At 44.8% G+C, this 288358-nt stretch overlaps 5 protein-coding genes and 1 non-coding gene across 15 annotated transcripts in view; 4 read left to right on the top strand and 2 right to left on the bottom strand.

Annotated features, from left to right (window-relative positions):
* PPARG (peroxisome proliferator activated receptor gamma) overlaps nt 1-101218 on the top strand; it is a 128146-nt gene extending 26928 nt beyond the window's left edge. For 2 of the 3 annotated variants that reach the window (XM_059076110.2, XM_067043409.1), the window contains exons 3-8: nt 52204-52431; nt 53806-53975; nt 67977-68115; nt 74323-74522; nt 84100-84550; nt 100766-101218. In XM_059076110.2, coding sequence (XP_058932093.1) covers nt 52212-52431; nt 53806-53975; nt 67977-68115; nt 74323-74522; nt 84100-84550; nt 100766-101013 — 1428 coding nt within the window. In that variant the 5' untranslated portion in view covers nt 52204-52211 and the 3' untranslated portion in view covers nt 101014-101218. Of the gene's footprint in view, nt 1-32265; nt 32392-52203; nt 52432-53805; nt 53976-67976; nt 68116-74322; nt 74523-84099; nt 84551-100765 lie in introns of those variants that run through there. The other variant, XM_059076111.2, reaches the window with a different exon arrangement.
* A 41013-nt stretch (nt 101219-142231) lies between these two features.
* Nucleotides 142232-193861, top strand: TSEN2 (tRNA splicing endonuclease subunit 2). Of its 5 annotated transcripts, XR_010842462.1 has the most exons (14): nt 142243-142333; nt 148645-148859; nt 150783-150864; nt 156103-156139; nt 162595-163120; nt 164299-164376; nt 170591-170641; nt 172968-173106; nt 179181-179217; nt 180358-180469; nt 181511-181600; nt 182457-182591; nt 187990-188031; nt 191948-193861. XR_010842462.1 is itself a non-coding variant. In XM_067043410.1 (12 exons), the coding sequence occupies exons 2-12, from the start codon at nt 148671-148673 to the stop codon at nt 182514-182516; spliced, it is 1368 nt and encodes a 455-aa protein (XP_066899511.1). In that variant the 5' UTR covers nt 142232-142333; nt 148645-148670; the 3' UTR covers nt 182517-183242. The 5 variants fall into 5 exon arrangements, 3 of the variants coding, with proteins under 3 accessions (XP_066899511.1, XP_058932096.1, XP_066899512.1); XM_067043410.1 differs by lacking the exons at nt 187990-188031; nt 191948-193861 and having other exon boundaries at nt 142232-142333; nt 162595-163087; nt 182457-183242; XM_059076113.2 differs by lacking the exons at nt 187990-188031; nt 191948-193861 and having other exon boundaries at nt 182457-183242.
* Nucleotides 185719-185791, top strand: TRNAA-UGC (transfer RNA alanine (anticodon UGC)). The gene has a single exon. It is a non-coding gene; the product is annotated as a tRNA-Ala (tRNA).
* Nucleotides 191004-196844, bottom strand: MKRN2OS (MKRN2 opposite strand). The gene is made up of 4 exons (XM_059076137.2): nt 196567-196844; nt 193214-193263; nt 192049-192211; nt 191004-191244 (listed from the first exon to the last, which is right to left on the bottom strand). The coding sequence occupies exons 1-4, from the start codon at nt 196782-196784 to the stop codon at nt 191004-191006; spliced, it is 672 nt and encodes a 223-aa protein (XP_058932120.1). The 5' UTR covers nt 196785-196844.
* MKRN2 (makorin ring finger protein 2) lies at nt 195131-236300 on the top strand. 3 transcript variants are annotated; one of them, XM_067043413.1, is made up of 10 exons: nt 195131-195381; nt 197733-197885; nt 204458-204737; nt 220719-220847; nt 221792-221973; nt 223354-223658; nt 224560-224774; nt 226437-226547; nt 234653-234797; nt 234977-236300. In XM_067043413.1, exons 4-10 carry the CDS (start codon nt 220726-220728, stop codon nt 235112-235114), a joined length of 1218 nt encoding a protein of 405 aa, XP_066899514.1. In that variant the 5' UTR covers nt 195131-195381; nt 197733-197885; nt 204458-204737; nt 220719-220725; the 3' UTR covers nt 235115-236300. The 3 variants fall into 3 exon arrangements, with proteins under 3 accessions (XP_066899514.1, XP_066899513.1, XP_066899515.1); XM_067043412.1 differs by lacking the exons at nt 195131-195381; nt 197733-197885; nt 204458-204737 and adding an exon at nt 204891-205651; XM_067043414.1 differs by lacking the exons at nt 195131-195381; nt 197733-197885; nt 204458-204737; nt 221792-221973 and adding an exon at nt 205495-205651.
* RAF1 (Raf-1 proto-oncogene, serine/threonine kinase) lies at nt 236199-287724 on the bottom strand. Of its 2 annotated transcripts, XM_059076101.2 has the most exons (18): nt 287314-287724; nt 265906-266138; nt 258289-258401; nt 255440-255542; nt 254772-254929; nt 253287-253385; nt 251691-251844; nt 251031-251090; nt 248535-248562; nt 248300-248427; nt 247836-247953; nt 241917-242001; nt 240950-241126; nt 239517-239563; nt 238223-238341; nt 237722-237853; nt 237452-237586; nt 236199-237224 (listed from the first exon to the last, which is right to left on the bottom strand). In XM_059076101.2, exons 2-18 carry the CDS (start codon nt 266110-266112, stop codon nt 237081-237083), a joined length of 2007 nt encoding a protein of 668 aa, XP_058932084.1. In that variant the 5' UTR covers nt 266113-266138; nt 287314-287724; the 3' UTR covers nt 236199-237080. The 2 variants fall into 2 exon arrangements, with proteins under 2 accessions (XP_058932084.1, XP_058932085.1); XM_059076102.2 differs by lacking the exon at nt 251031-251090.
* Between the last annotated feature and the right edge of the window lie 634 nt (nt 287725-288358).

Genomic DNA, 288358 nt, shown 5'->3' with positions numbered 1-288358 from the left:
TCTTTCACTGTTAGATTACATGTCTTTCTTCCTTTTTACTTGGCTTTCAGATGTAATAATGGCAACGACACAGTAGTCCATATTAGTGATACCACAGAATTTACTAAGCCAGTTTCCAGGTGGCTTCTAATTTTTTATTATTATACAATTTCTGTTTATTCTTACACAGTTACATATAGTGAATATCTTCATGCACGTACTTCACTTTTTAAAAAATCATTTTCTTCGGATAAATTGCTTTAAGAGGAGTTTCTATGTTAAAGGGTTTGAGCAACTATATTACTCCTGCATTATTCGTTTTTATGACATTTCACATGGCTTTGAGGATATATTAGTAGCAAAATGAACAAAAACATATTTCCAACGCATATGTTTAAATGATTTCTGTTCATTTAAATCTGTTATCATTTAGCTCTGGCTCTGTGTGTTTGACAGCAGAAGGAGGGTGGAGAGTGAGGAGTTTTCACCAGTTGTTTAGATATTAGCATAGTATGGGGTTTGGGGTAGTTTTTGGTTTTTTGGATGGTGATGGGGGTGTTGTTTATGTTTTGGGTTAGGAAAAAACCAACTTGGTTGCAATGAAACTGCAGATTATTTCTTGAGGTTATACCAAATTTAAATCAAATTTAATACCTGTGCTGCAGGTCCCCATGACCTTCAGTCTGCATGTTGCTAGTTGTTATAAAGGAATGATTGCTTGCAAAAATGAAGGTTTAACAAAGTAGCACATCCAGAGAGAAGGATACAAATCAATTTTGTTAAAGGATTTATTTCACTCAAATATTTTTAATCCGTGGTTTAAATATTTGAGGTGAATAGTAATATTAGAATAAAGATACAATGATAAGAGAAAATTTTAAAATGCAAAATCATATGGTTAAAATGTACAATGAATAGAAGAAAGATGATGGGTGTTTGTTTTTCCTTTTTATTCTGAACTTTCATTTGGGGGTTAAGTGTTACAGTTAATGACATGAAATAGAGATTACGGCTTTTAACTACAATGCAGTATATTGTATTTTTTAATATCAAATAAGCAATGTAATAACAACAATAAAGAACCTTTTTAAAAAATTATCTATAATCTTAACATCCTTATTGAAACTATTTTAATTTCTACAAGTTGCCTTCCAGTTCTTAGTATATATACATGGATTTTTAAATATGTGTATGTGGTATTTGAGAAAGTAAATACACTGCTATCCCTGACCCTCACTGTCTATAAAACTAAGGGATTGTGATAAATGATTTCTAAATTATCTTTTCATTCAAAAACAATATTTTAAAACCTAGCTGTGTCTAAACTGCATAATAAATATCTTCTGGAAAAACATGTAAGTTGATCACAGTGAGTACTATCTTTACTAGAAAACATGAGTCACTGTTATCAAATGTAGACGGTTAATTCCTAAAAATTAAGCTTAAAAGAACTTCTGTGACATTAAAAGTTGGTTAAACTGAAGAATGCATGGTGGGGGAGGGGTTTGATTATTTGAGACTCTTGAGTAATAATTTCAATAAAGCAGTGTTTGTTCTCAAGTAGTAATTTTAATAAAACCTACTGTACAAATGTCTGATGGAAGAGGATACAAAAAATTACTTTTGGCGATTACTTGATTTTCATTTATAACCACACTTTCATTCTCATAAGAGAAAAAAATTGAATCTTTTTGTAATTTCTTAATTTTAATGTTTTCATGAACTAACAGTGTGTAAAATTATTTATTTTGGCAGGAAAAATGTACATCTTCCTAATCTCTCCTTCGATGATTTTGTTTACCTTTTTAAAAAAAATTGCCAATGATGAGCTCTGCAGTCCTAGCTGTAGTATGCTTGATTCTTTGGATACTCCCAGTAACTCATATGTTGCCAATAATGTGCTAAAATTCTGCCACAGTATCATATAGTAAGAGCTCAAACATTGGAGGCCACTGTTATTCCATGGACCATAATGTGAAGCAACTGTGATCTCTGTGTTATTCTAGTTGTTGTTTTGATTTTTTTTTTCTTCACACTTATGAACTCCTTGTCCTTCAGTCCAGATCCTGTGATCTGAAATCATTTAAATTATTAAAAACTTGATATTTTTAACCTTTTATACTCCCAGTAGACAGGACATAGGAAATTTAGTGACGTAAACATCTTTAATAATCTTTAAAAGTCATAAGACTTCGTAGCTGGGACAAACAATTAGGTATAAATTTCAGGGAAATACCATAATGGCATGACTTGTTTTCTTTTGTTAGCAAGCCACTGGCTTTCCTCTCAAACCCAAGGAATAAGTCGTGTGGCCCCCTTTTATGATTTCAGTTTCATCTGCATCACAGAAATATATGTTTCCCTAAGTTTACTCACTATAATTTGTGATTGCTATTTTTCTTATCTGCGAAGGAAGTACAACAGTTCCCACTGGGGAAATACCATGTTAAGTTGATCCTAAAATAAGAAATCTAAGGGAAAGGTCACATCCTAATAACTTGTGCAAATCTAAATTCCCATGGAGCCTTAAAATTATTTTGTAGCAGTAGAGTATTAACAATGTGTTGTTGAACTTCTTCCAGATAGCGTCATAAAATTGAGAGCACTTTTGTGTACAGAAATAACCACTGAAAAATAAGTACAATTGACAAGGCCTAATTTTTTTAGTAATCCATTTTGAATATCCAGAGAAATCTAGCATGAATAAGAAACCACAAAATGCTTTTTGTTACTTTCACTGAAAGTATAAGGAGTATTATTTAGGAAGTATTATAATAATTATATACAAACGGAGAAAGTGATTTTACCAGCCCTGACCTCCTGTTATACTTTGGAAGAACCCTAAGTATGTAATTCTAGAGAGAGTTGCTGCTTCCAGGACACCTGAAAGTTGACACCTGAACATCAGGACACTTGGGTTGTAGTCTGTCCTTTTCTGTTAATCGACAGTCGCTTAAATATTCTGGACCTCTATTTCCCTACCTGTTAAGATATTGATTGTGAGGATCAAGTAAGATTAAATATATGCAGTGCTTAGAAAATTTTTACAGCACTATATATCTTTAAGATATTACTATAGGGCTTCCCTGGTGGCGCAGTGGTTGAGAATCCGCCTGCCGATGCAGGGGACGCGGGTTCGTGCCCCGGTCCGGGAGGATCCCACGTGCCGCGGAGTGGCTGGGCCCGTGAGCCGTGGCCGCTGTGCCTGCGCGTCCGGAGCCTGTGCCCTGCCACGGCAGAGGCCCGCGTAGCACACACACACACACACACAAAAGATATTACTATAATCATTGCCTTCAGTTTTCATCTTTTCCAAATGAGGAAATAAAATGCTTATCTGTGCGATATGGCATATGTTCAAAGAATCTCTGCAGCTATTCAATATCTCTGTAATATCTTTGTTCAGGAAAGGCATTAAGCTCTTTCATTGTGCTAATTCATTTTTAAAATTTTATTTTATGCACCTACATGAAAAGGGTGAAATGTAACAGATCTGTACCCTATCCCACATTCACCAGAAAAAGTGCTTATTGGAAGCAGTCCCACAAAGTAGACTAACTTCCTTTAAGTTCCCATCCTTTTAAGAACTGGGATGAGTGGTGGCTGGAACGTGATGAGGTGACTTGACTTTCATCCTAAGTCATGAGTGAAAGTTAACCATGTTGCCAACTTGTGTTCTCAGTATGTGGAGTAACTATTCTCATCCTTTCATCCATCAGTCTTTGGAATAATAGTAATAGCAACAGCAAGTAAGAGTCTAAGGAGAATAAATTCTTTGAACACTTCTGCTCCCTGCTGTAGTGGGGAAAAAAAATCTTTATCTGTGAACCTACTGATGGCTGCTATTGTAAATTGGTTTTTCCAACTTTTTAATTTCCATCGATGTTGTCTTAGTTCAGATTTTCCTTATTCCTCACCTGAGTGATTGCAGATTGTCTCTCGGACTCAATGCACCATTTCCATTTCATCCTCCAAGGAAATAGAGTTCTTTCTCAAACACAGTGCTTGCATCTCACCCCCCTTCCTGGGAGCATTACAGGCTGCGTGGTCTACCTCAGCCTACCCCCTCGGCCTCATTGCCTCCGTTTGCATCATGGATATTAGGGCGCAGCCACTCCCGAGGGCTCATCAGTGTTCCCCTCACAGCACTGGGGTCATGCCTGGAATGTACCAGTTATCGTATCGGATTATTGTTGGTTTTGTACTTAGTTTTATGGAGTGAGCTTCTTTTTTATTTTTTTAATCTTTCTCTTAGTTTAGTCTTATTTTGTTTTTTTATATAAATTTATTTATTTTATTTATTTCTTTTTGGCTGTGTTGGGTCTTCGTTGCTGCGTGCGGCATTTCTCTAGTTGCGGCGAGCAGGGCCTACTCTTTGTGGTGCCTGGGCTTCTCATTGCCGTGGTTTCTCTTGTTGCAGAGCACAGGCTCTAGGCAAACGGGCTCGGTAGTTGTGGCACGTGGGCTCAGTAGTTGTGGCTCGCGGGCTCTAGAGCGCAGGCTCAGTAGTTGTGGCGCACAGGCTTAGTTGCTCCGCGGCGTGTGGGATCTTCCCGGACCAGGGCTCGAACCCGTGTCCCCTGCATTGGCAGGTGGATTCCTAACCACTGCACCACCAGGGAAGTCCCTGGAGTGAGCTTCTTGAAGACAGAGTCTATCTTCTGGGTGTCCCTAGCACTTCAAAACAGTTCCTAGCAAGGGTTATGCAAGTGTTACTATTAACTGATTCAGATATCCTTTTATGTCTGCTAATTAAGCATAATGCTATTAACATTCTTGCCTAAATGTTATTTTTAAATTTACTTCTTCTCCTCTCCGTCTTCCCCCTTCTCTTCCTCCTCCTCCTCCTCCTCCTTCAACTCCTCCTCCGCCTTTCATTTTTTAATTTTTTTGCAGATGTTGAAAATGTGTGCATAAAAGCACATAGATACCTTATCAGCTACTTTTTGCGTATATAATTCAGGGATGAGGAATATTCAGCTCTCAGACTTGTTACGGCCTTTCAATCTTCTATAGCATTTGAAGCAGGGCTGCTAAGTCAGATAAAGGGCTACAACAGTTATTCGTATGGAGGTTTTATTGTTGTTGCTGTTCCTATTTGTATATGTTGTTTATTAAACAATTATTTCCAAGCTACTTTTCTATATCCAGCCCTGTTCTAGACAAAGTGGAATTAGGCCATTCCTCCCTCACAGTCTCATTTCAAGGGCAATACAAACACAGACCACATGAAAAAATTAAATCACAGAGCTGGGTGATGTGTGTTTGAGGGAAAACATATAGGGCAAGTTCATAGAAGAAAACACATCTGCAGAGCTGGAATAGTCAGTGGTTGTTTCACGAAGTGCTTGCACCTGAGCTGAACCCCGAAAGTGTGGATGCGGAAACATGAGAAGGAAGAGCTGGAAATTTTAATCGTGAGGAGCATCACGGGGCAGGAATCTCAGGATGTCGGGGCCACACTGTACTCTAGAATCAGTGGGAGGTTCACGTAAGAGGGGAAACGGGCTGAGCTTGGCAGGATACAAAAGCTAGAGTGAGGAACTTGGACTTCGTCTAGGAGGCATTGGGGAACTTGAAGATTTGGGGAGAGGGAAGTGGTGTGACAGAAGCTCCGTTTGGACGGGACAAGTGAAAGAGATATTTTGATAATGTAAGATTTGGTGAGTGAATAAAAAATAAAGAAGATGAAAGAAAAAGAAGAGTCAAAAATGAACTCTGGGCTGATGTATAAAGAGGTGGAAGAAATATGGGAGAGGGACTCTGTTTGGGGAAAGAAAGATGAGGTTGATTTCAGACTTGCTGAATTTGAAGTGGAGGTGGAGTATCTCAGTAAGCCCTAGAGAGAGGTGAAGATTCGGGACTGAACCTCGTTTCGGAGGCCAGAGCGAGACACGTTGTTTTGGGTGTCATGAGCGTAGAGTGAAGAGTGCTCCTCGAGAAGCAGCACACAGGTCAAGTTTAAAAGGGGAACATGAGAGAGTGGCAAGCGTAGATAAGGCCATCACTGCCAAATAAGGAGAGCTTGAATAGGAGGAAAAGAACACAACGCTTAGTGCCTCCTATGGACTTCAGGTATATAATCTCATTTCATCCTCAGAGCAACCCTGTCACATAGGAATTATGATTACCCCATTTTATAGATGAATCAAGTGAAGTTTAGCAGGTGAAATAACGTGTCTAAGGGCATATACTGCCAGTGCCAGGAGGAATATAACTTAAACTGAGATCCTTCCAACTCCCAAGCTCACATACTTTTTTTTTACTGAAATATTGTAAAATGACAGTGAACTGTCAAGAAGAATGAAAAAAGGAGCAATGCCATTAACAGCTGCAAGGAGGAGATCATTGTTTAAGATTATAGCTTAAGTACAGTGGGAGGAATGGGTATTTGGGGGAGGTTAGAAGGTAATAGGTGGTATATGAATGGAGGGAGTGATTTTAGGCCCCTGAGGACTGGGGCAGCCAAGAGCACAGCTCTCCTAGAAAAGCTGAATCGAGGAAGGGAGGGAAGAGTGCAAATCAGTGGAGAAGGAGGAGGTAGTACAGGGCTGAGGCCTCAGAAAAGACATTAAGAAGAGGCAGACCCTGTGAGAAGAGACTGCTTCCACCAGGTTTGGAGGTTAGTGTCACAGTGGAGACCAGAGGGAGGGTAAAGGAAAAAGGTGTCAGATAAAGATTTTTTTTTTCTATTTATTTATTTAATTTTTTGGCCGTGCCACACGGCATGTGGGATCTTAGTTCTCCCATCAGGGATCAGGGATCGAACCCAGGCCCCCTGTATTGGGAGTGCAGAATCTTAACCACTGGACCACCAGGGAAGTTGCCTATTTAGTTATTTATTTATTAAAGAATATTTTTAAAAATTAATGTATTTTATTTATTTATTTTTGGCTGCGTTGGGTCTTCCTTGCTGCGTGCGGGCTTCTCATTGCGGTGGCTTCTCTTATTGCGGAGCACGGGCTCTAAGCGCGTGGGCTTCAGTAGTTGTGGCATGCAGGCTCAGTAGCTGTGGCTCGCAGGCTCTAGAGCACAGGCTCGGTAGTTGTGGTGCACGGGCTTAGTTGCTCTGTGGCATGTGGGATCTTCCCGGACCAGGGCTCGAACCTGTGTCCCCTGCATTGGCAGGCGGATTCTGAACTACTTCGCCACCAGGGAAGCCCAGTTATTTATTTTTAATAGAAGTGTAGTTGATTTACAATGTTGTTTTGGTTTCAGGTGTACAGCAAAGTGATTCAGTTATACATGTATATATTCCTTTCCAGATTCTTTTCCCTTATAGGTTATTACAAAATACTGAGTATAGTTCCCTGTGCTATACAGTGGGTCCTTGTTGGTTATCTATTTTGTATATGGTAGTGTGTATATATTAATCCCAAACTCCTAATTTATCCCTCCCCACCACCGCCTTTCCCTTTTGGTAACCATAAGTTTGTTTTCCAAAACACAGATTTTTTTAAAAGCACTAGTTGTAATGATACCTCCAAAGTTATAACTTACTTGGAAAAAAGCACATGAAAATAGACATGGTGGATACATGACCTTAATCAATCACTTCCCGTCTTCTGGCCTCAGTTTTCCCATAATGTTGACAGATTAGGATAGAGAAGACAAATGGGTCTCTGAGGACCCTTCCAATACTTAATTTTCTAAGCATTGTGGAATGTGACAGCCTTGATCTGTTCACAGAGAGGGCAATCATATAGCTTTATATATCAAAGGAACTTGTAGGAGTAACTAAAATTAGAGATACAACGGAAATGTTTAGAATTTTAAGTCCTCAATTCAAAATTTCTGGCTGTATCCCTTTTCCCCCTTATTAAAAGTTATTAGAATGTCAGTGTGTTACTAACTGTAAACTCTCGAAGGCAAGGACCTCTATCCTATTCTCTCATATGTCCTCAGCATCGAGCATAATGCTTGATACATAATAACAACTCAATAAATACATATTAAATGAATGAAAGTTGAATTACAAAATAAAGGGTTGCCACTAAATCGGCTTCCCGTGCTTTTTCACCCCTTTGGTCTCCCTTCTCCTCCATGACAATTCAGGGGTGTGTTAATTATGTCAAGATAGTCACTTTTCAATGTATCTGTACCATTTTAATTATTTTTTTCATTTGGTTACTATGTTGGTTTTTTGTAGAAAGGGAACTATACTTGGTGAATTGACTGACAGTTAATGGAAGTCTTAGCGTTTTTCAAAGTTATCTTTTGTAGAAACTTACAGATTAATTAGTAATCTAGTTTCCCATCTTTTGTCAGTTTAAATTTTACCAAGAATATTGCCTTTATTAAAATGAATCGTGTTTTATATTACGGAGGGAAAATGATTTAAAGAAAAACAGAAATCTATTCCTGAACGAATTTAGTGATGCTGGTGTAAGAAGAAAAAAAAGCCACAAGAAATCATCCCAAATTAGTAATGCTTCCCATCTTAAACACATGATTTCAGTTGTCCCTCGCTAGCTAAAGGTTACAAAATGTCACCATAATACCCTTTACTTCCTTATGAGTTCTTGCTCCCCCCCCCACTCCCAAATATGGTAGATGGAGTTGTAAAAACCCTGAAGTATGACAATATAGTTTATTACACTTTTAGCTAGAAGTATTCTGCCAAAATGAGCTAAGAAATAGAAGAAATGGATTTAAATTTACAGCAGTCCAGTGAGACAGAATATACTTTTTCCAGACCACTCAACCAGCAAGCCAGTTTGTAACTTTAATGCTTCGTACATTGGAAAAGTTGCAGCTGTAACAAAATCAACAGAAATATCTCTGGCTAACGTATTTCAATGTGAAGATTGACTGCAGGAATATTTTTCCAAATGCATACTTTTATAGACTTTATACTACTTTCCAGAATATTATCAGTTTTACTTAGTACTACTTTGGGAATTACTGATTCTTATCTCTCTGGTAGGAATTAAAACCAGAGCTGACATTTCACTTTTAGCAGACTCTGTCTTCAGAGATCCGGTGGCCTGAAGACATCTGACTCTCTTTCATTACCAAGCTTCAAGTCTGCAGATTGTCGTTGGTCTTCCCTTTCCCTGAGATAGAGATTAAGACTATTTGTTTACATGGGATGCATGAAAATGCTGACTTTAATAAATGGCCGTTTGATTCTTGGATAGATACTGAAATATTGGACAAGATAACCAAGTATCCAAAAATTGAATGATCGGTGGACGCTTTACAGTTACCTTGGGTTTTGAGTCAAGATAGTAAGTAGCCTAGCTTACAGAATCAGCCATCCTATGACAACATGAACGTGAAGGAAGATTGATTGTTATTTCTCCTTCGAAGTTTGTTCAGTTTTAAGTATTTGCTTATCGTTTTCAAAATAGGCACTCTCACCATATTATTTTGAGCGGCCAGTTCACTGTGGTATATGAACAGGTTGTGTTGAAAGAGGTTATCTTGTAATTTGAAATATGAGAGGGAGGGCAAAAGGCATCAAGTGGTAAAAGAGAAGGAAAGTGGATGCTTTAACCCAATTTGCTTCTTGCTCTTTGGACTCTGCTGTTGATTCTATTTTAGCCGTTCTGTTTGCCTGAACATAGGCAGTCACCGCTCCTGCTACAATCTTCTGGACTTAAAGGGTTAGAACCACCTATAAATCAGTAGACTGAGTGCAATCTTGGCAGATGAGGTCTCCATCAGGAAACGAGCACTTTGTTTATATTTAGGCAATTCAAGAACCTGGGCTCTGGGCATTCAGTAAGAAGTCAGGGAAGGGAAGCCACGAAGAACAGAATATTTATTATGAGTGGGTGTCACCTTTCTGCACTCAGGGGTTCAATTCCAAACAGCCTGAGAAAAACTAAAGATACTTCTCTTTCTACTTACTTGGCAAGTGTTTTTAACAGAGCGAGGAGCCCAAATCAAGAGAGAAGGAGGACCACAGCAGAGCACGTAAGATGGCAGCTGGCGTGCATGCTTTTCTGGCTCTGTTGAGAACGGTCTCAGACCCAAAGTCTGAAGAGGTAGCAAGAGGTCACTGTTCACAGTACAGTTGAGTTACATTTGGGAAAGTCCTTTGAAACGTATATTCATGTCATAAAAGAGGTGTTAAAATCCCAGGATCTCTCAGCCAAGAATGGCACTTGCTTCCATCAGAATCACTCATCAAGTTAAAAAACAAAGCAAACAAACTGAACAAATAAAAATAATCCTTAAGCATCTAAATAGCACTGGCAAAGCTCTGTTGTTTCTTGCAAAACACTGTAACGTAAAAATAGGAATAAATAGTATTATTCTCTGCTCTTAGAACCTACAGGGGAGAACAATCGTGCTCTAACCTTTCTCTCCTGGATTCTGATAGCCACTTAATCATTTATTATCACCTCTGCTAGTAGGGGATAAAAAGGGTAATAGGAAATCAGAATATTTAGATTTATCGTTCAACTTTTTTCAGTTATCCTTGAAGCCTTTAACATTCATCGCTAAGGATGATTAATAATTAACTTGAGCCATAGAATTAAAGTTTGTACTACTTGATAGGTATAAACCAGTTACGGAGACCTCCATAATTCCAAAAGAAGCAGGTAGAATAGGGGCTTAATCATACGCTTCTTACTGAGAGTTAGTTCTTGAGGTCCTTGACTGTAGAACAAGTTTTCCTATTAAAACAATATGCTGTATGTTTCATATCTCTATTAGATCATTAACAGTTTAGCAATTTAGATGTCCACTCAGTAAATGACAAGCTGCCAATCTTCTTTCACTTTTTATTTATCATGGTAAACATCTATATAACAAAATTTTGACATTTTAACCAATTTTAAGTATACAATTCAGCGACATTAATTACATTCACAGTGTTGTGCAACCAACAGCCCTATCTATATCCAAAACTTTTTCATCACCTCAAACAGAAACTCTTTGCCCATTAAACAATTAACACCTCATCACCCGTCCCTCAGCCCATGGTTCTCTATTCTACTTTCTGTCCCTATGGATTTGCGTATTCCAGTTATGTGGGATCATACAATATTTGTCCTTTGCCATATGGCTTTTTTCACTTAGCACAGTATTTTCAAAGTTCATCCATGTTAGAGCATATACCAAGAACTCCGTTTTTATGGCTGAATAATACTCCATTGCATGTATATAACACATTTTGTTTATTCATTAATCTGTTAATGGGCACTTGGGTTGTTTCCACCTTTTGGCTATTGTGAATAATGCTGCAGTGCCCATTCAAGTATTCAAGTATCTTTTTGAATCTCTGTTTTCAATTATTTGGGGTATATATACCTAGGTGTAGAATTGCTGGCATATATGGTAATTTTGTATTTAACCTTTTGAGGAACTGCCATACTGTTTCCACAGCTACTGTACTTTTTTACATTCTTACCAGCAATGTACAAGGGTCCCAGTTTCCACATCCTCCCTAACTTGTTACATTCCATATATTTTTTTATTATAGCCATCCTAGTAGGTGTGAAGTGCTATCTCGTTATGGTTTTGATTTGCATTTCCCTGATGGCTGATGATGTTTAGCATCTTTTCATGTGCTTATTGGACATTAGCATGTCCTTGGAGAAAGGTCAGTTCAAGTCCTTTGCCCATTTTTTAGTTGAGCTGTTAGCTTTTTGCCTTTTTTTCTTTCTTTTTTTTTTTTTTGCGGTACGCGGGCCTCTCACTGTTGTGGCCTCTCGCGTTGCGGAGCACAGACTCCGGACGTGCAGGCTTCAGCGGCCACGGCTCCCGGGCCCAGCCGCTCCGCGGCACGTGGGATCCTCCCAGACCGGGGCACAAACCCACATCCCCTGCATCGGCAGGCGGACTCGCAACCACTGCGCCACCAGGGAAGCCCTAGCTTTTTGCCCTTTTATTGTTCTTCTCTCACTTTTTATTTTCTTACTTCTTCATATAATCAAAAAGATCATTTCATTTGAGTTCAGAGAAATGCTTTATATCTGCCTTTCATTGCCACATATGTGGAATTAAGGTTGAGTGCTTCTCATCCTGCTGCCAAAATTAGTACCTGAGAATCTGTCTCTCTTAAAATGAAAGAATTTTTATGCATGATTTGATGCTATGGAATTCCTTGTATTCTCTCCCAAATCGCAGTTTAATGAGCCCACGTGGAGGGAATGATTCACTAAGAAGTACTCAGGAAAATAAACATCTACTTTCCTAGAATGATTTAATTTTAGACCTGGAAGAGATCATCTCTTTCTCAAACTGGGATCCACAGATTTTGGGGGATCAACAAATATATTCTTGGGCTTAGAGAATTTCAGAATTTAAAAATATTGCATTGGGCTTCCCTGGTGGCGCAGTGGTTGAGAATCCGCCTGCCGATGCAGGAGACACGGGTTCGTGCCCTGGTCCGGGAAGATCCCACATGCCGCGGAGCAACTAGGCCCGTGAGCCATGGCCGCTGAGCCTGTGCGTCCGGAGCCTGTGCTCCGCAACGGGAGGGGCCACAACAGTGAGAGGCCCGCATACCGCAAAAAAAAAAAAAAAAAAAAAATATTGCATTGGGGGCTTGCCTGGTGGCGCAGTGGTTAAGAATCCACATGCCAATGCAGGGGACATGGGTTCGAGCCCTGGTCCGGGAATATCCCACATGCCACGGAGCAACTAAGCCCGTGTGCCATAACTACTGAGCCTGCACTCTAGAGCCCACGAGCCACAACTTCTGAGCCCATGTGCCGCAACTACTGAAGCTCGCGCATCTAGAGCCCATGCTCCGCAGCAAGAGAAGCCTCTGCAATGAGAAGCCCGTGCATTGCAACGAAGAGTAATCCACACTCGCTGCAGCTAGAGAAAGCCTGCGCACAGCTACGAAGACCCAACACGGCCAAAAATAAATAAATAAATAAATTTATTAAACACACGCACACACAAAGCATCCCATTGCTTTAAAAAAAACGAGTAAAAAAATATATTGCATTTTTATATCAACAGTAATCTAGAAAGTCTTTATAAAGCCCAGATTCCTCAATTCAAGGACATTTTCCTGGTTTCTTACGTTAGTTTTCTCAACTTGGGGAGAGAGGACCTCTGGGGAGTCTGAGGACACAACCTTGGCACGTCTGTAAAATTTTTTTCTGCTTTTAAAATGGACCCACACATTAGTGACGCTTAAGAAACTCTGATCAAATTCGACTCCTCTCCTCTTACAACGGAGGCCTAGAGGAGTTAACTGACTTCCCAGAATAACACAGCAAGTTAATAAGACCAACCAATACCAAAACTCGAGTCTTTAGTCCGGTTCGTTGGGCTCATATGGGGATGCTGCAGGGATCATGTCTTCGTTGGGTTTATAATGTAGGGGGAAGGTAGACAATGAGCAAGTCATAACTAAAACGATGAGTGCTACGAGGGAGGAAAAGGGTAATGAGTTGTTTGGAATGATTCCAGGGTGATTTCACCTGATCTTAGGGTTTGGGGAAATGATTTTTCTCCTCATAATCGAAGAGAGAATAGGAGCCAGCTTAAGAAAGGGGTCAGCTGAGAGACAAAAACGATGTTACAGAGGAAATTATGTGTGAAGGCTCTGAGTGGAGAAAAGCATAGTTTAACTGGAGAAAAGGACTGGGAAGAGGCTTCAAAGCTAAACAGGGATTATTCAAAGCAGCTTGGATTTCAGACAATCCGGAGTCAATATCGATTTTAAACAGCCGAGTGACATAATCTCATTTGAACTTCAAGAGGTCACTCTGGCTAAAGTTGCAGAACTGATTGGAGAGGAGATAAGAGCCGATTTAGGGAGACCAGGTGGGAAGGGATGTGTGAAAGAGGTGAGAGTACTTTGGCCTGGGATTGATAGCAGAGAGGGCTGAGAGAAGTGGCTGAATGTACTTACCAGGTAGACTCAGAAGGACCTGGTGACCGACCGGACGTGGGTGTGAGAACAGTCCGTCGTGAGTCTCTCTCGTGACTTGGCGTGATCAGCTGGGAGACTGGAGGCCATTTACAAAGGTAAGGCTCACTGAAGAAAACCAGCTCTGGGAATAGGTGATAGATGCAGTCTTGGACCTGTTGAGTTTGAGTTGCCTATGACATATTTCAATGGACATATCAAATAGATATCTTGTACATAGGCCTGAGGCACACAAGAGGCCACAAGGACAGAGATAGAGATTTGGTCTCAGTATATCCTTGATCTTTGAAGGCTTCTGTAATGGGATTGCTGAGGGGAGAGCATAGAGAATTGGAAGAATGAAGAGCCTTAAGGGAGAACCAGTTTTCTTGGTAGGACCATTGGAATCTCAGGAGCCAAAAAGAAGAGAAACAGTGGAAGAAGGGCCAGGACCCAGGGGTTCTGCTCTCTGATGGAAAAGTCAAATGATCAGTTCCACAAAATATCTACTTACCTTACATGCCGAGATAGTTTTATGCTACTCATTGTCAAGTGAAACATTTTTCCAATTCTTTTTCCAGAAGGTAGGCATGTGAAATGTTGATGCACTGGGATGTACATTGTTCTCAGTAAATTGAGTTTCTGGTCAACTCAGTCAACCAGAAAGCCCTTTTCATTTCTGGTTATGTAAAATCCTTCATAAACACAGTAAGCCATTTTTCTGTCTTGGTAATTATTGTGGGATGAAATAGAATTTAGGTAACTCTGAATTGATGATTCAGGAACTCTTAATGTTTTAGTTTCATTTTGAATAGCAAATAACATTTTACTGATGATATAGAAAATATTGAAGATTATCTCCAGAAATGCTCTGGAAGCTGCTTTTAAAAACAAATCCCTGGGCTTCCCTGGTGGCGCAGTGGTTGAGAGTCCGCTTGCCGATGCAGGGGACACAGATTCGTGCCCCGGTCCAGGAGGATCTCACATGCCGCGGAGCGGCTGGGCCCGTGAGCCACAACTGCTGAGCCTGCGCGTCCGGAACCTGCGCTCCGCAACGGGAGAGGCCACAGCAGTGAGAGGCCCGCGTACCGCAAAAAAAAAAAAAAAAGAATCACTTTTTAACTGCCTTTTTTTCTTAGCATTTGTCCAGTTTTTCTAAAGGTATAGGAACAACTTTCAGTACATCAAGAGCTTTTGATAGTTGATGAAAATTATATTGCATTTATTTTTATGTGGATGTTTATATAGTCCTGACCAGTAGAACCAGGTATATCAGTACATTGCTCAGCGATGTTAATTTCATCAGCGTGTGTACTCTTTGATCACTGGCCCCATATGTAATGCAGCTACTTCAGAGTCATTCTGCTGACCTTACAGATATGCATATGCGGGCAGTAAAGAGCAATGTGAAAAGTTACATCTATATCAGGTTTGCGTAAACTAAGTCACGAGGCAGCTGCCCAGGGGATCTTTCCAATGGTAATAATACCAAAGTGAATCTTTTAATAAAGTAAAATACCCTTTAAAATGTGGTCTGGGGAGAAGGAAACTAATATCTGTGGTTACGCAGTGCCAAGCAGTTCTAAGTGCTTTGCATACATTATTTCTTTCAATCCTCACGACAATTCCGCTTTACAGATGAGGCCACTGAGACTTAAAGAAGTTAAGTACTTTGCCCATTGTTACACCCCGGTACGTGGTGATACTGGGATTCTAATTGAAGTTTATCTCATTTTAAAGCGAGGATTCTTTCCCTTTAAACCTCTACTCCTCCCTGGAAGTCGGGAGACCTATATTCTAGCTCTTGCCACATCCTCTAACTATGTAACCTTGGATAAGCCACTTACTAGACTTCTGTACAGCACGATAATGTTTGCACTCACTCTCTCCCAGACAGACTTTTGCTCTTTCCCCTTGTCTAGATGCTCCTCACGTCCTGTCCAGGTGTTCATTCATGCATCATTGATGCATTCATCAGTGGGTCAGACAAAAATAGTCTTTATCCATACAATAATTGAGGTTCTTTTACATAGCTATGAATAGATATATCCATAGCTTGTAGGCTATAGATACATGGTCGCTGTTTTTCAGGAGACGTGCTCTCATCTTATCTACATCTTGCTCATGTATAAGCCATAGCTGAAATCCCATTTCTTCCATAAACCATCCCATCTTGATACTCTCTTCTGAGTCCCTGTGAAATTGAGTCATTTTTCCATGTATTTGGCAAATAACCAGGTACTACCTTGTGACACCTCCTCTATCATTGGCTGGAATTCTTATTCACATCATGAATCATTACTTAACTTTTCACCTGTTTGCAGCTTGTTTCTCCAACAAGATATGAATTCCTTAAGGGCAGGCTGAGACTTCTCTGTATTTCCCACAGTGTCTTGTAAATAGCAAAGTTTTTGACTGGGTTCATTCAACACATGTTTGTTGATTTGGATTAAATTTTTTAAGTTCAGATTTTACTTCCTGATCAACTGATCTTGGCCAAGTCACGTAGCTTCCTTGAGCCTCAGTTTTCAATAAAATGGAAATAATTCCTACCTCTCAAGATTAAATTAATAATATATGGAAAAATGCTTTGGGCACTTTAAAATACTATACAAGCCTTATATATTTATTATACTTTGTGGTGAAAAATCGCCCTATCCTGAATTCCTCCAATAGGTCCTTCATGTCCCAACGTTTACTTTAACTGTTCACTTGATCTACTTTTATTTCCCTTGTCCTACCATTATTGCTCTTTACAGTTTAACATCTTTATTTGCTCTAAGCGTAGTTCTAAACTTTTTCCCCTTTATTTTGGGTATTCCCAAATCTTAGTCTTATTTTTGACTGTGGCTGTAAATGAACTGTCCTCACACTACCTTAACTGATGGGTCACAAGGTCCGTCAGATTAACAGGCCCTCACACTGAAAAACTGGGAGCAATAGAAATTACTGTTAATATTCTTTGAAGGTAGCTTGATCCATTCACTTGCAGTTTCAGATTGATATAAAGGATTTGTTGTTAGGAACTTGATACTGAGATTTTTTTTAAACTGTATTAGAACTTTGTATATTCTCCAAAGTATATGTTAGGACTGGTACCATCCAAGCCTGTGTTGCCTTAGGTCATGTTTATGGAACCTTGGCAAACTTAGTAAGAACCCCCCAATACAGTAATTCCAAGGGCTAAATCTTGTGATTAAGATTTCCCAAGTGTTGAGAATTTACTGAATTGAGTTATTCTGGTCTTTGCTGCTTTTGGTGCTTTGGTTAATTGTAGCCATCAAACCAAACTTTATTTTACTATCTTCATTGAAGTAAGCTTTTCTGAGCATTTAAACATTATTTTTAATAGGATCATTGTTTCCTCTAGCTTTTCTAGAGTGTAGTTCCTACGTGGGTAATATCTGTCCATCTCCTGGAAACCTTGAAATAAATATTTTGACTACTGTTATTGTTATTTATGTTGAAAGATATTAAAATGAGATTTGTAATCCAAATGGGCATTACTTACTTCACATCTGGTTCCTTGAAAAGTGGCCAGATGCAACAATTCTTAATGCAAGACAGCCTGGGGCAAAACCTTTGCAATTCCCACCCTCCTTTGTAAAATAACTGCCCTGTGTGAACCTTTAACCTGAAAGAAGAAGAAGAAAAAAGCAACAAAGAAAATTTACTTCCCATTTAATTATAAATTTCCAATAAAAGTGTGAATTTCATTCCTACATTTAAGAGCTAGCATCCATTGGAAGTGGAAGACAATGTGAAAAAAACTACGGCAACCTTGACCTAGTTTTTAGCTGTCAGGACCAAAGACATCATGAAACCTCTCTCCTCTCTTTAAATCTCCTCACTTTGCTTAATTTTAAAGTGATCATATGTCGTAGTGGCATAGTGACGGTGTCATAGTGACAGTCTCAGTTGATGCCTTTTGCCCTGTTTCACTCTTCAGAGTGCTCCAGTTTGGGCAATGAAATATGTGGTCATTTTACTGACTCCCTGAGACACTAATCAGGAGGGCTAAGGAGTGGGAATGAGGAGAACAAGGGAAAGGGACAATGATCTTCAGGCTGAGGCAGTGCTGAGAGCAGAAGGCTGCTGATCAGCGTTCTCAGTGAAGAAGGTGAAAGCTGAGCTAGAAGTTGATTTGTGACCATATTGTGAACATCACAAGATCCACCAGATTAATGCTGCTCGCTCTTAGGGAGCATGGAAGGGCGGAGGACAAGAACCAGGTCAGGAGCCTGTGGTATCTTTTATGCAATACCAGCGTTAGACTTCCTGTCTGAGGTTTTCCAAGTCGAGTCTCTCATCTCTTGACATTCTTTGAGGAGTAGTGATGCTGGTAGCTAGTAGAAAGACTTCAAAGAAAAAAATAGATGGAAGATAATAGTTCTTGAGAAAAAGAGAAACACATTATTCTCGATAACGTTCATCTTCTTTGAAAAGCTTAGCTAAACATTTCTGCCATTTACCTTAATAATCTCCTTAGAAATTTAATTGTATCAACCATAAAAGGCTTGCTTTTGATATTCTCTTTTAGAGTCCTCAGGATTTGACATCTCTTTTTTTTAATACTCAATTGTTGCACAGTGTCATTATTTGACTTAAAATAACTTTTTAAATTCTAAGAGTGATAGCTACTATTGAAAAAGATGCAGAAAAATATAAAGCAAAAAATAAGGACTCATAATCCTGTCACCCTGAAGTAACTAATGTTAACACTATAGCATAATTCCTTTCAACTTTCTTACACATATATATTTTTTAATGTTTATTCAATGAAGGTCTTAAATTACAACGTTACAGAAAATGCTTTTAGTATTCTGGTAACAATAGGAAAATAATATCTTACATGTACATGGAGCTTTAAAACGTGTGGAGTTCTTTTATATAGTAACATATTTAATCCTAATAATATCCCTGTAAGGCAAGGCAGTATTACTTCCTCTTTTACATATGGGGAAATTGAAGCTCAGAAGTGCTCAGTGATTTGCCCAAAGACATTGGTAAGTAGCAGAGCCTTGATGAGAACCCCGGGCTCCTTCATAATCCAAGACTCTTTCTATGTACAACTTGAGAAATTAATTATACTAGAACTTTTCAGTCCTCCAAAACAGAATCAGGTCTAAAGAACTAATTATGAGAAACTGATTCTTCAGCTGGGAAAAGAAAGTAAGGAAGAGGAGTGTTGTGTTTGAAGCATGGTCTTTAGGTTTGTAGAGGGGCAGTCTTCAAAGAATGATAAACATCTTTCTTAGAACCTCTTGTGAAAGTAAAACAAGGGGGCTGAGCTTCTCGGGGACATATGAGTTTGGGGTAGGGAACTTTCCTGAAGGCCTTTGAAAAGACAGTGTACTATCTGTTTGGCATTAACAGTCAGTCAAGTCTTCAACCTCTAATGCTATATTAAGAACAATAAATGAAATAAAAGGCATACCCTCTTATGTTTTCAAAGGACTTAACAGTATACCTGGAGGAATAAAGCAAACATGTGAAACAACTCAGCTGTAAATTCTGTGGTCTTGACTCTGTGTATAATGAGTAATTAGGGGTAAGAACTAATGAATTGGCATTCAAACAGCATTTACTTTGCGCCTATCAAGAAAAACTTATCATTAAGTGTTGTATCGTACATAAGATCAGGAAGCCAGAAACAAGTCCTGGTGGATGCCAGAAAATAGGAATAAACACATTCATTCACACGTTAATAAAGCCTCTCAACATTTATTGAGCACCTGCTGTATACCACAGGTACATAGAAGTGAGTAGATACATCCTTTTGAATAGAACTTAAGATATGTGTTAGGAAATAGTGAACAATAAGGTGAGTGAGTGCGTGGGTGTATGGGCAGATGGTAGCAATAATACCATTAACCTGTTAATAATCGGTTAGGCATGATTCTGATTAGGGACAAGACTTTACAATAGATGAGCTCTTAACCCTTAAAATACATTGAATGGAAGAGTTAAAATAAAATGTTAGAAGTCATCTAATCTACTCTCCTTTCCTTGTCTCAACTTTATAAATGAGGAATTAAGACCAGAGCCATTGTGACTTGTGTAAGTTCATAAATGGAGTTAGTGGCAGAACTGAAGGTTGAACCCTGGTCTTCTGTTTTTAATCCACTTACACTATCCTGCCTCTTTTTTTTTTTTTTTTTTTTTTTTTTTTTTTTTTTTTTTTTTTTGCGGTACGCGGGCCTCCCACTGTTGTGGCCTCTCCCGTTGCGGAGCATAGGCTCCGGACGCACAGCCTCAGTGGCCGTGGCTCACAGGCCCAGCCGCTCCGTGGCATGTGGGATCTTCCCGGACCGGGGCACGAACCCGCGTCCCCTGCATCGGCAGGGGGACTCTCAACCACTGCGCCACCAGGGAAGCCCCGTAGATGTCTTATTTATAAAATGACTAAAGGCTCAATGAGATTAACAATATACAAACTGTAATAAATGTTTTGTAGCTATGGCAGTGAAAAGCCTATATTTTAGACCCATCACAAACTAGCTATATCATTTTGCGTAAGTCCTGTCACCTCTTTTTTCTTTATTTATAAAATGAGAGGCTTAGAAACTCTTTAAAGTTTGGTTCAGTTATTTTATATAGCTGTATCTTATTACTGCTTGAGTAAAGCACAGACTTCTCTTAAGGAAAAAAATTTCTTATGATTCTCAGTGTTCACATAATTTTTATTATAATGTAACTAAAATTTGCTCAAAACTAATTATAAATTGTTTATGCCTATAGCTCTTATATGCAACCAAAACAAATTAAATCAAATGTTTAAAAACCCTTAACATTCAAATTAACAGTCCAAAATAGAAATGACTGCTATAACACATGCTTTTGGGGGTTCTACACCCTGTTCTTCTCAATGCCGTGTATATGATTAAGTTCTCCCTCTACTTTTCTCTTGTTGAACTCTTCTGTGAAACAGTCCTTCCTACAGTATTAATAGGTCTCATTTGGCCTTCACTTAACTCCAGTGAATCACTTACATATTAAAAGTCTACCTTTGTCCTTCTATCCTTAATCCTGGACAACTAAAGTAGTAGTACTGGGAACCAATGAAATCGTAAATACAAACTGTGGCACTGAACTGATAGTAAGTATTCAGTTAAAAAAAAAATCATCCAGATAATCTAAAATATAAATTTTTACAAATTGTCTGTCATTAAAATGAAAGAAAAATTGAAAATGTATGATTAAAAACTTTTAATCAAAAAATTGAGGGCTTCCCTGGTGGCGCAGTGGCTGAGAGTCCGCCTGCCCATGCAGGGGTCACGGATTCGTGCCCCGGTCCGGGAGGATCCCACATGCCACGGAGCAGCTGGGCCCGTGAGCCGTGGCTGCTGAGCCTGCGCGTCAGGAGCCTGTGCTCCGCAACGGGAGGGGCCACAATAGTGAGAGGCCTGCGTACCGCAAAAAAAAAAAAAAAATTGAAACAATTTAAATGTCCATTAACTGAATGGATAGACAAAATATGGTATACTCATACACAGCCTGGCCTCGATTATTCAGCAATAAGAAGGAACTTACTAGAGATACATGCTACAAATGGATCAAAAACGTTATGCTAAGTGAAAAATCCAGACAGAAGAGACCATGTATTGTACGATTCCATTTATACAAAATACCCAATAAAAGCAAATCTGTAAAGGTAGAAGGTAGATTAGTGGCTGCCTGGGGGAGGTGGGAACTGGAATTGATTGTAAATCAGCATGAGAGATCTTATTAGGTGTTGAAAATGTTCTAAAACTGATTTATGGTGATTGTTGCAAAACTCAGTAAATTTACTAAAACTTATTGAATTGTACACTTGAAATGAACTTGATGATGTATAAGATATACCTCAATAAAGTTGTTTTTTAAAAGCTTTTATAAAGCTTTTCTTCTAGGACTTCTTAAGACTATACATCTATGGATATCCCTCCCCAGAGTAAGGAGACCAGTTGAAAATATATTGGTTTAGTGGAATTAGAGAGAGGGTTTAGTAATTGAGATATCAGGGATTGTAGCTTTGACTTTGTCACTAACTCTACGTTATCTTGGGCAAGGCCTTGGGCAAGTCACTTAACCTGTCTGTACCTTGGTTTCTCCAACCATAAATGAAAAAGGTTTAGGTTAAATGTTCTTTAAGACTTCCTACAGAAATGACAATCTCATGTTCACATTTCTGTTATCTATGAATACCATACCCTTTCTCAATCCCCTATTTATCCCCCCTTCCAAGTGATCTTTTCAAATCTCCTTTAATCGGCTTGGCATATTGCTTGTCTCATTAATTCTTGGTCACTAAAACTTCCTGACCTCAATGCATACATAGGTCTTTCGGGTGCACAATTCCCAAAATGTTTATCTGAAAGCTCTGTAGGAGACTGAATGTGGTTATCATTCATTCATCTCCCAGGGGCTATGTTCTCATCCTCTGTAATAACTCTCTTATGGAAGCTCTCCCATAGATAGCAGTACACATCCCCTTCAGGCAGTACATGAAAGAAACAATGGAGTCATCCTATTAAATTACAGAGAATGAGAATCTGGCCCATTGTTTTCTTCTGCTGCCTAAGGAAGAAGTTGTCCTCCTTGGATCCCCGTAAAGATTTTGGCTTGCCCACTTCCTTGGATTCCCAAGTAACAATTAAGCAATCTGGCCTTCTTCCCACTTCTCATTTCAGTGTGTAAGATATTTGTCAACTTGCCCAGAAGGAGTTAGGCATTTTGTGCTCTTCGTCTGAGTGTGTGCAATAGATAAATAAACACATAATTAGAAGGAAGACGGAGTTAAGACTCAATTTTATTTTTATTGGGGGAGGGCATACTTATTTTAGAATTGAAAACGTTGTTTCCTGTCTGTCTTCATATTTTAGTCTTTCTCTCCTTCCCTTTGTGTTCAATAAGATGTTTCTGAATGTTTAAAATTGAAAAGTTTATTAAAATGGAGCTCATGTTTGTAAATATAAAAACGTAGCATCTTACTTCCTAGAGCTTAGTGTATCTGAAGAAAACCACCCTTGGAGTGCAGAGAACAAACTAGGTGGTTGGAATGTGGTTTAATTAGTCCACAAACCTGTCAGGAATCTTAGACTCCCTTCCTAAAGCTATGCTGACACACAACATAACTATGGAGGAACCAGTTAAGTTTGTATTCTACTTATTCCCTATACACTGGGAATAACCACTTGCTAAAAACTGAACATCACTATTAATGGAAATTGTTAGGTGAAACTGAAGCCTTAGTTATATTATTAGGGGTTGATAAGTGGTTTTGTATATGAAATAAAAAGAAAAAGGATTAGAGGTCTGAAGAACCAGGGGATGGATGTCTTGGTTGTAACTGTCATAGGACCAAAGATAACAGAGAAAAGTGTAGCTAAAGTAAAATTCTCTAAAAATAATTTAAGAAAAGAAACTTAGATATGTCCGTATTTTATGATATTAGCGTCTAGTGAACAGAAGAAACAGGTATGCCTAACCAAGAAATTTTGGTATTGAAGGTATCTACTTTTTTAGTAACAGAGAACAAATTAAATATTTATTCTTCCTTTGCAGTAGGAACTATATTTCAGGGTATCCACATTGCTTTTGTTCTCAATGAAAAGCTCTACCTCATAGAAAAGTGCCAGCTAATAAATGTAGGAGGAGTGATAGAATTAGAAAAAATTCATTTCATAAACTCAAAGCATTGATTCAGGCAAAGATTATTAAGTGTGTTATAACCTTTAGGTTAATGATTGGTGAAACTGAATATTCTTATAATTACATAGTAACAGCACACAGCTTACTTTCTAGGTGCAAGAAGAAAAAAGTAACCCTACAATATTATCATCATTCTAAATTAATAATTGATCTCAGCATCACTAACAGTCAATCATATACCATGTCTCTGATGGGATGGAATAGGAAGCATAGAACCCCACCTATGTTACATTAAAATAGAAAATGTTTCACCTGAATCTACATACCGTTAGATATAACATCCAGCTTGAGGGAAACATGGGGATAGAGAAGCAAGCTAAATGATCCCACAAGAAAACAGTCAGACAAATCCAGAGGGTGAGACATTCTACGTGATAAACTGGTCTGATCTTTTCAGTTAGTGGCCTTAAAATTAAGGCAACCAGGGGTCGGGGAGGATGGCTATACCAGATTTTAAAACACTTAAGGGACATACAACCAAATGGATATCAACATCTTGGGTGAGATTCAGGTTTGGAGCAAACCAGTCATAAGGAACATTCGGGGTCAACTGGGGAAATTTAAATATGGACTGGGTATTGTTTGAAATGAAACTTTCCTAAAACGGAAAGATGGAGGTTACAGACTTTAAAAAGCAGGTTACCACCAGTAAGTACCATATCTCATTTTTACTAAAAAGCACAAATACTATGTGTATAGGTACATATGTGTACACATATATTTACTTATGATCATACATAAGCCCAGAAAAAGATCCAGTTAGATGAACCCTAAGAGTTCAACAGTGATAATCTCTGAGTAGTAGAAATACAATGATTTTATTTTTACCAGTCTGTATTTTTAAATTTTCAACAATGAACGTGGATTGGTTCTGTAAAAATAAAATATACTTTAAAAAAAAAAAGCTTTCATATAGAAAAGCAACAGTGTTTTCTGTCCTTTAAGGAAAATTAAAATAAAATGTTTCCATTGAGGAAGAAAGGTGAAAAGACTAGAAAACAATTTAGTATCTTTCAAAAACGTGACAGTGGGTTTTGTCTGTAAGGTTTTGTCTATTTGTCTTTAGTCAACATGGTATAACGAGTCAAACAGAGCGTTTGAATTCAAACTCTGTCACTTTACAAGCGTTTTTGCTTTGGGCATGTCACTTTATCTCTCCAAGTCTCTGTTTTCTCATCTAAAAGAGTGGTTGTGAGAATTAAAGATGATTTAAATAAATCAGTGCCTGGAGCAGAGTGGGCTTTCAAAATTATAATATTATGAATTCTTATCATCAAAAGTTTAAATCTTACACATGACAACTTGTTTAACAAAATAATAACGGTCATCAGCTGACACCCCTGTTGCTCTTAAATTTGTTTTACGAGCATAAGTATGTTTCACAAAGAAACGGTATGTAAGTAGAGTATGGCATCTTCAAAAACAAGTAGGAATTTTTAAAGTTCACTTAGCAATAATAGAACCATTTTATTTATGATAGCCGTTAGAGAATTGATAGAAAAAGAAAGACTAACTCTATAGCCAAAAGCCATTACCAGGTTCCACATCCTCTATTCAAGAGCTGCTGTTATTTTCTTGTTTTGCTTTAAAGGACCTTCCAGCATCATTGCGAATTTCAAAATAGATGAAAACACAGTACAGCTTTAAGGTACTTTTTAAAAATTATAGTATGAATACCTCACAGTAGAAATTTTCACACAGTAATTTTATTATTTTCTTAGAGGAACTATGTCAATAGAAAGCACAACTATATGTACCAGAAGAACCCCAGCCTGCTAGGATGACTCATGAAGGCTAAGTAAGCATGAGGCAAAAGGACATTTGTCAGCAGAATGGATTCCTGAATTGAATGATCAGATATCACCAATTTTTAATGACCAAATTGTTACTGAGCACTTCCTTTGTAAAAAGCACCGTCTCTAAACTCTGTGATCAACTATGACATTCCCAGGGGTGAAGCCTCCAAATTAAGTGATTCACATAGTACAAATGCTTTCATGCTGATAGACTTCTAACATGATTGTTGGCATTAAGGAAAATGGATTAGAACAATTGACTTGAATGTTTTCTTGCATCATTTTAATGAGATAGAGCACAGTTTGGAGCTTTGGACTGGGAATGAAGAAACCTGATTTCTAGCTCAAAGTCTGCTACTAATTATCTGAGTAATTCCTTGGAGAAATCATTTGATTTCTCTGGAACCCATTTTCCTTGTGAAAAATTAAGAGTTTAAATATATTAATCTCCCTGGTATTAAGTTATATGAGTCTGTGATCTCAAAAGTCCTTGTATTTCCTTTAGGACAGTCACAAAACTGGTAAATTGCTTATTCTACATAAACTAAACTTGCCTATAGCTCTGTGGCTCTAAGCTTGCTTCAGGATTGTGGAGTTTTAGTGTGGTTCACCCATGATGGGATATCTTACCTAGGGAATCGCCATATAACTGATCTTGAAAAATTAATCGATAAACTCTGAACAATATACATGTTATAGAAGTTTGGGATTTCCCACAACTTAAATATGGGTCATTTGATAATATCACCCATGGTATTTTATTATGCTTAGAAACCAAATTGCTGGAGAATTTCAAATATTACATTGCAAACACAGGTTTACATAGTTTAGGTGGTATGTCTTTGGTTCAAATGTATAATGACTTGAAAAGTGTCTAGTTGGTCCCTAGAAAGTGGTTAGACAGGTTAGGGTTGTTTTTTTTTGTTTTTTTTTTCAGGTATTATACAAGCAAGTTAACTTTTGAAGGGGGGGGGAGGAAGTTTCCAGATAAAAGTGCCTTTCATGTTGTACCTAATTAGCCACCGGGTATGAAAAGGAAGAAGTAACTCGGGATTAGAACATGGATAAGAATACAGTATACAGGATTTCCATTACACTGTAAATAAATGAATTACAGGCATACTGGTAAGTATTTCCACATTAGAACCCAAAGGACTTAAAGGATTATTCAGTTTTGCAGAAAGACTTTCTCATTCTAGAGATGAGAAATGTGAACCCAGAGTTGACACAAGTCTGAACCCATATAAGAACCTAAAACCTAGGTTTTCTGGCTCCAGTTTCAGTGTGTTTTTCCATAGATTACATTGCTTCAGGGTGAAGAAGACCTTTTAAAATACCAAATACACATCTGCTGGAGTTATTGGCTACAAGCTAACATCATTTCAAGTTAATTTTCTTTCAATCAAAATGGTATATTAGCTTAAAATATTAATCCTGTAGAGAAAATGTTACTTTTTGCAATTCTGAACCAAATTACAGTTTTTGATTAAAGAAGAATGGATCGTACCTTCAAAAAAAAAATGACCCAGGTTTGGTCAATGGCGGCCTTCCTTTGTCTGTTTCCGTGGGAATCCTGGGCTTGCTGGGATGGCTGTGGTAGGATTTACATGTCAGGATACAGGATTGTTTGTTCCTCTAAAAGGCATGTGTCCCGCCGGAACATCATTTCTCCCACGTTGTGTTCCCTGTGACTGTGGAGAGACCCTGAATTTACGCACACACACCCCCCACTAGAAGGTGGGGTTCTGAGCCAACTTTAGTTGCACCAGGAAAAGGCAGTAGTCCTGGGCAGGGGAAAGTGAGCTTTTCAGCGGTCATTCTGGCTGTTGGCAGTTATGTGGCTCTCTTTGAAGGACCATCGGGAAATGTCAGTCTTGTCAGAACAAGAAGAGAATTGAAGGTGTTTTCAGTTCCTGAGGTGTCTGAACTCCTTGAATGATCCGTGTGAGACAGATGTGTCAGGCAGCTGTCTTCTCGTCGTCCTCATCAGCAACAAAAGCAATAAACCGCGCTTTATGCCAACTAGGGACCCTGTGCAAGGCCTGAGGGATGCTCACAGGTACTAGGGAGGGACCTCCTGACCTTTTAGGACCTCAGGTGAGTGGTCATAGCGCTTGTAGTATGAAATGAAGCAAGTTTTTAAACGGGGCTATAGCAAAAGAAAAGAATACTATATGTACCATTCTAACTTGTAGTAACATAGCTTGTTTTACAGAAAAGGAAAAGAAAGCAATTAAAGCAGTTTTTAAAATTCAAATTCAATCTAGAGAATGAAATCTAAATTTAACCTATAGCCCCCCAAAACAAGGTTTTACATAGATTCAGAGAACAGATTGGTGGTTACCAGAGGGAAAGGGAGGTTGAGGGGAGGGCAAAATGGGTAAACGGGATCAATTGTATGGTGACAGATAGAAAACTAGACTTTTGGCGGTGAGCATGCTGTAGTGTATACAGAAGTGGAAACATAGTGTTGTACACGTGAAACTTAGATAATGTTATCAACTAATGTTACCTCGATAAAAAAAAGAGCAAGGTTTTAATTAGTTTTCGAGAGTAATGTGACAGGAAAAATATTCTATTTTATGGGGATATTTGATGTAAATCATTCTAAACACTGAATAATACTTTTTATAAAACTTCATATAGATATAATACCATGATTTTGTTAATTATACGTTTTTAGACGTTCTCTTTTTGTCATGGAATCATTTATAGCTGTTATTACTCTAGTTGCCTTCTCTAAATGTACTAAAATTGGGGCAGTATTTTGGCTGAGTAAAATTCAGCTTCTTTTGGTCAAAGACAGTTTCATAAGTAATATTGAAGACCAAATACTGAAGAGTAGCCTTCTCGAGCACCAAGCTGTCCATTTTTTTTAATGTCATAAACTAGGGTAGCATTAAGCTTGTCATCCTCCTGTTATATCATCACTCCGGAGTGTCCCCATTCTTCCTCCTGCTGATGGTGTGTACTGTACCCACAATCACATCCATACCGCTATGTCATCAGAGTCCAAGGGGAGACGATCTTCTTCTCACCTCTACATGGCACAAAACCCAACATTCCTCAATAGAGGAAGCCGGGTTAGCTTTTGTGCAACTGCATAAGGAAGGTGGCCTTCTCCCACTCCTCCTGACACTGGAAAACTACCAAGGACTAGCCTTCAAAGGAGGCTCGCCACAGGATGGAAGGCAGTAGACTTCTATATAGAGGTGCGCTTCAGTGCCTCTAGAGGTGTTGATGCAAAGTGCTCATAACCAGTTGGTGTACCAAACACCGAGACATGATCTAAAGCTCCAAGATCTTACATAACAGTCCCATTCACCAGCATGCTCTTTTATGCATCTTATTACAATATCCTCCACATTTTGATATTATAAAGGATAAGATACTGGGGAATCTTAAGACCTTGAAGGTAAAGACATTCACATGCATGTCGAGACTCTCATAGATTTTCTGGTGATCACATACTGTGTTGTCTGATGGTAACGGTAAGTAAATATATTATTTCTGATATCAGCACATGCTAAGTGACCTTCAAAGTTAAGTAAGCTAGACTATCACTCTTTTAGGTATATTTGGATAATTTTGATAAATATAGTTAAATGTGAACTCACTGAGGATAGGGACCTTGGCTTATGAATGTATTATCTCCTATGCCTAGAATAATACCTGGCACTTAGTAGGTATTTCATGAACATCTGAGGGATGCATGAGTGGATAGCTGTAAAATAAAATGTAATGCCTTTTCAATATCTAAGGACAAAACAGCTGTGTAATTAGATACAAATGAGATTGGCTCAGTTTATTTTTGTCCATTTTCATTTGTGAGCAAGTTGTTTCTCAAGTGACCCAGTGCTACAGTATGATAGGACAGAACATTATCACTAACATAACAAATATGATTAAACAATCTATATTATATAAGTATTTTGTTAGTAACTTGTGATACTTTCTGTATTGCTTGATATGTTGTCAAGAGTTTAAGCAACACTTACTGTGCCTGCTATGTGCCAGGCTCTATTAAAACTGTAATTTTTGCCTACTGACTTTTTAAACTCCACCACATAAGAACACATCCATCTTGTTCATGAAGCCAGCACCTACCTCCATGCCTGCCAATATAGTGTGATATATTGCCAATGAATATTTGTAGAATAAATAAATGAATGAAAAACAGTGAATAGGTCCGGTTTTTGCTTTCAAGTAACATCGTCTAGGGGAGAAGGGTTGACAGACTGCGGTGCTGTAAGAGTCGGCAGTATTAGATTCAGGTGCTACGGAATAATTAGCTGTTAAAAATAATTTTATGTGTGAATAGCTGAAGCACACCGTCAGAACTATTAGAGGCTTACAAGTTATAGTGACACAGGAGATAGGCCAAGCTGAATGGTGTCTGAGAAGGAAAAAAAAGAGAATAGAAGTAACAGTAGGTGAAGAATCCAGAAATTAGTCCCGTTGTTGATCGTTGGAAAGAATGAATACTACAGAACTCGAGAACTAGGTGATACTGTCAGCCTCAGAAACAAAACTAAGACGATCCTCAGGTAGAATTATGTGGCATGAATGAGCTACATGGTCATTGAGGAAATGTGGGAATGAGAGGAAGAAGGGCATTGAGAAACTCCCCACACCCCCTCCATATCCATAGATCCTGAAAAGTGAATAACACAGTTACTCATTGATGTTCCTTGAAAGAGTTAATATATCTTCCCCTGAAGTCACCCTATACTCTATCCCTGTCGCACCTGATTTATTAAAAGAGGTGATTTAGACACTTCTAAGAGTGGGAGTTGGTGAAGGCCAATAGTAAACTGGCCTGAGAGTTAGATTCAAGTTCCGGCTCCGCCCCTCCCTAGCTGTTCAACCTGGAGAATTTACTTGTCATTTGGGGGCCGCATTTTCTCATCGTCTTAATAGAGCCTTAGACCACAAAGGGCTTCTCTCACTCAAAAATGGCTGTCATTCTGCAAACTTTATCATTCTTATAATCCATCATAATCTTAAGAACATTTTAATAAACTTGCTCTTTTTTTTTTTTTAAATTAGGGAGACTTTGGAATCGGAAGGCAAGAATGAGGTGATGATAGGGAATTGGGTGAGATACTGCCACTTAAGAGGAATAAAGCTGAAATTTGCCTTTCAGACTCAGACACATCTTGGGACATTAAGTAGGAGTCTCTGTAGGCAGAGTGGGCCTTAAATTTTTGTTCTGTTTTATTAACAAGAAGGAAAGTGTTCTTGACTTTAATAATTTATTTTTATCTATCATAAATTCAGCCAAGAATCTTGGATTAACACACCTTTAAATATGTCATTGTGTGAAATTTCCCCTTGAGAGGAAAAGAGAAACTCCTTTACTGAGAATTCAAAGTGAATATAGAAAAAACTAGTTCTACTCAACTATAATTCCCTCAGTTATTTGGACTGTCAAGAAACTTCCTTTACTAGTGGGAAGTAGCCGCGTGGCACAGGGAGATCAGCTCGGTGCTTTGCTACCGCCTAGAGGGGTGGGATAGGGAGGGTGGGAGGGAGACGCAAGAGGGAGGGGATATGGGGATATACGTATACGTATAACTGATTCACTTTGTTACACAGCAGCAACTAACACAGCAACGTAAAGCAATTATACTCCAATAAAGATGTTTTTTTTTAAAAAAAAAAGAACCTTGCTTTAACTTGAATTACCTTAATAAAGGTTTTTTGGTTTTTAAAGGTTTACACGCTGTGTAATTGCCCATCTCTACACTTCATTCTGCGCTGTGGAGATCCAGTTAAGTGATCTTCCCCCTGAGCTGTTGCCCCATGACTGACAAGGAAGTCCCTTTGCAGGATGACTAGTTACTCAGCATAGATGAATCAGATATGTATTTCTTCCACTTGGGGAATATTGGGATCAGTGTGTTCAGAGATTTGTTGCCATCTGATATACTGCCCTATGTGGGGCATCTGTTTAAATCCATAAGTCACTGCAGTTCTATGAGGCCACTTATGTGACAGGAGGAGGCCTGCTCCCACATTGAGGTTTGGCACAGCTAGTGTTTCTCTTTGCCAAAAAGGGCAAAGGCCTTGAGCAAGAAGCCAGCTTTTTCCTGATTACAAAACTGACCACAATTCCTCGCCAACCTATCAGTGTAAGTCCGGTTTTTGTATTTTTTTTTCTTTTCTGGTAATGCATTATTTCTCTCAGGGAGAACTCCACTTTTTTCATTATGGTACAGAATTTATTGTTTCAACATTAAGCGATGCTCAGACGTCAGCTGATGTATTTGCTATTGATGGATAAACTTAATAATTAAGTTTTTAAAAAACAGACCCTGATATATAAAATCTAAGCCATAGCTGGACCTGCCTCCAGTCTCTTAACTCTTCAACTTTATGGAATTTGGATAGCTTTCAGCATCATTTTTTACATACTTTACAAAATAGTAGAATAAATACCTTAGAACATTTTAGTAGCTGATAGCAAATTTTAAAATAGGAACACATACTTGAATTCAGATGTTTTCTTCAGATATCAGATGCGATTAGAGATTCAACCAGGGATTGGCAGACAGAAAAGAGCTTTGTCCAAGTAAGTTTATTTCATAACCCAGAGATGTAAAGCTTTCCATTTAAGAAGCAATTGAATATTGAAAAATCTCTTCGCTCCAAGAGTTCTAAATACTGTACTGCTCGCTCGCGCCCCTCACAAGACACGGAACGTGAGGGTCACTGGCGAGACGGTGTGGCAATGTTTTCCTTGTAATGTACCAAGTCTTGCCAAAGCAGTGAACAAGATTATGACACAGCATCTGTCACAGCTGGTCTCCAGCAGGAGGGTGCCAGCCAATTCAGGCCTGGTCCTTTGTGAGTTTATTCCCACCTCCCCCAAATATTTGGAAACTGATGTCTTGACTCATTGGTGCGTTCACAAGTTCTACTACCACAAATCTTTTTCTTTTAACGGATTGGACTTTTGCAAGCAATAGACAAGTATCAGTGTGAATCACAGCAAACTCCTATTCCATGCTGTGATGGGTGAAACTCTGGGAGATTCTCTCATTGACCCAGAGAGTGATTCCTTCGCTGACACACTGTCTGCAAGCACTTCACAAGGTAAAGTGAATTCCACATACGGCTGTTGGGATACTTTGGGCCTCATGGAAGGGTGAAATTGTTCTTGTAGTTTGTTTTCCAAGCTATGTTTGTGCTAATACAATGATGTGTATAGTTCAGTATTTTGATGCTTCGTTTGCTACTACTGTGTTCACTTATAAGCATATTTAGAACTTCTTAGAAAACCTAAATTAATCCTTATTTTATCTCTGGGCATGACTCCTAGGTCCTGAATTTTAAGCATTAAAGGTACATTTATATTTTTTAAAATCCTATTCATTTTTTTAAATTGGGGTAGAGTTGTTTTACAATGTTGTGTTAGTTTCTGCTGTACAGTGAAGTGAACCAGCTATATGTATACATATATCCCTTCTTTTTTAGATTTCCTTCCCATTTAGGTCGCCACAGAGCACTGAGCAGAGTTCCCTGTGCTCTACAGCAGGTTCTCATTAGCTACCTGTTTTATACGTATTAGTGTATATATGTCAATCCCAATCTCCCAATTCATCCCACCCTCCCCTTTCCCACCTTGGTGTCCATACGTTTGTTCTCTGTGTCTGTGTCTCTGTTTCTGCCCTGCAAACAGGTTCATCTGTACGATTTTTCTAGATTCCACATATATGCGTTGATATGCGATATTTGTTTTTCTCTTTCTGACTTACTTCACTCTGTATGACAGTCTCTAGGTCCATCCACCTGTTTATTTTTGTTTCCTGGGTTTATATATGTTTCCCCCAAATACCTGAGGTCTTTTTAGAATACCTGAAGAGTCACTTTCCTGCTTTTAGCCTTCTGTGTTGCCTGTCTCTCATAGCAGTGTTTATCCCTCTCACAGCATTTATTCATCTTAAAGTACTCTTTGCACATCTTTGCTCTACTTTGAAATCTAGATCCTTGCATGTACATTTTTTCTCCCCCAAAGAATTGTAAGGTTCCTGAGTGTGGGACCACGTTGTATGCTTCTTTATATTTCTTAGGGTGCGAAGCATAGTGCCTGAGGCTTTGTAGAATGGCGTGGGGACCTCGGAGAAGGTCTAAGTGTCGCGTTTTACACAAAAAGAAAATGAGGCCCCCGATGCCTATCGTATGCGGAGTAAATGATTATTACTTTTGTTCGGATATGAAAGATTCCGATACTTCATTTTCAGCATTTCTTTCTTGGCCATTGCAAAATGTAAGTTCTTATTTCTGTAGCTCCTTCTACTGGAGCGTATTAGCACAGCTGATTCTGTTTTGTACTGTTGTGTATTTATTTCCATATTTCTGGGCATTTTCTTCTCACAGATGCCACATAAAAATAGGTTGTATTAACTAGTCTGATTCACGCTTTACAATACAAGTGCTGAAGCATTCACATTAAATTGCTTAATTGTTGAAGTGGATGGCTTTACATTTTGATTTTCAGTTCTTCTGGAAGCCTGAAGTTTGAATATATTGATCACAAATTTTTACAACATAAGCTTTTTAAAAATTGAGAGAAAATATTTCATGCAATACCATTTCATTTTATTATGATGACTGGACTCAATGTATGTTTCTATCATCTGAGTCTCTTAAATAGGAGTTTAGTTTCATTATATTATATAAAAGTCTGTTACTCTGTTTTTCCATAAGCCATAAGAAGTATTGCTATCTTTCTCCGGTTTTTCATTTATGCTGCATCAGGGCAGAATGCCCTAGCTATACTGTAAAATATTCTTGAGTCAAAATTTGATAGTTTTGTCTGTTTGAAAAGAATATGTCCAGAATGCAGTACAACAAATGTTTTAGGTTAACTGGGGCAAGTACCGTTTATGGTAAGGCATAGTTATGGGTTTCAAGTTAGTTTTCATCCTGTGCTAATCTCTCTTTTTTTTTTTTTTTTTTTTTTTTTTTTCCTGCGGTACGCGGGCCTCTCACTGCTGTGGCCTCTCCCGTTGCGGAGCGCAGGCCCAGCGGCCATGGCTCACGGGCCCAGCCGCTCTGCGGCATGTGGGATCTTCCCGGACCAGGGCACAAACCCGTGTCCCCCGCATTGGCAGGCGGACTCTCAACCACTGCGCCACCAGGGAAGCCCCATACTAATCTCTTTATTTTTATGCGTTGAATTTTCCCTGGGTTTAATTTGTTTGACTCTCACATCCCCTTCAAAAGAATAACCCAGTACTTTTCTTCTTAATTAACGTGGTACAGAATAGAATTATTAGCAGTTAGGAAATTATATATTGTGCCAATCATTTAACTATTGTGTTATATGGTCTCTGATTACTCCTTATTCGTAAATGTTTTTCTGTGAAAAATATGAGTTCCTTAAGGCCAAAGACCTGTGATTGTAAACTTCTAGCATATTTTGTAGGTCACCACTAAATTCTCCACCGTTGCCAAAACAAACAGACAAATAAACTTGAAAACAAATTGGGAATGTGGTCATCGTTAGCTAATTGAAGCCAGCAGAGGTGAAACACTGCAGAGATTAGGTACTTGGCCTCAATACAGGAATTCATCTGTATCACAGGCAAAGGGGAATAGGCATGTTGCAAGGACCTGAGCGCTGCTACTGAATCCAGAGGGGCTCGTTGAGCGTGAATGATCCAGATGTCCAGCAATATTGGTCCCATTCATGAAACTAAAAACTCCACTGTGTGTAGCCCCTGTGCCCAAAGGGGACTTCTATACATTTTCCGGGGCTTCATTTATCACTGTGACTATCTTATTTCCCTTTCTGTTTTCATCATGGGCTTTTCAAGGAACCCCAAGTAACCCCATGCTGGCTCAGAAACCATTTCCACTAGAGAAATTGGCAAGATTGAAGGGAAGCTCCATAAACTTAAGCTGAATATGCCTCCCACTTTTAGTGCCAGACTTAGTCCTGTGTGAATTCTCTAATTTTAAATTGTTGCACCAGAGCATTGAAAGATGATGACACGCTTGTCCTTTGGAGCTGATTGAGCAATGGAAGTGTGCCTTAGAGACATGACAAATGCTGCAATAGATGATTCTTTGAAATGAGAGTCTCTCCGGAGAGAGGAGTGAGTGATTGATTGGCCACCATTTCTATTGAGGGAGACTTAAACTGTGGCTTTGTGACTCCAGGCAGCTGTGTACTTGGAAGCGTTTAGATAATTGACCCAAGTCTTTACCTTTCCAGAAGTTTGAGGGGACCCGTGTAGTATCAGGGCATGTCACTCCTGAACTTGTCTTGGCCACATACTTTCTGTGTGAATTTAAGCAAGTCACTTATCCTCTCCGCCCTCCGTTTGCACATATATTCACAGAAAACACAGGCCTATTGTGAAGCTTAAAGTGACACAGTAGTTGCGAAAGCACAGCGGACAGCCTGTATAGAGTTTATTGGCCTGGGCTTGTAGCATTAATCACTTGTGGATAGAATGGAAGACATATAATATCCTAAACGTGAAGCATTTTAAGGAGCATGGTGGGGAAATCAGCAGGATTCCTTAGGAATCAAAGCAAGTGGCAGTTTTGAGTGAGACGCGGCCTGTGCGTGAGCTCCCGTGAATGTTTGGATAAGGAAATGATCAGACTTAGAGAAAGCATCACGTCTGATGTTTTTAAATGGGGGAATTACCTCCCACTTTTATTAACATTTGTCTGTGAAAAGATTGAATATCCAAAAGTTAAGTCATTCTTTGTGCCTAAATGAGAGCGACGATTATGTTTTCTTCTGAGACAACGAAAATTGCCTTAGATGGTCATGTTCTTTGTAGGATGAATTGCTACCCGACAGCAATTATCCATATAAACTTAATTGCAGTGTAAAACATGGGTCGTTAAGTGAAGAACAATTTTTATACCTCTGATAGAGGTTGTCGTAGATTATTTCCTTTGTCAGCATTCTCACTTATACCTTGAATAAGATGAGCTGGAGGAAATTCTGAAATCATCATAGCTCTTAGTAAGGTATGTATTCTTTGTGTCAGAGGAAATCTGACCAAAGTAGATTTCTTAGTTATAGTCAATCAACAGAACAGACACGAAGTGTCTGTTATTTTAGCTTCCTTTGGATACCCTTAATTAGGCATTAGAAAGTTGTCCAGAAAATGCCTTGTGTCCACCTACTACTGTTGAGTATTTGTGAAAATATGTGGTAGAAAATGAATCAGACTTGTCTGAGTGGGAGTTAGTTTCTGTAAACCTCTACGAGATTAACGTTTTTGGTAGACAGTTTTGCACCTGTAACTAATTTAGAGACACAGACATTGCACATGTATTTGATAGCAACTGCTATTCAACTTTTATAACCTGGGAATTAAGATCACGTGGCTGCTTGAGAACACAGTTTTTTAGGCCCACGTAATTTTTTTTTTGAGTAAGGGATTGCCAACACAAGATTGAGGTTCCCACAAGTGGTGAATGGTTTGCATTAGGAAGATTTAAAACAGCCAACTGTCAGTTACCTACATTTAAATTATCCCTCATTACCTCATGCCAGGATTTCTGTATGGCCTTCTAGCTGAGCTAAATGAGAAACTCTCAGCCAGCCAATCCAATCTGCCAGATAAGTGGTCCTAAAAGCCTGTCTTTATTACCCATTTTCTAATACGTGTTGAGCACCTGCAATATATATAAGGCACCAGTGTGAACACTGGCATTCGGAGCTCTTTGTATTCTGGTTCCACGTCATGTACCTTATTTCCCTCCACACCGCAGAGACTGGCCTGCCTTGCTCTTATTAGACTCACATCATTGTCCCAAGAACAAGCCACACTCACTCTTGCCTCCGAAACTGACATGTACTGGAACGCCTCTCCTAATCCTTCCTCCTGTTTCAATTCTCTCTGTCCTTCAAGGTCAGGTTCAAGTAATGTCTGCTCTCTGAATACGTTACCGTTAATCGCTCTCCGTCTCCCCTGCAGGAATATGTGTCTTCTCCCCACCCCACTGCCAGCATCTGGTACAAGCTACCCACTGTCTCTTGGCTGGAGGGCTCTGCCAGTCTCTTGACAGGTTTTCCTGCCTCTGCCCCCCGCAGCCTAGTCTCAACGCAGCGTCCAGAGGGGTCACGTTAAAATGGAAGTCAGGTCTGTCCCTCGGCTCACAACACTGCAGTGACTCCCCTTCTCCTGACACTTAAGCCCTGCATCCCACGCCATCGGCGTCCCCCCCCTCCCCTCTCTCCAGACACCCTTGCCTTTCCTCCCATGTTTCACACTTGCTCCTGCCTCAGTGCTTTCACTCGAGTTCTTGCATCTTCTGGGAACCCTCTTCCTCTGACATCTTGGCTGACTCTCAGATCCTTCTAATCACTGCTCAGCTCTCACTTTCGAGTGAGAACCGCCTTGACCCCCTATTGAACTATCTGTCCCCCCCACTGCCCTTCCCCTCCCCCCTGCTCTACATTTGCTTATTTCTAAGCAGTCTTCAACTTCTAGCCTACCATATGATTTATTTGTGCATCGTTTTTATTGTTTATTTTGAATTTATTTACTTATTTATTTTTGGCTGCATTGGGTCTTTGTTGCTGCGCGTGGGCTTTCTCTAGTTGCGGCGAGTGGGGGCTACTCTTTCGTTGCGGTGCGCAGACTTAACTGCGGTGGCTTCTCTTGTTGCGGAGCACGGGGCTGTAGGCGCGCGGGCTTCAGTAGTTGTGGCACGTGGGCTCAGTAGTTGTGGTGCACGGGCTTAGTTGCTCCGCGGCACATGGAATCCTCCCGGACCAGGGCTCGAACCTGTGTCCCCTGCATTGGCATGCGGATTCTTCACCTCTGCACCACCAGGGAAGCCCGTATTTATGGTTTATTGTCCGTTTCATCTCACTAGCACAGTAACGCCATGAGGACAGAGATCTTTGTCTAGTTTGCTCACCCACTGCTACATCCCAACTGCCTAGAACTTGCTCGGGGCATAGAGGGGCTCAACAGTACTTGTTAAATGAAAGGATAAACTCCTCTAGCATTTTTGGTGTGTATCACAGTATTTAGACCTTAATTGGAGACTGCCTGATATTGTTTTCTGTTTTATTTATTACCTAAGCCAAATTATATAGTCACGGAGGATAAGATCCACGTTTTATTCTCTGCTATATTCCACCAGTATCTAACACATAATAGGTAACTAATAAGTTCTTGCTGACTTATTAAAACCATGCCGATCCGTGGCTGGACTTCTCCTGAGTTCAGGCACTGGAATCTGTTTCGTGTATAAAAACAAAAGTTTAGTGTACACTGAATAATATTCTAAAACTGATGTTAATATAAGCAACAATATTATAGTATATGCTGAAAAACAGGTACAGATATATTTTGAATTACCTGTTATTTAGAGTTATTTGCACCATGGCCTTCCATGGTTTGAATATCATTAGTTGAATATTAATTTGAATGTTATAAGTTTGTGAATTATCCAAATGCCTGGCTTCTTTTGCAAGTCTGCCTACCTTTTGATACTTCAGTATTCATTTGAACTTCAAGAGGCTTTTTTGCTAGCAGAAAAGCACCTTACTTGGTTAAGTAACTAATATCCAATATATAAAGCACTTAGAGCAGTGTCTGGTATGTAATCAGTGTCCAACAAATGTTAGTTTTGTCTTCTCACCCCTAAAACGGGAAGTTACACTTTGGGATAACACAGATTTTCATTATTCATACTGTCAAAAGTTTTCTATTTCCATAGTTAATTAGGTCAGAGTTACTTATTACTCTCTTCCAATCTTTTCCTTAGAATTTTTTTCAGAATATTTAGATATTATCCGAAAGATACTTACTATTAATCATAGTTCTAGAAGAAAGAAACCAAGGTTCAATTTCTTGTTTTGGCAAAGAGCCAGTGACAAAACTTAGTAACAGAACAGAAGTTCTGATATCCTTCACATGTTCCAGACATGTGAACACGATGGCTCCCCTTACTTCTTTTGGAGAAAGTAAAATATTCATTATTCTTATTTTTTTGCTTTGCGTTAACAATTAAATATTTTTAATGTAAGATAATTGGGTATTATTTTACTATTGTCTTACACTTTACCTAAAACCCTGCCTTTAGTTTAGTTTTAAAAATTTAAGACCTATTGGGAATTGCCTGGCGTCCCAGTGGTTAGGATTCTGCGTTCTCACTGCTGAGGGCCCAGGTTCAGTCCCTGATTGGGGAACTGAGATCCCACGTGCTGCACTGCCAAAAAAAAAAAATTAAAAACCTATTATGTAGACTGGGCAAGATTGCTTAGTTGATTAAAGTATGATGCTTAAAAGATCCAAAGGTGTGAGTTTGGCCTAATTATGGCGAGGTTCACATAGTAATTTTTCCCATTTACGAAGAGATCTCTTTGCCATTGATACAGCACACCTCTAGCCAATTACAAGGTACAAACAACTGACCAGGAGAAACCAATCCAATTTGCAAGTGTCTGTCCTATCTGAAATCTAATCCTCTTTGGTGTTATATTCATTTTGTTATTATTGCTTAAATAAACTCAGGTCATAGAAGGGCCATGATGGATGATGGAGACAAGTATCTTTTCCTTGGAATATCTTTATCAGTAATAATCCAAATCCCAGTCACTCCACTGGGCCCTCATAATTCAAAACCAGTCTCTACCGAGGTGATATCCCCGATTTTTTCAGAATGTGTGAGTCTCTGTCTCCTCGATGTTTTTAGAGCACTTATTTTCTCTGTACTTTCTTCTGTTATCAAACATCTTTCATCTTGGTAACTTTTCGAGCTCAAAAACTACATTATAATGTATTTCTTGTGGGGCCTGAAAAATACCTTGCACATAGTTTTAGGTCATTGGTTATCTTGATTTGAGGTGGTTTTGGTTTTGTATTACTGACTGAGCATGTACTGAGATTAAGATATTGAGAAAGAAAAATGCCCAAGAAAAGTAAAACAAGGAAAAGTTTTGGGAAGAGAAACACCATAGTAAAATATAATGATGACTCTTGTAAGAAACAAGGTTTATAAAATAGATTGTTGATACAGAGAAGAGTTAAATAATTAGCATAGAATTGGTAGCTTGGATTTAACCTGTTGATTTATTTCACTTAAATGGAATGTCTCAAAAGACAGCTCAACTGTTCCAAGCACATTAACTTCCCAAACACGGGACTCCTGATGTAGGCATTAGTTTTTGGAAAAAGATTTCCTGCATTGTCTAAAAAAAAAAATAAGGGGTTCTTGTAAAACAGAATAGGCCAAACAAAGCTAAAGCAAAAACATAACTTCTAATACTCATTCCTTAGGATGAAGTGTGCACCCTGTGAATTTTTACCTGCCTTGTTTACAGCGATTCGAGAACCTTGGTTAAATATGTATCTAGCCTTTATTGTACAAGGAAGCCAGTTTAAAAAATAGGTAGTTTATTAAGACTCATTTCAATACTGTTTTATAACTTCTGACTAGGGAAATTGTCAAATGAGTGGCCTGGAAATTCAACACCAATCCTTTGTAATACAAATGGAAGAGTTTTTGCTCGCTATATGGTTGGTCTTAACATTTCCTTCTATCAACCCCGGCTCCCCGGACCCGTGTGAAACATCTCTCTTATTTAACCTTTTTATTAGAGAAAATGTGTAAATCATTTCACAAATGAACCTACTTGTGTAATTTGCACCCAGATAAAGAACAGGACAATACCAGCATTCCAGAAGCTCTCTGACTATTCTAATTTCTAACCCATAGATTAGTTTTGCCTGGTTTTGAATTTTATGTAAGTAGAATCATACATGGTTTACTCTTTTGTATCTGGATTCTTTTGCTCAGTACTTGTCTGTTAGATTAATCGCATTACTGAGTGTAATCGCCCTGCATTCTCATTACTATATGGTATTTTTCACTGTGCGAATATATCACAGTATATCTTCCTACCCTACTGATTTTGGGCATTTGGGTGGTTTTCAGTATTGCAGGCAGTACACCTGTGAGCACTCTCGTATTGGCCTTGCAGTGAACAAGTACACACATTTTGTTAGATATATATTTGGGCTGTAGGGCGTGTTCAGCCTTGAGTCACTACCAAATGGTTCTGAATGCGGCTGGACCAGTGTATACCTCCACCAGCAGTCTGAGTGTTTCATTCACTCCCCATCTTTCCTGGTTCTTGGCATTTTCTGTCTTTTTCATTTTATCACTCTGGTGGGTAAGTGGTGGTATCATCTTGTAACTTTTGTTTCTAATTTTTATTTCCCTTTCTCTGATGCCTGTAAAGTTAAGCACCTTTTAAAATATTTGTTGTCCATTTGGCTACCCTCTTTTGCAAAGTACCTGATCAAGTCTTTTGCCTATTTTTATACCAGGTACTTTAGGTATGAGTTTTAAAGCAAACTTCGTCAAATATGTGTATTGCAGATACCTTCTCCCACTCTGTTGCTTTTTTATTCGCTCAATGAACAGTTTTTAATCCTAATATAGTCCAGTGTATCACATTTTTCTCTCATGGTTAGTGCTTTTTATATCCTGTTGAATGAATCTTTGCCTACTCCAAGGTTGATAAGGCGTTGTCCTAGTTTTTATTTTTAACGCTCTTTTGTTTAATATTTCACACTGAGATCTGCAGTTCACATGAAATTGATTTTTGTGTATGGTATAAGGTGGGGGTTGAACCTTTTTTTCCTCTATATGGATATCCAGTTTACCTGCTCTGCTTATTGAAAATATTATCCTTGCCCTACTACAGTGACATTTTTTCATAAATTAGGTGACCTTTGACATGTGGCATTGATTCTGGGCTTGCATTGGTTGCATTGGTCTATGTTTCTATCTTTGCACCAACCAACATCTGGTCTTAATGACTGTAGCTTTATCATTGGTTCTGGTATCGGATAGTATAAGTCCTCCAGCATTCTTCTTCTCTTCAAGATCGCCTCGGCTAGTCTTGGCCCTTTAAATTTCCACATAAATTTTAGGCTCAGCATGTCAGTTTCTAGACAAAAAAGCTAAGATTTTGATTGGAATTGTTCTGAATCTATAGATAAATGTGGAGAATTGACAGCTTTATAATACTGAGCCTTCCAGTCCATGAGTATGATATATCCCTTCATTTATTTAGATTTTTTTTTTTTTTTTTTTTTTGTGCTACGCGGGCCTCTCACTGTTGTGGCCTCCCCCATTGCGGAGCACAGGCTCCGGACGCGCAGGCTCAGCGGCCATGGCTCACGGGCCCAGCCGCTCCGCGGCACGTGGGATCCTCCCGGACCGGGGCACGAACCCGTGCCCCCTGCACCGGCAGGCGGACTCCCAACCACTGCGCCACCAGGGAAGCCCTATTTAGATGTTTTTTCAATATACTTTTGAGTGTTCAGCATAGAGATTGTACTCATATTTTGCTAGATTTTTTCCCTAGGTATTTGATGGTTTTGATTCTACCATAAACATCATTTTAAAATGTCATTTTCTGTTTGTTGCTGCCTTATAGAAATATAGTTGATTTTTTTATATCAACCTTATATCCAGGAACTTTGCTAAATTCTCTTTTTAACTGTAACGTTTTTTTTTTTATATATATACAATCATGTCATCTGTGAGTAATGTTAGTTTTATGTCTACTTTTCTAATTCTGTGTCTTTTTGTCATTGTTGTTGTTGTTGGATTGGATAGGATCTCCAGTGTTGATGGTAACTAGTAGCCTTATCTCTTTCCTGATCCCAGAAGGAAAGCTTAGATATTTCACTGTCAAGTATGACGGCTACTTTAGGTTTTTCATCTTTTAAATAGCTGTTCTTTATCAGATTAATGAAGTTCCTCACCCTTCCTAGTGAAGAGGTTTTTTGAACTCATGGATGAGTGTTGTGTTGTATCAAATGTTTTCGTGTAGAATATTTTTGATAATGCTATAATGGCTCAGGAGGAGGACTTAGAATGGAAAATGCTGACTAAGAATATGTTAATATCACAGGGCGATATGTTTTAAGATAATATATAGTATAGCTAGGGAAAATCTGCACTTCATCCCATAACCACAAGAGATCTGGCTACATCTGTTTTGACACTTTTGTTCTCAGAGTTTGTATAGCTTAAGACCATTGTCTTCTCATTAAGAGTGCTTGGCACAGTAAATTGAAAACAAAAGAGTAAACAGAAGCATAGTGTATCACTCACTTTGCCAGACTAAACAACTCTGAGTAAGGCCAGCTTTCCCCTCTAGCATAATTTCAGGCTATTAGAGATGCTTCAGTAGTAAAGTTTTCTTTAAAAACACCTACCCACTCTATCTCTTCCTGGTTGCAGGAGGTCCCTTACAGTGGTTGACGGGTGGACAAAGCAAGGAGAAACAGTCCTTTGGCAGATCTTTGGTGGCTCCCTCCCTTCTAAGTAGCTACAAATTTGTGGAGCATTCCTTGCATTTTTTTCCTTTCCATTCGGTCTCCTCTCTCCCATTTTCCTTCCCCTGTCACTGCAAAACCAAAACCAAACTGCGCAGAAGGAGCTGGCCGGGGGGAGGGGGGGGAACTTTCCAGTTCCTTTTTTCTGACCTAGGTACCAGTCTTGGCTGGCTGCTGGTGTGTGCTAGGCAAAGCTAGAGTTTCAGCTAAACCAGAGTAACTAACTGTTCAACAGATTTAGCCTTAGTCCTGACTAGTTTTTAGTAAGTCTCCTTTTAGAAACATGTGGAGGTGGTTTTAGCAGAAGAACCAACCTTGAACTACTCTGACCATGATGCGAAAGAGGACTTGAATCTCCAGCTAAGGTAGCGGAAGAAACGATCATTCTTGATGAGGGCATGATCCTATCATCTTTCCTGTCCCCTGATACCTCAGGAGTGGATTAAGCAAGCTATCTAAACAACATGTGGCCCATGCAAGAGAAAATGAATTTTTAGAAAGCATAAACTAACATGGACTTCTCTAAAGCTGATCATATGCCCTTTGTTGGTCTGAATTTGGAAATTTGCTATGAGACCTTCTGGCTTTTTATAAAGAAATGTGCATATAAAGATACGTATTCAAATGCTTTCAACCTCTGCCAAGGCTATCGATGGGAGTATCACCAGGACAGCAGCACTGGATTTGGTTTGTAATATAGTCTAAGTAGACAACACAATGAAAACATATTTTCTTGTGTTAAAGAAACAAATGACCCACTAAGGAATCCACTAAAATTCCATGCTAAGGAATTTTAATCCTTTTCTTAATTCCTGGTATCCAAAATAAAAGGTTCTCTGTTCAGAGAAACCATAACAGAATTCAAACCCCAGTTCCAATACCTATTAGTTGTATTGGGCAAATCACTTACCTCTTTCTGTCTAATGTTTTCAGTCTATTGGGTACTAATTATAATTGTTTACAACCCATAGGACTATTTATATATGTAAGTTATATTACTATGTACATTTCTTAATTATACTTACATTAGCAAATTATAAATTACATATGTGATGGGTCTAAGTTACAGTGCCTGTCATACGATAAGTGCCTAAAAATAATTAGCTACTATTAAACTATACTTCTGCTAATGGGTCCAGAGTCTTTTTCTTCCTTTGCTAATTAAAACTCATGATACCAGTGAAGGAAAAGAAATGAATTGATAGTTTTTTGTTGTTTTTTTTTTTTTTTTTGCGGTACGTGGGCCTCTCACTGCTGTGGCCTCTCCCGCTGCGGGGCACAGGCTCCGGACGCGCAGGCCCAGTGGCCATGGCTCACGGGCCCAGCCGCTCCGCGGCACGTGGGATCTTCCCGGACCGGGGCACGAACCCGCGTCCCCTGCATCGGCAGGCGGACTCTCAAACACTGCGCCACCAGGGAAGCCCCTGGAATTTATTTTTTAAATGCTTGAGTCACAAGGACAGTCATCTGTTGGTCAAGTATCAAAAATATTTTCTGATACTCCTTTATTTTACTTGAAACTACATTAAAATTCTCTCTACTTTTCCAGGTTATTGCATGATAAGTCCTTTTAAGAGGACTGGGAAGCAGGCAAGGAATATATTTACTCCCTCTGTTAGGTGAAATCATGGGAAAATACTGCAGTTTAAAGATATTTAACTTACTTTTTACTTTTATCAAAGTAATACTTGTACACAGTTTTAGAAGGCAGATCGTAGTACAAAGCTTTTAATGAAGAACCACAGTCTGCAACCTACACCTAGTTCCCACTTCTCAGAGGCAATGATTTTTACCTTTTTAAAACATGTCTCCTGGTTTTTACTGCTGTATGTTTAACATGCTTAGACTGCTATTTTTTAACTTGTGTCATTACCCACTGACTAACTGCTGCAGAAGATAAGAATTTAGCCCTTAGCCATCACGCTCCCTTTCCCAAAATGTACACTTCTCTCCTGCAACCCACCCTTCACAGTGTGGTTATTCGTAATTTTAGGTGAAATTAGTTGTCTGTATTTACACCGCAGTAATTTTGGAAGTGCGCTTACAATTGAGCCAGTTCTACTGCAGTATCCTGCAGTTCTACTTTTTTTTTTGGCTGCATCAGGTCTTCATTGCAGCTCACAGGCTTCTCTCTAGTTGTGGCCCGTGGGCTCCGGGGTGTGTGGGCTCCGTAGCTTGTGGCTCACAGGCTCTCGTGTTGAGGCGCGGGCTTAGTTTGGGGGATCAAACTCGCGTCCCCTGCATTGGAAGGCAGATTCTTTACCACTGGACCAGCAGGGAAGGGCCTACAGTTTTACTTATGACCCTGACTAGCTGTTTGTTTTTCTGGAGTTAATCACTTTTTTTTTTTTTTTAATTAGCAATTACTCACTTCTGTTGTTGTTCCTTTTCTCCATACCTGTCACTAGTTCATTCTCAAACTCTCCCTCAAAGTGGGCATTTGCATGTCTCAGGCACTGCGGTTTCTCAGGGAATCTCATGAGGCCACCGCCATCCTCCGGTCCATTTTCTCAAGGAACAGGTTCTGCTCAGGCAGGATCTGTTGTCCTCGGTCTTCCTTCCACCTCTCTCCTGTGCCTCAATCCTTTGCTTCCTGGATCCCATGTTTCCTTTTTGTTCTGGTGTAGAACTCTGGGAAAAAACACATGCGAGGTGACTTTTTTTTTTGAGGTCTTACATTTCTGAAAATGTTTTTATTCTCCTCTTACACTTGAGTGATGGTTTGGCTCAATATAAAATTCTAAGTTGGAAATAATTTTTTTCTTTGAATTTTGAAAATACTGCTCTGTTGGTTTTCTAGCTTCCGGTGCTGCTCTTGAGCAGTTCAGTGTCCTTCTGATTCCTGACCTTTTATAGGGGACTTTTTTTTTTTTTTTTCTCCTGCCTGGAGGCTTTTAGGATAGTCTCTGTAAAAAGAGCATTAGTCTTTACAGTGATTCCTTTCTCTGTGGTTTAAGTTAGAAATCCTTTCTCTCGTTGTTTTAACCAACATAAATCCTTGCCCTTAGTTACTCTAAAGTTAAAGAAAACCTAAGGGATAACTTAATAAAACTTTTCAAGTACATGTGGTAAAGGTCAAATATGCAGAGGATGATAACTGTATGTTTCGAAAATGAAAGATAAATGTACAAACTCCAACAACATAGGTTAGACCATCATTTCACAACCTCTGTTCCATCAGATGGTAAACTCCTCAAACGTTGTATGCCGTAACCTCCCTGCTCTTTTGTATATTCTCATGGATTATTAGCATATAATGCTAAGAAGTTCTGTGATAGACCCATTTAAACTGGCTTCACCTAGCATTTCCTAAGTATATTTGCCCACCAGAATTTTTTTCTTTTTAATTATTTTGAAAGGAACATCATTAACATATGTATAACACAGTTGGGGAAATGCCAGATAAGACATAGACTTTCCTGGCTACAGAAGAGCAATTTAGCATTGGAATGAGTAACCCAGAGAGGCTGTGGTCTCTCCTCTTGCAGAGGCCTTTAAAACAGGACATCTGTTTTAGGCGTAATCCTGTTTGAACAATGGGACTTTGCTGCTGTTTCTTCCTTTTCCTGTCCCCTAGTGGTAGCGTTGGGGAGATTTTAGCCTACCTTTTACATGATTCTAGTACTCTGGTTACTCTGGTGACAAAAGTTACCACTACTACCAATAATTACATTTATGGAGAACTTACTGTCTGGCCCCATGCTGGATGTTTTACATGTATTATTTAACTGAATCTTCACAGCAACTCTGTGAGGTCAACAGTATGATTATTTACAGATGGGGATAATTAGGGATAAAGAGATCACAAAATTGACAAGAAAGAGGTCAGGATTCAAACCCAGGGCTTCTAACTCGCTACTAGCTCTCCATCTTCAGTTGTTAATGTTCAGAACAGCAACCTGCAATGAACAAACAAACAAATAAAATACATACGTCTGTATTTATTATGTAAAGACTTAGACAGATGTGATGCTCACTTTGTGAGACTGTTCCCTAAACCTTCTGATGAATTCGGAGTCTATTACTCTTGTTAGAAACAAATTCTACTACCAATTTCTTTATTCTAATTTGTCAACCAGTAAATGGCTCCTTGCATGAGACATTTTTCCTTCATAAATTTGATGTCATTCCTGTGTGTTAGTTAAGACCAAAAAGTCTGGATCTGTGAAAATTGGTATAGGTTTAAAAGTCCCCTTTTCAACGTATTTACACATGGTAACGGCTTCGTAATGCAGTGCGGAGGATGCTAGGGGTAGAAGGCAGAGAACCTGGACTCTCGTGGACTCGGCCTCTAGCCCTGAGCTCCTGAGCACATCGCTTTGCCTGGTTTTCTTCAACTGCCAGATGAGGAGCTTAGATTATCTCCAAAACGTCTTTTCTGCCCTGACATTTCAGAGTGATTTTTGTCTCTGGATATCGGCTCTTGTAATGGGAGAGGAATTCGAAAATTCACAGGTCAGTTTACGCTGCAAAGTGATTTGAACAGATCAATAAGGAGGGGCTGGATGAGTAATATTTATGAGTACCATGACCTTGAACTGAAACAAATGAGAAGAGATTGAAAAAAATCGGTGATTAAGTGTCTTTCTAAGGTCGCTTCCAACAAGGCTAGTAAGTTTTAGACATGTAGGAAAGGCTCTTTCCTGCACCCACTCTTGTTCAGCTGAACATGTTTCTCCAGTGAAGCTTCCATTTGAGAATCACTCACCCTTCACAGTGCATCCCCAGCCCCCTGTACCTGGCACATCATAGATGTTCAGCGAAGGTTCATCGAAATTCATTGTTTTTTAATGTAGAACTAGAAGATCAGGAAGAGATTTGTTTTTCTAATCAGTATTAAGTTTAGAAAGTCACGTGTGCGGGCTGTGGAGTTTTAGACCATCTGGGTTCATAACCCAGCTGTACTCCTTAGTAGCTGGGTGGTTTTAGACCAGCTATTTCCATAACTGTGCCTCAGTTTCCTCTTCTTTAAGGGGATTTATAAGTGTACCTACCTCACAGGGCCATCGTGAGCATTCAGTGAGACAGTCCAAGCATTGTATTTGGTATAATACTTAGCAGAGATTTAGGGGTCTATTAATATTAGCTAATGTCATTATTAAGGAGGTGCAGCATTTCCCCAGACTTTCTAGTAGAAGTTTTTCTTTTCTTTTCATAAGGGACAACGTAGGACCCCAAAGGTAAACTGTATAGTTCTAGTGCTTGATTTTTATCATTTAACATCTTTTCTGACCCACTTCCATACTCCCGAACAATGACGCCTCTCAGATGAGAGAAGTTGCTGTATTTTTGCATATGTCTTTTTGTTTGAACTACATTATACTTTGACGTGTTGTGAAGTCTGCTCATTGAGTATCGTAGAGTTTAAAGCCAAGGTGGGGCTTCCCTGGTGGCGCAGTGGTTGAGAATCCGCCTGCCGATGCAGGAGACACGGGTTCGTGCCCTGGTCCGGGAAGATCCCACATGCCGCGGAGCAACTAAGCCCGTGAGCCATGGCCGCTGAGCCTGTGCGTCCGGAGCCTGTGCTCTGCAACGGGAGAGGCCACAACAGTGAGAGGCCCGCATACCAGGAAAAAAAAAAAAAAAAAAAAAAGCCAAGGTGAAGGTCTGAGATAAATGGCACATGTCTAGTCCTTCCCCAGTGTCTGCCTCAAGACTCCTGCCTGCTTGAAACACACCAAAGGCTGTGAAATTAACGATGTGCCAGATGCCATGCACTCCTGTCGCCCAGCTGGAAAGTTATGACACTGTTACTTATCCCTGAGAAGGACTGTTGTCCATGCAAGCATTTTGTTCATTTGTTCTTTCATGAGTAATTGCATGGAGTAACGAAAAACACCTACTCAGCTTACAGCTTGGCAGAAACAGTAGCTTATGTTTTCTGGAGACAAAATTAGAAGCAGGCTCCCTGGACCCCATCTTTAAGTCAAAATAAAATGTCTAGGGAACCACTGTGCCTCCCAGTAACCATGGCCCCTGTGGAGTAACATTGTTTAGGTCAAGATGTCCCAGAGTAAGAGGACAGGGAGAAGGGAAAGAGGGGAAGGAAAAGTGTGTACTGGGATAATTTGTTTTCATAGAGATGAAGAGGCAAACTGTTTTTCTTTCTTACTGTGTCCTTTCTATGTAGAAAAAAAGTTTACAGTGCCCTAATCTTCCTCTTGCAATTCTCAGAAGAGAAAAACTGAGTATACGTTGTTGAGAGGAGGAGTTACAGCTTAAACTGTATTTTATTTATGATATTGAAGATTACATCTTTTCTGGGGAGCTTAAGTCTTAGCAAAACTAAACCACTGAGAAAGTATCTTTATTTTTTCCATTTTCACAGAAAAATGAATACTTGTTCTTTCCTTCCCTATAAAATATGATCATTCAGTTGGCAAGCATTTAGTAAACAACAACTATGCATAAGGTCTAAAAGGAAAACAGAATAATAAGATACTGTCCTTTGCTCCAGAACTGGAAATCTAACAGCGGAGATATTTATCCAAATAATTATACCAGAGTGAAAGAGAGGTGCTCAGCGCTGTGGGAACACGGAGAATGGAGAGTGTTTTTAAGTTGGAGAGTTCGTGGAAGGTTTCATGGAGAGAGTAGCATTTGGCCCAGCGTGGGATCCCCCACTACCGTGGGAAAGACAGACGGGAATTGTGCCGGGTGGTGATGAGGGACAGGAGGACACGGAGCAGCTTCAGGAAGCAGCGTGAGCAGAGCTGAGCGGCCTAGACAGTGCAGAGTGTCTGCCCTGCGCACACGCGCTGACGCGCCCAAGCACAGGACTGATGAGAATGGGGGTGAGGTCTGGGATCCCGAGTGGAAAATGACGCTGAAAAAGTAAGGCAGACTGTCAGGGAGGGCCTTGAATGCCACGCAGAGACTTCTTAATTCATGATGTAGGTCAGTGCTTCTCCTGCTTTTCCACCAAAAATTGCCCTTAGTAGAAGAGGACAACAAAGTCAGCGTTCTCGGGGGAGGAGGGGAGGGAAGGATAGGTGGAGCACGGCGGGTGTTTGGAGCCGTGAAACCATCCCGTGTGCTGCTGTGATGGTGGATACTTGACGTTATGCATTTGTCAAAACCATAGAATGAGCAACACAAAGAATGGATTCTACTGTAAACTGTGGGTTTTAGTTAATCATAACGTATCACTATTGGTTCATCAGTTTTGTCAACAAGCATACCACACTAATGCAAGTGTCAATAATAGGGCAAATGCACGTTAATAATACGGGAAACTGTGTTTCAGGGTTTGCGGGGGAGGGAGAAAGGGAAAAGGGTATATTCTTTTTTAAAAATAGAGTTCTTTTAGCCATGAAATGTACTACAAGTATAAAATGTTTTTAGGAGTTTCATAGTATATCTTTAAAATCACAGGAATTTTTTGCTCTGTTTATTACACATAACTATTTTATCATTAAAATTTTCCCTGAAACTTTTCAATAAAATAAATGACCCCTAGGGATATGATTCCCGTGTTGAGAAGCCTGACATTGGTTGGCAGGCAGTCACTGAAGTCTCATATGTTAAAAGTGAAACAAAAATAAACCAGTAAAATGGTGAGTAAACAATTTTTCTTACACCCCAGACGTTTTTTGCATCCTTATTTTCATTTCCCAGTATTCATACAGAAGCATATACACTAACTTTAACTCAGTCAACCTTTACTTTGTCTACAGAAGATCTTTGCAATAGGCGTGATGAGAAATAGTCGATGAACCCCCTTTTGTGGATATTGCAGGTGAGACAAGAGGGGGTACTTTGATAGGAAAGTAATATATACTCAGAAAAATGGCTAGTGAAATAGAAAATTAGCATGCTGAGGAGATGGGCAAAGTAAATGGAGTGACGTGGGTTAGGTAGGTTTAGATGAAATTTGGAACAAAAGATGCAGTTCAATGGCTGCCCCTGTCCTTAGGAGCACACACTTTCTTCTGGATGTCATTGAGACCCCGTATGACCTTTAAGCTATCACCAGTGTAGTGTTTGCACTGTAACGCAGATAACTTCGAGTTGTTTGGGTACTTAATCATGTAGATATTCAGACATGTGAACCCAAACCGTGCCTGATGCGTCCTCTTGGTACCACTGAAGCACATTCACAGCACTAGTCTCCTTATTTGTGTTTTCAAGGCACTTTGTTTTTCTTATGAAGACCACAGCTGGAATCTTTAACCTCTTACAAGAGTCAGCCTTTGAGAGCTACATCCTTTAGCTTTCTGCTTGCTGGGAAAAAGCAAGAGGCCCATTCCCAGATACCCTTAGGAAAGTCATCCTGCTCTGATGAGAGCAGGGCTGTTTGTAGGACATTGATATGGGTATGCCGTACACATGACACTGTTAGAGGGTCCTCAACCGTGACGTCCAGGTAAGGGCTGACTTCCCTCCATTAGTTCAACAGCCTGGACGGCACTAAGAAGGTGGCTATGTTCTCTTCTCTCCTCATGATCACCTAGGTGACATCCCTTGACCCAAGACTCTTTCTGTTCCCTTTCTGTGGATCTTTACAAGATGGCACTGTCCTCCAGCACTAAAGTCATAGCTATTCTTTTCTCCATTTCAGAAATTACCATGGTGGACACAGAGATGCCGTTTTGGCCCACCAACTTTGGGATCAGCTCCGTGGATCTTTCTGTGATGGACGACCACTCCCACTCCTTTGACATCAAGCCTTTCACCACCGTTGATTTCTCCAGCATTTCCGCTCCGCACTACGAAGACATTCCATTCCCAAGAGCTGACCCAATGGTTGCGGATTATAAGTATGACCTGAAACTCCAAGAGTACCAAAGTATGAGGTTTATTTCACTTTTCAGACTACTGAGACTAGAATTGGACTAATCTCTCATTCACACTGGGATAAATGCTCCAGAGACTAAAGCCTGTAGTGAAGCCGTTTACCATTCATTTATCCATGAAATAGTGGGCATTTATAATTGCCCAAAAAGGAAGGTAGTGTGTGAACACGCCAGATCATCTTTCTCCGCCCTGCCCCCACCTTTCTTCCTGCCTCCCTCCTTTCTTTCTTTTCTTCTTTCCTTCTCAGGGACATTTTCCAGCATGATTACCTTGCCAGGTGCATCTCAGGCTAAGAGTCCATCCCCCACCAAACTTTGAATTCTATTTTTCACTTGTAAGTAGATAAGGAACATTTTGTCACTTTTTCTAACTTATCTCTATATCACTATTGCATCTTTACTAATTCTGCAGTTTGAACAGCTTACAGTGAAACCTATTTTTCAGCACAAATTTAAATGTTGACATTGTAAGCTATTGATAAATCTCCATGCCATTAACGCAATTCACATCAATCCATCAGACTCAAGAAAAACTAAAACTGCACTTTTCAAGATTAAATTTCTATGATGCTCTTTCCTTGATTTTTATCTCTTTGCTGATATGCTGTTTTTCCAGAGCCACCACCATGTAACTGCAGCCATTACTTGACAATAAGTAAGAACTTCCTGTAGTTCTAGTTTTTTTTTTTTTTAAGATTAATGATATACTTGGTTATATTTATATGTGTGGCTTTCAGCTGGAGCCTAATATGAAAATTTAACAGACCTGATCCTGAGCAGTGGAAAGATAGTGCTTGCTTTCCATAGGGCCTCTCTCTATCAGAGATCATTTTACAAACCATCTTTTCTGACTCACCATTGATGGGAACTTGGTCTCTTATTTTTCATGTACCTTCAAGCTGGGCTTACCATTACCTTTTCATGGCAGTGTTCCTTCTGTTTCCTTTGCAAGAGTGGCTTTAAAACACTTCTAAAATGCAACATTTAAATTAAAATGTATAATTTAATATTGTCACGAATGCCAAATACAGCACATTATGTAGCAAAGTAACCTTAATGATCTCAAATACCATATGTTGCCTGTTAGAGCTTTAGTATTAGGAGGTATGGGAGGGTCACAGAACCACAAAGTTAAAAGTTAACCACAAAGGTAACCCCATTTTTTTTCACAGGTGGGGCTCAGGGGTGTTGCAACTTGCCTGTGATTACAAAGCCTACTTTTTCCTGTGTATTTTTCATGTTCCCTAGTGCATCTAACTTAAATAGTAAAATAATGGCAGTAAGGTGTACTATAGTGACTTGCTCTGTTGCTTGTCGAGCATTGTTTCTCATGTGATAATTACCTGCTCATGTATTTCTGTACACAGGTGCAATCAAAGTGGAGCCTGCATCCCCCCCTTACTATTCTGAAAAGACTCAGCTGTACAATAAGCCTCACGAAGAGCCTTCCAACTCCCTCATGGCAATTGAATGCCGTGTCTGTGGGGATAAAGCTTCAGGGTTCCACTATGGAGTTCATGCTTGTGAAGGATGCAAGGTAAAAAAAAAAAAAAAAATTTCTTTTTTGAAATAATTTGCTGAAAATGTACCTATTATTTCATTTCCTGTTGCAAAGAGATGGCAAAGAACAGAGATAACATTGTCAAGCTTTTAAATATTTTTGGTAAAACTCATTCTTCAAATGATATAATACTTGAAAACCTAAGAAAATAGTTAAAAGCAAGGCTACTTTGCCTCACTTCCCTTTTTCCAAATTGGTCCTATGCAGCACCATCTAATTTGAACCTTGCACTTTGCAGATTTAAAAAAAAAAAAAAAGTCACTTGTTCAAGGTATCATGGAAAGACAGTGATGAGCTGACCCAGACCGGTACCCGGATTTCCTGAATATTCTATTATTTTTTTTCACTCTACCATGGAATATTCTGTGTATGTAAGACCCGATAGATAGATAGATAGGTAGGTAGGTAGGTAAATAGATAGATAGATAGATAGAGAGAGAGATAATCTTCATTTGAGCCTTAGAACAGTCCTATAAAGTCAAGCTTCTTTATGGCTACTTGACAGGTGTAGAAATCATGAATCAGTGCGAGTTGCCCATGGTCACCCATCAGTAAGTGGCAGAGCCAGAACCAGAACATACATCTTATGACTCCTAAACCAATGCTCTGTGCTTTCTTTTTCCAGCATCAGTTTGAGCTACGTGTTATGAGCAGGCAAGGCGCTGTAACTGTTTTGGAAGGGAAGTACTCTCCCTCCTCACCTCTTTTCTTTGTGAAAAGTGGTATTTTGGAAAGTTCATTTAGTAATATTCTGCCCAATTATTAAGAAAATGTTAATCTACTCTTATTTTTATATTTTTAATTTATTTAATTAATTAATTTATTTATTTGGCTGCGTTGTGTCTTCGTTGCTGTGCACAGGCTTTCTTTAGCTGTGGTGGGTGGGGGCTGCTCTTCGTTGCATCGCGCGGACCGCTCACCGCGGTGGCTTCTCTTGTTGCGGAGCACAGGGCTCTAGGCAGCAGTTGTGGCACGCAGACTCAGTAATTGTGGCTCACAGGCTCTAGAGTGCAGGCTCTGTAGTTGTGGCGCACGGGCTTAGCTGCTCCGCGGCATGTGGGATCTTCCCGGACCAGGGCTCGAACCTGTGTCCTCTGCATTGGCAGGAGGATTCTTAACCACTGCGCCACCAGGGAAGTCCCTCTACTCATATTTTAAAATGTAGTTAGTCTTTTAAAAGAATTCATTCTAATAGGCTCAATGAATAAAATAGTCATTGAATAGTACTTATTATATACTCCAGGGCTCAGAATAAATTGTTCATAAATACTTACCTTATAAAATAATGCTGCTTATGAAAGGTAAGATCAGATTCAATCCTCAGTTGGGCTTTTTTTTTCAGAATAAAGATATATGACAGCAGTTAGGTAGGTGTGAGAATATCTGGGTTCCTAACTGGGCCATGGGCCAATAAAGGAAGTTAATATTTATTGAATTTCTGCTATGCGCCAGATATTGTGCAAGGTGCTTTTGCATTTTATCATTTTTAAACCATATTCTGCCTAAGTTTTCACATCTATAAAATGATGGTGTTGAATTAGATGATCTCTGAAACCTCTTCAGTCCAATAGTTTATTACTCCAAAGGCAACTTAATAAAATGAAAGAAACAAGCTAGTGGTCACCTGGCCACTTGCCCAAGGTCCCTAACCAATCGTATAAGCACTTCAGCCCTCAGACACCTCGTGTGTAAAGCAACTTGGTTAGATTGGCTCCCCAAGGGCTTCTTGCTCATCTCTAAGTCCTAAAATTGCAAAATGACTCCTTGAAATACTACCGGCAAGAGATGGCTTTCGCTTAAGACACAAAAACCCACTCATTCTGTGATTGAAACCAAACTAAAATATCTGTGATCTGATACGAAATCATTATGTTCCCAAGGAGTAGTAAGAACGTGTTATTTTATTGAGTTAGATTTACATAATTTTGAGTAAATTGTGGCTAAATTCTGAGAAATACCCAAAGAAATCATTCACTTTTGTTCATCTTGGTAATTTATGCTGATAAATAAATAGAAGTATGGTTGGTTAAGTTTCCACAATAAATTATTACTTTTATGGGCTGGTAAAACACTTAGAAAACTAGAAGGCTTAAGCAAATACTTTCACTGTGATTCTATTTATCAGATATTTGTAGAGAGGTTTTTTTTTCTGAAATTTTTTTTAATTTTTGAATTTTATTTTATTTTATTTTTTATACAGCAGGTTCTTATTAGTCATCAGTTTTATACACATCATGTATACATGTCAATCCCAATCGCCCAATTCATCACACCACCTCCACCACCACCCTGCGGCCTCCCACCTTGGTGTCCATACGTTTGTCCTCTACATCTGTGTCTCAACTTCTGCCCTGCAAACCAGTTCATCTGTACCGTTTTTCTAGGTTCCACCTACATGCGTTAATATATGATATTTGTTTTTCTCTTTCTGATTTAATTCACTCTGTATGACAGTCTCTAGATCCATCCACGTCTCAACACATGACCCAATTTCGTTCCTTTTATGGCTGAGTAATATTCCATTGTATGTACATACCACATCTTCTTTATCCATTCATCTGTCAATGGGCATTTAGGTTGCTTCCATGTCCTGGCTATTGTAAATAGTGCTGCAATGAACATTGGAGTGCATGTGTCTTTTTGAATGATGGTTTTCTCTGGGTATATGCCCAGTAGTGGGATTGCTGGGTCATATGGTAATTCTATTTTTAGTTTTTTAAGGAACCTCCATACTGTTCTCCATAGTGGTTGTATCAATTTACATTCCCACCAACAGTGCAAGAGGGTTCCCTTTTCTCCACACCCCCTCCAGCATTTGTTGTTTGTAGATTTTCTGATGATGCCCATTCTAACTGGTGTGAGGTGATACCTCATTGTAGTTTTGATTTGCATGTCTCTAATAATTAGTGATGTTGAGCAGCTTTTCATGTGCTTCTTGGCCATCTGTATGTCTTCTTTGGAGAAATGTCTTTTTAGGTCTTCTGCCCATTTTTAGATTGGGTTGTTTGTTTCTTTAATATTGAGCTGCATGAGCTGTTTATATATTTGGGAGATTAATCCTTTGTCCGTTGATTCATTTGCAAATATTTTCTCCCATTCTGAGGGTTGTCTTTTCGTCTTGTTTATGGTTTCCTTTGCTGTGCAAAAGCTTTGAAGTTTCATTAGGTCCCATTTGTTTATTTTTGGTTTTATTTCCATTACTCTAGAAGGTGGCTCAAAAAAGATCTTGCTGTGATTTATGTCAGAGTGTTCTTCCTATGTTTTCCTCTAAGAGTTTTATAGTGTCTGGTCTTACATTTAGGTCTCTAATCCATTTTGAGTTACTTTTTGTGTATGGTGTTAGGGAGTGTTCTAATTTCATTGTTTTACATGTAGCTGTCCAGTTTTCCCAGCACCACTTATTGAAGAGACTGTTGTTTCTCCATTGTATATCCGCCTCCTTTGTCATAGATTAGCTGACCATAGGTGCGTGGGTTTATCTCTGGGCTTTCTATCTTGTTCCATTGATCTCTGTTTCTGTTTTTGTGCCAGTACCGTATTGTCTTGATTACTGTAGCTTTGTAGTATAGTCTGAATCAGGAAGTCTGATTCCTCCACCTCCATTTTTTTTCCCCTCAAGACTGCTTTGGCTATTCGAGGTCTTTTGTGTCTCCACACAAATTTTAAGATTTTTTGTTCTAGTTCCGTAAAAAATGCCATTGGTGATTTGATAGGGATTGCATTGAATCTGTAGATTGCTTTGGGTAGTATAGTCATTTTCACAATATTGATCCTTCCAATCCAAGAAATGGTATATCTCTCCATCTGTTGGTATCATCTTTAATTTCTTTCATTAGTGTCTTACAGTTTTCTGCATACAGGTCTTTTGTCTCCCTAGGTAGGTTTATTCCTAGGTATTTTATTCTTTTTGTTGCGGTGGTATAAGGGAGTGTTTCCTTAATTTCTCTTTTAGATTTTTCATCGTTAATGTGTAGGAATGCAGGAGATTTCTGTGCATTAATTTTGTATCCTGCAACTTTATCAAATTCATTGATTAGCTCTAGTAGTTTTCTGGTGGCATCTTTAGGATTCTCTATGTGTAGTATCATGTCATCTGCAAACAGTGACAGTTTTACTTCTTCTTTTCCAATTTGTATTCCTTTTATTTCTTTTTCTTCTCTGATTGCCGTGGCTAGGACTTCCAAAACTGTGTTGAATAATAGTGGTGAGAATGGACATCCCTGTCTTGTTCCTAATCTTAGAGGAAATGATTTCAGTTTTTCACCACTGAGAATGATGTTTGCTGTGGGTTTGTCATATATGGCCTTTATTATGTTGAGGTAGGTTCCCTCTTTGCCCACTTTCTGGAGGGTTTTTATCATAAATCGGTGTTGAATTTTGTGAGAAGCTTTTTCTGCATCTATTGAGATGATCATGTGGTTTTTCTCCTTCAATGTTAATATGGTGTATCACATTGACTGATTTGCATATATTGAAGAATCCTTGCCTCCCTGGGATAAATCCCACTTGATCCTGGTGTATGATCCTTTTAATGTGTTGTTGGATTCTGTTTGCTAGTATTTTGTTGAGGATTTTGCATCTATATTCATCATTGATATTGGTCTGTAATTTTCTTTTTTTGTAGTATCTTTGTCTGATTTTGGTATCAGGGTGTTGATGGCCTCATAGAATGAGTTTGGGAGTGTTCCTTCCTCTGCAGTTTTTTGGAAGAGTTTGAGAAGGATGGGCGTTAGCTCTTCTCTAAATGTTTGGTAGAATTCACCTGTGAAGTTATGTGGTCCTGAACTTTTGTTTGTTGGAAGATTTTTTTTTTTTTTTTTTTTTTTTTTTTTTTTTTTTTGTGGTATGCGGGCCTCTCACTGTTGTGGCCTCTCCCGTTGTGGAGCACAGGCTCCGGACGCGCAGGCTCAGCGGCCATGGCTCACGGGCCCAGCCGCTCCGCGGCATGTGGGATCTTCCCGGACCGGGGCACGAACCCGTATCCCCTGCGTCAGCAGGCGGATTCTCAACCACTGCGCCACCAGGGAAGCCCTGGAAGATTTTTAATCACAGTTTCAATTTCATTACTTGTGATTTGTCTGTTCATATTTTCTATTTCTTCCTGGTTCAGTCTTGGAAGGTTATACCTTTCTAAGAATTTGTCCATTTCTTCCAGGTTGTCCATTTTATTGGCATAGAGTTGCTTGTAGAAGTCTCTTAGGATGCTTTGTATTTCTGTGGTGTCTGTTGTAACTTCTCCTTTTTCATTTCTAATTTTATTGATCTGAGTCCTCTCCCTCTTTTTCTTGATGAGTCTGGCTAATGGTTTAATCAATTTTGTTTATCTTCTCAAAGAACCACCTTTTAGTTTTACTGATCTTTGCTATTGTTTTCTTTGTTTCTATTTCATTTATTTCTGCTCTGATCTTTATGATTTCTTTCCTTCTGCTAACTTTGGGTTTTGTTTGTTCTTCTTTCTCTAGTTCCTTCAGGTGTAAGGTTAGATTGTTTATTTGAGATTTTTCTTGTTTCTTGAGGTAGGCTTGTATAGCTATAAACTTCCCTCTTAGAACTGCTTTTGATGCATCCCATAGGTTTTGGATTGTCGTGCTTTCATTGTCATTTGTCTCTAGGTATTTTTTTATTTCCTCTTTGATTTCTTCAGTGATCTCTTGGTTATTTAGTAACGTATTGTTTAGCCTCCATGTGTTTGTGTTTTTTTCCATGTAATTCATTTCTAATATCATAGCATTGTAGTCAGAAAAGATGCTTGGTATGATTTCAGTTTTCTTAAATTTACTGAGGCTTGATTTGTGACCCAAGATGTGATCTATCCTGGAGAATGTTCCATGCACACTTGAGATGTGTAATCTGCTGTTTTTGGATGGAATGTCCTATAAATATCAATTAAATCTATCTGGTCTATTGTGTCATTTAAAGCTTCTGTTTCCTTACTAATTTTCTGTTTGGATGATCTGTCCATTGGTGTAAGTGAGGTGTTAAAGTCCCCCCACTATTGTGTGTTCCTGTCGATTTCCTCTTTTATAGCTGGTAGCAGTTGCCTTATGTATGAGGTGCTCCTATGTTGGGTGCATATGTATTTATAATTGTTATATCTTCTTGGAATGATCCCTTGGTCATTATGTAGTGTCCTTCCTTGTCTGTTGTAACATTTTTTATTTTAAAGTCTATTTTATCTGATACGAGTATTGCTACTCCAGCTTTCTTTTGATTTCCATTTGCATGGAATACCTTTTTCCATCCCTTCACTTTCAGTCTGTATGTGTCCCTAGGTCTGAAGTGGGTCTCTTGTAGACAGCATATATACGGGCCTTGTTTTTGTATCCATTCAGCAAGCCTGTGTCTTTTGGTTGGAGCATTTAATCCATTCATGTTTAAGGTAGTTATTGATATGTATGTTCCTATGACCATTTTCTTAATTGTTTTGGGTTTGTTTTTGTACGTCCTTTTCTTCTCTTGTGTTTCCCACTTTGAGAAGTTCCTCTAGCATTTGTTGTAGAGCTGGTTTGGTGGTGCTGAATTCTCTTAGCTTTTGCTTGTCTGTAAAGCTTTTGATTTCTCCATCGAATCTGAATGAGATACTTGCCAGGTAGAGTAATCTTGTTTGTAGGTTCTTCCCTTTCATCACTTTAAGTATATCATGCCACTCCCTTCTGGCTTGTAGAGTTTCTGCTGAGAAATCAGCTGTTAAGCATACGGGAGGTCCCTTCTATTTATTTGTCATTTTTCCCTTATTGCTTTCAATAATTTTTCTTTGTCTTTAATTTTTGCCAATTTTATTACTATGTGTCTCGGCGTGTTTCTCCTTGGGTATATCCTGTATGGGAGTCTCTGCTCTTCTTGGACTTGGGTGGCTATTTCCTTTCCCATGTTAGGGAAGTTTTCAACTATAATCTCTTCAAATATTTTCTCTGGTCCTTTCTCTCTCTCTTCTCCTTCTGGGACCCCTATAATGCGAATGTTGTTGCGTTTAATGTTGTCCCAGAGGTCTCTTAGGCTATCTTCATTTCTTTTCATTCTTTTTTCTTTATTCTGTTCTGCAGCAGTGGATTCCACCATTCTGTCTTCCAGGTCCCTTATCCGTTCTTTTGCCTCTGTTATTCTGCTATTGATTCCTTCTAGTGTATTTTTCATTTCAGTTATTGTATTGTTCATCTCTGTTTGTCTTTAATTCTTGTAGGTCTTTGTTAAACATTTCTTGCATCTTCTCGATCTTTGCCTCCATTCTTTTTCCGAGGTCCTGGATCATCTTCACTATCATTATTCTGAATTCTTTTTCTGGAAGGTTGCCTATCTCCACTTCATTTAGTCGTTTTTCTGGGGTTTTATCTTGTTCCTTCATCTGGTACATAGCCCTCTGCCTTTTCATCTTGTCTGTCTTTCTGTGAATGTGGTTTTTGTTCCACAGGCTGCAGGATTGTAGTTCTTCTTGCTTCTGCCTGTAGAGTTTTAACATTTCTGAGAACAGCTAAAAACTGAAAGACAAATATTGTAAGTAGCTAAGTTCTGAGGGCATAAAAACTTAGAAGGTAAAAGAAAGCAAAGAAGAAAAGTCACAGAAAGAAAACAGGGAGGAGAAAACCGAAGTGCCCTCGAGTTACAAACAGAAGTGTTCTAAGGCAAAAATGGAGAATAAACACTTAAAACCTGACGAATCTAGGGGAGTCCTTCACCTACCAGAGATAAACAAATAAAGAAAAGCAGTAGAAAAAAATTAACAGTATTGTATAGTAACCTGCGGTAACTTGGAAACCATCCAAAATATGGATTACAGACTTCCTAGACTGAAATGCAAGGAAGGTTATGCTATCCTTGGAAGGGAAAATAGACATCTGGTCATTTTAAAGATAAGAACAAGAAAAATGTTAGAGGAATAATGTAATTTGGCTTCTCCAAGTATAAGTCATCAGTTCTCAAATTGTGGTCTGGGAATGGGGTCCCTAAGACCCTTTCAAGACACCCATGAGGTTGACACTATTTTCATAATAATAATAAGTTGTTATTTACCTTTTTCATTCTCATTCTCTCAGGAATGTAAGTGGAGTGTTCCAGAAACTACATGACATGGAATGTTAGCATAGTTCTGATGCCTGATGGAATGTGGCCTGTGTATTCTTGTACATAGTAATTTCTCAGGTTTTATTTCTAGTCTGATCAGTGCTAATAGGTATAGCCCACATAAACAAAAGCTCTTTGGAAACCTCAACAATTTGTACAAGAGTCAAAGGGTATGGAGACCAAAAAGTTTGAGAACCACTGTTACAGGGAATGAGGCTAAAGACATACTGACTCATTCTTTGCTACTATGGAATTAAACAAAATTGCTGTCACACTCTGAATGCAGCTAAATTAGACCAGTGGTTGTCATTAATCAAAGATATCACCTTAGCTCATCAACAATACTCAGTGAAAATGAAATTAACACATGTGTCAGACTCACCTGTATGTATTTTCTGAAAGGTACTTTGGCAATTTAACATTTATCATTTCAGTAAAATGTGGGATATACCCATAATTAAAATACAGTTGACCACAAACTTGCAACTAATTTATGGATTGCAAAAAATAGTTATAATCCTTAAGATAACTGTCAGTAGGTCTTCTTAAACAGCTTTATAATGCCAGTGGAACAGGTTTATGTTGGTGATCCTTGCCAAAATTCAGATAGGAATAAAAAGATTGGGTTTGGATTACAGGGAAACAGTGATGGAGTATTTGGTTATTAACATTACAGATTTAGGTAACGTATAACCTGTAGCTACTGAAAGACTAATAAACTCTACAGCTTGCAAAGCTGGCATTTCTTGCTTACAAATAGGACACTTATTTTTTTCTCTAGTAGGTTTTCATCCTATTTTTGTGTCTTTAGTGAAAAATCATTTTAGAACCATAGACTTAGCTAAAGGCATGAGGAAGCACAATCTACCATACAATACAGTGTAATATGTTTTTGTATTTCTATGTATTTTTGTATTCCTACCTCAGAAAGAGTTTTTAGTATATTCCTATGTGCCAATGGCAGCTCGTTGATTCAGCCTCTATGGGCCATACCATTTCATGATAAAGCTGAATGCAGGTCCAACACAGGGCATTTAATCTCATTGTAAACTTAACAATACCACTCTTAGGTCTCATTGTACCTGAAGTTTTGTTACTTGTAAAGCAATGAAGGAGAGGTTGGAGAAATTTTTTTTTTTTGAAGCAGAAAAACAAAAAACAATAAATGGGCATTACGTTCTCACAAGCAAATATGAAGACTTTTTAATGGATTATTTATTTATTTATTTATTTATTTGGCTGTGTTGGGTCTTCATTTCTGTGCAAGGGCTTTCTCTAGTTGCGGCGAGCAGGGGCCACTCTTCATCGCGGTGCGCGGGGCTCTCAGTGTTGCGGCCTCTCTTGTTGTGGAGCACAGGCTCCAGACACGCAGGCTCAGCAGCTGTGACTCACGGGCCCAGTTGCTCCGTGGCATGTGGGATCTTCCCAGACCAGGGCTTGAACCCATGTCCCCTGCATTGGCAGGCAGATTCTCAACCACTGCGCCACCGGGGAAGCCCCAGGTATGAAGACTTTATAGTAAAAATATACAGAAAACAATTTTCTGAAATGGTGACTGATGCATCTCCATCACACCAGTTCACAGACTTCATGATAATCAGAACTGTGAGCTGTTGAAATTGCACATCATTTTATGGATGCTGACACAATAAAAAGGAGTGTTGTTAGAGAGTGTTTCTTTATTGGCAATATGAAGAAACTTTTGAGAAGCCTGCTTCATTCTTCAAGTCAAGAAATAATTTTACAGAAGAAACACTGAGAGCCTTGTATCTTCCTCTCTAGATTTCTGGAAAGAGTCAAATTGCAAGAAAACTGTTGGTTATCATGAACTTATTCTTAAAAGAAAAGTAAAAGTAAGTTCCAAGCTTGTGCTGGAGTCTGTATATATTTAGTTCAAGATTTTAGGTGCATAGTCAGTACGTAAATGATATACAGAATGATTATCCTTCAACATTGGAATCATTACAAAAAGAATGTGATACACTTTGAAAGACATCATAGGAGTCAAAACAAAAAATTACATTATAAGGGTTAAGCTTAAAAAACATAATTCTCATACTAAAAAGGCTTCCTCTCCAACCATGGCAAATAAGTGAGTACTCTGGGACCTGTCAGCTAGCCAAGCAGCATTTTCAACCACTAATACCAGGTTTTAACAGTGAACATCAGAGAAGCAGTCAAGGGTAGCATAAAATATATTTGGTCACAATGGCAAAAATCAAAACAAAATTTCTCACCAATATTTATCAGTGACAACAGTTCTGTACTTTAGCCTTGTGTGAATCATTGGGGGGAAAATGGCTTTTAAATATTCAAAGCTTCTTATAACCCTTTGAGAATTAAAGAGGCTTAACATTCCAACATACCCTACACAGGACATACCATTTGAGATAGTAGTGATCTCACAAGAGGTGGGGAAAACTCTCCAAAACATTAATAGCAAAACAAACAAAGAAAAAAACCCAGGTCTTGAGATGTAGCTGCAGGCATACTTGGAGGGGCAGGGCAGAGTTTCCTCATGATAGATGCCCATAGGAATACTGAGGTGCAGCATTGCCCCACAGGTAGATGCCTATGTCAGTATTCTGAGCTGTCATTGAGGAGAAGCTGAGTCTGGGGCTTCTGAGTTGAGCCACAATTCTCAAGAGAGTCTGAAATAGTCCTAAGCCAGTGGCACTCCTGGCTTTCAACAGAAGGATCTTTAAACTCTCTTTGGAGGAAAGAATCCCCAATTTAGACCCTGTAGGATTCTCACAGTTTAAGGTCAAGAAATGAGTTCATAATAAAATGTCAGCAAGCACATAAGTAGGCAGCCAACTTGATGACATTCACCAGAAGTAAACAAATAAACAAATAAACAGACTTAGACCTCTCCACCCCTGCCCAGGGAAAGCAGATATTGGAATTGCCTGATACAGAATGTACAACAGCTGTGTATGAATTGTTCAAAGATAGAGGGCAGAATCATAGCAATGATTGAGCAATAATAGAGTACCTGACCAACAGCTTTGAAAACAGATGAAACTTCTAAAAGTGAAAAATATAATCATTGAAATAAAAATTCAATGCAAGGGTTAAATAGCATACTAGAAACAGGAGAAGGAAGGATTACTGAACTGAAAGGTATATGCAAAGAAATTACTAAGAATGAGACCAACAATGTCTTAAAGAATATGTCCTACCCAGAATCTGCTAGAATTTGAAGCCTCTTTTAGTTCTTTAAGTATTCATAGGATCTTTGAATATTAAAAATGTCTTCTTTAGTGATGGATAGTAATGTACAGAACTCTTCTTATTGATGAACTTTGGTGAGAAAAGTTTGCTTTTACTTACTTTTGCCATTGTAATTATATATTTTTTGTCATCTTATTTGGCTGTTCTGATGTTTACCTTCGTGATCAACATTAATGAGTAATTAATGGTAAGAAGATGAAAAATATAAAAGAGAAGTTGGGAAATATTGAAGGATTGAAAAGAAATTTTAGCACTTAACTAATTGGAGTACCAGAGCTGATGAACAAGAGAAACCATGATGCAGAAACCATGCGCAAGAAGATAAAGAAATCCATGGGTAGACACACTGCGGTAAAACTGCAGAATATGAAAAACAGAGAATAAATAAATGCAACCAAAGTCAATGGACAACAGACATCTCAACAGAAACAATGAAAGCACAGGGACAGTGGAATTCAGAGTGTTATGAGGAAAAACTGAGTACCCTGTGATCATTCAAGAATGAAAGCAAAATGAAAAGGTTTACAAGTTAAAAAAAACTGAAATAGGGCTTCCCTGGTGGCGCAGTGGTTGAGAATCCACCTGCCGATGCAGGGGACACGGGTTCGTGCCCCGGTCCGGGAAGATCCCACATGCCGCAGAGCGGCTGGGCCCGTGAGCCATGGCCGCTGAGCCTGCGCGTCCAGAGCCTGTGCTCCGCAACGGGAGAGGCCACAACAGTGAGAGGCCCACATACAAAAAAAAAAAAAAAAAACCTGAAATAGTAAACTTCAAGGATCGTAAGTCATAGAGAGGGAATATATTTGCAATACCTGTATATAGTATGACACTACTTAATAAAGACCCTAAACTAGCATACCTAAGCAATGTATTATTTAGTTTTATAGATTGTGTGATAAAAGTATATTTTCTTAAAGGTCAAGGAAATGATAAACTCAAAATTGGGGATAATGATTATATTGTCAAGAGGCCACAGAGGCAGGAGTTGGATAAGGGAAGAACTCATAAGTGCATGCAAGTGACTGGTTATGATTTTAAATCTTGGGTTGAACAATGGGCTCATGTGTGATAATTATCTTATTATGTTTTATAGTTACATGTATTTCCTACATGTTTGTAATTATTACCTTTAATAAGATAGCAACAAAAACTGAAAGGAAAAGAGTGTGCCAGTGGCCTTGTAATATCTCAGTCATAGTTTAGAATCACAAAATATCAGAGATGGCCTAGAAAGGAAGTTAAATGACACACATATTTACTCAACAGATTTTAATGTAGCACTGTTGTTGGAGTTTGGGTTACATCTAGGGGCATAAGAGACCATCCCTTCTCCCAGAGAGCTCACAATTTTAGTTGGACAGTAGGGGAGGAGCAGAAAATAAGCATAAATATAATAAGTAAATTATATGGTATGTTAGGAAGTCATAAAGGCTATTGGGAAAAAAGAAGAACAGAATAAAGGAGAACAAGAACTGCCAAGGAGGGGTGGGGACAGGGACAGGCCACAGTATGATATAAGGTGGATAAGCCTCACTGAGAAGTCGAGGTGTTAGCACAACCTTAAGGCAGTGAGGGAAACAGGCAACTGCGTATTTAGAGCAAGAGCTTTCCTCATGAGAGAAAGAAGTTGAGAGTGACTTCAAGGATGGGGTTGTATCAGCTGAGATGGAGAGAGCTGCAGTGAAATAAGCTTGCAGGGTATGATTAGGACTTCATAGTTGGACCTGCTTGGTTAGAGATGGTGTTAGATTTCCAAGTGAAGATGTCAAGTAAGCAGCTGAACATACTTGTCTAGAGTTCAAGGTAGAAATCTGGAGGAAGTCAAAATGCATGTCAGTGGTAGAGTCAGTCCTAATTCAGTGCTTTTTTGTATCAGACAGGGCCAGATAAATTTGAAAGAATTAAGAAGTGAGTTTCATGAAGATGAGCACAATAGAAATGAGTAGGAATATTCTGAACAACAAAAAAAAAACTAGAGTAAGAAAATGTTTCTCATTAGAATTTTTTTTCAGGTCTTTCAAAAATATGTAAATGTAACAGAATTCAATTAGCCTCAAATGGACATATTTGCTATTTTGAGATAGCTGTCAATTTTCTGAGGATTTATGTATTACTTCTCATGTTATTTTCGGTTATCTCTTCTTGTTTGTAGGCTACAACGATTACGGAGCGCTCTTTCAAATGCATAAATAAATGAAACCAATTCTGTAGGAAATTATGCAACATAGAGAATTCCAAAAAATTATCCACATGTGGATTTTTATTGGCCCTGCTCATGTTTTAGAATGAAATGACTATAACTTTGCCAAACTGCTTAGCACAATTATAAGGCTGGGGCATGCTGTTGGAATGATTTACAGAGAGACTGAACTGATTACATGGTGTTTTATTTGCATTACATTAAATCCAGAGCACTTCTTAGAGCTTGCTGAAATCCAGATGTAGAGCCAAGATGCATTCAATGACATCAGTGGGTTGTGGTCACTGTCTAAGAGCTAACAAAAAGGATACTGGAGATCCTCTGGTTCTTTATATTATAGCAGAGAAAACTGAGAGAGATTAAGTGATTTATCTAAAGAATGTGTCAAGAACCTACCTTAGCCTCTGTCACCCAGGCTAGTGTACCTTTAGCCATTGTCACAAACACTCAAAATTTGCTTCCTTTTTTTCCATGTGCCTTTGCAGGGTTTCTTCCGGAGGACAATCAGATTGAAGCTTATTTATGATAGGTGTGATCTTAACTGTCGGATCCACAAAAAAAGTAGAAATAAATGTCAGTACTGTCGGTTTCAGAAATGCCTTGCTGTGGGGATGTCTCATAATGGTAAGTGAACCCTTAGTGCCACATACTTTATTATTCTCACGATGGCTGCCAGATCAGTAGACATGAGGGCCGTTGCTGAAAACGTGTCCAGTTTTTCCACAGATTGCCAGATTTCAGAATACCGCATGCTGATAAAACGTTTCTCAGTTAGGTCAGAATTCTTCAGCTTTAAATGTGACTCCTTCTCTCTTATAGTTGAGCATCTGCCATGATGGGAGAAAAGACTGGAAAGTCTGGGAGGTAATGGAAATAACTGTAGTAATTCTGAAACAAATGTAACGATAGTTGTGGTTAATTTTTTGTGTTGCTTTAATAGTATTAAAAACATTATACTTTACTTATATATATCAGTAGTTTCTACTTTCTTTTTTAAAAAGTTTTGGGGGTATAGTTGATTTACAAATTCGTGTTAGTTTCAGGTAGACAGCAAAGTGAATCAGTTATACATGTACATATATCCACTCTTTTTTTTTTTTTGATTCTTTTCCCATATAGGCCATTACAGTGGATTGAGTAGAGTTCCCTGTGCTGTACAGCAGGTTCTTACTAGTTATCTATTTTATATACAGTACTTTCTACTTTTAATGTAAGAAAATTCTAATTTCTGGATATGGAACTTAAGTGCTATATCAGAATTTAGATATATGTCCTTTTTTCTCTTTACTGTGCAAAAATGAGTAGAACGCTATCCTTGACTTTATGCAGCATACAATTTGTGGATTAAGCAAATATTTTAAAGGTTCACAAAACTTCAGTATCCATAGTAACGTAAGAGAGTAAAACTTTCTACTTTTTGAACCTGTATCTAAAGTCAGGCTTGTGATTTGGAATGTCGACTTGAGGGAAGGACTGTAGAAGACCCACCTTTTCATGAACTGTAGCACTAACTCAGTAACATCATGGAAGACAGCCCTGTTTGAAGAAATAGTTCTTAATTTGGCTCTCATTGGTTGACTGGCTCACAAGAAATAATTTTTATGTAATTTGGTAGTATTATATTTGTCAAGAATTAGTCAGTTGTTTCCAAAATAATTATGGGTTCAAGAGATATAAAATGCCAAAGTAATCAAATTAAACCCAAAGTCTCATGTCATCTTATACCCTGTTTTTTTTTTCTTTTACCTTTTCCTCTCTCACAACTAGTCTGGTAAGAAGATATAATATTTGAAGTCACCTTCATCTATAAGGACTCCAAAGCATCTGTGAAAATTAAATTTTTGTTCCATCATGCAGATGTTTGGTTTTTAGAGCAGAAATCAAGATATTTGGGAATCAGTAATTGAACTGATCTTCTACCCTTTAAAAATAGTTTACATGGGGCTTCCCTGGTGGCGCAGTGGTTGAGAGTCCGCCTGCCGATGCAGGGGACGCGGGTTTGTGCCCCGGTCCGGGAGGATCTCACATGCCGCAGAGCGGCTGGGCCAGTGAGCCATGGCCGCTGAGCTGAGCCTGCGCGTCCGGAGCCTGTGCTCCGCAATGGGAGAGGCCACAACAGTGAGAGGCCCGCCTACCGCAAAAAAAATAAAATTAAAATAAAAAAAATAAAAACAGTTTACAAAATTATATTTGTATCATATTATGGGGTCATTTCCTCTAAAGGCAAGAATGCATTTTGAATAGATCCATCAGCTATACTAGACAGGATGGAAATTTGGTCCAGCTTTCCTCAACAGTTGATTACATCTGCTGTGTATACAACTGCAGTCATTAATTGCAAGATAATTTGCTGGTTTAATTCCATCAGTTTCCTTTTTATTTCAGACTTCATAAAACATAAGGGTACATTTTCAATTCAAGGGTTGTATTTTAGGTGATGCAATCAAGTTGCAATAAACTTTTTTTTTTTTTTGGCTCCATTGGGTCTTCGTTGCTGCACGCAGGCTTTCTCTAGTTGTGGTGAGCAGGGGCTACTCTTTGTTGTGGTGCACGGACTTCTTATTGCGGTGGCTTCTCCTGTTGCAGAGCATGGGCTCTAGGCACGTGGGTTTCAGTAGTTGTGGCACACGGGCTCAGTAGTTGTGGCTCGCAGCTCTGGAGCGCCGGCTCAGTAGTTGTGGCACACGGGCTTAGTTGCTCTGTGGCATGTAGGATCTTCCCAGTCCAGGACTCAAACCCATGTCCCCTGCATTGGCAGGCGGGTTCTTAACCACTGCACCACCAGGGAAGCCCCCAAGATCAGCTCCTTGCGATTCACAGTACACATGAGAAGAAATAAACATCCCCCAGAGTGAATTCTCTCCATTCCGTGTTACTTTTCCTTCTGCTCTTTGGTCTCTGTTCATTCCCTTCAGTGCATTTAGCTTCCCGGTTAGCCATCCGCTCCCACCTTTGAAGGAGATTTTGAAGTCACCTTCAAGGATCCCTAGGGACTCTGGGAACTATTGTTGGAAAATCACTAAAATCAATGATTGCGGGCTTCCCTGGTGGCACAATGGTTAAGAACCCTCCTGTCAATTATGCAGGGGACATGGGTTCGAGCCCTGGTCCGGGAAGATCCCATATACTGCAGATCAGCGAAGCCTGTGCGCCACAACTACTGAGCCTGCACTCTAGAGCCTACAGGCCACAACTACTGAGCCTGTGTGCCACAACTACTGAAGCCCGCGCAACTAGAGCCCTTGCTCCACAACAAGAGAAGCCACCACAATGAGAAGCCCACGCACTACAACGAAGAGTAGTCCCTGCTCATCACAACTAGAGAAAGCCCAGGCACAGCAGCAAAGACCCAGTGCAACCAAAAATTAAAAATAATTAACTAATTTTTAAAAAATCAGTGATTGCTAAGTCCTTTCAACTTTGAAAATTCTATGATTGTATGTAAATCAAACAACCTACCTCACTTTTCAACCAGCTAGTCCATGTCTTACAGACAGTGGCGCAGTCTTCCAAATATCTAGCTATGTCATTTGCCTGAATTTAAAAGTTTCCACCTATATGTTTTTCATATGCCTGAATCAGGTCTCCCTGATCAGTTCTGATCAATTCGTCAGCAATTTAAGTCAGTGTGTTTGATGATCGCATAACGATGTAACCCCAGAGTACAAATCCAGGGCAGTCTGGGGTAGGGAAAGTATAAATGGTATATTTGATTAATGGTTCATGGTATATGGTTCCATCTTCAGATGTAACTTTCATTTTGACTGACATGTAGTCTAAACATCATAGAAGGACATGATTTCAGAATTCTTCCATTTGGATACATAGTTGTTTCTCAAATATCCAGCATTAGGTAGAAGAAGCACCCAGGTGTTGGATTGACACGTTTTGGGAAGAAAGTTTTTGTTTTAATATGATGGTCAAGATAAACGAAGTTCCACTTATTTTGGTATTTAACAGTCCATCATTTCTAGACCATGGTTCAATCCTGCTGACAGCTCCGAAGTCTTCCTGAGGTGTCCAGAACACAGTCAGCTCAATGCCCCGTCTAGACACCACCTATAGAGGAAAGCTCTAAGCGAACGTAAAGCGGAAATAAAGAACCAAAATCCTGGGCTTCCCTGGTGGCGCAGTGGTTGAGAGTCCGCCTGCTGATACAGGGAGCACGGGTTCGTGCCCCGGTCCGCACAGCGGCTGGGCCCATGAGGCATGGCCACTGAGCCTGCGCATCCGGCCCGCAACGGGAGAGGCCACAACAGTGAGAGGCCTGAGTACCGCAAAAAGAAACAAATTCCTAAGTGATCGTTGTACCCGCTACTACTTGTTTTTACACTTTGAAATAGTGATGCTGGATCTTAATAAAAATACTCTTGTATATTAATGTTGCCTCTTCAGTCAAACGGATACTCATACACGTTTTTATAGTTTTTCAAAGTACAATTTCTGTTTTAAAGTCCTGCTGTCAAGATCCTTGACATTAATCATATTTTTAAAATGTGTCCTCTTTATTTTTAATAGGATAATTTAGTCATTAAGAATTTTGACCAGCGAATATTTAATATTCAAGAGCTGCTTTTCGTATGAACTAAATAATAAAATAATAAGTTTAGGCTGTGCATTTAAAAAAAAATCTGAAGTAAAGAAGAGTTGACTTATATTACTTACGAGTCATCCAGCTAGGTTTCCCCATACCATTCAGTTTGGACAGAAATAATAATTTTTATAAATATAAAAAGTTAGTGAAACCTTAGCTTTACTGATTAGGATATCCTCTTATATAAATGATGGATTCTTTTATTGAAAAAAAAAGCGACAACTTTCAAAATAATTTTTTAGCAGCTTCAGAAAATGCTAGAAAAATGGTTTCACAGATTTTTGTGGCATTCAGCATTTTTAAGGTAGTTCTCTCCTTCCTTGTAAACAGAAGCACTATGTATGTTGCAAAAAAAGAAAAGCCTGAATGGCAAATAAATTTAAACTGCAACGTGTTACTTTTTGTTTCTTTCATCTTCTTTGTGGTGTGAGGAAAACCCTGTGTGGTGCTGAAGGCCCAGTTCAAAAGCCTTCTTTTCCATCCGGCTTCTAATTCCCCACTCTTTCTCTTCTGTGTGTCTCTTACCTTTCCTGTAGCACCACATTCTTATAAATCGAGGGAGTCATCAGACCTGTATTACCAAAAACCAAACTACCGACAGCCAAAAAGGAGAAGTTAGAGAGGGAAAAATCGGGGAGATCCATCAGAAGACCAGTGCAATATTGTGATCTAAAACATTGGGAACAGTGAGAAGAAATGGCGTGGAGAGAAATATCTCAGCAGTGACCAATGAATACGAGTGTCCAAGGAGAGACGGGTTGTCAAAGATTATTTGAGGTGTCTAGTTTGGGTGATAGAGTGAAATAACCAAGAAGGGAACACAGTAAGAGGAGACAGTTTGGAGGGGAGAACGAAGTTTGATTTCATGTTGCATTTGAGGTATTTATGGCATATCCAGCATCCCTGTGCAGAGGAACACAGGAAGAAGCGAAAAATAAGGGTCCAAATCTCAGGGAAAGAGAGGGCAGGAGTCATCAGCAGGTTTTCTGAGTTAGAGAGCAGATCAAACTAGGAAGAGCAGAATGTAAGTGAAGGAAGAGGCACCGTCAAAGATGTCTCTGGAAAATCGCGGGCAGAAAGATAGCAGAGCCAGAAAAGCACGAACCAGTGCGAGGCAAGTTTGAAATAAGAGGGTGGAGAAGGTCAACAGTATTAACAGCTGGGAGGAAGCTGGGAAGCTCAAACAGAACGAGCACTCAGAATAGGCCCCCGGATCTGAGTGTGAGGAAAGCTTTGGATCCTTTTAAGAGCAAAGCTCTGGTGAATTTAAATGAGGAAAAACTAGATTGCAGTGGGTCGGGAAGTAAATAGTTAAGACAGAAAGGGAAGACGACTCTTTCAGCAAGTCCAGTGGGGGAGGAAAGAGCCTGAGGGGGGAGATCATGCCAGGGTCAGAAGCTTGAACTCAGCTTAGGTGGGAAGGAAGGAGCCCGTAAAGAGCGATACAGGAAAGAAGAAGAATACGTGTATGTTTCGGCCCTTTTATGTCTGGGATCTGCTAGATGCGTCCCTTTCATCCTTGTGTCTCCCAGTCCAGTCTGTCAAGCCAGTGTCTTCCATCAAACAGGTGTTCAGTGAATGAATTAAATGTTGTCAAGTAAGACTTCAGGGTCAGAAGATGAGGCTGTCGTGTGTTTGCTCATCTCGACCTTGGAAGGAAACCTAGGCAAATGTTTAAATATTCTTCACACATAGTTGGAAAAATGTTACCCCAACTTAAAAATTACTTAATAACGGTGATAAGGCTGCTCCTTGTTTTACTTTAAAGGAGCTGGAAAATAAAGTGATAGTTACTAGGTTGCCAAATCCTGCAAAACCTCTAAATGCGCACATTTTTTCTTCCTCAGAAAGAGAGGTGGAAAAACATAACTTATTGGCAACAGTCATATGAAAAGCAATAGTGTTATATAAGTGTCGTTTACAGGCTACAGCTGTTGCAAAATCAACTTGTTAAAAGTGGAAAACTGACCGTGAGACGAAGCCTTACTCATTGTCAAAAGCCTGATATGACTGCAAGTTCACCCCTGAGATGCTAAAGGCCAGAAACATTTTTAATAAGACTCAACTTAATTCATTCGCCCCCACCATGTTCATTACAGCATTATTTACAATAGCCAAGAAATGGAAACAACCTAAGTGTCCACTGATGAATGAAAGGATAAAAGAAGTTGTGATGTGTATATATATATATATACAATAATGCAGTCATTCATCCTGCCGTTTCTCTTCCTCTGTAGCCATCAGGTTTGGGCGGATGCCACAGGCCGAGAAGGAGAAGCTGTTGGCGGAGATCTCCAGTGATATCGACCAGCTGAACCCAGAGTCTGCTGATCTCCGGGCCCTGGCAAAACATTTGTACGACTCGTACATAAAGTCCTTCCCGCTGACCAAAGCAAAGGCGAGGGCGATCTTGACGGGAAAGACAACAGACAAATCAGTTAGTTCTCTTCTACTGTCTTCATTTGGGGTGGCTGGGTTTGTCGTTGTTGCTTTCCCTTTGAGTAAATGACTTACCATGTTACACGCAGACACACACACACGCGCGGAGTACCACTCAGCTGGCGGCTGGTACCTACCACAGGCTGAGTCTGAAAACAGAGGAGAGGAAGTGTTTTCAGATAGGGTAAGTAGACATTTTGAAAAGGGGAAAAACTCCTGCAAGCTCTCCTAATAAAATTTTTGAGAATAGTGTAACAAGGTACAGGTCATCTTAACTTGAGCAAATGGAGCTCTGACCTCCCTCACCCCACCATGCGCTTTCAGGGTCCATGTCTTTTTTTGGCATCAAAATAACTGGCCGCATCTGTATGCCTTCAAACAGCTCTGCTTTTCTCTGGGAAGGGCCTGACCTAGGTTTGGAAAAGGTAGTCCATCCCAATGTTGTATCATTCCGAACTACTCAGATTACCTCTGAGAAGTTACCCGTGGGGTATAAAACTACATTTCAGATATTACACCACTTTTCTTTCCTTGCAGCACTGTCTTGATTATTCCTGGGAACTGGAAGCTCTGTCCTTTTATTGTGTGTATGAATTTTCTCTTCTTGGAGGCTCTGAGGAGCCGGGGCTGTACCCCAGCGCATTCTCAAACATCTGCAGGCACCTTGATGACCACTGTTTAGGAAACCCAGAGTGGGTCATAATGGTGATTGAGTCAAATTTTCCAAGAGGCAAAATTCTTCCCTGATAGGAAACTGAGAAAGCAACTTGGAATTATATTAAAACAACATATAACTGTGCCTGAATTCTGGTCACAATTCTGCCATCAACTTGCACTGTGACCTGGGCCACATCTCTGTTCCGCAGTTTTCACAGGTAGGGTCTGACTCTGAGTATAATATCTGCAGCAGGTTCCTAGGGCAGTAAGAGCCACAGAACATTCAGAAGACACTGTCCCAGCCCTTGAAAGCCTTCTTATGCTGTCGTTTATTTTCAGACGAACCCCTGCAGGAAAGGTGTGCGATTACTGGACAGAAATGTGTAACTCTTTCCCCCACTCAGTTATGTTTTGGGAAAAGTTTTATCACCCGTTAATGTATTTTGATGACTATCTCAAGATGGGGTTTTTTTTTTTTTCCCCTTTTAGCAAACCGTAAGAGTGGAATCAGCTAATAGATAAAGAAAACTTCTGAGGGATATTGTTGCATAAAAAGCCACATATCAAGAAGGGCAGTAGGTTTTCTGACAGTGTTATACCTGTACCCAGTTGTTTATAATTTATTTTAATTCCTGCATATTTATTATGTTCAGGACCCATGACCACCTTACAGCTGCTATTATTATCCTCTTTTTAAAGATGAGGAAACTGAAGTCCAGAGAGGTTGAGCACTTTGCCCTGAGGTCGCAGAGTTAGCACGTGGCAGAAGCTACACCGGAAAGCAGGCCCTGTGCCTCCCCTACTTGAGTGCGTTCTCCTCCCTGAAGCCAGTCCTGCCCATCGGCCAGCAGTGGCCAGGTTGACATAGGCACTGTGGAAGTTTCACCTTGGGAAAGCGTTCTGAGTTATGGTTTATTTTTATGAATAGTGAGAATGGCAGGACTTTTCCACCTTGTTCTGCTGTCCCAGTACATTCACAGTCAGGCAAGTTTCCTTGTGCTGTTTCGTTCTTGAACTCTAGTGAGGAGGGCTGCTGTCTTCCATAGGGCAGGGCCATGGAGTATATAGGTCATAGTAAAGCTGAGTCTACGTATTCTTTCATTGAAAAAATCAGGGCACAGCAAAACAAAAGCAGATGACCTCTCCATAGTTTATTTGACTACGGAAAGTAAACTGTGTTCATTTAAAGGTAGAGAAACAAAAGGAAGATCAGGGCGACACAGCTAAACAGGGTTCACGATTGAAGGCAGCTTGCGACAGCTCGACAGCTCGCTGAGAGCCCATGTGGAACCGGGAACCTAACCGGAGACCCTGAGCTGGGAGAGCTTTGATGACAGGGGGACAGCCCAGAGCACAGTGTTTACTCCACAGTTTGCCTTGGGCCATTTAGTTTCCAGGGACTGCTTTCTCACCTTCTTTTAATCTCCCAATCCAGACCTGCAGTCCACACTGGAAATCCTATTAATTTAATAGTACCTGAAAGATAAGAGGGAAGCATGTAAAAAACAGATTTCCTCATTAGTCAAGATGTTAAATTTGCACTCCCAGGGGCCAGCGGACCGTTCTGACTGTTACTCAGGGTCCCACAGCCCGATCCACTGTAAATCACTTTAAAAGATCACGCCGGTTGACTCCTTGGCTCTAAATCTTTGAGTTGAAACTAAGGTAATTGTAGGCTTTTTATGGGGTAACTAGGTATTAAGCTGTTTTAAGGGAAAGGGCTGTAAAATGCTTGATGATAGCCTTCTCAAGTTTGTCCTTTTTCCCTCTGTAGTAACTAGGACTGTGCCTTGCCCTGTAATAGTTACTCAGAATGTATTTGCTTAATTGAATTTAAAGCTGCTGCCTATGCCCTTTGAAATTCTGGACTTTCATCAGAGGGCCTCTAACCCAAGATTTTTCTCACCAACCCGGGCACCGTTAAAGGTCTGGAGAGAGGCAAAATTGCCTCTTGTTAGGGTCTGGGAAAGAAAAAGAGACTGGGCCAAATTAGAATAGTCCATCCCCTGGTTACACAAAACCGCAATAGGGTTGTTTGGCTCTCTCTTTTCTCCTTATCTTGCAAAATCAAATTAAGCACTAGTGGAAAGAAATAGTTCAGAGAGGAATATGCGAAAGGGAAAAAAAAATAATCAAAATGTGACTTGCAGTGAGACTAGAGATTTGTTCTTTATCTTACGTGGTCATGTTATTCATTTGATAGCATCTATCTGGGGGCTGTTATGTTATCACTTGGCCAGGACTTTTGAAAGTTAAGATTTGCATTGATGGGAGAAGTTGTGCAGAAGTGTGGACTCGTGAGAAGGTGGGGGATGTGGAAGATGGCCGTGGCTGGTGCGATAGAGCAGTTTGCTTCTCACTGTGCACCCTGCTTGAACTGACGTCCTTAGGGTTGGTTCAGTCAAGCCTGGGGGAGGCTACTCAGCATAGTGGATGAATGACCAGTTACCCAGAACCTTTGGAAAAGGAAATGACTTTATGGAAGAGGCCATTCTTTAAATTTCTCTTCCTGCTCATTTTAACCATTGCCTAGGCCCAGCTCCAGCATTTGCCTCCAGGCCAACCAGGGCCTCTCCCTTCCCCGCCAAACTCTCTTCTATCTCTTATCCACCGGTGCCACCTTGCAGAACAGAACAGATAAAGAACAGATAAATTAAATGCCCCTTCTCCCCTCCTATCTTTTTAACTTAGGTATCATATCTTAGGGATATGATTGGCCCTACTTTCATTGTCTCGCCGCAAAGAATAACGCTTGGGAACCTTAGGCTTAGGGAAAGATGGGAAATGGTCTCACTGAAGAAATTTTAGGAGCAATAGGCCTTTCAGCCGCCCTCAGATAGGAATAGAACCGACTCTTCTCACAGTCTACTTCCCTTTCAATGGCTTGTTCCAGCCCAGCCCCTTCTTTGAGAGAACCTGCTGAACTCTAAAAACCATAGACATGCTAGAGCGAGGGTGCTTATCTCCTGAAGGCAACCTGAGAACTGAATGGACTTTGGAAGTTCGCAGTGTTTGACTGCTTCCCGCCCCCCCCATGCGGTGATCACACTGGGTGTGTCACTGTCACGTGACCCCGTGTTTGTTGATGAAAATAAACAGAGAGTGGTTTTCAAAAACCATCTTCAGTGCCATGGTTTGTCATAAAACAATAAATAGAAAAACCCTTGGTGTGTCTGCCAACTTTTCACTCCATATCTGAGACATGGTGAGGCCCTCCTGGCTGCACTCTTGTCTGCAAATAAGGAATAAAGCTTGTTATTTGTACTATATTGGACTTTGGGTCCCAAAGCATCCCATCGCTTATGATGGATCTATGTGGAGTCACTGTTTTTATAATTACAGGAGCAAACTGGTGCCATCATAAAAATGGTTCTTCTAAATAGTGTGTGGAATATGAACCTTTCAAATAGTAAAACCGGTATTGAAATGTAAACTTTTGCGAAAACAGTTCTGTACCCACGTAAATTTTCGCATCCCAAAATTTACAAGGGCCATCGAATCTGTAACTCAAACTGTTGGAAAGATATCTGTCCTTTTAAATGCTACACTTAACAACTAAACAAAGTGTGGTCTCTTTCCCTCTTTCACTGTGGAAAAGCCTCAGTGAGGTGGAATTTGCTCCCCTGGGAAGAAAGGTACCAAACAGACCCTCAGAGAAAAGAGCCTTAGGAACCACAGTATAAAGAGCAGGATGGGGGCTTCCCTGGTGGCGCAGTGGTTGAGAATCCGCCTGCCGATGCAGGGGACACAAAAAGAGCAGGATGGTAGTGCTGATTTGTTTCAATGGTGACTGAAGAAGTTGGGCTCCTGGAATCATTAATCCGTATGTTCATATTAAAAAAATAAATTTCTTTATTTCCAATACTGTCGGGAATATAACTAAAGATGTAACAGATCTGAACCAATGGTGTTCTTTCAGACCATAAATTAAAAAGATAATATTCTATATAGTTAAGAAGAAAAGCATTTTATTTTTTTTTTTCATTTTTTAATGATTAGACTCAGTTGGCCAGTACCCTTGTTTGCCAGCTCTGTAACATTTTGGCCAGCAATAGACTTTTCTTTAAGAGCTGTGCCTATGTGCTGGTTCATTAGAGTGTGAATAATTCTTCGTATTAAGTTTTTATTTGTCTTAAATCTCTAAACCATGTAAGAAAACAAGATTACAGTTTGAGAGACTTTCAAACTTAACTTCGATCACATACAGCACTTAATTGGCATCTCTAGGAAATAATAGTTCAAAGGACACTGCCTCCAAGATCCTGGCATATAAGAGTTTAAAGGCCCCATTTCCTCCCAGAATAGTCATTGTATTTAAAAAAGCAAAAGTGGGGAAGTCATGTAGAAAGCAACAGAAAGAGAAAAGAATTAGTCATGAGTGAGGAGATCTTGTTTAGGGTTTGCTATAAATAGCTGTTTGACTTTGGAAAGTCTTGAGTTCAGTTTATTCATACATAGTCAGAGAATGATGATGTAGGTTATTTCTGAAACGCTTTAGTTCTCTAAACGCCATGGTTCTCAACAAGAGGGAAATGGGAACGACAGGGGAGAAACCAGAAAGAAGTTGAGGAAACCCAACCAATGCATTTTGGATTAACATTCACCCATTGGAGCTAATCAAGGAGAACCATGTGTGTCTCAGAAGATGAAAAGTCAGTCAGACTTATAAAAAGAAAGAAGAAAAGAAGATGAAGAAGATAGGCCCTAAGAATTCAATTTTCTTCCTTGAGCCTTTGCTCTAATCTGTCAGGAAAACTAAGACTACCAGGAGAGCCCCATGGGATGGCGCACACCTCTTTCCAGGCCAGTTTTAACTCTGACGTGGTTACCAGGTGATTGAATCCTGCACTAATTTCAATCTCCCAAATTGGAGAAATCACCAGAATAATCTGTGCTTTCTTAGTTGATTTTCTCATTTATCTCCTCTAGCTTGCCATTTTATTGTTCAAAAGGAGCTGTAAACGTAGAGCGTTCATGTATAATCACTAAAACAACTTGTATATTAAAATGCTGATGTTGTTGGACTCCTAAGAAACAATATTGTTCTAAATGTCCATTCAGAACAGTAAAGTTTTATTACTCTACTTGGTTTTCATTAGTAAGCCAGCTTCCACCATGATCTTTGTGTTACACATAGCAGGTGTTGCTATAGATCTAGAACTAATTTCAGTTGTCTATAAAAACAGTATCCTTAATCCCATCCCGCTTTTGATATGTGGAGCCGTTTTTTGAAAATCAAAACATATCAAAATAAATTACACTTGATGTATCTCTCCAAAGAAAACTAACTTCCTCTTACAGAAACCGTTTTGTTTCCCTGGAGAAACATTGTGTTCAAGTGCAATTTTCTTCATTCCATTCTGACCTTGTTCTGGTGTGTCCAAAATAGGAGAAGTACAAGCACTTAAATCAGCCAAAGGCCAACTCACCATGAAGCTAATGAAGCTTCAGGGCCTCTCCCTTGTGCTGAGCCCCTTCCAAAGCTCGAGAAAGGGCCTGAGCTATTTATTCCTATAATTTGTATTACTGAACCCAACAGTTGTAAATGTCCTCAACAATCGTGTACATTTCAGGCCCCACAAAGGCTGGATCTATCCCTGATAACATCCTAGACATAATTAAGCATTCTTTCCTGTTAAGGAGAGATGCTTATCTAGCCATTTGATATAGTGTCTGAAGATAAATACATTGTTAGCCCCCAACTAAAAGTGTAAAATAATTAAGACCACATTTGAAGAGGATATGGTTCCTCTTAAAATGGCAGATCATCCAGTGATACGGTGCAAGCTAATAGAGAATGTAAGGCTTCCCTTTGCTTTGTAGAAAATACAGAAACATGGAAGTGAAGTACATTTTATGGGGAATATTTTACCAGAAGTGTAATGTTAAATTCATGATCCAAGATAAACTCCACTGGCTGAATTCCACCCATGGTCTTAAGAGGTCAGCCCTCTGCAAACCAGGTGGGCCACTATCTTTTCCGCTGTTTCAGGATAAGGAGGTCCCAGTGTGAAATGTGCAGGTGAACTGTTTGCAGTCTAAGAATTGGTGAACTGGTGGTGAAGAAAGGCAGATCTCTGTGCAGATCGTGTCCAATCACTCTTGCAGTTTGACAGATCCGCATGGGGGTTGAAAGACTATGCAGACTTCAGAAATGCAACGAAAACAGCACAATCAGCTATGATGAGGAAAAACAAAGAAATCCACCTGGGATTCATTTGCATGTCAATACCCATAATTCTCTGCCAGTTCACGTTTTGAAAACGCTGAAGGGATCTCTTTTTTTTTTTAAAGAAAAGACTGGAATGGTTTGGCATGATGGTGGGGGCTGCTGATTCATTTCTGTGTCCTTGAGTGTTTACTGCCAGGAAATCCTGACCAATGCCGATTGCCAAGGGGTTACCAAGTCACATTGTTGTTAAATTGAGAGAGAAAATTAGCAGGATTGTGCCCTATGTGCAACTCTTACAGAATTTCGAAAACAGGAACCCGGGGCTTTATATGAGGGGACAGGGGAAGTCAAGGGGAAGCGTCACAGGATGATTTATCAGGGCATAGTTCCAGATAAATTGCTTACATGGAGGTGGAAGAATTTGATGCATCCATTCTGTGCCAAGAAGCTGAGTGGTTGAGCTCATCCAAAAGTTGAGGTGGGCAGATGGAGGTACCGTCTTTTCACCTGTGAAGAGGGGACGACGTTATATCCGTTGTTATTGGTACTTGTACAGGTGCAGGGGGACTCTTCGGGTACCGTCAGATTCTCATGGCAGTAAAGAAAGCCAGGCTCTTGTTAACGTAAATTACAATACGCTACAAAACTCCTGGAGGACAGAAACGACCTCTCCCTAGGTGCTGTTAACGTTTTTCTCATGATTCGAATCTGGCGTTCTGGAGAACCGTAGCACGTGTTAACTGATGTGACTGCTTATCCACTCCGTCCTTGTTTTCCTCTCCCGTTAATAATATCAATCTGAAGTGGGAGAGGGGGGAGCGAAATTCCCCAAAACATAGTAAGCGCTCTTCACTCCTGGTTTCCTTGAAGACTTAGAGCCACCAGGCGAGCTTACTCTTGGGTTACTCACATCTGTCCTACTTTGTGGTTTTGTATTTGCTGAACAATACAATTGAAGTGAATTGGGGGGTTTAAAAAAGTAACAATCTCTGGAATAACTCCAGTGAATGGTGTAGAAATAATAGGCAAGTTTGGAAATCTACTCAACATTGAAAACCCCTTAGTATGACTGTTATTTCCTTCAGTGTGGAATAGACTTATTAGTTCGGTGAAGGGAATTCCCTGGCGGTCCAGTGGTCAGGACTCTACGCTTTCACTGCCAGGGCCCGGGTTCAGTCCCTGGTCAGGGAACTAAGATCCCGCAAGCCATGTGGTGCAGCCAAAAAAAAATGTTTGGTGACGATCATAGACTCCTATAGAGATTAATAGTCAGATTCTGTGCACCAGTGGGTCTGAAGCTGGCTGCTGCTGGCACTCGTTGCATCTGCTTCCTCTTGACAATGAGGAGAGAATTCTCAGCGTCTGTGCTCAAAAGAGATTTTATTTTTAGTACCTCAGACTTCATGTTCAGGGGCCATGTAGTATGTGTGCACACCCACACAGATACACACGTGCATACATCGCAGACACTACATGCGAGAAATGCAGCTAGCATATCCTCAAGAGAAGAGTTGGAAACTTCCAATGCAATCCACTCCCCTCAGTTGAGAAATTTGAGGCCTAGGAAAGATAAATGACTTTTCTAAAGTCACGTAGTTAACCGCAGAACCAAAGCTGGAACCCAGGTACCCTCAACTCTTATTAGGGGTATCTCCTTGTGGAGCTCAGTAGATCCACTATATATATAAAGTGTAGCCGCTTCTCATGCAGAGTAGCTTTGAGACAGACCACAAACCTTTGGTTAATTCTATACGAGGAAATGAAAGAGAAAGATCATCTATGACTAACACAAGTTGCTTTTGAAAGCAGCCCACTGCAAACCTGAGAAACTGATAAACGTGTTTTATTGATTCTTGACCCTTAAGGACACATGCTTTGAAAAGTAAGTTTTTTAATTTGACACTTTTGCAGCTTTTACCCACAGGCCTTACACAGCTGCTCTTTCTGAAACAGATTGCTTCCAGAGCATTAAAAAAAAATGAAACAGACATTTTCTTGGCTCAGTATTTTTAATCTGCTTTCAGACTGATTTTTTTTTATAGTTAAGTGTAGTTTACATGCACACTGTATTTCTTTCAAGATCTGAGTAGATTTAATCTATAATTGCAAGATTACTTTATGTCCAAGTGGGTCTGTTCAACACTGAGTTGCTGAAATAATTTTTCCATTGAGAGAAGTTTAAAAACATACACCCATTGAAAGCCAAAATAAACAGTAGATTTCGTATCATTTGAAAAATCAACAACCAAGACCCTCCAAACAACAGAAATTGGAGCTATTAGCCAGTCACAGGTAAGGTGTTGCCGTATAAGTGGAAGGAAAGGGAGGCCAATATTAGTAAAATACGTTTGGTCCCAGAAGACAATTTGGAGGGTTAATCAAGACATGAGTATTTTCTCATTATTAATTAAGTGTTTTAGACTTTAAAGATTTTAGTTAACAAAGCAAGTGTACATAAAGAACCTGGGGGGCTTCCCTGGTGGCGCAGTGGTTGAGAGTCCGCCTGCCGATGCAGGGGACGCGGGTTCGTGCCCCGGTCCGGGAAGATCCCACGTGCCGCGGGGCGGCTGGGCCCGTGAGCCGTGGCCGCTGAGCCTGCGCGTCCGGAACCTGTGCTCCGCAACGGGAGAGGCCACGACAGTGAGAGGCCCGCGTAACGCAAAAAAAAAAAAAAAAAGAACCTGGGGTGGTGGTGACTGAAATAGAAATCTCCAACTCGGCCATTTTCTCCCTTTTTTCTTTGCAGCCATTTGTTATCTATGACATGAATTCCTTAATGATGGGAGAAGATAAAATCAAGTTCAAGCACATCACCCCCCTGCAGGAGCCAAGCAAAGAAGTGGCCATCCGCATCTTTCAGGGGTGTCAGTTCCGTTCCGTGGAAGCTGTGCAGGAGATCACAGAGTATGCCAAGAGTATTCCTGGGTTTGTAAATCTTGACTTGAATGACCAAGTAACTCTCCTAAAATACGGCGTCCATGAGATCATTTACACGATGCTGGCCTCCTTGATGAATAAAGATGGGGTTCTCATATCCGAGGGCCAAGGATTCATGACGAGGGAGTTTTTAAAGAGCCTGCGAAAGCCCTTTGGTGACTTTATGGAGCCCAAGTTCGAGTTTGCTGTGAAGTTCAATGCACTGGAATTAGATGACAGCGACCTGGCAATATTTATAGCTGTCATTATTCTCAGTGGAGGTAAGCTGCTTCTCTGGATCTTCCGTGAAAGAGGGTGGCGTGGTGGTGGGATGGCTGAAAGAATTCGGACTTTCCTTAGTGTTAGGCTATGTGCCTCTTCTCTCTGCACTTACCACACTTTTCATATGGAAAATGCCAATGGTATAATGCCATGGGAGTTTAACTACCTATGTGACATACTGAGGAAGAGTATTGTTGACTTCCTGTTTGAAGGCTGTGGGTAACTCAGGTACTTTTCTTTTATTCTTCAAAATATTTTTTCTAGTCAAATCCAAACATGGAAGACAAATGCCTTTGTCTCCCTTTTTTCCTCTTTATTTTCTTTTTCCTTGTCTTTTTCCTTTCCTTTCCAGAAGGCCCATCTATCCTTCATTTAAGTAATGACATATATAACTTTGTAAGACAGTGCTCGCTTGGCATAGAGAAAGCACCACTGTGTGTGTGATCAAATTATGGTCTGGGCCCAGCATCCGTGAGGTGTTACTTTGAATTGCTTTCCCAGGATCAGGAATCAAGGAACACACATTTACGGAGCCCTGTCTCCTCTCCCGTGTAGAGTCCTCTGTTGGTTCCCCTTGAAGTACCTTTGTGAGGTGGTCGGCTGTGATTAAGAATGCAGTCTGAACCAAAGAACACCCAGCAGAGAAATAAACTGAGTTGTTTAGCCAGTCATTGTACTTTGGGCCTTGCAAGGACCTGATCTAACTAACCAACTCCGACAGCCAGGTTTTATACTAAATCCTACCTCCATTGGCCTTCCACGTTTACAACTTGAGTAGAAGAAAGTTTCAGTGTCATCTCTTTAATATAAAGATATTTTCAAGTGACCAGTTTTCATTACAGAAATGGACTTCAGGCGAGCTTTTTGTGTGTACTCTACAAAATATCCTCTGTGTGTGAAAACTGATGTGTAGGGGGCAGTGGTCCTATAGACGCGAGCTGTGTGTAACTAGACAGCATGTTACAAAGAGCGGTCCTTTGTTGCCCAATTACTGCAGCGCAGAATGCTTCTGAAATCAGGTGCATGGTGTATTAGTGGTGCTAATAGTAGCAAACACTTATTAAGTACTTACTGTGTGCAGGAAGTGTTCTAGCCACTTCACACACATTCATTTAATTCTCACAAGCCCGGTAAGGTAAGTGCCGTCTTGCAGACAAGGAAGCTAAAGCACTGAAAGGTTCAGTCACTTGCCCAGGATTAACCAGGCAGCGAAGATGGAGCCAGGATGATGAACTGGGGCGGTCTGGCTCCAGAGTCTCTACACTGATACTGCCCTTTACATGACTAGGGTGCATATAGGTAACAATACAGCGCAAGTTAACTCTGAAGCAGCACCCCTTTTTTGTGTTATGTTCAATGTAACAAAAATACACTCTCCAACATGTTTACATATCTTGACGGAATCTACTTCTGAAACAAATTGACCCTTGATCATGTGGGATCTGTGATTAATTCAGCAAAGAAGAATGAGATTCCAGTTTATGTGAGGTCCACTGGGAGAAAAAGATTCAATTTTGGAAAACCAGATTAGAAAACAAGTTGGTATTGTTTAACTAGCTAACATTTTAAGGCACATTTTATTTTTATTGAAAGTTGGAAATATGATTATTAACATGTGATGTATTTCTAAGATTTTTCCTAATCGTACTATACATACCGTGTTTATAGTCCTTTTTTCACTTAATCATTTTCTCATGCCACTAATGCTCTATTAATATTTTTATTAATTTTCAAAATAAAAGTAATACATGGTCATTTTATAATTCAGAGTACAGAAAGGTGTAAGTGAAAAGTAAAGCTCTCTATGCTCAGAATAAAATAGGATTAACAGAGTCCTATTTCCCCTTACCAAAAAGTTTCTATGTATGTGCTAGCATATATACTATATATATATATATATGCTCCCATTTAAAAAATTTTTGTAATGGAAGCATAGTTGATTTACAGTGTTGTGTTAACTTCTGCTGTCAAAGTGATCCAGTTATACAGATATACATTCCTTTTTCGTATTCTTTTCCATCATGGTTTAGCACAGGATATTGAACATGATTCCCCGTGCTCTACAGTAGGAACTTGTTGTTTATCCATTCTGTATATAATAGCTTACATCTGCTAATCCCAACCTCCCACTCCACCCCTCCCCCACCTCTGCTGCCTCTTGGCAACTGCAGGTCTGTTCTGTATGTCTGGGAGTCTGTTTCTCTTTCATAGATAGGTTCCTTTGTGTCATATTTTAGATTCCACATATAAGTGATAGTATATGGTATTTGTCTTTCCCTTTCTGACTTAGCTCACTTAGCTTGGTAATCTCTAGTTGGATCCATGTTGCTGCAAATGGCATTATTTCATTCTTTTTTATGGCTGAGTAGTATTCTGTTGCGTGTGTGTGCATGTGTGTGTGTATACACACGCGCACAGACACACACACACATACCTCATCTTCTTTATCCATTCATCTGTTGATGGACATTTAGATTGTTCCCGTGTCTTGGCTATTGTGAATAGTGCTGCTATGAACATAAGGGTACATGTACCTTTTTGAATTATAGTGTTGTCTGGATATACACCCAGTCGTGGGATCGCTGGATCATATGGCAACTCTATTTTTAATTTTTTGAGAAACCTCCATACTGTTCTCCATAGTGGCTGCACCAGTTTACATTCCCACCAACAGTGTAGGAGGGTTCCCTTTTCTCCACGCCCTCTCCAGCATTTGTTATGTGTAGACTTTTTAATGATGGCCATTCTGACTGGTGTGAGGTGACACCTCATTGTAGTTTTGATTGGCATTTCTCTAATATATGCTGCCATTTTTAATGACTATGACGTATTTCATTTTGTAAAAGACCATTACATACTAAGTTATCTTCCTGTTTATGTTTGGGCTGCTTATAATTTGTTACAAGAACCTATAGAGAAGAGTATAAAAAATTATGGAGAATGTGTTCTAAATTCCACTGGAGCGATTCTTCTTATGTGTAAATTTCTGTTAACATTTCAGATTATTTTCTCATTCTAAATTACCAGAAGTAGAATTGCTGGGTAGATGGCTATGAACAAATGTTCATGTTAAGTCTTTTGTTTCATTATTGCCAGATGGTTTGTCCATATAGTTTGTACCAGTTTCTATTCCTACCACAGATAGTAAGGGAGGCATTTGAAATAAGCCATTCAAAGATACTTAGTTTCTATCCAGGAAAGGTCTAGACAAGAAATAATCATGATAAATCAGGGCTTTTTGAACATGAGCAATGTTGTTTTATGGGCACATAAGACAACAGTATGATTTCATCTAGAAAAATGTCATATACTGCCCATAACACACAAGCTAGATTATCTGAAAGTCAGTGATTCAGTTAGGCCTTTAAAATTTTTCTAAATTGGTCAAAAATAGCTCTGAGAATAACTTATTCAATTTAATAGTTACTGCAGACTTTGGCTTTCAGTTATGAAAATTAAAAACGGTATCATTTAAATATCGATGCTGTATAAACAGGTTTCTTTTAGCGTTTCCCAGACTGTCTTCACAGTAGCCAATATCCAGATTTCATTAGATCCTCACAACAGTGAAAGAAATCTGAAGGTAGCTGCCATTCATACATTCTTAAAATCTTCTATCTGTGATTATAATGAGAAGAAAACCCTGTGAATTATTTGAGACTTCCCTTAAAAGAAAAAAGAAGGATTTACCGTTGACTAGTTCCCATATCACAAAAGGCACATCCTTCCCTGATCAAAGTTTGCTTTCGTAGATGAAGCCAACCTATGGGCACTAGATAAGAATGAATAAACTGGACCCCGTGTTTGTTCAACACCAAGGAATTTGATTCCCTTCTCTACCCAGAGAAGCTGGTTGGGTAGAGGCCAGAGAAAGAACTACTCCAGTCATTCCCAATCCAAAGACTGGGATCAGTGTCCCAGTCATCTATAGACTGTGAAACCAACATCCCAGATTGTGGTTTATTGGAGTACAACATATAACTTGTTGTACAACATGTAATTTCTCAATTCCCGTTCTGGGTTTTCCAGAAAGGGAAAACATTTGTGAAAGCAAGAAGGTTTGATCCCGTAAACAAATTTCTGATCCTGCTTATTCTTAACAAGAGAGATTATTTTCTACTCTGCAGTTTATTCTGAAGCCTACAGGTAGCTTTAGTGACTTGAGAGAGAAGCACTTTTGGGCAGGGATCCTGGTGACCTTCTTCTAAGCTGGCCTTAGAATCACAGAAGAGTTTCATTCTGGTCAAGGCTATGAACCTAGACTGAAGGGAAAATGGGGAGATGGGCATTATGTAAGAGTGGGGTGGTGAGGGATTGGGGAGATTAAGGACGGGGGATCCCCAGAGGACCCAAAGGGGATTTTTGGATGAAAGTACCTGATTTGACCCAACCAAGTATTTGCTGAGAACACTGGAGTTGCAGTAGTAAAGATCACTGTCACTCAGCTTCAGTCCTAGAAACTGCTGATGCTGTTAGATTTGGTCCTTAGATTGGCCTGGTGTTCAGCATTTCTACTGTTTATTCAGGTCACAAACCACTTGCTGAGGACGATGACCTAGTTCTTCTCAAGGTTTTCTCCTCTCTCCCTCTTCCTCCTCCGAGCTTCAGGCAAGAAGAATGAGACTAAAAGGAAGAACATTCCAGAACCAAAGGACAGCACTTTGTCCCTTTCGTTCTCTCATTAGATCCTGACAATTCTCCTGTATTTCCAGTCTTATTCCACAGAAAGAGAAGAGAGAGTCATAGACATAGGTGAGCTGACAGCTGGTGAGCAACAGTACTAGGAGGGAGACCCAGGTGTCCTCACTGTCGGCCCCCAGCGTCTCTTCTGCCTCCTGGCTGGCGGATGCGGTCAGTGCCCTCGTTGCGTCGGTGGCCCCGGCCTGCGGTGCCGTCACCGCTCTCCTGAAGGTCTGGGCCAGCGTGCGGAAGCACAGCTTCCCTGCGAGTGGTGATGAGGGAAGAACTCGCCTTGTCCCCTCTGGTCTCGCCGCCTGGATGGGGGTGTCACGAGTGATCACGCCGCCTCCCGCAAAGGGCACGCTTGCCGCTGGCCCCATGGCCTCACGCCAGCCACACCAGCAAACTCCCCAAACCCACCAGCAACCCAGGCCAGGGAGAAAGCTCAGTAAAGCTGACAAGCCCCAGGACACTCCACTGGACACTTTGCCCCCTTGGGCGTTGGCTGTTTGCTGGAGAAAAGCTTAGGAGGGTTCCAGCTGGAACTCGGCAACAGGAAAAACAGGAAAAAGCTCTTTCTGTTAATTCAAAACAGTTCGGAATCCATTACAGTTCTTCCCAAACTTCCAAGATATGGGGAGGAAATTCACTGGATTTTACAATTTATTTCTCGAGGCGGATTGTCATCGCCGTCCTAATGACAGAGAAGCTGTAAATATTGGTGCAGCAGTCACAGATGGCAAGTCACCCAGCCTCCTCATTTACCCTCTTGGGTCTGGCTGGGTAATACAAACCTACTATATAGCAGTTCCTCCCGTTCCCAGCCGTCCCAGCCGTGTTCCTTCTCTGTGGAGCGATTTTGGACAGCTGCTCTTGGAGCGATCCCGTGCGTTTGTGCTGTTGAGTGGGCAGGGAGCACAGGGTACAGGAAGCGGGGATTGTTCACAGATGTACCTCTACAGATCAAGGAAGAGTTGATACTCTGTGACAGTTGGAAAACTCCTAGAGCTCTCAGGTCAATACCGTGGAGCTCTGTTTCTTACCCTTGGTCCTGACTTATACGTGTATCAATATATACTTTTTAATTTGTTGGAATTAGAATAGAATCAAAGTACAGCACCTGGCCCAGAATAAGTACTAATACATTCTTGTTGAAAGAATGGTAATCAAATATTCATCATAATAATAGCTGCCATTTATTGAATACTTCATCGTGAACCAGAATAGATGCTAAGCGCTTTACCTGCATTCTGAATCTTTGTTCAATTTTTCCTGCAATTCTAGAAAGTCTCTCATTATCCCCATTTTATAGATGGAGAAAACAGCAGTTTAGAGAGATTAGGCAATTTTCCCAGGGTCACAGAGCTACTAATCGGGGAGGCCAAGGTCCGATCCAGTCTGACCTTCAAACGGATGCCCTTAACTGCCACTGCCCTTTGTGTATTGAGATGTGGACGCATCCCAGTTGCTTACCTTGGACTTGGGGTTCTTTGGCAGTTATCAAAAACTACCCATTTCCATGTTGCCTCCAAGTATTTTAATCAAGAACTTCCATTACAGTCCAGATATTAACTTCCTGCTACGCAAAGCCCTTCTCAAGACACCATTTGTACTCGACTGCCTAGCACAATCACAGCCCAGCTTTGAGAACGGTTCTGGGACGGACCAGAGCCCGGTGTTAATGGCGAGACTGGTGCTGGTTCTTCCCTTCGTTCCGGTAGCACAGCCCCCGTTCGCAGAGCTCCCTGCAGAAGCTGACCATAAGCTTTAAGTACCTAAGTAAATATGTCCGAGCTTAATCAGATACCGTCTTGTAGCCGGTTCCGATGGAGAGAAGTGGTTGCAGGGAAATGTGTGAGAGAAACTTAAAATTGTTACAATGCCTTCCAGCACCTTCATTTCTTCCTGCCCTTCGGAGACAATGCCAGTGTCACGCCTCCCGTTCGCGTACAGGGGACCCCTCTCCCTCCGGCTCAGAGAGCGCTAAGGATCCGCAGGACGGAGCGGGAGGGGTTCTGGGCTTGTGGGTGTCCGTCTCTCCTCCCCATCCCTAACTGCCCTCCAGAATCTTGAGGATAGTGACAGCTCGTGTGTAATCCTTCCATTTTACTGCAGAACTGTCTCTACCAGTTAGAATGGACAGCTGAGCTCTCCTCTGGAACAAAAGATAGAGGGCACGTACGTGCCCGAGTGGCCTGTGCTGTTCTTGAGGAAACTCCAGCTCAGGGGGCCTCTGACGGTCCACAGCCCGGCCGGCCCCCATGTCTTCTTTGTCTGTTGGCATCATCCTTACGAGTTAACCGGGGGGAGACAAAACCACAAATATTTGAAAACTGAGCTATTCCTAATACTGTGAAGAACAAGAGGCCAACTTTCTTCCATTCTCCTGTGGCAGTTAAATATTCAGCTACTTTATCCATACAGTGTTCCGGGGCAAGACTTAGGCTGGGGTCTGAGTGGTAAGAGTTGTTTTTCCGACTGTTCTCGTGATATCGAGAATAAACACCGACGTCTGATTTCTCGTGTGACTGAGCCCTGAGCAGGGCAGTTGAAGAGTGTTGATTGCATGGTCCATATCTCCCGCCTGGCCCATGACTGTGTCAGAGAGCACTTGCCTCCAGTTATTAATTGAACACTAGTGACTGGGCGGCACCTGCTCTGTGTGTGCGTGGTGTACGGCGCTGCTCTCCTCGCCTGCTGCTCCCGTCTCCTCACTGTGCTGCCGTGACCAGCGGGCAGATCGTGTCAGGTGGCCAGGATGGCTTCGAGTGATGACTCAGTGCGGCTTATCTAGAAATGTCCACTCATAACCTCACAGACTTGGTTTAGGCAGAGCGAGGTATATTTATAAGTTCTCAGCTGGCACCCAAATTCTCAAAACCAGAGAATTGGGGGTGGGGGTGGGTAGGGAGACGAGAAACACACTAGAATCATCTGAGAAACTCGAACTACACACACTCGCGTGCACGCGTGTGCACACACACGGCACACACACAGAGGCTTTTGTCATGTGTGCGGCATGGAAGCCTCCTTATCTGTGACTGCTTCAGAGATAAAAGCCCCTCCTCGCCCCAGGCCTGGTAGGCTGGGATCGTCGCTACACTTGACCTCAGAGACAGACACGGGCTCGGGAGCCAAGCTGCTGAGTCATTTCTGCCCCCACACCAGCCTCTTGGAAGAGGCTCAGCCAGCCAGTCAGTGGGCGGCTTGCACTTTATCATTTGGGGTTCTCACAATGTGTGTTTCAACTCTGGGTGACCCCGGGCAGACTTCCAGACTGGCACGGCACTCGAGACAGATCCTCCGCAAGTGAGGAAAAGTGAAACCGGCCCCGGTTCCCAGAGGCCGGCGCAGGTGGTGAGGAGCCCCTCGCTTCCGGGGAGAGCGCCTGCACCCCAGGGTCCCGCCTCGTCACCCATCGGTGGACCAGGAGAGGCTGGATGGGGCGGTGGGGGCCTGTGGGCTCCCCGAACCCCGCTCGGCTTGCCGCCACTTACTAGATGTGTGACTTCAGGCCCTTATTTACCTGCCTGCGCCTGAATTCCTTATCGGTCCCCTAAGTAAATAAACGAACACTGTGAAGCCGGGGGCACAATGCCTGGGACGCGGTAAGCACCCAGTAAAGGCTCATTTTCCCTCCTCCCTGCACTGTATAATTTGAAGTAGCTCCGCACTACGCTGCGCGTCAGATTGCTTGAAATTCCACCAGTAGCGTTCTTAAAATCCCTTAGTACCACATAAATACTCCTAAGGAGATCGCAGCTAATCCTTGTATCAGCTGTCACTCGAAGGGGATTAGCTGTGGCTTGAGAACAAAACCCCAAGGGACAGAGATGCTGGAGGGAGGGGAGGGGGGGAGAGCTCTGGGCCCTGCTGCCCCTGAAGGAGGTACCAACAAGCAGAAGTGTGGTGGTGAATTCTGTAAAGTGTGGGGGACATTGTGTGTTCAGAGGTCATATTTCGAGGTTGGAGATCATGCCTATGTTTTGAGATCACAGGTTCTTCTCCAAGATGGTGGTAAGGAAGACGTGCGGGGAGGGGAGAGGTGCAGAGAACAAATCTTTGGCCACTTTTCATTTTGTTGACTCCCTTTGGTTTGCCATTGGCATTTCTAGAGGTTGAGGAAGCAAGGGAGAGTCATTGGATTCGGAGCCTGCGTGTGTCTGGCTTGATGGGGAAGAAGAAATCACTCTCCATCTCTCCACTCGAGCCTGGTTCCTCTCCCTCCCAGTCTTGATCAGAGCTGGTGTGGGACATAGAAAGGGGCAGGCATTTATCTGCATCCCTCGGCTTGAGGGGAGCCCGCTGCTCCCCTGGTCCGGACACAGAGAAGGGGAGCAAACCATGGGGCTGAGGTTCGATACTTTTGTGTTCTGTGCTGTAGTTGGGGAAGTGGCTTTTGGAGGTGGTAGCTAGCTGAGCCTTTGAGGTGGGGGGACTTGGTGTGCAATTGCTACTTAATGGGCAGATAAAAGAAAATATGGCCTGGGCTTGGTTTCATTGTGGTGGTCACCCGCGCCCTCCATCCTAGCCAAATCGTACGTGTCATGGCTGTGTCATTTTGCGGTTGTCATTTGGACACAGACAGAGAAAGCATTTATTTAGCTGTTGTTTAACAGGGATATGTTAGAACAGGGACCACTTCCGAGGGAAGGACCCCACTAGCCACCCATGCATTCACAGCAGACATGCTTGTCACCGATGATCTTTATCTGTTCAGTACAAGATCTCTGTTCTGTGGTTCCCTGTCCCTGATAGCAGCCATCAACCACGTTTCTCCCCAGATCATCCATTGTTCACACTTCTGATTAATTTAGGCTGGCCTTGCTAGGATCCTACTACACACCACATCCCCGGCAAGGTGCAGTCCCAGGGGTGGAAAGGGAAAAGCATCTAGAAGGCAGGGTGGAGAAGAAGGCAGCAATTAAGGGCGAAAGAATAGGAAAGATACAGAGAAGGCCCAAGAGCATCGCAGAAATGAGAGGAGGAGAAAGGTAAGAAAGAAAAGAGGCACGTTGGATTGTACTATTACACTAGCGCGAATAGAAATAGCGTAACTTCCCACGTGTCAGACGCTGCTCTGAGCACCTACCATCTAGTAACTCATTTCATCCTCTCGACAACACTGCGAGCTAGACTACTGTCATGTCTCCATCTTTTAAATGAGGAAACCAAGGTACAGAGAGGTTAAGGAACTCGCCCGAGATTACCCAGCAAGTAAGCTTTCAGGTTGAGATTCCAGCTGCTTCTCACTGCACCAGTGGTGTTTGCTCTCAGCTTCCCATTAGAATCACCTGAAAGCTTTTAGGAACATCGGCGGTCATACCTCAGGCCAAGTCAATCGGAGTCTCTCAAGACGGGACCCAGGTATTAGTCTGCGTGTTTTTAATTTCCCCAGATGACTTCAGCGTGGAGGCAGAGTTGAGAATCAAGCCAGCACTCTGTCAAGCCCCGGTTCAAATTTAAATATGAAAAGAACATGTGAAACTTTCTTAGGTTATTTTCTCTTAGGGGTAGGATGGTGGGAGGGAATTGCTACAGGCCGGACCAGTTTACCAGAGACAAAGTTGGATGAATTCAGAGTTTTGCCTAATGCTCCCCCATGATCCTGACGGTTAGACCAGAAAAGGACCGCAGAATCCCTAACACCACCTCTAAGGAAGAAGTGAATTTAGACTCGGGGCTTCTCTGTTTCATTATTGTTCTCAGTCTTGCTTACATGTGTTCAACTACAAGAATGAGAACTTGCCCCAAACCCCAAACGTGTATCTGCATCAGGAATCATTTTCTCTTGCTCCTGAATTTATGCTCTACCAATAACAGCTCAGAAACCTCCCATTTCCCAGCTGCGTACATGCCACCCCACCCCTGTTTACGCTCCGGACCCCATTCCTGTGGAAGCTGCCTCTATCTGAACAAACACAGAGAACAGTAATATGTTACAAAGCTCCTTTACCTGACTCCTTCTAACCACGACCTTAGGAAGGAAACACCAGTGTTGCCTTGAAAATTCAGCCAAAACCCAGAAAGATAAGATGACTTGTCCAAAGTCACATGGAAGCTTAAGTGGAGGACAGATGAGATCACGTCTTCAGTTTCCAAATCCACTCCTCTTTTTAACACATCTGTGAACTTAGGAAGCAATGGAATACAGGAAATTGGGGAACAAGAGTAAAAGGAAGTAAAATGCAAAGTGTGAGCTCCCGAAGGAGCTCCACCTCCCTTCAGTTTCAGCCCACACCTGAGCTAAGTCCTTTCATTGCCTTGGGATCAATTTACAGCTGCCCGGCTATCAGACTTCTTTTTCCTAAGTGCCCTGGGTACAATCCTTTTCAGATTTGTCTCCATCAGAAAGAAGTCCAGTAGGAAAAGACTGGGGACAGCATGACAGCAGCAACTAGAAAAGAAACCAAACCATGCGCTTTGGTTTTTCTGCATCTCCTTCAGGAGATGCCGCTGTGGCCATCTGGTTCCCTAACTGAGACCCCTCCTGAGAAAATCTGGTCTAGGGAAATGCCTGGCCCAGGTGGGCAGACCCCAGGAGGGTCCAGAGAATTTGAATCTGCTTCAGATAAGCTCTTCACTTAACAGAACCAGATCTGGATAAGATGGAGCTTTGTAGATTTGCCCACAATCAACAGTGCTCTCTAATCAATTCCAGCGCAGCACGATGGGGACCGGAAAGGTTTCTTTCCCAATTCTTTGCAGCCTGGGGAGAAAGGATCCGGTAATTGACTCCAGCTTCCTCGAGCGCTGGGTCCTGGAGCGTGAGTCAGCACGCACTTTCCCAAAAGGGCTTTCTAGGCAACCTAAGGCCGATGAAGGGGGTCCCTTGGCCCCGATCCTATTCCAGACCCCAACTCTAACCCTCAGCAAGGTGTATGGAGAGGACGTCCGACCAGCCTTCTACGAACGATACCTTAGCAGGCCCTGGACCGATGGGAAGAAAGGGAGAGGGAAGAGAAGGGACCCAGGACGGCTGGGTCTTTAGACAGATTTCTATGGCACGTTTGTGGTGTCCGGCTTAGCTCAGTAAGTGTTCAAGTGTGAGCAGAAGGAACGTGGAAAGAGAAAGACAGGCAGGGGAAGCAGGGAAGGCCTTGGAGCTGACTGGAGGGTCAAGCGTGCGGACAGCCCTGGCAAATCTCTTTTGCCCTTGACCCTGGGGAGTGCTTAAGACCAAAGGAAGCTTTTTTGCTTTTTAAATAAGCCAAATGTTTTAAGTTTAATGTGTAAGCCTGTTGATGTACTTTTCTATTTAGATTTTGAGTTAATTTCCCCAGTTTAATTATGTGACTTTTGTAAAGGGAATTACGAATAAGAATAAAGCTTACAACTTTTGAACTAGGGTCTTAGAGGTCATCTCTCTAATCCGATGCTTTTCGTTTAACAGAGGAGAAAATTGAGGCGCAGTGAACTTGATCAGTTTGCCCAAGGTCACAGAGCTGGTTAGTGAGAGACCTCAAAGTAGAGCAACCACTTTCCCGCTCTCCTGCCCTCTATTCTTGCCTTGACTGAGGCTCCGTAAGGGCGACAGTGGGACCGATCTGCAAATGATCTAACTTGTCACCAGAGAAAATATAAATCAGTGGCCACAAAATTTCAGCCAAACTTCATCTGTCACATCATAAAAAATAACTTGCCAAAGAGAGGTTTGAAAATCCAAACCAGATCCTTCTCCACTCCTAGAGGGAACGGTTCCATTGCACTGCACCGCAGCCAAGTGTTTCCAGCAAGCCCGATCAGCTGCATTTGAGGGTTTGCTTGTTTGAACTGTCACGATAAATGAAACCTAGCAGATTAACATAATCTCTTCTGCAGAAGTTCGGACACCACGGACGCTGCTCTAGAGGAAGGAGGAAGGAGGAAAGGCTCTGAGAAACCAGGGCCTCGGTGAGCAGAGGGTCCGCACGAGGGTGTATACCGACGCCGCGACACAAAGTGCTGCCACTGCCAACGCACATGCGTTTGCTGTCCAGTCCAGGCCTTTGAAATCTGGCACGTCCGTTCAGGGGAGGATCGGCAACCATTAAACCCAAGGCACCGATCCAGGATCTGGTTTTCCTTGAAGTGTCAGGGGGTTTCATTATTGCATAGCAACTGTGAGAAAGGACAACTCCTCCGGGGGTGTGATTCTCTAGGCCAGGACTAAATCATCTGTTTCATTCTCAGAAGCTGAGATTCTTGCTAATGTTTCCAAAATTAAGTGCTGAAATTAAAAAAAAAAAAAAAAAAATTTACTCCAGTCAATGGGAGACGTTAGAGAAGTTGAGGGGAGAAAATCAAACTACAGGTAACTTTCTGTCTGTAATTTAAAAAAAGAAAAAAGAAAAAAAAAATTTAAGAGCATGTTTAGAGTTCCGAAAATCCCAACCTGAGATCATTCTCACCTTGCTCTCCTGTGTCTCACCTCAGCGGGTAACGGTTGCTCGAGTTTACTAAATACAGGAAAACGCTATTTCCGGAGACTTCTTCTTTGTGCCTTGATCCTGCCTTTAGGCTTGTTCACCAACCAGAAGAAATGTACTTTTCAATTCAGGACTCTTGGCTAGAACAGCCTTCTCACTCATAAACTCGGCCAACTGAGTGCTTTCTGTGTCTCCACTGGAGCCTCAGAGATGATCAACACGTAGTCTCTGCCCTCTGATCTCTCGTGGCCAAGTAGGGGAGATAAACAAGAACATCAGTACCTATAATACAAGGTAATACGAGTTAAGAGTACAGCATTCGGAATCAGATTCAAATTTCAGCAGTGCTGTTGACTCGCAAGTAGCAGATCTCGGGCAGGATCTAACTCCTTTCTCTAAATCTTCGTTTTCCCCTCCTTCAAGCACTGACCTCATGGAGTTATTGTGGAGATTAAATGATGTATTGTATATAAAGGCCTCAGTACAGTTTTTGGGAAATGATAACCACTCAATAATCTACTCGGATAGGATCAACTGAGGTGTTTGTAGAATGCTATGAGGACCAGAGAAAGGGGATTGGAAGAACAGGGGCAAGGAAAGGATGATCTCCAGGAAGGCTCCAGGACATAAGGCCACGGGCTAGATTTTGAAGAGTAGGTTGAAGTGAGTAGGATGGTTGGAGGGAAGGTGAGACTGCTCCCCGCAGGAGGAACAGAACGTACCTAAGCACCGTTATGACAGAATGTAGGATGTTTGAGGGACTTGGTGTGGAAAGGGCTTAAGCAAAGGCACAATGATAAATGGAGGCAAGACAATGAGGAACATTAAAAAGGGAAGGAAACACTTTTATACAGTGCTTTAGTTTACAGTGAAGGGGAGAAGAGTTAAAATGAGAAAAAGAGGGTGATTGGCCTTCAAGAGCTAAAAGTTGGCATCAGTACAAGGTATCAAGTGAGTGACCTGAATGTCATACATAATCTCTGCGCCCCTGTGCTGAGCCTTAATGGGAAAACCTTATAGTCTAACCAGAGTTAGAAATTAGAAAAAACAAAAACAAACACTCAGACTTTCCACTTGGAAATCTAAAAACATGTCTCTATATAACTCTTAGATTAAAAGTGAAATCAAAATAGTAAAACAGACTATTTAGAAAAGAACAGTGAGAGTATGATGTACCAAAGCCTATGGGGTGAAACAAAAGTGACACTCAGAGGAAATTTTAGAGCCTTAAACTCATCTATCAGAAAATAAGAAATACTGAAACTAAATGAATTAAGCACTCAACCCAAGAAATGAGAAAAAGAGGGGGAAAAAAACCCAAAGAAAGTTAAAAGAATGAATTAGCTAAATTGAAAACAAAAGGCAATTTTCAAAAACAGAGATGATCAGTAAAACCAGAAGTTGTGCTTTTTTAAAAAGCAAAAAATACATAAGCCTTTGGCAAGTCAAATTTTTAAGTGAGACAATATACAAATAAAAAGCATTCAGTTAAAGGAGGTATATATAAAAATAATAAAAGAGATTCAGATTCTAAGAATATTATGTACAACTTTATTCCAATATAAATTACTAAAATTTTCCTTTATAAGTAGTAGAAAACCTGAATAAATTAAAAGCTATAGGAGGAAAATTAAAGATAGTCAAAGATTTACCACCAGGCTCAGATGGTTCTGCAAATAAATTCCAAGAAACCATCAAGGAATAGGTCATCACTACATAGAAACAGAAGGAAAACTTCTCAACTCAGTCTATAACACTAGTTAACATTTATTACCAAAAGAGGCAAAAGGTAGCACATACACACAAAAAGACTCTGGACCAATCTCACAAATTTAAAAATGCTAAATAAAATATAAGCAAACAAATGCAAGAGTATAAGAAAATCTATTAATGTAATTCACTACACTAGATTAAGATAAAACCATATGGTCATCACTCTAGGTAGAAAAACTTTGAAACATTCGATGAAATGCAACAACATTCCTGACTAAAACAAATTAAACACTTTAAAACTATTGGAGAGCAAGGAGAAAAACCCATCCACCATAATCCAGTAAACATCATACTTGTGGTAAACCATTAGAAGCATTTCTTTCAAGGTTAGGAATAAAACAAAAATGCCTCCCAACACCACTATTATTTAATACCATACTAGAGACATTAGCCAATGCAGTATGGCAAGAAAAAGAAATGAGAACTATAAACACTGGAAAAGAAGAAATAAATAAAACTATGATTATTTGCAGATGCAATTGTCTGTCCAAAAAATTTTTTAAATCCGTGATAAAAACTGTTTGAATTGACAAGAGTGAAATTGGAATAGATTCAATATAACAAAGCCAATCATTTTTTTCTAAACATCAGCAGGGATACTTTAGAAAATGTAATGAAAAAGAAGTATAGAATACAAGAAAGTAAAGAAGTAAAAGTAAAGAAGAATACTAGAAAGTATTTAAGGTTGAATCTAAAAAGACCTACATGAAGCAAAAACATTAAAAACAAAAGTAATTTAAGCTTGCCATTTAAAAGTTCAAATAAGGAAAAGTATAAAGAAGAGGGTGAAAATTACCTGCAATCTCACTAATCAGAAGAAGCCTATGTTAAAATCTGGTCTATCCTCCCCAAGTGTAACAGTATTTGAAAACTATGTCTTGTCTCTTCGAAAATGCATGAGCTATCTTAAGCAAAAAGAAGACAAAGCCTGTGTTAAAATTGTGTTTAAAGTAGTGGTAAGAAAGGAAGTAGAGGTTATAAAACATAGATTCATCAGGAAGGAACAGAAGTTGAAAATGAGATTTCTGAGTGACTAGAATCATGCCAGCAGAAGAGTCCCCCGTCTGGTGAGACAATTGCCTTGCCACCCTCTTCTGTCAACTCGTCACACAGATTTAGTCTTGGCCAGGAAGACAACGGCCCTGGAAAGAGCTTTGATAGTCTTGGTTTTCATTCCATTCTCCTTGTATGCGGTTCTTGCCCACTATCTGCTTTCCCTCCCTCCAAACCCTATTTTAGAAGCAAAGCAAAACCAACAAAAAGTGAGTTGTTTGGCTGAATATGCCTCAGATGTGGAGCCAGAGAATTTTGTAACTGAACCTGCTGTTCTGTCTTCCATTTCTGCTCCCCCAGACCGCCCCGGTTTGCTGAATGTGAAGCCCATTGAGGACATACAAGACAACTTGCTGCAAGCCTTGGAGCTGCAGCTCAAGCTGAACCACCCCGAGTCCTCTCAGCTCTTTGCCAAGTTGCTCCAGAAAATGACAGACCTCAGACAGATTGTGACAGAACATGTGCAGCTGTTGCAAGTAATAAAGAAAACAGAGACGGACATGAGTCTTCACCCACTTCTACAGGAAATATACAAGGACTTGTATTAGCAGAGAAGTCCGAGTTCACTGACAACATTTTCCTTCTTCCAATTGCACTATTATTTTGAGGGAAAAATCTGACACCTAAAAAATTACTGTGAAAAAGCATTTGAAAAAGAAAAGGTTTTAGAATAATAGATCTATTTTATGCATATTGTTTATAAAGATACATTTACAATTTACTTTTAATATTAAAAATTATTACATGGTGAAATTGCTGTTGTATTTGAAGACTGAGTCTGCTGTGTCCCCCACTCCACCCTCCAGGCTTTTTTTCCTTTTATCTCCTCCCCCTTCCTTCCTTCCTTCCTTTTCTTTTTCCTTTCTTTCTTACACACGTGAAACACTATGAGTGCAATTGCTGATCAATTTTCATTCTCAGTCAAATAATGTTTTATACTCAATTTACAACTTTTCTGAACCTTCTATCTGCTTTAAAAATCACGACTAAGGGCTTCCCTGGTGGCGCAGTGGTTGAGAGTCCGCCTGCCGATGCAGGAGACGCGGGTTCGTGCCCGGGTTCGGGAGGATCCCACATGCCGCGGAGCGGCTGGGCCCGTGAGCCATGGCCACTGAGCCTGTGCTTCCGGAGCCTGTGCTCCGCAACGGGAGAGGCCACAACAGTGAGAGGCCCGCGTACCGCAAAAAAAAAAAAAAAAAAAAAAAAAAAAAAAAAAAAAAAAAAAATCACAACTAAGTGGAACTTCAGGACCAAAAACTGCTCAGAGCATGTATTTCTTAACCCAGAAGTACTCGTTTGGGGCGTATCCCTAGGCCTACCAAGAATTCCATCTTCTTCTCCAATCCCAACTAAGATTTTCACTCACCAACAGCAGCCCTCTAACAGGATACCAAGGCATGTGCAAATACCCAATGGCAGGTATTAACGGCTAGATGCTGTGGGTGGCACAGAAGTGTTATAAGATGTGGCACCTGCCAAAAAGAACTTACCGTTGAATTGAGGAGAAAAGATGAATCCTTCTTAAAAGCAGATTAAAATACACAGTACGACCACGTGCCAAATGAATGGTTCAGACTCCAAGTACTCTAAGAGTTCAAAGTAATGGAGATTGGAAAAGTCATGAGTGACTGTAAATTCATTCAGGTGGGCTTCAAAGGATGTGTTGGACTTGGGATAGGTAGAGAGTGGAAGAGAAGACATTCTAGGGAAGCAAAATCGCAGGAATAACAACAACAAAAGGAAACAAAACCAAAACAAAACACGAATGAGGGAGAAGGGCCGCATCCTGGTCCCGACATACACAGAGCAATTTTGCTACAGGTATTCCTGCTGGCCTCCTTGGGACCACCTTGCCCAGGGAGCTCTGACTTTTGTAACCTCAAAGGCTAATTATCTGTTTAGGTAACGCATGCCTCCCCGGCAAAATAGATGATATGTTCCCTAAAAGCAGGGACCTTCTTGACATCATGCACAGATTTGTTGATTGAGGCCACCAAGTTCATTAGCATTGCTTAGCCATGAACACATATGATGACTCTGCAGAACGCCTCTCAGCAAACTATGCCGAGGTCTCTCTTCTCTAGGATGATTGTTTCCACTGACCTAAATTGTCCCCCTGCCGCTTCTCCCTTAGTTTATCTTTCCTCGTGGTGTTGATACTGAGGAGGACATAACTTTCGAGGCTTTCAAGCCAAAATATCAGGAAAGACCTTTACATCCTTTACCCCAAAATAAACAGATCTCCAAAGAGTCAGGTTAGAGCAGTGAGTCCTGACCCCAGCCCTAAACATGCAAGATCCCTACCCCTTTAGAAGAGACAGCTCCTGAGCTCAGACCTTTAGAACCAAAGGACTGAGGTCGTTGTATAAGTGACATCAGAACGTTGGAAAGGAAAGTGACAAATTCAGTCCATCATGGGGCTGTTTTTTTGCTTTCCTAGATGCCAAGCGGCCAGCGGCTTCCCTGCTGGGCCTCCTGGAGAGTTATCACTGGGGGATCCTGAGAAAGAGAGAGGGTGCGGGCAGTAGACGAGGTGAGGATTCCACCTCAGAGGAGATCCCTTGTTTACGGGAGGGCTCGAACAAAGAGCCTTTCAGTGCAGCCACGGCCAGTCCAAAGCCTCTCCACGTTCTCGGGGCTGTCGTTGCCAACGCAGGGAAGAAGGGAGCCGCTCTCAGCTCTTTGGCACTGATGGTTAGCATTAAATAGCTTTTAAATCCTGGCAGCTTTCAAATTCCCATCTCTCTGACTTTTTCCCTGTGGTTTGGACGATCATTTGCTAAATATTTTACGACACATCCTATGCAGCCTCCAGAGCTCCTGCTCCACTCTCTGGACTCCCTTTCCCCCAGGATGATTCACCAGTTCATCAACAAATGTATCATCAGTTATTCACAGCACTTTCTCCGGACACAAACACACTTAGGGATTTGTGTTAACAAAAATAGGAAGAAAAGTAACCGTGGTCAAGAGCCAAAAAAAAAAAAAAAAGGAAGAAAGAAAGAAAAAGCGTTTCGAGGCTCCCACAAGGGCCCTTCCCCAGCACCCGCCTTGGATACGGCTTGGCTTCTCCCCCGTCTCCCCTCTGTCCATGGAACACTGGAGCGGCAGGGCACCCAGGGCAGAAACCGTATCTGCACACCCTGCTTCTCTAGACACGATCAGAAATGGGGGTGACCCAAGGGCTCTTTTTTAAACCGTAGGTGAGGAACAAGAGGGCTGGGGCTCTTCAGTAAGAACTTGAGCTGGGAAGCCAGGCTGGTGCCGCCCTGCAAATACTCCATCGTCAGCTCGGGGGCAGAAACCGGAGGGTTGGCTACATCTGAGGGCAGCGGGGGTGAGGGACCGGACCGCTGTGTAGGTTTACTTAGTTGCTCCTGGGTTCCAGTGCCTTTTTCTTGGCCCCTCGAGGCTACCAGGCGAATCCTTTTTGTGGGCAGGCCCTAACTTGCTTTGTATCTCCTGCCGTGTGGTGCTGGTAAAGCAGGGCAGGGCTGACAAGGGTGGATACCTATTCCCTTGGAGAGAGTCAGGGTACAGAAGTGAGTCCCTAAAAATGTAGGGTCCCTGAGCCTTTAGGAGAGACATCTTCTGAGCTCAAACCTCTAGAAGCACAGACATGATCACATCAACCGACCTGGGACCCGGGGTGGGGATGAGCCCTCCTCAAGAAAGCTAATTTCCGTTCTGAATCCTGAGAGAAGGAACCAGAGTTCGTCTCCAGGTGGACCGCGCTGTTGCATTCCCTTTCCTCCTCTCCTCCTACATACTTGCTGGAACGGTTTGGGGTTCCGAAACAAAGGGACCAAGACGCCTGTCTTCACTAAGTGCCCACCCCACTATTTTCCTCTTCCCTCACCCCAGCCCGGTCCTTGACCCCTGGCCCCTGGTTGCCTCCATTTACGTAATTATCACTGTTACCCGCTGTGTATCCCCAGCCTTCGCTCTGTGCCTGTGCATGGTGGGCCCTCCATTGAATGCTTATTGGAATGAAGGAAGATAGTGGCATCTTAGGAGTTTAGAAGATGGACAGGTGCCGTCTAATCTCACCTCATTCATCGAATGTATGTCACCGGGTGGAGTCTGCCACCATGTGAAGGGGGCTGTGTCGAGGCCCTGCCCTCGAGGGGGCCACATGATGCTGATGAGGTCAGATGTGCTAGGGATGAACTGTCTAGAGATGGGAAAATGGGTTCACGGGGGGTGTGGGGAGGCACAGGCGTGTGACAGTATGGAACAAGCCCAGAAAACAGCAAGAAGTTAGGGACGGCTGCCCTAGAGGACGGGGTGAGACTTGCGTGCGTGTGGCCAAGTCGGCGTCGGGTTGGGACAGCCTCACGCTCGTGCTGAGGAATCTCCTTGGACTGTATTTGTGGGCCGTAGTGATCCAGTGGGTGTTGTCAGGCAGAAGAGGGACGGGATCAAATTTGCATTTTGGAAAATCTCGCCTAAAAGTCAAATCCCCTCTACACGGCTTCCAATGGCCATCCGACTGCTGAACAGCTGCCTGAAGGCATGGGAAGCTCTCTCCATTCCAGACCCCTTGGTGACTTCCATCTCACAATCTTGTAGGCCCAGCTCTGCCCCTGGGGTCATGCATACCACACGCCTCTGACTCACCGCATTACCTGGGGTCAGGTTACAGCCTTTGGCTGAAGGACGCTGCCACCCTCCCTGTCACTGGTCCGTCCCAGGAGCCAGGGCCTCGCATTCCCCTCACCACAAAGCTCCCGCACCTCCATGGCAAGGTCGTTTCCCCCCCATGTGCTCATCCTACACCCATTTCCAGACAGGCTCTGCATTTGTCCTGGAATTCTAGAAAATTAGAGCTACAGGAAACGACCAACTCAAAGGACAGAGGAAACCCTGAGGGTCAAAGAAGTTAAGCAACATGCCCAAGGTCCTAGGAGTCTAGGATTAATTTGCTCAAAGGTGTTGAATTACACAGTTGAACAAGAGAAGCTCAAAGGGACAAACGTGAAGCTAGTATGAGTGTCTGCACTGGGCAGCAAAGGAAAAGGATGGAATCAGGTCCCGAGAGGGATTATTGTGACAGTCAAGTGATTATTGTATAAATATTGTATAACTATTGTACAAGTCACTTAGGACTGTGTCTGGCATATGGAAAACACAGCTCTTAGGGGAGACAGTATCCTCGTGTGTCTTATTTTTTTTTAATTTTCTTGTATTTTGGCCATGCCGCGCGGCACGCAGGATGGTTCCCCCACCAGGGATCGAACCCAGGCCTCTGTAGTGAAAGCGCTGAATCCTAACCACTAGGCCACCAGGGAACTCCCCCTCGTGTGGACTTTACTGTTAGGCTGATTTGGGTTAAAACTCTAACTCCACTGCTTACTGGCTCTATAACCACCTGGCTTTGGGCCAATCTCTTAACCTCTCTTTAGGTCTTAATTACCCGCATATGTAAAATGGGATCGTAATACCCATCTTATAGGGTTATCATGATGATTAAATGTAATAGTGGTTGTAAAACACTTCACGTAGTTTCTTGGCACATCTTAACCCGTGAATCTGTGTTGGCTACAGGCACCATTATTGCCCTTGTTATTAAAGTGCCCTTCATTTAAGAAGGCTTCCTGAGCCCACGTGACAGTCTCTTCCTGTTCAAGTATCTGGGCCTTTCCTGAATATCCTATAGATTCAAAGCCAGGTAAAGAGATTGGATTTCGACATTTGCAGTACGCTAAAAATACGTTCTCTCAAAAGCATTCTGCCCTCAATCCATAAGGACTAGAAGAAAATAATTATTGGAAACACAGCTGCTGTGTTCTGATTTAGAACAAATGCTGGGATGAGGCTAGGAAAACATTTTCTCCAAAAGTAGCGGGACTTTTCTCTTGTGACTTATGCTCCTAATTTTAGACTAATATTACATAGTTTGCATTTCCAGAGGGGTTATAAAGAATAAGAAAATTGCTAATTTGGGTCTGTAGGGAGTGGGCTGGGATATTTCCATCCCCTCCGGAGTTTTGTAAATATGTTCCAGGCCAAAAGTTCCCAGGAAAGGGTCACTCCTGGGATCTATTTTGTGCCACGGGCTGGGCTCAAGGAGGATCCAAGTGGCTTTCTGCTAGAGTCACAGAAAACGGTGATCCTCTGGCTACTTGTCCACAATCCTGGAGGCCAGGAAGTGTGTCTAGAGCATCCACTGTCAGTTTGAGGCTCAGCTCTGCCAGCTTCTAGGTGTGTAACCTCGGGCAAGTCACTTTCCTCCCTGGGGACATAGTACCTGGCCTACGGAAGCTCCTCAGCAAATTACATCTAATTCATTCATCATGAATAAAGGAACAGGTCTCAGTTGCCCCACCTGTAAAATGGGATAATAGTACCTAGGCTGCATGTCTTACAGAATATCACAGGAAGGAAGCCGGGCAGGCCTGATCACCATTATTCACAGATAAGAAAGTGAGACCCAGTGAGGTGAAGGAACTAAGCCCAAGGTTACAGAAAAGAAAGGGAGGGGCAGAGCTAGGCTAGCCCTCCAGCTTCCTGAGGCCCCCCACCCCCACCCCGTCTAGGCTTCTTTTATAGAACAGCCTGCCGTCTCTGCGAGAACCAAAGACAGTGCTGCCTGGGTGTCGGAGCCTAAGCCTACAGCATCAAAGACTCGAAGTCCGAGTGTCGGCCCTGCCATTGACTAGGTGTGCGATCTCAGGCAGGTTGCTTCCTGCCTCTGGACCTCAGCTTCAACATCTAACTTGTGAAGATCCCCGTTTCTATAGGTTTTTGTAAGGAATAGAGATCATGTATGGGGGGCACGCCTAGAGTTCCTAAGCAATGATTAGAATCTGCTAAATACAAGCACCTCCAACCTCACACAAGCTGGCTGGCCGCTGGTCCCCACCGGGGCACCCTGGTGGCCAGACGGTTTCTTCTCAGCCAGAGGAGAAATCCTGATTCCAGCCTATGAGGCATGTGCAGCGCTGGCCCGCGGTTCTGACAGCAGTTTGCCCAGGCCCTCGGGAAGGCACTTTCCCTGAGCCTCAGTTTCCTCTTCTACACAATCCGAGGCTCCAGGCTGTCCACTCTGGGCCTCTGCAGCCCCAGGACCTCGGGGTGGAAGGAGGGGAAGCTGGAGGGGAGGGGGCCTGGCTGACCCTCGGAGCCTGTCTGTGTTCCCTGCGGCCCGGGCGCGCTCTCCCCTCCGCGGCCCCCTGGACCGGTCGGCAGCCAGTGCTCCGCGGGGGCTGGGCTGCTCCAGCGGAGGGGGCGCCGGCGAGGGGCGAGGGCCGGGGGGCCGCGGAGGCGCCGGTTCCCACCCAGGGCTGAGGGGAGCGGGGCGTCGTGCTGAGTCAGCGGCTGGCCGCCCTGCGCTGGGGCTCCCTGGCCTCGGGGCCTGCCAGCTGAGCCCCGGCCAGGAGCCCCCGGGAGCCCCGCTGCGATCGATGACGCTGCCGCTGCTGCCACGGCAGCAGCAGCGGGAACCGGCCCCGAAAAAGCGTCTTCCCAGCCAGGCCTCCCAGGGCTCCGGGGGGACCAGCTGTCGGTGCAGGAGCGGCCTCCATCGGGCAGGATCCTGGCCAGCGCCACCTCTGCCCTCCCCGCCTCCCCGCTAGACCCCCTCATGATGGTCATTATTCCTCTCACCCATGCAAGCTTTACTTATAAACTGCTCTGCAGCCATTTAATCCTTCCAGAAACCCAGTGAGGTAGTTTATGAGTCAGGGCCGCACAGCAGATAAACAGCTCACTCAGAAGGGACCATTGGAGAGAGTTTAGTGCGGGACTATTTGCAAAGCTGGGGGGGCGGGTGGGTGGTGTTATGGGAAACCAGTAAAGCTGGTGAGACACCCCAAGGCTAGCCAGGGCGGAGGGGAAGGGGGAAGGTTGCTATACTAGAGCCCGAGCAATGCCGCTGTAAGAGAGGGTCCCTGCAGGAGCCTGGGCCCCGGGAACCGAGGGGCCCCATCACTGAGTCCCCCAGATGGCAGAGAGCAGCTGGGGGATGAGGACCCCGTCCGCTCTCTCCTCCTATCCTCCCATCTCAGTCTCCCTTGGGCCACCTCCTACCGGAAGCCGGAGAACAAAAGAGCCCGCAGATAGGACCCATGATCCCTATGACTCAGCCCCTGGGGCACAGGCAGGGTAGAGAAGGGGGTGGGTCGGGGGTGAACCTGCAGGGCAGGTAGAATCCAGCACAGGTGGGAGGTGTCATTAAGCCCATGATGCTTGAAAAGGAAGCAGAGACTCTTAAATCTGAGGTCACAGAACAGTAACTGCCCATCCTGGGATTCAGACTCTGGTGTGTCCAGCTCCAAAGCCCTAGTTCTTTCCACTGTGTTGGACCAGCTGTGGGAGCAGACAGAAGGGACCAGGGCAAGAAGACGGGAGGGTTGATTCGTTCAGCATCTCCTAGCCAGGGAGCCCTAGTATCCGGGAACCCCCCCCCATCTCACTGAGTGCTTCCTAACCCATTTCCACGATATTCCCTGGAGACCTGAGTGCAGCGTAAAGCAGCCCATGCGTGTTTTATCTCTAAAGTTAACGTAAACTTTACAGTTTACTCCACCAAATATATATATATATATATTTTTTATTTTAAATTGTTTGAAATAAAAGTAACTTAAAAGTTACTTTATTGCTACCTACCCCAAAAGTTCAAAGAGAAAGAGACCCTCCAGGGAGGGGTGCTACACTTTTTCTCTGGCTTCAGGTGCCCCTAAAAGAAGGCTGTGTACCCCACTGTGAGAAGCACAGAGAAGTCCTTTAGGGAAAGAAGTTCCTTACCTAATATCACACAGCTAATCATTCTTATTTGGAATCCCATAACCCTGCTCCCTGCATGGTTGAGAGAAAGGAAATCGGGCCAAATGGAGCCCAGGAGAGAGTCTCAAAAGGGGAGGTGGGGGGCTTCCCTGGTGGCGCAGTGGTTGCGAGTCCGCCTGCCGATGCGGGGGACACGGGTTCGTGCCCCGGTCCGGGAGGATCCCACGTGCCGCGGAGAGGCCGGGCCCGTGAGCCGTGGCCGCTGAGCCTGCGCGTCCGGAGCCTGTGCTCCGCAACGGGAGAGGCCACAACAGTGAGAGGCCCGCGTAGCGCAAAAAAAAAAAAAAAAAAAAAAAAAGGGGTGGGGGAGGTGGTTACCAGTGTTCGGCCGGAGAGGGTAGAGGGGGAAGAGATTTGAGCTCGGTGTCAGCGTGTGTCCACTGGGTTCTTTGTCCCCAGCTCTGGGGACATTCAGAGAAGCCTGGTGATGCTCGTGTCCTCAAGGAGCTCACACCCCAGGGAGACACGCATAGAAGCTGGCAGTGCCAGTCCTACCAGGCAGGTGGGAGAAAGTAGAAGGGCAGGGAGGCAGGCAGGTGGGTTCAGAGCCCCAGCCTTGCCCCTTCTTGGCGGTATGACCTTGGGCAAGTCGTATAGCCTTCCTCGGTTTCTAATTCCTCTTTTATAACTGGGCAAGCTCCTGCCTACCTCATAAAGCTAGTGGGAGGAAGCGTGCGGTGCCGCATGGCAGCACGTGCGCTGACAGCGCACACGAACGGGTTTTCGTCTCTTTCCGATAATAGACACTGGGCTGGAGGGCTGTGCGGCCACGGCTGGACGGGGCAGCCGTGCTCTCCCAACCCGAAGTTGCATGTTGGGGTCCAGCGTCAAAAGAGGTTCTCTCAAACCTCCTGGATGATCTGCGCTCTGTGGTCTCTGTTGCCGGGGAGCTGGGGGAGAGGTTTAACCCCGCCCAGGGTGGAGGTGGCTAGGGAGGGCTTCACGGAGGAGGTGCCCTTGGAGACGGACTGAGAGGATTTGTGAGGGTCGTCCAGGGAGACAGGGGAGGGTTGGCTAGGCAAAGGCCAGTGGCATGTTGGGAAGGGTGAGTGTTTTGGTGTAGGTGGAACAGAAGCGGGGAAGGAGAAATGGCTGGAATCCGATTAGGGCGGGGCCTCTCCCAACAGATGGAGGGGTTTGGACTTCATCCCCGGGGGAAGCGCAGAGCCATGGAGATTGTAAGCAGGGAGGTGGCAGTTGAGGTAGTCACTCTGGCGACCCCTCTGTCAGCAAGCGAGGAGATGGGACATGATGGGAAGGTGGGGAGACCTCTAGAGGCTCTGACAGTTATGAGACAAGAAGAGATGGTGGCCCAAGTGAGGGGGGCACATTAGCCGTGAGGACAGAAGGAGAGGAGAGATCTGGGAACCAGTCCAGGCTCGGCTTCATGTAGGGGTGACAGAGGGTGACTCTCGGGGCTTGACGTGGGTGACACGGAAAGACGTGCTTTTTATCGAGACGGGGGGCTTGTTTGCAGGAAGGAACACGGGCTCTGTTCTAGAAATACTGCGGTGGTGATGGGGGGGACTTGTTAGTCATCGGGGCGGGGAGGGCTCATTAGCTGTCAGAGAGATGGGTGTCTGCAGCTCAGCGGGGAGGAGGGCTTGGGGGTCCACGTGGGCGCAATGGAGGAGGCTGAGGACAGCCACAGGACAGCCACAGGGAAGGAGACCAACTAATATTCCACAAATCCATTTGACTCCCTAAGCCCTGTTTTCCCACCAAGGTCAGTAGGAGATTTGCCTTTCTCCATTTGACTTTTATCCATTGGCTCCATAATATTTATTGAGTGGCTTCTACATGCTGCGGGCAGTTGGAGAAATAGGATTCTATTCAACTGGCTAGTTCTTCAGAGCCTCCCGTGGGCAAAGTCACATGCCATCCCATTTCCCCTAAGAGTGACCATCCGGGATGAACAGTATTCTTTCCATTTCACTCTCACCTCCAGGAATGGGGTTAGAGGCTGCATGCATGGGTCCCTGTGGGCGTTCCATGGGGCCTCTGCACACAGAACTGCTACTTAATAGATGCTTTGCTCTGGCTCCTTTGTAGGGCTCAATACTCTCCCATAACTCAACAGAAACCTCCCCTGAGCTCCTAGCTCTCCTTTTAGAGAGAGTTTTATTATCAGGAAGCTGTGGCCCAGACAGATGGCGGGGGCCAGGGCCAGAGCCCTTTCACTCTTAGATTCCTCTTCCTCCAGTTCCCAGCCCGGGAGACCCCCCTCCAGTCCAGCCTCACCCCAGCCTGTGTCCCTGGACCTCAGCTGGAGCCCCAGACGAGACTTGCTGTGGTTGAAATTCAGCCCCTGATCGGATTCCCTGGCTATTCTTTCCACCCCATTTTTTCCAGGCCTGAAACCTTGGGGCCTCAGTTTTTTCATCAGTAAAATGGACATGATTGCCAGTTTCCAGATGGAACAAGGCTGTTCGGAGGATCACATGAGATACTGGGAGGAGAAAGTGCTTTGCAAACACTATGAACTAGAAATCATGGGGCCACTGAGCTGCTGTCACTCATTTTAGAGCCGTGTCCCCACCTGCCTCCCGGAGTCCGGCCCCAAGGCAGGAGCTCTCAAGACTCAAGCAAGAGGTCTGAGGTGAGGAAGATAAGCCCAGGGGCTAAGGTTCAACCCCAGGGAATCAGCTCTTGTCCCCTGGAGCTATGGGAGCCAAGCCTCTGCCCAGGTTTTATGAGCTCAGAGAGGGTTTACACTATGACTAATAGCCCATCTCGCTCCCTGGGTCTCCTCCTACCTGCTGGGCAGGAAGTCTGCGGGACTCAGCCCCCCTTAATCACCACCACCTCCCCGTGACCCGCCTCAATCACGTCTCTTTACAGTCGGGCAGAGCCCGCCGGGCCTCGTCAAACTTCCATATCTGCGCCGGGAGATCGCTGATACGGCCCATGGCGCTTGCTGGCTTCCACGCCCTGGGCCCGGCATTCGGGAGTCACGCAACCCCACAGGCCCGGGGCGGAAGCAGCGAGGCCAGGCTGGGCGCCTCCCCGCCCTGTAAGGTACAGGAAGCGAGCCTGTCTTCACGGCCACGTGGCCGGCCGGCCTCAAAGCCACGGGCAGTCTTCCCCCTTCCCACCAAGGATTGTCCCCCTCCACCCCTCCGCCCCCCCCCTCCACACACACACCCCTACGTTCTCCCCGGGCTCCAGGGACCTCCAGACGCCGCATTTCTCCCGCCAGGGAGGGAGAGAGCTGCTAACCTCGGCACCACGCCAGCCCATCCCTCATTCCCTCACCCACTCGGGTGTCCCTTCAGGGCCCACAGAGCGTCCTCTCGGAGCCTGGCCCTGTTGCTGCAGACAGACGTGAATGAGCCCCTCGCGGCGCTCAGCGAGCGCGTCCTCAGAACTGGAAGGGGCTGCGGAGGCCGTGTGGGGGGCGGCGTTGCAGGAGGCCCGCCTCACCCCTGCCCGCGCCTGGCCGCCGGCTCCGCCCCACGGGCTTCGCTGGGGCCCTTCCTGCCCCCGGGAGCAGCGAGTCGCGGGCAGACACCCAGCTCCCTCACCCCTCCGGTGCGGACTCCCAGGGGTCCCCAGTGGGATTGAGACGGCGTCGCCCGCCGTGGTAAACGGCTTGAAAGCACCGCTCTTGGGGGCCGACTTGTCTTCCCCCAGCTCCCCGCCTGTGGCGTTCGCCTCGCCTCCCAGTAACTGAGGTCCACGCAGAGCCCTGCTCAGGGTCTGCTTGTGGAGGGGCCCACACTGCGACACCCCGTTAACAGTACCGGCAGCCACAGTGAGCACGGTGCGTGGGGGCACCCTGGGCGCCTCCTGAATGCCAGACTCGGGGTGGGGGGACACGGGGGGACCCAGTCGTGGGCCCTGCCTTCAAGAAACGCCCTGTCTGGTGGGGGAGACAGACACGGAAACCGGTGGTTACCGGCCAGAGGGATGCGGGCAGTGACGGAATGTGGTCCAGGTTGCTGTGACAACGCAGAGGGGAGCCCCTGACTCAGCCTGGGGGTGGGAGAGGCATCCACTAAGCTGGGTCTTAAAAGTCCCGCCGGAGACAGTGTGCAAGGGTGTTCCAGGTCGGGAAAGGTGTGGCTGAAGGCAGAGTCGAGCACGGCCTGGCTCTGGAAACACTAAATAGTCCGCTGGGGTTGGGACGCAGCTCATAAGGAAGAGCACCGGGAAATGAAGCCGAATCCAGATCCTAAAAGGCCTCCTGTTTTTCCGTTTGCGTTTTTCAAAGAGAATCTGAAGAGGGCGATGGAGATGAAGCGGTAATGGGGGTGTATTTCAGGCACAAGAGGAGCCGCTGTGCAAAGCAAGGTCCTTCACTCCTTCTCGTCCTGCTTCACTGCTGGCCCAGGCCTGGCTGTGACCAGATGGCCGTTCGCAGAGGGACTCCAGGCTTTGGAGGACAGAGCAGGGCAGATGTACGCACGCAGGGAGGCGCCGGGCCCCCAGCGCAAGCTAGCCCTGAAAGCCCCTCCCTCTCAGGCCTGCCTCCCGCTCTTCCTCCGAGATCCCTGTCTACTGGAAATATGGGGAAATCAGATTCTGATGATAATTTATGTGGGTATAGGGGAGAGGTGATTCAGACATTCCTGGACCCGTCAGGTGAGCCGGTGGATTGGAGCCACAGAAAGCCAGTTCCGTGAGCAACAGAGAAGCCTGTAAATTGGGATCAGGAGGCTGACTGGGTAACAAGAGTGTTCAGTGGGGGAAGATGCATTTCTGAGCCCAGCAGGGGACGGTCACTGAAATCTCTCCCTGGCCCAGCTCCACTGACTTATATCTGGGTCCTAGGGAAGAAGAGACCTCTGCATTAAGCCTAAAAGGGCTTCTTTAATAAAGCTCTGTTCCCAGTTCTTTTCATGGGTTCTCTGGCTGAGTCTTACAAGAATCCAACGGGGCTCTTGTAAAATTCCTATGCCCCTTTCTAAGAAGAGGTAAGAGAAGCTCAGAATTGCTAAGTAATTTGCACGTTTTTAGGTTGACAGAGAAAGGGGTGAGCCAATTTCCCACACTGCACCTCAGCCCCAGATGAAGCTCTGACACTCCCAAGAAGTCCAGTGAAGTCAGGCAGCCCCCAGACCAGGAACAGCCAGTCTTTTCAGGTAGCACCTGCCAACCTCTAGAACCTCAACCTGATTGGTCCACCAAAGTCGCATGACAGACCACCTACCCAATCCCTGCATCCAGGAGGACGCAAAAAGCCAATGGGCTTATCCGTGTGTCTCGTGCCCAGCCCTGAAGCAGGGGATGGAGCACGCCCTCCAGCACTTTGGGAAGGTGAGGATATCTCTAAACAAAAACCAGGAGCTGTTGCTAAAGGAAAAGGAAGTGAATTCCCGAGGAGCAAATAGCTGGTGACGGCTTCAGCCGTGTGAGGGAAACGTGGTATATTCCGTCCACAGCAAGATGTGGAGCACATACAGAATTGTGTCAGGGTCCCGCCAGAAGACAGCAGGCACGCTCAGGCTGAGCAGTTTGAAGAGGGCTGAATAAAGGGGTCTGTTTCTAAAGGGGTGGGCAGAGTGTAGGGAGACCACAAGGGGCAGTGCAGACCCAGGGCAAGGCCTAGAGACAGAGGGACAACAGTCACCAGAACCTGGAGGGAGAGTAAGCCGTGGGGAGAAGACAGCCTGGCAAGAGAGTGACTTTAGTCCAGGGAGGCGGCCGGCTCATGGGGCCCGGACAGGGCAGGAACCAGGGGAGTAAGCCCCGATCCTGCTCTCTTGCTCCCTCTGTCTCATGCGTGCGTCCCGTTGACTACAGCTGGCCAGAAACCACAGGGCGAGGGTGTCTATTCTTGCAAACCGCGCAGGTCAGCCTCCAGCCTGGAGGAAGGTGGGATGTGGATCTAGGGAAGCAGATAGAAGGTGCCCGGCGCATTGATGGCTCAGCAACTCTTGAAAGCAGTGCCCTTGGCCCTCATGCTGGGGAACTCCACTGCAAGCAGCGTTCTCACTGTTAAGGGTGCTTGAAAACTACCCAGGGAACTTGCACAAGTGCCGTTTCCCGGGACGCGTCCAGGCTCCGATTCGGTATGTCTTAGAATGGGTTCACCTGGGCCTTGGGTGCAGGTGGTATCAGGGGAAGGTGATTACAGGAAGCAGCAGTGAGAGCGTGAGGAGAACCAGACAGGCGAAGGAGAAAAAGTCAGTGTGAGTGTGTGGTGGCTACGTTGCTAGCCTCTCAGCAGGTAAATACTCCCACGATTGTTCCCCGGAAGCGCAGTCCCCGTCCCCCACTGGTTGAGGATTGACCCTGGGGGTGGGTGTCCTGACCGTGTTTGCTTGTGGGTCTCAAAGGCTCCCACAACCTGGGAGAAAATCCCGGGGCAGGATATGGAAAGATGTGCTGCACGTGCCAGGCGTGGGACTCTGGCAGCTCAAGGTGAGTCTGAGGCTGCACGGAAGCATCCCCACAGCTGTGGCTGATTAGAAGTGGGCCTGGGATGTGACGTGGGCACCAGCTACATGTGCATCTGCCAACGGGGTCTCGTGTGCAGCCCCAAACCTGCACTGTCGGTGCACATCCCAGGTGCTCCTGAAAGAGACGGTCAGTAATCCACGCTTGGGCAAACTTCCAAGCAGGATAAAACACTATGTTTTAGGCACTGGGGGCTGTGAGTGAGTCAGAGTCCCTCAGAAGAGGGAATGAGTGGTTGATTGCGCTGATATGTCATCTTGTACCTCGAGTGTGTCAGTTATCTACTGCTGAATAACAAATGACCCCAAAATCTGGTCGCCTAAAACAACGATAATCATTTGTTGTCTCACACAGTATTTGTGGGTCAGATTTCGAGGCGGCTTAGCTGGGAGGTTTTGACTTGGATTGTCTCAAAGGTTGCATCCAGGTGTCAGCTGGGCTGCATCCTCGGAAGGCTTGGCTGTGGCTGTGGGATCTGTTTCCGAGACGGTGCAGTCACATGGCTATTGGCAGGAGGCCTCAGCTCCTCACCATGTAGACCTCCCTGCTTGAGTGTCCTCACAAAGTGGCAGCTGGCTTCCCCCAGGGTGAGGGATCCCAAAGAGCAAGGCAGAATCCACAATGCCTTTTATCACCCAGGCTTGGAAGTCACATTCTGTCATTTCCACAAGGTCCTATTGGTCAGACAGGCCAGCGCTATTCACCATGGGAGAGGACCACACGAGGCTTGAGTACCAGGAGGCTCGGATCACTGGGGGTCACCCTGGAGGCTGGCTACCACCCCAGGGTTTGCCCAGAGCCTGGCGTGTACAGTCACCCAATTAGCGTTTGGCGAGCGTTGACTCTGTCCCAGCATCGTGCAAAGCTTGACGCAGCCCCTACCCCCAAAGGGCTCGTATTATTCTTGGAAATTTAAGATAGAGATTTAATAAGGAGAGGCCAGTACAAGCTAGTTGTCAAGAGAACCATAAATGAATAGGCTCAAGGAGCTCAACATGGCCCAGGGGGTAGTCCAGACGCCTTGGTGGCAGGCGGAGAACCAGCTGAGCCCCCGTTCTGACCTCAAGGGGAAGTTCCTTACTGCCGGCGAGTTGGGCGCAGGAGGTCCTGGGCCTCTAACCGAGTGGCCGGGTGACATTGAGCTGATTCTGCCCTCTGTTTCCTTCCCCGGTGACTGATACCATCCAAGGTGGTTGCTCCAGTTTGGGAGAAGCCTGAAGGCTGAGAGCTGGACAGGCCCCGAAAGGCCGTCTAGTCTCACATCCGATGTGAAGAAAGTTGAGTCCAGAGAGAAAAGGGGGTTATCTAAGGTCCCTGGGAAACTGACACAAACTCGGCACCCGCTTTGAGCCAGGCCTCGACCTGGAACCTTCACCCCCATCGTGCTATTTAGTCTTGACAGCAACCCTGAGCCGTAGGAATGATAAACGCCGTTTTACAGAAGAGAACTGAGCCGTCCAGGGTCAGAACTAAGAAGTGGCGGGGCCTAGATTTGAACCCTGGTCTCTCTGACCCTGAAGGCCATGCAGGGTAGAAGGTGGACAAATGGAAGACGGTAGAGTCGAACGTCTGTGCCCCTACCAGCGGTGGGCTCTGGGGACCGTGTTTATCTCCAGCCCCCTCCAGCCCTGGCTGAGCTCCCTGGGTGGCGCCAGGGACACGGGGCGTGTTTGGCAATGCCCGGGTAGAGCCAGCCGCTCGGGGACGGAGCACGCGGTGGTGACACCGTGGAGCTCTTGGCTGTGGCCACCACCCCCGTTGCAAGAAGGGCGGCCGCCATGTGAGACAGTTATTGCCACACACGTGGGGCTCAGCATCTTAGGATAAGGCCACGGGAACTCAGGGGACCTGAGCTCTGGTGCAAAGGCTCATATGATCAGGAGCGACGTTGTGTAATGGTTTGGGTCAAGGGTTTGCTAGTCCGAGGCCCCGATAAACAGTGCTGGGCTCCTTAGATACAAGCACAACAGGCGTTTACTGGGTATCCGCCGAGTGGCAGCCACAGGCCAGGGCGCCGAATATATCTTATTTCATATTTTCACAGCATTCCTGGGATGGGGGCGGTATCGTCGTCTCTCTTGTAGGTGAGGAAACTGAGGCTGAGGGGGGCGATGACATCCAAAGTCACAGTCATTTAGGGCCTGAGTCAGCATTGGAACTCGGGGCTCCGGGACTCTCAGACCCCCTTCCCAGGCCGCGCCTCTGTTCTAAGCACGGGGATCTCTGCCCCAAGGGTGCGTGGTCAGAGGGGGAGGCCCTTTCTTTGCGTTGACAACAGGGTCCTTCATGCAGCACCCGTCCAGGTTTGCAGTTTCACCCAGGGGTTAAATATGGGGCATTAGGTGTCTGAGAGAGTGGCCTTCAAGCGCTGCCGCTTGCAAGCTTCGTGGCTTCGGGCAAAGCCTCTCAGCGTGTGTGAGTCTCAGTTTCCTCCCACCTAGAACAGCCTAAGAATCTGTGCCGCGGGCTGCCCTGCAAGGGGGATGTGGCTCAGGTACTCCGGAGCCGGGATCTTGACTTCCACGAGAGCCTGGGCACCGCTTAGCGGGACAGTCACCATCTTATCAACCTTCGCGTCTGCTGAACACGGAGCCCGGTGCACTCCAACCGACGGCTCAAGGCCCGGCGTAAATGTTATCACCTCTGAGAAGCCGCCCTTGATGCCGCCGGCCCCCTTCACCTGTTCTCAGTTCTGTGTTCCTTTAACGCCCTGGGGAGACCTCTGTGCTGGTATGGATCGGGTTGGAGAAGAAGACAGTTTCATGGCGAAGAGCAAGGCGGATCTGGAGTCCAGTCCACCCCTGCCTCTCTAGCGGCCCTGGACAGGTGACTCCACCCCTTTGATCGTCAGCATCATTTCCTGAAGACAGGAACGGTAACCCTGTCCTCTCAGGGTAATTACGAGAATGAAGTGCTGTTCATGCTCCTAGAACAGGAATTGACACAGACTGAATGGGTAATAAACGGTATCATCTGTTGTCATGGTTGCCGGCATTGTTACTGTTGTTATGCAAATATTCTTTTGTCTGTCCGGCTCTCCCCTCGGGCTCTGAAGTTGCAGGAAACCCAGGAGGACAGAGGAGCCTGACCTCTGCTGACCAGTGTGTTCCGTGCCAGTATCCACGCTGGGGGCTTCGCATATGCTGTGATCCCGTTTGACTCTGCTGGCCGGTGGCACTCTCCTCCTTCTTACAGAGAAAGGCCCTGAAGCCCAGAGAGGTGAAGAAACTCGTGGGAGGCTGCACACCGTGGAGAGGTGGAATGGGTCTTCGAAGCCCGGCTCCTTCCACCAAACCTACCTCGTTCATCTCTGCCTCCCAGGGCCCAGCGCGACAGGGACCCAAGAAACGCCTGTTGACGAATGATCAGCATCCCAGCTCAGGCCGCGACACATGACGTTTAGGAGGGGGTCTGTTTAGGCCTCGGGGTGTGTACTTTGCAGGGGCAGAGAAGGGCACTTTCTCCCAGGTCTGATGCAAACACTCATGCCGGGATGGATGAGCGTTGCTAGACACACAGCCGCTGGAATCCGGTCCCTCCCTGGCTGGCCCGACCTCGTTGCTCCACACAGGCTCCCGTGGGGACCGTCCACCTCAGCCCTGGCCGGGCTCCGCGTCACCTCTGGACCCGGACTTAGAGCATCCGCACCCCCATGTCCTTCTTCTGGGGCTGGAGGGAACAATCTTTCATTTATTTTTCTTTACTATGCAATTTATTTTATTTTAGAAAAAAATACATTGTTAATAGAAAATGAAATTCTCTATTTATTTCAAATATTCATTTCAAAACGAAAACTGAGAAGTTTAGAATTACCCACAACATGACACGGAGAGACAAGCGCCGTTCACATCTTCCAAACTCCCAGTCTAAGTGGACACATGCATACCTTTACTTAAATTTTTTTTTTTTTTTTTTTTTTTTTTTTTTTTACCAAAATGCTGTTTGGAAACCTGCTTCATCATCTAAAAAAATATTATGACAAAAATAATTCCTGTTCGTTGTAGACAAAGCGCAAACTGTGGATGACACAGGACAAAAGCAAACGTGGCCGCCACTGCCGACACTTGGTGGGGATTTCCTCTCCATTGACGCTGCTATGCTGTAGGTGATGCAGGCAAGGCTGTGCCACAGCGCTGGAGGATAAGCGGCGATGTTTTCTCTCTAAATCCGATGAGGATGTTTTCAGGGTGGGTGAACCTGGGAAGCTGAAGCAGGGCCTCTGGTCTTCACACTCCCATGGCCACGTGTGCAGGGCTCGCTGGTCTCTCAGAGGCGAGCGGCTCTGAACCCGCAGGCCCAGCCAGGGTGGAAGGGTTCCCTGACCCAGGTCCCCCCCCGCCCCCCGCCCCGGTCACAGTCACTGCTCCGGCATCCACCCCTCTTCCCCAGCCTCCGTGCCGTAGGCCCATCAGCAGCTCAGCCGCCTGCAGGCCACCTCCCAGGGTCCCCAGTCTCTGGGGGCACAGCCCCTTCCTCCCCACTTCTACCCCTTCTCTCCAGAGCCATCCAGCACCGTCACCTCTGGGAGCATAGGCTTTAGGGGAGAAAAGGCCAGTAAATTCTTCTCTGGGAGAAGCTGATGTGGAGGGGTGGAGATGCAACCTCTCTTTCCTCCTTGAGTCTCCTACAGGAGCAAGAACAAGTCAGGAGTTAATATGCCCACACGGTATCCCGCCCACAGCAAATACCCATACCAAACAAATACACAATGGCACTCTTTTGTAACCTCCTTCCATTTCCCTCTCTTCTTAATGTTTCCTCTCCTGTTCAAGCTCTTCTCCTTCTCCTCCACTTTCCTGCCCACTCCAGCCCTCGCTGGCCTTGCCCTTTTTTGAACTCATAAGGCTGAAGGATCCCAGACCGCAGGGCCTCCAGACTGGGTGACTCGGGTCACTGCTGTGTGCGCTGGGCTTGGCTGGTCTTCAAGCGCCGTGGGCTCAGGCTCTGCGTCTGCCCTTGGTGGATCCCGGGAGGAAGCGGCCAGAGACTTAGCAGGAGCCACTCTTGACAGAGAGGTAGGAAGTTAGATGGAAGACGTCTGTCCCCAAACCTCATCTCCATTGGTGCCACATAGAGGCTTCTTCTAGGGTGCGTCTGTGGGCCCAGAGCAGCAAGTGTCAGCCCGAGCTTAAGGGTAAACCTGGTGTCTGTGGCTGCCCTGGAGGAGTGGGGAAAACCCGGAGAAGCTTCAGCATCATCTGGGGTGTGGGCAAGCCCGAGGCCGGCAGCCGGAAGCCAGCATCCTGGTTAGTGGCAACACCACCTGTGCAAAGCGGCCCAAGACCAGGCGGTACAGATGTGGGAGGTCTTGGAGCGTCTGAAGGAAGTAAAGGTGGATGATGGGTGTCCGATGGCTAACCCAGTGACCCCAGTGGCAGAAGAGTGGCCTTCTCAGTGCCCCAGCCCCTCCTGTGGCTTCACCCGGTCGATCTGGTTTAGCTGGAGCCTTATTCAGGCCACAGCAGGTAGTCAAGAGGAAGGACCCAGAGGAAGGAACTGCTTCTATCACCTTTCTTTTCATGTGCTCTTTGCATCTAGATTCGTGGTAGCCGTAAAATGAACGATCCCTGCCTTGGCAAACATGGTGTCCAGACCATCGGTGACTTTTTCTCATTGCCGGTGTCATCGGGATGAACCCCAACAGAGCGGCTAGTGCAGGGCTGTCTGTCCCTAAACCAAGTGGCCCTGACAAGTGAACTTCTCCCTTCCCCGACTGGCCTGTGGTACTTCTGCTTCTGTCTTTGCCAGTGGCTGCACCTCTCACGAGTGTCGGGTTTCAGCAGTGCTTCCCCGCTCCCTGAATGATCACCTGCTCTCTGAAAACTGAGTCACCTTGTAAAAACTCTACGTGTATTTAAGTCATTTCTAAATCCAGCAGGTACCCAGCACGTCGCGGGTTCTCAATTGGCATTTGCGCTTTCGTTCGATCGGAGACCTCAGGGAGGGGGCCTAAAGGCAACCCATTTTCCCTGTCGGCTCCGGTGTAGCTGCCAGCAGATCAAGGCCTCTCTGGTCAGGTCACTCCCCTGCTCAGACACCTTCAATGGCTCCCTGTGACCTACAGGATAAGATTACAAATCTTAACCATCATTGAAGCCCCTCACAGTGTGACTTCAGCTGGCCTTTGCAGCCTCGCCTCCCAGTCTAGCCACACAGGGCCACGAAGCCTCCTCCAGCTGTCCCCGGTCCATTCGGCGTTCGACGCCCAAACCCTGCCTGGGTCCCTCCTTAGTTCTTCCATAGCATTTTATTCTAATCCTCATCAAAATGGAACTTAGATTCCCATAGGGTTTTGGCCGTCCGTCACAGAAACTGGAACTTCCTGGGTTGGAGGTGTTGTCTTAGCTGAGAATCCTCCATGCCCTGCGCTCAGAGGAGCTCAGTAAATGCCCAGTCACTGCGCCAGATGCTTTTTACAAACAGGAGCTCGTCACTGTGGCAACCTCGCAACCCGGGCAGCGCTTTCCCCAAAATGAAGTCTCAGGTTAAGCAACTCGCCCAAAAGTCACGTCCAGTTAGCTCCAAAGGCAGAACTCTTTCCAATGTGTCCAAAATACAAAAAAATAAACCACTCTGCTTCGCAGAAGCAGTGTTACCTGGACCTAATCCCACCTCTCATGGAAGCTCCCTACCTGGGCAAACACCCCCCTTCTCTGAACTTCAATTTCCTCAGCTGTTACGGGGCATGATATTAATAGCTTCCTTCTCGGGCCGACGGAGATAACGTGCACAAAGCGTGCGCCCTGGTGATAAGTCCTCTTCCTTCCTGGGTGCCCTGCCCCGTCTCCATACGGTGCAGAGGCCCCTGCGATGGCTGAGCAGGGCTGGCTGGGGCAGGGCAGGAGGCAGGGCCCGGTCCTTCCTGAGGTCCCCCAGAATCCCACCTCTGGCCCCTCCGGGCGGGGGGTGGGCGGGGAGCCAGGCTCCCTGGTCGCTGACGAAATGTGTCTGTTGTGTGCGTGTTGGGAAACGCTGAGAGTGGAGAGGAAGGCACAGCAGGCGTTGCATCTCCCTGCCGGGTCCAGGCTGCTTGAGCAACCCCTAACCCTGGCAGTTGCTCCATCTGCAAACAGGGCTACGATGCCCCAGGGCGGGTGTTGCACCACGTTCTTAGAAAGCTGCCTATGTACAGGCATTTCCATCTGGGGCCTGGTTTGTTTAGTCACTGTCTTTTTCCCTTCCAAATTTCTGAGGGCAAATTGGGAGACAGTGAGATGGTGAAACGGTCATCATCAGCCAACTCTCTCGGAGGGCTCACCCCGCGCCCTGCGCTGGGCCGAGGCCTTACACGCGAGATCTCGGGGAATCCACACCCCAACCCTCGCGCTAGGTACCATTCTTGCCCTCACTTGCCGAGGAAGACGCTGAGGTCGGAGGGTTAAGCGTCTTGCCACAGGGTCACAGGGCTTGTAAATGGTGGAGACAAGATGGGAGCTCAGCCTGCGGGCTTCCGGGACTCTTCCCCGCTGCTCCACGCTGCCCGAGGGCTGACAGCCCGGGCTTTGAGATCAGGTTGTTCTGGGGTTGCATCTCAGCAATGCTCCTGCCTCGCTCTGTGTCCTCGGTAGGCCCCGCCTCCTCTCTGGGCCTCCGTTTCCCCACCTGGAGAATCAGTGGCTTAGAACAGATCACTGGTTCTCAAATGCTCCTTTAGCTTTCTTTAAAAAAATAGAATGCTTCAAGCAGCTCTGGACTGCAAACAGGCAGGAGAGAACTTTGCAGGGTGAGGGAAACATTCTAAAAGTGGATTGTGGTGATGTCTTTTCTAAAAGGCCTTGAATTGTATACTTACAACGGGTGAATTTTGTAAAGAACTAGCATGTTTCATGAAACAGCGACATTCAACCCCCAGGACCCCACAGGATGGTTTGAAAGCCATCGGGCCGTGGGGACTCTGGATGGCCTTCAGACTCTGACCTTGTGGAATTCTGAGGTCACTTCAGTTCACTTTGCGCAGCCGGCTGTGGGTTCTGTGGGGACAGGGATGCCACCTTCTCTGCTGCCACCCCAGCCCAGCACGTGGCCCACAGCAGGTGCCCCTGGGAGTCGTGAGATGGGTTGGTGCGTGGCGGGAGGGTCGCCTTGTACATTCTCTCAGTGTTCACCCGACTTGGGGCTGCTTGGAGGAGGGCGTTATGTTTTCATTTCTTTCTTTCTTTCTTTCTTTTTTTTTTTACCATGCTGCATGGCTTGCTGGATCTTAGTTCCCCGACCATGGATGGAACCCGTGCCCCCTGTGCAGTGAAAGCACAGAGTCTTAACCACTGGACCACCAGGGAAGTCCCATGTTTTCATTTCTGAACCCTAACTCCCCGCACGGATGCACAGAGTAGGTACCTGGTGAGGGTTTGTTGAATTAATTTAAAAAGTGAATGAGGGCTTCCCTGGTGGCGCAGTGGTTGAGAATCCGCCTGCCGATGCAGGAGACACGGGTTCGTGCCCTGGTCCGGGAAGATCCCACATGCCGCGGAGCAACTAAGCCCGTGAGCCATGGCCGCTAGGCCTGCACGTCCGGAGCCTGTGCTCCGCAACGGGAGAGGCCACAACAGTGAGAGGCCCGCATACCGCCAAAAAAAAAAAAAAAAAAAGTGAATGAATAAATGGCTCAGTCCCTACTCAGGGGACAAGCTGACGAGGCAAGACATCAACTGGTTTTCAGACCTAACTGGCGTCGGACGCGCAGTGTATATGCACGCTGTGTATTACTTAGGGTGTAACTTTAGGGCAAACGAAATTTAGTGGGAAGGCGCGGTGGGGGGGGGGGGAACTCGCAGCTCCTGCCACGGGAAGGATGGGTCCTGAGTCTACGCAGCAGACCCAGCTCATCTCTTTAGGAAGCCTCTACGGGACAAGGCCGCTGTAACCATTTTCGTTCCTTGTGTTGCCCCCGGCTCCAGATGCAGACCCCAGGAGAAGGGCGTCTGATTGGCTTGGCTGGGGCACTTCCATTAACAGACTGCATTTAGTGAAGCAGGGAGGGGCTCAAAACCCAACTGGGTTCTGCTTCTAGAAGAAGGGGAGATACGTGCTGGGCAGATCAAAACAACCGAAATCCACTGGAAAATTTCCCTAATTGCAAAAGAAGGGAATGAGAGTTGGAAGAATTAACAGGGAGGCCACCAAGGCAAGGCAGGGAAGCTCAGCACCGTGAACGTGGGGCCGTCCCCGAGCGCCAGGTACGGGGCGGTGCGGAGAGAAGGAAGTAGGCGGTGGGTGGGCTAGGGAGTTCGGGAGAACCAGGGCAGCTTAGAGTTTCTTCTTCTTTAAAACTCTTGGCCAAGCTACTGCCTAACCCTGATAGCCGTCTCTCAGCACTCGGGCCATTTCCTCTCTGTTCTGGAAGCCTCAGGAGTCCACTGGCTTTGACGAAATGGTCCGAGGAGGACCGTTCTGGGCCAGGTGCACTGATGCCTCTGGGGTCCTCAGGCGCCCACCTGGGGCGTTTGCTGTGTAGCACTTGCTGCAGCTCCAACCCCAACTTATATTCCATAGAAAATGGGGGAAAGCAAGAATACTTTCCGGACTCCTCCTCCTGTGGCCCCTGCTGTGGACCTGTTTTCTGATTTAACGCTCACCGCTGGCCTGTGGGGCGAGTATTAACCCCATTTGCCAGTCTGAGCTGCTGAGAGTGACTTGCCCGGTGACAGTAGCAACGTCAGAATTTGAACCCAGGACCAGCGAGCTCCCTGTGCGACCTCCATGGGTTTCCCCACCTGCAGATCAAGGAGCTAAAAGCTGAAAGAGAGGGTCGTCTGCAGCCCTAGTGAGACTCTTCAGAAGCAACGCAGACGGCCCCAGAGGCGACGGGGACACCCCGCATCTGATCTCCCTGGGCCCCTACACCCCACCCCCAGAGGTGTCCCGCCGCCGGGGCACAGGAGCACAGCCTCTGTGGTGATGAGGCGTACGTGCTCAGACACACACACAGAGCTTGCAAACAATGCAGGGAAATCAAGTTCTCACAGGAAACATTATCATATTGACTCACGACAGACCCATCCATAAAACAAACTCCGGGTACCTGGGACCGGCTCACAGAGCGGCGGCCTGGGAGATAGCAGCCAGGCCGCGCTCTCCTAGGCCTGGGAGGAAGTGGGTGCCGCCAGGGGGAAGGGCAACTTCCCCTGGCTGCTCTGACGCTGGCCCGGGATCTGAGTTATTTGTCAAAAAGAGAAAAAAAATGATGATTTTTCAAAAGACGCACAAGTCCCAGAGCGTTATGGCCTCTTTGCCTTGTCACAAGAGCTCTGTTGCAAAAAGCCCACTCAATACCGTGGTATTTTGCAAGTGATCTGTCACGTCGATGCAGAAAATATGACCGTCTCCAGAGGCCTGTGTCTTCATCAGTCCTTGCTCAGCAAAGCAGCCTTGACCATTGCCAGTGCGGAAAGAAGTTTTGATCCAGCCTGTTTTCGGATGTGGAAAGGCAGCTTGGTGCTTGTGCGAGGCCTCAGGTGGACAGAGCTCTTGGTAACATGTAATCAAACTCCGTTGCCTCATCTGCAAAATGGGAGCGGTCTTGAGACTTCAAGTAAGAAAATGTAGGTTTAACAAACGGCCCAGCGATTGTTTCCCTGACCTTTGTGAGAAGCACCTTAGAAAAGCAACTCGGGAACCCGGAGACCTTCAACCGAGAGTCCTGACTCTAGCCCTTCTTAATCCTGCAAGCGTGGGCAAGCCCTGGGCCCTCTCTATATCTCGTTTTCCTCCTCTGGAAAAGCAAGGGTCTGACCAGCCCCGACCTGCCTGCCTCCCAGGGTGTGACATAGCTGTTAGGGGAGCTGGGTTGTCAACCAGGCTTAGGACACTGGGTCGTGAAAGGTTCGAGTACCAAGGAGGTGGTGGCTGGAGCGTGTGGGTGGTTGCAGTCTGGGCTGAGCCCTGGACGTGGTTTCACATCTTGGTGCCTTACGTATGCTCTCCTAACGGGTAGGTGGTTCCTTCTCTTATCTTCCAACAAACTTCCATTCATCTTTCAGAGCTCAACTTCAATATCCGCTGTTCTGTCTGGCAGCCCTAAACCTCCTCCAAACAGTTGCTTTCTCCCCTGTGCTTCCACAGTGCCCCGTCCTCTCTGTCATAACAGCTCCCGTGCTGTCTTATCGTTGACTTCTTTATAGATCTGTCTCCTGCCTGGGAACAGAAGCTTAGTCAGTTCGGAATTGATTTCTGAGTATTTTGCTCTAAACTCTTAGGATTTCCTCACCACTTTTAGGAAATTTCCTCCCCTACAGTGGTAACTGTGTGGATTGTTGCCGTTAAGGAATCTCCAAGGATGCCCAGGTTTCCAACAAAGTGTCCTTCAGGGAAGCCAACTTTGCCTTCAAGCTTTAGGAGCTTGTTTCTCTACCAAAAAGATGCCCAGCGAGTCTGCACTAAAGGCACCTGATGCGTGCCTGCATTTTTAAGAGGTTTTAATGCGTAACTGTTTAATTCTTCCCAGGAAGATATTTTCTAGGCTATAGAGATAGTTTGTAAACAATACGCTTCTTTTGTGTTGGAGGTAAAGTTTCGATGAAAAGTCAGAGCACCAAAGTACAACTGTTTTGCCAGCCGCTAAAGTCAGCTCTGAGGATGAGAGAGGATGCGTTTCAGCTCTAAGGAATGAACTCCTTGGGATGGATGTCTGTCAGGCAGAGTTGTCTAGAGCACTTCCTAGAAATCTTGACCCGTCGCTGTCAGTGGGGAAGGCTAATTAAAGGAAATAAAAGACTAGTAGCCAGGAGATTCCAATGTGCTGAAAAAACAAAGGCAGCCAACCTGGAAACTGAGAGTTGAGTCAGCTCTTCACTTCGTTCCGTCCGGCTCCCCCACCCACCCAGACACTCTTTTCTTTGCCTGATTTTTCCACCACCAACACCCACTCGCCTCTGTTTACCCCAAGGGATCAGTGGAGACAGGCTTTGAAGCTAAGGCTAATGCAGTCTCTCGGGCCCTGACACCAACGGTGGACCCCCTGGGGGCCGGCGCTGCCTCTTCCCCATCCCGTGTCCCACTCGGGGCAGCTGACCACGTGATTCAGAGTGAGAACGGGGAAATGCAAGGTAAAACTACAGCTGCCTCTCTTCCTCCATCACAATAACTAAAACTAAAAAGACTGACCGTAAGCAAGGGTCAGTGAGGATGTGGAGCAGCTAGATCGTTCGTATACTTCTGATGGGAATGCAGAACGGCACATGGGGAACCACGTTGGCAGTTTATCGTGAAGTTAAATATACACTTTACCATATGACCCAGCCGTCCACTCCTGGGTACTTTCAAAAGTGAAATGAAAACATATGTCTACACAAAGGCATGTATGTGAATGTTCAGAGTAGTATTATTCACAGTGGCCAAAAGGTGGAAACAACCAAAAGGTCCATCAGAAGATGAACAGGTCAATCAAATGTGGCCTGTCCATACAGTGGAATATTATTTGGCCATAAAAAATGAATGAAGTCCTAATAGATGTTCTGTTACATGGATGAACCCTGAAAACATTATGCCAGGTGAAAGAAGGGAGTGACAAAAGACCACGTGTTTTGTGGGATTCATGTTTATGAAATGTCCAGACTAGGCAAATCTGTAAAGACAGAAAGTAAATTAGTGGTTGCCAGGAGTGGGAGGGAGGAGAGAATGAAGAGTGATTTTACTACTGGGTAAGATGTTTCTTTGGAGGGTGTGCAAATGTTCTGCAGTTGATTGTGGGGATGGCTGCACCCCTCTGTGAATCTGTTTAAAAAACAACCATACGCTTGGAAAGGGTGAGTTGTGTGGTATGTGAGTTACACGGTGGCGAGGAGGACCACGTGACTCCAGCCCGACAGAAGCATGCACCCAGGGTAAGGAGCCCCGTAATTAGGTCTGCAGATCAGATCGGGCTGTGGAATCTTGTTCGGCTGGCAGCGTTTGAAAACCTTATTTGATCTCTTTGCCTGTAGGCCGGGCATGTGCTCTCCAGTCCCCTGTTAGGGCACTCAGGACTGACTTGTTTACTCAACCGGCTCGGCTTGATGTGTCCAGCCCTGCGCCAAGCCTGGGAGACCCCGGGCGCCAAGGGTTGTGGGGACATCACCCTGACCTGGACTGAGCGCCTCTGGAAGCCGCCGCACCTCATCCTTTCACGGGTGTCCGATCGTAAGATGCCCCAAGGCTGGCAGCTAGAGCTGCCGCATCGATGAATCGGCAGAGAGCAGACCCAGGGCTGGACCCCACCGTCAGTCAGACGGGTCTGGCGTGCCGGTGTGCCCTCTTTTGCGTGACAGAAATAGTACAGACCATTTACGGGGCGCTTATTGTGCCAGCGCCAGAATAAACCTTAGTCCGTAGCATCTCACTTCATCCCCACCGTGACCCCAAAGGGGACCCCCGGGTACCCACTGGTGGTTGTGTACTTTGCTCAAGGCCACCCCGCCATAAGTGTAGAGTAAGGAAGGGACCCCAGTTGGTTGGGCTCCAGACCCACAGGTGGCCTCGCCGGGGTCACAGTGGCAGAGCCCAAGGGCCGGCATGTCACCTGCTCATGTCGCACCTGTGCCAGGAGAAAGCAGAGGGCGGGGAGGACACAGGGCTTGCCCGAGGGCCGACAGCCAGAGCTGGGCTGGTCACCCCGTGACCCTCAGGCCAGTTATACTGGCTGCAGATCAGGAGCTCAGAGGAGCAGGGTTTTTACCCCGTGACAGGCAAGAAGAAGGGGACAGAAACACCATGGGCGTTTCTGACCTGAAGAGTTAGGTTTAGAAGATTACCAGGCAAAAAGTGACCACACTGAGAGAGAAGATGGGAGGGAGGGGAGGGGAGGGGAGGGGAGCATATGGCAGGGAAGGAAGGAAGAAAGTCTTCTCAGCTCAATGAATATTTGGTAGATGAGTGGTTTTATTTCTAGGTTTGTTGGTTGTTTCTGGAGACATCCATAATGGCCCAAGCAGAGGTTCAGTTCTGTTCGAAGTAGTTCCAGAACCTTCTCTTTTTTTTTTCTTTAAATATTTATTTATTTATTTGGCACTGGGTCTTAGCTGCGGCATGCGGGATCTAGTTACCTGACCAGGGATCGAACCCAGCCCCCTGCATCGGGAGCCCAGAGTTTTAGCCACTGGACCACCGGGGAAGTCCCCAGAACCTTCTTATTGAAGAAAACTCCAGAGGCACACAGGTGGGAGCCCAAGAATTCTCCACACTTTGAGAGTGGGTGCTTTTGCTTTTCATCTGTTTTGGCCTTTGCTGATGGAGGGCGGATAAGGCTTTCTACATTTGAGCCAGCTTTCTCTGCCCCACTCTTTAACAAGCATTCCAGGTAGACTTATCATCTTGTGGGTTGTGGGAAGTTCTCATTCACTGAATTTATATCACAGCCTAAAAACGAAAGAAACAGGAAACTGTATTCACTTTGAAAACCAATTCAAGTGTACCAATGAAAAGAAGTCTGTAGGGCTTCCCTGGTGGCGCGGTGGTTGAGAGTCCGCCTGCCGATGCAGGGGACGCGGGTTCGAGCCCCGGTCCGGGAAGATCCCACGTGCCGCGGAGCGGCTGGGCCCGTGAGCCATGGCCGCTGAGGCTGCGTGTCCGGAGCCTGTGCTCCGCAACGGGAGAGGCCACGATGGTGAGAGGCCTGCATACCACAAAAAAAAAAAAAATTAAAAAATAGAAGTCTGTAGAATTTTTGAAAATGCTTTTACAGATTCCTTTTTTCCTCTTTTCATTACTGCAAAGGACTTACTCTTTTCTGGTATCCGGACACGGACAGTCACCTCCCAGCTGCCGTCTCTGCCTCTCTGAAGAGACTGGAAGCTCTCTGGAGAGGCTGGAGGCTGAGTGCTGGGTCCAGTGGGCACAGAGAGGAGTGAGACCCAGGCCACCAGGTCTGCACAAGGCTAACGCATGCTCGCTCAACGGCAGCGCACGCCAGGCCTAGGCTGATGGGGCTGTGGGAGAAGCTTGGCTAAATGTCCTGAGAGTGTGCAGAAGGGAGAGGTTCTTCCGTCCAGGGGAATCGGGCAGGGCTGAAGGGTGGAGACCAACTGGCCGGGGAGACTCAGTGAGGAAGGCCCTCCCGGCCGGCTGCCCCACTGCTTCCGCACCGGCACCGCAGCCGCCCTGGGTTGTTTAACCCTCAGAGCGACCCACCCAGAGGCAGCCCTGCTCCCGCCCCCTCCTTTCAGGTGAGCAGACCGCTGGCTCCAGGAGGTTAAGCCCCTGCCCAAGGCCACAGGGGAGTTTGCAGAAGGAGGCTGTGCATCCCACTCTGTCTGAAGCCAGAGCCCTTGCTCTTAGGTCAATTTACCATTTCAAAGAACTTTCTAACGCGTTTATCCCGTTGATCTTCCTGTACCCGAGTTTCTCTATGTCTCACCAGCCTGTTGGCACAGATGAGTCACGCTACCGGCGACGGCATGAATCTTACCTGCTCGGCCCCTCCCCTCCCCTCCCCTGGCTCACCTTGGTCCCGGGGCCACATGCCAAGCCCCACCACCGCCGGCTTTCCCTCCACCCGCCCCGCATTAAAGTCCACTGCCCAGGCCGCCCCCCGCCAGCAAGCCGAGCGTCCAGCGCGTGGTCGGCTGCCCCACTATCGCCCTTCGGAAAAGCCTCATGCTCTCCTCTGGGGAGGAAGAGGGGTCAGTTCGCGTCCCCACAGGCTCCCTGGGCAGCAGCTAAATACGATGGTGAACCACGGAATTGAGAGAAACGTGTAAACCGGCCCCGGCCCCGGGAAGACACCCACGGGAACAAGTACACCCGACGCACCGCGTGCAGGGAGGGCAGCACCAGGGAATCCCAGTGCTGGGGGGAGGGCCGGTGGTGGCTGGGGAGAGGCCCACGTGGCCGCCGTCCGCAGAGGCCTCGCCTGCACCCGATCCCCGGCTCAGAGCTGCGCTGGCGTCCGCCCCGTCCATCCTCCCCCAGAGCCGGCCGGGGCAGCCACCAGTGTTACTCCCACGACAGAGGGGAGACGCTGGGACTCAGAGGGCTGAAGCCGCCCCCTGCCCGAGGTCACACGGCTAAGTGAGAGGTGGAACGGGCAGACTCGGGTCTGAGGGCCGGTGCTCTCTCGGTGGCCGTCCTCACAGAAGTGGGGACAGCAGATCTCGGCGCTGGAGAGCCAGGCCCGTCCCGGCTCCATCCCTTCCTGCCTCGGGCCTCTTGGGCTAGAATCATGTTGTGACTTCCCGAGCTGCACAGTCAGCTGGAACAAGAATTCCTGGAGCTCGGGTACAAACCACGGGGATCGTCTCCCCGTTCACAGAAAAAATATCAAGTGGTCGGTCAGAGCTGTTTGTGTCTCGGGTCTTTCTCCCGCGCAGTTTTCAGAGGCCTCGGGAGCCCTTGTCCCTCGTTCCCGCCAGATGGCGGCGTGCGTGCGACGGGATCTGGCCGATCAGGCGCCAGTGTCAGCGAATGTCACCCAGCCTGGCGAGCGCCCTACACGCAGTGCTTCGTCTAGTCCTCCCCACGAGGACACATTTGATCTCTGGCTGCCAGAGAAGAGAACCACGGCCCAAAGGGGGGCGCGTCCTGCCACAGGTGACCCAGGCGGTGCGCGGCCGGCCCTTGACCCGCGTCTGGGGGCCCTTGAGCCAGAGCTCTTAACCGCGACTTGTGTGCGTTTCTTATTCTCCACATTCTCGGTGGTTCTCAGCCCAGGCCGCACATCTGAAAGGCCTGGGATACCGCCTGGGCCCATCCCAGACCAGCTAAGTCAATCTTCAGGGCTGGGAGTGCTGGGAAATGCCCAGTGGTCCACCAAGCTGAGCTGGAGAGAGGAGAGAACTGAACTGTAGGTCTGAGGGCGGGGTCGGAGGGGGGAGCTGATTTCTCTCCCCCTCACCTTCCCTTCCATCTCCTCCTGCTCTGGCCCACCGGGAACTGGCCTCCAGCCTCCTTCCTGGTCCGGGACCGTTTGGCATTTGGGCTAAGATTTCCGTGTGGCCCCTCCTCAGCCTGGTGCATGATAGCTGCTCAGTAAACACTTGGAGAACAGATTCACGCAGAGCCCTCCGGCCACTCCTTCCACGACGGGCTCGCATGGGTGTCTGCTGCACGAGTCTAAAGAGGCCAGCAGGTAGCGTTAGGCTCCCGTCAGCAGCACAGGGGGGGTGCCTCTTGCATCACCCCTTTCCCAGCAACATGTATTCACTTAAAAAAAAGAAATCCTTTCTAATTTAGTAGGTAGAAAACAATCTCGGTTTTGGTTTGAATTTACATTTCTTTGAACACTGGTGAGGATGAACATTTTTTTCATGTGCTTCTTAGTCATTTGTATTGCTTGTTCTGTGAATTGTCTGTTCCCAATTTACTAATTTACAACAAGAAATATAACTGCCAAAGGGACCGGATACACGTGTCCTCCAGCCAACACCCGGCTCCCTGTAGGCACACTGCACGGGAGGCCAAATTCTAATCAGAACGATGCTTGGTGAGCACAGAACGAGAGAAGAGAGGGGCTGGTTCTGCGATTCCAGGGTTTCAGGGCATCAGAGCAAGCTAGACCTGCTGCCGGGGTCCACCGAATCCTTGGCCGGGATGGCGTCCTTCTTCCTCTGTCCTCCGCCTCCCCGGCTGCCTGGCCCTTCTTCAGATGGACACGTTCTCTCTTTAGCAACATTGACTACATTCATCTTGGGCTCCCTCTGGCCTGGGAGGCCTCCTGGGTCAATGCTTGAACTCTCAAGGCGGTCTTCCCTCCTAATTCCTTTGCCTCCTTGGACCGCCTCCGCATTCCCCGGGGATTTACAGAGTGTAGCTGGTAAACTTTAGGGTGTCTGCCTCTCTCGTTGTCTTGGAATTGCCCCTTCCCGTAAGCGAAAGCAGCTTCAGGGGGGTCTGTGAGACTCCACACACATTCCACGTTTGGAAAAGTTCTATCCTTGAGCAATTTTCCAAGCCTTTCCTTCGGCTCTCCTAGAGCTCTCTGACCGCCACAAGGTTAAGGCCCATGGCTGGAGAGGTCCATGGCTAGAGAGGACCCCGAGAGTGCAAAGCAGCTACCCAAAGAATAAGACCTCCAGAAACCAGTGAGAGGGGCTCCAGGCAAGCGTGTGGTCTGGGAGGGTGCCTAGAGCAGGGAGGACAGGAAGATTTCCTTCGAGGGTGAGAGGAGATGGAGGGTTTTAGGTGGGCAAGGCCTGGGGATCTCTGGCCTGGAATATGCAGCAGCCTCCTTCCAGGGGGCTCTCAGCCCTCTTGATCCTCCTCTACCCCCAGCCCTCAGAGTGACCGTACGAAACCAAATCTGACCAAGCCACTCCCCTCCTTCAACCCTTCCTGCGTCCGCATGGGTGGCAGTCAAGGCCTTTCACAGCCTGGCCTCCACTTTCCTTTCCAGGCCTGCTTCTCTTCCCCCTTAGACTGCTGGATGGTTCCTGAACATTCCGTGTGTGTTCACATCTCCAGGCCTTTGCTCAGGCAGGGCCTTCTGCCCGGGACGCCCTTCCTGACTTGGCCAGTTCAACCTCATTCTACAAGTCCCAGCTCAAACGTCCAGTCCTCCCTGAAGTCTTTCCTAAGGCCCCTCCCCTGCTTGAAACCCTTCGTTGTCATAGCATTTAGCACATTTACGAGAGTAGCTTTTCCAAGCATCCTCTCCTGCTGGACCCTGAGAACTCTGACATCAGATACCACATTTGGTTTATCTGAGGGTCCTAACCTCCAGCTCGGAGCCACTCGGAGCAGGGGCTGGATGAACAAGAAGACGGCTGCTTGCAGACGTGCTCATGGGGAGGCGCCAAGCCCAGAGAACAGGGAGCTCTGGACCTGGCTCTGGACCTCTGGGGCCTTGGGCAAATTCCTTCTTCTCTCGAGACCTCAGTCTGCTTCTCCGTAGAAGGAGAGCATGGGGAGCCAGCTACCTGCAGTGCCATCGATGAAGACTTACTCTGCATCGGGCACTATTCTAGAAATAAACATATTATAATAATTATATAATGTATGTAATAAAAATGTACATGAATATTTCTGGTAGAATGAAAATGCAGAAGCAAAGTCCTTGAAGTTACTTGCAGTCTAATTATAGAACCAAGGAAGGCAGGACCAAGACCTTTCAGGGGGAAAGAGTTTTAACTTTGGGGGAGCAATATATTTCATTACAAGAAAATTATGCTGCTCGTGGCCCCAAAGAGGAGGTGTAGAGAAGCAAAATAAACGTGGATGTGAGAGTCAGGCAGAGCACAGCTCAAATCCCAGCGCCACAACCCACCAGCTGTGTGACCTCAAGCCAGTCACTTTACCTCTCTGAGCCTTGAAGGGTGGAGATTGTCTAGTTATCTCAGAGGGCTGCTCAGTGAGGACTCAGTTGGATGTAGGACTCCGTGAATACTAGGACCCCTTTCCTTTTCATCCCAAGGAGTGTAAGCTACACGGAAAGGGAGCTTGGACCTGGGACTTATCCTTCTAAGCCTCCGTTTCCGCATCGGCCGAGTGAGGGCTGCCACAAGGGCTGACTTGAGGTGAACTGAGATTGTGGGTGCAGAGAACTGTGCTGAGATGTTGAAGGAACGTTAGCTTCCCTCCCAGCCTGGCAGGGGGGTATGAAGTCCAGCTCCATCTTCTTGGGCAGAAAGCTTAGAACAAGGGTTTCAGAGCCCTGGAGACAGCTGAGAAGGAAACACAGTCAAGAATAAGAGTCAGAGGCTCTGGAACACGTGATGATTTGCCTTCTCCCATCAGAAAATGCTCTTAAACAAACAGCAAGTTTCCTCCATTAATAAGGCCTGTGGAATGCAGATGAGATTTTTTTTCCTTCTCCTTTTTTTGCTGATTAAGTTCCCCCAAAAACCCCTTAAGAATTTTAATAAGAAATGCGAAAATCAACAAAAGTCCAGCAAACCCTTTCCTGTTATTAAATAAAGGGAAAGTAAATATTGCAAATTGGACATATTTCATAAGAGGATGTTTTGTTTGGGCGAAAAAAAAAATGAGAAAGAAAAGAAAAAGCTATTTGCTTTCTGGCAGCAAATACACGTCTTTGCTGAATTTTGGTTTCAAATTTGATGACTGGGGCATTATTCCTCGTTTGCCTGGAATTCAGGCCTTTTGACATCTGAGGCGGACATACCCAGGAGAGCAGGAAAGCCAGGTTTGGGCCACGTTGGGCCTCTTCTCCTGTCTCTCCTGTGAACAGACCAAAGAGTTCTTCAACCACCCAGGAAATTACAGTCCTGAGCTCAGATGGGGATGACCTGCAGGGGGTCACACACAAGACAAAAGCAACTTGGAACAAAGAAAATTTCCATGAGAAAGAGGAAAAACAGAACAAAACACAAAATGTTCTCTTTACCTCCTTTTTAGGATAAGATACGAGACCATCAGACTTACTGTATCAGTACAGCACGGCGGCCCTGCAGTCAGGTGGACCTGGGTTTAAATCCTACCTCCGCCACTTCTTTGCTGGGTTACCTTGGGTTAATTACATAACTTCTCTGACTCAATTTCCTCACCTTCAAAATGGGGAGTATAAAGGTATTCACTAATAGATCTGTAAGGAGGAATAAGTGAGTGGGAAAATGAGCCAATACAAGGGAAATTCTAGGCTCTACCTGTATGTCTTATTATTTTGTGTATTATGACAAATGTAAAGGACAAGGAAAAAGAGGAAAAGTGAGAAGACTTTATTACTCTGTAGTGATTGATAGCGCTCATGACCTCCCATGCTGGTCACTGCAGCCCCGGGAGGTGGACAGAGTGAGAACTGCCCTTAGTTTCTGGTTGCAGCACCTGCTTCTGGAAAGTGGGCGTGACCCCTCCAGGCCACACATTAAATGGTCCATGTCGCCATGAGTTCAGAGAAAATGACCAGAGGAAAGGGAGGGAGGGAGGGAAGCCAGAGGGTGTAACCGCTTCCAGCCACCTGTCTCGCACACAGGAGCCACATCTCCCTGGGACCCCTGCGCCCCGTCCTGGTCCTCTCTGGCCCCCTCACAGGGTTCCCCCGTGGCCTCACCTGCCGCCTGCTGCTCCCCGGCAGGCACGACAGTCACAGGGTGGTGGGACCACTTGTGTGATGCCAGGATGGGCTCTTCCTCTGGAAACGCTGGCGAACTGGACGCCACCAGCCACATTTCCGTAACAACAGAGCCAGGCCCGTGCATTTCCGGCCTACCCTGTGCGCCACTTCCTCTGATTACCTTCTCCCGGGTTCCTCTCCGACCCTCCCAGGGTACTGGCACCCGCCCCCCCACCCCCAATCTTCAAACCGTTCATCCTAAATAGGAAAATTATTTTGCTTTTGTAGTTTTCTATCTTTGGATTTATTGGTTTGACTGAAGCATCTTTTTGTGCAAACATTAAAATAGAGAAATGAATACAACAAATAATTTAACAGTCACCTATAGTCCCAACCATATATTTGCTTCTAGTTTTATTTTTTTTTTAAGAAATAAAATGTAAAGCTAAAACCCCTTATCTACTACCCGAGTCCCACAGATAACGAATGACTTTGCTGCATAATCTTCCTGTTATTTTAAAATAGTTTAGCCTACCTGTACATACACTCAGGACTTGATACTGTTTGGCGTGTGCTTTAATTTATACAAAAGGTATCATAGGATTCATATTGTTCTGCTTGTGGCCTTTATGAGCAAACATGTTTGTGAAATCTATCCATGTTGATAATCATAGAAGAGCTAGCTTTTCATTGCTGAATACTTTTCCACTTTATGAACACTTCATACCACATTTTATATGTCCATTCTTCTAGAGATGGACATTTATGTTGTTTCCCTTTTTTATTATAAACCGTCATGGTTCGATTTAAGAAAAAGAGGAAAATCTCTGTATGTGTCGCCCAGGGCATCTCTGCCCAAGTTTCTCTAGGAAATTTACCCAGAAGTCGAATGTGTTTGATTAATCACAGGGAGGAGTAGGCATGCCTGGACCCACTTCCCCCTCCAGTGCTTAACCCCAGTGTGTGACCTTGGGCAAGTCACGTCACCTCTCTGAATCGGTTTTCTTACCTGTAAAATGGGTGTGTGATAACCCCTAACTCACTGGGTGGTTGTCAGAGAATTAAGTGAGACTGTCTCTAAAAAGCAGTGGGAATTGAGCAAATGGTCGTGGTCCAGCGGCTCCCACCATCCACGCTATGGGTTTTTCTAGCAGCCAAAGTAGGATCTAAAGGCAGTGCCCCGCCCTTTGCACTAGGGACTCTGGGCCCAGCAAAGCACTGCCTTGGGGTCTTGCCCAGCCCACCCCTTACACCTGCTGCCAGCTCTATCTCCCTGCCCAGCCTGGTGTCACCTCCATAAATAATTGAGCAAACGTAACCTTCGGCGTCTCAGTTTCCTCGCCTGTAAAATGGGATCGATCATAACACCTGCTTTGAATGACTCTTGTGAGGCTTAAATGCTAGACAACGTCTGCAGGGCTGTTGTTAAAATGGAAATGCCCTTTCCTGCACACCCTGGACCCTTTCTCCTTCACAGCAGCTAAATTATCTGAGGTTTCGTCTCAACGGCAGGGAGACGCTGAACTGTGTCCCTCGTTTGATTTCCGTTTCCAGCCCTTGCGTTCTCCGTTGCGAGCCGCGGGCAAACGCGTGGAGCCTTTCGCTGGGTCCCTGTGTTTGTTTTCCTCGCTGGAAATTGGAGGCTGGGTGGTTTAAATTTGCTAAAATATCCCCATCTAGTGGGCTCGCTGAAATACTGCAGGGCTCATTCGGGCCCCCGTCTGGGAAAAACAATGAGGCGACAGCGGAGGCCGCCCTGCCCAGCCCAGAAACGCCAGTGGCTCCCCATCGTCTACGGGGTAAAGTCCAAATGCCAAGCCTGGAATTCAAGCGCCTGCAAGACCGGGCCGCGCCCTGCCTATCGGACCTTATCGGCGTCTTCGACCTCCTAACCCGCCAAGCCCGGCTCCTCCCTCTGCAGAACCTCCAGGCCCACACCTCCTGGCACGTGGGCCTGCCCTGTGACCCCCCCACCCCCCACCCCCGCCCCACTGCCGTCTCCCTCCTCCCCCACGCTCTCCTATCTCAGGCTCAGCGCAAAGGCCACCTCTTCCTGGAAGCCTCCCGGGTTCTTCAACCCATCTGGGTCTTCTTCCCTGACCTCCCACCAAAACTTGCCATGGGTTATTTTTGTATTTCCATATTTAAAGCTGTGCTTTGTCAATGCACTGGCCTCCCGTATCCAACGTGATGGATGAAAATGAATGCAAGCCCCTTGGCCCGGTGGATTTGGATCCTCACCTGGCCTCCACTACTTCCTAGCTCTGAGAACTTGGGCAGGGAGGGAACCTCAACTGTGAAATATGGTGAGAACACCTACCTCACAGGACTGTGGTGAGAGTCAAGACTGGATGCAAAGTGGCTGGCACATATGAAGGGCCAATAAATTGTTACGTGGTCACATAAAATACAGGATACCAAATGAATTTGAATTTCAGATAAACGATTTTTTTTTTTAGTATAAGTATATCCCAAATAGTACATGAAGGTTCTGTGTTACCCTTCACAGACACATGATGTTAAGGATTATTGTTCATTTTGTTAGATGTGCTGATGATATTGGGAATATACATATGCAGTCAGTCCTCATTATTGGCAGATTCCGCATTTGTAAATTCACCTCCTGGCTCAAATGTAATTGTAATGCCAAAGCCAATATTCACAGTACTGGATCACTTACAGACACGCACGTGCGTAGACAGGAGAAAAATGTGAGTCCCCCAATATGCATGTTCTCAGCTGAAGCCAACCGTGATACTCTGTCTCGTTTCAGCTCTCATGTCATAAACAAGCGTGCTTTTTGCCATCTCATTAGTGCCACGTTTTTCATGTTTTTGTGATTTGTGTTGGTAAGTGTAAAATGAACCCCACCTTCCCTGGTGGCGCAGCGGTTAAGAATCCACCTACCAACGCAGGGGACACGGGTTCGAGCCCTGGTCCCAGAAGATCCCACATGCCGCGGAGCAATTAAGCCCTTGCGCCACAACTACTGAGCCTGCGCTCTAGAACCCACGAGCCACAGCTGCTGAGCCCGCGAGCCACAAGTACTGAAGCCCGCGCACCTAGAGCCCGTGCTCCACAACCAGAGAAGCCACCGCAACGAGAAGCCAGCGCACCACAACGAAGAGTATCCCCCGCTCACCGCAACTAGAGAAAAGCCCACACGCAGCAACGAAGACCCAATGCAGCCAAAAGTAAAAAGTTAATAAAATAAAATAAATTTATAAAAAATTAAAAATAAATAAAATGAACCCCAAGCAGAGTGCTGAAGTGCTGTCTAGTGTCCCTAAGCCAAGAATGCCATGACATGCCTTACGGAGAAAATATACTCGTTAGATGAGATTTGTTCAGGCGTGAGTTATACTGATGTGGGCCATGAGTTCAATGTTCATGAATCTACAACAGACATTAAATAAAGTGTTTTTAAACGAAAGCACACATAAAACAAGGTTGTGTATCGATTGGCTGATGAAAATGTTGTGACCAGAGACTGCCAGGAACTGATCTGCATTCCCTTAGAAGCAGTGGTTCAGTGTTCACCAATTCAGTGTTCATAGTGACTCTATAGAACTTCTGTGAATAACAAGAATCAACTATATAGATATATATGTAATAAAATTTAAATTCTTACCTGTTAGAGTCACATACTTAAATATTATGAGTGAAATTATATGATGTCTGGAATTGCTTTAAAATACACCAGCAGTGGGGAAAAGGTGTATTTATGGAGAGTGTAAAGGAAACAAGATACCAAAGGTTGAAGATGCTGGAAGCGATCTACTTTTGTGTATGTTTGAAAAGGACCATAACAAAAGGTTTGAAATACACACTGTTGGGAGTTCCCTGGTGGCCTAGTGGTTAGGATTCCGCGCTGTCACTGCTGTGGCCTGAGTTCAATTCCTGGTCGAGGAACTGATTTCCCAAAAGCTGCATCACACAGCGGGGAGGGGGGGAACAGCAAGGAGTAAATCTTGGAGGAAGAATGTCTTGTTCATTAGCTTTCGCTCTGGACCCTCTGTGGGGACCGGGCTCCAGATGACGGCCCCTGAGATCCCATTATGGGCGCATCCCAAGCCGAGTGCCGAGCACCTGCTGAGGTTGCAGAGACGTGGCTCTAGTCTCAGCGTCACCTCAGACTTGCTCTGTTACCTCTGGCAACTCACGGTGCCCCTGAGCCTTTTTTTCTTATCAGATAAGTAAGGAAGTTGAACTGGACAACTTCGGAGTTCCCTTTCATTTTTAAAAGCCTCTCATTCTAAATCCAGTATTTCCTCCATTGGCATGTTCTGGTGCAATATTACAGCCTCCCTTCACCTCTCTCTTCCCAACCCAAACCATCCGGATACCACTATTCGGTGAATCTTGCTCAAGTTCTCCCTTTTTTGCAACGTTCTAAGCAGGAAGCTATTCGGCTTTTGATTTCTCTGAAAGCTGAAGTCCTGAGCTAAGCAGTTAAGGCCCCTGCAGGCAGACCACCCACTTAATGCCACGTCTTGAGCTCTTTCTACTAGGAGCTCACATTCCAGTTAAGGAGGACCAGGAATCGGGGACAGCATAGGGGCATCAGACTATTGTGGGAACACAGAGGCAAGGCACCCAAGCCAGCCTGGGAAAGCAAGAGGAAGTCTGAGGAAGAGATATCTGAGCTGAGGCCTAAAGGGTGACCAGGAATCACTGCTCCAGACAGGGGAGAAGGATGTTCCAGGTAGAGTCAACAGCGTGTGGGAAGGCCTGGAGACAAGAGAAAGTTGGGAAAGGTCCAGATTTCAAAGCCTGTCTCACCTAGCCCCATAAATGTCTCTGGCACAATTTGCCACCCTTCCCTGTCACCCACGTGCCCAGCATGTGTGGTATGTGTGCTGGGTACCCTGGGGTTCATATTTAGGAAGGTGTTTATTGGACTCCCTACCAGGCCTCCTTTAAAATAACCAGGTGGGAGAAACTTTTACAGTTCCCAGGGCACTTTTGTTTTGCTCCTCCCTCATAATCCTGAGGACCCATTTTTCCATAGAGGAAACTGTGGCTCAGAAAGGTTAAGTCACTCACTCAAGACCACACAGCCAGTGAGCGGGGAGGTGGGGATGCAAATGCAGGTCTGACTCCCTGGCCTGTTGTCCTTGACTTGTCCTTGACGCTGCACAGGGCGGCCAGTGCCCACAGTGGCTTTTGGTCAGTGCCCTGTGTGAGGGGGCACTTCTTACAGGTTCCCTGCATGCTGCACTTATACAAAAGCATTGAGAAAGCTGAGGTCTGCGGGCTGAGCTCAGCGGACCCGCTTCCTCAGGGCTGGGGTCATATCAAGCCCGGTCGCTTCAAGAGTCCCATCTCCCCAGGGGCGAGGACCCCAAGTCCTTAGACCTGAGGTCTGAGTCTAGTCCTATCACTCTAACTCCAGTACCTCCCAACTACGTGACATTGGATAAGTAACTTAGATCTCATCTGTAAAATGTATCTTGAGGGATTGTTGTGGGGACTGAACGAGAACAGCATCTGTGCAGGGGAGTAGCGCTACGATCGCAGGGAAGGTAGGAACCAGGACGCGCCGCCCCTGCCTTACACCTCGCGAGTAACGAGCAGCACCCACCGAAGACCCGCCTTAAGGCCCTGCGCAGGTGCGCTCCGCAAACACCCGGTGGGCCCGCCCCCGGACTCTGCGGCTGCGCAGTCGTCCGGCTTTGCGGCCGCACTGCTTGACGGCAGCGGTGTCCGCCCCCACCGGCCGGCGTTTCCGGGGTAACGGCGAGCGCGTAGGGCAGAGGAAGGTAAGGCTCCGGGGTCCGGGGGGCAGGTGGCGTCCCGGGGCGCTGAGCGCCGTGACGCAGCGCAAGGGGGTGCCCTCCGCCGCGGGAGGAAATATCACCTTTTTCGAAAGCCCTCCGGGACGAGAGCGGAAGCGGCCCACAAAACGTTCCTCGGGTCTCAGAGTCGCACCAGACTGGGCCGGGACGCGGGGCTTGGCTTCCTTGTTCCACTTTCCTGTTCTCCGTGTACCTGTAGCCCTCCTTTTTACGTTCTTTCTGGAAACATTGACGACACGTCCATTGCTGGGGGTAGAGCACGTCAAGGTGCACCTGACACCGGCTCTGCCCGAGTGGGGCTTTAGCCGCTAGTAGGGTTGCTGGGGGCGCCACTCTAGGGAACCAGCAAAGGGATGCGTAATGACAAGGAGTTGCGGGTTTGTTGGGTCCTTAACACTTCTTGATCATTAGTTGCAGCTAGAGCTTCTGTCGGGCTAGCACTTCGCATGGTAGGCCCAGTACCAGGCTCCTTCGCACAATTACCCATCTAATCCTCACAACAGCTTGCAAAGGTTTATCGTTTGTTTACATGTGTAGTCTCGGGTTCTAACCTGAAAGCGCCCCAGAGGCACGACTGTTTGCCTTCTCCCTTTAATCCTTGCCTCCCCTGGCCCAGGAGGTACGCATTTGGAGCTTCAACGGTTTTTTAATTGGGAGAATGTTAGTTTTGCTGAGTGGGAGGTTTTAACCAGGCTGCTTTGGCAAGGTGGGCCCACAGGGTTGGAAAGTTAAATGCAGCTACCTCCCCCCTTTTTTGTTTTACTTTGTTTTGTTTGGAATAAACATTTACTGAACACCTAAAAGGTGTTAGCTTATCCGCTCAAGGGAAGAATTAGGAACAAGTTCTGATTTTGATAGAAAAGTAAATGTACTTAACACTGTTGGTGCCTCGAGTTGGTATGCCCACGTTTAGAAAAGGAAAAGTAACAGCTCCTTCCTTACAAGTGCATAGCAGTCGACCCAAGTCCCTTTCCTCCTCTGTACAGTGGAGATGGCTGTTGGCATTGAGTTTGACTAGGCCACCCTATCACCAGTAGTTGACAACTTTGGCTACATATTGAAATCACCTGGGTCCCATCCCAGAATTTCTGATGTAATTGTAGGTAAGGCCTGGGCATTGGAAGTTTCAGAATTTCCCCAGGTGATTCTAAGGGCAGCCAAGCCTTGAGAGCCAACCGTTATATATGACCCCAGTTTAATTTTCTTAATCTTTTATTTTAAATTTTTTTTTTTTTTCCCTCTGCCCTGCCAAGTGGCTTGTGGGATCTTAGTTCCCCAACCAGGGATTGAACCCGGCCCCTCAGCAGTGAACGCATGGAGTCCTAACCACAGGACTGCCAGGGAATTCCTCCTTAAACTTTTCAGTTGTCATTCCCGGCTTGAGAAGCTGCACGGGCATCAAGCCTTCACATCCCAAACCCCCTGACCGATGACCCAGTCCTTCCTATACCTTTGTGTGTGCTTCAGACGGGGGTCCTCTTTGAAGCCAGTCTTCTCACCACGCCCTGTCTCCCTGCCTTACTGGCCTCTCATCTTCCCAGCTGTGGCACTGTGGCCAAGTGACCTGCCCCCTTGAAGCCTCCATTTACTTATCTGAAATGCGGGTAGTGGTACCCACGTGTGTAGCGTTGGCACAGTTAACGCCTGGCATGTTGTACCTCCCAGTGATGGTTAGCTGTTGTAATTGTACTCACATCCCACATCTCCCATCATGCTGGTCTCCTGTCTTGGCACTGAAGAAACATTTCTGAAATGCCTATTGCAGATACGGGGAATAAGAAACTCAATCCTTTCTCCCCTGCTTTGCCCTCCAAATTCCGCACAAGGCAACTCTTCTACGAAACTGTGACACAAGAGATTTTCTGGTTTGTCCTATTGAATTTTTTCAGCTTTATTGAGAGATGATTCATATACCATAAAATTCACCCTTGTGAAGTGTACAATTCAGTGATTTTAATATATTCAGAGTTATGCAGCCAACACCATCACTGCAATCTAACTGTAAAGCTTTTTCATTCCTCAGGGTAAACCCCATACCTATGGGCAGTCATTCCCCGTAGCTCCCTTCCCCCAGCACCTGGCAGTCACTAATCTACTCGGCGTTGCCCTTTGGATTTGCCTGTTCTGGACGTTTCACATTAATGGTCTTACACAATGTGTGGTCTTTTGTGACTCGCTTCTTTCACTGCACATAATGCTCTCAAGGTTCACGCACGTTATAGTCTGTATCAGTACTTCATTCCTCTGTTAATGGCTGAGAATATTCCAGTATATGGATATAACCCATTTTGTTGATCTATTCATCTGTTGATGGACATCTCGGTTGTTTCTACTTTTTGACTGTTATGAACAATACTGCTGTAAACATTCATGTACATATATATATATATATATATATATATATTCATTTATTTATTTATTTTTGGCTACGTTGGGTCTCCGTTGCTGCACGTGGGCTTTCTCTAGTTGTGTCGAGCAGCGGCTACTCTTCGTTGCGGTGCACAGGCTTCTCATTGCGGTGGCTTCTCTTGTTGCGGAGCACGGGCTCTAGGTTCACGGACTTCAGCCGTTGTGGCATGTGGGCTCAGTAGTTGTGGTTCCTGGGCTCTGGAGCACAGGCTCAGTAGTTGTGGCACACGGGCCTCGTTGCTCCACGGCATGTGAAATCCTTCTGGACCAGGGCTCAAACCCGTGTCCCCTGCCTTGGCAGGTAGATTCTTAACCACTGCACCACCAGGGAAGTCCTGTGTACAAATTTTTGTACGAACATGTTTTCAGTTTCCTTTTATCTACCCAGGAGTGGAATTGCTGGATCATATGATTACTTAGTGTTTAACATTTGAGTGGCTTCCAGATGTGTTTCTAGTTCTGTTCAGTTTGAAGATGAAGAAACTGTGTTCCGGGAGCTTTACATGGGGTGTTGAAAGTCACATGATTGTAATGGCAGCTTTGCATATACGGAAGGCCTACTAAGAGCCAAATTCTTGTGTGTGTGTGTGTGTGTGTGTGGCACGCGGTCCCCTCACTGTTGTGGCCTCTCCCGTTGCGGAGCACGCTCCGCGGCATGTGGGATCCTCCCGGACCGGGGCACGAACCCGTGTCCCCTGCATCGGCAGGCGGACTCTCAACCACTGCACCACCAGGCAAGCCCGATCCAAATTCTTGATGTGCTCGCTGTCACATGTCACATGTCACGTGCAGAGGTGGCGCTAAACCTGGGATTTTGAGGTTTTGTGAAAAACTGGGAATCTTTTGTGGCAGGAACCTTCTGTCATGCAAACTTGGGTTGGAGTACAGAGTTCTTGCCATCAAGTGTCATAGCTCATTTTTGCCTTTTTTTTTTTAGAGTGTAATAGCAATCTGAAAGGGAAAATCCTAAACAAACCAGGCAAATTGAAACAGAACTTTTTCACTTGTTTGAGAGAATTTAATTGGAAGTTGTTGAAGTTAGCCATTAAATTTTTCTCTTTCTGAAAAATCTCAAATGTAATATATACAAATCAAATACTAACCAGAGGTTAAGTTATAAAAGTGCGATGATCATAAATGTTCGAATTATTCCTGGAAATCCCTAGAAGGTGCCTCACTAGAGACCCACATCCTGCCTCAAAAAAAGCCAATACAACATCATTTTAATTTTTAGAACAAATTGCCGCTCTCTTCAATTGAATGCTAAGTGCAGTACAGTTGACCCTTGAACAACGCAGGGAGTCAGGGCTCTGACCTCTGCAGTCAAAAATCTGAGTGTAATTTATAGTCGGCCCTCTGTATCCCTGGTTCCTTTATATCCGAGGTTCTGCATCTGTGGATTCGACCAGCCGTGGATGGTGTAGTACTGTAATGTCTACTCTTGATAAAAATCTGGGTGTAAGTGTGCCCATGCAGTTAAATCCCACGTTGTTCAGGGGTCAACTGTAGTTGCTTGGGTTGAGTGATAAATTGGCAAGTGAAAATCTACTTAAAATGCCCTTGGGAGGAAATCTTAATTGTCCCTTAACGTATGGTGTATACAGTATTGTTATGAACGCTGTATAGCGATATGTGTGTGTGTGTGTATACATATATACACACACACATAGATGTATGTAAAATGCATACAGTGTGCTCATTATTTAATTCCATTGAAGGACTCTTATTTAGAAATTAAATTATTTCAGCATTTTGCTGCTTGGAGTACTTTGGCAATGCTACTATGACGGTTCCAACTTGCTGATTCTTACTTTTTATTGTTACTTTTGTAATTGATTTATCCATGTCTCTAACTTCCTTGGTCTTTGTTTTTCATTGTCCTCATTTAATTCCTCAGCATCTTTGGGAGGGTGGATAAAGGAATCATTACACATTGGACAAGGCTTTTGATTTCTTTTTAGTGGGCGTAAGCCTTTAAAGCCCCTCAGCTTCCTGCCTCAGCTTTGCCTCCTTCATTGCCTGTTTCAGGCTTGATTACCTCCTTTGCCCAACAGGATGCTGGTATTGAGTGCAGGAGGCACCTAAATAATCAGTCTTACTTGTTCCTCTGTGAGGGTTTGGAGACCTGGAGGCTGAACACGTGTGTGATACAGCTCCACTGTATCTTCAAGCACCAGATGTGCGGTCCGTGTTAAGTCGGGTCCAGAGCCGGGACTGAGGGCGCAGCAGATTCAGGTCCCCTGTCTCATTCCAGGGCACCTGCCCAATGAGTGGAGCACCTGACCCAGTCCCCTGCACTGTCTGTGTTTCCCCCTTGCATGTGGTTGAGTTTTCCTGAGTTAAATGCATCTGCTGTGTCTCTCTGTCTTTATCGTACAATGCACTCAGCTTGACTTCCTTCCCCCAGCCATTATTGAATTGCAGCCTGTGTGCGTTTTGTCCTTGTTTTGTCTGCTCGGGTTGAGGGTAAGGCCTGGAAGGGAGAGGTGCTGGCTTTGCCTTCTTTTCCTCCCTCAGAGGGCTGGGCGCGTGGTAATTCCATAATTCTCCATAATTCTCTGTAACCCTTCAGCCCCTAACCTGGGGAAACAGTGAGCCTTCAAACAAGGGAGGCAGCTGCTGCCTGCGGTCACAGCGGAGCCCAGAGGGAAGAGCGTGGCCTTCAGCGTTCAGCAGCCCCGGGGTCATTCAGGGCCACTACCCTCCAGGCCTCTGACAACATCTGCCTAACCTGGCTCTGTTTCCGCATCTCTCACACGGTGTTCTTAGTGCTAATAGTAATAGCGCCATAATAGTAATAGTAATCATGGTGAACGTGCAGAGCACTCAACGCTGCGTGCCAGGGCTGCTCTAAGCTCCTATGGGTGTAAACTATAAGATGGAGTCTGTATTTATCCTTATTTTGCAGATGGGGAAACCAAAGCACAGAGAGATCAAGTAACTTTTGCCTCACATTGAACAGCTGGGCAGTGGTGAAGCTGATTCCCATCCCTGCACTCTGGCTTGACACTTCCTGCTCTCAGCCACTCATGCTTGGTGCTGAGGAATAGACCCGTAAATGATGACTGCTGCTGCTGTTATTATTATCAGTTTACCTGAAAAACTGGGAGGTGATTGACCAAATGTTTGGAACGTATTTTAAGGTTGTTTTTTTGGAAAAGGAGGTGCTCACTAGACTTAACTTCTTTGAGGACACGGTCTTTTTGTGTGTGTGTGTGTGTGTGTGTGTGTGTGTGTTACGCGGTCCTCTCACTGTTGTGGCCTCTCCCGTTGCGGAGCACAGGCTCCGGACGCGCAGGCTCAGCGGCCACGGCTCGCGGGCCCAGCCGCTCCGCGGCACGTGGGATCCTCCCGGACCGGGGCACGAACCCGCGTCCCCTGCATCGGCAGGCGGACTCTCAACCACTGCGCCACCAGGGAAGCCGGAGGACAGGGTCCTTTTGGTTTTCTCTTTATATCCCTAGCACCTCTGATGATTGGGAGCCTCTGGTGGGTGCTCGGCACATGTCTGTCGGCCGCTTGAGAGGATGGGAGGAATCCTCCTGGGCAGAAATCCTCCTGGGCTCGCTGTCAGGAGACCTGCGAGTTGCATTGTGACCATGGACCTGTCACTAGGCCTCAGTCTCGTCAGCTGTAATGAGAAATGGTACCACGGCGTTGTTGTGGGAAGTAATCGAGATACCCTAGGTGGGTAGGGTTTGTGCTGCTGAAACAAAATCTTCTCGTTACTCTGCCTTTTTGTTCACTGCTTTATAAATATTTTCCCCACAGACCACAGGGTTTTCTGAGCCTGGATATAAATGTACTCACATGTTTGGTCAGTACAGTTATTGATTGACTTGTTTCTTTCTCCCTATTTATTACAGTCTTTAAAGAACAGTTACCTTGGAAAATGGCAGAGGCAGTTTTCCGTCCCCCAAAGAGGAAAAGAAGAGTGTACGAGAGCTATGAGTCTCCACTGCCGATCCCTTTCGGTCAGGACTGTGATCCTAAGAAGGACTTTAGAATATTCCGGGCCGAGATGATAAACAACAATGTGATTGTGAGGAACGCAGAAGATATGGAGCAGCTCTACGGGAAGGTATGTGCGGGCAGCCTCAGCTCTGCTGCTTCCTGACAGCCCAGAGCCAGCCGTTCTCTCCCCATCCACCCCCAGAAACAGACCACGAATGACGCATACGCTTTCCTTGCAGTTTAGTCCAATGTAGGAACAGAATCAGGTGCCCCGAAGCCATAAGCCCAGAGGACAACTCCCAGCCACAAACCCACATTTCGCCAGTGAAGCTGGGTCAGTGCATTGACCTTTCTTGTTTTTTGATTATAAAAGCAACACGTGTTCATTGTAAAAACAAAAAAAAAAAAATTCAAGCAATTTACAGAAATGTAATGGGTAAAAAGTAAAAATTTCCCTCTCATTGCCACTCCATCCCCAGAGGTAACCGTAGGGTGGCAGATAGTTCTGGCTCAGGCCAAACCAGATGGGGCTTCAGCATGTCCTTTGCTCGCTCTCCTGGTTGAGGACCTCTTCTTAAATGAGGGCGAGTTCCAGTTTTTGCTTTTTCCATCAGCAATAGGTTTGGGATGAGATTGGAAGCTTGCTTATTTTTTCCCCCGTAGCCAATTCAACACTGGAGACATTTTTAAAGCAGCTTTACTGAGGTATAATTTACAGCCATAAAAATCACTCATTGGGGCTTCCCTGGTGGCGCACTGGTTGAGAGCCCGCCTGCCGATGCAGGAGACGCGGGTTCGTGCCCCGGTCCGGGAGGATCCCACGTGCCGCGGAGCGGCTGGGCCCGTGAGCCGTGGCCGCTGAGCCTGCGCGTCCGGAGCCTGTGCTCCACAGCGGGAGAGGCCACAGCAGCGAGAGGCCTGCGTACCGAAAAAAAAAAAAAAAATCACCCATTGTAAGTGCCGGATGCAATGACTGTAATAAATTCATAGAGCTGTGCAGCCACCATCACAGTCCACTTGTAGCGCATTCCCCGTGGCCACAGAAGGTTCCCTGGTGCTCACTGTACTTCATCCCTGTCCCCACTCCCAGCCTAGGCACTCCTGATCCACCTCCTGTTCCTGTAATGTGCCCTCTCTAGACATTTTATATAAAATACATGTTGTAGGGGCTTCCCTGGTGGCGCAGTGGTTGGGAGTCCGCCTGCCGACGCAGGGGACGCGGGTTCGTGCCCCGGTCCGGGAGGATCCCACGTGCCGCGGAGCGGCTGGGCCCGTGAGCCGTGGCCGCTGAGCCTGCGCATCCGGGGCCTGTGCTCCGTGGCGGGAGAGGCCACAACAGTGACAGGCCCGTGTACCGCAAAAAAAAAAAATGTTGTTGTAGCCACCTTCCCAAAGTGGGATACAGTGGGTGGCACTGACCCAACTGAGACAGGGGTCTAGGCCAAGGACAGTCTCCTCCCTATTTGCAATATGTAACATTAGGCGGAGGCTTCGTGAAGTGCCCTACACGTGATTTATTCTGATTGTTCAATCTGGGTGGAGGGTGGCGGGTGTCCATTTTATTATTCTTTCAGTTTTCTCTGGGTTTAAATATTTTCTAATTTTAAGAAACGGGGGCTGGGCGATCGGTGTTGTTGGGGTCGCAGGAAGGAGAAGAGCAGAACTTCAGTTCTGCATGCAAGAGAAGCCGGGAAGCTTTCTGTCCCTGGCGGGCTCGTCTCCTGCTTCTCGGCCACTGCTCCTCATCCACGCGTGCGGAGGAAGTCCTGCCTGTGCCCGCCCTTCACCTTCAGCTCGCCTCACCTGGACTGAGGCCACTACTCACGAGACAGGCGAGGCGCCCCGGAAACGTCCGAGCTCCCTTCGGACGATGGGAGAGAGAAAACGCTAAGATGTTTACTAGTAAAATCGTGGATTATCTAGAACCAGAGGGAAGGTGTCAGGCTGTGAAAAATGCAGTGACTCTCTGGTTACCTCAAATAGTTACTCTCCCTCAGCTAAAAGCTGATAGCCGAACCTGCGCTCACGTCATTGTTTCTCTTCCCGGAAGGGTTACTTTGGAAAAGGTATCCTGTCCAGAAGCCGTCCAGACTTCACCATTTCAGATCCTAAGCTGGCTGCTAAATGGAAAGGTAAACTTGGGCAACATTCACTTCTTTTCGGCAAATTATCTTTTTCTTCATTTTTAGCTCTAAGACCAGATTATACAGTAAAGTTCTAGAGGAGAAGTAACATGCCACTGGCAGTTTTACTGGTAAAAATAGCAACTAGAATAATTCTGATCAAGGTGAAAGGGTTCTTATGATTGGTGGAAAAGTGTTTCGTCTAATTTCTGGAATTATCAGAAGTGTTATTGAGGCTCTTCTGTTGTTAAGCGCAGCTCAGCAGAGTCCTGTGCGTGTGGAAGGTACTAGTAATTAAGTGCCTCCTCACCGGTATGCAAGGTGGGTTTTATATTTTATTTCTAGAATTGGAGTTTACAACAATAACCATGACATTGATGTGTTTGTTAAAACATACTAATGTGTATGGTTTCCATCTGCTGTTCCTCTTTAATTTATAAATCTTTCATCTGGGTGTATTTTTCTAAGGGATTCTCATGGTAATTACATAACCAATACCAGCAGGTTAAAACAGAATTAGAAAGGATTTTTAAAAATATTTCACTGCAAGAAAAAATACAAATTAAAACTGCACTGAGATACCATTTCAGCAATCAGTGACAGAAATCAGAAAGTTTGACAACGTGCCCCATTGGCGAGCCCCTGAGAAACAGTGTCACACGTTGCTGGTGGGAGTGCAGGTGGTATGGCCGTTACGAAGGGGACTTGACTGTCTCGAAAAATCATATAGACATTTACTCCCCACCATCCTCCTCTCCCCCTAACCCCTGGTGACCTTTATATGCTTTCTGTGTCTTTGATTTTGCCCATTTTAAATATATCATGTAAGTGGAAATCTTTTGTGTCCTTCACCTAGGATAATTTTTTCAAGGTCTATCCATGCTGTAGCATTTATCAGAACTTTTTCCTGAATTACTATTCCATTGTGTGATGTATTTTGTTTTGTTTATCCATTTATCCAAAGATGGATATTTGGGTTGTTTCTACTTTCTGGCTGTTACGAGTAGTGCTGCTGTGAGCATTCACATACAGGTTTCCATGTGGACATATGTTTTATTTATTTATTTATTTATTTTATGGTACGCGGGCCTCTCGCTGTTGCGGCCCCTCCCGTTGCGGAGCACAGGCTCCGGACGCGCAGGCTCAGCGGCCACGGCTCACAGGCCCAGCCGCTCCGCGGCACGTGGGATCCTCCCGGACCGGGGCACGAACCCGTGTCCCCTGCGTCAGCAGGCAGACTCTCAATCACTGCGCCACCAGGGAAGCCCTGGACATATGTTTTTGTTTCTTTTCTGTGTATACCTAGGAGTAGACTTGACGGATCATATGATAATTCTATTTTAATTTTTTGAGGAACCACAAACTTTTCCATAACACCCGCATCATTTTACATTCCCACCAGCACTGCGTAAGGTTTTCCAATTTTTCCACATCCTCACCAACACTTGTTCTTTTCTGTTTTTGTTTTTGATGCCAGCCATTTTAATGGGTGTGAAGTGGTAAAAGTTTCTCATTTTAATGAAGTCTAATTTATCGTTTTAATTTTTTTTTTCTTTTCATGTGCTTTTGGTGTCATACTAGGGAACCATTACCAAATCCAAGCTTGTGTAGATTTTCCCTGTGTTTTCTTCTAAGAGGTTAATAGTTTCAGCTCTTAAGTTTAGATCTTTGATCTTTTTTTTTTTTTTTTGCAGTACGCGGGCCTCTCACCGCTGTGGCCTCTCCCGTTGCGGAGCGCAGGCTCCGGACGCGCAGGCTCAGCGGCCACGGCTCACGGGCCCAGCCGCTCCGCGGCACGTGGGATCTTCCCGGACCGGGGCACGAACTCGTGTCCCCTGCATCGGCAGGTGGGCTCTCAACCACTGCGCCACCAGGGAAGCCCCTTTGATCTATTTTGATTTAATTTTTCTATGATGTAAGGTATGGGTCCAGCTTCATTGTTTTGCCTGTGGATATCCAGTTGCCCAATATATGCATTTACTTTTAACCCAGCAATTCCACTTCTGGGAATTTATCTTAAAGATACACTGGCAAAAATATGAAAAGAAAGAGCCCAAGGCTATTCATTGCAACACTGTTTCTCATGTTAAAAGACTGGGAACAACCAAAATGTCCATGAGGGTGGGGATGGCAGCTGAATGAACTATGGGACGTTCACATAATGACCTGCTGTGGAGCTGAGGTAGGGATGGGACATCACTGGGGTATATTTCCAAGCAAAGAAAGCTACGTAAAGGAAAGTATGCTATGGCTTATCTAGGGGGAGGGGAATATAAATATATTTTTGAAATGTCAGGAAGGATAAATCATAGTTTTTTTTAATGCCTGTGGGCGAGGGATGGACCAGGATGGAGAGAGAGGTGAGACTATAGGTTTGACCTTGGAACCTTGTAAATGTATTACATGACAGCAAGGTGGTGTAGTCACAGGGGAAGCTTTTTTTTTTTTTTTTAACATCTTTATTTGGGTATAACTGTTTTACAATGGTGTGTTAGTTTCTCCTTTACAACAAAGTGAATCAGTTATACATATACACATGTTCCCATATCTCTTCCCTCTTGCGTCACCCTCCCTCCCTCCCTCCCTATCCCACCCCTCTAGGTGGTCACAAAGCACCGAGCTGATCTCCCTGTGCTATGCGGCAGCTTCCCACTAGCTATCTAATTTACATTTGGTAGTGTGTATATGTCCCTGCCACTCTCTCACATTGTCACAGAGGAAGCTATTTTGAGTGACTTTAAAACATGGTGGTTTGACTGTTCAGTCCTAATGGGATAGACTTTGTATCTCCTGCCACAGTGTTGTTTAAGAGACCACCCCAGGGCTTCCCTGGTGGCGCAGTGGTTGAGAATCCGCCTGCTGATGCAGGGGACACGGGTTCGTGCCCCGGTCCGGGAGGATCCCACATGCCGCGGAGCGGCTGGGCCCGTGAGCCATGGCTGCTGAGCCTGCGCGTCCGGAGCCTGTGCTCCGCAAAGGGAGAGACCACAACAGTGAGAGGCCCGCCTACCACAAAAAAAAAAAAAAAAAAAAAAAGAGACCACCCCAAAATTCAGTGGCTCTCAACAGCAACCAGATTGCTCATTTGAGTTTCCGGGTTTGCTGGGTAGGTCCACTGATCTTGGCTGGATGTGCTCACCCATCTGGTTAGTTATGGATCCACTGGCTGTGCTGTTAGAAGTCCAGTGGTGGATGTAGCTGGACTCACTGGTGTCTGGTTGTCTGTTGGATGGCTGTCAGCTGGTCGAGGATGGCCTCAAGTGGCATGAGGGGGGGGAGGGTACCGGGTATGTCGTCCTCCACAGGCCAGCCTGGGCATGTTCTCATGGTGACTGTGGATGTACTGAACCATTTAGAGATGAAGTGATATGAGGGACCTGTTTCAAAATAATCTGGGGGGGCTTCCCTGGTGGCGCAGTGGTTGAGAGTCCGCTTGCCGATGCAGGGGGCGTGGGTTCGTGCCCCGGTCCGGGGGAATCCCACGTATCACAGAGCAGCTGGGCCCGTGAGCCGTGGCCGCTGGGCCTGCACGTCCGGAGCCTGTGCTCTGCAACAGGAGAGGCCACAGCAGTGAGAGGCCCGCGTACCGCAAAAAATAATAATAATAATAATAATAATAATAATAATAATAATAATCTGGGGGCCAGGGGAGTGGGCAGAAGAACAGGTAAGAGCACCCCTGGCCATGAGTTAATTTAAAGCTGAGTGATGGGAACATGGGCATTTATTATACTGTTCTCTCTACTTTTGTATGTTTTCAGTTTTTTCATAGAGGTTTTAAAAGGGAGAAAAAAAGTAGAGCAAGTAGCGTAATGACCCTGCCTGTCCCCATCACCCAGCTTCAGCAGTTACTAATAGTTGGCCCCCCCAAAATAGAAAGTTTTCAAATAGTGTAATGGTCTTAACAGTTGGGAATCTTTTCCTGATTTATGTAGTAACTACGTTTTAAGTAGGGTAGAAATTTGAAGGAAATGAATTTAGGCCAAGGAAACAGAGATTAAGTTTGTGGGCTGCCCTCAGGAAGTAGATCTCAAATGTCCATTTCAACATTTTGGCTTCAACCTCATCTTCTACTCCCTCTCCACCCACCCTCTTCTACTCGTTGGTACCATGGCCACCTTGGGCTGCTGGCCGATGTGTGAAACTGCCGTGCGTTTGCCATCCCCAGCCTTTGTGCATGGTGTCCTCTGCCTTTTTCCCTTGGTCTGCCTGGCGAACTCTTACTCATTCTTCAGAGCCCCACTCAATTACTCCTTCTCCTTTGTGTTTTTTCCTAACCCTTCCAGGTAAAGTAAGCCAGTCCCTTTACAATACGTACTGTCCTTGCTCAAGAAGGGTTAGAATTAGCTTGAGTTAGAATCAGTCATGTCTGGTCTGTCTCCCCAGCTAGAGTGTGAGTATCTCAAGCAGAGGGGAGTTGCTTTATTACTTCCGTATATCTTGTGCTTGGCACGTGGAAGGCTGTCAGTAAAACGTGCTAAATTGTAGCTTGTTGTTAAATTACCAAAGGAGGGAGGTCTCCTTAGGTCCAATTACTAATGAGATAGGAGTCTGTGAACTCAACCTCCCTGGGATTTTAAGGCCAAACATCATCAATTCCAGGCCTTTAGAGCACCAGAGGGGAAGCGGAAAAGGAAAAGGAAAGATGAGCTGCCCAAAGGCAGTGTCAGGGAGGACCGGGACAAAAACCCACACTGTTAGTGACCTGGTCAACATTTTAAGCGGAAAGACTCTTCCAGCCAGATGCCCAGAGCTGGAACTAGAGCCTGGAACTCCCAAAGCCACATCCAGAGCTACCACCGCCATGAGATCTACTTCAGCATCCCTTTCCTTAGGCGCATGTGAGCAGCTGTCACAGAAGATGCTTGATGGAACACAGAGAACGGAGGTAAAGTGTGTAACTTTAGGGCTTCGGTACTCTCGCCTAGAAGTTGAGGGCCTGAGCATTCGGAGGTGGCAGAGTTTCCCCTTCCACGCTGTCGCTGCTTAGCTGGAGTGTTGAGAAGGATTCCGAGGTCACATCTGAGCCCAGCAAGAGCCCTGACGGGTCAGCAGCGCCTGCCCGGGCGTGGGTGCAGGGAGTGATGGTGTATAAAGCACCTGTTTGGCTGCTTGGACAGGATTCATTCAACCTTCTAGAAGTGAGATTTTGTGAATCTTGAAATTCTCTGTCTTTTTCTAGGTTGTCAGTGTTTTCCCCCTTAAGGAAAATTTGTCTAAACTAATAGCACTTATTTGTTGTTGCAGATATGAAGACAGACATGCCTGTAATCACGTCGAAAAAGTAAGTCTTGGTGGACTTTGACCTTGGGCAAAATTATGGTTTAAATCAGATCTGTTTTCAGGTAGCCTTTTCTGATGTCCACACCTTTTGTGTGTGTGTGTGTGTGTGTGGTAGTAGTAGTAGGTGTGTCCTTGAAAATTATGTCTGAATTTAATGTGGATCAAATCATATTTGAATTGTACTAAGTAAGTTTATTTTTAAAAACAATCCTAAGCCAAAACCTTTGCCAGTTAAATTCCTTCCAAAATATGAACACTAATCCTGTAGCATATATTGTCTGTAAGCCCTAAGGTACGTAGGTTTGGAGCTGGCCGCCTGCGCTGTGTGGGTGTCAAGAGCCCTGTCCTCCTTCATGGCTCCGCACTTGCCCAGAGGCTCTCACACAGACCACCCACACAGCCACCCTCCTTCCTTCCTCTGGGCTTTTGTTTATGCGGTTTGCGTTTCCAGAACACTCCTCCCTCAGCTACCAGGCACGCGAGCCGCTCGCTGTTCCCGCCCGTCCAGCCTACGTGCCAGTCTCCTGGAGCGGCTGCACGCAGCCCTTTCCTCCGCTGCCCCCGCGGAATCTGCCTTGGCGCCTGTCGCCGTGCTGTACGTCACACACTGGACTTAGACTGTCGGTTGTCAGAGGGCAGGGACCGTGCGCGGTTCCCCTCTGCAGCCCCACACCCAGTGCTCCCTTGGCAGGGTTTTGTTGAGTAAGTGTCCCTCATTCTAAACGCTCGTCACCCCTGTGGGGCGGCTCAAGTTGCAACTCCTCCGTGAAGCCTCTGAAACCTCTCAAGCCTACAGTGGTTCTTCGTCTTGCTTCTGGCACGTTCTGGCAGAATCTGACGGCTCCTTTTCATGCTCTGAAACCCCACGGCCGGGGAGTGCCCGAGAGGCGGTGGCACCTGGGAGATCTCAGGGGCTGCTCTGGCCATAGCCGCCGGCTGGGGGACAGCGAAGGGCCTGCGAGGACCTGCCCGAGCCCCCGTTCCACCGGGGGCTGCGGTGTAGACAGGCCGCTGCAGCCAACACCAGGATGCAGAAACAGCAGGAGCCCGTCCCTCAGAACCTCATCCCGATCGGGCTGGCACGACAGATGACACGGCAGCAAGCCCGTTTGAATATGTGAGATTCTGGGCCGGGGAAGGGGGGGACTGCCCCCCCCCCCGCGCCCCCGATCTGAAGGTTATCCCTCGGTAAGCTCTGTAGAATGTGCAACATTCCAGGAATTCTACTGACCCTTGCGTCACTTTCGTAACAAAGTACCACAGACTTGGCGATTTTTTGTTTTGTTTTGTTTTGTTTTTTTGGCTGCATCAGGTCTTAGTTGCGGCAGGCAGGATCTTTGGTTGCGGTGCGTGGGCTTCTCTCTGGTTGTGGCACGTGGGCTCCGGCGCGCGTGGGCTCTGTAGTTGCGGCACGTGGGCTCTGTAGTTGTGGCACTGGCTCAGTAGTTGCAGCGTGCAGTCTCAGTTGCCCCACAGTACGTGGGATCTTAGTTCCCCGACCAGGGATCGAGCAGGCATCCCCTGCATTGCCACATGGATTCTTAACCACTGGACCGCTAGGGAAGTCCCAAACTTGGCGTTTTAAGACAACAGAAATTTATTCTCATGGTTCTGGAGGCCAGAGGTCCCAAATCAAGGTGTCAGCGGGGCTGTGCTCCCTCAGGAGGCTCCAGGGGAGGGTCCTTCCTGCCTCGTCTTAGCCTCTCGTGGTGGCCAGCAGTCCTTGGCCCTCCTTGGCTTGTAGACACATCACTCCAGTCTTTTCCTACATCATCGCGTGGTGGTCCGCCTTGTGTGTCTCTATGTCTGTGTTCAAACGTCCCTTCTTTTGTAAGGACACCAGTTAGTTTGCCCTCATCTTAACTTCATTACATCTGAGAAGACCTGTTTCCAGATAAGGTCCCATTTGCAGGTGCCAAGAGGTAGGACTTCAGCACATCTGACAGTTCTGTCAGGAAGGTAGGCCCCCCCCAGCACCCCCCCATCGATACTTGTTTCATCATCAGTTCATAAAACTTGCAGTCACAACCTAAATTTTGTTAAATATTAGGAAAATGGACTCCTTTTCATACCTTGAGGTTGATTGTCCAACTTAAGTACTTGTGATCATTGTTTATTTCCCCAGAAATTTGGATCCCTCTTTCCAGTGGGTTCACTCTGACTGGCCTTTTTCCAACAGTAGTCGTCCTTGGGTGACGAGAACCCCCCGTGTGATCTTTTCTGGAGGTGAGCATCCGGGCCCTCCGGTGACGCGCGTGGGGGCTGAAGTTGGCAGGGTTGTGTCCTGGAAGGAGCAGCCCCGGGGATGGAGCTGGTCCCCCTCCGCACCTGTGCTCCCGCCAGCACTTACTGCGGGCGCCCCTGGGTCAGGCACTGGGTAGCTGCTGGCGATACAAGAGGAGGAAAGACCTCCGTCCTCTTCTCGGGGCTTTATAGTCTAGTGGGAGGGGAAGAGGAGTGGAGAGAGGAGCGCTTCTGTGATGAATGTGACGAAGAGGTATTGCCATCGGCAGCAGCGTCATTGTCCTAGCCAGTCGGTACTGATGCTCCAACAGGGCCGTTACCGGGCCACATGTTTTACCCGTGTGCTCTCAGCTCGTCTTCTGGAGAAACCTTTGAGGTAGGCGTGGTTGTTTCCATCACGTGCATAGGGAGCCCACAGAGAGCTGCCCAAGGGTTTGTGGGCTCGAACCAGGCAGCGTGACTCCGGAGCCCGGCCAGTAATCACATAGTTGCACGTGCCGGCGTTTCTGGGGTGTAAGTCCGTGTGATAGGCACTGTGTTCATAGCAGCTGTGCGGATTAGCTTTCCATGTCCTCACATCCCCCCAGGTGGTCAGTCCTGTGATCATCTGTCTTGGACAGGGGAGGAAAGAGCACCGGAGGAGGTTAGTTACCTTGCTCAAGGTCAGTACTTGGACCTAAGCAGACCCGCCTCAAAACCGTATTGCTATGAACTTCCAGTAATAAATAGGACTCGGTCAGTAAGAGGTGAAGCAGGATGTTTGCTGCAGATGGAAGAGGTGTGCTTGAGGGCAGAGGTACCTGAGAAGCTGAGCCGTATTCAGACGGCCCTGCTCGGTGCCCCTGGGGCCCCGGCGCAGGTCTGCGTCACCAGGCCCTTGGCTGCTTCTCATCGCACCTGCTGCCTCCTGCTGCTCTCGCCTCATGTTTTCCAGCTTTTCCTTTTCACTCTTCTCTTGCTGCTGCTTCTCCAGCAGTGTTCAGGGTTAATCACAGCAGGACTTTTTAAGGGCATTGCCTGCCAACGAGAGGGCACGTGCTCTGTGCCGCGTCGCCGTGTGTCGATCACAGGCTGAGTCAGAGGCTTTCTTCCACAGGCCTTAGCAGCCGCTGTTGCATTAAGCTTCCATAAACAAACATCTGAGGTCATCCGAGGCAGGAAAGTGGCGTGATCCCGGCATTCGGCAGAAGAGCAGAAGCTGTCAGGTGCTGAGCGGCTCAGCTCGGCGTCATGGAAGAGCCAGCTCCGGAGCCCAGCTCTGGTACAGTGCTCGGCCCACACGGCTGCCCCTGCTCCCTAAGAGTGATTCATTAAGGTGTACGTTTCCATCCATTAAAATGTCGTTTGTATTTTTTAATGTAATAGGTACTGAGTCAAAGTGACTTTATTTTTCAAGTCTTCCCGAAAAATCCCACAGTCGTAAAGTAACAAATATTTATTGAACACTTACTATGTTCCGAGCACTTCACATGTCTCATCTCCTTTCATCCTTGCACAGCCCCCTGAGGCAGGCCCAGTTATCCCCGAGCCTTGGAGGGGAGGGCACGTAGCTGGTACGAGAACCTCATGCTCACAGCGAGGGCTTGAACTCACATCTGCCTTGGCCACTCTGCTGCTGAGGGCGGAGCAGGGACCCGTGCGCACGCGCGCCTGCAGTCTCTGTCTCTCTCTCTCTCAGTTCCACATCTCCTGCTCAAAGTGCGAGCTGTTGAACCTTTAATGCTGTGCTTCTTTCACATATTTTAAATCAGGGAATTTGATGAAAGTTGTGAATCCCTTCCCCAGGAAAATACACATGACACGAAAATGTGTGTTCAGACACAGGAGATCCATAGAGCCATGAAGGCTTTAGCCAGTGTCACAGGTGACATGAAGAGCATAGATCCTTTTAGATCTCTCATATGAAAGTCCTTCTAACTGCACATGAGAGAGGCTGTACCTTTCATACAGGAGAGGAGACACCCTGCTGCTCTCTGGGCAGCTACGTTTTGTGCTGATTATAAAAAGGAACACATAACGTGATCCTTATGAGGTAATGGTACTCTTATCTCCATCGTAGGGGTGGGGAAATGGGCACAGAGCAGTTAATTCATTGGCTTTGTCACCCAGTTATGAGGGACAGAGTCAGGGCTGCACACAAAACATGCAGGACCAGAGTCCACGTGTGTAATCACTGCACCATCCTGCCTTGTAGGTGTAGAGCAGCCTTGCCAGGTCTTAATCTTTACATCTAAGATACAGTCCCCAGTATATAGGGCTGCATGTTTATCCCCATGTAGGATAAGCAGTGTGTGGACAGCTTGGAGATTGTTCTGATGAATCAGGGTTAATCAGCCACAGATCTCTTGTTTAAAAACAGCAGAATGGGACTTCCCTGGTGGCGCAGTGGTTAAGAATCCACCTGCCAGGGCTTCCCTGGTGGCCCAGTGGTTGAGAGTCCACCTGCCGATGCAGGGGACACGGGTTTGTGCCCTGGTCCGGGAGGATCCCACATGCCACGGAGCGGCTGGGCCCGTGAGCCATGGCCGCTGGGCCTGCACGTCCGGAGCCTGTGCTCCGCAACGGGAGAGGCCACAACAGTGAGAGGCCCGCATACTGCAAAAAAAAAGAATCCGCCTGCCAAGGCAGGAGACATGGGTTCAAACCCTGGTCCGGGAAGATCCCGCAGGCCGCAGAGCAACTAATAAGCCTGTGCGCCGCAACTACTGAGCCTGTGCTCTAGAGCCTGCGAGCCACAACTACTGAGCCTGTTCTCTATAGCCCACGAGCTACAACTACTGAAGCCCGCGCGCCTAGAGCCCATGCTTGGCAACAAGAGAGGCCACCACGATGAGAAGCCCACGCACTGCAATGAAGAGCAGCCCCCGCTCGCTGCAACCAGAGAAAGCCCACATGCGGCAGCGAAGATCCAACGTAGCCAAAAATAATTTAAAAAAAAAACAGAAGCCAGCTTCCTTGCTTCACTTTGTGTAATTATCAGTTTATAGACTATGATGTATCCCATCATCCTTATACAGGCAGGATACTCAAGGTGAAGAGAAAAGTGACATCTGTCTTCCCACAAGCCACATGTCTTCTTCGATGCTTTGCGGACTGATTGCTGTAGGTGGAGGCGAAAAGTGCTCGAGTTTTGCAAAGTCTTCCGCCTTTGCGGATCAGATTCCACACACGTGTGGCGTCTTATGTCACATGACGCATCCCAGCAGCCTTGTCAGGTGTTGACGCTGCTTCAGTAGGCAGAATCCTTTTGTCTTGCCTGTAACTTTTTGTAACTTGGAAAGTGTTCAGGGCTTGCCTTCAAGTTTAGGAAACTAAGCATGTATTTTCTCATTAAAATATATTTTGAAAATTATGGGAAAAAGGGCCATTTTTTATTAAGATGCTTGGGTGTATGTAACTGTGATCATTTCTTTCCATTCACAGTGGAGACATTAGTAAGTATTGTACTGTGAAAAATGTTTATTAAAATTCTCATTTTGTTTTCCAATACTAAACAAAGACTTTTTGCTATGACTGAGATACATATCTGAAAACATGATAACCAAACTTGAAAATAATGCAAAACAAACCCTGACAAAGGATGGCCATTTTCTCTTTAAATTTACCTAAATCATTTGGTCCACCAATTTTAAATTACATAAATTTTCACACTTTGTTAAACTGGGGTCATTTTTTTTCAAATTAAGCAAAATTAGGTGAAGCTGTGTAATAAAAACAAAAAGTAATAGGGCTTCCCTGGTGGTGCAGTGGTTAAGAATCCGCCTGCCAAGGCAGGGGAGCCCTGGTCCGGGAAGATCCCACATGCCACGGAGCAACTAAGTCCGTGCGCCTAGAGCCCGCGAGCCACAACTACTGAGCCCGCATGCCTAGAGCCTGTGCTCCGCAACAAGGGAAGCCACTGCAGTGAGAAGCCTGCACACCGCAATGAGCAGTAGCCCCCGCTCGCCACAACTAGAGAAAGCCCGTGTGCAGCAACAAAGACCCAACACAGCCAAAGATAAATAAATAAAATAAAATTTTTTTTAAAGGTAGTAGATAATTACTGCAGAGCAGTTAGAAAATGCAAAAAAGTATAAAAGAAAACCTATAGCCCATCATTGAGAAGAACCATAGACATTTTGACATACTGCCTTCCCATCTTTTTCACACATTCCGCTGTCTTTTAAATATTGAAATTTAAGTGTTGTTACTAACAGAATTTCTACTTTGCAGGTATCAGCGTAGCGTGGAATGGGCCACAAACCTCATGCAAAGACAAGGCCAGGATGAGAGCACAGTGCATAGACTCCTTGAGGATTACACAAAGCCCCTTGAGCATCTTTGTCTGCAAAGGAATGAAGAGATCCCGTTGTGTAATGAGCTGAACTCTGAAATGGTTACCGAAACGGAAGGCACAGCAGATAGAGAGAAACTTTCTGCCATGAATGGGGTTGCAGGAAAGTCGCGCGATCTGGAAGATCCCAGCAAGCGATCAGACCGCCTGCAGGAGGGCTCTGGGCCTGACCCGATACCTGCCCACGGCTCTGGTGAACACGCGGCGGAGGCCACCGCTCCCCTGCCCCATGTCGGCTGCGGCAAACAGGATGTTCTCCTCCCGCCCTCTGGCGCTCGGCCTGGGGACAGCAGCCAACGAGCGGGTCTGGTCCCGGCCAGAGAGAGAGGGCCTGGGCACCTCTACGTGCTGGTGGAGGAAGTCGTGTGTGCCGTGAGTGAGAGGGAAGACACCCCCGGTGGGGACGTAAGTAGAAGGAGCGAGATCGCCTCCTCCAGAGCCTTCTGTGTCTGGCCCAGAGGAGATGCTGGCCAACGGGGACGTCCCCTGCTCGGAGCCGGTAGCAGGCCCGTGTTCAGCACCCGGGATATGTGAGAGCTGGTGCAGGACACGCACTGCAGACCCTCCAAGGGCACCAGCCAGCCCTGGGTCCCCCTGAGGTCCCAGTAGTCGTGAGGGCTGTTTGAACTGAAACTTCGAAGTCTGTGAATAGGTTAACTTTAAAAAATATATATATATATATATATAATATTTAAATAACATACATCTGTAATGCGTAACATAACATATGAAGTAAAGCAGGTCCAGTAACATTCTCTCCCTTGCCAGGGAGAAGAAGAAAGGCAAGGGTAGTTCCCCGGTCCTGAGTGTCGCGGTGGGCCGGGGCTCAGGTGGGGCGGGCAGCCCTCACAGGAGGAGCCCGGGGCGCAGAACTAGATCCGCTTCATTAAGGGACCTACAAGATAGCTGCCCCAGCATCACCTGTAGCAGCTAAAAGTGAGAAACAGTCTAATAGTTAAATAGCATGAGAAACACCCGTTTGAAGAAGTATCTCGCCTTTAGAGAGGAGTTTATGAAGTCTTCGTTAGAATGTAGGCATGTGCTTGTGAAGTGCAGTTGGGTGAGAAAAAGCAGCACATAAAACTGACCGACAAAATGATCACAACTGCAGGAAAAGTTCATGGGCGATAAAAGAAAGGAACTAAGTCAGACTGTTAATAGAGTTGACGCTTGAACAACATGGCTTTGAATGTGGGTCCCCTGACGAAAGAGGATTTTTTTCAGTAGTTAATACCATACTGCCGCACGGCCTGCGGTTGGTTGAATCTGCAGATAGGAAAGAACGCAGACGTTGCGGGGCCGGGGCCGGCTGTGCGTTACATGCAGACCTTCCACCGCCCGGAGTCAGCACCCCAGCCCCCTTGTTGTTCAAGGGTCAGCTGTAGTAGAAAAACGAAAACTTATTTTTCTACATAAATAGTAAATTATTTTTCTACATAAATATATTCTTTTTTAACAGAATTAATCCAACAAATGTGAATCTGGGAAATTTAGAAGAAAACGTTCATTTTAAAATGCACCCTCCTCCAGGTAACACGTAGTGCTTTCATTTGTTGTTGTATGTATTTTATTTTTCTCTTCAGTTGTCGCCAAAAAAGAGACTGATATGCAGAAGAAACCCATTTAGGATCTTTGAGTACTTGCAGCTCAGCCTGGAAGAGGTATGTTCCCAGCATGTCGTCTCCTCAGCGGTCGGTCTCCGGGTCTGGGCGATGCCGCGTAGATGAGTCGACCTCAAAATGCAGTTCTGCGTGCAGTTGAGTACTGAGGTCGCCGCAGGCAGGGTCCACAGTGGGTCTGCCGGCATTTCACTCCTCGGCCTTCACTTCATCGATTCTAAGATGTCCGTTTGGGGCTGGCCTGCCCCCTATCATCCCACAGAGGTTTCAGAGGGGTTGTCTGAGCACTTCTTTTCACATCAAGGTTTCAGGTTGTCTAAATATTGTGTTACTAATTTTTAGCAGCTTCTAAAAAACATACAGGTTTATTGAGACACAGAGCACATACGATACCATACCATTCATCCATTTAAAGTGTGTAGTGGTTTTTAGCATATTCATGGAGTTTCACCAGCTTTTCACAGGCTTCGACGCATGCCCCGAGTCATGTAGTGACTGCTAATTACAGAAATGGATTCTAGGTATTTCCTTCTGCAGAATTACTAACACGTGTTCCCTTTACTGCATTCTCAAAAGTTGCTGCAAGTGGCTTTCTAAACCTGCCTCATATTTTCCGTTGGGGTTCCTCTGTCCTATGTTCATGCGGCCATCAGTCCCCCCTTTTTTGCTAATGTCTGTACTGCACCCGGATTTGACGACAGCGCCCCTTCCTCTGTCCCCTGTCCTTGGCTGTGCTCTTCTGCAGGGGTGCTCCTGCCTGTCTGGAGGCTCCTGCAGCATCTAGCTCAGTGCTTGGCGTATCTGTTGGTCTCAGGCAGTGCTTGTTGAAAGCATGCGCGCTGGTCGTTTCATAGATGTGCTCACGGAGAAGAGATTGTATCTCCGTATTCTCCTCACCTGCTAGTCTGTGCTTCCTTCCTTGCAGTGAGGCCAGCGGTACAACAACGGGCTCTCAGAGCAGGAAAGGATGTTGGGATTTATTTACTTCATCTTCTCAGTTTACAAATGAGACACCTTAGTCTACTGTTGAACACAGTAGCCACTAGCCACATGTGACTCTTTAAACTAATTAAAATTGTGCAAAATTAAGAATTCTTTTCTCGGTTGCGCCAGCCCCGGTTCAGGTGCTCAGCAGGGGCACGTGGCTGCTCTGTTGGCCAGCGCTGGGGACACCATCCTCTAGGTCCTTGACTTCTCTGAGCCTCACATTTCTGCTCTGTAAGATGAGGGTGATGTAACACCTTGTTCGTAACATGTTCTGGAATTAAATAGTGCACGTGATGGCTTCCGCACCGTGCCTGGTGTATCGTAGGTGCTCAGTAAGCATGGTGCCTGCTGTTTCTGTCATTACCGTCATTATTAAGTCACTTGTAAAAGCTATTCAGTGGCTGCTTGGAACTCCTTCTTTTGCAATCAGTGCTTAGCAAAAATGTTACCAGGGACTTCCTATGTGCCAGGCACCGGGCTGAGCACTAAAGTACAGAGATAAAGCAGAACGTGGCTCTGGCCCCAAGAGAGCCAAAAATTGCCATTCAGTGTGGCGGGCACCGTGTGGTGTGGGGGCTGTGCCAGTGCTGCACCTCTTGTACTCCATGTCTGACATCTGTGAGGCGCTCGATAATTATTTGTTAAATGGATGTGTACAAGGTGGGATGGCCACAGAAACTGGTGGGGTCCAAAGGGATGCAAGCCACCCGGAAAGACTTTACAGGGTTGGTGGTACCTGGAGGTGTTAGAGGGTAAATAGGGGATCGCCCCCTGGACACGGGACGCCAGGCCCTTGCAGGCAGCGTGGTCCCAGAAGCGGCCGCCCGGGAGGGGAGGTCACGCGGGGCGCGTCTACGAGTAGGGGTCTGACCTGGTCCTGGTGGCACCGGGGCACTGCAGGCGGCTGTGCAGGGGAGTGGCAGGGACCCGAGCTGGCATCCGGATGAGGGCAGGCTGGAGGGCTGAGCCGTCAGGAGGCAGCCAGCCTCTCAGCTGCAGGGGCAGCAGCGGGCGGAGGGAGAGGATTCGGTGTCAGAAGCTGGGGGCTGAGCCTCGCTGCTCCAGGCGGTGACCGGCTGATGCTTTTCACTGACCGTGTCGCTCCCTGTTCTCACGCAGCCGCTGAAGAAATGCCACAGCGATGGGAGACGGGACGGGAAATGCCACAGCGATGGGAGACAGGGGACGAGAAATGCCACAGTGATGGGAGACAGGGGACGAGAAATGCCACAGCGATGGGAGACAGGGGACGGGAAGTGCCACAGCGATGGGAGACAGGGGACGAGAAATGCCACAGTGATGGGAGACAGGGGACGGGAAATGCCACAGCGATGGGAGACAGGGGACGGGAAATGCCACAGCGATGGGAGACAGGGGACGGGAAATGCCACAGCGATGGGAGACGGGACGAGAAATGCCACAGCGATGGGAGACAGGGGACGAGAGATGCCACAGTGATGGGAGACAGGGGACGAGGGTGTTCTCGTTCTTGGAGGCCGCTCGGTTCCCGAGAACATTCCAGAGACATGGTGCAGAAGTTTCCAGGGGGTGTGCAGTTAAACCCGGCTCCGCTTCCCAGTTCTGTTTTGGCACGTTTCCTTGGATGAATCACCCGTGTTTGGTGGCACCACACGTACAGTGTAACATGTTTCCATAAATGTCCCTCAGGAACACGGGCGGCCCCGCTGTGGTGATTCAAAGCGCTTCTTAGGTTTTGAGAACGGTAACACCAAGCTGACTTAGAGATCCGTCTCTGAGAGCTGTTTTTCATTTTAACGCGTCAGGCCCTGACCAGATTTAGTGACGAGACATTAAAACCATCATTAAGCTCATCTGTCCATCTTATTAGTACCATCAGAGTAAAAACTTACTCATGAGATTTCGAGGGTCTAGTTTCCAGCCTCCCCAGACCTCCCCAGACCTCCCCGGTCTACTGATGACTTAATTCTAAAAAAAGCCAACTCCGTTGGATTAAGATCCTCCCCATCTGTAATAAGTGCCTAAGAGCAGCTTGCAGAGGTTCATAAAAGCTATTTCAGGCCAATTAAAAACGAGGCTTTGGTTTCATCAGTTCTTAGGGAAACGTGTGTTTGCTAATAATGGAAAGTTTCTGAAGAACTTAGACTCTGATGGATACCAGGAGGTCATCTCTTCCTAGGCAAGGACTGGATTGAACCTTTCCCGGCTACAGTGTCTTTTTAGAAAGGCAGGGAAACAAAGTGAATTGAGCACTTAGGTGCTTTGCATGCTTTGTGGGGGGCAGTGGCGGAGGGTGCTGTGCCTTGCGGTTTGTGGGCTCTTAGTTCCCTGACCAGGGATTGAACCTGGGCCACGGCAGTGAAAGCAACTCCTAACCACTGGACCACCAGGGAACTCCCAGCATGGTCTTTGTAAGTCTTCATGAACTCTAACCTCATTAAATCTTTAAGAAGGCTTGATCATCCCCATTTTCTAGATGAGGTGGGAGGGTTTAAGTGTTACTTCCAAGCTAATGAGATTGCAGCCTAGGTCTGCTTATCTCAGAGTATCTTCCTGTTCTACCACTGTGAACCCAGAAGGGAAAGTTGAGGGAAAACGAAAGGAAAAGAAGGACTTGGCTTTTTGAGGAACCACCTTTTCTTTTCTGTTGCACCTTTTGGCCACCACCTGTGTCCGTCTGAAAAAGCAGCGTTTTGTGTTAATAAGCAGCGGGCCACAGGAGAGCAAGGGGCAGACAGGCTGTCACCGGTAGCTAAAGGAGAAGCAGGACAGTGTCCACCCTGAGGAAACGGAGATGCGAGACCTGCCCTGGGCAGCCCTGCCACGTGCTCCAGACCGTGGCGGGGGGGTCCACACCTGCTTCTTTATGCTTTCAGCACACGCACTGAGCCCCTTCTAGGTCAAGGGCACTGCAGGCAGAGTTTCTGTCTCACAGAGTTTGCATTCTAGCTGGAGAGACACACTTAAGAAAGATACTTTCAGGCGAACATAAATGCTCTGAGGAAGTCGATCGATCGGGATGGGGTCACGCACACTGGGTGGTTGGGGCGGAGCTCTCTGAGGAGTGACCTTTGACTCCGGGTGTGGGAGCGGCAGTTACAAAGGCGAAGGCAGGAGTGAGCTCAGCGTGTCCGGGGACAGAAGTGAAGCAACCATGTAGGGAGAGTGCTGGGCGAGTGCCACGAGACGCCTGGGAGCCAGGGGCCTTCACATGCTGAGAAGGTAGCTCGGGCTGCCCTAGGGGACGGGCTGCGGGGCCGGAGCACAGAGGCCTTTGCCGAAGTCCAGGCGGGAGGAGGCGGCGGCCAGCATCAGGGCGCTGGACCCAGAGAGGTGGACCTGGCAGGTAATCACCTGCATCTTCAGAGAAGCTCTCGATTTGGATCTGGGTAGAACTAAAGTAGTTCTCAGGGACTTGGCTGTTGGCGCAGTGGTTAAGAATCCGCCTGCTAATGCCGGGGACACGGGTTCGAGCCCTGGTCCGGGAAGATCCCATATGCCGTGGAGCAACTAAACCCGCGCGCCAGAACTACTGAGCCTGCGCTCTAGAGCCCGTGAGCCACAACTACTGAAGCCCGTGAGCCACAACTGCTGAAGCCCACGTGCCCAGAGCCTGTGCTCCACAACAAGAGAAGCCACCGCAATGAGAAGCCCGTGCACCGCAACAAAAAGTAGCCGCCGCTAGCCGCAACTAGAGAAAAGCCCACGCGCAGCAACGAAGACACAACACAGCCAAAAATCAATCAATCAATAAAATTTTAATAAGTAAATAAAGTAGTCCTCAAACCACTGTACTCTTAAAAATTATTGAAGGACCCCAAGGAGCATTTTTACGTGGATTATATCTGTCAGTGTTTACCAAATTATAAATTAAAATGAAAACTTAAATATGTGTTTGTTAACTCATTTTAAAATAATGATAATAAACCCACTATACATTAACATAAATAATATTTTTCTTAAAAATAACTGTATTCTTTCCAAACAAAACAAATCCAGTGAAAAGAGTGGTGTTGTTTTTCATTTTTGCAAAGACTTTAAGGTGTGGCTTAAGAGAAGTCCCCTGGATTCTCACATCTGCTGCTGCGCTCGGTCTGTTGTGGTGTCGTGTGTCTTGGAGCCTCTGGGGAGAATGAGTATGAACCAGGCCAGTGATGCCTTTTGATCTCACAAAGTGGTTTTGACTTTGAGAGCTCCTGCAAGGGTCGTGGGGACCCGAGGATCCCCAGACTGACCACGCTTCAAGGACCACTGCCGTAAAGAGAAGCGTCATCCGATGGCCAGGAGAGGATGACGGTGGGTGGATTGGGGCAATTCCTGAGGGTGTCAGGAAGGTGTTTCCTTAGCAGGACCTTGTCTCTGCTTGAAAGCCCTGCGTCTTCACAGCCTGTGTTCTCTGGAGCCCTGAGCCCTGGGCGGGGAGGAAAACAGCCATCAGCACCACAGTGGTGGAACAGAAGCCTGCCACCTGCACCAGAGGGCCCCGTAGGATACCTGAAATCTCAGCTTCCATCCTCATGTTACAAAAGCAAGTAGCATCTAGAGCCACCGTTTCTCCATCACTGACCACTACAGACCAGTCTCACCTGAGCTGTCAGGCATGAGCGCAGATCCTAATCCCCTTCTGCAGGCAGAGCCAGCACCGGCGCCTCTTTGCTGCTGTCAGGGCTTGGCATCGTCTTGTTTTTGTCCGAAGGTTATTTTTATTCCCACGTCAGTGTGATTTTGCTCAGCCGGGCCCGACCTTGTCTGCCGTTCCTCTTGCCTCCCCACGTGAGTGAAACGTGGTGCCTTTTAATGAAGTTAATGGAACAATGGGCTTCACTCGATCAGAAATCACTTTACTGCAGGGGTGACCGAGAAACTCATTTGGTTTACACAGACCCAGTCTGCGTGGCCCACTTTGCACAATTTTCTGCTTATTTTTTTCTATAAATTCTTCTCTCACTTTAGTAAGGTTATTTGACGGAGGAAAATCCAGTGAGCAAAGGTTTCTCTTGTTGTTTTTGCTATTCATGTCATTTTTCAGTTTAGCCGTGTGGTTTTTATAAAGAAAAAAATACATGGAAAATTTCATAGAAATGTTTTATACTGATTCTAAACCATTTTATGACATTCATATTTTAATCCTTGAAATTTGAATGAATCATTTATGTTTAAAAATATGTGACCATTTGGATGGTGATAAGGACATTAATTTGTATTTAACGCAAAGAGAAATCAGTGTGTAAAATAATTTCTCAACGTGGAACAGTTTCTGATGAGCATCTTCTGCTTGCCCTGTTTTTAGGCCTTCTTCCTGGTCTATGCTCTGGGATGTCTAAGTGTTTACTACGAGAAGGTAAGATGTTTTATTCAGACACAGTCCACTTAAAATTTCCCTGATGTTAAAAGCAGGTTGTGTAGTAATTTCCATATTGCTTTAATACAAATGTGTCCACTTTCACTGGATAAAATTGGAATTGCATTTTTTCTCTAAGTTTAGGCTTTGGGTCCTGAATTGGAATTGTTCAGGCAAAAGCCAGCTTTGACCTTTTCAGACTGAATTTCATTCCCAGAGACTAGAAGGATAGCAGTATCTTCTATAATGATCAGGACGTGTGTCAGAGCGGTACCAAAAATTAACAGCAAAAATAGAAACTACCGGGCTTCCCTGGTGGCGCAGCGGTCGAGAGTCCGCCTGCCGATGCAGGGGACACGGGCTCGTGCCCCGGTCCGGGAAGATCCCACGTGCCGCGGAGCGGCTGGGCCCGTGAGCCGTGGCCGCTGGGCCTGCGCGTCCGGAGCCTGTGCCCCGCGACGGGAGAGGCCACAACAGTGAGAGGCCCGCGTAACGGGGAAAAAAAAAAAAAAGAAACTACCCATGTTTAGCACCTGCTTCAGTAAAGGCTGTGAGTTAGGAACTTTATACGCAGTACTTCTAGTCCTCACTTGGCGCCTGTAAAGTCTTTTATAGACGGGGTAACTGAGGCTGAGGAAACAAGTAACTCCCCCAGGGTCACACAGCCGCTCCGGTTCGTATTTGAACCTCTGTCAGGACACTGCAAAGCCCGTGATTTTGTGCTGTACCCCGCTGCCCTCAGCAGAACGTTAATCCCAATGCCTGCCTGCCTCCCGGCAGAGGAATTGGCTGGAAGGCGAGACTTCACCGTACACTTTTGTCCTTCTTGAATTTTGGTCCCCGTGAATACAATACCTAGTCAAAATAACTCACGTGAAATTAAAATTAAGATGAAAAAGGTAAGCAGCACATTAGAACAGAGAAGATACGTTTTGTTCTGTTGTTGGGGGGACGAACTCTGTCATATTCACCCGCTTCTCACTGTGCAAGTCCCCTTCAGGATTATTCCAGTGGTTTGGAAACGGGTGTCTGGCCGACGGGTGACCCATTGTCTGAGAGCGGGGCCTCCTTAGCCCACCGCACCTCCTCCCCTGGGCCTTCACTGACATTCGTCGGGGCGTTCCAGCTCCTCCGTACAGCCCTCAGCCTCTGAAACTGGGCGGGCTGTCCGAGCCGCAAGTTCAGCCTTGTCCGCAAGACTGTTGCTTGTTTTGGAGCGGGGGGTGCATTCCAAGACCACACACATACGGAGTTTCCACCTTAGGAACAACGTTATTTTTGTTTGTTTGTTTTTGTTTTTTTTAAAGGAGAAAAGAAAAAAAAAAAAAAAACCCAAGTCTATCTCATATTTATGGTGTGAAAATCTCAGGCTGAGACAAACAGCAAGTCTCATTGAGGGACCGATCTGGAAACCGACCGAAGGACTGGCCGTTTTACCCAGCGCTGAAATGAAGCGGAAAAGCTCCCAAACTTACCCGGCCTTTCCTGTTGTGTTTTTGGGTTGGCACGTCAGAATGTTCTCTGAACCGTTCTCAGTGTCGTCAAGTACGACCTTAGAAACAAAATTCCCTTTGCAGCAGTTGGATCACTAACTTGTGCCTTGCGATAAATTTTCTAGTTTCAAAGACACACCGGGACATCTTTTATAAGAACTTGTACAGAATTATTTTTGGCTTTTCTGAACGTGGCCTGACGTACCGCAGCTACCCGTTAGGGTCTGTGCATGCCGGAACGTGCACCCTCTGGCTTCGGTGGACACCCGGCCGCCCCCATTCCTCTGCCTGGCCTGTTCGCCCACCAGCAGCCCCTCCGCTGCCCTCCCCCGCTTCACGTGGCCGCTTCCAGCTGAAGGGTTGCCGTGCCAAGGGGGCCTCTCACAGGTCCTCTGGGGCACTGCTGTCCAGTAGAAATATGATGGGAGCCTCAGATGGGAGCCACATGCATAGTTTTAAATTTTCTGGTAGACACATTAAAAAGGATTTTTTTTTAAAGTCAGCTGAAATTGATTTACATTATTTACATAGTATATTTAACGTTACCACATGCTTAAAATTGCTGGGATAATTTATATTCTTTTTTTCATACTCAGTTTTGACATTCATTGTTTTTTTTACACTGGCAACACATCTAAGTTCATGGGAGTGGCTGGCTGCCGCCACGCTGGACATGGACAGCAGGGTCTGGATCTTGTGGTTAAACCCTTTGTCATGGGCACCGTGTTTGTTTATCTTCAGCTCACACTTAGTATAAATGTTGTGGACTCACCGGCTGGATAATGGGTGGATACATATGTCATAATGCTTTTGTTTTTCCCCAACAACCGCAGGAGCCTTTAACGATCGTGAAGCTCTGGAACGCCTTCCGTGTAGTTCAGCCCACGTTCCGGACTACGTACATGGCGTACCATCACTTCCGAAGCAAGGGCTGGGTGCCCAAAGCGGGACTTAAGTACGGAACAGATTTGCGTAAGTGGTTCTTGGCTTGGCAGGTGTGAGCGCCAGCGTTCACATGAGATCCTGGGGTGAAAATCGAATCGGTTATCTGTGCTCTTGCTGTTTTTTCCTGAGATGATGGATGTCCTCCTGCCTTAGATAATAATGTTTGGGTCGGGGTGGAGGGTATGTTTTCCTCTTTTCCGCTCTGAGATGTTAGAAGAGCGTCCACAGCCCCTACCCCTGCCTCTCATTAGTGTGTGATCGTGTGATGTAGGACGGTCCCTTATCTTCTGGGGTCGTCTCCTCTGACAGACTGTGTGCAGTACCATTAATAATCATTGTATAACTGTGGTGATCATCACAGCTGTCATTTTTTTGAGCCCTTATTGTGTGCCAAGCATTGTAGGAGACGTTGGGCGTGCATGACCTCGTTTAACTCGAATGGCAGTTCTACGAGATCGGCGCTCACGACCCTCATTTTTTTCTGATAGGGAGACTGAAGTTGTGATTGAAAGGGTCATTTGTCCCTCATCGTTTCCAGGGTCAGGAACTCAGAGTCCTGGGCTTTGAATGCTGGAGCCCAGGCTCTTGGAAACTTCTACACAGTACTGCCTCCCTCATCTTTATTTATAGGAGGGAGTCGGGACCCGGTGAGCACCTCACTCACCAGGTCACTGATCAGGGTCTTGTGTGAGCCAGATCTTCTTAGGTGCCAGGAACACAGAGGTGCACAAGACAGACAAAAACTGCCTGGATGGAGCTGCTCACGTGCTGGGGCGGGGCGGGGCGGGGAACAAACAAGCAAACACATAAATACGTACTGTAATTTCAGGGTACTAAGCAAAATAAAGGAGAGTGAAGGAACAGAGAGGAAAAAGGAGGTTAGGGTGGTTAGGAGAGGACTCTCTGAAAAGATGTGTCCCAAACAACAACAAGAGAAATGTGACTGCAGTGAGGGAACAGGTCACTGGACAGTCTGGGGGAGAATACGCGAGGCACAAAGGAGCAGCCCGTGCAAAGGCCCCAAGGCCGGACTCGGGAGCTGCACAAGGACGGTGCGTCTAGAACTGAGAGGTCCCAGGGGGAGAGTGGCGTGAGGTGATGTCTGGGAGTGAGGCTGCGCAGAGACTCGGGACGTTATTCTGGTCATTGGAAGTCTTGGGAGGTTTTGAGCAAAGGGGTGACTTACATTCAATAGCTTGATTTAGTGGGATCTTTGTGTGCTTTCTTCCTAATAGACGGCGGGGGGTGGGGGGGGGGGAGGAATGGAAGCAGAGAGAGTAGTTAGGGAAGCTGACCTGACCGGCCCTGCGGACAGAATGATCAGGATTGGCTCGAGATTACTTTGCCCGGTTTCCAGGTAACCGCGTGGCCCCCAGGTCACAGCGTTTCAGTAAGTGACATTAGCTGTTGCATTGCCGTCACTGGCTCCCCGCCCTGCTCTCCTTTTCCTGCCCCGTGAGAATAGCCGCTCCGTGTGAGCCCTCGGCAGGCCAGCGTGCTCACCGAATGGGCGAAACCTGAGCAGAACTTTCCAGTCGACCAGGCCACAGGTCGGGGTAACGGAAAGAGCTCTCCGGGCTCACCCCGGCTGCATGTCTTACTACCTGTGTGACCTCAGGGAGGTCGCTTCACCTCTCTGAGCTTCCGTTCACTCATCATGTAACGTGGATAATGTCTTTATAAGACAGCATCTTATTTATAAAAAATAAAAACGAAACGTTGCCGGGGGAAGGGACCTCTGTTGAGTGCCTTAGAAGCAGACCTTATCGCATGTGTTTTCAGTACTCAAGCCGTATTTGTGGTTGGTGAGTAGAGAAAACTTTCCTCATTTAAAAATAAACTGCCTTATAAGGCTGGATGAAAGGACAGACAGATGGACAGACGTTTAAAAAGGAAAGAAGTACATCAGCCGTTGTTTCCCCACCCCCCCAAGGGCTCTGCCCCGGGAGGGTGTATCGCTCGCTTGGAGCCGCCTGTGCGATTAGCGATTAGCGTGAGAGCAGGTTTCTGGCCCAGCAGTGCCGTGAAGGGTGTCTTCACGTTTCCCGCTTTAGGGAGGAGTCAGGAGCTGCGCTAGCCAGCCCGCGGTGAGAGGAGCAGCTTGCTAAACTTGACCTCTTCTCCAGCCACAGTATCATTTTAATTTTGAAGGCCAGTGACGGGATCACACATACCCTAGAACTGGGGACACAGGCTGCGTCCAGGACGAGCTCCCTTAACGATTGTTTCTGCTCTCAGAGGTAATGACTCATGACAAAGGGCCGTTTGGAAATTCACATCTTATCAGGGAAACTCTTCCCTTGACTAAGTCTTGTCAAGCAGATTTCATTCCAGAAGCAGCGCTTGGAACAGGTGATAAGATCTCAAATCAGGCACAGCTGCCGGGCCAGTTGACCTTGATTGCCCAGTGCCGAAAACCAGGCCAGAAATCACCTGAGAGCCTTTCCATAAGTCCCCCCCACCCGAGAAGCTCCTGTGGCTGCTGGCTCCCGTGGTGACCAGGTGCCGTGGTGCTTTTCTTCTCCCGTCTTATTTCATGTTCGTGTTCCGTGAGGCGTGTGGCGCTCACCTCCTTCGGTAGCTGAGGAAATTGAGGTTTCGAAGGGTCAGGGGAGTTGCTGAGGGTCCCACAGCTGCCAAGTACAGAGATGAGGGCCGTCTGGGTCCCAGCTCTGTGTACTTCCCACCACACCTGACGAACGTTGCCAGCCAGAAAGCCGAAAACCAACTCCAGGCTTCTGTTTTTGTCTTACGTACGCATGCAGTTACCGGTTGATTTAACTTGATTTAACCCGAAGTTCTAGTTACTCCTGAGCCTCCTTCCCACCCATTCCAATTTGGGTTCACATGGACTAAGTTTGATCATGTGATTCCCCAGCTCCCTGCAAATCAGAGGTTGCAAAACAGGTAGAAGGAGGGGAGCCGTTAGAAGCCAGCAGAGTTACAGGATGTCCAGAGAAGAAGAACCATCCCTGGTCGTGGCATCGGTCCAGAGCTGGTGGCTGGCTCTGCCCCGGGGAGAGGCACTGGGGCTCCTCACAGAGCAGGGAGGCGCACCTTCCTCCCATCCCCGTCTTCAGTTCTTTCCCAAGCCACCCTCTTGGCTTATTCTTCTAATGAGACTTTAAATGTTTTTGTTAGCATTTTCCACATTTGCACGCATAATCCATATTAAATCATAAGTGCTTTTGCATACACCTCCTGAGAATATTCTCCTCCATAATTATGGCATTATATAATACCTAAGAGAAATCAGGATTATTCTTTAATATTATTAATCAGAATAATGAACAATTCATTATTGATCATTCATTAATATTCATTAATTGATTATTCGGTAATATAATATCATCAAAAATATCCAGTCCGTATTTCAGTTTTCCCACTTGTCCCCACAATGTCTTTTGTGGCTGTTTTGGTTTTGATTTTTTTGACAGGCTCCACTCAACATTCATTTATCACATTGAGTGCATTTACCACTTTTAGTTTCCTAGGGAGGCCATGAGAAATGACCACAAACTGGGACATAAAGCAGCAGAAGGTCTAGAGGCCGCAAGTCTGAAACCGCGGCATTGGCGGGGCCGGGCGCCCTCCGTTCCTTCCCTCTGCCAGCGTCTGGTGGCGCCAGCTGTTCCTTGGCTGTGGCTGCGTGCCTCCAATCTCTGCAAAGATCCTTCTTCCAAATAAGGTCACATTCACAGGTCCCAGGAATTGGGACGTGGACGTATCTTTTGGGGGCCACCATTCAACCACGGCGGTCTCTGCAGTCTTTTTTAATCGAACAGAGTCCCTCCACCTGTTTGTTTTCCGTGACGTTGACTTGTTTTGAAGAGTCCTGTAGGGTGTCCCACAGTCTCGGTATGTCTGATCACTTCCTCGGGGTTAGATTCGGACTTGCCGTTCTTTTGCAAGCACGGGTGATGTGTGTCCTCACGGGGCCACGTCCAGGGGTGCCTGATGTCAGGTTGCCCTGCTGCTGGGGAAGCCGTTCGTTTGCTAGGGCAGCCATCGTCGGGTGTCTGCACTTTGCCTTTTGTAGTTCACAGGTGATTTGTAGGGTGACCCTGAATATCTGGTTCCCTAGTAGTTGCAGTGGTTGGCCAAAGTGATTATTGCACTGATCACTGTGTTCTGACTCTGTCATTCCTTCCACACGTCACGTCTGGTGTTAGTGTAAGAAAGCACGTTTCCTCTCTTCTCCCTCTTCGTTCAGGCTTTATTTTTAAATACCCACTATTTCTTAGACTTCTGAAGCTTTCATCTTTCTACTTGGGAGGCATTTTTGGAAAACGACTTCATTTTTCCCTCTGAATACGCTGTAATCGCTATTATCATGGGTGACTTTTCGGGCACCTCCACCTGCATCATTACCCCCATTTTCCATAAGGAGATTGAAACACGAGTGTCATCATGTGGTCTAGGCACTGGTGAGCCTTGAATTGGGGTCTCACTGATGCCATGTATATGCTTTTATCCCCTAAGCTGCACCTCCATCGTAGTCGGGCATCTGAATGGTCCGAGTTGGGGGTCAGAGCTGCTTTCAAGCTGTGTCACTTTCCGGATGCATCTTAGGTGAAGGATGTGTAACTGATCGTAGATAATAGCATAGGAGGGCTAGAGAAGGTTTTAATTTCCCCTCATGTCTTCATTTTATGATTTTGGAGACTGAGGCTCAGGGAAGTTAATCATGTGTTTAAAGCCACACAGTTGGGAATGGCAGAGATGAGGCCCAGACAGAACCCCGAATTCAGCCTCATCCCAGTGCAGGGTCTCCTTCCACTACACCACATCCCCAGAAATTGAGAAATGGGTGTTTAGATATTTACTTAAATGTGGACCCTTACACAGTGAATTTGAGCTGACTTGCCAAATACTTTAAATACAATTTAAATAGGAAGTATGTTCATAAGAGGGAAAGGTGACCGTGGAAAATATATGTGACGGGTTACTGTATCGTCCATTGGGTCCTAAGCTGGCTCTGACCTCGTGGTGCGTGAGCTAAAGGGAGACGTGATTAAATACCGGGTTTATGCCCAAAAGGAAAGGTTCTGCCACTTCCTCAAAGGAAACAAAGCTTTTCTGCTTTGGTTTTTGCACAAGCTCACGGATATAATTGTTTGTTAGTTAAGGTAGTTCCTGCAGCTGTCGTTACGTATAAACTCCAGATTTCATGGGCTTAATTAACTCTAGAAGTTAATTCTGTTCATGTGAAAAATCCAAAGCCAGTGTCTGAGTGGCGGGTGGACCAGCTCCCACAGGGAGTGCAGGGTCCCGGCTTCTCCCTGTGGTCCCACGAGCTTCACTCGGCCTCACAAAGGAACAAGCACAGGCTCGGTGCCCGGGAGGGTTTTCTGGGCCAATCTGGAAGTGCCCCGTGACACACAGCCACTCCTTGCCGCGTGGGAGGCTGATACGGGGTCTCTCACCTGCCTGGAGAGAGAGCACACAGATCTGGTGGGCAGATCTCCGCACCCTGCCACAGGCTGTGCGCCCCCGGGGGCTCGCCTGCACTTCCACGGTCCACGGCAGACCCCGGCCAGCCACTCTGGCTTCCGCAGGCTGAATGAGGTGGGCAGGCAGGTCTCCGAGTGGCGTGTGTGCTTATGTGACTTTTTCCCCGCTTGACTTTGAATTTCCTAAAAGTGGGCATGACTCTCATTCATCTTTAGCACCAGCACCTATCCGGTACCGGCCAGAGGAGCTCAGACCCTGAATAATGATTCAAAAGATTTGAAATGAGTAACTGAACGTTGGTCCGCATTATACCAACTTGACACGCTTGACGTGATTTCAGACTCTCTCTCTGGAGAGTGTAAGGCAAGAGACGGGACAAAAATTGCTTACACCTGGATTTGGAATTCATTTGTGGGGTGCGGGTGGGACGAGGGTATTAGGGTCTTGGCAACAGGTTTGCTTTGCTAATTTTTGTTCCAGGGGAAAAAACAGTTTGGGTTTTAAAAATAGACCACAGGGTGTATTGCAGGTTACCCACATACAGAGCACTGGGTGTTTTTGTGCCTTTGGAGAAGAGAATACTGTATAAGTATAAAATGAGACTTTGATTTCGAGTGGTTATACGTTTTCTTTCTTTTTCTTTGCAGTGTTGTATCGAAAAGGCCCTCCATTTTACCACGCAAGGTTTGGAGTGATTTTTTTTTTTTAATTGGAGTAGAGTTGATTTACAGTGTTGTGTTAGTTTCTGCTGTACAGCGAAGTGATTCAGTTACACGTACACATATATTCATTCTTTTTTAGTTTCTTTTCTCATTTTGGTTACCACAGACTATTGAGTAGAGTTCCCTGTGCTATACAGTGGGTCCTTGTTGGTTCTCTATCTTGTACATATTAGTAAGTGAGTGTGTGTTCATCCCAAGCTCATGATTTATTGGAGTGATTTGTAAATCAGTTAATGGCTTAAAGTGACAGGAGGAAATTTCTGAGCCCCAGTTTAATTTTCAGAGGCACACAAACACTTAGAGTCAAATTCCTCCTGGCTTAATCGGAATAGATACCATATGTCTGTCCCTTATAAGTTAAAGTTGTTACACTATCTATAAAATAATAAAAAGGTCAGGATAATTTATGTTTTAGCATTAAACATTGAGTTAATCTGTGTAGTTACTACTATATAGTAATTATTCATCTTCATATCAGTGAGTATTATTATCTAAACAGTCGAGTGAATTCACGGCTTTCATGTTGGGAGAAATATTTCTCTTCCTTTCCTGTAGGTGCTGAATCAGACTTATAGTTTGTAATGTGAAGTGTGAGTTTTTCATTAATACTTTTCCCAGTAGTAGTCTAGGGGAATTCAGGATCAGATGCTGTATGTTTTATTTTCTGTATTTTTGTTCTTGGTGGGACAAACAATGTTCTTTTTATTTTATTTTAATATTTATTTATTTATTTTACTTTTGGCTGCATCGAGTCTTAATTGCGGCACGCGGGATCCTCCGCTGCGATGCACGGGCTCCTCGTTGTGGGGCTCGGGCTTCTCTCTAGTTGTGGTGCTTGGGCTCCAGAGCACGTGGGCTCTGTAGTTGTGGCACACAGGCTCTCTAGTTGTGGCCTGCGTGCTCAGTAGTTGCGGCACGCGGGCTTATTTGTCCCACGGCATGTGGGATCTTAGTTCCCCGCCCAAGGATCGCACCCACGTCCCCTGCGTTGGAAGGTGGATTCTTAACCACTGGACCACCAGGGAAGTCCCAAGCAATGTTCTTTTTAAACGGGTTGACTTCATGTTTTTTATTTTTAAAACACCCTTGCCTTGTTTTCCAGTTACTCTGTCATCATCGAGCTGGTGGATGACCGTTTTGAGGGCTCTCCTCGCAGACCTCTCAGCTGGCGGTCCCTGGCTGCCTTGAGCAGAGTTTCAGTCAGTGTCTCCAAGGTAACACCGCATCAGCTTTGGGGGTTCACGTGTCATTTAAATGGTTGGATTTTTCGTCTTGATTGTGGTAGAAGCATAAAAGTCATGTGTAGGGACCGCAGAGCGTTTGTGTGAACGAAGCTCTGGAAGCTGGTCCTCCTCTCCGTTTTTCCCCCCACCAGCCGGTGCACAGCTCCAGGGCCGGAGCGCCGCGGTTTCCGATGGTGATGGGTGTCAGTGGGCGTTGCCTTCCTTCCCGGGGGCCCAACCAGCACGTGCTCAGCATCCGCTTCCACTCGTTCACAGACGACTCAAAAAACATCGACGTGTTTGTTCTCATAGGTAGCAGGTCTCGCAGAGAGAGTGAGGAAGGGAATTAATATGTATCGCTAAACACCTTATGTCTTTTCTCACTGCCCTGTTACTGTCCTCATCTGAAGGGTGAGGAATCAGAGCCAGAGATGTTGGGTGACCCACCCAAGAACACACAGCTCATGTGCAGAACTGGGATTCAAACCCAGAGCCACGTGACTGCCCCGCTCGTGTCCTCCTATATCCCACTGCCGTCAGGGTAGGAGGGACATTTCGTCTCATACCGGGACTACAAAGAATGAAAGTTTTGTGTGTTCTTTGTGACTCAGTAATTCTCTGAGTTCTCCTTCCCACAGCTGCTGGAGGCGTGCAGGGCGTTGAGGCCGGGAGGGCCAGCAGGGGCCAGATGGCAGCTGCCTGGGTGCAGGCTACGTTGCTTAGGCTTTATCCTGTGAAAGTAACTTTGTCCTAGAGAAATAGGGGTCTAAACTGTTTCCAGTATTGACTATTTTAAATGCTGTGTTTATCATCAGCACATGTGCTCTGTTTGCATTCTCCTGCCGTGTCAACGATGACTGAACGTCAGGCCTTTGGTCTAGAGTGGGGCCTGGTTACGTTCCCGGGAGGAAAGGGACATGCTTTGTGAGCTTCGAGTAGCACACACTGAGAGCGGGTGGAGACGGCCGCGTTTCCTGCCCAGATTTGTATTTGTTTTGTGGGGTACGGAGTGTGTTTTTCATGTCTCGATAGGAATTTATGCTGTGCTATTTGATTAAACCCTCCGCCATGACTGACAAGGAAATGGAGTCACCAGAATGTATGAAACAAATTAAAGTTCAGGTAGGTGAACTCGGAGACAAAGGCTCTGCCCAGCGCATTGCATCGCTTGGAACCTGTGGTCCCGAGACAGGACGGGACCAGCGTCTCGCCTCGGCGGCGAGAGCCCTCTCAGGTCCTTCCCCTCTGAAGCCAGCCTTGCTCCCCCTTGACCCTGTGGCCCCTTGGCCTGCGATGTCCTCTGGTTTCCGCCACTGGCCCTCAGCCGAGGCGGCCCTCACCGCCGGCCGGGAGCCGCCCAGACCTCTCCCGGGTCTCGGCCCCGGAAACGACAAGGGTCGCCGTTGGCTCGCCGCCTCCTTGGACATCTTGTCTGGCTGCGGGCGGCCTGTGTTGGGCTGAGGCTCCCGCATCCTCCTGGCGGGATTTTCTCTGCCGGCACTGCTGCCCCGCCATCCAGTTGCCCATCCCGCAGCTGCTGGTCCCCAGAGCCCAAGCGCCTCGCCCCCCAGTTCGTGCTGCTCACACCCACCGGCTTAGCCCTTCATAAAATGCCCGTCGAGGCCCACGTCTCCCTTCCCCGTGCCGACCCGGGCGCGCCGGCGCCGCCACGGACCTGGTTCCGTGTTGAGCACCGGGTTCGCACCGGCGCTCCTGCTCCTGAAATGTGCTGGTGGGAAACCACAGCAAGGGTAGCTCTTAAGATCTTGGGGTGGTTACTGTAGAAGCTGTAGATGTTTCCACGTAAGGTTTGCTACATTCACATTTCTCCAAATGTTTACTTACAAGGAATGGGGAGCGGGTATCATCCTTATACAGACAGCTCCCTACAGAACGTCTCTGCGACGCTGTATGCCTGGCGCGTTCGTTCATTTCTGTTTTTGAAATTCAGCCGCCTTTGTATTTTGATTGGTTACAGGAGGTGATTCTAAGCCGTTGGGTTTCTTCACGGGAGAGGAGCGATCAAGACGAACTTTAACAACTCAGCCTCAGGTTTCTGATTTCACCAGCAAAATATTACTGAGTCTCCTGTATAAGCCAAGTTCAGGGCGAGGTAAAGAGTCCTTTTATTGTAATGCCCATTAATGTAAAAGTTGTAAAGGGCGTGGCACTCCCAACACCAGAAAGTGTTAGTGTGTTAAAAGTTCAAATTACACAGGCGAGAAGAGCCCTGTGCGGGCTGCAGCTTCTGTCCTTGGATCGCTCACTCGCGGACCCCGGGCCGCTCGCCTCGGGGCCTCGTCCTTTCCGTGAGCGGGCGGGACTAGGCCAGCCCCAAGAGGACTCTCCGACCAACAGGCAACTTCCGTGACTCTCTGATTTGACCTGAGATGGTAGTTTCTCTCCAGGCGGCTCTGCAGTTTTCGGGGCACCACTGTGCCCCTGCCTCTCTCATTACCCGTGATGTCCAGTCTGTCCTGGAAGAGGGGCCTCTGTCCGCAGGTCTCCAGCTCTCCAGGAACGTCAGCCAATTTCGCAAACATGGGAAATTCCATTTACTGTCTACCAAGGATTTCTGTATCATAGGAAGCATTTTACAACAAGTTACCTCATTATTTAATTCTCAGTGAACCCATTGGAGGGCATGTTGTGTAGAGTACACCACAGTATTGCACAGGATGAGATAAGAGTTGTATCTTGCTTCACGGAGCTCGTTATAAAATAAAAGTATGTGGTGAAAAAATGAATGGAGATATACAGTGAATGCAATTAATATTTGGTAAAACACGGTAAACGAAGCCCTTTTTAAATGGTTTAGATGACAATGAAGAGTTGCCTGAGGGGCAGGGGGTGGGGGGGGGGGTGGGGGGGAGGGTGAACGGTGTCTGAGATCCACCCAGCGCCCAGATTCACGTCACCGGCGGGCAGCCTTCTCCTTGACACCGAGTACCCCAGAAGCGGACGGCTAGGAACCATCTTGGGAAGCTGTGAGATGAAAAAAGCAAAATGGGCCTCTGTTTGCATTCCCTCGAGCTCGGGCTTAGAGCTCCTGAGGACTGAAGATTCTGCTTGAGGTCGAGTGTTGAAGGCGTTGCTTCTCTTCTCCTCACGATCCTGCTCTGGCAGCCAGACCGTTACGTTGGCGTGATCTGCGTCTTAAAGATTTGGCATCCAGGTGACGGAGCTCCTCTTCCTTCCCTGTTTCAGACCAGTAAAGCCCATCAGTTTGAAAGAGCCTGTGGCTACCTTTTTGCTCTTCATCAGTGACGAGACTAGTTGGTCAGCATGTTTACCGTCCGCCTTGCTCACTCCGGGCTCCTTACACAGCAGAAGACTTGGCTTTGAATCATCACTTTATCAAAACCTTGAAAGTCAGCAAAAAATTTCAAGAGCCGTTTCTTTCCCATTTCATTCATCATTTGTGATGACACTCCTTTCCAAGCCTAATCAGTGCATCGAATGCCTTTATGGTAAAAACTCTGCCATGAATCCTTCACCAGAGTTCAGTCATCCTGTCAGCTCTCCACGTACTGTATCATCAGCTGATACGCTTTGAAGGTTGTGGTGACTCCTTGGAATAAAGGCTACATTAAAGGTGTGTGAAAGCGGAAAGAGCACAGCTTTTATCTGTAACTGAAAGCTCTAGAAGGAAGCCTAGAAGCATCATCTTCCGTCAAAGAAGCCTCGTGTGAAAGATTCTCCCGCGTCACGTGTGTGGTTTGAACACCGTGTAGCAGGCCATGCACTTTGTTTTCAAAAAAAAAAAAGCTCAGGTTCATTAAGATTGGAAATTTGCTCTGCAGTACAGCCACCTTTGGGAATTTCAGGGGTTCACTGGGGGAGCTGCTGCAGCCTTACATGGCAGCTGCAGTCAGGCTTACGTAAATCTCCCAGACCTTCCAGGCTTGCTTTAACGCCGAAGTCCGTCACCAAATCCTCGTTCCCCATCACTCTTCGCACTCTCCACCTGTACCAGCATGTGTCGGTGGCACCACGCTGGCTGGCCGTGCACCCTCCATGCACACCTCTCACTAGCTTGGTAAAAAGAGCTGCCACGCTCCCAAAGACTGCGAGACTCTGTGGAACCCACACGTTTCACAAGTTGTGCTTTGTCACCCACCCAGTGCAAAAACCATACACAGGAAAGGGACGCACGTACTTGGCCGAGGTTATATCTTTTACATGATCACCCTTCTCAAGATAGTGTCGCTCCAGCTTTCTTTCCTAACAGGGAATTTCCTCAGCCTCCGAAACTCACCTGCTTTCTTCACGGACTTCTCCGCTTCCAGAGGAGACAGTTTCACCTACTAAAGTGGGGGAAATGAGGGGATAACATGCTACACATCTAAACAGCATAAGCTCCTGGCGGTTGGCTAAGACAGTAGCATGAGCTGCATCCTCTGCTCGGTTCAGACTCTCAGAACTTGAGTGATTTTGCTGCAGGCTCTTACACAGTCACCGTTTTTCACTTGGATAGCGAGCATGGGCCAATGTTTTTTGCAAACCGTTACAGCCAATATTTGGATAGTGAGAGTTGAGATGGCGCAGATACCTCTGTGTTCTTGTGTATCCCGTAGCAGCCTCTGAGTTCGGGGGGTGGGACTCTCTACAGAAGGAATGGGGGGCTCAGAGGTGTGGTGCCGCGTGCCCCCGCCAGGATGTCCACTCGGGGGACTTGATGCAAGAGCCCTCGGTGCCTCTGTGAGATCACCACAGCTGAAGTGACACTGGCCTGGAAAAATCATGTGAAGTCAACAGAACAGCCCTGCTAGGGCTCATCCACTGGAGGTTAGCGGGGAAGGCCACCCACCACTCCAGGCAGGGCCTGGGGTGTGCTGGCCACTCTGGGCAGTGGTCCCCACCTCAAGGTTGGGGTACAGCCCGGGGCCCCAGTCACCAGGAAGGTGCTGGTCCATGTCGCTTGGCACACAGTGTCAGGGGTTCACAGATCGCATGAGGACCCTCTGTGGATCCAAGGTCAGGAACCTCGGTGCAGAGTGTGGTTCTCAGCTCGTAGTTTCCCCAGAGAGAATTTTATTGAAGTCAGTGTAGTGGAATGAGCCTTCTAGAAAGGAAACATTGAGATCTCAGCTCTGCCTCTCGTGGTTATGTGACCTTGGATGATTTACTTGCCCTTATGAGCGTTGATTTTCTTATCTCTAAAATGGGCCGATGATACTGTTTATGACTCTCACCTCAGTGAAAGAAAGTAAAAACCATAATATAATGTTAGTGGGAATTCCCTGGCGGTCCAGTGGTTAGGACTCGGCACTTGCACTGCCGTGGGCCTGGGTTCAACCCCTTGTCAGGGAACCAAGATCCTGCAAGCCATATGGCACCGCCCCCAAAATAATAGTGGTCCCCCAGCGGGTTGCTGGAGGACGCAGTGGGCTGGTCCTTACAAGGTGCTTTAAGCACAGAGGCTGGCCCGTAACACCCTTCAGCTCTGCAGCTGTGAGGGTTCCTCTGGGGGAAGGAGGAAGCGCCATGTCCTCACCGCCACAATGCACACTGCCTGTGACAGCTGCTGCTTACACGGGTGATTATCGTAGGTTGATTCTCCTGCCGTCAGTTGTAGAGGCTGGCCTTTTCTGACCTCAGCCCCAAACTTCAAGGGGACATGGTGATTATCTGTGTCTTCACTGTTCTAAAATTCCCTCATAAAGAGATTCAATTCTATAGAATAGTTAGTTTATACGTAACACTTGGCAGGGATTAAACCAACATGAATGGGACATAGTTTTTGGCAGGTTTACCAGGCTGGACCTGGTTAGGTTTCCCAGCGTTTTTGAGCATAGTATACAGATGTGACAGTTCATTGTTACTTATTGTTAAAGTGTTTATTTTGTCTTAATTATTTTACCTTTATTAAAGCATTTTCATTTTCTTTTTAAAAAGAAAAAAAAAAGTTGCTCTTTACTTGAATGTGGTTTGTAGTGTCCCCTGTGGGGAAAGTACTTATAGGCTAAAAAGAAATTAAATGTCCCTCCTCCCCGACACCCACCTCACGTTTATGATTTTTCCAACCGAATTGAATTTTTTAAAACCTGATTACAGGGACTTCCCTGGTGGCGCAGTGGTTAAGAATCCACCTGCCAATGCAGGGGACACGGGTTTGAGCCATGGACCGGGAAGATCCCACGTGCTGCGGAGCAGCTAAGTCCGTGAGCCACAACTACTGAGCCTGCGCTCTAGAGCCCGTGAGCCACAGCTACTGAGCCCGTGCGCCACAGTTACTGAAGCCCACGCGCCTAGAGCCCGTGCTCGCAACAAGAGAAGCCACCACAATGAAGAGTAGCCCTCGCTCGCCGCATCTAGAGAAAGCCCGTGTGCAGCAACGAAGACCCAATGCAGCCAAAAATAAATAAATAAAAGAAACAAATTTATTAATTTTTAAAAAAAATTTTGTGTGTGTGTGTGGTATGTGGGCCTCTCACTGTTGTGGCCTCTCCCATTGTGGAGCACAGGCTCAACGGCCATGGCTCACGGGCCCAGCTGCTCCACGCCATGTGGGATCTTCCCGGACCAGGGCACGAACCCATGTCCCCTGCATCGGCAGGTGGATTCTCAACCACTGCACCACCAGGGAAGCCCAACAAATTTATTTTTTAAAAAAAAAAACCTGATTACAGACTCAAATAATTATCCCATGAATGTTAACTTCCTTAAGACTGTAACTGAGGCCCATTTCTAAAATTGATTGAGAGATTTAAATCTATGAGTTTATCTTAAATCTTTGGTTTTTTATATATAAGCTGAAAATTTTTAGTCTTTTTACCATTTTGTGAAATATATGGATACCTCAGTTAAGAATACATAATATGGAGGGCTTCCCTGATGGCGCAGTGGTTGAGAGTCCGCCTGCCGATGCAGGGGACACGGGTTCGTGCCCCGGTCCGGGAAGATCCCACGTGCCGCGGAGCGGCTGGGCCCGTGAGCCATGGCCGCTGACCCTGCGCGTCCGAAGCCTGTGCTCCGCAAAGGGAGAGGCCACAACAGTGAGAGGCCCGCGTACCGCAAAAAAAAAAAGAATACATGATATGGAAAAGCAAATTTGTGAAGTTGTTAAACTAAGGCGGTACTTTTTATTTCAAAGTAATTCACTATCATTTCTTTTAAGTGAAAGTTTTTTAGCATTTAAAAATTTTTGGAATCTTTCCATTTTCAGAAGCAGTATTTCAAAGGTAGATATTCTTCTTCCTAATGTTTAGATGGCACATTATGATAGAGTAGAAAGGGTGGAATCAGAAAAACCTGGGTCCCGGAGTCCAGGTCTGCACTAGGAAAACCTCGGGGACATTGCTTAATCCCTCTGAACCTCAGTTTCCTCAGCTGTGAAGTGGGCATAATTACTAGCTCCTGAGTTTGTTTTGCAGAATAAATGAGATGGTATATGAAAGGATCTGGCGCATCATAGGTGTGCTTTTTTCCCTTTCAGATGAACCAAAAGTGTGAGCGTTGGCATAATTATTTCCTCTAGGAAGTAAAAAGCCTATTTTATGCCCTGGTAGGTAACACAGTGGAGGAGAAGGAGGTGACAGAAGAAGTTCAAGGTAAAGTAGTGAAGACAGCTCCGGGGATGGGGGAGGGGTACCGTGGTAAGCACTTCCTGCACGAAGGGAGCGAGGTGCGGCCATTGCGGGTGGCTTCTTGGTTTTTTAATATTGTTTATTGGGTTTTCCTGGTTATAAGAGTACTCCATGCACGCCTCGGAGGCTTTGGAAAAATGCCTTCGTGTGGGTTCGTCTTGCAAATCGGTGACTCCGAGGCAGTCTGTGGCCTTGCTGTGAAGGGGAGCCCAGCCGTCCATGATTCCAGGAGCGCCGACAGAGACACGTGTGTGCCCAGGGCTGCGCGCACCGCTGACGTGAAGCAGTGCACTTGGGCTGCCGGGTGGACCTCTGAGACTTCATCCGGGGTTGGAGTTGGTGTCAGAGCTGAGGATTCTCAGCTCACAGTTCTGCAGAGCTGAGCCACGTCGCCCAACTGTCTGTGGTATTCTGATGCCCCATTTCCTTTACTGGGATAAAACCTGTAGGCTGGTTTTGTGAGCAGGGCGTTTGTAGCCTGCTGAAGTGAAAGAAGAAATATGAGGCCGACCGCTACCAAAGGCACCCCCAGGGTGTAGAGCAGCCCCGAAAATAGGGAGTGGGGATCGTCAAAGCTTTGTTTGAAAATCAAGGTCAAGCAGCACTTAGAGAAAGTAGCATGAAATTAGTGTTTCTAATATTAACAATTCTTTTTTTTTTTTTTTTGACTGCCTTGTGTCTTCGTTGCCGCGCGGTCTTTCCCTAGTTGCGGCGAGCGGGGGCTACTCCTTGTGGTGCACGGGGCTTCTCATTGTGGTGGCTTCTCTTGTTGCGGAGCATGGGCTCTAGGTGCACAGGCTTCAGTAGTTGTGGCACGCAGGCTCAGTAGTTGTGGCTCGCAGGCTCTAGAGCGCAGGCTCAGTAGTTGTGGCGCACGGGCTTAGTTGCTCCATGGCATGTGGGATCTTCCCGAACCAGAGCTCGAACCCGTGTGCCCTGCATTGGCAGGCGGATTCTTAACCACTGTGTGACCAGGGAAGTCCCAACAATTCTTATTTTAATTGTTTTATGACACGTTTCTTATCTCCTGTTCATATTTGAATGCTGATGAGAGCAGAATGCTTATCTTCTCTAACGATGGCAAATTGCTGACCCAGTTGCCGTACACCCTGCGTGCCACTGGTCGCTTTCGGGTTGCTAGGTGCTGGAGGTAACTGCTCAGGCTTTGCAGTCAAACCCGGTCTGAACCCTGCTTTTGCCACTGGGTGCCTTTGGGCAAGTCCGTTTCCCTTGTCATCTGTAAAATGGGCATGATGTTAGTACCTACCTCACAGGATGGTCTTAGAGATTAAAAGGGAAGAGTAAGAAGTGTTTACTGTGTGTGGTGTCTTTTATGAATACACGTTAGTTGCAGCTGTTATGACTACTAATAATAGGGTAAAGAACCGGACCAGGGAAGCAGAGTCCTAAGACAGAGCGTAAAGAGAACGGGGCAAATCGGAATATCCCCCAAGCCCCACGCGCCTTTCATCTTTACCCACTGAGGTCTTTATGATTCCTTGAACAAACAGAGTAGCAGGCAGGTTGTTTAAGATGGTCTCATTTTCTAGGTAGGAAGTTTTGTATTTCTTAAAGAACAGTCCTAAAACGTAACAAATGCAAATGTTGAGCTGCCTGCATTTTTTCCCACTGAAGTCACTACTGTGGAACACTGGCCAGTGCCTCTTTGGAAACATGCTTGAAGGATCTGTAGCAAGTTTTCCGAATATCTTTATTACTAAGTAACTACTGCTACCTTGAAGATGGGTTTGGTTTTGGGAAATGAGACATCGTTCGGTGCCCACGCTGAGGAATAAGATTAGGTGGATAGTGTATCACATTTGGTCAAAAACAGAGAGTTCTCGGGGCTTCCCTGGTGGCGCAGCGGTTGAGAGTCCGCCTGCCGATGCAGGGGACGCGGGTTCGTGCCCCGGTCCGGGAGGATCCCACGTGCCGCGGAGCAGCTGGGCCCGTGAGCCATGGCCGCTGCGCCTGCGCGTCCGGAGCCTGTGCCCCGCAACGGGAGAGGCCGCAACAGTGAGAGGCCCGCGTACCACAAAAAAAACCAAAACAAAACAAAGAAAAACAAAGAGTTCTGGAAGCAAGTTTCCAAAGAGGAATCCTGAAATGTTTTGCTCACTGGCTATTTAAAGTCTGATTATTTGGGTGTAAAAATTCGAATGTGCTTGTTAACAATCCTTGTGGTTACTCATCTCAGTCGTCCCCTTCCTCCTCTGAAGGTATCAGGGAAAGAAGATGGACTTTCGTCGTGTCCTTTCTGAATTCTGCACCTAGAGTGGGCAGAGGAGGTGATTCACTGTGGTGACTCCAACACCCCAGCTCCCCACCTCAGGCCAGGGAAGCAGGTTGATTGAGGAATTGCCAATCCTCTTTGTTTGCAGAGCCACGGCAAGGCCGACTCAGGAGTGCATGGTTCCCGACTCAGATTCTGAGACCTTTTTTCTTTCTTCTTTTTCTTTTTTTTTTAACTCTTGTTGATTGTCAAAAGGTTACCATGTGCTTTTTATATAAAAACAATGAGGTGAAGGCTTTCATTACTTCATAAACTGTAAGGGTCTCTTCCTACAAATCCCCAATTTCTGGATTCACATTGAAAGGTGAATTTGTTCCCTAGTTAATTTATAGGAAGAGTTGTCATTGCTCTGTGAATAAAAGATGCTGTCACTTTACGCCGTAACATGGACCCCAAACTACTGTGAAAAGAATTTTATTTGTGGTGCCTACAATTTTGAAAACCCAGGGCAATTTTTATTAATTTTATTAATTTCGTAAATTCTTACACTGCAGTGAGCTGAAATACGCGCGAAGCCATAACTGGAAGCCATAACTCTTTTTTATTAACCACAGTTTAAGACATGTAGAGGCCCAGTAGCTGTTCCAGGCAGCAACCCCCAGACATCGCTTCCTGTCTGTCTGCTCTCAGGCGCGATGCGCGCTCAGCACGGGGCGCTTCCCGGACGTGGGCTTGTCTGGGGACCGGGGGGGTCGATGGCGTAGAAGCCGTGCTGTTCTATCATGCGGTAGAGCGTGATGTACTTGGAAGCCTTCCTCGTCCTCGGGATCACGAACTTCTCCGTGAACTCGTCCCGGTCCAGCCACCCCTCGCCCTCCGTGGCCAGGACGCAGTTAATGAACTTGAGGGCGTAGCTGTAGCAGTTGTGGCGGTCTTCTTCATACCTTACGGGGCAAAGGACATGGAGGAGACAAGGCTTAGCCCTGAGCCGCCCAAGGCCTTTCATCATTTTAATCTCGCTGCAAGCTGGGCCCCCAATGGGTGTGCTGGCCCCCTTGATGACAGAGTGTCCTGAGGTGCAGTTCTGAGGGACACTGGCATCTGGGGCTATTTCCGCCTGTAGCTTAAGTACAGATAGGCCTCACCGAGGTGTCCGGAGTGGTGACTCAAGTTGCATATAGGCCCCAATTTGAGGAACTTAATTTCACTGAAATTCTAGATTCTCGAAGTGGAATTCCATGTCTGAGTTTTATGATATCCTACAGTGTCTAAACTTATTTCAGGGGAAGCATCAGAGCAACTTAAGCCCACAAGTATGCTATATACCTTCTACAGTGATAAGGGGCCAAGGAATCGATAAATTAATTTCAGAATTGCTAAAACTTAAAAAGGGGGGAGCTTTCGATGGATTTACATTTTGAAGCTCATTGAAAATTGTTTTGTTTTAAGGGAATATAATGCTGTGGCTTTTGCTGTACATGTTATTAAATGTCGAGTGTGTAGAAGAGTCGAATAAGTAAACTAACTAGAGGCCTGAGTTCTGGTCCTTTCAGCTCTTAGAGTGCTGTCGTTCTATTGGGGAAATGGGTGCTAGCTCACCTCTGCAGAAACCCCCAGTAATGCAGCCCCTGCTTCGTTCTGTTACAGACGCTACTGTCTCAGTACAGGCTCAACATGAAAGTGAGCGCCGCGCGGCGCGCCCTGTGAGCCGTGACGGCGCCTGGTGGCGCGCGAGGGCCCCGTCCTACCTGTGCGGCAGCCAGGCCCCCGCGGCGGAGAAGTCTTCCAGGCACCTGTCCCACTGGTCCCTCATTCCGAGCATGCCGGGCCGCAGGAGCGGGAGGGTCACACTCTGCTCCCAGCCCGCTTTGTCTCGCTGGACGCCGTGCCCCGTGTAATTATACACGACTCCTGCCGCCAAAACCAAAATCACACGGCGGCGTCAGGGGAGGCGCACCCCGGTGGACCCGACAGCGGCCCCCTGGTAACTGCACACAGCAGGAGCCCAGACAGCACCTCCCGATTGCCGTCGGAGAGCCCTGGGGCCCCCTGCCCCAGGGAGCCTCTGCCTCCTTCCTCTCAGCACCCGAGCTCGTCCCAGAGGAACGAGACAGTAATAGGTGCCGGCGTGATCATCTCCAGATATTTTTGTTGAAGCTCTCTGTCTACAAAGGCGTCCGTCTCATCGCCTTCAACCAGCAGTACGTCTGTCCTGACGAAGACGGCTGCACGTTTGACTGCTCGTGACTGTCACCGAGTTCAAAACCCAGCCCTGGGTTTCCGTTCACAGTGTCGGTTCTCCTGCCTCAAGGGGGCAGCAAGGGCTGGAATCAGACTTCGCCTGTGGGGCCTGACGGCAGCCCCAAGTGGCCGGCCTCGCCCGCCATTCCCGGGCCTGCAGCCTCCTGCTGGCGGCACTCCCCAGGCCTCTTCCTGCAGACTGTGCCCTCCAAGCTAAATCTGGCCAGAGGAACCATGTTATTTAAACGTGCTGCTTTTCTGATTTTTTAAAAGCAGACTTTCGCAGGCCCCACCACACATTCAGGTGCTGTGTCCCCCCAGTCTATCCCTGGTGTTCCTGCCTGGCCCCTGGGGGCCCCGGAGTATGAGGACCCAGTGGCAGTGGGCTGAGTATAGCATTGGGAGCAGAGGGTCTGCTTCTAACACAAGATGAGGGCTTGGACCACTCAACCTCTCTGGACGTCTGTTTCTTCCTCTCTTAAGAACTAACAAAAAACATGCAAGTTTGCAATGTTTTCCACGTTTCCTCAGCTCTTGGCTGAGAAAACGTTAAAAGAGCTTTCAGATACTTAGTATTGTTAGTAATGTTGCCACAATACTTTTTCTCTAGAAATACCGCTCTCTTCTAACCAGGTACTGGGGGAACTCTTTAAGCTATGAAAGTGCGCTTACCGTTTGTGTTGGTGATCCCCACGTGAAGGTCAGATCTTCCGTCATACTCCCTAGAAGAAACAAGAGCGTTTTTTGTCCTCTCATTTGCACACAGTAGGCGTGTAGAATTGGTATTTAAAGTGGGAGGAGAACAGTGGGCCTCCCCTCTTGGCCTGGGTGCCAGAGGCCAGGTTCGTGGAAAGGCCAAGAGTGCATGTGAGGTAGAAAACAGTGCCCTGCACCCCCTCTGGATTTTCTTGGCCCCCGCAGCCCTCAAGGTGAGTGTGCTGGAAGGCCAGCCCTGCTGGAGCGTAACGTCAGCGTGACGCCTGCCTCTCCTGATTCTTTAAGTGCGAGAGGGCAGCCTGTTCCTCAGGCCAGCGTGGGTGAGAGGGTCCTGAAAGCACCTCAGTGGACTTCTACCTTTGAAACTAATATGGTCTTGAAGCCTGTGGCCGCACTCCCTTTTCCTGGACAGGCCTTCTTTCCTGAAATTACTCCTCCCCCGGGACTGTGCATTAGATGTATAACTCCACGTAATTTAACCTCTATGTGTGATCCCGGGCCATCACTTATTTGCCCCGAGACTTTCTCACCTGTAAGACGGAAATAGCATAAGCCTCCTAGCAAGCTGGTTGTAAGAATAAAATGCCTGTTGAGTGCTACCATGTACAGGTGTCAAATAAGTCAGGTGATTTTTAAATGCCGAAGCTCCTTTGTCAGACCACAGTGCTGAATGTTTGGCTCCTCCTTAAAGCGAGCAGGCCCGGGCTTTACAACGGCCAAGGACACAAATGGCTGCCCCATCTCTTCAGAGCAATCCCCCCAGGCCGTCTTGTTGCAGCCACTGTGAGTTTGCTGAGACCCCGTGGGTTCAGAGGTTGAGAACGAAGCTGGGAAAAACAGTAAGTCTTGGGTGGCCGATCACGGCGCTGGAGCTGGATGTGTGCCATCCCAAGATCACTCCCTGCAGGTACAGCCTCTCTGTTTCCTGCTAAATCCCAGGCGCTCCCTCTCACTCCTGCTCTCCTGCCTCTCCTTCAGTTATTTCTCATTCATGTACCATGTCAACTACGGGCCTGTCATTTGAAGTGAAGGGCTAGCGACACAACGGGAAAGGAGACCCCTGCCTCACAGGGTTTGCCTGCTTCCAGAGGAGACTTCTTTCGTTTTAGTTGAACAGGTTGTTAACAGATTGAGAAGTGTTACAGAAGCACGTGATGGGGCAGGGCCAGGGCCACCCCTATCCCATACGATAGTTCTGTACAGATGAAGAAAGGTGCCCCTTCTTCCTGCAGATGCAGCGCTGCCCAGGGTGAGTGGAATGCAGGCGGCATTTCAGTACCCGCCCCGGCCTTGGCCAGGTGCCTTTGTGCAGTCCACAAGCTGCACAACGCTCTGTGGCCGCCCTGACGGATCCTCATCTAGTTCCATCAGAGCCTCCGTGATTCCTCTGAGTCACCGCTGCTTCTCTTACGAAGTAGATGAAATTGTCTCAAGGTGAGTTGTGGGAGTTGGTGCTGAGGGTTTAGAAACAGCATGAGAGGGGAAAAAAAATAGTCTGGAACTTGGCCTTTGAGGGACTGGTGGGCAGGGGCCTCCCTGGGTTCTGCAGGTCCTGGCCTGAGTTCCTGGGGGGGGGACGGGAGGATGCCTAAAGCACACGATGTATTTCCACGCCACCCCCCCCCCCTTTCTGCTGCCGCCGAGGGAGGCCAGGCCTGTTGGCGTCACCACCGCATCGCGGAAGAGGTGAATGCTTTTCAGGGGCTATAGCCTGAAAGCCTATCGCGTGTTGTGTCATTTCTGGAGAGCAGGGCTGCAGCTTGTTCACTGTGACATCCCTAGCATTTCCCACACAGAGCTGCTCAGTGAGGACCTGTTGAATGAACCAGCGTTACAGGAAATGAATTCTGAATTTTAACCTCTGTTCAAAAGCTTTCGGAATCCAACCAGTTACCAGCTCCAAGTTAGCGTGAACGAGGGGCCTTATAAAACAGCTTGGGCTTCATGATTCTGGTTAAGGTGGAAATGAAGGTTCCGTCAGTCCCGTTCCGAGCTGAGTGTGAAGATGTTGGGACAGGAAGGAGCACGTTGGTTCAACGTCGTGCCTGGCACCCGGGCCAGCCTTACAGGCCTTTTCACCGAGCCTCACAGCTCTGCGAGGTCAGCGGGTCCTCATTTTACAGGTGAGGAACCAGACACTCGGAGAGGGTCCTGGAGCTGGTCTGAATCAGGGTAGGAATGGGGGGCTTCTTGGCGTACAAGCCTGCACGGTCCCCTCTGCAGCCTGCTGCCTCCCCGGGGAGGGTCAGAGTGCAGTCTCTTCTGCCCCTAGTGTTGGACCAATGCCTTGTACACACCTCGGTTCGTTTCCTCCCCGTAGGGAGTGGAAGGAAATTGATTAAGGAAGTGAGCGCGCAGGGACGTAATCACCTCCAATTTTCTTATCCCACACCAGCACTAGAGGGCATGAGGGACTCGGGAGGGTACGTTTCAAGGAGGCAGGAAGGTCTGGGCATCAGACCACAGTAGTGTGCACGACGCACTCCCCAAAGCTCGCCCCGTCACTCATCGCTGTTCGCTTGAAACCTGGCTTGTGCAGGGCCAGTTCCAGTTCCACCCGTAAACTCAGGACTCGGAGAAGGCACCATCCTTTCTTTTGATTTCTGAAATATTTCTTCAAGTCAGGTGACATCTACCATTGAAACAGACCAGCTCTAGTCTCAATCTCACGCGCCTCCATGCAAAACAGCCTGTATGTGGCCATTCTTCAGGCTCTGCGCACGGTACCTGCTTGTCACAAATGTTACAAACTAACTCCAAGTAAAGGTATTATTTTGATGAGATGAGCTGCTGGGTCATTTTCCCAGTTAGCCTCTTAGCACAAAATCTATGGGTTAAAAAAAAAAATCTCCAGGCTATCGATTCCTCTCTCTTAAAATTGTATAAGCAGATTTGACCTTCGTATACTCTTGCACTTACCATTCCAGGAAAGTATACACAGTTCTATTCTTACGAAACAAAAAGGCCTACGTTTTAGGATTTAACACCAGAACACTGAAAAGATTACCCACCAAAGCTCACACTATATATAGCACGTTAGAAAAGGAAAGTTTAGGGCTTCCCTGGTGGCGCAGTGGTCGAGAGTCCGCCTGCCGATGCAGGGGACACGGGTTCGTGCCCGGGTCCGGGAGGATCCCACAGGCCGCGGAGCCTGCGCATCCAGAGCCTGTGCTCCGCAACGGGAGAGGCCGCAACAGTGAGAGGCCCACATACCACAAAAAAAAAAAAAAGGAAAAGAAAAAGTTAAAGTGACTAAAACAGAGAAGGAAAGCTTTGCACAATCCAGTGCAACACATAAAACACTGTACCTAAGAAACGTCCCCTGAGTTGGTCTGAGGAGGAATGAACACTCTTCTTGATGCCCGTTGGTAAACGGGTTAGGGATGCTGACAGGTGCTTCCTCCAGCTTCCTGGAGCCCACGTCCTGCTGGCAGAGGGGGCAGCATGGCGGCACGCTGAAGCTGTAGATGTACTTCTGACAGTGGTTGAATTTGATGATAGGCTTCCCAGCCTCTGAGCGCTGCATGGCTTTCCCCTCCTGAGCAAGGAGGGGTACGTTCCCTGGGACTTCCTTTTCCTCATTACGTGGCCAGCAATTGCCCTCCGTCCGAGTAACCTGATAACAGTGATGTCATTCTGGCTGGCGGCTTCAGAAGCCAAAACATCTAGGGTTAACCTGTAACCAGGCCTCCCCATAAACAGGTGTCTTAAAGAGCCAGCGTCATTTGCGCTCAACAGCGTTGCTTTCTAGCCTTTGTACGTTTTGCAACAGTCGATAGCCAGCTCCTCCTCCTCCTCCAAAGCCCTACCTTTCTGTGAAACCTTCCTTGGCTTCCCCCAGCGTTCCCTTGCGCTGGCAGCACTGTATTTGTTTCCACCAGCGCTGTTATTTAATTTGTTTGTGAGCTTCTTGGAGTTAGTGACCCACATTTACTTTTGGTTTTCTAGAATAGGTTATATCGTTTGGGTTTGGGATAAATAAATGGAATTCTTACTTTGAGGTTATTTTTCTTGTGATATTTTATATTGTAGAAGGACTCTTGCTCATAAAAAATTAACAGCACAGGGATAGGGATAATGGTTACCCAAGGAGGTGGGTGCTGACTGGAAGAGGGCATGGGGGGGGGCCCGGGGTGTGGGGGTTGTGCTGATTCATTGTCTACGTGTTGATTATACGGGAACATTCAGTTTGTGAAAATACATCAAGCTGTACGTTTTACTATATGCACTTTATGATTCTTCAGTTTTAAAATAATTTTAAGCAGCTGCATTAGGATATGTGGAAAGAAAGGTAATGCCCCCCCATTTCTCATAGCATTTTTCCACCTACCATATTGTACTCCCGGGAGAAAACTGCACGGTAAGATAAGGGAGTATTTCCACATACTCTCTTCAAACCCCAATGTTGTTTTGCTGTATACTGTTTTGAAATTTGTGGTTCTCTCTCATCTTGGAAACTTTTTCACACTATCAGTGTTATAGGTCCAGCTCAAGCCTTTCAGATGCCTGCAGAGGAATCCAAAGTTTTGTGGCAACACACTTTACTTAGCCAATCTCCTCCTGCTGCCTGTGGTTGCAGAGAAAAGCGATCGTAGAGGGAAGACCCACCGAGAAGGTGTCATGGCAGGTAAAGGCGCTTCAGAAAAGTGTTTCCTAATGTGCATTTAAATAAGCTGCAGGAAGCTGAAGTGCAGAAAAGCACATGTTCAGTGTAATAATATGGAACGATGATCAGATTCACAGCAATAAAAACGACCTTAGAAATCATTTCAACCAACTTTCTCTCGTCACAGCGAAGACAGACAGGCGATAGCTAGACACGCAGCTCAAGTGACAAGGACCTGAGACTGTTCATTATTAATAAAACCACCTCTACTGTTCGATTGTTTGTGTGACCCAAATTACTTTCAACTGAGAATATATTCATCTTCATGACACCAATACCAAGACCTATTTTTAGTCCTATGAAAAGAAACAGAGGAACCATGCCTTAATAAACATTTTTTTTTTTTTTTTTTTTTTTTGCAGTACGCGGGCCTCTCACTGTCGTGGCCTCTCCCGTTGCGGAGCACAGGCTCCGGACGCGCAGGCCTAGCGGCCATGGCTCACGGGCTTAGTTGCTCCGCGGCATGTGGGATCTTCCCGGACCAGGGCACGAACCCGTGTCTCCTGCATCGGCAGGCGGATTCTCAACCACTGCGCCACCAGGGAAGCCCAATAAACATTTTTAATACACTAGCATTCTTTTTTTGAAATCGTTTCTTGATCTTTTCAGTGAACAGAGCAGGGTTAAAAAAGGTACACACACACATGCATACGTGCATACACATAAAGATTAAATGCTGTTTCCAATTCAAGTTCAGGACTAGTGTTTTTACTTAAGCTCTTCTATATTACATTTGTATCTCTTTTCCTCCACACTGAAAACCTTGGTCTCAAGGATACAGGGGATGCTTTATCCCACTTCACACAATCTCGGAGTAGCAATAGTAATACCACCACCTCTAATTACGATTAGAGGGTTGGTTTGGTTTTTTTTTTTTTTTTGCGGTACGTGGGCCTCTCACTGTTGTGGCCTCTCCTGTTGCGGAGCACAGGCTCCGGACGCACAGGCTCAGCGGCCATGGCTCACAGGCCTAGCCGCTCCGCAGCATGTGGGATCCTCCCGGACCGGGGCACGAACCCGCGTCCCCTGCATCGGGAGGCGGACTCTCAACCACTGCGCCACCAGGGAAGCCCTAGAGGGTTTTTTAAATTTTTGCACATACTCTCCCCATCTTCCTCTCATGTATTTAAATCGTTGTCCTATTTCTTCATTGTCAGAGCATCTGCCATTGTAAACAATAACCTCTCCCCTCTAGCCCTCTCTAAGGCTTAGTTTTACACACAAATATCTTTTCATGCTCACTATTAGTCCTTTCCTCACTCTCTAGTAATTATGAAGTTCATTCCTAGAAGATTCCTTTGGAAGGGCTCATAGGAAGACTAGTCTCTGAGTTCTTTTTTTTTTTTAATATATTTATTTATTTTTGGCTGTGTTGTGCCTTTGTTGCTGCACGTGGGTTTTCTCTAGCTGCAGCAAGTGGGGGCTACACTTCGTTGCCATGCGCGGGCTTCTCATTGCAGTGGCTTCTCTTGTTGCAGAGCACAGGCTCTAGGCGCCTGGGCTTCAGGCTTCAGTAGTTGTGGCTCACAGGCTCAGTTGTTCCGTGGCATGTGGTTTCTTCCTGGACCAGGGCTCGAACCCGTGTCCCCTACACTGACACGTGGATTCTTAACCACTGCACCATCAGGGAAGTCCCTCTCTTGAGTTCTTGTATGTCAATAATTTATCTCTGTTCTTTAGGTCGGTTTTGCTGGATATAAAATCCTTGGCTTGCGTTTTCTTTAATATGTTATTCCATTTTCTTCTGGTATAAAGCACTGCTGTCAAAAGTCTGATAACAAAACAATTTTCTTTCTCCTATAAGTCTTCTTCTTTTTTGCCAATATGCCCAAAGGATATTTCTTTTTTTAAAAAAAAATCAGTAATTTTATTATATGTCTTAATGTTGTTTTTTTTTTTTTTTTTTTTTTTTTTTTTTGCGGTATACGGGCCTCTCACTGTTGTGGCCTCTCCCGTTGCGGAGCACAGGCTCCGGACGCGCAGGCCCAGCGGCCATGGCTCACGGGCCTAGTTGCTCCGCGGCATGTGGGATCCTCCCGGGCCAGGGCACGAACCCGTGTCTCCTGCATCGGCAGGCGGATTCTCAACCACTGCGCCACCAGGGAAGCCCCTTGATGTTGTTTTTTTAGGTTGATTTATTCAGGCTTGTGGTGTGTTCTTTGTACTTTTTTAACTTACAAAACTTTATTTTTTTGAAGGTTATAGTCCATTTATAGTTATTATAAAATATTGGCTATATTCCCATGTTGTACGATATAGTCTTGTAGCTTATTTTATACCTAATAGTTTGTTCCTCTTAATCCCCTATCCCTATATTGCCCCTCCCCCCTTCCCTCTCCTCACTGGTAACCACTAGTTTGTTCTCTGTATCTGTGAGTCTGCTTCCTTTTTGTTATATTCTGTGGTGTGCTCTTTGAATATACAGTTTCGTATCTTTTTTATTTGAGAAAATTTTTCATAAATTATAATTTTGAGGATTTGTTCTGTTTCCTTTGTTTTGGTTTTCATTTTCTTTTTTTGGGGGGGGGGGAGTATAGTTGCTTTACAATGTTGTGTTAGTTTCTACTATACAGCAAAATGAAGTAGAGTTCCCTGTGCTATATAGCAGGTTCTCATTAGTTGTCTATTTTGTATATACTAGTGTATATCTGTCAATCCAATCTCCCAATTCTGTTTTGATTTTCTTCTTCATGAAATTCTATTCTCTGTATGTTGGATCCGTTTTTCTATCTACAATACGCCTTACTTTAAAAAAAACATTGAAATAAAATTTACATATAAAAATCACCCATTTAAAGTGTACAGTTCTGTAGTTTTTATCTCATCTAAGTTCAGAACATTTTTATCACCCAAAAAAGAAACCTTGTACCTGTTAGCAGTCACTGCCCATTCTTCCCTCCCACTAACCCCTGGTGACTACTCGTCTGCTTCCTGTCAATGGATTTGTCTATTCTGGACATTTCATATAAGTGGAATTATATGATATGTGGTCTTTTGTATCTGGCTTCTTTCACTTGGCGTAATGTTCTCAAAGTTCATCCATGTTGTAGCATGTATTGGTGGTTCATTCCTTTTTTATGGCTGAATAATATACCGTTGTACAGAGGTACCACTTCTTGTATATCCTTTCATCAGTTGATGGACATTTGGATTGTTTCCATTTTGGGGCTATTATGAATAACACTGGTATAAACAAGTTTCATATTACTGTACAAGATTTTGTGTGGACATATGTTATCAATTCTCTTGATTATATACCCAGGAGTGGAATTTCTGGGTCACATAGTAACTCCGTATTTAACATTTTGAGCAACTGGCAAACTTTTTTTCAAAGTGGCTGCATCATTTTCCATTCCCACCAGCAATTTAAGAGGGTTCCAATTTCTCCACATCACCAACACTTGTTATTGTCTGTATTCCTTGTTTTAACCATCCTAGTGGTTTCGAAGTAGTATCTCATTGTGGTTTTTTTTTTTTTTTTTTTTTTTTTTTTTTTTTTTTTTTTTTTTTTTTTTTTTTTTTGCGGTATGCGGGCCTCTCACTGTTGTGGCCTCTCCCGTTGCGGAGCACAGGCCCCGAATGCGCAGGCCCAGCGGCCATGGCTCACGGGCTTAGTTGCTCCGCGGCATGTGGGATCTTCCCGGACCAGGGCACGAACCCGTGTCTCCTGCATCAGCAGGCGGACTCTCAACCACTGCGCCACCAGGGAAGCCCTCATTGTGGTTTTGACTTGCATTTCCTTAATGACTAATGACGTTGAACATCTTGTCATGTGCCTGTTGGCCATTTGTATTTCTTCTTTGGAGAAATATCTGTTCAGATGCTTTGCCCATTTTTTTAATTGGGTTATTTGTGGTTTTTTTTTAATTGTTGAGTTTGTGTTCTTTATATATCTTTGTCTTTTCTTGTATTTTTTGTTTCTTTATATATTCTGGATATACTATATATATTCTAAATACTGTCTTTTCACTTTCTTTCTTTTCTTTTTTTTTTTTTTTTTTTTTTTTTTTGTCGTATGTGGCCTCTTACTGTTGTGACCTCTCCCGCTGCGGATGCGCAGGCTCCGCGGCATGTGGGATCTTCCCGGACCGGGGCACGAACCCACATCCCCTGCATCGGCAGGCGGATTTTCAACCACTGCGCCACCAGGGAAGCCCCTCTTTTCACTTTCTTGATGGTGTTATTTGAAGCACAAATTTTTAATAGTTTGATGAAGTCAAATGTATCCATTTTTTCTTTTGTTTCTTGTGCTTTTGGTGTCCTATTTAAGAATCCATTGCCTAATCCAATGTCTTGAAAATTTATGATTATGCTTTCTTCTAAGAGTTTTATACAGGATCATATCATTTGCAAGTAAAGATAGTTTTACTTTTTCTTTTCCAATCTGAATAAGTTTTATTTCTTTTTCTTGCCTAATTGCCCTGGCTAGAAATTCCAGTATAATGTTGAATAGAAGTGTTAAGAGTAAACATCCTTATCTTGTGCCTGATCTTAGAGGGAAAAGTTCCAGTCTTTCACCATTGAGTCTGATGTTTACTGTGAGGTTTTGGTAGATGATCTTATCAAGTTAAGGAAGGTCCTTTCTCTTCCTAGTTTTTTTGAGTGTTTTTGTTATGAAAGGGTGTTGGATTTTGTCAAATTTTTTTCCATTTCTATTGAAATGACCATATTTTTTTTCTATTTATATGGTGAGTTACATTGATTGATTTACATATGTTCAATGAACCTTGCACTCCTGGGATAAATCTCACATGGTCATGGTGTATAATCCTTTTTATATGCTGCTGCCTTCCATTGGCTAGTATTTTGTTGAGGGTTTTTATATTTATAAAGTATATTGGTCTATAGTTTTCTTGTGATGCATTTGTCTGGTTTTTTGTATCAAGGTGTAGTACTGGCCTCATAGAATGGGAAGTATTTCCTCTTCTGTTTTTTGTAAGAATCTGTAAAGGATTAGTGTTAATTCTTTGAATGTTTAATAGAATTCACCAGTGAAGCCATTGGTTTGGGAATTTTCTTTGTGGGTAGTTTTTTTTTGTGTGTGTGTGTGTGTGTGTGTGGTACGCGGGCCTCTCACTGCTGTGGCCTCTCCCACCACGGAGCATAGGCTCCGGACGCGCAGGCGCAGCGGCCATGGCTCACGGGCCCAGCCGCTCCGTGGCATGTGGGATCCTCCTGGACCGGGGCTCGAACCCGTGTCCCCTGCATCGGCAGGTGGACTCTCAACCACTGTACCATCAGGGAAGCCCGTGGGTAGTTTTTTGATTACTAATTCAGTCTCTTGTTAGAGGTCTATTCACATTTTCTACTTCTTGAGTCAGTTTCAGTAGTTTGTGTGTCTAATCCAAATATGACATGAAGAGAATGGCACTTTAGCTACAAGTTCATCCCCCACCCCCGAAACCCATAATCCCAGTCTGATCATGAGGAAAACATGAGATAAATCCAAGTTGAGGGATATTCTGCAAAATATCTCACCAGACCTTCTCAGAGCTGTCATGATCATCAAAAATTAGGAGACTCTCAGAAACTGCTGCCATCGCAAGAGAAGCCAAGGAGACATGATGACTAGATGCAATGTGGTGTCCTGGATGGGATCCCAGGACAGAAAAAGGTATAAACTAATGAAATCTGAATAAAGTATGGGCTTTGGTTTATAATAACGCATTAGTGTTTCAACATATATTGCCATATTGATATAAGATGTTAATAATAGGAGAGGGCTTCCCTGGTGGCGCAGTGGTTGAGGGTCCGCCTGCCAATGCAGGGGACATGGGTTCGTGCCCCGGTCCGAGAGGATCCCACATGCCGCAGAGCGGCTGGGCCCGTGAGCCGTGGCCGCTGGGCCTGTGCGTCCGGAGCCTGCGCTCCGCAACGGGTGAGGCCACAACAGTGAGAGGCCCGCATAATGCGAAAAACAAACAGACAAACAAAAACAGTATCAAAAAAACTCATCTAGGTACCTGGGAATAAATCTAATAAGTTGTTGAAGACTTGTACACTGAAAACTACAAGTTTTCCAATATTCTTCCTAAGTTTCTGAGAGAAATTTCAAAAGGTCTAAGTAATTGGAGGTATATACCATGCTCATTCATCAGAAGACAATATTTTTACAGCAAAGTAGAAACAACATACAGCTGTGTATAACAACATGGGTAGATCTCACGGAATGTTGGTGAAAAGAAGAAAGACAAGATAGTACATACTGAATTATTTCATTTATATGAAAGTCAAGAACAATTGAAACAATTGTTCAAACAATTGAACAATTGGGAGCTATTGACCGGGAGGTGGCATAAAGGAGCCCTCTGGCGTGTTGATAAAGTTCTTTATATTGATCTAGTTACTGGTTTCATGAGCGTATACATACGTAAAAATTCACATATGTATATTTGTATTTTATGCACTTCCCTGTAGTTTGCTATATCTCAAGTTTTTACCATTTAAAAAAGAAATTTTGAAAAAAGCAATGGGAAACTACTGAGAGGTTAATAGAGGTGAATGACATGATCCAATTTATGTTTTAAAAACAGGTTTTGGGGCCTCCCTGGTGGCGCAGTGGTAAAGAATCCACCTGCCAATGCAGGGGACACAGCTTTGAGCCCTGGTCCGGGAAGATCCCACATGCCGCGGAGCAGCGAAGCCCGTGCGCTACAACTACTGAGCCTGTGCTCTAGAGCCCATGCTCCGCAACGAGAGAAGCCACCACAATGAGAAGCCCACGCACTGCAACGAAGAGTAGCCCCCGCTCGCCACAACTAGAGAAAGCCCGCGCACGGCAACGAAGACCCAACGCAGCCAAAAAGAAATAAGGTAAAATTAATTAATTATTATTATTATTTTTAAATCAGGTTTTGTGTGACAGACTAGAAAAGGGCAGGAGCAGAAGCCAGAAGGCCAGTTAAGAGGCCAGTGCACGGGCCCAGGCAAGGAGTGCCACTTGCTTAGACAGGAGCCATGACGGTGGAAATGAGAGACGAGGGATGCTTTGGAGACGGGTGTGGAAGCAGGATCTGCAGGATGTAGGCAACCAGAGGAAAGTGTCACGAATGTCTTTTGGGGTTTCCACCAGAGGAAATGGAAGATGAACAGTTGAGGAATGCCAGGAAAGAAATTGAGGTCTAAAACTTGGGGTGGGAATGGAGATTTTGAAAAAGAGCAAAATATTTGGATTTTGCCCTGGATTGGTTAAGAAATTCCTTAAGTGGGAGGCGAGGTTTGGCAGGAACGGCTGAGGCCGGGTCTGCGAAAGGGGCCTAGGGAGGGTTTGGGTGGGTAAGAGTACTTGGAATTAAGGTGCGCAGTGGAGAGGCGGGAGCTTGGCCTCGGGACGGGTGAGGTAATTCTAGGCCGTGAGAAGCCGCTAAGAAATGCGCCTGGAGAAAGGGGCAGACCCACAGCAAATAATAGTCGGCACCCGGGATAAAACCCGCAGGACTGGGAGGCTAGCCAGGCCCCGCCTAGGAGGTTTGAATATGCCGGACTAGGAGTGCCCGAGATTGGGGGTCGGCCCAGCCTCACCCCTGGGGCGGAACCAATTGTGACGGCGGCGAGGTTTGCTGCCGGCGCTACAAAGGTGCCGCACTGGGAGGACGGCGTGCGCCGGCGTGACGCGGCCGCGCGGGATGGGCAGGGTCGGGGCCTAGGCGGCGACAAGAGCGAGAGACGGTGGTGTGACGGCGGCCCTTCCACCCGACCGCCATGAGCACCAAGCAGGTCACTTGCAGGTCAGTGCGCGGCCCCGCAGGTCCTTCCCCGGGTGCGCCCCAGTCCTGCGCCAGGGAAACAAGCCGGAGTGGGTTCGTGGAAAGTGGCTGCCGGTTCGCGGTCCGGCTTCCCCAGGCGGGGCGGGCTCGGCGGCCGAAGCCTGGGGCGCGGCGGCCGGAGCCTGGGACCCAGCGGTGCGTGGCCGAGCGTCGTGGCGACATCCGGACGAAGCCAGCGCGGGCGGCTGTGCCGCGAGTTCCAGGGGTGGCCCGTGCGGCTGGAAGGAAGGAGTGTTGGTGGGGCCCTGGGGGGCGGGCCCCTGGGCCTGAGGGTTTAGCTGGAGAAGGTGACTTGGAGTTGAGTAAAGGGGCACTAGGAGGTGGTTTACAGATGGAGACACCACGCAGGTGTAGGCTGTTAATTGTCAAAGAAGGCCTCAAAGAAGCTGGGCCCCCGAAAGCGGCCTTGGTTTCCTAAGAGTTTGGAGAATTCCGATGCAGCGTAAACTTGCAGAGTTAGCGAGTTAAGAATTGCTGTGTGGAAAATAGCAGTTACTGGAAGTTTGTTAACTGGCCCGCATATTCCCAAGTCATTTATACGCGTCACCAGTCTTCACTGCTAGGCAGACATAATTCCTATTTGGCAGTGCAGGAAGCTCAGGCTAACGGAGGTTGTGACTCTCATCTTACTGAGAGACCCATTTCCGTGGAGAAATACAACATTAATGCGTGGCTGGTTGTAGAAAATTCAAAGCCGGATGGCTACACTGCTCCTGTTAAATACAAATAACTTGATGGGTAACGCCCTCATTCCTTGCTAAGCGTGTGGCTTGAAGCTACTGGGATCCTAGTCTTATTGGACCTGGAAAGTACCATTTTTCTTTTTTTTTTTTTTTTTTTGCCCGTTGCGGAGCACAGGCTCCGGACGCGCAGGCTCAGCGGCCATGGCTCACGGGCCCAGCTGCTCCGCGGCACGTGGGATCTTCCCGGACCGGGGCACGAACCTGTGTCTCCTGCATTGGCAGGCGGACTCTCAACCACTGCGCCACCAGGGAAGCCCCCATTTTTCTTTTAATAATTGGTTTCGTTAAGTCTGTGTGGGAAACATTGATTAGGGGGGAAAAAAACAGCCCACAGTTGTATGGTTTGATTGTGTAATGAGCAGTTTGTTTAATTATCATCTGTGTTGTTACTTCTCTTCGTTCGTATGAATAGTTGAAACAGTGTAATGTAAAAAGTTTCCTGTTAGTATTAGTCTATATTAACCGTTCAGCCAGTTTATGCGAGGCCTAGGTGACGTATATTTAGCAATTGTCAGAAACTTGCACTTCAGTGTCTGTAGAAAAGTTTTACTAGGTTATTTGTAATAGAAGGTCTTTTGTGAAGACCTTTGTGTATGTTTAGTTTTATTTGTATAAATTTCCCCCTGTTGGAGCAATATTCTTAGTCATTGTGGACTGTATAGCAAATTCTGGTTACTGCTCCTAAGATGCGGCCACATAACGGCACACATTTATATGATGCTTTGTAATTGAATCTCAACTCTGTGTGGTAATCTAATTTTACAGATAAGGAAACCTTATGCTCAGGCTTGAACCTTGCCCCTAATTCACATCTAACCGCCGGAACAAAATGGTAAATCAGGATCATCTTGGGTTTTTTCCTTCTATACTAGGAGGTGGCCTGACCTAAAAGCTTTAATCCTGTTTTTCCCAAGTTAGGGGTGTCCTGCAGGAAGTTGGTGCAGAGAAACTAGAGTGGGCTGGAACGTTGGGAAGGGATCACTTCTGTTTAAGTACTAGCTCTCGTTCGTTGCAGGGTTTGCAGTGTGCTGGGTGCTCTTGGAGGTTCTTTACAGCCGTGTCGCATGTAATCCAGCAACATGCACCGTCCCACAGAGGGTAAAGCCAAGCCTCAGCACTGCAGTGACTTGCCGAGGTGATTCAGCTTCCGGGTGGCAGCTACGTTGCATCAGCGTTTATGCTCTTGCAGACCCTGTGGCTCCCAGACAAGTTTCGGAAATGCTAAATTAAAGTTTCTTTACTACAGGAATTTTCAAAGCTTTTAATGTGCTCATGTGAAAGGAAAACTCAACCAAAACCATAAGGAAAGTCAAGGTTACTTGCAAAGGGATGTGAAGGAGTCGGGCCTCACAAGGGCTGCCTCGCCAAATAAAAAACAGAACACATTTAAGCAGGAAAAACGGCCATATTACCAAGGGTACCAGGTTTACGTTAGTGTGCTTGTGATGGGAAAGCTTTCCCCACTTGATTATCTTAGTCACTGAAGTCATATCTCCACCCATTGGTAACTTACATGAAATGATCCAGGTATGATTTATTTGGGGGACCAGATCTAAACTGGGTGGTCTTCTGTTTTTGGTTTATGTCAGGGTGCAAACTGTTTTTTGGTTTGTTTTCCTTGCTGTGGGATGTGATATACTTGCTTATTCTGAATGTCAGCTGGACAGAGTTTGTTTTGCTTCCATTGTAATAGGAATTATTTCTCTCAGAGAGATGGATGTGAAATGGTAGGATTCCCAGACTTAATGACAAAGACACTCCATACTTATTGCCTGGAATGCAAGAGTGGCCCCTCGCACAGTTGTGCTATCAGTGAGCTCCCCTGATTTCTCTTGACATTTCACTCTATTCAGAATCTCAGTCTGGGGATTCTTTTTTTGCTGACCATCTCCCTGTGTCTTCCAGTCTGTTTTCAAAGCCCTGGTGCAGGCCTTTATTATTGCTTGGTAACCAGTTTGTTTGTCCTCCCCCTCAATGTGATAGGGGTCCCTTTGTTTTATAATCAGTAGTACAAGACCTAGAATTACAGTTTCCTGAGAGTCGGGCCTAGAGCTTTTGACTCATTGAAAGTCACAAAATATGGGGCATCTTGTGGCCAGTGAGTGGTAGGAAGAGCTTGAGCTCCAGACTCGGGCAGTTCTGGATTCTGATTCTGGTATCGCAGTCTCTTTATCTGTAAAATTGGGGTAGTAATGCCTAACCAGCAGCATCGGTTAAGAGGTTAGATAACGACGACTAACCATCCTAAGAGCATTTATGGTGTGTCAGGCTAAGCACTGGCATGCAGTCTGTGAAGTACAATTATTTCATATTACAGATGGGGAAACAGGTTTGGAGATTTAATTAATTTGCTCGAGGTCACGGGAAGCTCTCTGACCTCAGAGTCTTCCTTTAACCACTACACTGTACTTCATTTCATCCCCACCTCTTGTAAGTTGTTTCAAGCCTACTACCATGCCTCGCGTTAGCCGTGTTCCCCCTTGATGGATATTTTGTCACAAGCAGTACAGTCATAAAATTTAAGTCTGTGAAATTATGTGCAAAAACATAAAGGAAGGTGGCAAATTACCCGTATACCTGGAAGTGATTTGCAAAAGTGTTTTGCTAGAGGCAGGCACCATTGAAAGACCTGCAAGAAACCAGATTGATTCTGTTTGGTTCATCCCTCAGGCACAGCGAGCGCTGCTGGCAGTTCTGTGGCCAGTAGTGAACCTCATATCCTTTGCAGCATATAATAGCCACACTATCTGAAACGGTCTTTGGGGTCACCCAGGATCACAGGTGACTTTGGAGTGTACCCTAGAAAGAATCTCCCTGCTCGGAGTCTCCAGCCATGCACTTCCCCCGTCACACTAGCAACAGCCAGCCCCCACTCCTCCCCGGCTCATGTCTCAGTCTTCTCTCCAGGAAGATAGAAGGGATGGTTTGGCCACAGGAAAGGGTGAGCAGTTGGAAATGTATTACAGGGTGTAACGTGAAAGAGGCCTGGATTAAGCTGAGTATAACCTCGATGCTGAGGAATCGCTATAAGCGGATGACAAAGATGCCCCAAAGGACAGTCAGGATGCGCTCAAGGAAGTTTTGTGTTTGTCACTGGCGAGCGGAAGTGGTGACATATGCTACAAAAATAGGGCTGGCTGGCTCCACCTCTTATAACACTTGTTTCACACTCACCTTTGTTGAAGGCAGTGATGGTGACCTAGAAGTTATTTTTGAACCTCTTAAAATTTCAGCTCAGTCACTTACAGAAGTGAAATGGCTTGCATGATGTCACCAGCTTATAAGTGACAAAACTAGAAGCTTTAGGTGGTGGTTAAATATTTTGGATTTTTGATGGGAAAGATAATTAGTGCAGTTTGGAAGGCAAGTTTTCTGAATAGGACTTATGGGAGATGGTAGAATTTTAAAAGGCATCTGCAGGACCACCACTGAACGACTTTCCTCTTGCATGCCTGGTTAACAGGTCGTATCTGGTAGAGGAGCTCTGGTACTCTCTTACCCTGATTCTTTCAGGAAATCTTGTCTAGTTCTCCAAAAGAAATTATTAATGAAGTATATGTTAGATCTCTCTTTTGTGAAACTGTTTATGTAACCAGTTTGAACCTGTTCTCTTCCACTCTATGAGTTTACTAATCCTGGTAATCGGATTTGGCTCTTAGAACTGATTTTCTTTATTTAAAAAAAATTTTTTTTACTTTTATACCTTCAAAGATTACCATACTTGAGGATGATTGGAATAATGTCACAGTGTTGAGTAGCATTTCTCAAGAAGAATTACCAAACTGCTTAGAAGCGTAATAAACTTTCGTGTCCAGGATCCCAAGACCACCCCTACAGCTAGTGATTGGCTAGAATGACCCATGGGACTTAGCGCATAGTCGTACCCAAGGCTAAGATTTTTGACAGTGAGTAGTGAGGAGTCACAGATGGATCACAGGGAGAAGGACTCAGGCGGCATCTGGAGGAGCCCATGTGCAAGCTTCCTGCCCTCACTTCCTCCCATAAAGGAAGGGTCACAGCACACCCTTCCTCCCGCAGCAGAAATGCAGCAGCAACATGTGCCCAGGGAAGCCCACTAGAGATCCAGTGCCCTGGACGGTCACCCTCTGCCCAGCACGTACCCAAACCAGGCTCCCAGAAGGAAAGCAGATGTTCAGCGTAAACCACATTGCACACAGTATAGGCACAGTGAGCCACTTTCATCACTTAGACACAGTTTGTATCAGTGTAGGGAACTGTTTACCAGTAAAGTCCCAGGTGCTATAAGCAGGCTCAGACCTGCTCTATTAACTCTTCTAAGTACTTTTTTTTTTTTTTTTTTTTTTTTTTTTTGCGGTACGTGGGCCTCTCACTGTTGCGGCCTCTCCCGTTGCGGAGCACAGGCTCCGGACGCGCAGGCTCAGTAGTTGTGGCTCACGGGCCCAGCCGCTCCGCGGCACGTGGGATCTTCCCGGACCGGGGCACGAACCCGTGTCCCCTGCATCGGCAGGCGGACTCTCAACCACTGCGCCACCAGGGGATCCCTTCTGCATACTTTTTAAATCAGTATTGTGACAAGATTCTTTGCATATAGGCCTTTTTTTTTTTTTTTAAGTTTCTAACAAGAATACCCTTCGTTTGCCAGATTCTAAGCCTTTTTCTTTCTTTTTAAGTAAATCTGCAGCAGTCTTATAGTAAGTTACTACACAGTCTCTGATTTAGTGGAAGACTTTCCAGGGTGTGTTGCCTGGGAAAAGCATAACTGACCACCACCTTAGTCTAATCACTTACGTCACAGGTCCAGTCATCTTTGTCGGCTCAGAAATTGGATTCTGTTGGTATGTTTAGAGATGGCTTATGCTACCCAAGCTCAGTAGACACTGACATATAAAGTAGAATACCCTTTGAACATTGCCTGGAAGAAAAGAAATTGTTAGGTGGGCCTGGTCAGCACTTCTGCTTTTGGGGAGATAGACAGAGTTAATATCAGCACAGTTTTTACATAAGGACAAGAAATCAAGCGTGCGGGAAAGAACAATTATAACCAGTAGAACTTTATAGATCCTTAAATACATATTCTTAATTTCAAAACATCAGTTCTTTATGGCATGATACATACAATACATTCTTGACTAACAGGGTGAACATGACTGAATATAACTATCTCTGCCTCTCTAAGGAAATCAGTTCCTTATGGCGTGACATAATAAATTCTTGACTAGCAGTCAGGGTGAATATGACTGAATATAACTATTTGTTCCTCATTAAGGAAATAATTACCTGACTTCAAGGGCTTTGATAGCTTCTAGCATTTGTAGAAACTCTGCTGCTTTCCATACATCGTTGGCTTCTTCTTCTCCTTGTATCATTAATTTTGCTGTATATGTGAACTCAATCAAATGACGAAAGGCCATTTTACTAACACCTGTTTAAAAAAATAGACATGCATTAACATGTATTCACATTGATTCAAATCTTATAACATTTAGTAAAGAAAAAAATAGAAGCCCAGTGTTAGGAAAATGATTAGTATTTGTCATTTTGGAAGATAATTTCCTGGCAGAATTCTCATTTACAGTATAATAATTTTGTAGCCAAGTTCAGCACTAACTAGCAAACTACTTTAAGATCTTTCCCAAAGACTTCCTAAGGCTCTTACAGAACAGTAAAATCTATCACTCAAATACACGAATGGGCTATTACATCAGACACGCTATGCTGCCTGCCAGGGAGCTCTGTGTCAACTCAGCTCCAAAATCATCAATAGCTTTCAAAAGCTTAGCAAATAAAGTTCCGTACCATTCTGCCTTTATTTCAAGGTCCTTCATATTATTTTTCTACTTACCACTGTTTTTCCTTCCAAATTTTAAACTATATCAAACCCACACTATATTCTGATCCTCAAACAAACCCTTCATTTTCTAAGAATTTCCTTGCCTTAACACCCTCCATCCTGAATGCTTAATCACCTTACCTAGACAAATCCTACCACCCTTGAAGGACCAATTTTAATGCCACATCTTTAATGAACCTCTTTAATAGTTCCCTCAGGCTGAACTCTGTACCTAGTCTTATAGTTAAAATTCATGGACAACTCTTGACTGTAAGCTACTTTATGGAAATTTGCCTCTACACCCACCTCACAGTATCTAACACAATGCTTCCTAAAATGCAGGCACACAAAGTAAGTATAAATGGATAAAGGCAGGTAGAGAAAGTTAGACGTGTGCTGAGGAGGGATGGAAGGGCTTAAGAACTTGTGGCCTCCAGCTCAGCTGCCTCCCAGGCCCGTTGTAGGGCCGAGGTGCAGCATGAAGTGCCACCTGTGTTCTCTGGTACCCTTTCTCTGGGAAGGACAGTCCGGGCCTTCTAACCTTCCTTAGAGTCCACTCCCTTTCCCAACGTTTGAACGTTGTCAAACGTTCTCCAGTTCCAGGCAGAACCACATGATTGGTTAGGTTTAGGCTTTCTGTGTTCAGTCACATTTGGTGATGTTCTAGCTGCGTCTTCCTCAAGTTATTCCCAGGCTTTTTTTTCCCCCCCTTGATGTATACTTAATGGACAATAGTATGTACGTTACAGGTGTATAATACAGGGATTCATCATTTTTAAAGATTATACTCCATTAATATGTATTATAGAATATTGGCTATATATTCCCCATGTCATACAGTATATCCTTGTAGCTCATTTTATACCTAATAGTTTGTTCTACTTAACCCCCTACCCCTATATCGCCCCTCCCCCCTTCCCTCTTCCTACTGGTAACCACTAGTTTGTTCTCTGTGTCTGTGAGTCTGCTGCTTTTTTGTTACATTCACTGGTTATATTTTTTAGATTCCACGTATAAGTGATAACATACAGTATTTGTCTGACTTATTTCATTTAGCATAATGCCCTCCAAGTTCATCTCTGTTGCTCCAGATGGCAAGTTTTCATTCTTTTTTCTGGCTGAGTAGTAGTCCATTGTATATACGTATACCACATCTTCTTTATCCATTCCTCTGTTGATGGACATTTAGGTTGCTTCCACATCTTGGAAACTGTAAATAATATTGCTGTGAACATTGGGGTGCATGCATCTTTTCAAATTAGTGTTTTGGAGGTTTTTTTATATACCCAGGAGTGGAATTGCTGGGTCATATGGTGGTTCTTTTTAGTTAGTTGGGAAACGTACGTACTGTTCTCCCCAGTGGCTGCACCAGTCTACGTGTCCACCAGCAGTGTAGGAGGGTTCCCTTTTCTCCACATCCTCTCCAACATTTGCTGTTTGTGTTCTTTTTTATGATAGCTCTTCTGACCGATGTGAAGTGATCTCTCATTGCGGTTTTGATTTGCGTTTCCCTGGTGGTGAGGGATGTTGAGCATCTTTTCGTGTGCCTGCTGGCCGTCTGCGTGTCCTCTTTGGACAAATGTCTGTTCAGGTTTTCTGCCCATCTTTTTTAATCAGGTGGTTTGTTTTTTTTGATGTTGAGTTTGTGTGAGCTGTTTATATATTTTGGATATTAGCCCCTTACCAAACCATTTGCAAATATTTTCTCCCCTTCAGTAGGTTGTCTTTTCATTTTGTCCATGGTTTCCTTTGCTGGGCAAAAGCTTTTATGTTTAGTTTGTTTATTTTTGCTTTTATTTCCTTTGCTTTAGGGGACAGATCCAAAAAAATATTGCCACAATTGATGTCAAAGAGCGTTTGGCCTATGTTTTCCTCTAGGAGTTTTATGGTTTCCAGTCTTACATTTAGGTCTTCAATCCATTTTGAGTTTACTTTTGTGTGTGGTGTTAACCAGAGGTTCCCAGCCGTGTGTTCAAGGGCTCCAGCTCTCTTGGGTCAGGGCCCCAAGGTGGGGAGCGCTGTACGGGGAGCTGCCAGGAAAGCACACTGTGGGCTGGGGGGGGGAGGTTTCTTGGTCTAGCCAGGACTCGGGCTGGTCATGAAGGAAGGTGAGTTATCACAGTTAAGTACAGTGAAAGATGGGGTACAGTGTTGTAGAAAAGGGCCACAGTATGGACAGAGGCAGAGTGTGACAGGAAAATCAGTTTGGGTGGGAAAAGGTCAGGGCTGTCTTGGGAAGACGAGTGCTGGGGTCCCCTACTCAACAATTAGATCTTCTCTAAGTCATCACACCTCTCTGAGCCTCAGCTTTCCTGTCTGCATCCTGGGTATAGAGCTAATACTCCTCAGAGTAGTATCAGGATTCAGTGAGATAAAGAAGTAAAAGTGCTAGACAGAGTACTGATGGTACTGCTTGTTGGAGCTGTTGTATTTTTCCTCATTTCATATATTTCTGATAACATACTTGTTCAGAGGGAGGGAGGGCCCTCCTGGCCCCAAAGTCTTCATTCAAGAGGTATGTGTTATCCCTCTTTAAAAAGATAAACGGGGCTTCCCTGGTGGCGCAGTGGTTGAGAATCCGCCTGCCGATGCAGGAGACACGGGTTCGTGCCCCGGTCCGGGAAGATCCCACGTGCCGCGGAGCGGCTGGGCCCGTGAGCCATGGCCGCTGCGCCTGCGCGTCCGCAGCCTGTGCTCCGCAATGGGAGAGGCCACAACAGTGAGAGGCCCGCATACCGCAAAAAAAAAATAAATAAAAAGATAAACGGTCACAGCCATACAGGAGAGGGGAGAAATGGGTGAAACCAGAGTGCTTGGAAGTTGATAAGGTGAAAGCTGGTGTGGAAACATCTTGGGAGTTACCCTACCACTGTCTGCTTTTGTATATGTTCGAGACATTCATAGTATGTTTTTTAAGTTAAAACATGGGTTCACAGGTAAAGCCCCTTTACAGAGCAACCTCCTGACAGGCTCCTCTCACCTACACTTACAGCCTCTCAAGTCTGTCTTCGCCGTGCAGTTCCAGTGGCCTTTCTGCAAGAGGCCTAGGAAGGGAGTTGAGCGTGTCTCAGGGCTTGACTTGGGCCGCTTGTCCCTTATCGGGAGGCGCACTCATCAGTATTCCAGCTGCCTCAGTCAGGCCTGACCCTCCGTCTGTCTCAGCAGGCCTGCCGCACCCTCGTGGGGCCTCCCTTCCCTGCCTTTCTCTGTGTTTCTGGCACGTACTCCTCCTGCCCGTCGGCGCCCGGGCATTCTGTCGACTGCTTGGCTAGGCGGCCCCTGGGCCAGCGCACCCTTCTCTCTGCCTCGGTCTGTGCACTGTGACCCCTCAGCCCTATGCGTGCATTGTGATAAGGTACAGGTCCCTCTTGTAACTGTCAGCTTAATTGGCAGTGTTTTTTACTAAACTTTAATAAGAGCTGAACTTTGGGGGTACCCACTGTGAGATAGGTATTGTACTGAGCATTTATGTGTTTTTTTTTAAACCATACTCTCTCCAGTATTCAATAGTTATTGTAATTTTTTTTTAAATAAATTTATTTATTTATGGCTGTGTTGGGTCTTTGTTGCTATGTGCGGGCTCTTCTCTAGTTGCGGCGAGCGGGGGCTACCCTTCGTTGCAGTCCGTAGCCTTCTCATTGCAGAGCACGGGCTCTAGGCACGCGGGCTTCAGTAGGTGGCTTGCGGGCTCAGTAGTTGCGGCTTGCAGGCTCTAGAGCGCAGGCTTAGTAGTTGTGGCGCACGGGCTTAGTTGCTCCGCAGCATGTGGGATCCTCCCGGGCCAGGGCTCAAACCGGTGTCCCCTGCATTGGCAGGAGGATTCTTAACCACTGCGCCACCAGGGAAGCGCTTCATAATCTTTTAAAACTAAAGCAACCATTTACTATTATAAAAGCAGTATATGTTCATGGTAGAAATATTAGAAAGTACAGATCAACAAAAATAACAAAATACCACGGGGGAAGGGTAAGCTGGGACAAAGAGAGAGTGGCGTGGACATATATGCACTACCAATTGTAAAATAGCTAGCTAGTGGGAAGCAGCCGCGTGGCACAGGGAGATCAGCTCGGTGCTTTGTGACCACCTAGAGGGGTGGGATTGGGAGGGAGGGAGACGCAAGAGGGAGGGGATATGGGGATATATGTATATGTATAACTGATTCACTTTGTTATACAGCAGAAACTAACACACCATTGTAAAGCATTTGTACTCCAATAAAGATGTTAAAAAAAAAAAAAACACCATATGCCTTACCCTCAAGGATTGTCACTCTTAAAAAAGCTGTTGTCTATCTTTCCACATTGTTAAAATGCAGATGTGTGCGTGTGTGTAGTTAGTGTTTACCAAAATGAGAGCACACTGTACGTGCTGTTTTAAAATTTTTAAGTTGTGGTAGAATGTACGTAACATAAATTTACCCTCTTAACCATTGTTAAGTGTTCGGTTCAGGAGTAGTAAGTACCTTCACACTGCTGTGCAGCAGCCATCACCACCGTCCACCTGCAGAGCTCTTTTCATCTCCCCAGCCTGAACCTGTCCCCGTGAAACACTAACTCCTCATTCTGCCTCCCCAAACCCCTGACAACACCCATTCTCCTCCCTCTCTGCGAATTTGCCTATTCTAAGCACCTCTCATAAGTGGAGTCACACAGTGCTGTCTTTCTGTGTCTGGCTTCCGTCAGTTGGCATAACATCCTCGAGGTTCATCCCTGTTGTAGCACAAGTCAGACTTTCCTTCCTTTTTAAGGCTGAGTAATATTCCATTGTACGTGTAGGCCACATTTTGTTTATCCATTCATCCTCGAATGGACGCTTGGATTGTTTTCACCTTTTGGCTATTGTGAATAATGTGCTATGAACAGGGGTGTACAGATACTTGAGTTCTTGCTTTCAGTTCTTCTGTGTATATACCCAAGAGTGGAATTGCTGAATCATGTGGTAATTCTATTTTTAATTTTTTGAGGAACCGCTGTACTGTTTTACATAGCGGCTACACCATCTTACTGTATATTCTGTTATACAATATGCTTTTCTCAGTTAATAATCTTCAGTTTTCCGTGTCAGTAAATTATCTGATGCCTAGTCTGTACTCAGATTTCCCCATTGGTCCCACAAATGTTTCTCACAGCTGGTTTGTGCAAACCAGAACATAATCCAGGGGCAAATATTGCATTGGTTATTACATACCTTATATTCTGTCTACTCATCTAGTGCAGTTTCCTCCTTTTTAGATTTTCTTCTTTTAACAGCTTTATTGAAGTATAATTTACATACCATATGTAGGGACTGTGTCTATATGTAGCCTATATAGGCTGTATAATGGTCTTTATTAGGACCATTCTGTTCCTATAGATTTGCCCCTTTTTTAACACTACTGATAAATGGATTCATGCAACATGTGGTCTTTTGTGTCTGACTTCTTTCACTTCCTATAGTGTGTTTGCATCTCATCCTTGTATCATGTTTCATTATTCATTCCTTTTTATTGCCAAATAATATCCCATTGCATGGATATATTACATTTTGTTTATCCGTTCACCAGTTGATGGAATTGTCAGAGTTTCCACTTTTTGACTATTATGAATAGTGTTGCTATGAACATTCACTTACTATACACGTATTTGTGTGAACATACGTTTTCATTTCTCTTGGGTAAACACCTAGGACAGAAATTGTTGAGTCATATGGTAAATTTATGTTTAAGTTTTTAAGAAACCACCAAATCATTTTCCAAACCCAGGCCCCCTCCCCTTATTTTTTTTCCATGACACTTCCTTGGTAAAGAGATCTGGCCCACATACTGCCTCTTGTTTTGTATTTATCTGGTTGCTTCCTCATGAGGTCTTTTAGCTTGTTCCCAATCCCCCTGTATTTTCTATAAACTAGAAGTTAGATCTGAAGTTTTGTTGGATTCAAGTTAAATGTTACTGTCTAGGATACATGGCAGGTTATGTTGTATACTTCATTCATATTGGGTAACATCAGCAGACATGTAATGTTTGAGGTTTTTTGTTTTTCCACATAGGTACTGGGTCCAGCATCATTTGTTGAATTACCTTGACACGTTTATCAAAAGTTAATTGATCGTGCATGTGTGATTCTGTTTACAAGCTTTTTAAAGAGCCTTCCTCAGCCTCCTTGAACTCCAGTTCTGTCTCTTCACCTCAGCGAGAGACAGCAGTGCTCTGCTTGGGGTTCCCCTCCCTGCACCAAGGTCCGAAATATGCCTCAAGGCAGAAAGCCAGGCTCGCCTCCCTTGTTTTCCTTCTCTTCAAGGGCCAGTCTTGTGTTGCCTTTTGTCCATGTCTGAAAGCAGTTGTTTCATATGTTTTCTGTTTTCTAGTTTTTCACAGTGGAAGGGCAGGTTCCTTGCGCCTCCAAAGCTAGAAGCAAAACTTTGTTCTTTCTCTTCTTCTTGTACTTTAGTTTGGATAGTTTCTGTTGCTTTGTCTTCAAAGTTTTCTGAGATTTTCTTATATAGTATCTAATCTGCCGTTACAATTTCATATATTGTAGTTTTCACTTTTAAAAGTTCCATTTGGTTCTTCCTTATATCGTCCATTTCTTCCCATGTTATTTTTGTGTTTTCCTTAAAATCTTCAGCATATAGAACATATCTGTAATAGCTGGGTTATATAAAACATATATGTAATAGCTGGGTTTTTTTGTTTTTAACTTTTTTATGTTACATTGGAGTATAGCCGATTAACAATGTTGTGATAGTTTCAGGTGCACAGCAGAGTGACTCAGTCATACCTATACGTGTACCCATTCTCCCCCAGAGTCCCCTCCCATCCAGGCTGCCACGTAACAATGAGCAGAGTTCCCTATGCTAGGCAGTAGGTCCTTGTTCATTATCCTTTTTAAATATAGCAATGTGTACATGTCAGTCCCAAACTCCCTAACTATCCCTTCCCTCCACCCTTCCCCCCTGGTAACCATAACTTCGTTCTCTAAGTCTGTGAGTCTGTTTTGTTTTGTAAATATGTTCATTTGTATCATTTCTTTTTAGATTCCACATATAAGCCATATCATATGATATTTCTCTTTCCCTGTCTGACTTCACTTCACTCAGTGTACACTGACAATCTCTTGGTCCATCCATGTTGCTGCAAATGGCATTATTTCATTCTTTTTTATGGCTGAGTAATGTTCCATTGTGTATATGCACCACATCTTCTTAATCCATTCCTCTGTCGATGAACATTCAGGTTGCTTCCGCGTCTTGACTATTGTAAACAGTGCTGCAATGAACATTGGGGTGCATGTTTCCTTTCGGACCATGTTTTTCTCCAGATATATGCCCAGGAATGGGATTGCAGGGTCATATGGTAGCTCTGTTTTTAGTTTTTTAAGGAACCTCCATGCTGTTCTCCATTAGTGGCTGCACCAATTTACATTCCTACCAACAGTGCAGGAGGGTTCCCTTCTGTCCCCACCCTCTCAAGCATTTATTGTTTGTGGATTTTTTGATGATAGCCTGTCATAGCTGGTTTTAAAGTCTTTGTCTGCTGAGTCCATCATCTGTCATTCCTGTTATTGACTAATTTTTCTCTGGTTATGGGTCACATTTTCCTGCTTTTTGGTATGTCTAGTAATTTTTGATTGGATGCCAAACATTGTGAGTGGTTTTGAGCATTTGGACTTTTTTTATCTTCCTTCAAAGAACGTTAAAGTTTGTTTTAGTTGACAATAAGTTATTTGCTATCAGCTAGATCGTTTTGAAGCGTGGTTGGTTTTTTTGTGTTTTTTTTTTTTAAAAAAGCTTTATTAGGGCAGGTCTAAAATCTCTTTATTTGGGGACTTGTTTACCCTGAATGCCAAGGCATGTCCCTCTACAGTTTCCTCTGAGTATTCAGCCAGGCCTCTCTGCTCTGGCTGGACAGAACTAGAATGCCTCCCAGTTGTTCTTTCAGGGCCAGAATTGGACAACTTAGTGGAACATTCTTATATGTGTCTCCTGGTGCTCCACTATCTTATTTGAGCCTCACCACAGTTTATAGTAGAGTAGGCAGTGTCATTTTTGTTTTATAGGTAAAGGTAGAAGGCCCAGGGAAGTTGGTTTTGTGACTTGCTTACATGTGGCACAGCTAGATCTTGAGCCCGGGTCTCTGACTCCTTTACAACCATACCCTTTAAAATCCATGAGAACAGAGCAGTCTTTCAGTGTGCATTTTCTCAATCATGAGGCTCACATTTTACGTATGGGGCATATCTTAAATCAAGAGGATATATCTTAAGATAGAAATGCATGGCATCATTTTTCTTCCAGAAAAGCTGTCATTGAAATAGATGTGGTGCATCTAAAATCACCGTCTTAGAGACAAGGACATAAGGGTATCTCCAGTGCCCAGGAGAGCCTTGATACATAGTATATGCACAGTGTGTGTCTATACGCTGGGTTCACGAATTTGGTGATTTTATAAAGCAAAGTGTGCTTCTAAAAGTTTTATGCCTCTGCTTGTCTCATCAGGTATTTTATGCATGGTGTGTGTCGGGAAGGAAACCAGTGCCTATTCTCACATGACTTGGCAAACAGCAAGCCATCTACCATCTGCAAATACTACCAGAAGGGCTGTTGCGCCTACGGAACTCGTTGCAGGCAAGAACCCTCTTCTGTCGCCAGCTGTTACACTGAGTTCACTACCTTCAGGGATTTAAATCCTGGGTCTGGATGATGGGAAAACTTTAGTTTAAAAGTAATGTCACAAAAATAATTTTGAAACCTCAAATTTAGTACCATAAAAATAATTTTAATTTTTCAAAGTCACTTTTCATGCCTATTCTTATGAGTCTATAGTTACACATTTGCCCTCACAGTATACATAAGATTTTCTATCTTGCCTTTTTTTTAACATGTCATAAGCTCCTTCCAGTACTGCTACTTTATGTCTTACCTGTAATTTTATAATTCTTCATAATGTTGACGTACCATCATTTTATTAACTGTCCCTGTATTGGATACTCAAGGGGCTTCCAGTTTTTTGCTATGAGTGCAATGAACATTTATGAGCACGTAGAATCTTCCTTTTTTACTGACATCTGTAGGCAAGTTTTGTAACTTCTAGACAGGAGAACATTCCAAAACCTGTTCCTGTGCTGCTGTAGTGAAGGGCCGATCTGCTTTCCTGGGCTGCAGAGCTCCCTTCAGCCCTTCCTCTGCGCTGCCAGGGGTGTGCGAAGTTGGCCTCTACTCTGCCCTCCCCCTGCCAGTGGGCACCCCCGAGAGACGGTCCAGGAGAAGCCCGTCAGTCAGCATCTCCGGAACCGGGCTCTCTGTGTGTGGTCTGGGCAGTACATCTGTCCCACTCAAGTCCCACAGGACACTTAAGTGGAGGTGATAGACAGCAGTGTACTGCTCGCTCTGAATTGCCGGGCAATTCTGACTAATTGATGACTTTTATCAGTTAACATAGGGGAAGCGATTGTCTCGTTGTCCACGTCCACAGATGGAGCAGAAGGAGGGATGTCCCAGGTCCGGGGACGCGGGAGGCATGTGTGTGTGGCGCGGCCGTCTGTGATGCATCTGCTGTGTGTTTTGTTCAGATACGATCACACGAGGCCCTCTGCTGCAGCTGGTGGGGCCATGGGCACTGTTCCCCACGGGGTGCCCTCCCCGGGTTTCCACAGTTCTCACCCTCCTTCCGACCTCACTGCATCAATCGTGAAAACTAACTTACACGAGCCTGGGAAACGTGAAAAGAGGACATTGATACTTAGAGACCGAAGTGAGTGAGCAGAATCCTTCTATTGCCTTTTTTTCTTTTTCTTTTTTTTTTTTTTTTTTTTTTTTTTGAGGTACGCGGGCCTCTCACTGCTGTGGCCTCTCCCGTTGCGGAGCACAGGCTCCGGATGCGCAGGCCCAGCGGCCACGGCTCACGGGCCCAGCCGCTCCGCGGCACGTGGGATCCTCCCAGACCGGGGCACGAACCTATGTCCCCTGCATCGGCAGGCGGACTCTCAACCGCTGCGCCACCAGGGAAGCCCCTCTATTGCCTTTTTGAACAGCACTCTTGCTTTCCTTGCACTTCTCTTGTCAGGGAGGCTCCTAACCTCACACCCAGAACAGTCCTGAGAACAGCTTCATCTGGCTGCAGAGCGTTCAGATGGCGCATTAGGCCCCGTGTCTGTGGTGGGGCGGAGCGCCGGGTTTGCCTGGCAGAACATTCAAAGTGGCCTTTTGTCACCATGTAACTGTCACCTGCATAGCGTGGTGGCCCAGCTCTGAGAAGCACCATGCTGTTCATTTCAAAGCTACATATTTTGTTGGAGAGCACGTTTCACTGTTTGTCTTCTTGGTCAGTTCATAGTCTTAGTTCCTAGGCTGAGCCAGTTCCACCTTTGGAAATAGAATAGCACGTTCAGGTTTGGGGAGCGATCTGTACCCTGGAGCAGGGTTTGCATGGGTAGAAGGCTACAAATCGTAGTTGTTATTAGCTGGTCCTCACCACGTGAAGGGGTTTCTACTTCTGTAAATTGTTCCGCATAAGATAGGCAGACCCCATCCTAAGCAAACAATAAATCCATCCCGTCAGATACATCCCCTCGGAAACTGTTAGAAGCATGATGGGTAGGCAGCAGCTCCCACGTGAGAAGCGGGTGCGCGGCCGAAGGACAGTTTGGCTCTGGCCTCAGGACCCAGAGACTTGCTCCAGATTTTCATTCTCCTTCACTTTAAAAAGATTGGTAACTTGACTGGTAAAAAGGAAACCACTGTATTCTGTTGACCTCATTCTGAATTCCTTTTGACTTATACTTTGTTTTCTTTTAAATTTTTTTTTTAAGTGTAACTGGTCCATGTGTTGAGATTTCCATACTTGCCATTTTTAAAAAGGAACTTTAGTGTTATTTTATATAAATATATCGTGGCCTGCTTTGCTATTTCCCTATGTTGCCAATTATGGTTTTTTGTTCTTTATTATGATTCTAAGTAATATCACTCTGAACATTTTTTCCTTTTACTTTTCCCGTCTTGGCCTGTTTTTTTCCATACATCCCAAGAGTGAAATTCCCAGTCAGGGTTAATTTGTCAGGTTTTGACTGACTGCTTACCAGAAAGGTTGGGCCAGTTTTCACGTGTGTGTGTGTGCTGTGTGTTTTATTTTAAGATCTCTCTGGCATGGCTGAAGAAAAGACCTGCCCGAGCGTGGTGAGTAATCTCGGAGGCTGCAGCGACCCGCAGAGCAGCCCGGAGCTGAAGCCGCATTCCTACCTAGAAGCAATCAGGAGTGGTCTCGACAGCTTAGAAGCGAGCAGCTCCTACAGCAGCGAGCAGCAGCTGTGCCCCTACGCGGCTGCCGGCGAGTGCCGATTTGGGGATGCTTGTGTCTACCTGCATGGGGAAGTGTGTGAAATCTGTAGGTTACAAGTCCTGCACCCCTTCGACCCAGAGCAAAGGAAAGCTCACGAGAAGGTACAGTTGCAAGCCTTTACGTGAACTCGTTTTAAGGAATTTGAAGTGCACTAAGTGACAGGATCGGTATTTCTGTAAGCAGCTTTCTGCCAGTAATGCCTGCATTCTGTACCTGGTCAGCTAGGCCAAGTTCTGGAGAATTTGCGGAGTTCGGTGTCGGGAGGGACCTTACAGGTCATCAGGCTCCCGTGTTTGTGCAGGCTTCTGCTCAGCACAGGGCTGCGGAGCTTGTCTGAACCCTCTGCCGTCTCCCAGGGGGTGTTCAGGTGAGCACAGGTTAGAGCTTCCCTCCCCCCCAGGGACATGACATCCGGGTGCTGTGCCGTGGGTTCGGCTCATGTGTGCGTCCACTGTGCGAGGGCCAGGGTCCTAGGTCCTTTGCACCGATTCCGGTGCCTGATGCGTGGGGCTGCGCAGGGGCCATGCCCTGTTCACCTGCCTCCTGAGTGAAGGGATTCGTTCAGTAACTGGTGCTCGTAGGAAGAAGTGATGCTGCTGACCTCTGACCCTGGCCTGTTAGCCTGATGTTTTAGATTAAGGATTATTTGACATTTCTGCTGTTGGTGTTGGGAAACGCGGGACCCAGAGGGGCGAGGAGACCAGGGTCCCAGTCTTTGGGACCTTCTTGACCCCACAGTGGCCCTCTAACTTCTTGGGCCTCTGGTCTCGGCTTTAAATTGGAAGTGGCCGTGGAGCAGTGCCGACAAGCAGGGGGGCGAGCCAGTGGTGGTCTTGAGGGAGCTGTGTCCCGAATGCAGAGCATGGCCGGGCCTGCCTGAAGCAGCCACAGTCCCCGTTCCTTCCCGCTCCTGGTTGTACTGTGTGGCCGGCAGTCACTCCGGGCCCTCGCCGCTCCCCAGCCCAGAACCAAAGGTTTCCTTCCTCCCTGCCTGTACTTCAGATCTGCATGTCAACGTTCGAACACGAGATGGAGAAGGCCTTTGCCTTCCAGGCGAGCCAGGACAAAGTGTGCAGCATCTGCATGGAGGTTATCCTCGAGAAGGCGTCAGCCTCGGAGCGGAGGTTCGGGATCCTTTCCAACTGCAACCACACGTACTGCCTGTCCTGCATCCGGCAGTGGAGGTGTGCCAAGCAGTTTGAGAACCCAATCATCAAGTAAGTGCAGCAGGGGTCTTACCTGTAGAATCTGGGAGGTGGTTTGATTTGGGATCTTCTTCCATCCACAGGGGAGCCTTCCCTTGTCCTCCACAGGTGAGTGGTGAGTCCTTGAGCAGGGACTTGAGCAAGTCACAGAGCCTCCCTGAGCCCAACTACCTTTTCCTTTAAGACACGGGTAACAATTCCTGCCAGGCATTTAGGGTGTTGGGGGGGACACGCAGCAGGGATCCTCTGTGTGAGAAGGCCCATTTGACTTTGGCACAGTTACCGGTGGTCTGCCCGTAGGCCGATTGCCTTTTTTTCTTTGATCTGTAACGTAGGGCTTATTTGAGGACTAAATGGAATAGTGCCTGTAACACGTCACGTAACGTCTGACACATGGGATGTACTCAGTGAGCCAACACAGGGTTTTATCCCCCAGCTTTATTGAGACGTAAGTGACACACAACATCATAGGATTCTTAAATTCCGCAATGGGGTGGGAGAAAAGCTAAGTCAGAGTGAGAAGTTAGCGCGTGCTGTGTACTGTCAGAAACTTCACATACGTTAAGTTGTGATTCTCTCAGAGACCCTCTGAGCATCATTCTCATTTTATGTATTAGGGAAACTCAGGTATGGTGAGGTCAGGTAACTTGCCTGAAGTCACACATTCATGTGCTAAAATAACAGCTTTATTGAGATAAAAATGTACAATTCAGGTGTTTTTTTTAATACATTCATAGTTGTGCAGCTGTTGTTACTATAGTCTAATTTTAGAACATTTTCATCATCTTAAAAAGAAACCTCTACCTACAGTCACTGCCTGTTCATCCCTCTTTCCAGCCCCTGGCAACCACTAATTTCCTCTTTCTCTATGAATTTACCTCTTCTGGACATTTCATATAAATGGAATCATACAATATTTGGCCTTTGTGTCTGGCTTCTCTCACGCAGCATGTTTTCAGAGTTCACCCATATTGTAGCATGGATCAGCACTCCATTCTTTTTTAGTGACTATAAATAATATTCCATTGTAGGGCTAGACCGCATTTTGTTTATGCATTCATCAGCTGATGGACATTTGGGTTGTTTCCACCTCTTGGCTATTACGGCTCGTGTGCCTATGAACATTTGTGTATTTGTTTGAATACTATTTTCAGAACTTTGGGCTATACCCTTAGGAGTGGAGTTGCTGGGCACATGGGAGCTCTGTGTTTAACATTTTGAGAAACTGCCAGACTGCCATCCAAAGTGGCTGCACCATTTTACATCCCCATCAGCAACACAGGAGGGTTCCAGTTTCTCCACGTTCTTGCCAGCACTTCGTTGCCTTCATTTCTGATGTCAGCCATCCTAGCAGGCGTGAAGTGATACCTTAGTATGGTTTTGATTTGCATTTCCCTGATACCTAATGGTACTGAACATCTTTTTCTGTGCTTATTGGCCATTTTGGAGAAATGCCTACTTAAATCCTTTCCCCATTTAAAAATTAGATTTGTCTTTTTTATTGTTGAGAAGAACACGTTTCGACACTAAATCAGGTTAGAGGACTGCGTTTGTACCTTTTAGAATTCTGGGGTAGGAAGCAGCGGTCATGCGTTTGAGCACAAGGTGTAGTGGTGGAGTGTGCACAGGATTTGTAACTGAATCTCTCCCTTGCTAACCTGATTCTTATTTCAGGTCTTGTCCAGAGTGCCGTGTGATATCAGAGTTTGTAATTCCAAGTGTGTATTGGGTAGAAGATCAGAATAAAAAGAACGAGTTGATTGAAGCTTTCAAACAGGGAATGGGGTAAGTGCTCCGCGCTCAAGCGTGATCTGGTGCGGGCCTGGCTCTTGTTTCCGTCTTTGCTTTATGCAGGGCCTCCCCTGTGGGGAGGCCACTCAGTGTCTTCTTTCTCTCGGGCAGCATGCTGGGCTCTGGGGACACAGATGAGCAAGCAAGGCCGTGGTGAAGTGGACTTGCTTAACGGTTCTTAAGCTGAGCAGTATCCCTTAGAAATCCTGCTTGTAGTGCTAAGATAGCCTTTTTATCTCTGATCATTCGTTCAACAAATAGAGATGAAAGATCTATCTGATAGGCCTTTTCTAGTTGCTGGGGATACAGCATTAAACAAATCAGACAAAAATCCCAGCCCTCACACAGTTCACATTCTACTGAAGGAAAATAATAAGAATAATAAGAAATAAGAAAACAGGAAAATGTTTATTAGATGGTGGGGCTGAGGAGTGAAATAAGCCTGGGAACGGGGATCGGAAATGAGGGGATTGCAGTTTGCACGCTGGAGCCCAGAGGACGCGTCAGTAAGGTGGCCTGTGAGCAGAGACCTCGAGGAGGCAAGGCGGCGAGCCATGTCCACGTGACTGAGAAGAGCGCTCCAGAGGGAGGGAGCTGTCACTGCAGAGACAGCTCTGAGTCTGGAGCGTGTCTGCCTTGTTCAGAAGGGCAAGGCGGAGCTACAGGGGAGAAGAAGGCGGGGAGAACACAGGAGACGAGGACAGGGGGAGTGCGGTGAATTGTGTCGGGCTCCGTATGTTATTGGATAGACTAGCTTTTTTATTCTGGCTGAGGTGGGCAGCCGTCATATGATTTTGACCAGAGGAGTGACATGATCTGATATATATATCTTGAAAGGACCACTGAGAATATATTGAAAGAGGAGGCGGAAGTGGAAATGGGGAGACCAGTCAGGCTGCTGTTACAACAGTCCAGGCGAGATGTGGCAGTGGCTTGGACCAGGGTAGGAGGCATGGAGGTGATGGGAAGTGGTCGGATTCTGGATCTGTTTAGAACTGGGATGGATTTGCTGATGCGTTGAATACGGTGGAGGGGTTGAGGATTCAGATTTCACTTCCAGTGTTACCACTTTTCATTTCTTTGCTGCACTTCTATCTTTGTTGGCCAGTTTCCTCTTTCAGTTATCTGTTTTTGTAAAATGTCTCGTGGATGTATCACTGAGAAATGAGGCATCACAGCTCCACTGAGTAACAGATGCGCAGTGACCAGTCACCGACAGACTTGGGAGGAGAGTTAAGACGGTCAGTCACTGGGCTTCCCTGGTGGCGCAGTGGTTGAGAGTCCGCCTGCCGATGCAGGGGACGCGAGTTTGTGCCCCGGTCCGGGAGGATCCCACGTGCCGCGGAGCGGCTGGGCCCGTGAGCCATGGCCGCTGAGCCTGCGCGTCCGGAGCCTGTGCTCCACAATAGGAGAGGCCACGACAGTGAGAGGCCCGCGTACCACTAAAAAAAAGATGGTCGGTCACTGACCGTGGTGCACATGTGTTGTTCGTATGGTGGTTTGGACTGTGGCTTCACATGGTCACTCACAGTTGTGTGTTGTGGTGACAGAAATTTGAACCGTGTTGCTGGGGGACCAGTGACACTTAACGAAACCATGGTGGATTCATTTCCTGCGGTTGCTCTAACATTACCACAGACTGGGTGCTCAAAACACCAGACAGGGCTCCCCTGGTGGCGCAGTGGTTGAGAGTCCGCCTGCCGATGCAGGGGACGCGGGTTCGTGCCCCGGTCCGGGAAGATCCCACGTGCCGCGGAGCAGCTGGGCCCGTGAGCCATGGCCGCTGAGCCTGCGCGTTCGGAGCCTGTGCTCCGCGATGGGAGAGGCCACAGTGGTGAGAGGCCCACGTACCACAAAAAAAAACAAACAAACGCCAGACGTCTGTTCTCTCACACTTGTGGAGGCTGGAAATCCAAAATCCAGGTGTGGGCAAGGGTGGCTCCTCCTGGAGGCTCTGAGGCAGAATTTGTTCCAGGCCCCTCTCCTGGCTCTGGGCGCAGCGTAACTCCAGTCTCTGCCTTTGTCGGCTCTGTGTCTCTCTCTCCCCTCTGACTCCTGCAAGGGTCTCTCATAAGACCCTCCCATTAATCCAGGATGATCTCATCTTGAGATCCTTAACTCCATCAGCAAAGATCCTTTCTCCAAATAAAGTCACATTCACAGGTAGCAGGGCTTAGGATTTTGAGCTGTCTTTGGGGAGCCACTGTTCGACTCACCATACATGGTGTATCCGTCTGTTCCACATTAACAACAGACTGGGTGGCTTATAAACAGCAGGCATTTATTTCTCACAGTTCTGGAGGCTGGGAAGTCCAAGATCAAGGTCCCAGCATGGTCGGGTTCGGTGGAAGGGGTGAAGGAGCTCGCCGGCTCTCTTATAAGAGCGCTGATGCCATTCTTGAAGGCTCCACCCTCATGACTTAATCACCTGTCTCGTAAGTCTATCCCACTGGACATTAGGTCAATGTATGAATTTTAGGGGGATCCAAACATTCAGACCATAGCACATGATCAGAACCTTGCAAAGCAAGGGCGGCCTGTTTACCAGTTGATCTGTGCCCCTGTTGATGGATACCTCTGCCGTTTCTGCTGTGCTAGCTATCTTGAATATTGTTTAGAATTCCATTTTAACTTGCACCTTTTTAGCTTATCTCTTTTTTTAAAAATGTTTTTTTCTTGGGATTACAATATACTCCTAATACTTTAATCAGAATTAATGTTCCTGCTGCCTTATATAATATGCAGTTACCTCCTCATTACCATCTTTGTGCTACAGATATAATGCATATGCATTATGTTTACATACATTAGAACTGCACAAGGTAATAATATAATTTTTTATTTAGGTATAATTGACAAAATTATGAAATACTTAAAGTGTACATTATGAAAGGAGTCCCCCATCTAGCTAATTAACACATCCATTGCCTCACATATTTTTTTTTCTACCGTCTTAGCAAATTTCAGTTGTACGATACAGTGTGGTCAACCAGAGTCACTATGTTTTGTCTTTATTCATCTTAATAGGTGATAGTTTGTACCCTTTCACCAACCTCTCCCTATTTTCCCTGCACCCTTGCCTCTTGCAACCACTTTTCTACTGTTTCTATGAGGTTTTTTTTTTGATTCCCACATGTATGTGATGCCATCCAGTATTTGTCTCTCTCTGACGAATCTCACTTAGCACTGTGCCCTCAGGGTCCATCCATGTTGTCACAAGTGGCAGGATTTTCTTCTCGTGGCTGAATAATATTCCACTGGGTGTGTGTATACACACACACACCCCACGTATTCTTTATCCATTCATCTGTTAAACAGCTTGTTTTCATATCTTGGATGTCGTGAATAATGCTGCAGTGAACATGGGGGTGCAGGTATCTCTTCTAACAGGTGTGAGGTGATATCTAATTGGGGTTTTGATTTGCATTTCCCTGATGATTAGTGAGATTGAGCATCTTTTTATGTGCCTGATGGCCATTTGTGTGTCTTCTTTGAAAAACTTGTCTCTTCAGTTCCTCTGCTCATTTTAAAATCTGATTGTTTTGTTTTGTTTTGTTTTTTTGCTACTGAGTTGTACGAGTTTGTTGTACATTTTGGATATTCACCCCTTATCAGATATGTGATTTGCAAATATTTTCTCCCATTCAGTAGGTTGTCTTTTCATTTTGTGATGGTTTCCTTTGTCCTGCAGAAGCTTTTTAGTTTCATGTGGTCCCTCTTGTTTATTTTTGCTTTTGTTGCCTTTGCTCTTGGCGTTAAATCCAAAAAATCATCTCCAATACAGATGTCAGGGAGTTTGTTGCCTATGGTTTCATGTCTTACATTCAAGCCTTTAATCCATTTTGAGTTCATTTTTATGTGTGGTACAAGATTGTGGTCCAGTTTCATTCTTTTGCATGTGGCTGTCCAGTTTTCCCAGCACCATTTTTTGAAGAGACTGTCCTTTCCCCATTGCATATTCTTGGTTCCTCTGTTGTAAATTAATTGACCATATATGAACAGGTTTATTTATGGGCTTTCTGTGGTGTTCCATTGATCTGTCTGGTTCAGTACCATATTGTTTTGATCACTATAGCTTTTTAAACTGATTTGAAATCAGGAAGTGCAGTGCCTCCAGCTTTGTTCTTCTTAGGATTGCTTTAGCTGTTCAGGACTTTGTGGGTCTGTACAAATTTTAGGATTGTTTTTTTCTATTTTTGTGGAAAATGCCATTGGAATTTTAGTAGAGATTGCTTGCTTTGGGTGGTATGGACATTTTAACAGAATTCTTCTAATCCATAAGCATGGAGTATCTTCCCATTTATGGGTCGTCTTTGATTTCATTCATCAGTATCTTACGGTTTTCAAGTGTATGACTCTTTCACCTCCTTGGTGTTTCTAGGTATTTTATTCTTTTTGATGCAAGTGTAAATGGTATTGTTTTCTTAATTTCTCTTTCTGATGATATTTCATTGTTAGTATATGAAAAAACAACTGATTTTTGTATATTGATTGCAACGGATGTAATATTTACATGCATTAGAACCTCACAAGGTAATAATTTTCCCCTTAAAGCTTGTGTATTTTTTTAAGAGTAAAAAAGTTCATATTTACTCAGATATATAATATTTCCAATGCTCTGTCATTTGATATGTAATTCTTTCCAATTGATACAGTTGCTCTTCAGCCTCAAGAACTGCCCTTAACATTTTGCTGATCTGCTGGTGATGAGTTTGAAGGTTTTCTTTTTATCAGAAATAGCTTTTTTTCCCCCCATTCTTGAAGGATATTTTCATTGAATTTATTGGTGTAATTGGTCTTATTCACATGTTTGCCTCCTCTTTCAATGAGTAAAATTCTGAGATAATAGTTTGGGGTTTCCCCCCCTCTTCTTTCAGCACATCTGGCCTCTGTAGTTTCTGATAAGAAGCCGTGTGTGATTCAGATTGTAGTGTGTCATTTTTCTGGGTCTTTATCCTGGTTTTCAGCAGTTTGATATTTTGCCTAGGAGTGATTTTTTTCATATTTTACTGCTTGGTTTTCGCTGAATTTGTAAGTTTATATTATTCACCAAATTTAGAGAAATTCTGGCCATTGTTTCATCACATTTTTTACGACCCTGTTTTTCTTCTGGGATTCTAATTACAGGTGATAGACTTTTTTATATTGTCTTAAAGTTTCAGGCTTTGTTCTTTTTTTTTTTTTTCCAATCTTTTTCCTCTCTGCTCATGTTCTTGAACACATGTATAGTAGTTGCTTTGAAATCCTTGTTTATCTTGAAGTTAAGACTCTGTTGATTGTGCTTTAAGAATGGGTCACATTTTACTGATTCTTCATTGAGTTGAGTCATTTTGGATTGTAACCTAGACACTGTAAATCTTACCTTGTAGAGACTCTGGATTCTGTTAGGTTCATTTATAAAACGTTAATGTTTTTGTTTTAATAGGCAGAGAAATTGTTTAGACTCAAACTCTTGGGCAGCAGTTCAAATCTCAGTTCAGTTTTTTTATCCTTAGCTGAGTTGCCTTGAGCCTGCTGCATTGATGTGTGGGTTAGGGACTGGTCTGGGATTTGGGAGGAGTTACTATGCAGTATTTGGATGGGTCCCTCTCCGGCCCTTTTCTTTGGGGGACTGTTTCCTCGCTTCCAATGGTTGATTTCCACCAACTCTTGTCTTTTTGTTCTTCAGGCCAGAAAGACTCGATTTTTCCACTGGAGTTTTAGCCACCCCGCGTAGATACTTGCCTGGAGCCTGCTCTAGGTTAAGTGCTATTTTTTCTTAAAAAGATAACTCAGTCTCTTGCCATTCCATTCTTCCAGGTGTCTCATCTCTTGAAGAATCCTACTTTTGTTCACTCTCCAGTGCCTTCAGGTCTTTTAATAGTGTCCGTATTTCTAGTTCATCTGCAGGAACGGTACTAAAAGCGAAACTGTATATTATCTTTTAAAATAGTTCCTTTAAGTTGCATATTGATTACTAAAAGGCTTGATACCTTCTTGTTTTTACCATTTTTACCTCCTACAATGTTCTTCTGTGTCCACCAGAGGGCAAGAGTGGCAAGGCAGAGTGGTCCAGCCTGTAGAAAGGAGCTCTGCTGCAGCTGTCGGAAAAGTCACGTTATTGCTGTTTGGGTCTTCCTGGCCTTGCTTTCTGTTGATGACAGTGTTTTCATGCATTCCACAGACATTTACTGAGCTGCAGGCCAGGGTCCCTCAAGCTGAACACCAGGGTGGACTACAGAGTAAAAATCAGTACGAAATGTCATGGGAAATTACAAAAGGACGATTACTTTACAGGTTAACTGGTGACAGATTCATCGTGAGAGGCCCGAGCCAGATATCACAATAGAGAAGGCACTGGGGGATCCACCTGGGAGTGTCAGGGAAAGCAGGATGGGAATGGGACCCTGAGCCCTGAAGCATGACTAGTCCATGTATCGGCGTTGGGGGCTGGGATGGCAGATGGGATGACATGGATGCAGAATGGTGCAGATTTTGTGTTTGGGGAGCAGTGGGCGTGGTCCCTGGGGTTGAAAGAAATGTGTCTAAGGATGTGGGACCTACAGGGACACAGGCACAAGTCTGAAGGGGCCGTGAGTGGTCTTTAAGAACAGGACGACAAGGGACACACTGGGGAAGCTCCTCTGAGGTGTGTGACGAGAGTAGAACCTGGTGGGAGGGAGGCCACTTGAGACTGGACCATGGCAGGCAGGCCAGCAACAGAGGATGGTGCCCCGAACGCGTCAACGGTGTGGGAACCGAGAGGACGGTCGACTGGGGAGGTGCTTTGTAGGCAGAAATTGGACGTGGGCGCTGAGAACAAAGATGGAGTCGAAGTGATCTGGAGGCTTATGTCCCTGGTAACCAGATAAGGCTGGGGGGTGGGGGGGATCGTTTTGGGGTGGGGACCAGAGAATAGTGTTTTGAACCTGACGAGTTTGTTAAAGCCAGCGTCTCGCAGACCCTGTTAACAGCTCGCCACTTGAGCGGTCATTTGAAGATCTGCTCAGAACCTCGGGGACAGTGGGCCCTGGATGGCGTCTGGTCCAGACTTCTGCTCACATCCAGTCCCCAGTCACCTGCGCCTGAGTCGGACCTGGTGGAAGGGGACAGCTGCTGGGGAGCTTTCCTTTGTGCTGCTCTGAGGCCTGCCTCAGGGGCTTTCACCACCGTCTCTGCCGTCGTCCCCTCGTCTGAGAAAACAGGGAACACTGACGTCAAGAAGGTCCCTTCCTTGTCTGCCACCACCATGTACCCCATCCCCGCGGCAGGCAGCCCGCCCTTTCTGCTGGGATTTGGCTTCATTTCTGCACCTTCCCTGCCCTTCTGGCTTCTCGGTCATCTCTCTCTCTTCCTCTGCAACGTGGGATCACTTGCGATTACATAAGCCACATTTCATTTCAGCGAGAAGGAATGGGAATTGTCTCTTTGGTTCTGAGTTTCCTCCGGAGCAGGGGTTTGTAACATAGGGGTCTGTAGCTAGAAACTGAAGATGGGGGGGGAATCTTTTTAACTTTCTGATAACTATTTTGTAGACTTATGTGTCTTCTTTTATGCATTTAAAAACACTGTTCCGAAAAGGGTTCTGTAGCACATAGAGTTAAGAAGCCCTGCTCTGGAGGGTGGGGACCAAGGAAAATTGGAATGAGACTTGTAGCTTTAGGCAGCTGCTAAAGCCTGCTGCTTTCCCTGTGACTCCTAACGTGAAGGCTTCCTGTGGTCACCTTGACATCATTGCTGGCCAGGAGGAAGCGGAACTTTCCTGGGTGAAGCTCCTGCTGGGACTTTGAGCTGAGGCAAGTAGCCCAGCTTCGGAACCTTGGAGCCCAGACAGCTGGCCCAGAGGAATGGTCAGGCCTACCTGCCCCTGGAGGCCTTTGGAGCACTGCAGGCTCAAAACACAGTGGGGTCCCTGTGCACGTTAAATTCCATGTGAGGCAGCATATCATGGTGCAAGTTCCGTCCAGCTTGGAAATCAGCATCCAGCCTCTCTGAGCCTCATTTTCGGCACCGCTGACCTGAGGCTGACCTGGCTCTGGTAAGGATGAAGACAGTGCAGTGGTTCATCTGCACCCCAGATTTTCCCACTGTTCTTTTGATCCTTTCCTTCTGCTTTTCAGGAAAAAAGCTTGTAAATACTTTGAGCAAGGCAAAGGGACCTGCCCATTTGGAAGCAAATGCCTTTATCGCCATGCTTACCCTGATGGGCGGCTAGCAGAACCAGAGAAACCTCGGAAACAGCTCAGTTCTGAAGGCACCGTGAGGGTAAGGACTTCGCCACCTCTAGTCAGGAACACCCACCTGTAGGCATTTCCGGGGACCGCTCCCGGCCCCTCCTCGTAGCTTTGGCAGGAGGGCACGTGATAGGCAAACGAAATAGAAGCTACTCAGCTTTCACATTGCCTTTAGCAATAACCAGGCATGTTTGCTGGCTGTTTTTGCAGTTCTTTAATTCAGTGCGGCTCTGGGATTTCATTGAGAACCGAGAGAGCCAGCACGTCCACAACACTGAAGACGTCGACATGACAGAGCTTGGGGACCTCTTCATGCACCTCTCTGGAGTGGAGTCATCAGAACCCTGAAGAGTAGGTGGTCGCCCTGCGTCTTCGGCTCTACCAGCCGAGCCTTCCCCACGCCAGGGTGTGCAGAGCTTCCTTCACGGCAGACTGGGGTGGCGGGCGTGTCACTTGGATTTGAGTGGGGTTGTATTTAACCTCGGTCTCATCCACTCCATTATAACAGCCACGGGAAGAGTGAGGATACAAAATAACCTTAACACATATCTGGAATTGCTGCTTCTCTAATTGCTGTTTATCTTAGTTGCACCTCAAATTCCTCAGGGGGGCCAGCCGACCAGCCAGAGTTTTCACTGATTGATTCAGACCAGCCTGGCTCCCATCCTCCTGCCCCTAAAGCAGCAGATTCATTTACCAAAGGATTCCTGTGTGGTAAACCTCCCTAGTATACTGAAGTAGTGTGGTCAACACTGGATTTGTATATTGCTTTTCAAAAACCAAGTGAGCGCTGCACACCTTAGCACAAAACTTGACTTAGGGCTCCACGGTGTCCCAAATCAGGGGAGAAGTCTTGTTGCAGGACGTTCAGCAGGTATAAACCTTCTTACCTGGGGGTAGGGGTGGGGGGGGTGGCTCTTGAAGTAGCAGGAAGCAGATATGGTTTGTGTTAGGGTCACAATAGGAATAATCTTGCACACATGCCTCCAGGGAAACTCTCACCTGCTGAGGGCTTTGTGTTCTTACCTGTAAAACCTGGCTTTGATTTGAAATTTCTATAAAAACAGCACCCAAGAACAGTTTCTGGTTCTTATCTAGCGGTGGTCCTGAAGAGAACTGAGTACAAGTCTTCTGTCATCAGTAGTGATTTTAACTGAAGGAGTATATACCTTGTGAATCAGAACACAATCCTAAATTATCTGTTTTTATATTTTATAAAATGCATTACTTTAAAGAAGAAAGTCTACTCTTTACCTGAGTTTGGAGTTCTTAAGTGAAGGGTGACAAAGGCGGAATTCAATTCCCAAACTGAATTCAATTCCCAGCAGAGGCTCTGGGCCCATTTCCTGTTTCTTGAGTTCTGCTCCCAGAGGCATGAACAATGGAGTTCAAGCTGTGAGCTCAGGATTACTTTAAAAGGAGGAAACAGCCATTAAACCTACATTTAATTTATTTTATTAAAATAACAAATTGAATAACTGTATTTTGTCAGGCGCAATAAAAACAAAAAATTAAACCCAAATTATCAAGAAAACCTGTGTTCCTGGCTTCCTTGCATACGATGTGACGGGGACAAGGCAGGCTGGGGGGGGGGGGTGCCCCCGCCCCATAGGGGCAGCTCCTGGAAGACAAATTCAGCACAATGGAAGACTGCTCCCTGAGAGGGCGGAGACTGGGAGGGGCAGGCCAAGCACCTCTTCTGGAAAACCATCCCAAAGCACTAGAGACCTTCAAGAAAAAGGAAGTGTCCCCAAAGTCAAGTCCATAGTACCAAAGCAGGCTCCTCCAGGCTGCCATGGTCTCGACAGTCCTGGGCTGTTTGGTGCATTATGTGCAAAACTACCTGTTTGGTGCCACACTACGTATCTCTGAAGAGAAATCCTTAGACTGTGATAAGCGTTCGTCAGAGGAGCTGATTTCCAAAATCCACATGTCCCCACGTCACAGCTGGTTTGCCTGCTACCTGCACGTCCCCTCTGAGTGCTTTTTCTTGCCCTAAAAATACTCGTTTAGCCAACAGCTGGGGCCCCAGATCATGTACTGCCATCAGCAGCCACCGGTGCATCTGAAGGAGGCTCGGAGGCTCGCTCATGAGCACAGGGGTTGCGGGGGAGCAGGACAAACCAACGCTGCGAATGGCTTCCTCCTCCCAGGGCCAGAGGGGTAGAAAAGGCAACGTGAAGTTAAGGCCCTGTGAGTGGTCTAGAAGGTCCTTAGCAGCAGCTTCTCTGAAGACGAGCTCTGTCCCCACAGAAAGGTGATGCCTGCTGACTTCCCTTCCCACCTGGTGGCCTGAGTGCAGGTGCAGAGTCAGCTAGAAGACAGGCAATCTAGGGGCTGTGGTCAGCGTGCAGGCATTGATGTCCTCGGTATGGGCCGCCCGGTGCAGGGATGGCTCAGAAGCGCTCCGGTTGATTTTCGGTAGAGAGTGTTGGAGCAGCTCAATGGAAGACAGGATCTGAAACGAGACCATAAAATGGTCTCATGGTGGGGGGCGGGGCATTCTGCAGCAGCAGCTTTCAATCTGGCCCAAAGACACAGGCCGATCTCCCCACCCCACCTGCATCATCTTGTGGAGAACACAAGTCCCTCCCTATAGAACAAAAAGCAAGAAACTTCTCTCCTTTTTTGTATCACTGAGAACTCCTGCCTTAATCAGTTCTAGCACCTTGAGCCAAGTCTTACCTGGGGAAAAAGAGGCCTCTCTTCCTTAACCTTCTTCACACAGTCGGCGACCAGCCTCTTCATTGCTTTGGGGCAGTTCTTGTACAGCTTACTAAGGTCTGGGGAGGTGTACCCTCGGCCTACCATGAAGATGATCTAAGGGAGAGAGAACAGTTGAGGGAACAGGTGGATGAACAACAGTGAAGGCAGCACCTTCCACCCTGTGCTGCTCAGACGGGCAGAGCCCGGGGGCTTCCACGGGAAGCAGCTCGTTGAGCTCCAGTGACGCACCTGATCGCGGTTGCTGATGTGGGAGTAGGGCAGCTCCCCCGTCATGAGCTCGTACAGCACGATGCCGTACGAGTAGACGTCAGACTGGAAGCTGAACGGGTTATTGTCCTGCATTCGAATCACCTCTGGGGCCTACGGGGACAAAGTGCATTTCTCACCATCTGCGCCCCACAGACATGCAGGAGCCAGGCTGTCCCTTGGGCCGGGTGCGAAAGTCCCCGCCTCAGCCCTGCTGTGGCTCTTTCCCAAAGGGCTCCCACCCTCGGGCTCAGGGGAGCTCAGGAACCCTGTCTCTGAGACGCAGCACTGCCCCGAGCGGTGCTTCAGCACTTCCTCGCCGCCAGCTTCCTCCAGGAAACCCAGATTCGCCCAGGGGCTGCCAACGCTACAGGTGTCACCGAGGTGGTCGGGAAATGTAGAGAAATGCCTGAAGCCTCCATACAGACCTCCCATCACCCCTCCTGGCCCTGCACCCTGCTAGAGGGAGCCCAGCCGCCTCACCATCCACAAGATGGAGCCGGTGGGTTGTTCAACCTGCTGAGAACCACTCCAGCGTGACTTCACTGTTGCCAAACCAAAGTCTCCAATTTTCACCGTCAGGCCTTCATGGAGAAATATATCTCAATGCTTGTTAAGGACGATGGTTTTAAAAGAATGGTCAAGTTACCTTTGAAAAACTTCCCAAAGTTCTTCTTACTAGCACCATCTCTCGGCCTCCCATCTGCCCCAGCTTCTCTGCACTGGATTTGCTAGTGCTTTAGAACGCGGCTCCTTCCGGGAGGTGCTCCGGGCACCAGATTCTCTGGCTCCAGCCACAACAAGCCAGTTTGCTCCCCGCTGCTGCTGCCGCCTCCATTTACACACCTAGGAGCCGGGTCTCTGGCCTTGTGACATTCTCACATAACATAGGTGCCTTACACCCCAAGACTCTGAGCATGGCCTGCTGACTGCTTACATCCATTTCTGCCTGCATCCTGCCCTCCAATGGCTAACGGAAACACCCCGAGTCCTGAATGCTGTCTGCCTGAAGGCATTTCTCACAGGATAGGTACCACTTGGTGACTTCGAAATCAAAACCAAACACCTCAGTTCTGAGTAAAGAAGCCAGGTGGTTTAAGGCCAACTTGTGTGATCTGCTGATGCCCAGTAATTCATACCTCCTTAAAATCGGTGGTGTCTGCCTTCATGGTATAATATGTTGGTCCCCAAAAACCCACCACTAAAAGGTATCCTATGTCTCAGACCCATGCCCAAAATAGGCCACATCCCATCATGCGATCCAACACAACTGCTGTGCCTCTCACTGGCCAAGAAGCAAAGTAGCTGTAATGCCATACTCCCTGCAAAGAGAAAGGCTGGGGGAGGGAGGCAGATGTAAAATTGTTACATTTCACACCCTCCAGCAAGAAAAACACCTTTAATCATTCCCCTTCCGTAAAAGCACATTAAGTCTTGGAAAGGGTTGATTCCCACAGTAATCTCCAAGGAAACCATTTCTGTGCATTCAAGAAATACAATTTTAAGTAGTAATTTTTAAAATCTTGCAACTTTTGGCTTGCAGCTACTGTCTGACCAGCTATACAGTCCACAAACGCATAAAAGACAAAAGGCTCATTCTCCCAAGTTAAATTTAGTAATAAAGAGCATTTAAAAATTAGGCCTGTTTCAAGCATAACCCAAACAGGTATCTCAACTTCTGTGGAACTCTTTCCAGAGTCACTTTTGCTGAGGTAAACTTTAAAAGTGTCCTAAGTTTAGAACTGAGCAGTCAGATGAAACTACCACCAAAGGATACTGTTGGATTTCATGTCTCTGTGGATGATGTTCTTTGCATGCAAATAGCTATGAAGGGAAAATAAGTCTATTAAAACCAGTTTGAGAGATATTGGTAGAAAGCAGCTTCAAATTACATCTAAGAAGTAAACCACTTGAAGGCCTGACTCCTAGTTGAGAAGTCACTTTCGGGGATTGGCCCTGCACTGGTTCAGCCTGGTCCACGTCAGAACTTATACCTGAAAGTGAGGCCACAGTGCAAACAGGGAATGTCTTCTTTAAGCATCAGTTTCATTCAAAAAGTAATTCCAACAACCCAAATATCCATCAACTGATGAACAAATAAAAAAACACTGTATATCTATACAATGGGATAGTCTTCAGCCATGGAAAGGAATGGAATACTGATACACACTACAGCACGGATGAATCTCTCAAAAACACGCCAAGCGAAAGAAGCCGCACACAAAAGACTTTTGAAAATCTTCTAAAATTAGACAGTGGGATGGTTTACACCTCTGTGAATATACTAAAAAAACTGAATTGTACACTTTAAAGGGGGTGAATTTCATCTCTAAAAAATAACTGACTAGGGCTTCCCTGGTGGCGCAGTGGTCGGGAGTCCGCCTGCCGATGCAGGGGACGCGGGTTCGTGCCCCGGTCCGGGAAGATCCCACGAAGCAGCTGGGCCCGTGAGCCGTGGCCGCTGAGCCTGCACGTCCAGAGCCTGTGCTCCGCAACGGGAGAGGCCACAACAGTGAGAGGCCCGCGTACCGCCAAAAAAAAACTGACTAGTCATTTCTGAAAATGTATACAATGCAAATTCCACATGAATTTTAAAAATACAACATGAGATTTTATTAAACCACTTGCAAGCACAGCTTTAGTTAAGTTCCTAGTGGTCGGGGGGTACGAGGAGATAATAATGCTCCACATTAAGGGTACTTCAAAGGAAAAGTTTGAGAAGCACTGCCCTGGCTTAACCAAGAATGAAACACATAACACACACCCCTTTCACAGAGAAATGTGTCAAGCACAAAGACCCAAAACGATAGTATTTAATGGAGGTGCTATGGATCACCTTAATTTAAGCATTCTGCAAAAGGAAAAATTACACAGAACGTGACATCTGATCAAACCCTTACATGGAATAAGCACACCTGATGGGCTACGCCTCAGACACGATGCCCACCGGAAGGTGGCAACCCGCACTGTGCTGAGTGTCTGGCTGAATTTTGAGGGCAGTTGCTGGAACCTGAATCTGAGCCCTAGGAGGGTAGCCTCAGCTTGGGCAATAAACCTGAATTTCTCGTTCCTCTGGCCCACCACACAGGTTCATTTCCAGCTATCACAGAAGTCACTTCACAGGCCTGGCTTTTCCTAATCTTGGTTCTGATTTAGGGACAAGTTGATCCTTGGACCCCAGATTTTCTACGCGTCAGGCCATTCACTCACTCCATTCCCTGAGCCGTCTGCCGGGCAATGTCAATCAACTGGAACATCTGGAACTTGGTCTCCTGGACGTGCAGGTGTTTATAGAGGCTGCTGCCCTCGCACCACTGGGTCACAATTGCCAGGTTGTCCTTCGTCATGTACCCCATGAAGAGCAGGATGTTCACATGCCGGGTTTTGCTGGAGAGGGGAGGAGAGAAGAAAAGGCTCTGAACCTTCCGCTGCTGCAAAAGAGGGAGATCTAGTCTACTTTCCCACTGTCTCCGACCGGACCCTGCACGTTCCTGACACCCCCCCCGCCCATGCTTACAGCCCAGGGGCTGGCAAAGCCAACACGGCCGACTGCTGATGATCCAGCTGGCGGTGTGAGCTGACAAAGGGGCTACCGTCACTGCCCTCAGTGCTGGCCTTGATCGTACAGAGGACGTTCTCTTTCATCAGCATATATTCACCAATCTCCCCACAGGGGTCACAAGGACCCCTCATCTATGGAATCCATCATTATTCAGTTTATTCCTACAAGTCTGAACAGTGACTCAAAGACTTCAAAGCTGACGGTTTTGAAGTCCAAATTAAGGCAACTTAGCTATAAAGAGTTCTTGGAAATAAATGTGAAAACAGAACCCATCTCTCCCTACGTCAAAACAAAACCCAGAGATAGTACCTGGGCTGTTCTATCAGCGTAGTGAGCCCAGAGACCTGAGGCAGTGGAAGGGGGTATGCTCATCAAAGGGGGCTCTTCTAAAGGCTTAACAAGCGCGTAAGCTGGAAGAAAACTTCTGCTCCTCTTCACTCATGAGGGAGTTGTTTCAACCACAGGACTGACTCCACAGTGACTACTCACCACCAGTCCCAGCCATCAGCCCTCAGAGACAGGTCATGCCATGCAGCCTACTTCCTCTGCGGTGCTTGTACCAGCATCCACGCCCCGCCCCTGCCACACCAAGGGACAGGCCAGCTTTCTACTCACCGAAGGACAGCGACTTCATTTCTGAAGGCCTGGAACTGCTCTGGTGTGGGGTCAACAACCTTTAGAATCTTTACTGCAACGTCTCCTGCAAATTAGTTTACAGTCAGTGCAGTTGAATGATCTTACTTTATTTTTCATGTACACTAGTTCTGAGGGAGATATAATTAATCACATTCAAAAATCATATACCTACACAGATGGAACAAATACTATGCAAATTTCTGAATGATCAAGTAGCTTAAAAAATTAGATTACACTACTATCCTTAAAATACCACCCCACAGGCCTTGAACGAGCTTGGTTTAAACTGTTCCTGTCAAGCCTGGCATTCCCAGCAGGGAGGTCATGTGTGACAGGTCACAACCTGGGCCTCACGTGAGGATGACATCAGCAGATGGATATGAATGGCCCAGCAAATACTGAGTCTTCAGGGCCAGGAAGCAGGCCAGTTAGTAAGCAGTTTATGCTAAACTCTCAGCAGCCACATTTCAATGAGACCTGAGAAGCTCCCTTGTACAAATTCAAAGACATATATTGAAATTAAGCCTCTCAGCCTTCAATGCCGTTAGAAAGTAATCCTAATGATTAATACTGATTGCTTACTATACCCTGGCACTGTCTGCTCTCACAGGTATTACCTCCTTTAATCCTTGTAGCTGCTCTATGACGTTAATACTGTTGTCCTCATCTTACAAGCAACAAACTGAAGTTTAGTTACTTGGCCAAAGTCGTATAGCCAAAAGAAAGTGCTGGAGCCAGGATCAGAACCCTAGTCTGACTCCAATAGCTGTACTTCTAACTAAAATTCTACTAACTGACTGTCAATCACTGTGAGTAAAACCAGCCTCTTCATATAACTTCAGAAACATCCAGAGATCAATTCTACTTTATAGGTGCTACCGATTTAGACGCCACTTTCAGAAGTGTTATGTCATACTTATAATAGTTGTAATGATAATAAATTACCTGAAGCCCTATTAGGACCTCAGCTTTTCATGACAAATAACTTTACTAAATACAATGATCAAACAAAGTAGGAGTTAAGTTCAGTGGCACTTGGAGGTGACTTAGTTCCTCCACAACTGAGCATGTGCCCTTGGCAGCACCCCCTGCAGCCTGCTGGAGCACTCATTCCACTTTTGGGGAGCACCAAATGGTACATAGATGGTTCTTATGATAGGTCCCTAACTGTTGCCCTGTGATCTCTGTTTATATCATCTAAAGCTAAAATCCCCACTTAGCAGCAGCTTCCAAATTGGTTCTTATCCAGTTCACTGGTGCATGAACTTACTGAGGGCCCAGGGCTGCCTGGAAGGTGCTGCTGACTTTGGATGGCAGAGCTGCATGCTATATTCAGAGCTGCCTTATATCTAGGAAGATGGAGCTGGTAAACTATGCAGCTCCAACTTCAAGTTCCGTATTGACTGAGTAGAGGGACAAGTCTCTCGTGCATAATCGCCCATTCTGGAGCAGTCTGAGCCAAGACAGGATTGGGGTGGGGGGATGACAGAGGAGGGAGTTAAGTATCGTGGCAGAGAGGATATAGATAAGTTTTCTGAAGGAGATGAGATATAAGCCAAAGGAAGGGGCTGTTCTAGACTTGGTACACCAGGAATAAAGGTGAGGTAAGGGGGATGAGAGAAACGCCAAGTTGTGTTTGGGAAACTCTAACACAGCATGTGATCTGACACCTGTAGGACAGGAGGGAGGCCAGGGAGGAGGAGTCTGCTACAAGAACGCAGGTGCAGTGCAGGCACATTGGTGACAGTAGGGAATAAAGAGGAGGAGATGGAAGCAAGAAACCCTGTGAAGGTGAACTGACTCAATGTGGCAGTCAGCTGAGAGGAAGGGCCAGGAGATGGTCAGGCAATAGATGGGGGTTTAAAGGGACAGGCTGGAGGTAGGGATGCAGAAGACAGACTTGGGGAGATGCTGGATGGTCCCTCAGAAGGGGCTGCTTCCTAGTTCATGAGCCTCGTTTTGCAAGCCCTTCCCTTTCTCACAGCTTTTCTCTGGGCATGCTCCAGTCGTCGCTGAACTCACCCTCAGCGTCACCCATCTGGGACCTGATCAGTAACACAACCTCAGACCTCAGATGATCCATCAGCAGCCAAAGCCTGTTCACAGCGATTTGCTCTGACCTGCGGTCAGCTGAACATCCTCCACCTCTAGCCTCTACTTTCTGGACTCGTGAACAAGACTTATTCCTGTTAAAAGTTCATCTTTTCTTTGTTCTCCTCATAGATCCTGCAAACCCTCCCATCTCTCTAAATCCAAAACCTCTGATCCAAACCTGCATGACACCGCTGTGTGAGTCATCCACAATACCTGAGTCACGCGAGTCACTGACGGGAAGGCTGAACAGGGTCAAACTACAAACAGAGCCCACAGCACGGCAGGGGTCCAGAGGCCAGGCAGCTCACCGTTAAGAGTTATGGTAACAGATTATGCGCACTTTCTTACTGAATGAAACCCAGAGACCATACTCGGCGTTACAGCACACCCTCGTTTGTACGTGTACCGTCCAAGGACTGCCATACCAGCGATTCAGTCTGCTAGGAACAATGGGCAAACACCATAGGAAAACCAATCTCAACTCCTATACAGAACGGTCCTCTACTGGGAGGAAACGCCCAGAGCTACAGAATGACTTTTCAGGTTAACTCAGGAGCTCCCTATCACTCTGGTTTTCAGGCTAAGGCTGGCCAAACCTCCTAAAGGTCTTGCACAATCTGAGACCCCCATCTCACCCAAATGATATCCAAAGTCTTTACGGTACCCTATAACCCACACCCCAGACCTCACTTCTATTAGCCTCTCCCTCTCTCATGCTACTGAGGCCATTCAGACCTCCTTGAGTTCCTCGGACAGGCCAGGTGAGTGGCCCATTTTGCATCCGCTGTTGCTGCTTCCCAAATGCCACTTCCTCAGCAGATACCTCCCTAACCAAGCTACTAAACACTATGAACCAGGCCTGCTACTCTATAGCTGCTTTCCTCCATTTTTCTCCTTAGCACTTAGGACACACTATCTACTTTGCTTTTCTTGGTTATTATCCCCACCAGAATATCAACTCCTTAAGAGAAAGAATTTTTATCTGCGTTGCTCAGGGCTTCATTCCTAGCCCCTAGAAAAATGCTTGTTATTAGAAGAATGCTCAGGAAACAGTAGCTGAAGAAATGAGTGAATTCTAAGATGCAACTGTCAGCAAGGCAAGTTATGAATTGAAAAGCTGTCTGTTTGAAGCTCTGGAGTTGGAAGTGGGCACAGCCTCTAGCAGGGAATACCGGGGACTTAGTCGCTCAGCAGTCCTCGGCGCCAAGCACATCATGACCAAGTCCACCTCTCCAGCATTCCGTGCGATAGGCATTCAGTAACAGAGCTTAATAACTACATGAAGTACTTATTACTCGTCACACCAGAACTTCTTACTTTCCCTTCACAGTAAAGTCAGAGGCAAATGTAGTACAAGCAAGTTAAGATACATGGCTGTTGGTTATGTTTTTAATAAGATTATTAAGTTAATATTATTCATCTAACATTGAAGAAGAAAGAGCTACTATCACTGGTGAATTTCAAATGTCTTCACCTTTTTAAACGCCAATTAATTTCCCTGCTTTAATCATCTGAGACTGTCTAAAACTTATTATACACACCCCTGCTTTCTAGAACAGAAACAGAATGAACACCATTCCTCCACTTCTTATTGCCTCAGTCAGAATGACAAACCTCAGCCTTCGGCTGGGCTGGGGATCCCCATACATGGTTAGACCAGGCTGCTGACTTCGCACTGTGGCCCAAGAGTGTCCTCAGGTTTGGGGATCTGCTCTTGAGGGGGTTGCTGCCGTCTTCTCATACTGTTAAGTGACCTTGCTGCTAACAGTCTGACAGCTTCAACTGCTATCTTCATTTCTTTTAATGTGATGTTTGTAATCAGCAGAGGCTGCCAAATCAGACCCCAAGTTCATGCTCAAAAGGAGACTCTGCACTTGGGCTCAAAGGGTCTCTTATGTACATGAAGTAAGTGTGCTTATTAGTTCACGGATCTGAGGCCTCCACTTTGGTTGCTTTAAGAACTTTTCTGTTCACAGCCGATGGGCAGAATCGGTGAGGGGGAAATCACCAAAACAGCTGTAATTCTTAAGAAACTGAATAAAACGTTCTATTATATATAGGAATCAGAAAAGCAACGGGGGGGGGGGGGAGGAAGCAAATATAGCACAAAATACTCAATCTGGAAATTACGCTTTCCTTGACCCTCTCATTTTCCTCTTCATTTACAGACCACGGCTTGCTTTCTGAGGGGCTAAAAGTCCATTGCTCCTCGCTCCTCTGACTTTTGACACTCTTAAGTTAGAAAAACTAGAATCCTAAAGCATTAGATGTTAGCTACATCCTGACAGTTGTCTTTATGGAAGTAACACTATAGCAAATACATCTCCTTACCATAATCTAAAAGTTTGAGACTGAGACAAAACGGAAGCTCAAGGCAGTACTGTGGCAAATCTAATGCTCTGAAAAAACTATGAACCCCCAAATAAAAGTGCTCAATCAGAGGAAGCTTAAATTTGGGCACAACTTAAACTGCATGTATTGGCTTTTAGCTGAGGCTTAAAAACGGATAAAAATGATAAAATGCTCCTAATGGGAGCATTACAAGCAGTGTTTTCTGCTCCACTTCCTGCAATTACTTACAGCCTTCTTGTCTCAGATACAAGCACTCAATCTCACAAAATTGTGTTTTTCTTCTCTAAGGGATCACCAAGACATTTATGACATCTATTTAGAAAATATTCTGCAACAGCATAATTTCTCAGTGACCCAGGAGGCAGGCCAGTAGTATGTTAGACGCAATTTTTGAAAGAAAAGGAATCACCCTACATATATCTACAAGTGTTCAGTCCTTTGCCAGTTCCTGCAAAGAACAAGAAATTTTTCAGATGATTAGTTATAAGTGGAAAACACACAGTGTTTCTCAGTTTTTAACAACTTGAATTTTAATGCTCTAATGTATTTTATGCTCATAACTTTGTCCACTTATGTATAAAGATAAATACGGTGGCATCCAAAGTAGAAACTCAGGCATCTAGGCACTTTAGGTTTTGTGTGTGGTTTTGCTGCTGTTGTTGTTTGCTTTATTAAAATATGAATTTAGAAGCGATGTCTTTTGGGGAACATGTAGCATTTTCAAGAAAATACTCTATTTTCTGGCTGACATCCTAAAGCCAGAGGCATTAAAAACCTGACAGAAATGTTAAGTATGTTGACAAAATACAGAAGCTTTGGCTACAGACCTTAAAATAGAAAGTTTCTTCCAAGTGACAAAGTGTTTCCATTAAAATAAGAATGTGAACTCCCCAAAGGTTCAAGAATTAAGTCTGTGCCTTCCTGTTTGATAAGAGATTCCCACAACCAATCCCAGGGCAGAGCAAAGAAAATCTGGTTTAGGAGGCTCCTGGCTTTCCTGTGCCCAACTGTTTGACCATGGGTATGTTAGTTCCCCCTCTTGGGGACCCTGGTTTTCTGGCATGTAAAATCTCTAAGGTCCTTTCCAGTTTTAAGTTTCCAGAATCCATGCCCCTCCTAATAGCAACAGACTCTTAAACACATTTAAGGAGCTTCAAAGCATGTTCCTCCCAGGCGCACACTGTATTTAATCAGTTTATAAGAGACTGTTGACATTTCACTATGGTGCTCAACTCTTGTTCACCAACTTCTCATTATCCTGAAAACTTTCATACCAATTATAGCACTGATGAGTCTTAGAAAGAACAGTATGAAATGTCACTGAGATACCATTAAGTTCAATCTTCAGATGCAATCAAGTACCCTTGGAGAGTGCTGCTGTGAGCCTGCCTGGCCCTCTCTGGACTGAAACATGACTTCACCCTGGTAGTAAAGGGAGGGCCCCGAACTTACCATGCCACTTGCCCTTATACACAGTTCCAAAGGAGCCTGAACCAATCCGAGTGGAGAGCATCACTTCACTGGCTTCTATTTCCCAGTAATAGCTTGAATCTCTCTGTCCACGAGGCCTCTAAAACAAGCAGATAGCACTGATATACTCCATAGACTGTTAAAAGTCTGTTTAACGAGGGTGTCAAAGAAAAGATCAACCCAACTCCATCCATTCCCATATCTTTTAAAGATAGACATATTAACTGTAACTCCAGTTTTTGTCTTTTGAGAAAATACCATTTTAGTTGTGCCCTGCCTTGCAACAAACCAGCAAGTTTTCCAATGTAAGCACGACAAAAATGGCATTGACATTTTTAATGTATTCATTTAGAGTCTCCCAACCCTAAAACGAAAGGCATTCTCATTTCTGACTAAGCTTTTCTACTGAACCCTAACATGCAGGAAGTGCTGCTGGCCATACTCACAATTTTGTTTTTCTCCTGGGTGCTGGATCCCGGTGCCCGCTCTCTCTGTGCCGGCACAGGGGTTTTGGGCTGTGGCCAGCCTGTCGGGCTCAGATTGTTGGGACTGCTGGACAAGGCTGAAGGTGAGGCTTAGTAGACGAGACAAACAGAATTCACACATGGGTAAGCCGACAGACGATGCACAGCATAAGGAGAAAAAGCCCATGACTATTTGCTAAATGACTTAGACAAGTACCTGATTCACCGTGACTCCGAATTGCATCCTGAAACAGAAAAGGAAAGCTGGTCAATTTCTGCATTAGAAAAGATGTTGTCTGGGGGAGGGAAAGGGAGGAGAAGGATTTACAGGAGCAAAGTGGATTACAATACCTCTAAAACACAAAAGGTCTAATTACATACTCTAACTTTTCTTTGATTAAATTCATCAAACGTCTGTGGCCAATATCTCCAAGACTGTTATCATCTTAATCAGTATTAGGAGGACTGATGCTAATTTCTCATATACAATAAAGCAGCAATCTTTTTTCTCTCTAGAAAGCAATGCACACTGCAGACTGATACTCTTTAAAGGAAGGCTGGCAAAGTTACTATCAAGCTGAGATCCTTCCAGTGGTTGGGGATCTTGCTCCACTGAAGCTCAAAAAAATATAATAAAATATTTTTAATGAGGGGTTCAGTGGCAAGTTCACTGTTACTCCTCTAGGAGTTAGACTTGCTATGGGTAAGCACCACGACTACATATTTTATCCAAACCTAAAATCATAGAAAGCTGGAAGGACCGTAAATCCCCTAATCTAAAGCCTGCATTTTACATATAAGAAAACACATGTGAACAGATAAAGGAACATGGCGAGTGTCACACAACCAGTAGGTGGCAGAAACAGAGCTAAAAATCACCACCCACGGATCTTAGCCATGAGCTCATTCATCACAAAATGCTCCTCAGATCTTATGGGTAAGCTCTGAAACTAGTTATATTCTACTCAGGTGAGAGGTCAAAGGCTACCTTTAGAATTTATTAAACTGTTTAGTTGGAACTGTTTAAATCACAGGGCTCTCCATAAGACCTAAATCCTCATTTTTATAAATCCTCACTTGGAGTATATAAATAACAATAATAGAAAAACACTTGGTCCCCATATCCTCAAAGAGGATTATTTCTCTTGGAAGTCTTACTCTGTTTTCTTTGTGTAACCACAGTAAAGACAGGATCCTTTTTTTCACACAACTGTTACCAGAATGCTCACACTCTATGACATCTTTACAAGAGATAAGAAGAATCACAGGCCAAGCTGCCCCTCCCACTTTCGCAGCCCCACCCAAACATCTTCAGAATTTACCAATAAAGCCTGGGTCTGGGGTTCTCAAACCTGGCCAGTCTTCAGAATCACCAGGACAGGTGTTTACGAATACAGATTCCCAAGCCCCTCCACCCCACTAGGACTGATTAAGTATGTCTGGGAGGGAAGGCAGGAAACCTAGGAATCTACATGCTTTTAAATATGACAGGATGACTGCCAGGTAGACAAAATTTTGTCCAAAAATAACTTGAATTTCAGTAGAATATTTAGCAGCTGTAGCTTTATTATTCAACTGATCTATTCTTTATTTTTAGTCAAAGCGTGCGTGGCACAATGTATTTTTACTGACCAGAAGTACATTCCCATGCACTAGGATTTTTTCTTAATGTTGTCATAATTTTTCTTCCCTGTATCCACTTACCTACCTCATACTTAATTCTGTGCTAATTTCTACAGCTGGACTGAGTTATCATCATCTCTAAATCTAAATATTAGTTAAAGAGAACTAAGATGGTTTAAACAAAGCAAGAAAGTGTACTTTTAAAATGCTGAGTCATATGTGATTTTTAAAAAACAGCAATCAAAATTTGGTCTGCTTCTAAAGTACAGAGAGGATTAAGCACCACAGATGTGCTAGTTATTCTATAATAAAACTTCAAGAATTTTCACTTTTCATGTTCCCTCTAAGTATTAGAGTGTTTATACAGGACTAAATAATACATCAGAAAAAAAGTAACTGGTACATTACTGTATTATTATCAGGGCTAGTAACAGTACAATAGAGACAATAAAACTCATAGCTTGCATACACATGACCCCTTCACAATAATCTTGTGATAACCAAAGTGCCCCCAAATGACCAGTTTAGGCCCCACACTGGAAAGCCAACTCTTTTGTTGAGCCCCTCCCATGTCCGATCAGTAGGACAAGTATGTCGAAAATGATCTGAGGTGTGAGTGAGGTACAGAAGCTGTGCCTGAGGTAGTAGGTGGCCCTGAGGTTTCTCAAGGAACAATTCCTGATGTAGACAGAGCACAGCGGTCTTTGATAAAAGCTTATCAAAGGATTTTCAGGGCATACCAACCAAACTGACACATTTTGTTTCTAAACAAAATATAAATAGAATAGTGATGCTGTTAACAACTACACAAATCTAGCATTAGTCTTTAGTTGAAAGTGATTAAAAAAATTTTTGTAATACGCTTGGCCTCAAAATCTCACTTGAGAAACTGATTTCACCTGTCAGCAATACCACATAAAGTTATTTTTTTACTCCCAAATATGCTATTGTCAAAAAAGAAAACATGAGACCAAGTCTGACAAGAAGCATAAACTTTAGTGACTGTTTCATTTGTGATAGGCCACTGTCGGACAGTCTTAGCAATCCTGCTACTTTACAAGAAAGCAAAGGCATGAAGAAGAATACCTACTCTTCCCCTCAGACAAAATCGTCTGGACCACGCCCTGGGAGAAGCATTCAGGCTGTTACTCTAGTCCAAAGCAATGAGAAATAAGAAGAATAAAGAACAACGGAAGTATTTAAAGCGTATTCAGTTGTTAATAAAGATGAAATAGAAAGCAAACCAAACAGAACATACAATAAAGCCAAGAAAAGAAAAAGCAGTTTGAAAACACTAGCTTTGCGCATTTATATCTCCCTAAATACCTGCTTATTAAAAAATCCTGTGACTCCACCCTCTTATTTCTAAATAAAATCACTTAAAGTCTTTCAGAGAGTTTGTAGTCTTCTATCACTATTATTTTCCTTCCCACATGAAAAAGAAACTACTCTTTATGTATCTTATTCACTAGCTCACTGAAATCCTATTCAAATCTAACATGGAAACAATCAGTTCAAATGTTAACATTTCTTCAGGAAATTTCAGTTCTCCATTTGAATGATATACCAACCAGATTAACGAAGCTAGTCTCAAGATGCAGTGAATAAGAAATTCAAAAAGTCCAGAGACCTGACAAAGCGCTGCAACATTCCTTATCAGGTTTGAAACCCAAAACTCTCTTGACAGAACCGTCAACCCCACCCGAATGACTAACTGACACTCTTCACCACCCGCAAAGGACCCTATTACCTCAATCATCCTGCTGTCCACGGGCAAGGTGGTGCTGACCATGTGGACATTAGGTGTGGACGTCGACCTCTGCCTCTGCGAGAGGGAACCTTCAGAGGAGGGGCTGGAGGTGTTGAATGTGAAAGCGTGGGGTGTGGAGTATCTGTGCTGGGAACTAGATGAGAAGGAGAAAGAAAACTCCATGGTTGACACTCAGCCTTCTGTATTGGTAAAGTGTTTCAACTACCTATTTCATTAAGATACTTGGGGGCAAACCCTACTTATACTACAAACTTTGACAAAAATGTTCCTTTCTTTCAATATGCACCATTTAAAATGTTTCTTCTGTTTAGATGCCTTTGCATGCAAATTTTTTAAAACTAAATAATATATGTGCTCGGAATTCATGTGAAAAGAAATGATACGTTATAAATTTTCTTCTATTTAATAAATCACTTCTACAGGATACTCCGAATTTTTAGACCATTTCTGGGAAAGAACAGATTAGCATTTGTCAACCAATACTACCCCCTACTAAAGCTAGCTGGAACTTGCCCAGGTTAATTTAGAGACTAAATTAGAAAACTTTAAGGAAGATTTTTTAATAGATGGTTAGATTTACCAAGCATGTCTGCAAACAGGCCAGCATTTTATCCACTATGCATTCTTTCCCCCCATAAACAGCTCACAAAATCGATTAATGTGAATTCAGGTTTTAGGTTTCAATACCTAACTGTGAAATTTATCACTGGCTTCTTTTACCCAATGCCACTCTCCCACCAACCAAACTGGGAACACGCATTAAGTACAACATTTTCATTAAAGTCATATACAAATATATCCAGATATCACTTCAGTACAAAGTCCTTATTCTGAGATACACTGCCTTTAACAATTTCCATGACAGTCTTACAAAGGCCAGTAAATATTATATGATTATATATAAATTAAAGTCAGATATTTTGGACAAAGATGTAGATTTATTTTAGGTTCCAAATTCATGTGTAACAGGAATGTGGATTCAACAAAACTCTGATTTTAAAGCTGGAAAACAGAGTAAAGACAAATTATGTGCAAACTCACAGGCACATTAAAACAATTTATATTAAAAATCTAATTAGATTCTTTTCAAGATAGCAATTTATTCAATATTGGGTTGGCCAAAAAGTTCATTCAGGTTTTTCCGTAAGATGTTACGGAAAAACCGAACGAACTTTTTGGCCAACCCAATACCATGGTCTTAGCAATGCAAGGCCATAATAAGCATTTCAAAGTTGAGGGTTTTATTTTTACCGCATCATTGTATACCGTTTTGGGATGCTTTCCCTGAGGCTCACTGCATACTGAGGAAGGCAAAATCTTAAACTCTTTAAAAGGGACATGCTAGGATAACAGAATAAATTGTAGTCAGAGTCACTTTCCAGAATTTAAGAACTAGAGGACCACAGAGAAAAAGTTCTATGTTTTGCTCTAACGCCAATGCTGAGTTCCACAGAAGCAGCAAAGGGTTTACACAGAGAAAGGAGGGAACGCAAGGGAACTCTTGTATTCATGCTTTCAATCCCACCTGCCCCAATACAAACTTTCCAAAAGAAAAGCAGTAGGTAAAAAAAATACCTAACAGGCATCCGGGAAACAGACTCTCGCATCCGACGCATTGTCAAAGAAGGCAGTGCTGGGACCCCACTATCACCAACAGTGGAATTTGGGAACAGCCTAAATGAAAAATCAGAGAAAAGACTGGTTTAAAGACTTGCAGCAGTAATTTTACAGTCAGTCTGCCTGGCCTTGCAAACTCACAGCTACTCAAACTCAACTTTTCCTAGTCACATTTTCCTGGACCATTTCAGGCTACCCAAGGTAAGGGGCTACCCAAGTGACTGGGTTTGAATGACTACAGAATGTGAACAATCTTGACCAGCCAATGAGCACAGAGTCTCTAGTGTGCATTTCTAGGAAATACTGGCCCAATGTCCAGCCATATCAGAATAGTGTGGTTTTTTAAGCTAGAGTAGGGCACTTTATAACCTAAATCACGTAGAGCTTTTCGGAAACATTCTGTCTTGGAAACGCACAAATGAAAAGACAGAGATATGAAGGATAGATCACCTTCAGCACCAAAAGTCATAAATAAGAGGAAAAGTGATATTAACATTAACTGGGCATCTTCTCTTCATGAGATGAGCACTTGGTGCCCGATAAGTTCACGTGTTATCTCAGTTAAGCCTCAAAAGAACACTGCAACCATGGTAATACCCCCGTTTTTCAGATGAGTGAGCTGAGGCCCAGAGGGGAGTACAGATAGTTAATGACAACATTGAGATTTTGACCAATGTCTGCTGGACTCCAAAGTTTGTGCTGTTTGTGCTACCCAAGCTCTCTTCGCAAAAGCAACATGTGACTACCATGAAAGCAAAAAAGATGTTCCCATGGTAGTTTAATGATAACAGGCCCTTAGTTTTTCTAGTACCTTCAAAAAAGGATAAAAGTTCACCTTTGACTTTTCATATCCCTGTTAATAGTTTTTAAGAGGTTCTTTGGAATATGTCACTTTTAATTTAAACCTTACTAAAAAAACCAGTTTGTCTATATGGAACGTATTTTAGTAACTGGTTTGTCTCCTGAGGGATACACGTGTTTTTTAAGGTTTACTGTAATATCATTTTAAGACTAATGTTTTCCCTACTTTGAGGTGAAAAAAACAGCACCAACCACACTTTCTGCTCCTTCTCGATGTCAGAGGTCTGTTCGGTGTTATTTAAGAGTAGACAGAGTAGTGTCTACTAACAACCTAGTAAAAAAAAATCAGGTGGGGGGTGGTTTTCATAGCCCTCTGCTCTTTGCCTTACTGAAGCACAGTATATCAATCTCTATTTGACAGGTAATACTCCTACCAGCTCATTTTAGAGTGTTATATACCACCTTAAAACTTGCTAGTTTCAGAATTGTCATGTTTCTAAAGCAGATCGTTTCCAGATCATGATAATTCATTTAATAAGTCTAAAACCCAGACCTGTCAGTCAAATATACAGTATGCATCCTCAAAAGGGGTTTATATCTCCCTGCCCCCTTATATTCTTTGAAAAAACAACAATGCCTTACAAGAGTTGTCTGATATTACTCCAGTCCACACACATAGTAGGTACTTTGGTGCTACAATGCTCATGAAACTTGTAGCCACAAGTCTGACATCTAAACCCATTTAGCAGGAACTTCTGACAGATGTCACAGAAGGCAAGCTTCAGGAAGGTCTTCCGAGCCTGGAACAAGAACACAGGTGTAAATTATACTGAATAAAAAACAAAATAGGGCTTCCCTGGTGGCGCAGTGGTTGAGAGTCCGCCTGCCAATGTAGGGGACACGGGTTCGTGCCCCAGTCCGGGAAGATCCCACATGCCGCGGAGCGGCTGGGCCCATGAGCCATGGCCGCTGAGCCTGTGCTCCACAACGGGAGAGGCCACAACAGTGAGAGGCCCACGTACCGCCAAAAAAAAAAACAAAAAAAACAAAAAAAATACACAAAATAATTTCCTTCTTGACCCCCAAGAGGTTTTATTAGAATGAAGAATCATACTTCCAATGTTTGTAAAATCCATACACAGAAATTAAAGTACATCTGTGATCTAATGACACCTAAATTGCTTTACTGTAAACAATGGCACAGCTTTAAACAATCCAACAACATATATACTTATTATCTCTGAGAAATTCCTATTGTGCCAGCCAAAGCACCCAACATACCACAAAGAGAGAAGAGATCTGCAACTTACAAAGTTGTGTGTTGTGAGTGGAACATGGTCCAGGAAATCTACTTGAAGTTCCTCTCCAATCAACGAGGCAGCATCAGTATTCCAATCTAAACGTGCTTTTTTACTAAAGAGGATTTTAAAAAACATAATATGAAAGGGAAAGATTTAAATTAGGTGAAAGAGTTGAATACCAGTAATAACAACAGCTACCATTTAGCTCATACTACATAAACATAAAACTTAACTTAAATCCCATACAACACTGACATTTAATTCATACAACAAACCTATAGGGACTTCCTGGTGGCACAGTGGATAAGACTCCGTGCTCCCAATGCAGGGGGCCCAGGTTCGATCCCTGGTCAGGGAACTAGATCCCACATGCATGCTGCAACTAACAGTTCGCATGCCACAACTAAGGAGCCCGCCTGCCACAACTAAGACCCAGTACAACCAAATAAATAAATATGAAAAAAACAAAAAACCTATGAAGTGGGTATTATTATCCCCATCTTAAAAATGAGAGAAATGGGGCTCTAAGAAGGTAACTTGCTCAAGGCCACACACAAAGTGTAAGGGCCTATTTGGAATCCAGGTCAGTCAGACTCCAACGCTTGTATTCTCAGAATAAAGTTTTTTTTAAACAATGAAATAAAACAAACTCATGATAAAGGAAATATGCAATAAATTGGACTTTATAACATTAAAATCCTATAAAAATCCTACAAAATGGGTTATAAATATTGCTACAGTAGCAAAATTTAATCTTCACTAGCCTACTTCAATCTAGAAAACACATAAATAGAAAGGAAACACAAATAAAATGCACTTTTCTATGAAGACTGGGCTCAAATCTGTAGAACTGTCTGCAGAGTCTATACATATAAATTGATGAAAGACTTAACTGTCTTAAAATTTACTCTGAAACCACTCTTTCTGTGCCTAAACAAGACAGAAAAATAGGTACATTTAAGTAAAAATTAATTCCCAGTTCCTTTCTCATGTCTTATCTAGGTTATCTGGCCCATCTCCTGAAGGAAGAATATTCTCAGGTAGGGAGAGAACACCACATATACAGCACCATTCTAACCTCTCCCTTCACCTACGAGAAGCCTATTAGAGCCATCTTTCTGATTATATAGCAGGAAATAATCCATCCCTTAATATAACTCCCTATACAAGGTATGGGAAACCCGACATTACTCCAAAGACCTGTTTTGCCCTAATGAAGAGGGAGAGGGTCAGTCCTGTTTCCTGACCAGTCCTGAGGTGCCATCCATCCAAAAGAGAACCTAGGGTAGCTCCAAACAAATACAGCCGTGGACAAGAGTGGCTCAAGCCCCTCTCTGTCTCAGAGTCTCTCTAGTCTTTAGGGAGCACTAGGCACTGGCTTGGGGACCAACCTGGGACTGTACCCACATAAAACTGGCATCTGCCTCAAAGATTTGCACTTCAGCAAAAAGCCCCCTAAGCTGAGAGGAATAACATAAACAGATGAATTTATGCTCACCCTTTTTGTTGCAGCAAAAATAGAAATGAAACTTTTCTGATAAACAAGGAAAATAAACAATGAACAGGCTGGGGAAACAGCATAAACAGGCCTGAAAGAGTTAAGCAATCTTGGTTATTCTTTAGCTGTTACTACTAGCAAACACTTGCAGCTAGACTTGTCCTTCACAAAGCTAAACAAAGCTAATTACTCTCTGATTCCATATGAATTGTTCCCTGCACCTGGCACTTATTCTGGCTGCATTCTCTTGTAGCAAATCACCCCTTGTAGCTGTTTACATTTCATAAAGAAGGTCACCCGGCTGATAACCCAGAGATAAATGGACCCAATTACCAGGCTGCCTGATGCCAACGGTGACTGTTTTAAAATACTGCAAGAAGAAGAATACAAGACCTTCACCACTTTCATCCTTATCACTTACCCTGGACTGCTAGTTCCACCTGTAAGACCCCCTCTATTTCCCCAGGACAGGGGGACACAGTTCTTGAGGCGCTAGCCTGCTGTGTCTTCCCTTTGCCTGGCAAAGAAAATAAAAAGCCTCTCTATTTCTTATCTTCCAAATCTCTGTCTCCGTATTTTTATTCGGCATCAGTGAACAGGGAGCCAAATTCTGGCAACATCTTGAGTACTCATTCCCTAGGCTAGTCTCTCAAACTGGGGAGCCCCTTGAAATATGAAAGATGTAAGCTAAAGATCAGTAACAGAACTAGCACTTTCCAAGAAGAAGGTAAAATTAAGGTTATTATCCCAGATTTGGGGGGAAACAGTAATAGGTAACAGTCACCGATGGCTCTGATGCTACGGGGTATTACTCCTAGACTTTGAGGCGATGCCTCTACCTTGCTACCACCATTAGGAATAGGATGAACTACACTGATCCTCCTTGAAGCAGAAATTCTCCTCCATCTTCTAGCCCTGTTTCTGTCAAACTGCTGGGATTCAGTAAATATTAACTGAATAAAAATGAGTCAATTATAAAAGTTTATCTCTTAAAGACAGTATTCTTTAACTATAAATAATAATGAAACACTTTCTGAGTACCCACTCTGTAAACTGCATCATAGCAAACACAAAAATCTTGCTCTTGAGCAACATACCATCTGACATTACTGTTTCCTTCTATGGAAACACTATCCAACAACTAACATGTATTTTATCTTCCAATGTAATGTTCAAGCAAAATTTTCAAGTTCTTGGTATCTTATTTTTCTGAATTGTCTCTTTACAAACAAGGGTAGTCAAATATTCACTATTCTACAGGAAGCTTAGTACAATTTTTTTTAATGGAAACAGTTATTATTTGAAGCTAGGAAATCCTTACTGGTACGAAGGAAGAGCTGGCTGACTTTTGAGCTCTTACCCCTTGTGTTCGTGGAGAAGTCTGAAAACCGCACAGCACTCTGGTTGCAGGCCCCTCACCTTGAGAGCTTTCCTAAGGCAGTCATGCAAGCTCATTCCATTCCGCACATTGACCTACAAACAAAGGATCACCTTTAGAACCAACACAGGCTGCACAAGCACATCCCTTGGAAAGGTGAATATAGAAATAAATCCACAAGTCTGTAAGGGTGTATGTAGAAGATTTTATGACAGCATTGCTTGTACAGTTGACCCTTGAACAACACGGCTCTCAACTGCACAGGTCCGCTTATACGTGGATGTTCTTCAATAGGAACTACCACAGTACTATATGATTTGTGGTTTGTTGAATCCGAGGATATGGAACAGTGGTTACAGAGCACATACACCAAGGGCTGACTGTAAGTTATACTCGGATTTTCAAGTGCACATGGGGTTGGCGCCTGTAACCCCGAGTTGTTCAAGGGTCAACAATAATGGCAAACACACACACAGAGGAAGCACCCAGAATGTCCAGCAATAGGTAAGTGCTTGAATAAAGTACAGAACATCTGTATGTGTCACACGGTGCTGCTAATATATTACTTATAATGACTCATAAGAGGGTGTTCATATTAACTGGGGAAAATATTTTTCAGAATAATACAAAGAGTAAGATTATTTAAAGGGTGGGGAACCTATATATGTTTATATATGTTGTATGAGTGTGAAAAGACAGACACTCAGCTGTTACCCCTATGAGAAAGTGGTTGGGAGAGAGAAATGATCAACTTTCCCTCTCTACATCTCTATAATTTGTTTGACTCAATGAAATGTTCATGCAAGCATAAATACCCACCAGAAAGGAAAATAAGCCAACCCAACCTATAAACAAACATGAGTTCTTCTGATCAAAACTTTGTATTTCAACCTATTTTCAACAAAATGGTTGATCTTCCTAACAAAAATTCCATCTCACATGCACTTCACACTAGGGAGGGCAAGCAGGAAGTGGAGGAAATAATGCCTCTGCCCTGCTGTCAGAACAAACATCACTGCCAGTTTAAATAAATGTACACACCCATTCCAGACCTTAGCAGTATATGCCCCTTTCACATCCCCCTGTACCCAATCCTCAAAAACTCAGCAGGCACTCAGAAGCCTAACAGAGGGACTTTCCTGGTGGTCCAGTGGAAAAGAATCCGCCTTCCAATGCAGGGGACGCGGGTTTGATCCCTGGTCAGGGAACTAAGGTCCCACATGCCGCGGGACAACTAAGCCAGCGCGCCCCAACTACGGAGCTCATGCACCTCAACTAGAGAGCCTGCATGCTGCAAACTACAGAGCCCACGGGCTCTGGAAGCCACACACCCTGGAGCCTGTGCGCCACAATTAGAGAAGAGAAAACCCTGCACCCCACAACTAGAGAGAGAAGCCTGCGTGCTGCAACGAAGAGCTCACACGCCGCAACGAAGGATCCTGCATGCCTTAGGACTTCCCTGGTGGTGCAGTGGTTAAGAATCCACGTGCCAGGGCTTCCCTGGTGGCGCAGTGGTTGAGAGTCCGCCTGCTGATGCAGGGGACACGGGTTCGTGCCCTGGTCCGGGAAGATCCCACATGCCAAGAAGCGGCTGGCCCCGTAAGCCATGGCCACTGAGCCTGTGCATCCGGAGCCTGTGCTCCGCAACAGGAGAGGCCACAGCAGTGAGAGGCCCGCGTACCACCAAAACAAACAAACAAAAAAAAAGAATCCACATGCCAATGCAGGGGACACGGGTTCGATCCCTGGTCCAGGAAGATCCCACATGTTGCAGAGCAATTAAGCCCACGAGCCACAACTAAGCCCGCAACCCTAGAGCCTGTGCTCCACAACAAGAGAAGCCACCGTAACAAGAAGCCTGCACCCTGCAATGAAGAGCAGCCCCCGCTTGCCACAACTAAAGAAAGCCCACATGTGGCAACAAAGACCCAACGCAGCCACAAATAATTAATTAAAAAATAAAAAAATAAAAAGATCCAGCATGCCTCAATGAAGATCCCACATGCCACAACTAAGACCCGATGCAGCCAAAAATAAACTAAATAAATAAATAAATCTTAAAAAAAAAAAAAAAAGCCTAACATAAAGTGTGAGTGCCAGGGTGCTAATAATAATGGCAGCTATATAAAAATTTCACCTAAGCTCTTAAGCATTTCAATAAAAGCCCTATACATTTTGTTTTTAAAGCCAATAAAGTTTATCAAAAGTAAGGCACCTAGACAGTATGGGCTGTAGAGAGAGCAGAACGTAGATTAGCAGTGCTTGCAAACTGCCCAAAGTAGAGTCCTTCCACTGGGTGAAAGTGTGACAGCTGACAGTGGCCAACCCAGCCCCTTCCCAGAGGGAGGTGAGTGATGTGTGTACTTATTTTAAAGGTTTAAAATATTTTTAAATATTCATTTACAGTGTTTCACAAGGTTATTTTAAAGGTTTCTTGAAGCAGTGATACCCTCAGAAATATCCCACTAACTTCCAGCTTCCAGACACAAAACAGCAAAGTAAAGGGAGGGAGAATGATCTGAACTATGAATACACCAAGAATGAGGACAGTGAAAACTAAATAAACACTCACATTAAAAGAATCATGACCTGTATCAAATACTGTGCAGTAGTACTTTGAAAACTGTAAAGTGATATGTGTACTATTTAATCTTCATTAAAAGTCACAGCTACAAGAGCTAGACAGTACTTTAAATATCTTCTAATCCAGTGGGGTTCCCAAACGTGGCTGATATTAGAATCATCTGAGGAGCCTGTGAAAATGTATTTTCCAGGCCTGCCCCCTCTAACACATCCATCTGATTCAGTTCATCTTGAATGAAGCTCAGGAATCTGTATTTTAAACTGCTTCTCGGGTGATTCCAGGGGTAATTAATGGGCCTCAGCTATGATCCAATCACTCATCCAATAATAATTAGCAGCAGCAGTTAGTCAAAGAGAGGCATGTTTACAAAACAAGTGACAAGAAAAATTCAAAAAACAAGCAACGACTAATTATTCTAAAATTATTTAAATCAGACATAGATCCTCTCTATCACTCTTCTCTCTACAACTCCCCATGGACACAGGTTGTAATCAGCTAAATCTGATTCATCTCTGGAGCCCACTAAGTGATTATGATAGTCATTCTGGGCTCCAGCAGTGAAGCAACCTGGGGATGATTAGAAACAGCTGACTGGCCAGGCTGGCCAGCAAATGACTCCTTCTCCTCCTTCAATGCTCCCCTGAAGCTGGGTGCCTAGTGAAAGAAGGTGGTACTACTTCCAGAGATACACAGTCCATCTCTGGCCAAAGAAACAGAAGAAACTAACTTTCTCTGACAGAACCTTCTCAAAAGCTGTCGGAGAAGTCAAGCTTCCAAATCAGTCGTCCCCAACCACCAGTTGTGCTCAAATGAAGGCTGTCAAGTATACACAAATGCCAGACTTCCCTGGTGGCGCAGTGGTTAAGAATCCACCTGCCAATGCAGGGGACACAGGTTCGAGCCCTGGTCCAGGAAGATCCCACATGCCGTGGAACAACTAAGCCCGTGCGCCACAACTACTGAGCCTGCGCTCTAGAGCCCGTGAGCCCCAACTACTGAGCCCATGCGCCATAACCACTGAAGCCCGCATGCTCTAGAACCCATGTGCCGCAACTATTGAGCCCGTGTGCTGCGACTACTGAAGCCCACATGCCTAGAGCCCATGCTCTGCAACAAGAGAAGCCCCCACTCACCACAACTAGAGAAAACCTATGCAAAGCAACAAACAACCAACAGAGCCAAAAATAAAAATTTAAAAATTAAAAAAAGTATACAGATACAGAAAACACTCAGAAATAATCATAACTGCCATTTTACTTATGAACTAGCCACTGTAGTCAGCATGAGCCTCATTTCATAAAAGTCAGGAAACAAAGGCTCAAAATATTATGTAATTTGTTTAGATGATACAGCTTATAAAAGGCAATACAGGGATTTAAATTTGGGCCTTGCTGTCTTAAAGGCCCATACACTTAATTATTACGCCAAACTAAGTTTCCCACTCTTCCAGGCAAACTGGTAGATGGGGGTGGACAAGACAGTGGCAGTAATGCCCAGAAGCAGCACCAGATGATCTTCGGCTTCCCATCACATTCAGACTTCCCGCCTGGGCTCTCCACTTAAGGTAAGAAAGAAAATTATTGAGAAAATAATGGGTAAAAATCACTTTGCAAATGAAAGACTACTGTTGAAATATAAGGGGATTATTATTATTATTTATTTTGCCAGCCATTAAACTTTCATTTTTAGGAAAGGGAACAAAACTAAATTTACTCACACTTTAAAATGCCTTTGAGTTTTGCCTTCAGTTCAAAATGTACCTAAATGTACAACACTATAACTGGAAGGCTCTTTAGGGTCACAAAAGAAGTATAAAGGAAGTTTTAGTAAAGTGGAGAGAGTTGAACTGTTAGAAGCAAACTGAGAAAACTCTGGACTGTACTTGCCTACCTTGAAACCTTACCTCGCCTAGCTACACAGAATAAACACAACGCACTGCTTTTACACAAAAAACAGAGGGTGGGAAAGGAGGAGGTGTGGACATTTTGAAGGAAGGTTTTCTCAAATGTCCCATGCCAAGCAAAATTAGCACAACTTCATTTTTCTGTTTCAACCAGGTGTTTTGTTTTTTTTTTTCCGCTCTCAGGATAGTAAGAAACTTTTTGAGCAGTAATTTCTTCGAAAAGTTGAGATTTCATGTGAGAAACTATGCAGGAATAACTGGCTAGTTCAGTGCCCCTGGAAAAGAGCTATGATTTTTAAGCTACCTCCAGCTTTCCCACAAGGCCTAGGAAATTTACCAAAATAATTTTTCTAAGCAATTTTATTTCCTTCAATATACCTATAATATCAAAAAATTTTTTAATGAACAGTTTGCTTTAATATTCAGAACAAAACAATTTTTTAATCACCAGAAATGTCTAAGGGAATTTTCCAAAGAACCCTTTGAAATATATCCCCATAAGAATTATACTATTTTCACCTCACACCAGTCAGAATGGCCATCATCAAAAAATCTACAAACAATAAATGCTGGAGAGGGCATAGAGAAAAGGGAACCCTCCTACACTGTTGGGGGGAATATAAATTAGTACAGCCACTATGGAGAACAGTATGGAGATTACTTTAAAAACTAGAAATAGAGCTACCCTATGATCCAGCAATCCCACTCCTGGACATATATCTAGAGAAAACCATAATTCAAAAAGATACATGCACCCCAATGTTCATTGCAGAACTATTTACAATAGCCAGGACATAAAAGCAACCTAAATGTCCATCAGCAGAGGAATGGATAAAGAAGGTGTGGTAGATATATACAATGGAATATTACTCAGCCATAACAAAGAACGAAATAATGCCATTTGCCACAACATTGATGGACCTAGATATTATCATACTGAGTGAAGTAAGTCAGAGAAAGATAAATATATGCTATTGCTTTCATGTGGAATCTAAAAAAAGGGTACAAATGTACTTACCTACAAACCAGAAACAGAGTTACAGATGTAGAAAATAAACTTATGGTTACTGGGGTAAGGGGGGGAGGAATAAATTGGGAGATTGGGATTGAAATATACACACTACTGGGCTTCCCTGGTGGCGCAGTGGTTGAGAGTCCGCCTGCCAATGCAGGGGACACGGGTTCGTGCCCCGGTCCGGGAAGATCCCACATGCCGTGGAGCGGCTGGGCCCGTGAGCCATGGCTGCTGAGCCTGCATGTCCAGAGCCTGTGCTCCGCAATGGGAGAGGCCACAACAGTGTGAGGCCCGTGTACCGCAAACAAACAAACAAAAAAAAGAAATATACACACTACTATATATAATATACACATTACTACATATAAAATTGGTAACTAATAAGGGCCTACTGTATAGCACAGGGAACTCTACTCAATACTCTGTAATGGCCTATATGGCAAAAGAATCTAAAAAAGAGTGGATTTATGTATATGTACAACTGATTCACTTTGCTGTACGCCTGAAACAAACACAACATTGTAAATCAACTGTACTCCAATAAAAATTTTTTTTAAAAAAGAAGAATGTACTATCTGTTTAGAGGAAATGTCAGTAAAGAAGACATTCCAGGCAAGGCTAACAAAAGAATGAAGGCCAAGAGCTGGGATAAAGCAAGGGGTGTGAAAGGAACATAAAGCAGTAAAATCTGCAACTGGAAAGCCAATTAACAAAGTCCCTAAGTGGAACCCTATTACACTGTTGGTGGGAACGTAAATTAGTGCACACACTATGGAAAAGAGTATGGAGGTTCCTTAAAAAACTAAAACTAGGGACTTCCCTGGTGGTGCAGTGGTTAAAGAATCCACCTGCCAATGCAGGGGACACGGGTTCGAGCCCTTGTCCAGGAAGATCCCACATGCTGCAGAGCAACTGAGCTCATGCGCCACAACTACTAAGCTCCAGAGCCCTTGAGCCACAACTACTGAGCCCGCATGCCACAACTACTGAAGCCCACGTGCCCTAGAGTTCACGCTCCACAACAAGAGAAACCACTGCAATGAAAAGACCACACATTGCAAACGAAGAGCAGCCTCCGCTCACCACAACTAGGAAAAAAAAAGTCTGCATGCAGCAACAAAGACCCAACATGGTCAAAAATAAATAAATAAATAAATTTATTAAAAACTAAAACTAGAGTTACCATATGATCCAGCAATCCCACTCCTGGGCATCTATCCAGAAAAGGCGAAAACTCTAATTTGAAAAGATACATGCACCCCAGTTGATTAGCAGCACTATTTACAATAGGCAAGTCATGGAAAAAACCACAGTGCCCACCAATGGGATATTACCGAGGCATAAAAAAGAAATGAAATATTGCCACTGAAGAATATCATACTGGGATTTCCCTGGTGGTCCCGTGGTTGAGACGCCGAGCTCCCAATGCAAGGGGCCCGGGTTCAATTCCTGGTCAGGGAACTAGATCCCACATGCCTCAACTAAAGATCCCGTGTGCCGCAACTCAGACCCAGCACAGCCAAATAAATAAATACTTAAAAAAAAAAAAAGAATACCATACTAAGTGAAGTCAGACAGAAAAAACAAATATTATATGATTATCACTTAAATGTGGCATCTAGAAATAATACAGATGACTCTATACACAAAATCAAAATAGACTCACAGATATAGAAAACAAACTTACTGTTACCAAAGGGGAAAGGTGGGATAAATTAGGAGTATGGGATTAAAAGACACAAACTGCTATACATAAAATAGATAAGCAACAAGGATTTACTGTGTAACACAAAGAACTATTCAATATCTTGTAATAACCTATAATGGAAAATAATCTGAAAAAAATATATATATATAAAAAATATCACAATCACTTTACACCTGAAAGTAACACCATATTGTAAATCAACTATACCTCAATTAAAAACAAAATAAAAACAGGTACAACTACAAAACACTAAAATAAAATTTTAAAATAAATAAAGACTCAAAGTTGACAGTGAAGATTTCGCCTGCCTATAAGATGGGCAACATGATCCATAATGTTTTCTATAGGGTGAGGGACAACGACATTTTCTGAGAGCAATGTTCACGTACCACTGTTCTTTGCTTGTTTGGCAAAAAAACACGGATAGTGTTGCTTGTCTTAGAAGGGTCCGTAAGTTTGCCATCATCTGATGCCCGACGCTGATAGCCAAACTGCTGAGCTATTGTAGGGGAGATGCAGCTGGGGCCATCAAACACTGTGTCTTTGAATCCAAAACCATTGCTGATCGTCTTCCAGGCCCCCTGTATGTGCTCCATTGATGCAGCTTACACAATACTTAAACCTGGTAAAAATAAATAAATAAATAAATAAATACATAAATAAATAAATAAATAGACAAATAATTAGAATTCTTGAACAAAAGTAATTAACTCAACAATACAATATACAGAGTAATTGTGAAAACAGTAGTATGTGGGCTTTTTTGTAGGTGACATCTTCTGCTTAAATTACTCAGAAAACTTCTATTTTAGTATATTCCCATAGAATATTTCATAGACAACTCAAAAATTAACAAAATGTGCATTAGAGATCTAAAGACTCATCAAGGGTTATACCACCAGTTAAAAGCCAACCTGGAACTATAAGCCCACGTCTCTTGACTTCTTATTCTAATACTGGGTGGGTCAAAAGGTTCGTTCGGTGTTTTCCCTAAGATGGCTCTAGTAGCACTTAGTTGTCTTTAACTTCATTTGAAACAATTTTGTTAGATTATATGTGACAGCTGTCATATCAGCGTGCATTTAAAACAAGACTTATCAAAATTGGTGAATTTTTGTGTAGCTATTTTAATACTGAAGATGGAAGAAAAAGAGCAACATTTTCAGCATATTAAGCTTTATTATTTCAAAAAAGGTAAAAATGCAACTGAAATGCCAAAAAAGTTTTGTGCAGTATATGGAGACGGTGCTGTGACTGATCAGACTTGTTCAAAGCGGTTTGCGAAGTTCTGTGTTGGAGATTTCTCACTGGACAATGCTCCACAGTCGGGCAGACCAGTTGAAGTTGATAGTGATCAAATCGAGACAGTAATTGAAAACAATCAACGTTATACCACGTGGGAAAATGGCTGACATACTCAAAATATCCAAATCAAGCACTGAAAATCATCTGCACCAGCTTGGTTACGTTCATCGATTTGATGTTTGGGTTCCACATAAGTTGAGCAAACAAAACCTTCTTGACCATATTTCCGCATGCAATTCTCTACTTAAATGTAATGAAAACGTTCCATTTTAAAGACAACTTGTGACAGGCAATGAAAAGTGGATACTGTAGGGCTTCCCTGGTGGCACAGTGGTTGAGAATCTGCCTGCTCATGCAAGGGACACGGATTTGAGCCCTGGCCTGGCAGGATTCCACATGCCGCGGAGCAACTAGGCCCGTGAGCCACAACTACTGAGCCTGCGCGTCTGGAGCCTGTGCTCCGCAACGAGAGGCCATGAGAGTGAGAGGCCCGTGCACCGCGATGAAGAGTGGCCCCCACTTGCCACAACTAGAGAAAGGCCTCGCACAGAAACGAAGACCCAACACAGCAAAAAAAAAAAAAAAAAAAAAAAAATTAATAAACTCCTACCCCCAACATCTTCTTTTAAAAAAAAAAAAAAAAAAGAAAGTGGATACTGTACAATAATGCAGAATGGAAGAGATCGTGGGGCAAGCGAAATGAACCACCACCAACCACACCAAAGGCCAGTCTTCATCCAAAGAAGGTGATGTTGTGTATATATGGTGGGATTGGAAGGGAGTTCTCTATTATGAGCTCCTTCCAGAAAACCAAATGATTAATTCCAACAAGTACTTCTCCCAATTAGACCAACTGAAACCAGCACTCGACAGAAAGCGTCCAGAATTAGTCAACAGAAAATGCATAATCTTCCATCAGGATAATGCAAGACTGCATGTTTCTTTGATGACCAGGCAAAAACTGTTACAGCTTGGCTGGAAAGTTCTGATTCATCTGCTGTATTCACCAGACATTGCACCTTCAGATTTCCATTTATTTAGGTCTTTACAAAATTATCTTAATGGGACTTCCCTGGTGGCGCAGTGGTTAAGAATCCGCCTGCCAATACAGGGGACACGGGTTCGAGCCCTGGTCCGGGAAGATCCCACATGCCGTGGAGCAACTAAGCCCGTGCGCCACAACTATTGAGCCTGTGCTCTAGAACCGGTGGAGCCACAGCTACTGAGTCCGCACGCCAACTGAAGCCCACGCACCTAGAGCCCATGCTCCGCAACAAGAGAAGCCACCGCAATGAGAAGCCCACACACCGCAACAAAGAGTAGCCCCCGCTCACAACTAGAGATAAGCCCACGCGCAGCAACGAATACCCAACACAGCCAAAAATAAATAATTTTTTTTTTTTTTTTTTTTTTTTTTTTTTGCGGTACGCGGGCCTCTCACTGTTGTGGCCTCTCTCGTTGCGGAGCACAGGCTCCGGACGCGCAGGCTCAGCGGCCACGGCTCACGGGCCCAGCCGCTCCGCGGCATGTGGGATCTTCCCGGACCGAGGCACGAACCCGTGTCCCCTGCATCGGCAGGCGGACTCTCAACCACTGCGCCACCAGGGAAGCCCTCATCTACTTTTAGGGGTAGTTTGATGGAAAAGTTTCAAAACAATAATGATAATGAATGTAACAGACAACAGTGTTCTGTGTCTCCTTTCTATTCTTCAAGTATTTCTTACACTCTGGTTACCAGTGCCACTTCTGACTTGATAGTAATTACACCTCTATGGACTCCCCTACTCCTCAGCATTTGCTATTGACAACCCAATATGAGAAAGAGAGATAATCAAGCCTGTGTATTAAGGAGCACAACAGAAGAGAAAGAACCTAGCCTACTAGGCTGGAAAGGGCCTAGCCTACTGAGTAATGAAAAGGCTTCAGGACAGGCTTATGTGCATGGTCAAAGCTACATTCCAGAAGATTAAGGCTACCAAAAATCCAACATTCATGTAAGCAAGGTCCTCCTACACACTTGGTCCACAAAACTGTATAGACTCTTACGGTAAAATTTTTTAACACCCAAATTATAAATTCTTAAACTCCATTAGAACAGTGACTCAGCTTTGATAACCTCTGTATACTTAACTCCTAGAAAAGTACTTGTTGAATTACTAAATAAACTGTGCTTGCACTTTGAAGTCAAAGAGACCTGTTGATGAGTAACCTTTTTGGCTGTGTGAACCCAGGCAAAAAACATCTAAGCCTTAATTTCTTTATCTGTAAAATAAGCACAACTATATTTTACGAGGTGGCTATAAGAAGTAAATGAAAAACTACAAACTATGAAAAATTCACTGTCTGGTACATAGTGGCCACTTAATCCACGATAGCTATTACCACATGATAGCTATATTACTATTTTTGGTAATAATAGTGCTTATCCACACAACAAAGTAACCTAGATATGATCCTTGATTCCTTTAGTATTTTCCTCACCCACCACATTTAATCATCCATCATGAACCGTCAGACCCTCCCCAAAATCCAACTACTTTAACCCAACCCAACCAATCTAACCTAAAGCACCATCTTCTCTTGCCTAGATTACACCAGGAGTCACAATGTCCACTCCCAAAGCCTCTAAATCTATTCTCTACTAAGAAACCCTAAAACACAAATCTGGCCACACTACTGCTCTGCTAAAATCCTTATTTTAAGTGTGACTGGTTCCCTATCACACTCAAAATAAAACCCAAATTCTTTAACTATGACCTACAGGGCCTTACATGATGACCTGGCCTCTATCTTCCTTCTCCACCTTATCTCCTACCCTTCTCTCTCTTGTTCACTTTATTTCTGTCATACTGGCCTTCTCATTGCTAGTCACTTCTCATCAATCATGTTTCCACACAAATGTCACTCCTCAAAGGGGACCACCTTGATCATCCTGTTTAAATGTATCCTGCCCCTCCCCATCATTCCTCTCTCTTTACTCAGCTTTGTTGTTTTCATAATACTTTATTACCATCTAATTAATACTTTGAGATTACATTAGATATCTGCCTAGCCAATGACTGTCTGCCTACCCTACTAGATAGTATGCTCCAAGAAGCTAAGTTCAGTTCACCCTAAAAACCCCATCACCTCTAACAGTGTCAAGCATACAACTGGCCATAAGACACATCCTGAATGAATAACAAATGCTGGCACCTGGGTCCAATGGGTGCTGAGTTCTAAGAGAAATCATCAGTGCAGTCATTTATGAACCATACTATGCTGAGGGGCTAAACCCTAGGACCAGAACACTAACAATTGTGGAATTCTGCAACTGTAGAATCGGCACAGTGTAACTGCTGGCTGGCAGTCAGCTAAATTCACTGTAGCAGCTCCATCAGACAAATCCCAGACAAAAACCAGCTGATAAGAGCCAGCTGAAACCATTATGTAATTCTACTATGCTTGAGTTATTTCCAAAGTTTGATTTACTAGTATTGTTTGGCATTTTTCTTCATAGTTGTTTTATTTTAAAAATAAAACCAAGCACCATTCTTGTTCACCTGCTCTGTCACACTAAACTGTAAACATGTTCCACCTACACACACATCCATTTGTCCTAAATATACACCACTGAAAATAAAAAGTGGTTTTAAACGACTGTGCCCCTGCTAAAGAAATGTAGAAGTGTGTTTTTAAACATGGCTAAGATCATGTAGAATGCAAAAGAATGTGTAGAAAGAGGATTTCAGATGGAAGGAGGGGGTTGTTCAGCTTAAAGGAAATACAATAATTAACAAATATTTGGGGTACGTGTCTCAAAACAAGAATGCTTTCTTAAGCATAACCAAATTATAGTTTAGATTCTTGGATGTTAATCAAAAATATTCTTCATATACATAAGTTGTCAACCATGAAACCGATCAGCAAAATTAAAGAAAAACAAACTTAAAATTTTGTTAGTTTTCAGCAATTTCAGAATATGCAAAAGCTAAAATCTTGGAAAACTGCTACATTTTCACATCAGGTTTGCAAATGATTCTAGAATCATACAGTAGTCACCACTTTCTCTGTATTTGCTATGGGCCAAATACCACAGGCCGTAATGTTGAAGCCGTAAAAATAAGTCTCCATCTTAGTAAATGATGAAGCCGATTTCTCAATGAATAAAAAACAAGAGACTGTTGAATGTCAACAAGTTTTACATGACACCGTTCATTAGATGATTAAAATGATAAAGTTCTCAAACTCCTTTTTAAATAATTCAAATATAGGAATGTTAAAAAAACTCAGCTTTTACAGCAAATTTGTATTTCTTAAAATCAAGAACACATTCCTGGGGGTTTCCATGAACAATATGCACCAGGACAGCCAAGCAGAAAGCTCTGAAGAAAGAGAACAGAATTTTCATCTTACACTCTCAAGAAATAAGTTTATCTTTTTAAAAGTCTAAAATAAAATAAAACATAAAAGTCTAAACACTGGTAAAGCAAGGTACAAATCCTCCCCATAACATTGCACTTTTGTCATAAGGCAACAAATCAAATGGGCAGTAAGAGCACAGTACCTACCACTCAACTCCCAGGCATTAACAGAGAAGTCACAAACATTCTCGCAGCTAAGGCAAAAAGCTTTACTGTATTTCCAAAGTCTGCAGAGTTCTGAGCACTCTTTCCACAATCCTCTTGCCCCAATCTACACAAAACACCAGGTGACTGAGAAACTGGTTATAGCAGGAAGGAACACTCTTGGATATGCAAACAAAGTAAGAGGGTAGTAAATATAAGGGCCATACTATGTTTGTGAAAACTGACTTGTTTAAAAATTTTAGAGAAATCAAGTTATTTCCTAGTACAATTCCTAACAAGTGATATTACAAAGGACACTTGAATAGTTTATTCTAAACTCAAAATCCAGAATACCAGGTTGTGATAAAGGTATTTTAAACACAACACATTCATTTCAGCCTTCTCACCCTGTGACCCAACGCTAGCAATAATTTCAATGAATTGCTGCATGCATTCAGAGGCATTTCTAAAAATGAATAAATAGCACCAGATTAAATAAAACAGTAATTATCAAGAGATTCATTACACTGGGAGAGTCTTGTTTTTTGTTTTAGTTTACCAGATGCTATAAAAAAAACATTTTGAAAGCAAGACTGTTTCAGGTGCAAGATTATTAGGGAGCAGCACACATACAAAGTACTATTAAAGAGCCCCAGGACAAGTCAAATCTGATAAGACCACAATTATGAAAATACCAGTACTTAGGGTATAATTTTTTTTAAGCGATTTGAGTCCTATGCTTAAGGTCCATCTACCACCTTAAAGCCTAATCTGAGGCATACATGTTTGACTGGAAATGTTATTCTATCAACTTCTGGAGATACCTCAGCAGAGCACTCACTCAACATTCCTCATCCATTGTCTTGTCAGTTACTCTCCCGAAGGATTAGACGTTAGACATCTTTGGACCATGGTAAGAAAAACCAATTATAACAACCCTGATTAATTCAGGAAGCTCTTCAGAAGTTCAGTGTCCAAGAATCAAAAAGTCCTAAAACTTCTGCCTAAAAGAGTCAAGAAGCAGTTGGGCAAACCTGGGGCTAAGGTTGACTTTGTTTCACCCTCTCCCTACCTCAGCCAAGCCAAACAGCCAAATAAATCTTACTATCCCTTCCTGACTAGGGAAACACACACACACACACACACACACAAATGTAAATATTTTCACACACAGACATTTTGAATTTTCTTCAAAATGCCTCAGCAAATCAGTATTTAAAATCAGTCTAAAAAAACCCTCGCTTTTGAGTTTTTATTCAAACACTACTATCTTTTATTTCACTTAAAAATATTAAAGCGGTAGAGCAAAAAACACCTATGGCAGCTAGCACTTTGTCATTAAATGAGATTTTAAAGAAATTCTTAATCTACCTAAAATCTAGTTTCTGAGAATGTAGCAATGCATTCTGCGGTTGAGACTGATTGCAGAAAGTTTACTTCAAACAGGACAACTTAAAATTTTACAGAACTTTACAGTTTATTCCTTTCCACTATCTCTTAGTGCTGTTAGAATTAAACAGGCTAAAAGCAGGTATTCCTCTTTGTAGATAAAGAAAATGTGAAGTTCAAAAGATTTAGTGACAATAAGGGAAGCAAAACAAACAATTCAGGTCCTCAGACTCAAATTACAGCTCTATTTTAACACACTGATTATACTATTTTGAAATAATTAGTTTATTGTTTATAAGTAATGCATCAGACCTGATGTGGAAGAAAGGAACATATGTTTTATATATCATAAGCAATTTAAATTTACTTCACATTTAAGAGATTTTTACGTCATTCCTAAATAATAAATGATTTAGTTCAAAGTACCTTAGAGCAGTTGTATTAATAATGCTTTTTCTCACATGACCTTTTTTATCCACTAAATGATACAGAATAGAGAATGTATGAAACATATAATCTTTTATTCAGAAAGCTAACTCTTATAATCTGCAGCAAATGGATAAGGATTTAAGACAAAAATAATGAAGTCTAAATTGCTTTTTACAGCTCTGTAGCTCAGGAGTTAGAGCACTGGTCTTGTAAACTGCCTTTAAGTCATTCTTCTTTATCTTCAACCCCAAATTTTTTTTCCCCAGAGTTGGTAATAAATACAGCTTAGATAAAATAAAATCTCCATGTAATTAGAAGACTGCTGAACTACAAACCATGACTATTTCTGAAGATTAGTCAATACAAAAGAATTCCTATACATCAAAATAACCTGGGCACTCCCTAGAGTTAAAATTCTGTTGTAATATTATCTAGCCGATGTGAGTTTCTCCTTGGTTTGAAAGCAGAGAAAGGAGGAGGAGGAACTGGTAGCAAGAGCTTTAAACGACTACAACTGGTATAACCGACCTGAATCCACTACGGTGCCTATAGTTTTAAACAGCCTTTGACTTATGACACCTAAACTTAAGATTTACTTGTATTTCATTCTCCTCTACTCAGCATGTTTTATAAGATGTGAGAATTAAATAACACGTGAAACACACAGTGTTGGCCTGAGACAGTAAATGTTCCCTATTATCATGATATACAACAATCAGGAACTCTTCTAGATAGCCCTTACACCTCCAGCCTGGGTTTTTCTGAGTTCAAAGCCTAAAGCTCTTAACCGCTACTGACTGGTACTGTCTTTCAAAATTAAGTCCCAGGTTCCAAAATACAGATCAACTGTTTAGCTCTCACATTACTTGGGGGAATATCACTGGCCATATGCTATCTTGTTCATTTGATCTTTGCAAACTGTCTCCATATTCCCAGAGATCCTCCGCAGAGACTGCATGGAGTAATAATTCGAGATGCTTTACCTATTAGTCTGTAACTCGGAACCTGTGAGTAACATCGGCATGCTCCTAAATTACCTATAATTAACCAATGTAACTTTTTGGAAAATACCTCTCTTCTCTGCTTGGATTTATCATGTCCTCAGAAAGCTTATTTTTTTTCCCATGATAGGAGAAATCAGACAAGATTTACTATCAAAGAGAAATAAACCAAATGCTATGTACAACTTACAGTGACAATGCTTAAAAGACATGTAAAATACCCTATTTCACTGTTCTTTAAGTAAAATTCAGTTAGAAGTAGCTCTATTAACTATATATGGTATACAACTTTATCTGAAGTATATTTTCAATTTATATTTTAATCAGTTAATTAAAATATTCTAACTCTATATTCCTGGTAAATCAGAAAATTAGAAAATAGGCTAATAACTCCAACAGCCATTCTGACCAGAACACTAACACTAATCCAAAGACTTGTGTCTACTCAGTTTTGATTACTTAATTGTCTAATGAACCTTTAAAATTACAAAAGCCAATAAACCATTTCAGAAATCTTTCCAGGAAGCTCACTCTTCAGAGTATTACCTATCATATAAAATTCTAGGCATCTTAAACATTCTCATAAGAACTGTCAAAATCTGCACAGAAATTTTTCCAGAGAGGGAAGTCTCCCCATTAAATGGTAAATGTTTAAGATAAAACATTAGACGGGTACCCCCAATCACTCCAAACTTCAAGGGCTTCAGTGGGAGCCCACAACTGTTTTACCCAAGTGATTAAAAGTTCCTAGAACTTTATGAAATATTGATTAGTGGTGGAGAGAAACACATTTTGGAAAGAAGAATACTATTTTTTTTTTTAATTTATTTTTGGCTGCATTAGGTCTTCATTGCTGCACGCGGGCTTTCTTTAGTCACGTTGAGCAGGGGCTACTCTTCGTTGCAGTGCACGGGTTTCTTATTGCAGTGGCTTCTCTTGTTGCAGAGCACCAGCTCAAGGCGCGCAAGCTTCAGTAATTGTGGCACACGGACTCAGTAGTTGTGGAACACGGGCTTAGTTGCTCCACGGCATGTGGGATCTTCCCGGACCAGGGCTTGAACCGGTGTCCCCTGAATTGGCAGGCAGATTCTTAACCACTGCGCCATCAGGGAAGCCCCAAGAAGAATACTTCTTAAAGTGCTATTTTAAACTAAATCCCTAAATTAAATATGTAAGATTTGAAGAAAAGTTTTCACATACAAAGTCATAACAAAGTGATTCCTTATCATCTTACAGAAAAAAAGTAATGGAAGTAATTATTTCTACTCAAGTCAAAAGAAGTTTAGGAAAGACAACTCTTCAGAAGGGATACCTCTGAAGGCTCTATGAAAAGTAAGTACTTGGGAGAGGCAAATTTGATTAAGACTTGAACCCCGCCCTCAATAAATTTATAATTTAGATGAAGAAGTAATACAGGGATGAAGTGGAGTTAATCATATAAGGCCTATAAGAAGGAAATGGAACTACTCTAAGTCATAAAGAAAATTATAAGGCAGACGGCATTCCCAAAAACCCAACAAAAACAGTAAGTTTGCATCACATCTAGAATTTAAATTCTAAGGTGCTGATAGGATGTAGGATGAAGTCAAAACTAACCCAGAAAATCTCTCTCTCTTTAATCTCTCCTTAAGTAGATGGCCTATATTTAGGGTATCTACTCCATCTGTCTCTGTTTCTTCCTCTTCAAAATAAGGATTACAATGTACCTACATCTTCAGGCTGAAGGGAAGATTAAATGAATTAAGGTAAACTCTCAAAAGAACCTGGCATATAGTAGTTAAGTCAACAAAGGTAAGCTATTATCTTTAGAGACCTTTTTTAAAAAATGTATCTTTAGACACAACAATCACACTCAATTGTGAGATGGTCAAACTGTAAGGCTTGGGAGAATTGAGAATGACAAAAGAATAGATTCACTTTCCTCAACTGCAATCAAAATCTCACAAGAACATAGACTCAATATGAGGAATGGTGGCTAAAACTGCCTGCATTATTAAAACACTTTTTTTGGCAAGGCAAAAACATAGTTGAATACTCTTTTTTTGTTTGGCTGTTTTGTTTGTTTGTTTCTGCCGCACCAGGTGGCTAGTGGGATCTTAGCTCCCTGACCAGGGACTGAACACTGGGCAGTGAGAGAGCAAGAGTCCGAACCACTGGACCGCCAGGGAATTTCCTACTCGTATTTTAATGTCTTTATAATGCGACTTCACTCTTCATTTCTCCTTTCAGCTCAGCCCTTCGTTCAATCCAGCCTTGATCCATCTGAGAGACTGGGTGATCAATTTTTCAAGATTACTCCAAGCTTCCTTTAAGGATTAAGTGTTTTGTTTTGTTCTGTTTTAATTCAGTTGGTCACACAACACTGGAAAAAACCCACCCTCACACATAGAAAGTTTCTGCTGAACAGAAACGCTCAAACACTTATGTCCAAGCTAGGAAACAATAATATGTCTAGTTTGGAAATGGCTTAGCTACAGTTTCCCAACCAGTTCAAAAGGGCACTCTGATGCACTGCAAGGTGGTGTGTGTGTCAATATTTTTAGTTTCCTCACCCCTCTTTCTCAATTTCTGACCACAAACTGGTAACTTCATCAGATGACTGACCAGCATACACGTACATGAAAAAATGTGATACTCGACCCTTCTAATAGTTAGCAAGCAGGGCAGAAGCAGGGCCGCCGGAGTTTAGAAAAGAGTCTAACTTTTTAAAACGATAATTAATTTCAAAACAAGTTAATCAGCTAGTCCAAACAATTATGTTAAAGCAATCAGTTCCACAATGAAAGACATCTGGAGCCAATTTTATTTTTAACTTAGTTTTTCATTATTTTCATTTTAAGTCACTTTGTCTGAACTCTTCTTTAACCCAAGTTTTACTTTTCATCTCCAAATAAGTCATTGCTTCTTCATTTAGGCAGCAACTGCTCATTTTTAAATGAACAGAGCCATTTACAAATTAAAACCATTAACACAAGCATGAAAATACATCAATACAATGCACAAATAAAATATGGTTTAGGAATGATCATTCTGATAACTGGTAATAATGAAGTAAAAAACGCCTCGTCAGTGGAAGGGGAAGGAGAGGAAATAAAAACCACGCAGATATCTCATCCTGCTAATAAGTTAATGCCTGGAAACACTGACTTAACCTCCTTGTACCAATAATTTCTGTTCCACATAAAAGGCATCAATTTTAGTGGCAAGTCCTGCATAATCAACAAGTGACTTAAAAAACGGCATTAGCTTTCCTCAAAAATAAAGACATGAGGGCTTCCCTGGTGGCGCAGTGGTTGAGAGTCCGCCTGCCGATGCAGGGGACATGCGTTCGTGCTCCGGTCCGGGAAGATCGCACATGCCACCGAGCAGCTAGGCCCGTGAGCCATGGTCGCTGAGTCTGCGCGTCTGGAGCCTGTGCTCCGCAACGGGAGAGGCCACAACACACAACAGTGAGAGGCCCACGTACGGCAAAAATAAAAAAATTTTTTACAAAGACATGAAATATAAAATAAGTGAATCCACTATTCTGCACACTGGCATCTCTCAATTGGGCAGACACTGAGATTTATCCTCAAGATAGGAGGTACTCCTCCAGGTTTACAATCTTGCCAGAGCTATTTCAAGAAGTAACCATCTGATTTGGCCATTTCTCCTACAGTTCCTTCTGGAGTCAATGGCTTTCATACACAGAAAGATTCCCTAGACTTCAATGATACCCCCAAAGGTAATCAATCACCTTGCTTGTTTTAAGAACTAGTAACAATTACAATAAGGTATACCTGTAAAACTGATAGTATCACTTGTTTCCCATAAAATATTTTAAATCAACTTTTCAAGAATAATTTTCTTAAAACAAGGAAATGTGCAGAAGTTTTCTCTGTAAATTAGACCATAGATTCATTAAAGCCCTAAATTATACCCAGCTACTTTGCCACAGGAGCAAAACAACAAAATATGAGAATGTAACCTATGTAATTATACACCAAAGTCTGAATGCCTTAAGGAAAAGAACTATATGCATTTCCTACATCTTGTTATACTCCATCATCTAGTATAGCACCTCGCACAAAATTAGATGCTTAAATATGAGAATAAAATATTAATGGAGAAAAGCTATAATTACAATACTTATCCCTAATTATTTTCCATGGATACTGAATCACTATCTACCACATAAAAGTACTGATATGTACAATCTAAAGAACCAGAATGCCTCTCTGTCTACTGCAACCTGGCAGAGAACTAAGTGGAAAAGTATACAGCGGAGCACTATCATTTAACAATTTCTAAGAATCTATTTCAACTGCTAGCTGCTTCGAAGAATATAAAGTTCAGAAAGACAAACCTTGCCTTCAAAGAGTTTTTAAAGTAGAAGAAAAAAAATCATCATTTCCCAAAGACTGACTATGTGCTATGAGCTTTCAGGATGACAAAGAGGCTCACATCATTTCCCAAAGACTGACTATGTGCTATGAGCTTTCAGGATGACAAAGAGGCTTACAAGATGTGACAGCTTTTTTTGTGTGTGGTGATGTGGAGGGAGAGGGGTAACTTCTTAAGAAAACCATAAGAATTCAGAGCGTGGAAAGGTCACTTATAGCTTGTTCGTGGAGGAAGAGGTAGACAATAAAGAATGATTTCATTGTAGTATTTGAACTTGAAAGGGTAGCATTTTAACAGACACATGTAAATGTTTTTGTTCATAAAAATGGAGTCTTACTGTACACATTTTAGTACCCTACTTTTTTCACCTTATATATCTTACCACCCAGGATTAACTGAAATCATCATTTGCAGGTTAACTGAATACATTTTAGATTAAAAGGGGATGAGGGTAGGGACTTCCCTGGCGGTCCAGTGGTTAAGACTCCTCGCTTCCAATGCAAGAAGCTCGGGTCTGATCCCTGGTTGGGAAGCTAAGATCCCACATGCCACGTGGCTGCCAAGAAAATTAAAGAAAAAAAAAAAAAGTGGGGGGGAATGAGGGTACAAAGAAGGTAACTACAACAACTATATGTACCAGCTTAACAAAAAACTTTTTTTTTTTCAAAAAATGAGTCACTAATTGTGTAATTAATTTATCTCTTTCAAGAACATTGTATACAAATACATTTATAAGGAAGGAAAAAGTCCATCCGATGCAAATACAGCCAACTTCTGAACCTTTTGGTTTGACCATTCGATCTAATCAGCAGTAAGAAAAAAGCCTAGAGCCACTTCACATCCATTAGGACAGATACTATCAAAAAACAGAAAATAACCAATGTTAGCAAGGATGCAGAGAAATTAAAACTCTCATGCATTGCTGGTGGTAATATATAATGGTTCAGTTGCTGTGGAAAATAATTTGGCAGTTCCTCAAAAAGTTAAACAGAATTACCATATGATCAGCAATTCCACTCCTGGGTAAATACTAAAAAGAAATAAAAGCAGAGACTCAAATAGATACCTGTAAACCAGTGTTCATAGCATCAATATTCACAAAAGCCAAAAGGTGGAACCCAAGAGCCCATCAACTATTGAATGGATAAATAAAATATTTTATGTGTGCTCACATGGGAGCATACACACACACACACACACACACACACACACAATGGAATATTATTCAACCATAAAAAGGAATAAAATTATCACACACAACATACTATGGACGAACCCTGAAAACACAGTAAGTGAAATAAACCAGATAGAAAATTATAAATATTGTATGATTCCCCTTGGAATCATAGTCATACTTGGACTAGGCAAATTCACAGAGAGAAAGCAGAACAGAGTTTACCAGAGGCTGGAGGTAGGGAGGAATAGGGAGTTATTGTATAATTGTTACAGGGTTCTTCTGTTTGAGATGATGAAAAAGTTGTGGAAAAAGATTAGTGGTCATGGTTGCACAACACTATGAATGCACTTAATGCCACTGAATAATACACTTAAATATGGTTAAAATGGTATATTTTGTATTAGTTACCACCACCACCGCCACCACCCCCAAAAAAAGCCTAAAGGGCCCATTTTGCATTGTCAGACAGCTAGATAAATACTAGTCATGAAGGACATATCTATTCTCACATTCACACTTCTCTAATTCCAGTCCAGACTAAGATCAAGGAAGGCAGAAGATTATCATTTACCCCCTCATTCTCTCTGGCTAAAACTTTCCTCCACGTACAAAGCCTATGAATGCAGAAGAAAATAGCCAATATGGCAAGAGTGGTTTGAACCAATGAGTGAGCAAGCTGCCAAAGAAGGCAAGTGTCCTCAAGGAGCTGGCAGCAAGAACCCAGAGCACTCTACTGCTTAAGCAAAACAGAAGGGAAAGCTAAACAAGGTAATTCCTTCAACAGAAGTCCTAAGTTACAAGGTTCTGAGTATGAGCTTAGGAAGTAGTATATAACCTTTTAATTGTAAGCATTTGTGTGTGGTGGGCAGTAGGAAGGAACTAAATCCACAGGTGATTAACCTGTGAATCTCTACTCATGCAATTAATGTTTATTACATAATCAAGAGAAAGTTTTAAGAACTAGAGATTTATAAACAAGACATGGCTCAGCTCTAAGGAGCTGAAGTTTAGCCAGAGATGTAAGACATCGATACAAAAAATTCAATAAACATCATTTAGCACCTTACATTCAACAAATTGAACTGAAATCAGGGGGGGCAGCCACTATGCTAAACTCTGGGTAATCAATGATTAAGATACAGTCCTCTGAGAAAAGATGAGAGGTAAACAAACACTTTAATAAAATATCAATACATCACAATAAATACATATAAACTCTACAGTGCATGCTACCGAAAAGTACATACACAAACCGTGTTAAGTTTAAATAAAAGGTCTTATTATACAACCTAATATTAAATGTGGTAATTTAGATTCAATGCTTTCACCAAAGCACACAGGCCTGGTCCCTCAGCCTCTCAATTTTTTTCACAAATATCAATAAAGAAGGACTTGCACATTGACTAGAAAGCATTAATTTGAGTTGATAACCTAATGGGATGATAAGCTCACAAATGACTATATGATAAAGACCATAAGAAAAATAAACGCAAGGGTTTTAAGGTGGGGTTCAAAGAAGGAAACAATGAGTGAGAAGAAGAGAAAAAGATCGGGAAATGATATTTAGAAGATGGTGTTCAAAATGACTCTTATAAGAGGAACAGATAAGAGTGAGGAAATCCTGAGAATCTCTCCTCATTAGATAAGGTCGCTGAAGGCAGGCACTTGCCTAATTCACCCTCCACCACACTAGCCTGCTGCACCTACTCAGGTGCTTAAAAAAAAAAAAAAAAAAAAAAAGCCTTCTGAATTCCACTGAATATAGTAAGAGGAATTCACATTAGCAAGACATAGAAGCAAGAACTGTATGCTTAGTCTGAAAAGCAATGGAGACTCTTGGACAATTTGCCAAAGGAAGTAAGGCCAGCACGTCTACACTTGAATATTCTTGTATCATCACAAAACAGGAACTATAAGAACCCCATAACATATTTCCCTCCATGAAAAAAAGCTGGGTATCTGGGAAACAAAGGGGAAAGCAGAATTACTCTGCACAGCATAACTTTCTGTATTCTTTGAATTTTGTAGCATGTGACTGTACTATCTATACAAAAAATTAATGAAACTCAATTTTTAAGATTCTACACATTTAAAAAGTGAATCTGACAATAATGTGAAAAGTGTACTGGCATGGGAAGAAATAAGAAAAAGGAGTTCAATTCAGAGGTTCTAAAAACAGTCAAGGCAAATACAGCATAAAAGCCTGAACTAATCTGGAGGAAGTAGAAAACAGGTGAAAGAAGCTCAAAAATATAGTTGTCAATGTAATCTGAGAGTGACTAAATGTTTGGAGGGACATAAGGGCCCACACCATGAATAGAATTTAACTTTATTATATGTATTTTTCTATTATAAGACAATATATTCAGATAATATGAAGAGTATAAAGGGACATTATCCTATTTCTATTGTTTAACAACCACTGTTAACATCTACATCTGTTTTCTTCCTATGGGTAGGTTTTGAGTTTTTTTAAAAAGCTTGAGAAATAATTTACATACCATACACCTCACCCATTTAAAGTGTACAATTCAATGTCTTTTATTAAACTCACAGAGTTGTGCATTCACCTCCACAATCAATTTTAGAACATTTTCAGTACTTCAAAAGAGAAACCCCTGTCACAGTCACTGCCCATTGCCCACTCCCTCCAGCCACTGGCAACCACTAACCTACTTTCTCTGCAGATCTGCCTATTCTGGACACTTCATATAACAGGAATCATACAATATGTGGTCTTTTCTGATTAGCTTCTTTCATTTAACATAATGTTTGCAAGGTTTATACATGTTGGAGAATGTATCAGTACATCACTTCTTTTTATTACTGAGCAATATTCCATTGTATTGTTTTGTTTTTTTAACACAACTGTAATCATTTGGATATAGCATTTCCCGTGTCATAAATGCTTCATATACGCCACAGTTAATGAAAAGCATAGGGCCCCATAAGTGGCTGTACCACAGTTTACTTAATCATTTTATTATTGTTGTACATTTGAACTTTTTCTAGTTTTTTCTACTGTAAACAAACTTTTTTTTTTTTTTTTTTTGCGGTATGCGGGCCTCTCACCGCTGTGGCCTCTCCCATTGCGGAGCACAGGCTCCAGACGCGCAGGCCCAGCGGCCACGGCTCACGGGCCCAGCCGCTCCGCGGCACGTGGGATCCTCCCGGACCGGGGCACGAACCCGCGTCCCTTGCATCGGGCAGGCGGACTCTCAACCACTGCGCCACCAGGGAAGCCCTAAACAAACTTTCTTAAATGCAAATGGCAGTTCCTTTCTGAATGATCTATCTGGATCCAGGGAAATGCCTCTCCCCAAAACTCTGAGCTTCCTAATAAGATTTGCCACAGAGAACAAGAATCATGTTCTTCTAAGGAAAACTCAGTATTTCATCTACCCCAAACCTAGGTAAAGGACAGATGTTAAAAGCGATCTGAGATTGAAAAGTATGCCTCCATAAAACCCAGATTAAGAATGTCATAACTTGGGCTTCCCTGGTGGCGCAACGGTTGAGAGTCCGCCAGCCGATGCAGGGGACACGAGTTCGTGCCCCGGTCTGGGAAGATTCCACATGCCACGGAGCGGCTGGGCCCGTGAGCCATGGCTGCTGAGCCTGTGCGTCCGGAGCCTGCGCTCCGCAACGGGAGAGGCAACAGCAAGAGGCTCACGTACCACCAAAAAAAAAAAAAGGTCATAACCTTAAAGACCGATTAACATAGTTAAACATTAACTAGCCTGATTCTTCCATCAGAAATGTTCACGGGTGGAGAAAGGTAAATACTTTGTCCAAATATGATGCCTAGAAAGAAGTAGCTTCAAAGAAATCAGACTACTTTTGCCTTCCCTAGCAGGTTGGAAGAAAATAAATAGAAGACAACATCTTGACTACAACAGTAAAGATGTACTTACTCTTGCTACTGGATGATGGTAAGTGAAACCCAACAGGTAGAAAGATGTCATCGGTATAATCTACAAGGGTCCTCAGAAGCAATTAGACATATTTGGTTCCCTAAAACACTGTCATTGCCTGTGGCTTCCCATTCATTAACCAAAAATGTAAAGTTTCTAAATCACAAAGATTTTGATTCCAAACTAGTTTTAGGGTTGTTAATCCCCACCCAGTAAAATCCCTTAGAATCTGATCTAAAAATAAAACTCTGTGTCAAGTGTTCCTCAAGAAAAACTATGTACACTGATTGGAATGTGAAGCAATTAACACACTTCTTGAGTGATTTGCCAAAGAGACTTGAGATAGCCTGGGCCAAAACCAGTAACAAAGGAACAACACCCATTTGACATTTTCCTTGATTAAACTGACATTCTAGGAGTAGTTTTAGAAGAAAAGCTAACAAATCTGAAGTTAACTACTAAAATCACTGCGAGCTACACAAGTATTCTGGGAGTAAAGGAGGAACAGAATGACTCAACCACTGTAAAATTAAAGATGAAAACTTTGATATGTAATTAAGGAATTTCTACTCGCAACTTTAAGGCAAGAATAAAATACCCAGACGTTACTATCCTGAGGATTATAGGCAAGGTAGTTAAGCCCTATACCAGAAATACTAACTGAATTATAACACAAATATCTAGTATCACATTTTCAACCTGGTCAGTTTAGCAAATAAGCATTCTTATACATCCATACACATACATAAATATAAACACACTCTCACACACACACCCCAACCTAAATCCTAAACAAATTTATCCTAAATGAACCCAAGTGTTCTTTGATTTCCCAATTAATTTAGCCCAGGTGAGCAATTTTCCAACTACAGACATTTGTTATGGAGAACTGACTTCCATGACACGCACAATTTAAAAAACAGAAGACCTTTTAATAAGTCAAAGCTCGATTTTGTGGTTTCACTAACCCCCGTCCCGCTGTCACATTAGTCCACTGCCTTTCAAAGGCAATATTTAAAATTCTCTTCTGCAAGTCAACATTAAGGCATGCTGTTTGGCTAACAAGCTCCTCCCAAGACCAGGATTATTATGTATGGCCTACTAGGTTAACATGCAAACAAGAGCACTCTCCCATGTAACATTTTTCTACTTTAAGCAATAGGTTATTAACAAAGTTTTATCTGGAATTAAAATGTGATAGAATCATGCACCTACTACTAACAGGATATTTGAAATAGTAATTTCAAGTTATTAATTATATTTTCCATTTAATAAATAATCTGGTGCTTCTGAAAAAGTCAAATTCAACTTCCAAGAAGTTGTTTCATCTTCAGAGCAAACTCCTACTTTGGATTCCACAAACGGCATGTTTTAAACTAAAAGCAACCAGTCTCAAAGCAGTTATAATACAATACATAAAGTTTAACCTTTCTCCATTTCATCTTTTAGATACTTTTCATCATAAGTGACCAGCTTAACCTGCTTCTCACTGTTTTCTTCTGCTAAACCAAATCCCATAAAATATGTTCTAATGTATTTCACTCAAGCTATTCTGAAGGAGGCATGCACATCTTTTAAACTATTTGACAAGAGTTTAACAAGGCTAAGCAGTTCCACTACGACTTACGACCACAAACACCGCATACCTAAAAGATAAGCTTTTACAACAGAAAGACTAACAGGTTAATTTTCCCAAGTATCCAGTGTTCAACTGGGTCAAACGTCTCTGTTGCATTCTCAACAGCTTATCCCTTGAACTGATAAGGGTGAAAACAAGCCAAAAGGTTCTTCAGACGTATATAATCATCACAACCCAAGAAAGATTTAAGAACTGCTAGATTAAGTCTGTTAATACCATAATAATCACTTTAGCATAAACATTAATCACAATACAGATCTTTGGGGAAAATTATGTTCATAGAGCTAAAGACTTTATAACAGAATTGGAATCCACGGAATCAATCCAAAGAAACAGTTTACTATATAAAACATTTACTTAACTAAAAATACTTGCATTCTACAATTTTTCAGCTGTTTCATATAATCTGCCAATTTCTAAATGACTGGGGAGCATGGTTTACATTGTCAACAGCCACTGAAAATGTAGTATTAGTAGAGTGTACTACATTTATAAAATCAACATTTTTGTTAGCAAGTGTAACTTTAGAAGAAACGTTTGCAAGAATCCCTATGAATATGAGTTCAGTTCCTTCACCACAGTGCAAGTACAAAACATTTGACATAAAGCGCTTATCAAAATGTTCTTAACTGGGTTTAACAAAGTCAATCTGTGCAACTGCTATCAGCTCTAACATCAAGAGAAGGAGAAAATAAAGTTATCAGCAAGAAAGGAGAATTAGCAACACTCGTTTAAAATAATCCCAATTAAATCAACTAGTTCACTATCTTCAACAAAGATCCTTCACAAGCTAGACAACTTTTGTTTCAGACCCTAATCTCCCACCACTTCCTTCCTGCACCCCAGACTGCTTGCTGCTCCCCAAACTCCTGCACGTCTCCGTGCCTTTGTACCAGCTGTTCCCTCAACTTAGCGTGCTCTCCCCTCCTCCTCACCTGATGAGCACTTACTCATCGGCCCAAACCTCAGCACAAAAGTCCCCTCCAGTCTACAAGCTTCCTCAACTCCCCCAGGCAAAACTAGTTGTTCCAAATTCCCAAGACACTTGGTAAATCCATCCTAATCACAGCGCATTGTGTTGATGCCTCCGGAGCTAACAAGAGGGCAGACTCCCTCCACTCCGCCCGGAGAGGACGAATCTGGCAGAAATGATGAACGTGCGCTGAATCCACTCCCTACGTAGACTGGGTGATCCTCTAGAACCCGGCCGCAACTCGAGGAGACAGAGGAGACCCTATCATTCTTCCCACCTGAGAATGAATACCAGGGGGCACACCCAGAGCCCTTGAAAGAGAACAATGAATGAACCCAGCCGCCTCGCCTCTCCTGATGTCCAAACTCCTCTCTCGCCGGGCATCGACTAGCTCTGCAGAGCCTCTGGCAGCTGCAGAACTGAACCGTCCAGGAGGCTCTCACTTCACACACAAGAGCCCTGGATCTCCATTCCAAAGAATCCCGGGGCCAATCGTCAGTATAAGCATCGCAAACGTCTCATTAGCTACCCGCAGAGTCCTGAGACCCAAGGGGAGGCCCCTATGCCTTTGTGGTGGGGCATCGACCTATTTCCTCCTCCCGTCCCCGACTGCTCTCATCTTCCGGAAAAGGGTGTCACTTGAGAGAAGATGCAAGCCCGGGTCCCCCACTCCGCGACCAAAAAGACATTAGCCCATCTGAGTGACAACACAGATCCGAGACAGCTCTGGGCGGTTTTTCCCGTGGCCAAAATATAAGGAATGTGCACCGGGTACAGGGGTAGTGCCAGCACGTTTCCCCAAAACACAAGGAAACCTGAGTGGGGATGTGGGAACTCGGCTCGCCGGCCATGACACCGGGCCCCAGGGTCCCCGCCCGCCCAGCGCCACCCGGGGTGACAGCGGCCTGGCCCGGGCCCTCCGCCCGGCAGCCGCGGGGCCGCTCCAGCGCCGCCTTGGCCGGGCCTCCGGGGAAACCGGCCCCCTCAGCCCCGCCGCCGCCCGACTCCCCCGGTATCCCGGGCCCGGCCCTGCAGCCTACCTGAGGGAGCCCGGCCGCCTCTGTGTCCAGTCGTCCGGCAGTGGCGTCTGGTCCGCTCCTCCTCCCCGCGGAGGGTGAGGGAGCGGGAGGCGGTCACATTCGGCGCGTCCCCAGCCCAGGGGACGGGGCCCCGGGCAGCCCTCGCATCGTCGCTCTCGCACTCCGCACCTCAGGGCACACACCCCAAGGCCCGGCCAGCTGGCCCTCTTCAGGGCCCAAGAAGAGTGGCCGGGAAGCCTTCGCTTCTCACGGTCTTTCTCGTCTTACTCCCGCCATCTAAGATGGCGGCCCCAGCGCCCGCACTGAAGACGCTTTCGGGCGGCCCCGGCAAGCGAGCCCTCCACTCGGTGCTCCTCCTCCCGACCTGCGACGCCACCAACTCTCTGCTTCTGCGCGAGCTCGCCTAGTGGTGGACTTGAAACTTGGCTCGGGTATCCATCGCTCTAGCCTGAACTCAGGCCCCGCCTCCCAGGGGGCGTGGCCTCGCCATCTCGCTGGTCGCCATTTCGGAGACGTGAAGGCAGTAGGGCTGGTCCTCCCTGGCCCCAGATTCGCAATCTGGAAGGGCCAGGGTTTGGCTGCCCCGAAGGGGCCTGAGAATTGGCGTGGGGACGAAGGCCAACTTGCCGGCATCTCGAGGCACAGAGAAAACCAGACGTGCCCGAGGATGCATAGCACAGAAGTCCGTGTCCACCTTTGGCCCGTCCTCCCTGGAGTCGGACACATCAAGTGGCAAATCTCAACCCATCATGTGGGAAAGTCCCTAAACTTTTCGGAGTCTCAGTTTCCTCGTCTGTACATTGAGGGTTCCTTTTCCCCCGTCAGACTGGCAAAAAGTTTAAAAGACTGATAATATCCAGTCTGGTGCAAGATGTGTGAAAACCTGTGTATCTTCATCCAACGCTGGCAGGAATGGATATCGGGAGGGCAATTCGGCGTTACCTATGGACATTTTAATGCATATACGATTCCTCCCAGCAAGTCCACTTCTAGGCACTCATGCTAGAGAAATAGGTACACATACGCACAAAAAGGCACCTGCTAA

This window comes from Kogia breviceps, chromosome 10 (genome assembly GCF_026419965.1).
Source record: "Kogia breviceps isolate mKogBre1 chromosome 10, mKogBre1 haplotype 1, whole genome shotgun sequence".
Lineage (NCBI taxonomy): Eukaryota > Metazoa > Chordata > Mammalia > Artiodactyla > Physeteridae > Kogia > Kogia breviceps.
The sequence above is the reverse complement of the archived record's forward strand: the minus strand, read 5'-3'. Positions and strand labels throughout refer to the sequence as shown.

What these genes read in the sequence shown, in the direction of transcription:
- TSEN2 (XM_059076113.2), top strand. Translation starts at nt 148,671, where the DNA reads ATGGCAGAGGCAGTTTTCCGTCCCCCAAAGAGGAAAAGAAGAGTGTAC. An exon ending in CCTGTAATCACGTCGAAAAA is followed by an intron (nt 156,140 to 162,594) that starts GTAAGTCTTGGT and finishes TCTACTTTGCAG; the next exon opens with GTATCAGCGTAGCGTGGAAT. An exon ending in CCTCCATTTTACCACGCAAG is followed by an intron (nt 179,218 to 180,357) that starts GTTTGGAGTGAT and finishes CTTGTTTTCCAG; the next exon opens with TTACTCTGTCATCATCGAGC.
- MKRN2OS (XM_059076137.2), bottom strand. Translation starts at nt 196,784, where the DNA reads ATGCAGCGCTCAGAGGCTGGGAAGCCTATCATCAAATTCAACCACTGT. An exon ending in ACTCAGGGGACGTTTCTTAG is followed by an intron (nt 193,264 to 196,566) that starts GTACAGTGTTTT and finishes TGTTTCTTCTAG; the next exon opens with GGAGTATGACGGAAGATCTG. An exon ending in GGGGATCACCAACACAAACG is followed by an intron (nt 192,212 to 193,213) that starts GTAAGCGCACTT and finishes TTTTGGCGGCAG; the next exon opens with GAGTCGTGTATAATTACACG.
- MKRN2 (XM_067043412.1), top strand. Translation starts at nt 205,626, where the DNA reads ATGAGCACCAAGCAGGTCACTTGCAG. An exon ending in ATTGATACTTAGAGACCGAA is followed by an intron (nt 221,974 to 223,353) that starts GTGAGTGAGCAG and finishes TTTTATTTTAAG; the next exon opens with ATCTCTCTGGCATGGCTGAA. An exon ending in AAAGGAAAGCTCACGAGAAG is followed by an intron (nt 223,659 to 224,559) that starts GTACAGTTGCAA and finishes CCTGTACTTCAG; the next exon opens with ATCTGCATGTCAACGTTCGA.
- RAF1 (XM_059076101.2), bottom strand. Translation starts at nt 266,112, where the DNA reads ATGGAGCACATACAGGGGGCCTGGAAGACGATCAGCAATGGTTTTGGA. An exon ending in AGTAATATCAGACAACTCTT is followed by an intron (nt 253,386 to 254,771) that starts GTAAGGCATTGT and finishes TTTTTCATTTAG; the next exon opens with GCTGTTCCCAAATTCCACTG. An exon ending in GTTTCCCGGATGCCTGTTAG is followed by an intron (nt 251,845 to 253,286) that starts GTATTTTTTTTA and finishes CTTCTCATCTAG; the next exon opens with TTCCCAGCACAGATACTCCA.